Source organism: Poeciliopsis prolifica, unplaced genomic scaffold, assembly GCF_027474105.1.
Source record: "Poeciliopsis prolifica strain line A6 unplaced genomic scaffold, Auburn_PproV2 SCAFFOLD031, whole genome shotgun sequence".
NCBI classification, from domain to species: Eukaryota; Metazoa; Chordata; class Actinopteri; order Cyprinodontiformes; family Poeciliidae; genus Poeciliopsis; species Poeciliopsis prolifica.
Genome location: NW_026562406.1, coordinates 656,499 through 887,760, shown reverse-complemented (window position 1 = coordinate 887,760; position 231,262 = coordinate 656,499). Strand labels below are relative to the sequence as shown.

The 231,262-nt window shown below is 41.1% G+C and overlaps 11 protein-coding genes across 13 annotated transcripts in view; 5 read left to right on the top strand and 6 right to left on the bottom strand.

The window, feature by feature from the left end:
- Nucleotides 1-854: 854 nt before the first annotated feature.
- On the bottom strand, nucleotides 855-23,277 carry specc1la (sperm antigen with calponin homology and coiled-coil domains 1-like a). The gene is made up of 16 exons (XM_055050507.1): nucleotides 22,631-23,277; nucleotides 15,500-15,653; nucleotides 15,286-15,409; nucleotides 12,815-14,463; nucleotides 12,008-12,215; nucleotides 11,700-11,773; nucleotides 10,995-11,170; nucleotides 10,357-10,520; nucleotides 9,482-9,630; nucleotides 8,630-8,720; nucleotides 7,280-7,369; nucleotides 7,053-7,200; nucleotides 6,758-6,860; nucleotides 5,267-5,383; nucleotides 5,128-5,187; nucleotides 855-4,354 (listed from the first exon to the last, which is right to left on the bottom strand). Exons 2-16 carry the CDS (start codon nucleotides 15,614-15,616, stop codon nucleotides 4,265-4,267), a joined length of 3,360 nt encoding a protein of 1,119 aa, XP_054906482.1. The 5' UTR covers nucleotides 15,617-15,653; nucleotides 22,631-23,277; the 3' UTR covers nucleotides 855-4,264.
- An 812-nt stretch (nucleotides 23,278-24,089) lies between these two features.
- Nucleotides 24,090-73,973, bottom strand: si:dkey-91m11.5 (PH_BCR_vertebrate and RhoGAP_Bcr domain-containing protein). Of its 2 annotated transcripts, none has more exons than XM_055050505.1 (23): nucleotides 72,314-73,973; nucleotides 57,924-58,096; nucleotides 55,512-55,616; nucleotides 53,636-53,821; nucleotides 52,642-52,749; nucleotides 52,427-52,487; nucleotides 52,289-52,341; nucleotides 52,059-52,199; nucleotides 43,013-43,134; nucleotides 34,903-35,068; nucleotides 34,623-34,742; nucleotides 33,804-33,879; nucleotides 33,602-33,706; nucleotides 33,436-33,510; nucleotides 31,593-31,690; nucleotides 31,357-31,488; nucleotides 27,969-28,028; nucleotides 27,449-27,558; nucleotides 26,848-26,987; nucleotides 26,597-26,731; nucleotides 26,392-26,497; nucleotides 25,427-25,586; nucleotides 24,090-25,346 (listed from the first exon to the last, which is right to left on the bottom strand). In XM_055050505.1, exons 1-23 carry the CDS (start codon nucleotides 73,665-73,667, stop codon nucleotides 25,257-25,259), a joined length of 3,876 nt encoding a protein of 1,291 aa, XP_054906480.1. In that variant the 5' UTR covers nucleotides 73,668-73,973; the 3' UTR covers nucleotides 24,090-25,256. The 2 variants fall into 2 exon arrangements, with proteins under 2 accessions (XP_054906480.1, XP_054906481.1); XM_055050506.1 differs by lacking the exon at nucleotides 72,314-73,973 and adding an exon at nucleotides 62,007-62,024.
- Nucleotides 73,974-74,875: 902 nt separating this feature from the next.
- ift81 (intraflagellar transport 81 homolog) lies at nucleotides 74,876-102,500 on the top strand. The gene is made up of 18 exons (XM_055050503.1): nucleotides 74,876-75,309; nucleotides 75,386-75,489; nucleotides 75,869-76,049; nucleotides 76,140-76,229; nucleotides 77,062-77,127; nucleotides 77,396-77,506; nucleotides 79,245-79,329; nucleotides 80,099-80,262; nucleotides 80,347-80,442; nucleotides 81,670-81,816; nucleotides 92,704-92,853; nucleotides 94,905-95,033; nucleotides 98,216-98,305; nucleotides 98,970-99,056; nucleotides 99,174-99,245; nucleotides 100,019-100,104; nucleotides 100,383-100,428; nucleotides 101,735-102,500. The coding sequence occupies exons 1-18, from the start codon at nucleotides 75,166-75,168 to the stop codon at nucleotides 101,915-101,917; spliced, it is 2,031 nt and encodes a 676-aa protein (XP_054906478.1). The 5' UTR covers nucleotides 74,876-75,165; the 3' UTR covers nucleotides 101,918-102,500.
- A 2,355-nt stretch (nucleotides 102,501-104,855) lies between these two features.
- On the top strand, nucleotides 104,856-133,275 carry atp2a2a (ATPase sarcoplasmic/endoplasmic reticulum Ca2+ transporting 2a). 2 transcript variants are annotated; one of them, XM_055050635.1, is made up of 21 exons: nucleotides 104,856-105,477; nucleotides 106,347-106,364; nucleotides 106,446-106,528; nucleotides 109,533-109,637; nucleotides 111,222-111,360; nucleotides 119,818-119,898; nucleotides 120,279-120,364; nucleotides 120,845-121,309; nucleotides 122,527-122,615; nucleotides 122,702-122,804; nucleotides 122,914-123,045; nucleotides 123,116-123,235; nucleotides 123,322-123,540; nucleotides 124,143-124,478; nucleotides 125,217-125,437; nucleotides 127,143-127,345; nucleotides 127,442-127,527; nucleotides 128,200-128,333; nucleotides 128,442-128,559; nucleotides 129,334-129,454; nucleotides 132,583-133,275. In XM_055050635.1, exons 1-21 carry the CDS (start codon nucleotides 105,360-105,362, stop codon nucleotides 132,594-132,596), a joined length of 2,991 nt encoding a protein of 996 aa, XP_054906610.1. In that variant the 5' UTR covers nucleotides 104,856-105,359; the 3' UTR covers nucleotides 132,597-133,275. The 2 variants fall into 2 exon arrangements, with proteins under 2 accessions (XP_054906610.1, XP_054906609.1); XM_055050634.1 differs by having other exon boundaries at nucleotides 129,334-133,275.
- A 568-nt stretch (nucleotides 133,276-133,843) lies between these two features.
- anapc7 (anaphase promoting complex subunit 7) lies at nucleotides 133,844-140,019 on the bottom strand. Its single transcript, XM_055050927.1, has 11 exons — nucleotides 139,816-140,019; nucleotides 139,049-139,235; nucleotides 138,313-138,432; nucleotides 137,992-138,103; nucleotides 137,249-137,402; nucleotides 137,030-137,172; nucleotides 136,260-136,377; nucleotides 135,939-136,135; nucleotides 135,631-135,855; nucleotides 135,372-135,522; nucleotides 133,844-134,939 (listed from the first exon to the last, which is right to left on the bottom strand). The coding sequence occupies exons 1-11, from the start codon at nucleotides 139,914-139,916 to the stop codon at nucleotides 134,750-134,752; spliced, it is 1,698 nt and encodes a 565-aa protein (XP_054906902.1). The 5' UTR covers nucleotides 139,917-140,019; the 3' UTR covers nucleotides 133,844-134,749.
- Nucleotides 140,020-140,758: 739 nt separating this feature from the next.
- LOC129373129 (ubiquitin-conjugating enzyme E2 G1-like) lies at nucleotides 140,759-145,800 on the top strand. The gene is made up of 6 exons (XM_055050904.1): nucleotides 140,759-140,924; nucleotides 142,525-142,627; nucleotides 142,719-142,816; nucleotides 143,549-143,727; nucleotides 143,853-143,962; nucleotides 144,047-145,800. Exons 1-5 carry the CDS (start codon nucleotides 140,759-140,761, stop codon nucleotides 143,937-143,939), a joined length of 633 nt encoding a protein of 210 aa, XP_054906879.1. The 3' UTR covers nucleotides 143,940-143,962; nucleotides 144,047-145,800.
- Nucleotides 145,801-150,039: 4,239 nt separating this feature from the next.
- On the top strand, nucleotides 150,040-157,931 carry rad9b (RAD9 checkpoint clamp component B). The gene is given in 12 exon segments (XM_055050583.1): nucleotides 150,040-150,071; nucleotides 150,073-150,163; nucleotides 150,323-150,460; nucleotides 150,824-150,938; nucleotides 151,127-151,226; nucleotides 151,636-151,742; nucleotides 153,132-153,260; nucleotides 154,091-154,154; nucleotides 154,331-154,453; nucleotides 155,737-155,950; nucleotides 157,421-157,548; nucleotides 157,779-157,931. Coding segments are annotated over 12 exon segments (1,362 nt in total). The 3' UTR covers nucleotides 157,900-157,931.
- pptc7a (protein phosphatase targeting COQ7 a) lies at nucleotides 157,931-166,777 on the bottom strand. Its single transcript, XM_055050581.1, has 6 exons — nucleotides 165,990-166,777; nucleotides 164,794-164,973; nucleotides 163,426-163,624; nucleotides 160,930-161,053; nucleotides 160,691-160,820; nucleotides 157,931-159,780 (listed from the first exon to the last, which is right to left on the bottom strand). Exons 1-6 carry the CDS (start codon nucleotides 166,189-166,191, stop codon nucleotides 159,722-159,724), a joined length of 894 nt encoding a protein of 297 aa, XP_054906556.1. The 5' UTR covers nucleotides 166,192-166,777; the 3' UTR covers nucleotides 157,931-159,721.
- A 104-nt stretch (nucleotides 166,778-166,881) lies between these two features.
- Nucleotides 166,882-172,162, bottom strand: ppp1cc (protein phosphatase 1, catalytic subunit, gamma isozyme). Its single transcript, XM_055050580.1, has 7 exons — nucleotides 171,760-172,162; nucleotides 170,972-171,103; nucleotides 170,606-170,836; nucleotides 169,783-169,887; nucleotides 169,323-169,546; nucleotides 168,182-168,316; nucleotides 166,882-167,555 (listed from the first exon to the last, which is right to left on the bottom strand). The coding sequence occupies exons 1-7, from the start codon at nucleotides 171,812-171,814 to the stop codon at nucleotides 167,466-167,468; spliced, it is 972 nt and encodes a 323-aa protein (XP_054906555.1). The 5' UTR covers nucleotides 171,815-172,162; the 3' UTR covers nucleotides 166,882-167,465.
- A 3,271-nt stretch (nucleotides 172,163-175,433) lies between these two features.
- myl2b (myosin, light chain 2b, regulatory, cardiac, slow) lies at nucleotides 175,434-179,269 on the bottom strand. The gene is made up of 7 exons (XM_055050582.1): nucleotides 179,149-179,269; nucleotides 177,120-177,209; nucleotides 176,953-177,028; nucleotides 176,040-176,144; nucleotides 175,862-175,940; nucleotides 175,736-175,784; nucleotides 175,434-175,625 (listed from the first exon to the last, which is right to left on the bottom strand). The coding sequence occupies exons 1-7, from the start codon at nucleotides 179,149-179,151 to the stop codon at nucleotides 175,521-175,523; spliced, it is 507 nt and encodes a 168-aa protein (XP_054906557.1). The 5' UTR covers nucleotides 179,152-179,269; the 3' UTR covers nucleotides 175,434-175,520.
- Nucleotides 179,270-189,703: 10,434 nt separating this feature from the next.
- Nucleotides 189,704-231,262, top strand: part of cux2b (cut-like homeobox 2b) — a 127,576-nt gene continuing 86,017 nt past the window's right edge. The window contains exon 1 of the mRNA XM_055050799.1: nucleotides 189,704-189,790. Within this exon, the coding sequence (XP_054906774.1) occupies nucleotides 189,728-189,790 (63 nt within the window). The 5' untranslated portion in view covers nucleotides 189,704-189,727. The remainder of the gene's footprint in view (nucleotides 189,791-231,262) is intronic.

Sequence of the window (231,262 nt, the reverse complement as noted above, 5' to 3'; positions counted from 1 at the left end):
AGCCGCTGCTCCTCCACATCGAGAGGAGCCAGCTGAGGTGGATGGGGCATCTGGTCAGGATGCCTCCTGGACGCCTCACCGGGAGGAGGCCCAGGACACGCTGGAGGGACCATGTTTCTCAGCTGGTCTGGGAACGCCTTCGGGTTCCCCCACAGGAGGGGGAACAAGTGGCTGCGGAGGGAAGTCTGAGCCTCAGTTCTCAGGCTGCTGACCCCCGACCCCGGGAAAGCAGAAGATGGATGGCATTTAGATTGTTTCATGTCAACACTCTCTAACCACCATATATTTTTTTACTTATTGTCGATCAGGAATGATTTTAGAAGGATCAAAAAATAAAAAATAATTTAAAAAACCCAAACAGGATTTAAATAAAAGCAGTAGTTAATAGGCAGGTCTAAAACGTCCCAAGTCGGATGGTTTGGAGTTTTCAAATATCATCCTAAAATAATGACCCAAGGTTCTTTTTTTTTTTTGGGCCAAGTTATTTTGAAAAAAAAAAAAAAAAAAAGACACCACTTTTTATTGTCAGAAGATGATTTGGGAAAAAATAAAAAGAACGGTGAAGAAAAAAAAAAGCAACTTTGGCAGAAAAAAAAAAAAAAATTACATATGCTGTCATTATAAGGTGACGATATCAGAGTATTGTATCCATAAATAAAAATGTAATGATATTAAAACAACACACCTCTTTGGGAAGTGTGTTACCATGTTCTACGACTTTTATATACATTACATAGTACAACATGCTAAATATTTGGGGCCCGGGGCCAAAGCCCTCTCTAAGTCCAGCCCAGATGTTGACACTCTGACCCAAGTTGGCAACAACTAAACCAAAATAAAGACGACAAAGGAAGAACTTTTCAACGTTCTTTTATAGCTACAGGAGAAAAAGCAACAAAAAACAACAACAGAACATTTTCTTACAAACTCATGGTAGTGTGACCTTAATACTGTAGCTTAGTGGCTTTTACACTCGCACAAACTCTCAGTTCTGATGCTTTCAGCTTCGACTTTCACAACTGACGTTCAGCAATACATGTGTGGCTGGAAAGGACAAAAAAAAGAACAAACAGAAGGCAACGTGGGAGACAAAAGGAGACAAACTGGAGCCGGTTTGGTCGAGTTCTCGAAAGGATTCAAGTAAACGAACATAAACGTAGCGCGGCGAACCCGTCAGGATCCAGCTCCCTGTTCAGAACAATGCGCCGTGAAGTGGATCACTTAACGTTCCCCAAGCCGCGCGACACGCCCACCGCGCGACACGCCCACCGCGGACGGCGGCAGCAGCTGGAATGCGCTTCCGAGCTTTCGCCAGCTGTCCGCTCCCTCCTCAGCAGGCCGGAGCCTCAGAGCTCATCAATCACTCCACGTCGGCACATGCTGGACCTCGTAAAAAAAAAAAAAAGGAGTCCCAGCACCAATAAAGCGTGATCAGACACACATTCTGCTGCGAGGAGGCTTCAAATCTCACAGATTCCTGTCAGGAGCAGTAAAACACCGGCGGTGGAATTAAAACACGCCACAATAAACTTTAGAGTTTAGACTGATAATCAGCACCACGCTGTCTCTCTCTCACACACACACACACACACACACACACACACACACACACACACACACACACACACACACACACACACACACACACACACACACACACGAAAAGAAGCCAATTCCTTCCAAGGCCAGTAAATAACTCGCTCCATCTTGTACGCGCGTGGAGCAGAAGCAGCCATTGTTGGAGGCTCTTGTGCTATCTTTAAATCGCTGAATGTCTAAAGCAGATGTACGCTCGGCGGCGATGAGACCTGGCAAGCGCCGCAGCCTCCACATCCGAGAGGCAAAAATAGTGCTTTTCCTTGTTGCTATCGATACCGCTGGAGAGTTGGACTGAAAACCGTGTAGTCTCCCTTTTTCTTTTCTTTTCCTTTTTTTTTATATCAGGGAGACAAGAGGAGTGTTTTATTTTCATGATGGGATATTGCAGGCAGAAAAAAGGGAAGAGATCATTTCTACCAAAAAGACCCTCAAAGTTTGAGATCGATCTCAGAAAATGTCTAGAAAGGAACCGTGGAAATTTCTGAGTTTGTAGAAACTTTTCAAGCAAGCTTGAGTTTTCAAACTATGAAATTTCAAAGATTTTCTAGAAAATGAATCCTAAAAATTCTTGTTTCTTCAAGCAAACGTTCAATTCTTCAAACAGACATTTTCTTGCTCTTTCGTGGAAGTTTTCCGAGATCAATCTCAAAACCTCAGATTTTTTCCTCGCAAAGTTTTGACCTGTGGAGCTCAGCCATGTCCCAGCTTCATTTTTTTTCCTAGAAAATTTCAGAACTTTTATGGTGGAAATTTACACACCTTTTATTTTTCCCCATTTACAATGGCCTTAATGCACAGCCACAGATTTCAACCCCAACACAATAATTGTCAGTTTCTCAATAAGGCAAAAGACGAAGCCGAGCATGTTTCAGGACGTCCTTTCAAATCCGGTGTCCAACTGTCAGTAGCGCAGGACTTGGTCAGACTCTTAAGGCAAGAACATTAACGTGGCACACAAAGAACGAAAAACCGAAAAAAAAAAGCTTATCTCAGTGCAACTACTTACTGTGTGTGCAATAACTTCATAGATAGGTAAGACACTCAAGTAATGACTTCATAAAAACTATGCAAATAAATAAAATAATAACTTTGTATGTGAGGCACAGGCAGCACACAGCAGTCAGACGGCCTGACAAAACGGCGGCAGGCTGGATTTTGAGGGAATAAACGGCATTTACACGGCACCACGAGTGTGCATTAGTTATGCTAAGGAAAAACACAAACATCAAAAAGAGAAGAAAAAAAAAAGACATCAGATAGGGGCAGCACAAGAAACATCTTGTTCAGAGGATAATTTGACATTTGGGCCGCTTAATCACCATCCGGGATTAGATCAGTCTGCAGTGTGAGGTTACGGCCAGTTGATAACTTGTACAACCTCTGCAGCTACAACACGATTCTGCCAAAGAGAAACGCACAACGATCTGCAAAACCGCACCTCCCTCGCTGACTTTACGAAGCCGGAGCCTCGCAAACTCTTCTTCTAGAACAAGCTGGGATTGCTCAGACTAGAAAACAAAACATGTTATTAATCATTAGAGGCTCTGGTATGCAGATTTTTTTTTATTCTTATTTCCTTTGGCCCGAGTCAGGCGTTTACGCTGAGCCCGGCGCCGAACCCCGCGTTAAGAACACACACAAACAAAGTGCAGTTAATCCTTTCCAGTTATTAGGAAAGAAAAACGCGCATCGATCCAAACGACTCAAAGACTTTTCCCTCAAACTCCAGGCCTGATTTTTCCACAGAACACGTTCTGCTGAGGCCGGCACTCTGCTCACGCTTTGGTTCTGAAGGAGTGACGCCGTGTGCCGAGTGAGAACCGTGGAGACGTGTCACACAGCCGTTAGGGAAAGCGTTAGGATATTTATGCAACTTTAACTGAATATGAATCAACTTTCACAGATCTATAAAGAGTGAGTTAGTGTGGCTTATACAGGGTGATGGAGCTGGAGATCCTAACATCACTTTATCCTGGTTATAGCAGGAGAAAACAAAACAAAAAAAACAACTAGAAGTCTATGATACTTTTTTGGCAACTTCACAAAGCGACACAGAGCTCATTTCCTGGTTTTCCCGCATTAAACTCACAGGCACTTTATCTATTGAAAGAGAGGCATCTGCATCCTACTGCCATGTCTGGAAGACTTGGTGCAAAACAAGTCCAAAGTGTTTCCAAAAGGAGTATTTCAAAAAACGTAGGCAACCAACCAGCCACGATGCGGGCTGGCATAAAAAAACCAAAACAAACACATGAAATGTAAACTCCGCTTGATGTTCCACGCAAACGAAAGAAATGTAGAGAATTTCCGAGTGAATTTAGGTTGGAACAGCTTCCTCATAAACATCCTGGAAACAAAAACAACAAAAGCCACAACAAGAAGGCACTGCCGTTTTCCTTTTGCGGCTCCTGAACCACGGATCTCCTGGACTTTCTCCAGGGGATGGAGCGGATCCTGCACAGACCCGGCTTCCACCGGTGACTTCTCATGGCTTACTAGTGTAACGGTAAAGGTGTGATCGAGCCCCAGCTCAGCTAACAGCTAATAGCGTGTGGCGGGGTTGGTTGGGGCGGTGAGGTGTAACAGTTGCCGTCGGAGCGGCTGCCGGGCGCGTGGCCGCGACTGTGATTGTGCTGCTGCGGGTGCGAGGCGCTGCGGGCGGGAGTCAGGTCTCGAAGTATTTGTAGATGGCGGTGACGTAGGTCATGACGCTCTGCCAGTCGGGCCGCTCCGTGTGGACCATGTCATTGATGTCCTGCAACAGACGAGGAGGCAGTGAGAAAAAGACGGAGGACGACAGACAGCGTGGCCTTTACAGATGTCAGATCAAGACCAGAGATCAGTTTGGGGTTCGGTTTTGTTGCACTTAGTGGTTAAAACCATATCCGCCCTGCAAGCCAGGTTACCAGGCAACCAAGCCTTCTGCTGCACCTGTTTCCGTGCAACAGCAGCGTCTGAACGAGGATTTCTTTATCTCTAGGCAAAGCTTTCTCTCCACCTGTGAGAGAAGGATCCGCTGAGTGAAAACTGTGGGCTCAACCATTTCTCTAGATGGATTCTTGCGCGATGTTAGGCGGAAACTACTTTGGTCAGCTTACAACGGGGTTTACGGTTGAGAAATGGTTTCAATCTGAGTTTGATTTCGATGCTCAACTTGAACATCATAAAGACGGAGAGTCTTCAGGTGGAGAAATGAGGTCAATCGTTTTAAAAGCAGAAGAGGATCAGGGCCAGTGAAGTAAATCTCAAGAGTTCTGATTTTGTTTTTCTTCGAATTCTGATTATAATCCCAGAATAAATTTGTTTAATAAAAGAAACGTTTCAAGTCAATTCAGCAGCTTTTTTCTGTGTCGGATCGACATCGGAAACATAAAAAGCAGATCGTCATCAGGGAGAAGCTGGGAACTAAATCTGGCGTGAGGCATCTCTTCTTTTTGTAAAGATTACACGCTGTCCCTGGGAAAACCCTTCCCCCAAAAAACTCAACAAAAAACGGTATGAGTGGATTAGCTCGTCTGCAGAGCTTACCAATGTGCATTTGATGCCGACGCTCTCTGCAGCCTGGAACGCCAATGTGAAGTTTCTCCTCTGTAGAGAGAAAGAGAGACGTGTTTAGGTCACAAGTACAAATGTAGAAATGGAGCCAGGGGGGGGGAGCGCTGCTTGCCTTGTCCTGACTGCTGAGCTCCTGGTATGGGATGTGTGCGGGCAGGTAGGTGTGCAGCAAGGCGCAGAAGGCCAGGCCGTCGTTCCAACTGCTGCTGAAGTTGGTGATGTCGATGTTCTGGGAAAAAGGAGCGGCGATTAAACGACGTTATTTCGGAAACATTATTCTCATAACAACTGGAGACGTTCGGGATTTATTGACAGGAAACGGCAACTCGATCCGAACGGCACAGGCGGAACTCATCCGCCATCGGTCATCGTCTTAACCTTAAAAAAAAAAAAAAAAAAGAAAACAACGGAAAAATAAAAGCCTCCAGCAAACATTCGCTGACGTTCGGCGTAATCGCACGCTTCAATCTCCTCCACATCACAACCCATCACCCTCTGGCTCATCGGTGTTTTGTCCGTCTGTTACTTGCAGGATGTGCTTAATGTTGCACACTTCCTGGAGAGACGTGGGGAGCCATGGTAACCGTGACCTGTGTCCCTTCAATGTGGAAGAAAACGACTCTGGTGGCAACTTCCCAGGCTTTTTCTGAGTCACATAATCAAACCCGTTTACTGCTGAGGCAAACCTGCTGCCAGTTCTCCATCCACACCAACAAACCAAAATACCTTGGAAACACAATAGTCAAATTTTTTCTTTTTCAATCAAATTACAACCAAGAAATATCAATCTATTTTAGGTGGGGGTGCAAACAATGAATCAACTTACAATTAATTGTCGATTAATGGTTTGTTTCAGCTGATGCACAAACAAAGATGGCGGGGCCATGCCAGAACGGGAAGGAGAAACTGTTTATTCAGCCAGTATTGAATACAGCTGTAACAAAATAATGTTAATTTCAAATTTAGCAAAAATTTTTTTAAATTCAGTATATTATGAAAATCTTACGTAATGCAAAGACTATGGGTCCTCTTGATACAAGAGAAAGGTTGACTCATCAATTGATAACTTGCATCTCTAATTTTACTGGGATTTTTTTTTTTTTGGAGTGGACGAGGAAGAGCTTAAAAAGTGCAACATGCATTTAGATTCAGAATCATCTAAATGTTTTTGTTCACATTTTACAAAATGTGAACAAAGATGGAGAAGCATCACATTTCAGGGGTTTTAGGATTCCTCTGTTGCCGTTGGTTGAAGGCTATGAGCCAGTTCTCCATGCAGAGCAAGACCTGCACGTTTGTTTTGATTGGATTTACCCAAAATTCCCTGCACTGTAGTCCACGTCCTGCTTTTGGAGCGGTCTGCGCCCGGTTCGCTTGGCGTTCACATATACATTCGTCCTGCGCCAAAGTTCACTTCAACCGAATTGAGACCAAGGTTTTTAGGCAGAGTTAATTTTTTTGATCTGCAGCCGAGCTCCACTACACTTTCACACCTCCCCAAATGAACTAGACTTTAAAGGTCGACAAACTGGAGTTTGATTAAAGCGGAACAAATGGGAACGGTGTGAATGCACCTCCGATTAGATCAAGTCGGTTCTCATACCTGATAACCTTCGGTCTTTTTTTGGCACCACTTGAGCAAAGCGTTTCTCTTGGAGCCTCCATACTCCCTGGCCAGCGCTGACAGAGGGTCCTTTCTCTCCTCTCTGTTAGAGAAACAGACAAAAGACTCATAAGCAGGGAAATGATTTCAAGGTCAAAAAGGTTAAACGTCTTCAGCTTTCCTTCGTTTTTTTGTGATTTCGGTGCAATGCTTCTGTACTCATCAGGTGATTTCACGCAGATGAGAAACGGAAACTTCACACAACCTTTTCATTTAGCACAAGTTGTGACGGTACCTCAGGCGGCTGCGGGTGGTGGGCGTGACGGAGGCGGTGGGGGAGGAGGAGGACAGGGAGAGGGGGGAGGAAGCCATGAGGGAGGTGGAGGAGGCTCCGTCCGACGCCAACATGTCCCTCTTCATCTCCTCACTGCTCCTCCGCGACACTACGGGACACAGATTACAACTTGGATTCAAACGGATCTGCTCTGAAATATCACATTAACTCTGACTGACGTCTCCGACCTGAAATGGCCTTGGTGGAGTCGATGTTGGAGACCCTCTGCAGGACAGGAGGGGGTCGGCTGGTCGGGGCTCCCCTGAGGAGGTGCTCAGCTGTGGGTAAATGACAACATCGACACCACTGAGCGACTGCATGACGAACTTCCTCCCAAAGAGTGGATGTAACCGGGGACATGAGGAGGACGGGGGGCAGGGGGTCAGCTTAGAGCCACATTCCAGTTCCTGTGAGTTCAGGGAATACCGAGGCACGAGGCCGCCTGCCTCACCAAGAAAACAATAAATCACTGAAAAAGTAAACAGACGTTGGAAACTACGGCCAAGATTGCACGTTCGCAGAAATCACTTGAGCTCGCTGCAGTTAAGAGTGGACAGAGTGGACAGAGTGGACGGAGAGGATGGAGGGGACAGAGTGGAGAGAGTCGTCCTTCATGTTGCCTCCCATCGTCTGCTCTGCATTGAATCCTTATAAATCCCAACTGGAGTCTTGGGAGAAAAGCGATCCCATTTGTATCATACAAGAGAGAACATGCTATTCAGACTTGTTCCCATGTCAACATACGAGGTGACGCGATCTGACTCCACAGTATTCGTGCTTTTTCACATTTGCACCTGCAGCACCGTGCAAAAGTATTCACTCTTCCCATTTTTTCACACCATCAGCTTAATAGCTAAACACTAATTCAGGTCTTGTTCATTCTCCTCGTTCACATCGTGCCCTTATCTCAGACTTTGATTAGGCCATTCAAGCATATAAACACAATTAGATTATAACTATTCTAGTTGCTGCATTTTATTTTGTCACTTTCTGAAACTAACGACCTAAGTCATTTTTTGCTAAAAGTGACTTTTTTTTAATGCCTAAATTATCTTTTGGCAAAAAAAAAATCCACAGGTCATTATTTCAGGAAGGTAATTTAATGCATGCTGACCTCTTAAGCTTTTTATTGGTTAAATGTTTTGAAAATGATGCATTGTTTTTGCTCCACTTCAAAAATGCAAAAAACTTGAGAAACTTTCCTTTTCTTTTCTTTGTTTTATTGAAAAACTGAACAAATTTCTTGCTGTATCCTAAAAGAAAAAAAAAAGTTTTTCTTGCTGCAACAAACAAATTGTGAAAAAGTTTAAGATTTTTTGCCGCTCATTTTGAAAGTTAAAGTCTCATTTCAGGAATTCATTTCATGTCCTTACCATAATTATGGGTCACAGATGGTTAAAAACCCAATTCAAAAACATTTGCATATCACATAAAATATTCTACAGAAAATCAATTAACTACTACAGAATCTCTGGAGCTGTTGGGGTGAAGAAGAAGTTGACATAAAAATGACTCTACAGGATGGAGAGCGTGTTTACCTGGCATGGTCATGTCTGAGTAGCTGGGTCTCTTGTCACTCAGCGATGAGAGGGGTTTGGTCGCCGCCATAGGCCCAGCAATGGAGTGTCTCTGAAACAGCAAAACATGCACTTTAGGAGATTTACAAGAACAGAAGTGGACCAATTACAAAGATCAGCTATCCATCTAGAATGAAGTGAAAATCACTGCAGGCCACAAAAAAAAAAAAAAAAAAAAAAAACTGCTGCTCCAGTGGATCTTGCTCAGGGACATTTATCTACTTATCTTTATGTATATTTGAATTTGTACGTAAAAAAAATTTCACTCATGCGAATATGAAAAATCATCATTTCAAACTTTGGGAATTTTCCTTTTGTTTTTTAAATTACTGAAGTTGTGTCATCCTTCCATTAATATTCATTATTAATAGGAATCTGACCAGCCCACTCCCACAGACAGTTCGAACAGGAGGAAGTGAAATAAAACCCCGAAATAAAAACGATAATTAATAATGAAGTTTTTTATAAATACAAATAAGTCATAAAATGCCATAAATAAGTTGATTGCTATTGGTAAAATAAACTGTTCCCAAATAGGAAATATGCATTTATTTATTTGGTGGAGTATTTATTCATTTTTATTATCAACCATATTTATTTATTTAATTTTGAATTAAATATTTATCATTTCTATAATTATTATTTAATATCATTTTTTATTGTATAACCAGACACCAAACATGATTTACAAATTGTTTACAGAGATAGAGTTCATATATTCAATAACTAATAACTGTATCATTGAAATGAGGGACAACTCGGTGTATTTGTGTCATGTCAACACCATAGTAATCCCGTTTTTGTTTTCTGCACCTGCATGGGTGAAACAGCGGCTGCTGGGGGCGTCTTCATGGGGCTGGGGCTCAGTGGGGTCCGAGGTAAGGGTGGAGCGGAGGCAGTCGGAGCGACGGCAGTCGGAGCGACGGCAGTCGGAGCGACGGCGGCGCCATTAGTGGGCGGGCCTGCAAAAACACACAGGACGGCAAAAAAAGAAAAAAAGAAAAGGTTTTAGAATCCATCCTCACATCTATGAAAGAAGATGAAAAAGACACAAAATAACTTGTACACCTCTTACAGCATGAAGTTGTGTGCGTAAGATTCCACCCCCACCTCTCTTTCAAGTTGTCTAGTCGTCAATATAACCCGCTAAATCTTAAATGTGCGTCTGATTCATAAGAGAAAAAGGGACGCAGTGCTTTGCCACCGGTTGCCAACACTAAAACAACAAGATAACAAGGTCAGGAAAAAGTTTGAAACAAGAAAAAAAAAATTGTGAGGGAGAGGAAAGAGGTTTGACTTTCACATGTAGCATGTAGAGGTGACAAGGAACTCTGTGCGTTTTGGTTCAGTTCATGAATAATAAAAAAAAAGGCAAACTGAACACCAACACTGACAGATCATCAGTGGAGCAGATTTAATCAGTGGTTGATTAAATCAGCTACTCAACCACTGCAGTGTCTGATTAGCTAACAGCTGCTACTGCGGCGATCAATTATTAACAATCGCAAAATAAACAACAAGTCCATGACATAAAACTGTAACCGACTGAATACTCTGTTCTTTGTGTGGAAATGTTTGAGTTTTTTCTTTTCTTTTTTGTTGCGAGTTGCTATGGCAAAGTGTGTGCGTAGCGTGAGATGTGCGAACGCTAGACGATGGCGTCGGAGCAGGTTCAGGCGCAGCGGTACCTTGCGAGGCGCTGTCGAAGCTCTTGATGAGCGTCTTCACGGTGGGCGACGGCTCTGAGGAGGTGGACGATCTCCGACTGAGACCCATCCCCTGCCTGAGGGCCGCCAGGTCCCGCTCCACCGCATTCATGTAGTTGTACACTCGGCCTCTCTCCTCCTCTTGCCTGGAAAACCAACAGGGCTCAGGTCAGTGCTCACACACACACACACACTTTGAACAACAGAAGTGAATGTGACAAAGCAGTGAGATGGATGTGATTATATTGGCCACCCCTCCATGAGGCCAGGCTGGGCCATCTACGGGGTCAAAGTTCAAATAAATAACCAAAGATTCTTAGGCATATGACATTTATGTGGTTAGCAAATGCAAATAATCACATGTGTATGTTGAAGAATTTGAATTAACATGAGTTGTAAGAATATTTCATTTATTAATTTGAATTTTTCTGTTGTAGGATTTGTAAACTTGCACTTTATCCTCACTTGAAAGCCTGCCTCAGATTTATTTGGTAGATTTGAGTTTTAGAGGGCCTGCGAGTGGCAAACATTTTTCAAGAAGGGGCTCTGGTACCTTTTGGGGGCGCCACCCCTTAGTTGAGGAGTTTTCGCTCCTGAGCTGGTCAGCCCGTTGGACTTACTTGCGGCTCTTGACCTCGTCCAGCTCCTTGCTCAGCTTCTCGTTCTTCTCCTGCGCCTCCTGCAGGCGGCGCCGCAGGTCTCCTATCTCCTCCTGCGCCTCGGACTTGATGTCGTTGGCGATGACCACGGCTGTCTGCAGATCGGCCTGGAACTGGCGCCACTCCATCGACTCCTCCTGCACGCCAGCACACACGACAAGACAAGGGAGTCGAGCGTCAGAGTAAATATTTACACGATTCGTCGAGCTCGGATGAATTCGCTTCATGTCTTTCTGTGTCGACAGCGAACAAAGCAACAGAGATTGCAGTTTACAGCTCCACAGTGTTAACTCTGGATCTAAACTGACTTTTTGTGGTGTTTTATGAGCACTGGCACCAAGTTTCATTTACTTAATTAAGTTAATATTTCCACTAAAGTCAGCTGATATTATTAATGTATCTGAATAAAAACAGTCTGATAACATCCCAATGAATATGTTCTCCAGGTGGAAAGGATTTTATTTACTTCTAATTTGAGAGATTCGACTCCGTTTGTCCACCACTGCTGAAGGTTTACTGCCAGCATTTCAGGCTGGTAAATCAATACAATGTAAAACTGATGTGTGAAACTTTCGCATCTCAAAGAAGCATAAAAACCGTGGAAATGTTTTTCCAAAAGGCCTTCGGGGAATAATTTGCTGTTTACTGATCAAACTTTGTGTTTACCCTGAGTCTGCGATGAAGAGTCTTGATCTCTCTCTCCATGTCATGCTTCTGATCTTGCAGCTTTTTCACAGAGTCTGAAATAAAAACAAAAACATACTTTTTACTAAAGCCTGCAAGGTTATCAGAAATGCTATGAAGTCCACAGTTTTCAGAGAATATGTACAGTAAAAAGTTTTATTTATTCGTAGATAAAATCAAACTCTTGTGCATTGATTTTATATATGAAAATTATTGCACACCAGATATTCCATCAGACCAGAATATCTGGTATTCTCTGGATAACTGCAGTCTGACGCGAGTCCACTTACTCTCCAGGTCCGAGATGATGAGGTTGTCATGGAGCTTCAGGGCTCGGTGCTGCTCCACTTCGTCCTCCAGCTCAAAGATGGTCTCCTTCATGTCGCCGATCTCCGTCTCTTTCTCCTGCAGCTCCACGCGCCGCTTCTCCAGAGCGCCCTCCAGCTCGGCGATCCGCCGCTGCGCCTGCTCCTGGAAAGCCCGGTATTCACTGTCCAGCTGCAGGAGGAGCAGAAACCTTCGTCAAAAATAATCAACAAAACCGTTCCACAGGATCATTATGATATTCATAGCTCTTGATTTTTAATTTTTTTTTTCCACATTTCAATCATAATCCTGAAAGTATTTTATTTGAATTTCATGGGATGAACTAATAGAAAGTAGTGTAGAGGAGTAAATTATAATGTTGGTATGCATGTATAGTAATCCCCCTAAGTAAGATAATTTATCATTGTGACGAACAATAACATTGTTGTTTTGAGAGCATTTTCAAGGGATGCCATAAAAATGCAGGTTTTCACTCAAAGACCAATAAAAAAGAACCCTTAACTCTGGAACTGGAAGATATTTTAAATCTACAAAAAAACAAAACATAACCAAAAGCAATAAATGAAACATAAAAACACACAAAAAAAAAATCTATAGATAACAGATTATAAAGGCTCTGAAAACAGAATTGCAATTCAAACAATTATTAATAATCATCAAGGAAATTATAATTTTAACTCATCATGTGATTAATTGATTATTTGTTTTCTGGCCCCTCCACAGTGGCACCCCATATGCGTTCCCTGACCTTTGACCTCACACTCTCTAACCTTGCTGAAGGCCTCCTGCAGCCGGCCGAGCTCGCCGTGCGCCCGCTCCAGCTCCTCCTGCGTCTTGGCCGCCTTGGCCTCCGCCTCCTCCTTCCCCAGCCGCACGCCCTCCAGCAGCTGGCAGATGTCGTTCTTGTCGCCGGCCGTGTGCAGCGAGTACAGCTCTGCCACCCGCTGTCTCTCCTGCTCCAGCTGCGCCCGGCAGCGGCCCAGCTCAGCCTGGTCGCTGCTCACTGCCGCCTTGTACTCGTCGAGCGCCGCCTCCAGCGCTGCCCGGTCCTGCCGCTCCGACTCCACGATGCGCTCCATCTGGTGGTTGCGCTCCTTCAGCGCACCGATCATCTCCTGTGCCTCGGCGTTGTCCTGCTCGGCCATCTTGAGCGTGTTGGACAGGTGCTGCTGCACGCCCAGCAGCTGCTCCCTCTCGAAGCGGGCGTTGTCTGCCAGGTCACCGTAGCGCTGCTCCAGCTCCAGGTAGCGGCCGCTCTTGATGTCCTCCTCCAGCGTGTAGGCGACGTGGTGCTCGTCCAGCAGCGAGCGGAGGTACTCGATCTGCCTGCCGTACAGCTCCAGCTTGTCGCTCTGCTGGCACAGCGAGTCCATGAGGATGACCTTCTCCTCGCCGAGCCGCTCGTTCTCCCCGTTCAGCTCCTGGGTGATCTGCTGCAGGTCGGCCAGCTCCTGCAGCGTGGCCTGCAGCTCCTCCGCCGTGCTGTGCTGGTTCTCCTCCATCTGGTGGATGCGCTCCGTCAGGCAGGCCACCGACACCTCGCTGGTGTCGCCGCTGCTGCCCCTGCGCGAGCGCGCCGCCACTGCACCCGGGGCGCACTCCGACTCGGACGAGGAGGACGCGCCGGAGGGGGCGTCCAGGGCGTCGTCGCTGGACGTGACGGCCTGGTAGACCTCGCTGGACTCGCTGTCCAGGTTGTCCGCCGAGCCGCCGTGCTGGTGACCCGTCAGCAGGTCCTCCATGGAGCCGGGGGCCGAGCCCTCCACCGAGGATGTCAGCGCGCCGGCGCTGGCCGTGTCACCGTGCGCGGCGCTGGCCGACAGGTCCGGGCTCAGGGAGGACGGATAGCTGAAGAGCTTGTCGGTTCCGTCCAGCCGTTGCTCCAGGGAGAAGCCCAGCGCGTTGAGCCGGTCCTTCAGCATGCGGTTCTCGCTCTTCAGCAGGTTCAGCTCCTCTCGGATGGCTCGGTTTTGTTCTTGTAAGAGGATCAGAGTGGACTCCACATCAGCAGCTGTGATGGCTGACACCTGGGGCTTCTCTTCCTCCCTGGACTCCTCTTCCTCCTGCTCCTGAGACGTCGCCTCCTGTTCCCCCAAACCCAACTGTGCCCTCATGTCCCTCAGCTCACTGCGGAGGTGGAGGATCTCCACGTCTTTGCTGTTAGCCAGACCCACCAGGTCTTTCACCTTGGCTTCCAGAGCGACCTTATCGCTGATCTGGCCGTCTGATTTGGACTTGCTCATGCGGCCGTCTGATTCGGCCACCGTCTGGTTCCGGGAGCGTTTCCCCGAGGACACATCCCCCAATGCGCTGCCCAATGCCGACTGCTTCTTAGCAGCTGAACCTCTTGATGTCCGAAGGCGATCTCGTGAAGAATTTGGTTCCTTGGAAGTCGTTGATGTACGCTTGGACAGAGACCCTTGAAAACAGAAAGAGATGGAACTTGTAATACAGACAATTAGAGGCAGGATTATGTATTTTTGTGACGTTTTGCTGACGATGACTACCCAGGATTTCCCCAGTGATAGGGCAGCTAGGGGAGTCATCCAGTGGCCCATTGTGTTTTTGGGTTAAAAAAATCTTTCAAATTGACAGGAAATGTGAAAACCTGACAAGGTAATAATAAACTATTGGATGACATCGTTGAAGGGGCAGTATTATGCGTTTTCCAGGCACATTGTGACGTTTTATAGCTCAATCAAGCAACTACATTTATTTTAATTGTTATAAAAATGCTATATACATATCAAACATAATTTGAAAGAAAATTTACTTCCTAATTTAATGACTTGAAATTGGGTAGCTGTCTCTTTAAGAAGCTCCTGCTCTTTCTGAAACTCCGCCTTGAGGAAGTCATCACAACCTGGCTCCTCTATCAACACTTTAACAACATTTTTACCAGTGTTAATCTCAGAAGTATTAATGCTCAGCTCCGCCAGATGTTTGCTAATTGCTGCTGGCTAGTCTGAAGGAGCTGAGTGTGGGAATCGCTGGGGAAGGAGTTGCTCTGTAAGGGGGGACTCTGAGGAGAAGCTGCGTGGAAGGCAACGCCCCGTGAGACCAACTGTTTCTGCACCCTGAACTGTTGCCACGAGAGATTACAGGATTTCTCAAACATGCACTAAAGAATCAGGGCAACACTACAGGTATGGTTTTGGCGAGAGAATACCATTACAACTTATGTAAAGCTCTAAAAACTGGATCTCCCATTATACTGTCCCTTGCTTTGACTGTGGGATACCTGATGTAGTTTTTGGCTTGTTTTCTTGGTTGGTAGAACTACTTCCAATGGAGCCAGTCTTCTTGGTCTTAGTGGCAGGATTCCCTCCGGCCATGGCCGCTAAAAGATCATCATTGCTTTTCACCTGAAAGAACAAAACCAGCACTATCACATAAAAAAAAACAACAACAAAAAAACAATGATGCCAAGTCCTTCATCACACAACGAGTTTCACCTTATTCAGAGGTGCAGCGCTGACACTTTTGGCGGAGGACTTTCCGGCGCCGGCAGCCTCTGATTTCCCTCGTTCCCCGCTGACCTTACTCGCCGCTGGCCGGGCCGACTTCTTCATACTGAGTCCTCTGTTGCTGACACATTTACAGCTCAAGCTGAAACAAAAGGAAGGCGGAAGGAGAAAGCTGGAGTCAAAGACTGCCTGGAGAGTGGCAGCTCCAGTTTTCCAGCAGAAAGGAATTCTGGAAGCTGACGAAATCCCCCACAGTAACTCCCACTATAGGGTCACGTTGAAGTAGTTATACCTGCTGAAAAATGAGTAGAAATTGAGATGTGGAAAGTGTAATTTGTATTCAGCTCCTTTTACTCTGACACTTCCAGGATTGAAACAGTTAAGTGGATTAATTATGATGAACAAATTACTGAAATAATCGTCAATGAATTTAGCATCTAATTAATCAATAACTGGAGTATACGAAGGAAAAAAGGCCATTTGCTGAAAGAACAAAACACTCAGCAGTAAATAATCCAGAACTAAAAAAAAAAGACAAATATAAAAAAAAATTATACATACATATTATTATTGCATTTTAGGCAATAAAATGTTTATTTTTTATTTAAAAGAGAATTTGTATTAGCTTAATTGGATATTTTAATGCATTGAAAAACATGCTCACATGAAAAATTAGCAGAATATGCCATCTGGCTCATTGTCAGAATAATCGACAGATCAATGAGAAAAATAATTGTTAGTTGCAGCCGTAGATCCTTCCAATTAAGAGACACGAGGAGGAAGACTCTTCCTCGGTGGTGGCACCATCATGCTGTGGGGAGCTATTTTTCAGTAGCTTTCAGATTTTTTGCTCTTTCAAAAGTTTTACAGTCGCCATTTTCCTTGCATCTTGAAATGATTCTTTACTTTGTTTTTGACCCATTTGGTAAAATTCTGATTAAACCGCGTTGAACTCTGTGGCTGTGACAGGCCTGCTGCAAATAATCAATTCAGTTGTTTCAACTTATCAATTAAAACGAACTCAAAAATCAAATGATTTCTAATTTTTCACTTTCGTCTCATTCTACCGAAAATTGGATGAGAAAAGTCTTGAGTCTGGCGCTTCGGTCTCAACTAACCCCCCTTTTTCTGGAGGACAATTTTGTTTGCAGAGATTTTATATTTAATTTGATTTATTGTTTCTGTTTTTTCTTTATATATGTTGGATATTTAATATTCAAGTGTTAATTGTTCATTGGAATTGAACGTTTTTTCTGATCTCAAAATTCACTGTTGCGTCATCACCTGTGTAGTATAATTAGTCTGCCATTATTCAAGGATCATTTGTCTGTAGATTCCCCAGGCCTCCACCAGATGGCTTTCATGTATTTGTCAAGTGGATTCGGTTCAGACTCGCACGTTCCTGTCAGCTTCATAACCAATCACACCGAGTAAAGGAACCTCAAAGTAGTTACTGTTCAAGGTGTCAGAAGAGGTCAGATTGATGACCTGGTCGTTTCAGTGAAAGGAAAATGAGGGAGAAAAGCATTTCTCTGGTGTTTCTTCAAAAAGATCAGCAGAACCAAATAAGGAAATCCTGAATCCTCCGCAGATCAACTGGAACGCTGAAAGCAGTGAGGCTGGCAGTGAGTGTAAGAAGATAAAAAAGAAAAAAAAAAAAAAAAAAAAAAAGAACCCCGACTGATTTTCATCCGACAGCCAAGGAGTGAGGAATTTATCGACGCCATTATTTTAAGACCTTTGGAAGCTGAAATGCTCCTAATGACAATTTGAACTGGGCAAATCGAGCAATTAGGCTTCATTAGAAATGTGCTTCAGTTTAGCACCACATGATTCAAATCAAACGCCTGGACGGAGGGCTTTTCATTTCCCCAATGAACCCAGTTTATCTGGCGGTGAGCAAGGTGTTGGTTTTGGCTGGGGCCGTTTAACACGTGCAACAAAAAAACCCACAAAAAAAGAAACAAAAACCCAGAAACACTGCAGGTTATCCTTGGTTGCTGATGCCACAAAAGGAAGAAAAGTAAACCAGGACACAACAGAAGACAAAGAAGATCAACATAAAATGTTTCAGATTCCCCTCGAGATGAAAAGCTGAGCTGAGATGATTTATTGGGGAAACTCAGCTACAATGTACATCTGAGTCAGTGCTGTTGTTTCCCCTTCAATAAGAATTGTTTGTGTGGACAGAAATATAAATGAGACAAGCCCTAAATCAGAAAGACAGGAAGCTGGCCCACTTATCCCGGCGAGGCCACCAATGTTGTGGCGATTCTGCGAATCAATCTTTTTGCTGAGCGCAGGAATAAATCTGCCATTTTCTTGCCAACGTTGTCTCCCAATAGATTCAAAAATAACTTTAGCACATAAAAGATCTTTTCTTAAAAAACCACAAGCAGTGATGGATTTCAGATGTGTCTCTGAAGTCCAGGTGCTTCCTGCGTTCGATGGTCTGCTTTTAATACTCAAAACTCTTCGGTTGGAAGATTTGTTTTTTCTATCAGTGATCAGAACGGGGATGGAGCTGCAAGGCGTTTAACTGCAGCATGAAACAAACCCGCTGGTCCCACTGTGCTATATATGCTTTATAAGACCAAAATACATTTCCACATTTTTTTTTCTTTCTTTCTCACTACAACCACAAACATTAAAGTATTTCGGTGGAATTTTATGTTGGACCAAAAGAAACAGGTGAATAAAGAATAAATAGTTCTTGTTATCGCTTTAAATTGTTATCACAATAATACCACAAAATATATGAGATAAAAAGTTTCAGTCCAGCTCGCCTACCAAAAGTCTGTTCATGCGGTTACCATTATACAGAGCATAGAAAAAACCAAAAACCAAAAACAAACTAAGCATCACTGAGGTCCAAGTACAAAGTAAGTGAATTGGGCTGTGAAACAATCAGCAAACTTCCACAATGTTTTACCAAAATCTGAATCTGAATTTATCTCCTGGAGTTTGTGTCTCATGGAAACACATGAAGCTCAACTTGGCAATAAAGCACCAATAACGTATATTAAAAAGGAATTACGCGTTTGTGGAAAGCTCTTTCAGACACACATCTAGAGCTCTCACTACTCACTTGAACGATTTAACAAACACGACCAGCCATCTGCTGGAAAGAACATTGTGCTTCAGAGAACCTTGTGTTGGAAGCCTGGTCATCCCTTGACTTTGTCCCCGATTGCGATACTTGGGCTGTCGTGGACTAATGACTGCTGGCTCCATTTCTGTTTGCAGAAATGAAGTGAAGGATTTGTTGGGTGAGATCAGAAGGAGATATTCAGGAAAAGCAATTAGAACGCCGGCGAATTCCAGGCTCAAGAATTTAGAAAGATCAACAGCTGAAACACTGCAGCTGTGGCTTTCAGTGAGGATTTGACTCAAGTTTGCTGTTTTGTTTTTTTACAATCTTGAGATTCAAGCAAAAAAAATAAATAAAATAAAATAATATATATATATATATATATATATATATATATATATATATATATATATATATATATATATATATATATATAATTTCTTTTTTTTCCAAAGGGTTAAAACAACAACAGAAAGCATATAAAATAGATCTACAAAGTCTTAGGAACAAAGGAAATCATAATGTCCATTTATTTTACTCTAAATCAATAAAGAAAATAAGGAAGGAAAAAGTAAGCCGGACATCCCTAACATAAAATGCAGCTGCTGCAGTAGCTTTTTCTCATATCCTCTTGGTACACAACCAGTCATCATCATTATCATGTTTGTTTCTTTTTCGACCTCCTCTGTCTTTGTGCATCTAATTGCTCCACTTGCGTTTACAGTAATGCTTCTACGCTTGCAATTATCTGCAAGTTTGGCAGAAAAGAGAGGCACTGACATGTGCACTGAGCAAAGAGCCAGTTCTCTGAATAGCTGAATGTGTGTCAAGGCAGATGTCTGAAATGGAGAGCTGTTAGCTGGAGCGCGGTCCTTTTGATACAGCCTGAAAAGACGTGGGAGCGATCGCTGGGGACCGACAGAGCAGATAAATGAGGCGCAGTGAGCAGGCTTTTCCCTTCCCACACTGCGAAACACTCTCTCTCTCTTTACCCGGCAGGGCTCGGCTATCAACACAAAGCTTCACATGGAAACATATTTATTCATGAAAGTATGTGTAAATGCACAGCTGCATGTATGTGATGAGGAATCTACTGTTCTGATATTGGTGATTATTTAAACGTCCAAATGTCCACAACTATCAGTTAAGGATGCACCGATCCACTTTTTTCACTTCCGATACAAATACCAATGAATACCGATATCTGAGGTTTTAAAGACATTGCTGAACTGTCTTAAATGAGTCTTTTTTTTTAAATCACCAAATTTATTTGAAAACTGCACCATATAGGAGACTTACATACACCAATAGATTCACAAGCTTGGTCAAACATGTAAAAACGACACAACTTTAATTTATTCCACCAGTGCAATTAGTAGTAAAGCAACCATGTATGTAAACATGATATATTTATCTAGCAGCCAAACAGAGAAGACATCGGGGTCTTATTCAGGTGAAGCTGCTGCTATTTTACAGAAAAAGTTATGGATTCAACATGTTGGATTGACACACAACTTTTTATGAACTGTACGAGCTGCACATTGTCTAGGAAAAGCTAGACAATGTTTTTCCATCATCAACCATCATCCTCCTACCACTTCCTGTCAACTTCTTTGTCGTTTTCTACAGTAGTGGCTTCTGGCTGCCGATCATGTGACTCGTGATGAGAATAAAAAAAGTGTTGCAGTTTTGTGAAATGCAGCTATTTAGATATGACTAAAAACAAAATCATTGTACGGCAAAAACTTTTTAATTGAAAAGCATGCTTTTTTTTTCTTCAAAATTGCAGCGATTCCATTAAGCAAATTAATTTTCATACTTTCAATTTGTGCAGTTTTATGGCTAATGTAAAATAAGTAATAAAAGAAAATCGGGTCGACTACGTTGGTCAAACATAAAAAATAAAGCGCAACAAACTGTCTTTCAAAAGGTTCAGAAAGTGCAATTAGAAATTCTAAAAATATAATGTAAAGATAAGTGATAAAGTGTACTCAGAGCACAAAGCATATAATTAGACTGAACAGATCTGGCCTTATGAATCGGACACACAGCCACCAAAACCAGATCTAGAATTTCTGACGATGTTGGTACCGATACAGATATTAATATTGGAATGGTCCGTCTCTACTGTCAACTAGCATGATTTGGCAGAAGTGTTCCCAGCAGGATTATTTACATGCGCTAAAGGTGTGTAACCAGTAAGCTATCTGAAGACCAGTGTTTTTGAACAACACCCCCCCTCCCCCACACACACACACACACACACACACACTTGACCTAATTTAGATCAATAGTACCTGATCCAAGTATTAATGAATGCGATGGACCCGGTTCAAGACTTCCAATGCAACAAGAGAGAGCACTGTTCTCTTACAGACAGCTGAACAAAAGCATGGGACTGGGGGGAAAGAGGGAATAGAACAGGCTGGGAGGAGGAGGTGGGAAGGAGTACTGTTCATGCTTTAACTGCGGGAGGCATGCCCTGGCCATAACATCAGCTTCCTGTGGTGGCGTCTCCCTGCTCCCCCAACCCCAAAAAACAAAATAAAATAATTCACGCTTCAACACTACAAGGGCGACTGTGCAAGGACAAGAAGGCACCAGTCTGCCTGAGACTGAGCAGAACGTTGTCTGAGACTGAATTTACATGGCGTTATTAATAGGAGGGGCTGGAATGTCATGTTTCTACTCGCAGCGTAGCCTGGAGTCACAAGACGGCCGCTGGTGTTTCACTGCCTTACGGCTGCAACGCAAGGACGTCTGGGGAAGGTGAAAAGTATTCGCATTTCAGAACTTTCCCGTTTCAAAATGATGCACGGTCACCAAAATGCTTTGCAAATAAAATCTGAAAAGTGCGGTGTGTGTTTGCATTCAGTCCCTCTGAAAACTCTGACACTTTTAATGAAATCATAGTACAAGGATTGCATCTTTGAGAGAAGCCAAGAGGTCCATGCTAGCTCGAGGAGATGCAGAAATCTACAGCACATCTTTTAGTGGATCCCCCCCCCCCAAAAAAAACTTACAAATTTGTCAAAGAATGGCTTAAAATGAATATTGGAGGGTTTAAATGTTACCTTCTGGAAGTGTAGTCTACGTGTGCATTGTGGAGTGTAAATAATTTAAAGTATAAATTATTTATGCTTTAAGTACTGCAAAGGAACTGGGTAGTAGGAGAGAGGGTTTCTGTAATAATAAGCTCCATCAGACACTGGTGAGTTTTTCTGAGGTACCAGTGAAACCTTGGCAACACAAACATGTGAAGAACCACAGTAAACAGTTAGCCGCCAAGCTAACAGCATCTCACCTGTTCTTCACCAACGCATACGTGACGTGTAAAGGCAATAGGGTCACTCTGGATAGGAAAAACGTCAGGAAGCTGTTTGAAGATGAAGGGTAGAACCTCACTAGCTAGTTAGCTCTGCTGTTGAGGCAGGAGCTAAACTTCCTGTTTGGTTTTATACTTTCTAAATAAAAGCACGAAACAAGACACGTAGGCAAAAAAGACCCTTTTAAACTTATTCTGAACAGGTGATAATTACAACCAATTTAAGTATTGAACTAAAATGGAAGTCAAACCATAAAGACGCACGGTTTGGCTTTAGGCAAAGCCAGCAACAAACTTGGAATAAAGTTGAAGCTTTCACAGCAGAGGTCAACAGAGTTCAACCTGCCAGTCCAAACTAAAGTCCTGCGAGCAGAAACTGTCCGCATGGAGAAGCGGCATACTCTTATTTTGAAGTTCTTCAGCGTTAGCTTCAACATAAATTTGCTATCTTGACAGCTGAATTCAGAGCCACTCCAATAGATAAAATGACTTTCTTTTTCAACAAAAAAGATACGAACATGAAAACGGAGTGTTTTCGTGACGTTTGTTGCATTTTACAGAAGAGACGTGGTTGTTTTGTTTGAGCGAGTCACGGAGAACTTTAGGTTGTTGATGCTAACATTGTGCTAACAGCGTTAGCATAGCCCGGGTGAAAAAAAAGACAGCCTTCTTGTTAGCTAACTGACCAAAACAAAGACCCTACCTTTGGTTCTCCTATTTCCTCCAACTTGACGATTTGATTGAAGCCCGACGAAGACCCATCTGCAGCCGCTGGCAGTCCAGGGATCCCAGCGCTTGTGAAGGCAGCATCGGTGCTGCGGCTCGTCTCTTTCTTTCAGGAGGATCCTCTCTCCGCCTGCCTCCTTCCCTCCGGGTCCCTGGTTCATCCGCTCAGCATCACGCTGCTGCACAGGACGGATCATCATCATGAAATCTGACAATAGTCAAAACAAGTGAGCCACAAACCAAGAAATGTTCAACCCACCAACTAAATTACAAATAATAATACTTTGGACAACTACAATAAAATATATTCTACAGTGTTTTCAAAAAAATACCCATAACTGAGAAAAGAAACCACCAAAAAAACATGTCATCATTAAGGGCTAAAAATTAAAGATCTAATTCCAGGAATACAGATGTGTGATTCTGCAAACAGAGGAAGTCCCACATCTCTACTGTTGGTGACCGAACTCGACCCACCAGACTGCCACTGCTGCAGCCTGCAGAGTGGGGTTCATCAGAAACTGACTCCAGTATTTGGGAGTGGATAGGATGGCTTGTCTGCAGTCCAGACCTCAGCACCTCTGAACACTGGAGGGAGCAGCTTGGGAGTGCTGTTCATGCCAGACTGACCAACATAACCACAACTGTCTTACTTGCAAACAAATGCTGAGTGAAGGATGAGAATTTCTAGAGTTGCACACGTCATGGTGGCAGCATGTTGGAGTAGCTCTGTTAGTTCTTAATTTCATGATTAGCTTTTCTTTGATGAATTGCACATTTCTCCAATTGCTCTCTCTAGTTTTGGATGCTGTGAAGCTGGAAGGATTTTTGACCTGTTTTTTTTTAACTTTCATAGATTTATGATGCATAACTTTGGCAACACTGTATTGTTTTTGCTACTGAAGGCAGTTGATTAGGATGTCAAAACTCCAAATAATATGAACTATAACCCCCAAATCCCACTGGAGGTGGAAAGGAAACCTTATGTATTCAGAATAGGACCAAAGAGCAGAGAGAAGAAAGGTCAAACCATCTCTTCATAATGGGCAAAGATCATTATTAAAGAGGAGCAGCAAAACCAAATGAGGTGGATCAGCAGTGCTGATGGTATGATCTAATAAGTGACTGTGGAATATTCTACTTTAATAGGTCAGCAGCGTTTTGCTTGGTTGTGGAGGCAAGACTTGGAGACATCCATTCATTAAAGTTAGCTAAATGCATCAAAAGATTTTTTATTATTAGGAATAGGCTTCAAAAATTTTCTAGGCCAATAAAATAGAAAACATTCCCCCGAAAAAAATTTCCTTGAAAAGAAAAATGCTTAAGTTTTGTACTGGGATTGTAAGAAAAGCTGACAAAGGCTGTTACGAGTTCACCCAGACATTGTACACATGATGTGATGCATTTATTCATTTAGACACCTGCAAAATAAAAAATAATTTTGAAGTTTTTATTTACATAAATCAAACATATGGTACAAGGAAATCCTAAGCATCACTAAGAATTATTGCTTGTTTAACATGAATCAAAAGCTTTTAAGATTACAGTTTGTGTCTGACTAGTTGTAGAGATTTGCATTTTTTTTTTCACCAAAGACTTCTGTGAGAACTGCGAGGGAGGCTGGGTGCTTTGATTGTCCTACAGATAAATAGTTAGTGTTTCCAGAAAATGCCGTTACTTCTACAACTGTGGCTGAAGGAGTGCAACATAAGAAGTTCAGCTCGCAAAAACAAAAAAAAAAAAAATAAAATAAAAAAAAAATAAAAACGAAAGGGGAACAGTCCTGGAATGCAGACAAAAAGATGGCTTTGTAGTTAACATTACACACAGCAATGGCATACATTCTACGTTAGGCAGAGTAAAGTGTTAGGGTCGATTTCCTGGAATGATTTTTCTTCAAAAAAAAAAAAGAACAACAAAAAAAGAAAACAAAAACACTCATATCCATCCTGTAGCTCATCTGGGGAAAAAAAACAAGACACAGAAATTCACAGAAAACAACAAAACATTGACCGGTTGACTCAACATGCCTGCATGTTGTGTGCTGCCTACAGCTTTAGTCTCTGTACAAAATTTAGACGGTGTAAACATGAGGAGGACAGAAAAACTCTATTGGTCATCAGATGGGAAGGTTGGCACAGGTGAATTTAAACTGGGTGGGCGGGTGAGGGTATATATGCACACACAAACACAAGAAAAATATGTCTCTTCATAAACCAACCACAGCCAGAAATAAATCTTATAAAAATCCAGAAACAGCAAAAAGAAAAAAAACTCCAGTGTGAATATGGTGATAATGTGCACACAGACAGAACAAAGCACAGGAAATATTGCTTCTTCAGATTTAAATTAAATTTCAAAAATAAAGGAATGATATATTTCACCTATAGATCTTAAAGGGAAGTCTTTTTTCTGACACAGCAGGTTTACGTAAACAGACCACAAGTTCAGCTCCCAAAGAAATGGCTTTGATTGCGGTGGTTGTTTTCAGTTTTAACAGAGGGTGATGGCGCCTCCTGGTGGCTAACATAAGTAGAGGCAACGGGAGCTGGACATTCTTCCTCGGATAGGGGTCATTACGGTCCAGGTTCGTCGTGTTCCTGTCATACTTCCGTAGAGAAGAGGAGGCTTTGCCGCTTGCTGTCGGGGGCTGGAATGCTCTCCAGCTGAAGGAAATAGAGAAGGACCTGAACCTTCAAAAAGAAACACAAGGAGACGGTCACGCAAATATTCCAAACCGTACAGCGACGTGATTTGACGGAATGGGCTTTACCTGAGCCATGACCTCAAGAGACCAGCTGTCGTTCATGGAGATGGGCTGGGAGGTGGACGGGAGTTTGCTGTCTTTTTCCGAAGGTCGAAGCAAAGTGGGGCCGAAAACAGTAGCCAGATTGTGCAAAGACATTTTGTTGATGCTCTCATTTTCAGCCACCCTGTACAAACAAAGCCATCGTGGGGTTTTAGAGACTCAAACACATCCCAGTTTGTAATTCCATTGGTTTTCGCAGTAGATTAGTAATTTTGAAATCCAATTTTGTTTACATTAAAAAAAGACAAAAAGAGAGTAAAAACGAAAGAAATTTTTAAATAAAACCCACTTTTCTCTCAACAAATTGCCTGTTGAGTCACTAAAATAAGACATTACCACTACATCCCAATGATGACATTTCAACTGTTAAGGTACATCTGTCACTTTCTATGACTGTAAAATAATATGGATTGTTTTCTTGACATTTATTTAAATTGAGAATATGTTGATGCAATCAATCAATCAGTTCATGTAGCCGCTGTGCAAAATATCTATTAATGTATGCAAAATGACAGCTCATGTCAGCAGAGTGCAGTTAAATCCTCATTGATAAATCATAAACTGATTATGTGGAAAAAGGTGAGACATGCATGTCTCGCTAATGGAAAGTGGGATATTTATGATGACACAGTTGTTGGCGGCATATGTCTGCACTTCAGAGTAACAATTCAAATACATTAACATTCAAAAATACTTTACTGATCCTAAAGCCAAATGCAGGTCAAAACTGCAGCAGAAATTTTATGTTTATTTATTTATTAGGTTTATTTGGTGTTTCTTTGGTAATACAACAAAGCCTCTCCTCTGCCTAGTTAAAAAAATGGCTCCTTCACTTGTAGTTGTAAATAAAAGTGATTATATCATATTTTCCATATTTATTTTAAGAATCTCATAGTGGCATGTCTTCATTTTAGCGGCCATTTATTTACCTCTTCAGGTGATCTAGCAGAAAGATGAACGTCACCAGATTTGGCTCTGGCAGAGACAGCAGCAGGTTGAGCATGCAGCTCTCCTTCGCCACATTGTCTGAGAGAGCTGGAAGACAGAGGCAAAGGTGGATTCGCAGCCGTCAGAACACAAACTTGTCTAAGAGCGACCAACGAGTGGCGAAGACATAACAGGGTGACGACTGACCGATCCCTCCGGCGAAGTTGGGATACAACTCGTCAGTGAAGAGAGGCTCCGGCAGCTCGCGGAAATACAGCTTCAGCGTTCCAGCGATGGCGTTTACGTCCATCTCCCTCATCATCACACACACGTCCTTATTGTCTGCGGAACGCACGAGAAAAGCCGCAACTTGGCCAACTTACAATTTGTGGTAGTTTAAAAGAATGGTTCTTCTTATCCTGCCATAATGTCTGTATTGTAACTTAAGCCAAACTAACTTGAGTCAAAAGCAGCTTTCAAGGCCTGGATGTCGGTAGCAACACCGGACACTCTGTATATCCCCACTTCGTCCATCCCACGTCTCTCGATCTCCTCCACACACTGGCGAACGATGAGCGGGACTTTGGAGCGTTCGCGCCTAATCACAACAGAGACGCACAAAAAACCCAAAGCTTTACGAGGCAGATTATAAAAATATAGCAAATCTCTTTTTATCGGTGTATGTCGCGTCTCTGACACATGGAAGATCAACTGATGGATTGGATGAATTTATCTTTAAAGAGAAGATTTTCACAGTTTGTTCATCATTTTCCTCATCAAAATTTTGTGTTTTGTTTCTGTTTTTATGTGATGTCTTTTTGCAATGTTTGTGAAAACTCAAAATTGTTGAGGAGGTTCATTTGAATTTTGTCTTTTGATTTTGCTTGTGTCTTAAAGTATTTCTTCTGTCTTCTTTTTGTAAGGTTTGTAAACGTATGATTTATTGCAACATTTGAAGTGTGGCCCCAGGAAGAACAGTCTCTACTGCAGTAGAGTCTAATGGGGATCCTCTCAAACAAACAAACTGAAAATCATTTCAACATCATATCAGACACCTACTTTGTGACTACGTGGATTTTCACTCCGAAGACTCCAGACTGTTTCCGTGACGGCATTCGCTTCAAGCTGAACTCCCTGCTGGTGAACCTCATCGACAGCTTCACCTCGATCTACATCGGGTCAGAGAAAGCAGCTGATGACCATTTGGTAACATGAGATTAACCGCCTGACAGCAGACCTGAGTATCTTCCGCTGAAGCCCATCCACCCAGGCCACAGGAAATCAGCAAGACCATCGATTTTTATATAAGGAGTCGTTTCTTAAAATAAAACCCAATTTAAATTACAGTAGCTTCTGATAGCTAACTGTAGCAACGCCCTGGTGACTGGTCAAACATTTCTTCTGTAATGTGTAGATATTTCCCGCTTAGTTACTTCAAGGTTATTCTAAGGAATCATGGTGATTTAAAAAAAAAAGAAAAACTAAACATGATTTTATAATTATTGCAATTTTACAAATAATGCCCACATTTTATAGTCAACTCCAGCTTTGCATAATCCTCATTTGGAATACAACTTACCCCGTTCACAGCAATCACTGTCCTCTGCCAGTCTTTATTCTGCAGAGTTTGAGGATCCAACTACGAAAAGAGAAACAAAACAGACTTATTCTATGAGATTAGATTGATTAGATCATGTTCCACTTTTAAAAAAAAGCTATTCTTGTATTAATAATGTGGTACAATGGAATCAGTCACTCAATCTGACACAACGACCCAGGCAAGGGGTGTAATTTAGCCATGGGAATGTTAAATGATGAATAATTAGGAGAATCGCTAATGAGAGACCATCATGTCTCTGCTGCTAAGCTCTGTGCCTGCGCAATGTGGCAGATGTTCTTTCACCCAAGAAACCTTCAAATCTCATTCCAATAATCCGCTGCCCACAGAAAGAAAATCTATTTACTTACATAACATAAAAAAACAACCAGTGGCGATAGAGAGCTCTCAGCTCAACCTCAAAGATAATCAAACCCAGGAAATAAAGAAACAGAACCGTAATGGAGGTCAAACAGGAAACAACTAGTCACTGTTCACCGTATTGATATACCCCACCTCCAACTCTTTACCTTTGGTTTGAGCAGACTGTTGCGGACCCTGTCCCACAGGCGCGACCCTGAACCCGAAGCTTTCCTCACCGCCGGGTCTCCCTCGCCTTCAAACCCGCCGATGGCCCAGTCCAAGCTTTCCTCTTCATTCAGATTACTGTCTTGCATCTTTTCTGGCATTACCGTTTTACGTTTAGTCTCCAACTGACCAACAAGAAAGCGGTACTTTCCTATGAAACCCAACTAGTCTGTAAACCGGGGCACTAACAGGAGCAGAAAGGCCTCAATCCCTGAAAAACGAGCCATCGATTTGGTCTTGACGAATCTCGATTGTCTTCCTGAACTCTTGACACGACTTTCAGTGGCATCCTCTTGTCCAGCTGGCCTTGGACTCTCACCGCTTTCAGCAAAGCAACACACCGCCGCGCAGCCTGGCCAACAACGCTCACCTCCGTGTTGTTCTACTTCCCAGATGGATTTGTAGGATTAACGAGGAGAATCCCCTCCTACCCTTTCTTACCAACGTGCTCTCGCCTGCTGCTGTGAAGACTTCTGGCTGGAGGAATCTCAGGTAGATGCACAGGATCCTCTTAGACCAAGCACATATTAGTGCGAGTGACCTTTGACCCTTGAGCACTTGCCCCATCTCTGAGAGATCTAAAGAACTGCATTAAGTCCAACTTTTAAACATTAAATTAGCATTTTTGTAAGGGGAAAAAGATGTCCTGCAAACCTACCAGCTCTACTAGAGATGCAACTAATAATTATTTTGGTAATCGATTATTCTAGCAATTAATCTGATGGTTAATAGAAGATTTAAAAAAAGAATGGCACATTATGCTGATTTTTAATTTAACCATTTAAGACTTTTCAATGCAATATTAGAAATATATTAAAAGATGAAAATACAAGGGATAATTCAGTTCCTTTTTAAAATTGTAAACTTTGCATTTTGTAAAATGTAATGACAACCTATTCCTTTAGTGACAACTTGAACTTTGTTTTGCAAAGGATTCATCAATAGCTAAAAAATACTTCATCACCATGTGAAAAGCTTAATATAACATCAATACACACTGATTTATTATTATTTTCACCAGCTAATAATTGGATAGCAAAGATTTTTTTTTTTTTACAGACTTTGAACAGAGTGAAGCTACAACTATACCACCAGATGAGTTCTGGGTAGAAAACATTTACAAGAAGGTTTTGTTGTTTTAATTTAGAATAAAAAATATATACATTTTTTAGCAGTTTTGACTTAATTACTGCTCCGAGTGTGTTCTTTCAGCAAATAGCATCGCCTTGTTTTGAGTCTATACTCTAGTTATTGATTAATTGATGACTAAATTAGTTGAAATTCATTTGAATAATCGATTTATCATGATTAATCGTTTCAGACCTAATTTAAACCTTACAACTGGTTGTGTCTCCCAGAGACTGAGAATGTCCTAAAGAAGCGTGATACAAACGGGAATGTTGTTTTAAGAGCAGCTTTTGTGTTTGCAGGGCTAAGATTGCAGTGAAAAAGAAGCAATAAGTAGTTTTTATTATTGCTTTTACCGCTATCCAAACAGAACCACAAAATATGAGAATGAAAGTTCCTTTTCGCCCTTGAGGCTCCTCTCTTTGGAGGCTCTCCTGTGGTTTGACCCACCTGTCCCCAGCAGGAAAATCCCTTTGTCGGCTGATCAACAAGCAACCACTATCTCGCCCTTCAGCAGAGCGATGCCAGGAGCCACATTTGGTCGACCCGAAGTCTAATCCAGCCTCTGTCACAACACTCAATCAGGAGGTCGAGCGCCGCTGACCCTGCAGCAGCCTCATGACTCACTTCTTGTAAAGCAGCAAAAGGCCCTTGAAGGGGGGATTAGCCGACAAAGACGCCAACGTAGAACAACTGCCATCTCGAGACTGGAGCAGGGGCATCCAAATTGCGGCCCAGGGGCCATTTGCACAGTTTAAATATAACTCGTAACCATGGGAAGTTGGTACAGTTGGACAATTTTGTTTAAAATTTGTTTTAGTTTGACAAATTTAACAGAAATAAAAACAATCTTTGGTACAACAAGTGCTATCTTATTTATTGACCAGATGACAAAAGTTTTTGTGTGATAAAAAGCTGTATAGAAATAATCTTTATTCCTCTGGAGTTAATACTGCCAAAGAGGTGAAGCTTAATTTGTTTTGTTTGTCTTTTACTTATATAATTCCTATATAATGATATTTATGAAAAAATTCAGGTCTTTATGTTAATATGACTGTTCATATATGAGCAGTGATGGCATAGTTACTTTGAAAAAGTAACTTTAGTCGGATTACTGATTACTCCTTGAAAAAATGACTTAGATTGCTGACTACTTGATTTGGAAAGTAACTAAGTTACAAGTAACTTTTGAGTTAGTTTCAGCAGCTGCTAATAACAACGCTCCACCACCTGTAAAAATTACATTGATCTTGGTCAATACTTAATTGAAAGTTATTTTATAATAGTAACATCAACAATATATCTCCACTTATAAGGTTGAACTGAAGGGGAGATTGTTTAATGGTTACAACAGTACAAAAAAACCCTTTTGCAATTTGTGTGTTCCAGTATCGTCTGGAAAACTGTAAGAAGGATTTTATAACCCCCACCCTGAAAAAAGTGGTCCCACATCAGTAATTCATATGCATTTTACACTGCATGAGACAATCAAAGCTAATTTTCAATAAAATGCATTTCAATAATATTTAGAAGCCATTTTGGGGAGCTGTGATTCCATAAGTCCCAAAAAATCTAGTGGAAGTAAATCAGTGCAGTCTGAATCCCCAGCAAATCACTGAAACCACTTCTTGTAACTTGCTTTACTCTCTTCTACCTTTATTTGTCCTTTGGCCACAATCTTGTCCGTCATCTCTCCCTCCTCTTTGCTCTGCTTGGTTTTGGCGCAGCACTTCTCATAGCACAGCAGCCTCAGGGTCTGAGAGCCCTCCAACTCAATCTCAAACTCCTTGCAGTGGAAACAGTGCAAATCAAATTATGTAAGCCTTATCCCCTTTCATGAGGCTTACTTAAATGACTGATTTGCTATGCATTTCTGGAAAGCAGCCTCACCTCGTTCCAGTTGGGCTCTGTGGAGTCTCTGTGCACACGGGTCTTGGCTTTGTTGACGAAGTAGCCATAGGAATCCACCTCCAGGGAGCAGTAGAGATCTAAAAGCGGAACAGCGTCAAAGTGAAACTAAAGCACTAAGGATCTGTGTTAATCATCTGGCTGAGACACACACTACACCACGTGTAGTGGCACAAGGGCCAAATCTGCCCCCTATAATGCTTTATGTGGGTCTCTATGTCCATAGGGACACATAAGTTAAAGATCAAAATATCTCAGTGTTTAGTGATTCAATTCAGAAATGATTTTTTTTCTATTAAAACAGTCTAGAGATTCTTTTTAAATGATGTGATCGACAAGAGGAAAAGACAGTGTAAACAAACAAAGGAGGAAGTATTACGTGTTTTCCAGGCAGATCGTGCCATTTTACAACATAATCCAGTAACTTTTTATTCAGTAGTTATAAAAAGGTTGCATATGCCAAATATGACTTAAAATAAAATTTACTTCCCAATTTAACAATTAGGAATTGGGACTCTGCCTCTTTAAGAAACTCCTGCTCTTTCTGAGACTCCACCTTCAGGAAGTTGCCACAACATGGCTCCTCTATTGGCCCTTTAACAACGTTTTTACCAACGTTTCACTGAAAAGTAGCTCCTATTATGAACTCATAAGGCGTGCCATCACAGCAGGAGTTTGCCAATTGCTTGACAACCTGGTTGAAAAACGTATCACGATATGTGCATTTTATATCACACCATAATGATATGGTCGAATTAATTATTGATTAGTGATTAATCAATAATTAATTCGTTTTTGTTTTAAATATCTGAAATACTGCCAAACTTCTGTCACCTTTCTTGTCCTTCCCACAGTTTTCGCTCCACATCATTGTTTTTCATTTTTAAGCAGTTATAATAACATGAAACTGCTGCCGCACAAGTCACTTAACGGGTTGTTGCTAGGCAACCAAAGAGTGATTGACTTCGGTGATGAAACCAACTTTGTTTCGCAAGTGAAGAGAAGTTGAGCAGATGAAACCTTCTTCCTACATCCCCCAGAATGCAGTGCAGCTCTGCATCACTGGTCAGTGAATATTCTATAAATTGAGTATTGAATATTATATCCAGTGTATTATCTATTCATACTGATCCTGTGTCTATAGTGATATGCACTGTTATCGATTCACAGCCCTACCAGCCTTACTTCAAGTTCTTGTCTTGAACTCAAGACTAGAATTATAATTTATAATAATGATATATGCTACATTTGTGAGCACAAATATAGCTAAATAGTACAACAAAATCTGATTGCAAAAAAAAAAAGAAAAAAGAAAAAGAAAAAAAAAATCACTAAAACAACTGCAAAATCCTGCAGGGACTGACCAATGTCAAAGTATGTTCACTACATTTGATTTTAAAAAGAAGCTATCAAATGCAGACCACAACAATTTTTCAATATTTTAGCAGTTTATTAATAGGTTTTATCAATACAGCCTGGCCCTTTGAGAACCCTTATGATCTTGATATGAACCAAAATAAAATGAGTTTGCTGCCTCTGTGCTACACTGTTGAAGTGTCTCTGAGGCAGCGTGATGCCTCTGGACAAACAGCAATCTCTGTTCCTGTCTTGTTTTTACTCGTCTACTCTCAGTCTCAGTCTGTCAGACAGCATCTCTGACACAAATAGCTTTTTGTGATATGGAGAAAGGCAGCTTGTACACAGCGTTCCTGACTGACCCCACCTGTTCCCCTCCCAGCTGGCAGTTCCACAGAGAGCAACACCAAAAGCGAAATCATCAGGGATCATGATCTCTGATCAAATACAAAAGATAAGGACTGCTTACTCAAGCTTTGCTTGAGTCCAGAGGCAGAGTGGACGATGACGTTCAGGAAGCCGTACAAGCCAGAAGATTCGTCATCTGTGTAGAAGGAATTTAGGTTAATGACAGAAATACAAAGCATTGTTTATTCAAATGAACTGGATGAAAAGCGGCAAAGTGGGTGCCTCACCTTCCTTATTCATGGTCATTGGGATAGAGTGAACAGTTTGGAGCTTCACGCATGAGTTTGTGAGCATCTGCAGCTCCAGAGAGGTCAAGGAGAAGCTCTTAAAGCCTGAAAGATGCCATTTTGGGGCAAGAGAGAGAAGTGAGATCACAGCTGCTAAAGGCCAACAAAAAAAAAAAGGTTTAAAAAACAGAATGAAACTTACACTTCTTCTGCTGCTCGCGAATTATCTCCCTCCACTCTGCCCGCTCGTAATCAGAGGAGATGAGAAATGTGAATCCCTGAAAGACAAAAAGCAGGAAAAACAGTCGTCATGGAGGCAGAAGCTAAACTTAAAACATTGTCACCTGAAATCTTCAACAGATAAACACAGAGGTGTTTTAAACCCCTGTCAGTAGCTGATTTCCTTACAAAACTTTGTCTATATTCTACTACTGTTGAAAAAAAACCTAAATTTCAAAATTGCAGTGTTTCCATTAAATAAGAAATTAAAATAAAATCTCATGTAAATAACCTTGTTCACGCAACAACTCATTAAAAATCGTGATGGCGGCAGAAACAAACAGTTAGATTATATATGTTCTTAATTTATCCACGGCCCTCAGCCAATCAGAGGAGACATTGACATGTTATTCAGGTTTTGGAGACACAAGCCCTGCCTACTTGGAAGTGGCTATTTATGCAGCGTTTTGGGGAAATTGTAGTCAGAAATTTTAAAGAAGAGCTGAAGATTCATCATGTTGGAATGACACACGACTTTTATAAACTGTGTGATGCAGTGACAGCTCTGGTTGATACAGCTGCCCCTTGTCCAAAAATCTCCAGAAACAAACCACCATCGTCCCTCCATTTCCCATCGTCTTCTTCAACATTTCTCCCAGTAGAGAATGTAAAAAAAAATGTGTTCCTGTTGCAGCTTTGTGAAATTCAACTTTGCGTAAAAACTTTTGAATCAAATAAAGTTTTTTTTTTTTTTAATTGGTGCAACGTCATGGTTAATGGGTTAGTAGCGAGTGTGACCCACTTTGCCGTTTCTGTTGGCCACTCTGAATGCCATGTTGGGGGACATGAGCAGCAGCAGCGACTCTTGCTCAGACAACTTCTTCTTCAGCCGCTCTATGACTTTAGCTCCTTTCGTCGTCCGCTACAGATGAAAAAAAAAAAAGGAAGAGAGTTATCACTCTGCAGACTTGATGCTTTGCTCCAGTCACACTCTACTGTTTAAGTTCCTCATGCTGTTTTTGAATCCTTTGTTCCACAAAACCTGCTTGTGTTTTGGTGTTTGTGGGTTGAATTATCCTCACCCTCTCTCTCTGGATTTCATTCTTGATCTGCGAAATCTTGATCTTCATCGCATCAATCTCCTCGTCCTGGACCAGAGGGATGGGACTGGACTCACAGTCATCAATGGTTTGGAAGGTCACGTCGGCCAGCGGGATGTACCATTTGCAGTCATACTGTTGCCCTTTTCTTTAAGACGACACACATATTAAAACTTCTCAAGGCTCCCCATCATGATAATGTGTTTCTGTGCCTCATTAAATGTGTTTTGAACTGATGCTTGAGTTATAGGCCCGAGCAGCTAAGCGCTGCGAAGGCCTATTGTTTCTGTACTGTTTCTTATTAGGCCCGAGCAGCTAAGCGCTGCGAAGGCCTATTGTTTTCCTATTGTTTATTATTATTATTATTATTATTCTTCCACCCAAATGAATTGGCTTTCTGGGGGCTTTATCATATTCAAAAACTCACCAAACTTGGCGGAGGCCTTAAGCCTGTTTAAAATTTACGTATTTTAAAGTCGTCGCAAAAATTGCAACAGAAATGTCTCTACGGCGCCACCTAGAATTGGAAAAACACCCTTTTTTACCCTCTGCTATTCACTTACTTTATCGTAGAGACATGAAATTTGGTACACTTGTAGAGCTCCCCAAGACGCTCAAAATTTATAATTAATGTCATAGTGCAAGTATCACAGGAAGTCAACCATTTTTGATTGAAGTTCCCATTTTGACCCCATTTTTGCCGATTTTTGCCTTTACAGCCTTTGTATTTGATCTATCTCCTCCTATGGATTTTGATTGATCGACGTCAAACTTGGTCAGTCTGTTCATAAGGCATGTCCCATCTAAAGTTATCTAAACGGTGAGTTTTTGAGTATGCTGAAGGGGGTTAGCAGGGTCAAGTTCACCTACTCGCCATAAATAAATAAACTGCTATATCTCCTACACAGAAACTCACAGAAGCATCAAAGTTTCTGTGATTGATCATCATCGGGTGTCCTACAATACCCTATGGTCGAATGATGACATCACTTAGGCCACGCCCCCTGAGAACAGGAAGTGTAATGTTTTACTGTGAACTGTCGCTATCTGACCCCTTTGACCTCATCAACATGAAACTGTGCCCAGACACAGAAAACATGTTGGTGTATTGAGGATTCCAACCCCGACCAGCTTCGATAGAGCAGGTGGGCATGGTGGCGTGGCGAAGTGACCTGTAACGCCATCGCCATACGTTTGGCTCTCAATTCCACATTTTCGGGCCCAGCTGCTGCAAACTCATAAGGATGGACCCTCATCCACTCCTCGACAGGAATCCATCACAATATTTGGTGGGCGTAGCCTAATTTCTCTATAGCGCCCCCTAGAAAACTTTAAATGATCAGTCCCAAGCCATGCTTTAACCTACAAATACGAAACTTTGTACACATGTGTACCTTGTCAACGTACAAAAAAGTCTCTTGGAGCCATGGTCTAAACCCCACAGGAAGTCGGCCATTTTGGATTCAAGTCGGTTTTTGACCCCATTTTTGCCGTTTACAGCCTTCATATTTGATGTATCTCCTCCTAGGGATTTTGATTGATCGGCTTCAAACTCGGTCAGTCTGTTCATAAGGCATGTCTCATCTAAAGTTATCTAAACGGTGAGTTTTTGAGTATGCTGAAGGGGGTTAGCAGGGGTCAAAGTTCACCTACTCGCCGTAAAAAAATAACTGTTATATCTCCTACACAAACTCACACAGGTACCAAAATTACTGTTGTTGATCATCATCGGGTCTACTACAATACCCTATGGTCAAATGATGACATCACTTAGGCCACGCCCCTGAGAACAGGAAGTGTCATGTTTTACTGTCAATGGTCGCTATCTGACCCCTTTGACCTCATCAACATGAACTGTGCCCAGTCACAGAAGACATTGGTGTATTGAGGATTCCAACCCGACCAGCTTCTATGGAGCAGGTGGGCGTGGCGGCGTGGCGAAGTGACCTGTAACGCCATTGCCATACGTTTGGCTCTCAATTTTATTTTTAAGTTTTATTTTTTTTAATAATTTTGTTTTGTGGGTTAGAGTACAAACATTCATTAATTTTGGCTAGAAATAATACAAACATCGTCATTCAGCAAAACCTTTATTGTGTTACTCAGCTCCGCTGAGTAACACATTCTGGTCAGTGTTGATGGAGTACGACTGGCCCCTGGTGGCGCAATACTGGTACTGCTGGCGCAATACCATTATTGCGCCAGCAGGAGTCACTGGTACTCCATCAATGAGAAAACAAATCAAGTTCGGTTTTTTTCGGACGGCCGTGAAAACGTTTCCAGCGCGTCTGCCGTGAGATTTCCAAAAGGACAGCGATTACATTTAACCTGAAATGTTATATGTAAGCCCTAAGATAATTTTTGTTGGCTTAAAACACGGAGTAAATGTAGCGTTTGTTAATGACTGTTATTTCCTACCGCAAGTAAATGCATCATTTCCCTAGTCTCTGCCTTAATGGCCAGTCAAGGGCAAAACAAATTTAAGCAATTTGATTGGTTGAGAAGGACTGCACGTACTGTAGCTGTGCTAATACTTACTGTACGTACTGGCAGTCGGCAGGAGACCGTACATGGTTGAGGTTCGGCGCATTACGCTGTGGACTGTACATTTTTTTTGCTAAACTGTTGGAGCAGCTAAGTTTTCCTGAACATTATGCCTGGTTTATGGAGCCACAGAACCGGACCACTAACGTTTGCTTCGGTTTTGGAGCTGCAGACCCGAATGACGCTCATGAGCCGGAACGGTCTGTTGGAGACGAGTTTTATTGCCGTTCGTCTTAAAAGTGGTAACTGGAGATGCGGTGAGTGAAGCTCAGTTCACACTACACGATTTTAGAAAAGTCGGCCAATTCTGAAAACATGAGAGAACACACACTAGCCTATTTAAAATCGTAGGTGTAACGGGTTCGTTTCTAAGAGTGTGAGGTTTCACTCGAACACATTCTAATACCAGCTACGAAATACCTTCAAATTAAAATTCTGCACTACCACAGCTGAATTTGGAGTAAACAAACATGGACAACGACGTTGAAGGTAACTTTAGTTTGCGGACTTATTTTAACCCAAAAGACGTAACCAAAAATCAAAGCCTTGGATTAAGAACTGGAGATATCGTAAGCAAGGATTATATTTGTTGCATCGCAACATGGAGGTGAGTTTTTTTTTTTTCATAAAAAATACTGTTTTCAATGTTTTTAGAAATCAAATGGGAGTTATCCTTTCTCCCCAACTGACCGCGAAAGCTTAACGTAGCCTATTCCAGCTCCTTTCATTGAAACTTATTATATTGTTTAAATTGTATTATGACTGCAGAATAAAATCAAATGCGCCATTTCAACCAAGATTGGAATGTGCTTCTCAACCAGATGTACTCTGTGCAATAATTTTATAATTATCTTTCATTAAAAGATAAAAAAAGTCGGAGGAACACGACAGATTGGATGAATGAGCAAAGATGATTAAAGACAGTCAATATCCCCGATTTTAGATCAAAGCGGTCCCGATGTTCCACCGACTGGACCCGATCGGTCGTAACACACCACACACTACAGATGATCGGTTACGATTGTTGAGAGCGACAATCTTACAACGTTCTGAGTTCTTAAGACTGATACATTGGGGTTGTAATATTTACTTGGACCACTTGCTGTGATTAATACCTAATTATTGAGAGAGATTAAACCTGTGCTTTTGTTCTAATGTACTGAAAGTTAACTGTGCTCTCTGAATGTGCATTGCCCTTGGTTTGTTACTGACCAGAAGGGTTTATTAAAATGATACATCTTAACCTTTACCATTTTCCTGACTCATTTTAGGAAATGTTAAAGTTGCACTGCATTTAGATCTCAGTTGCAGTTAACATCAAAGCATGTGGGTGTGGCTTAGTGTTAAACTTTCACTATTTGCATGAAACATAACATAAAAAAACTTCCAAATGCAAGATCACAGCTGCATCACACTTCCTGTGTTTCTCTATAGAACAGTCCTGAACACATTTCCATGATCACTTGATGAAATCACCCTAGCCCCGCCCACTTTTCAAAGGCAATCACCAGTTTTTTCTCCTGTGAGTTTTACTGTTATTCTATCATATATATGGGTTTCATCATGTGAATACTGACTTAAAACGACAAGATGATCTCTGTGAATGCTGGCTGCTGACCAAACCGCATTGGGGTGTAGAAATGGCGAACTGCAGTTCTTCACCATGTGCATATGATAGGCTCTAAATGATACGTTGATCATCCGACTGGCGCCAAATTGGATATGTATGACCTTTGTTGACCTCTAAACACCCAAACAACATTGAAATGTATTTTGACTCCACTGCGCCAACTACATTAATACGCCAGCTATATCTCCTCGCTATATCAACGAATCTGCACCACATTTTTTGTGCGTCGTCAGGAAGTGCCGCCGAACGCATCGATGCGTACCGCCTGGTGGACGGGCGCGGAAACCGCGCAACGACTTCTGTGTTAGAACGTGGGGAGCGTTGATGGAAACGGAGCAACAGTTTCCGCGGTGCGGGCGGAGGTGCTGAAAACTGCTGAGAGTATCTGTGGTGGCTGGCGTCGGGCGGCGGTTGCTAGTACCTGCGGTGGCAATAGGCCGGAGCGGCGCTTGGCTGCGAGGGCCGCTCGAGGCTGCTTGCAGCTTTAATTATTATTATTCTGCCCCCCTAAAGAGGGCCTTTTTGGGGGCTTTATCATTTTCAAAAACTCACCAAACTTGGCGGACGCGTAAAGGGAGTTTCAAAATTTTGTATTTTAAGGTCATTGCAAAAATCCCATAAAAAATGGCTCAATAGCGCCACCTACAAATTTTCAAAGGACCCTTTGCTATTCACTTACTTTATCCTAGAGACATGAAATTTGGTACACTTGTAGAGCTCCCCAAGATGCTCAAAATTTACAATTAATGTCATAGTGCAAGTATCACAGGAAGTCAGACATTTGGATTGAAGGTCCAATTTTGGGGCCATTTTTGCCGTTTACAGCCTTCGTATTTGATCGAACTCCTCCTAGGGATTTCGATTGATCGGCTTCAAACTCGGTCAGTCTGTTCATAAGGCATGTCCCATCTAAAGTTATCAAAACGGTGAGTTTTTGAGTATGCTGAAGGGGGGTTAGCAGGGGTCAAAGTTCACCTACTCGCCATAAAAAAATAAACTGCTATATCTCCTACACAGAAACTCACAGAGGCACCAAGGTTTCTGTGATTGACCATTATCGGGTCTCCTACAATACCCTATGGTCGAATGATGACATCACTTAGGCCACGCCCCATGAGAACAGGAAGTGTCATGTTTTACTGTGGACGGTCGCTATCTGACCCCTTTGACCTCATCAACATGAAACTGTGCCCAGACACAGAAGACATGTTGGTGAGTTGAGGATTCCAACCAACCACCGATTCGATGGAGCAGGTGGGCGTGGCGGCGTGGCAAAGTGACCTCTAACGCCATCGCCATACTTATTTTTTCGCACAACCGCACAGCTCCAAACTCACAAGAGGATCGCCATCAACTCCCCGACAGGAATCCATCACAATATTTGTGGGGCGTGGCCTAATTTCTCTATAGCGCCCCCTAGAAAAACTTTAAATGATCAGCCCCAAGCCATGCTTTAACCTACAATTACGAAACGTTGTACACATGTGTACCTTGTCAGGACTTACAAAAAAGTCTCTTGGAGCCATGGTCTAAACCCCACAGGAAGTCGGCCATTTTAGATTGAAGTTCAGATTTTGACCCCATTTTTGCCGTTTACAGCCTCCGTATTTGATCGAACTCCTCCTAGGGATTTTGATTGATCGTCTTCAAACTCGGTCAGTCCGTTAATAAGGCATGTCCCATCTAAAGTTATCAAACCGGTGAGTTTTTGAGAATGCTGAAAGGGGGTTAGCAGGGGTCAAAGTTCACCTACACGCCATAAAAACATAAACTGCTATATTTCCTACACAGAAACTCACAGAGGCACCAAAGTTACTGTGATTGATCATCATCGGGTGTCCTACAATACCCTATGGTCGAATGATGACATCACTTAGGCCACGCCCCCTGAGAAAAGGAAGTGTCATGTTTTACTCTGAACGGTCGCTATCTGACCCCTTTGACCTCATCAACATGAAACTGTGCCCAGACACAGAAGACATGTTGGTGTGTTGAGGATTCCAACCCCGACCAGCTTCGATGGAGCAGCTGGGCGTGGCGGCGTGACGAAGTGACCTGTAACGCCATCGCCATACGTTTGGCTCTCAATTCCGCATTTTTTGGCGCAGCTGCTCCAAACTCACAAGGATGGATCTTCATCCACTCCCCGACAGGAATCCATCACAATATTTGTAGGGTGTGGCCTAATTTCTCTATAGCGCCCCTAGAAAATTTTAAATGATCAGCCCCAAGCCATGCTTTAGTCTACAATTACGAAACTTTGTACACGTGTGTACCATGTCAGGACTTACAAAAAAGTCTCTTGGAGCGATGGTCTAAACCCCAGAGGAAGTCGGCCATTTTAGATTGAAGTTCAGATTTTGATCCTATTTTTGGTGTTTATAAACCATTTCAGTAATTCGCCACTTGGGGGCAGTATTGCTCCACAAATGAAACAGCAGATAAACAGGATGAAGAACAATATCAGTATTTCGCCAGTAGGTGTCAGTGTTCCTCCACCGATGATAAACAGATCCACGGGCGGATGGGCGCGAAAACTTTGTGAGAGCGTTGCCATGAAATTTCTAAAAGGATAGAAATGTCTCAGATAATTTTTGTTGAATTAAATCATGCAGTAAATGTAGCGTTTTCTTACTTCTTACAAACCATTTCAGTAATTCGCCACTCTGAGTAAGAATTACTCCAACAATGAAATAGAGTGCTTTAGAAACACAGCTGAAAATGATGAAAAATGACGAACTGTAGTACTTCGCCATGTGCATATGATCGGCTGTAAATTACACGTGGATCTTCCGACTGACGCCAAATTGGATACGTATGACCTTTGTTGACCTCTAAAGAGAACAACAGCATTGAAATATATTTTGGCTCCACTGCGCGTCCTACATTAATCCGCAGCTATATTTCCTCGCTAAACCAATGAATCTGCACCACATTTTTTGCATCGTCAAGGAGCGCCTCAAAACATCAGTGCGTACCGCCTGGTGGACGGGCGCGGAAACTGCGCAACAACTTCTGTGTTAGCATGTGGCCAGCGTTGATGGAAACTGAGCAACAGCTTCCGCGGTGCGGGCGGAGGAGCTGAAAACTGCGTGAGAGCTTCTGTGGTGGCTGACGTGAGGCGGCGGTTGCTAGTACCCCGCGGTGGCAAAAGGCCGGAGCGGCGCTTGGCTGCGAGGGCCGTTCGAGGCTGCTTGCAGCTTTAATTCACTTTCCAATGCAAAAAATAGTAATAATAATCACATGCAGAGCTTATGTTAGAATTTTGGAAGGAAAAATTGCAGATTAGGACAGAATAATTTTTAACAACTCAAGTTTTTTAAAATTAGAGATACATTAAAAGATGGACTTAAACAACTCAATTTCTTCTTTAAAAAAAAGAAAATAGTCATTTTATTTCCAAAAATGCAATAGCACACCAATTTTTTGGTGAACACTCAATTATTTGTAGCAAAGAAATAATTTGAAGCAAAAAAAAAAAACAAACAAAAAAAAAGAAATATCTAACAACACGTGGATCATTCCTTTCTGCTAGATTTAACATCAGTAATACAGTGCAAAGTTGATCTGGTGATTATTTTTTTGGGATTAACTGATTAATAATTAGTGCTTTATACGGTTGTTGTTTTTTTTTGTTTTTGTTTTTGTTTAACCGGATTGACCCAAAACTTCAAGAGTTCTGGGTCAATGTTCTTTTTGAACTTAAATGTAATGTGCGTATACTTTTGTACAGTTGTGGCTTAGATACTATGGCTGTTCTTTCAGCAAAGTGCTTTTTCCTTTATCGAGTCTGTATACTCCAGTTAACAACTCATCAATAACAAAATCAGTAGACGATTATTTCTAGACTTGATTCTTAGCGTTTAACCAGATGAATCGCAATAGGCCTGATCATAAGCGTCTCTGAGCAGGACTCACCCTGCAGCCTGTTTCTTCAGCTTGGTGCAGAGCAGCAGGTCTGTGAAGAGGAAGACGTGACGGAGTTTCCTGGACCCTTCCACCAGCTCCACCATGAAGCGATCCCTCAGCAGCTGCCGGTTCTGCCACAGAGAAACACCAAATCAATCGTGGACAACAAACATCCACGTATTTCAACAGGATTTTGAGTGAGAAGTGAGCACAAAATTGTTCATAACTGTGGAATAAAATGCAGGACAGAGGAACAGGTTTATATTTTTTGCTAGAAAAATGGGGTGAAGGTTAGGATTGGAATAGCAACAAAAAAAAAAAAAAATTGCTCCATCTTCAAGCCTGGCCACAGATTCCAGAGTGGACTTAGAGCTGAACTTTGACTGGAATAATCTGGAGGATTAGTGCAGAAGTAGAAAAATATGTTTTCTGACTGTTCCAAGATCAGAACAGCATAATGCTGCCATGTTTTTTTTTTTTTTTAGCATAGTGTGTTGAGAGGAGTACCCAAAAAGTGTACTGAAGTAAACGTAGTGCTACTTCAACATATTTTTACTCAGGTAGAAGTAAAAACAAGCACCCAAAAAGAGTAAAAACATAGTCTGTAAAAAGGTTACCAAGTAATTGAAGCAAAAAATTCTGATTTGATATTTCAAAATGTTATCAGATGGACTAAAAATATAAAATCATGCACTAACGCTGGCAATGGAGGAGAGCTTGTGGCAAAAATAAACATATTCCAATGATACATTTGTACTTCCCCAACTAGTGCAAAAAACACTAGTTAGTTAGCAAGCAAGAGTAAAGTAGTAGCGAGTTACCAAAAACAATGAAGATGTCTGTGCGAGACTCAGTCTTTTGCCTGATGAAAAAAAGTCTCAAAAGAAAAAAAAAACTACATACAACATTAAGTAGTCCTGCCATGACAAAATACAAAACCTGTCATTGGCGTATACAAGGCCAACTTACATTTTTTAAAAAGATCAATTTCAGACATTTTAAGGCCTTAATTTAAGATACATGAATCAACGAATCAAGGCAATACTCCTGGTATGTTTTGATGAGTGAATAACATTACAAACATGATGGAAAGTGCAAAAAAGTTCATTTCACATTATACAGCCCCTTAAGGAGGGTCTGAATTCAGTTACAGACTTAAGTATTTGACATTGTATTCAAAGTCAAACCAAACAGTCTGAGGTTCAAGGCGGATATGATGGAACTTAGCTTTTATCCTGCAAGAGCGTGCCCCGAAATTCTTCCACTGCCCTCTGACCCCTGCGCTGAGGCACTGCTCATGTGAGAGCGCCTCCCCATACCGACCATAGCTGCAGAAAAACAGGCAAAGCTTTCCCTCCGCCGCGCTCCACACGCTCCAGCTCAGCTTGGCCTCGTTCCAAACTCTCTGGTGAGAGAGTCGAGCGCATCCAGCGGCAGAGTCCTGCTTTTAAAGCGCCGCGCCAGGGTTACTTCCGCTTATTGTTTTTGGGGACGCAAACGTGACCGCAAGTCAATAATAATTTCAAAGGGTAAAAAAAATTAGGAGGCATCACTACACAAGATGTCAAATTTTAAACACCACGTGACTGTTTTGTTTCTTTTTTTTTTCTGCACAAGTAATGAGACACTAAGCGCTGGGCTATGCACAAGAGGAAAAGTTAAATAAACTCTTATGGTTTTAATGGTAGGGTAATTACAGGGACTTACGGCACAAAAACATTAGCAGAGATACAAACTTAGCCAGCAGCTCGTCATTTGCAACAACCACCTCGTAATTTTAAAGCAAATTTTCAAGGGTTGGCTTGTTATCAGTACATCTCTTTGTGGTATTTCAGGCTTCCTTAGACAACACGCAAAATACTTTTCGTAGGAACTTTAAATCCCATTATTCTGGGCAAGACAAGTTCCCAGGAAAGAACAGAGGAAGTTCCCAATCAGACCATCTGAGTCCAGGCAATAAGGTGTGTGCTCCACAAAAGGGAGTAGAAAAGGCAGTCAGGAAACACAGACAAGTCAGCATGCCCACCCAGTGCAAAAGGTTGCTCCGTCAGAAGGCCTAGTCGATAAGGCAACATGCTGGCGATTTCTGGGAAGTGCATTTGACACCACAGCAGGGAAGGATGGGAGTGAGCACGGTGCGAAGAACGGCTGATTTTTCTGGTTGTGTGACACGGAGACCTCTTCGCCTCCTGTGTTTGTGCTGCTTCCTGAACGGCATGCTTGTTTTCGCAACAGGCATTCAGGCCAGTGAGTCAGCAGCAGCCTGACTCACGCTGCTGTCTTACTGTGGCTTCCAGACGCCTTGTCCTCTCAGCTTTTTTACCGTCAACTGTCGGGGCAAGGAGGAAATTATATCCTGAAATCCACAAGGAGGATTTATTAAAAAATATAAGTAAATAAAACCTGGAAGTCACATGGGAAATTATTATACACCCTCACACCCCCATCAAATGGCTCTGGCTTTTTCTGGATAAGCTATCCTGACACATGATGCATTTACAGTAGAACCCAGACAGTTTACTGTTTAGCTCAGTGAGGATTAAGTAAAGTTGACTTTCATCATTTGGGAAGCCCCAAAGACTTCGACTCATTCACCTTTGATACAACTATCTGTAGTTTTACTGTTCTTCTAAAACCGGACCGGACTTTTAAAATCAGTCCTGGTTTTAGAGGATCAGACTGGTCCTCTAAAACAAGCATCCTGCTTTTCTCAACACAAATTACTTTTTTTTTTGTTTGTTTGTTTCTCCAATCTGAACTATTCGCAAATTCAACTTTTCCAGAAATTATCACTACTTTTCTTGAGGACAATTTACAATCAAACACCATAATTTACATGGTTTTGGAAATTTGGGGGGGAACCGGAGCACCTGAAGAAAACCTCCACTAACACTGGGAGAACATACAAACTCCCACAGAAAGAGCTGCTTGGATAAGAACTAAGATCTCATTTCTGTGAAGATGCCGCCCATATTTATTTGGTCTAAAATATGAGATGTGTTTTGAGGTCTTGGAAACAGTTCAGAACTTACCTGGACACTTTTTGATAGTTGCTTGTTTTAGAGGTTTTCTTGTTTCTCTTCAGTTTTTGTTGCTTCTTGAGACTCAAAGTGTGTCGCATCGTTTTCCACACTGAAGATGTTTCTTCATAGACTGCCTCCACTGGTTCAGGATCTTGGATTTCCCTTTTCTCTGACACAGTTTCCACTCACAGGTCTGTCACTTCCATGGCTTCAGGATCAAGGATGCTTGAATCTCTCAGCATCTGGTTTACGAAGTCATTTAGCTCCTTGGAGATGCATCAGTAAATTCAAGATTCTCTAATAGATGTTCCAGATCCATGGATTCAGGCTCATAAATGGTTTTTACAGGGATAGTGTAGTTTTCCCAGTTTGGTTCTTGATGCCTGGCCACTTTTCTTCTTGGAGGTCCTGGTTCATCTCAGTCTTGAAGCTCCGTTTTCACATTTTCCAGCTCTGGTTCATAATTAACCTCACAGCTACAGTACCGATGTTGGAGGACAGTGACTTGCTTTTGGAGACTGTCCTTCTCAGGTCCAAGTTCTCTGATAATCTTTTAGTCCCTCATCATTTTCTGTGAGTCAGCTTTCATCTCTTTATCTGCCTCCTGATTAAATATTTCTGCTTGCTGTCTTAAAGCAGAAACATTTCCTTCACATGTCATTTTAAGTTCCTGGTTAGAAACTTTATCCAGTTCACTTTGGAGATGTTTCATGGTCTCTGTGGATTGCTGCTGCAGGAAAGAGAACTCTAGTGCAAATTTCTGATGCAGATTGTTCTTTTCAGCTCTAAGTCCATTGATAAGATGATGGTCATTCTTGGCTCTTTCCAAATTAGCTTCTTTCTCACAACTCACCTCATACTGATAAATGCCTGCTTCATAACTCCTGTTTAATTCTTGGTATCAAATCTTATCCAGCACCAGTTCACTCTGAAGACGCTTCTCTGTTTCCTGCAGGCCGTCAATCTCCTTAGACATTTTTTCTTGGAGATCGTCCTTCTCAGCTCTCAGGTTTTCAAGGAGCTTTTGCTCATTGATTTTTCTTCATAAAACATTTGCATGTCGACCTGCAGGTTCTCCTCACCTGCAGCTTCATATTTTGATTGAAGCTCCTCGTAGTGAGTCTTGATTTGGTCCAGCTCTTGTTGGATGACGTCACTTTTCTCTTTCTCTGCCTGGATTTGTGTCCTGAATGCTTCCTCACCAACAATATGAGCTCAGATTCCTCCTGCAGCAGCCTTTTTGTCTTGTGTTTTATGTCTCTGTGCTTCCTGGAAGTGATTATAGCTCGTCTGAGAGACTGAATCAGAAAACTCTTCTCCTGTCAGTAGTTCTCTCTTCATCTCCTTGAGTCTTTTCTGTCCTTGTAACTCAGCTTTTGTTTTCTTCAGTCCTCTTTGCACGTTGAGCAGCTTTTGGTTCTCCTCAAACCATCTTGCTCTGTCCTTTTCCAAAAGAGAGCCAAGTCTCTGGATGTCTCTCTGTAACTCAATGGGAGGCGTTCTGTTCTCAATCCAGCCTTGCAGATTTTGTCCAGCTCTCCAGGCTCCATGCTGGGGTCTCATCTCACCGTTGGACGAATGTGTCCTTTGGTTCAACATGTTTGGACAAAACAATGTTTGTTAAAATCAGTTTTGATCCACAAACAATCTCCATGTTCAACTTTGAATGCGTTTTCTGAAGGTCTGAACTTGTCAGTAGTGCAGCAAGCAATGACCAGAATGTAGAAGTTTGTTACATACATACAGTGATGATGACATCACAAGCATGGCTCTAGTTGTGACATCACAGTTTTCCTTCATCTCTGGAATGATGATGTGAGTGTTTGAGGAATCTACCACACTGACCAACCAACCTCCCCCATCATCCTCCGGATGGAGCAGAGAGACTGCAGAAAATCTGCAAGGCTGGATTGAACAGAACGCCTCCCATTGAGTTACAGAGAGACATCCAGAGACTTGGCTCTCTTTTGGAAAAGGACAGAGCAAGATGGTTTGAGGAGAACCAAAAGCTGCTCAACGTGCAAAGAGGACTGGAGAAAACAAAAGCTGAGTTACAAGGACAGAAAAGACTCAAGGAGATGAAGAGAGAACTACTGACAGGAGAAGAGTTTTCTGATTCAGAGTCTCTCAGACGAGCTATAATCACTTCCAGGAAGCACAAAGACATAAAACACAAGACGAAAAGGCTGCTGCAGAAGAAATTTGAGCTCATATTGTTGGTGAGGAAGCATTCAGGACACAAATCCAGGCAGAGAAAGAAAAAGTGACGTCCTCCAACAAGAGCTGGACCAAATCAAGACTCACTACAAGGAGCTTCAATCAAAATATGAAGCTGCAGGTGAGGAGAACCTGCAGGTCGACATGCAGATGTTTTATGAAGAAAAATCAATGAGCAAAAGCTCCTTGAAAACCTGAGAGCTGAGAAGGACGATCTCCAAGAAAAAATGTCCAAGGAGATTGACTGCCTGCAGGATCATAGTTGGACTATGATCTTATGACAAAACACACGCCAACGACTGCCACCAGTTTTTCTGAGCTCTCTTTCTTTCAGTCCAAGAGAGTTGATATGGAGGAGGATTTTCATCATCTTTTCAAAATGTTTAAAAGGGACTTTTTTCTTTTCGAATTAGTTGTTGACTTATATTACAAGTTCCTGCAAAGGAAAAGATCCGCTCCAACTTCCACTGTCGCCTCCGTCCCTCCGACCCAGGCCACATTGTCTCCAGATCCAGCTCCTCTCACCAGCCTCTCTGCTGCAGCCTCTGGAGAGGATCTGGATCTGGAGACGACGTGGCCTGGGTCGGAGGGACGGAGGCGACAGTGGAAGTTGGAGCGGATCTTTTCCTTTGCAGGAACTTGTCATATAAGTCAAAAACTAATTCGAAAAGAAAAAAGTCCCTTTTAAACATTTTGAAAAGATGATGAAAATCCTCCTCCATATCAACTCTCTTGGACTGAAAGAAAGAGAGCTCAGAAAAACTGGTGGCAGTCGTTGGCGTGTGTTTTGTCATAAGATCATAGTCCAACTATGCTCTTCAGTCTTCAGGCCGTCAATGTCCTTGGACATTTTTTCTTGGAGATCGTCACTCTCAGCTCTCAGGTTTTCGAGAAGATTTTGCTCATTGATTTTTCTTCATAAAACATTTGCATGTCGACCTGCAGGTTCTCCTCACCTGCAGCTTCATATTTTGATTGAAGCTCCTCGTAGTGAGTCTTGATTTGGTCCAGCTCTTGTTGGATGGCTTCACTTTTCTCTTTCTGCCTGGATTTGTGTCCTGAATGTTTCCTCACCAACAATATGAGCTCAGATTTCTTCTGCAGCAGCCTTTTCGTCTTGTGTTTTATGTCTCTGTGCTTCCTGGAAGTGATTATAGCTCGTCTGAGAGACTCTGAATCAGAAAACTCTTCTCCTGTCAGTAGTTCTCTCTTCATCTCCTTGAGTCTTTTCTGTCCTTGTAACTCAGCTTTTGTTTTCTCCAGTCCTCTTTGCACGTTGAGCAGCTTTTGGTTCTCCTCAAACCATCTTGCTCTGTTCTTTTCCAAAAGAGAGCCAAGTCTCTGGATGTCTCTCTGTAACTCAATGGGAGGCGTTCTGTTCTCAATCCAGCCTTGCAGATTTTGTCCAGCTCTCCAGGCTCCATGCTGGGGTCTCATCTCACCGTTGGACGAATGTGTCCTTTGGTTCAACATGTTTGGACAAAACAATGTTTGTTAAAAACAGTTTTGACTCACAAACAATCTCCATGTTCAACTTTGAAAGCGTTTTGTGAAGGTCTGAACTTGTCAGTAGTGCAGCAAGCAATGACCAGAATGTAGAAGTTTGTTACATACATACAGTGATGATGACATCACAAGCATGGCTCTAGTTGTGACATCACAGTTTTCCTTCATCTTTGGAATGATGATGTGAGTGTTTGAGGAATCTACCACACTGACCAACCAACCTCCCCCATCATCCTTCTCCTCACCTTCCTGCCCCCCATATTGGAGTTGGGATGGTTATATAGTGTCATGGAGGCTCTGATTTATTCAATTCAAGGCAATACTATTTAAAACTATATAAATAGGAGTGCTGCCACACCTCAAAAGAACAAGCTTTATTCTTGACTAACGTCAGCTTCAGACACTCACAAAAGCAGTTGGCCATAAATTTAACTATTGAAGAAATACAGAGTATCAATAGTGGTAAAGTTTCTGGGTTTCCGCATTGAATTCTACCAAACATTCACAGAAAAACTTATAGTCCCACTATAAGTTCTCCCACCCACTCTGAGACAAGCAATGATCACATTGATCTTAAAACCTACCCCTCCTGAAGAGCGCTCTTCATTCATTTATTCTATTTTTAATAGATTTATTTGGTATAATGAAAAACCTAGATTAAGACTTTGCCTGTTGTACCTGCCACATGAGAGAGGGAGGTTACGACTCCCTAATTTTAAATTGTATTATTGGTCTGCACAGCTGCGTTTAGCCATGTTCTACTTTTCAACAGAAACGCCCCAAGCATGGATAAAAATGTAACAATTTGTAACAAACCTTAGATTAAATTTATATTTTTATTCTGCAAGCCTAAAACCAAAAAGAAAATGACAAAAAAAAAAAACTTTTTAAAAAACACAATTGATGTTTGGTATAGGACCCATCAATATGTTGGAGATATTCCTCCCATTTTCTCTTTTTCATCTATTTGGGGGAATAGACATTTTAAGGCAGGAAGAGCTGTTTGTACAAACCTGGCAGATCTTTATAAGGATGACAGGCTTCTGACATGTGAGCAGTTATGCAAAAACATTCAGCATTTCAAAGACACACTTTTACAAGTATTTACCAATTAAACATTTCCTTATGTCAAAATGCAAACAGATTGAATCCAAACCACCACTGTCATACCCAGAGAATATTGCACTAGAAAATCTAGAGGTCACATTTCTTTATTTTATGCAGCCTTACTAATGCATGATGAGGAACCCACCGCAGATAGATTGGACATCCGATATGAGATACAAGAGGCCAACTACGAAACTGCATGCGTAAAAGCCCAAAAGCAGTTAATTAGTACAAGGATGAATACAAGTGGTTGTTACACCTTATACATTTACTGTAAAAAAATGTCTGTTTCCATCTCAACAACAAAGTTTTGATTTGATTGAAACAGAAGACACCTGGCCGGTATCTGCTGTTCTTGTAACGAAACAACTTAGTTCTACTTTCATAATGACTATCACTTCAACACCTCATTTCCTTTTAATACACAACCCATAGTTAAATAGCAGGATCAACACAGGGTGTCCGCATGATGGTGACAATCGGAGCCAACTCCAAGGGCCAATTTAAAGTGATATATTTTAAAATTTGGTTGATTTTCCAGCTTGACATAGTGGATTAAAACTCCTGCTTTTTCTGAAACTCCACCTTCAGGGAGTCATCACAAGATGGCTCCTCTATTAACCCTTTAACAGCGTGTTTACCAGTGTTGCTCTGAGAAGTAGCTCCTATATTGAGCTCACATCATGTGCACTTCCACCAGATGTTTGCTAATTACGGCTGGCTAGTCGAAGGAGCTGAGTGAGGGAGTCGCTGGGGAAGACTTGTTCTGTGAGATGGAAACTCAGTTTGGAGACTGCAGCTCTGAGGAGGAGCTGAGTGGAGAGTTATTTTGGGAGGGCAGCTCTATGAGGCTGAACTCAGATGGTTGAAAACTGTAACTCTGAGAAGCAGTTGTGTCTTGAAGGTGTCTTACACAGCTTAATAGTTACCAAGGGAGATTAAAGGATTTCTCCATCATTCATGAAAGCAACACTTCAGGTGTATTTTTGCTGAGGAAATAGCACTATAATAGAGGTAAAGTTGAAAAAAGCTGATTTTACATAATTTGGCCACTTTAAATTTAATTTGATATTGTGAAATGTATATAATTTTGTAATAAGTGGGAAGCTAAGTATAATCTGCATATTCAAAATAAAATAAGAATAATAATAACCAAACCTTGAGGTAGTAAAATCTTGAGGTAGTTTTCCAAACAAACTCACCTCTCCCTTTTTAACAGTCATGGATTGTCTGCGTGGGGTGATCTCTTCATTGATACTGGACAAAAAGTTCTGAGAGATGCGGAGGGCGTCCTGTAACAGCGGGTAGTCTGGATGACCGGAGGGCGTGTGCTTCAACAGGTCCTAAAGGTGAAAACAGAAAAATCGAAGGAATTCAATTATGAGAAGGGTTCCCCCGTGCAAAACTGTGGCTTCTTCAATTACGGACTTACATGGAGAACAAGAGTGCTGCGTGTCACCCTGTCCACAGGTTTGTAGAGGAGAGCTGTGGACGAGGAGTCGTCACAGTGAACAAAAACAATGTTTTCCAGTACTGGGGAAGTGGATATTTCATCTGACTCAATACTCACTTTCCAGAGAATATTTAGCAGACTGGTCTTTGCAATCCTTTGTGCTTTTAACCTTGAGATCCTAAGATAAGAGGGAGAACAAAAAAAACAAACACCCTGATTAATCCACACCGAGCTTGACTGACTGCGGCTGCTGTAAGGACTTGAGAAAACTGCCCCGTCATCACTTGTCTCAGGCAGCAAAGCCCCGAACGCTGCAGCCCCGCTGCACATACCTCAGATATCTGTGCAAACTGCGCGTTGGCCTGGCAGCACTTGTCTGCCATCTCCACGGCAACTTTATAGTTGTCCACAAAGGCCCGGTACACCCCGAGCTGGCTGGCCTGCGGTGAAACAGAGAGAGAGACTTACACATTACTAAAGGGATTTGGTGAGCGCAGCACGCCATGCGTCGCTTAGCCGACACAGGTGATTCTGATTCAGCGTTCGCTGCTATTCGTAAACCCCTTTACGTATGTGCCTTTAATCTTTCGCCTTCGCCGAGGTAGCTCAACCTCCTACGGAGCCCTGAGCACTCTTTTACTGCTCGTAATGTGGCAAAGCGGCTCTTTAATCTGGCCAGGGGACGCCTCCATGCAGTCTACTCGGATCAGACGCGAGTTCCAACAAGAGCCACACAAAAATGTTACAATTAGACCATCGCCTTTCCACTCGGCAAGTTTTCTGCTCTTTAAGCAATCATTAGCGATCAAAGTTATGACATTTAAGCAGAGCTGTAATTAGTTTGTTGAAAGTTGCTCACGTGCTAAACGGTGGTCTCTTTGATGGAAAACCCACACACTATACCGGGCTTCTCCTTACGTGACGCAGAGCATTCTTACTCACAAGGTTTAGATCACAAGGGCTTTTTGGGGGGGGTTGTTGGAGTTGTAAGTAAATGTTGATCAAATGTAACAAAAAAAAAGAAGATGATCATTGCAAGTATTTACTCATACCAGCTATTTTCCCACGGGCTTCCTTTATTTCTGTTTTTGTTTTTTTCATTAGCATTAGCCTCAACTTCCTTCAAGTTGGATCACAGTGAGTGGAAAAACAAGTTTTCCATGTCGAAGCATTGTTAAGACACGTTCACTTATCTCCTGGATGTCATCACCCATGCCTAAACATAAATAAATAGAGAAATACAAGGTGCTACTTCCTCTGATTTTTACAAGGAATCAAGAGAGGCACACAACTGATTCCGGAGTAGTGAAATCAAAACCAGTGTACCAGCTTCTGGAAGAGGTCGCCCACACACTGCTGGTGGCTCCAGTCTTGGACTCTGGGCAGCAGAGCGTCGTAGAAGTCCTTGTGGATCTCATGGAGCTCAGGCACATTGAAGAAGATGGTCTCTATCTGCTGGATGGTCAGCATTGGCTGGGAGGTGGTGGCTGCCGCCTTCAGAGGCTTCATGGGCTACGAGAGACAACCACAGATTATCAGCCCTTAACAATTTAAATTTTAATAGACAAAACTCTAAAATACAGCACTTCAAATCACTCATTTATTAACTTTCTGAAGCTTTGATGGATTAGTGTTTCAGTTTATATGCAGAAAATGTTACATCATACATTTCTTATTGCTCATGTGAACAGATTTGTCAGTATTTTTTGAAGTATAAATCATATTCTAAATGATTTCTGTCAATATTATTTTATTAATCTAATAAATAAACCAAAAGTGTTCTGGATTTTGCTAATAGGCTAATTTTCTAGAAAAATCTTCATTAGAAATTTTAGTTTACATAATTTTTTCTGCTGGATTTTTATCTTCAGTTAAATAATTTCTCTTGTGATTGGTAATTATGATTTTGTTTCCAAAGTTAAAACACATTTCTGGAGAAAATTGATTAATTTCAAATGTCAAATCCGTGCTGTTGATAAGCAGCAGGGTGAAAAATAACTTTTAGACGAACAAATATTGGTATTTTTAGAGCCAGTAGAACGTAACTGAACATTTGTTCTCTTCCATAATTAGACTTTCAGTCTTGTTCAGACAGAGATACCATGTCTGAATCTGCCCAGTCGTGGATCTTCTCAAACCAGAGTTGCAGCCCAAATGAGATTCAGCTTGCACAATTCCTTCTAGGTACTTAAACGGTTTAAGTCAGTGAATAATCAAACAGAGAATACATGCTTAATATGGTTCTTAAAAAAGTTAAAACAAAAACCTAAAAAGGTACTATGCTCTTAAAACGAAATTGACAACTCAAGGATTTCTTCTGTTTTTACTTAGATGTGCTAAATCCTGAAAGAAATTGTTTTATACAGACACAATGTGAGTAAATATATGATTACAGCAGATGATTTACTGATAAATAATAATGAAAACATACAAATTATTGTGGCCCTATGTGAAAAAATGATCATACCCTCCTCCACTTGCTAAGCCATAAATTAACTGTGATTAACCACATTTTAATCTTCATTTTCCCAAGCCACACATTGGACCGTTTTACTTCTGAACCTGTTTGAACAAGAAATACGTCATATAGAAACTTGTCTGACAACATGGAGAGAGCTAAAAGATCTGAAAAGGAAACATCACGTCCCGATCCAAAGAAATTCGAATGGTTGAGGAAAAAACAGAGTCAATGACTATCAATTGCCAAATGGTTACAAAGCCATTTCTTTGTAGCTTTGGGAGCAATAGGGAGGCCTTCTTTGGAAAGGCTGGTTGCCACGGTTACTCCAATGAGGCATTGATGTCTCATCCAGGAAGTCACAAAAATCCCACAACAGGTTAGAGTTCACGATTCAATCAGTTACAAAAGCACATTAGACCAGTTGTTGTCCACTAAGGACAGCAAAACCAGATTTTTGTTATATGCTGAGCCAGACATTAAAAAGGGCTTAAAGGGGCGGTAGCCCAGGGCACCAAGGTACAGGGAGGCACAGCAATCAACAATCAAAGTTTAAAAATTTGGACAATTAATTATTAATTTAAGCTTAAAAATATATTATTCTCTCAGTAGTTTCAACATCTAGTGACGTGATCAATCAATCTGAGAATTTGACCGGACAATATTTGGCTGCATCTCTAGTGGATGTTACAGTGGTTTCAGAATGTGATCAATGACATCTCAGCATACAGAGTTGTTACGTACTATCAGCAGGGCTTCCAGGTGGCTGAGGTACGTTTCCTCACTGACCAGGATCCCAGACAGAACCCACTTCCTCATCTCCTGCCCCTTTTCCTGATCCAGCTCCACCTGATACAAACATGAAATGTTTGAGAAGAAGAAGAAGGAGGGAAAAAAAAGATGATTAATGACAACTTGAACAAGCAGAAAACCTTAAGTAGCTGTTGGGCAATGTGGGGACTGGAGTCGTGATCGCACTCTGTAGGAGTTTCACATTCCAGGAGGCCTGCAGCGGACACTCCTCACCTCTTAAAAAAGACAAATGTTTGTTTTCTTTCTCTCCACAAGGAGTTGTTTGAAGCGGGTCAAAGATATCGCTCATTTCAGTTGGAATAACTCTGTCACTAATAACTGTGTGTGTGCTGGAATGAAAAAGAAGTCCAACCTCCTCCTTCCCCACCCGCCACCATCATTTAGGCTTTGAAAATCACATCAGAAGAGAAGAATACCGCAGGAATCAGAGGAACAGAGCAAAAGAAATTGAGGGATGTTAGTTGTTTTTTTTCCCCAACATCTGTTTGGCTACAGTGTGTTTGCTGACTATGTGCGGCCTTTTCACCGACGCCCCACTTCACAATGAAAAGCCCCATCTGGCAGCTACATGCTGCTCTGCGTTTAATTGGTGGCATGTGGGTGCATCGGCTGGCATTTTTTTTTATTTCTGTTTTTATACAGCAGCTCAGCTATTAAAGAGAGAATACAGCAATGTAAACATATATGAAGTACTTTTATTTCCATTTTAATTTGTCATCAATTAACTCTGATGTAAGCAGATTTATTTGGACCATGTCAGAAATAATCTAATAGACGTGATTGAACTGAGCTTGCTGCAGCAACTGTGACAAACTAAATGAATCGATTTATGATCGGACAGATTGGTTCATATGTTGTTGCTTCATTAAATCATTTGATTTCACCAAAAATGAAACTGAAATAACACAAAGAATCAGCTTTTACATATATCTATATTTACCAGAATTTAAGCAAATCCCATAAAAAAAATCAGGCAGTGGCTTAAATTGCAGACATCTTAGAGGTGTAGTGTGGGTTTAACGAGGTGCAGTTTTGACACCCTTGAACCTTTTTACATTTTCTACAACCAGAAATGCTGCAGGTTTTAACGAATTCATTCTGAAAAATCCAACACAAAGCATCATTTTGTGTGAATTGTGATTTCTTATCTGAAAATTTTGATTTATCGTGGTAAATTTCAGTTATTGGTGGTAAAAAAAAAAAACAAGACTGGTGGTATGATAGGAAATGTTATTTTTGCTATTTTCTCCACTGTTTCATGAGAACATCAACAAATATAAGCAAATGTGAACCAAAAAAAAAGGAAAACGACTAAATGATGTTACTGTAAGTGTTTTTTAAAAGTAAGTCAGGTTTTAAAGAATCCTGTTTTAAATTTGAATATTTTTCAAAAGCAATATTTGTGTTTGTTATTACAACTGAAATGAGCGATATCTTTGACCCGCTATAAAAGCTGTCACAGTCACAACCAGGGGGCTACTTTAAAGTAATAAATAGGGTTTTAAATCATAGTCTTTACTGCTATCACAGTACAGTCAGAGTTTAATTTAAAGCATATTTTTGAGTTAACCAAGTGATGCACGACATATCGACATTAAGATTGGTGTCGGCCGATATTAGTCATTTATTGACATATCGTATCAGTTCAAAAAGTAAAACTGGGCCGATACAACTGATGTTTATTTTCATGTTGCTGATGTTCGTGGATGAGTTTCAGGACTTAGAGGGGGGATGATTGTGTGATAAATGCATGCCACACTTTTCAGATTTTTATTTTCGGACCACAGGTAAAAACGTGTTCTTTTTTTCCCACTCACCATTCAAGTACTACTTTGTGTGTCAAACAAAAATCCATGTCAAACATTTTATTTGTGATATTACTGTGACAGCAATTGCAGTAACGTTTATTCTACATGTTAATTTCTTAAAAACCGTCAAACCCTAAATAAAATAAGAACAATGGTATAAAAAAAACAAAAACAAGAATGTTTATGGAGGTCCTATTTCATCTTTTTCTCTTCGAATATTTAGTCTGAGAACTTGCTGGGTGATTGGTGTAAAAGTTGTGGGAAATGGTCAGGCAGACAAGACACATCATAAACCGTGTGAAAGACAGCCTAATTTTAAGCAAAAAAAAAAGGGAAGAAACGGTTAACATAGACAGCAGAAAAAGCAAAGCAACAAGTTTTGCGCTCAGAAGGAAGAAGCACAGATAACAAGCATTGTGGACTGGAGCGTGGTCAGAGGACACCAGAGGACAATGCAGTGGCAGAGAGGGGGGAAAGCGGTGGCAGCAGGAGCTGACGGGCAACGTGTCAGAGCTGTCGGTCACAGTGACTTTACCGACTGCGTGGATTCCAGAGAACCGGACGACTGCGTGTCCCGGCTGTTACGGCTCTTGGATCGGAGCCGCGGCGAGGAGGACGGCGAGCCGCTGAAGGACAGAGGCTCGTGGCGAGACGGGTGCTCCTCGGAAAGCTCCAGGTCGTAGCCGTAAGACGGAGGATTTTCCATGTCTAGGAGAAAATGGGCAGACAAAGCACAATAGTCACATGATGAGCTGGAGATGCTGTTAAGTCATGGAGTTAACACAGACACACATTATTACGGCCAAAGCATCAAGCCGGAGCGCCACTTCCAGCTGGTATGAGAATCATAAAGTCATTGCAGGATGACATCTGAGCTGAACCTGAAATATTTGTCCATTCTTCTTTGGACAACGGCTCAGTCAAATGAGACACAGAGTGTTGGAGGAACAATTTCTCTGTGTTTCTACAATTTTTTGGCTCATTCTATAGCAGCTCTGACTAAATGTTTAAGGTTGTGGTCTTGAAGGTGAAGCTCTATCCAAGCCTAAAGTCTTTATTAACCTCTAACAGCTCTTCATCCGGGTTTGTCCTCCATTTAGCTCCTTTCATATTCCCTTCACCTCTGACCAGCTGAACACAAAGCACAGCATGATGCTGCCACCTCCATGTCTGCCTGGGGCTGCAATTTTCTTGTAACACAAAAAAGATCAATTAATTTTGGTCTCATTTGAGAGGCTAACCTATTTGTGACATGAAAGAAAAAGTAGAATGAATTTCCAAGTCATAATTTCAAAATTCAATGTCAGCATTTTGAGACAAAGTCAATTTATGAGATTCAAAGTCATAATTTTGAGATTCAAATGAATAGTTTATGAGATTCAAATTATAATTTTCAGAAGCAAAGTTACAACTTTGAGATAAAAAGTCACAATTTTGACTTCTAAAATTATAATTTTGAGATTCAGGGTCAGAATTATGAGATACTGGAACAAGCCTGCTCAGATAAACAGCGTGATTTTCTATCTCAAAATTATGACTTTGAAAATTAAAATCTCATAATTATAACTTTCAATCCATGATTCAAACGTCCCATAATTTAATAAAAAATTATCAATTTGAATCTTGAAATAACAACTTCTAAACCCGTAATTTTAAACTTGAAACTAGAAATGATGACTTTAAAGCTCGTACTTTTGACTTGGGCTTCCATGCGTTTGACCGGAGCTCGTTGTTCCACATGTTTGCTGTGTTACCATGTGACTTTTGGCCGATCTGGGCGGGTCCAGTTAGCTTTGTGTGACTTTACAAAACCATGCAATGGTCCTGTCATTGTTGTAATTTGACATGAAGACAAGTGCATTAAATTCAAATTTGTGTATGACAAGCATAAGCATGTACAACATTGAAACTCCCTAATTATTGATGACATCAATAATTGTCTTTATTGTTCACATTTCACCCTAGACAATGAGGTAAACTGAGTTGAGTGCAGAAAAAAAACGAGTGAAAAAAAAAAAAAGTGACAAAAATTCCTCACATGGACTACAGTGGTCATTATGATGTTAACAGCTGACAATAAAATCAGCATTATGCTCTTCTGTTTTTATATTAAATCCTTTGTTAGCCTCAATAAACCTGTGACCTACTTAAATCCAGCCTGTCCCGGCGAGCGAGGTGAAGTCAATGGGTGGATAAACAAGTGAAAAGGCAAGGCAAACACACGTGCCCTGCTGGATGTACAGAGTCCCCCTTCATCCACATGTTGTTGTGAAGAAACAAGATCTTGTAGCTTGGTATGGTATTTACTCATAATTCACCCATTTAGAGAAATCTCAAAACTTGCACAACAACAGATTTCTTTCAGAATCATGTTTTTGAAAAAAAAAAAAAAAACGGCCAAAATGCAGAGCTAAGTGTCATGGGTCGTGTTGCAACACAAACGCTCTCAGCCAGCCTGGGCTGGAAAAACATGTTAGGAATATATGTGACATTTGTCAGCGGGTCTTTTTAAGACGAGCAGCTTTCTGCGTACTGTAATTACCATCAGCCACTCCGACTCACCAAAATGTATAATCATCATCGCCTTGCTGTCAAGGACTTGGCAGCTCGCTGATAGAATAGGAAAGCATCTAAAACGGTAGTCCAAAGAAAGAGGCTGTCTAAGATCTGCTGTACTGTTAGACAGAGTATTTTAAGGAGGCCATGAATTTGGTTTGCCGCAGCACGAAAACAGGAAAATAAAGGATTCCGGAAACAGGAGGAAGACGGAGCCATGTCACCCTGGAGAACTCTGCAAAGACGCAGGATCTTACCCAGTATCTTTAGTCTAGTTTCTAGTACAAATATCTTTTGTACACTTGAAATGAGACAAACATATGAAACTAACTTATAAGTAACTTTTCAGCAGGAAATATGAGTTTGTTTCAAGTCAATAATTTCTTAATATTTATGGAAAATTACTAGGTCCATTGGCAGATGGCAAAAAATGTCTTGTCCCATAAGAGAAATGATCTGCCACTGGAGCCAGAACGTTTTTATCAATATTAAGTAATTATTGAGTTAATCAAACTCATATTTCTTGTTGAACAGTTGCTTCTAAGTTAGTTTTGTCTTATTTTGAGTGTATTAAGATATAGAAAATAGACTAAAAATACTCTGAGATTTTGTGTTTTTGCTGTGAATCTGAAAAGATGAAGCTCAACAAGCACCCAACCTCAGGAGGCAAGGGTGGAAAAGAAAAAGACACCAATGTAGTTCAAGCAGCTTCCTAGTCAATACCAGCAGTACATCCTCCTCTAGGTAACTGTCAGAACCTATTTAGTACCAGAAGTACATCCGGAGGAGGATTTAAAAATGTGTTGTTACACCCCAGACTCCAGTCGTTTCTGTCTCCCATGCAAAAGGGGTTTCAAACGCGGCGCTCACTTGGCTGCGGCCAGTGTGAGAAAGCCGACATCACAATAGACCCTCAGCGAGAGCGGTTGTTGTAGCGATCACAAGGACGCCGACTGAGGAAATGTCCAGGCAGGTCTGCCCGGAAAATTCAGTAATTCATTTTGCTCCGGAAAGGAAACAGGCTTTCTACACAAGGTCATCTCTGCACAAACATCTACTCCTAACACATCCCCTCCTAAAGTCACGGCCATTATGTGTTTGCAGAGCACCCCCCTCCACACACACACACACTTACACTCACTTTGAAGGGCATGCGTAGTTTAACTACTGTAATAAATGGCTTTTGAAGCAGTTTAACACGCTGTTTTAACAACAGCGTTCCCCTCCTTATGCCTCAGACAGCAGTAGCTGGTGGTGGTTTCAGAGCAATCTCTCACAAAACTATTCTCAGTCATCTTTACTGCCAACTCAAAGGGTGATCCACAAGGTTACGTATTTGGAACAATTTTATGAGTGCTTACAAACATAGTCTCTTCTTGACAAGAGGTTGTTGTTTCTGCACAGATTTTACTCATGAATTTGTTTTGGATCTATGTTGCCAACATTCAATCTCAAACCCAAAACTTGACATCAGTTCCAAACGGTGGCGAGAGAAATTTGATGTTTTCAGATCTAAGAAATCTTGACGGTGTTATTAATATTACATTAAGAGCATCCCAACAACAGGCTTGTTGGCATACTAAAGTCAAATGAGATGCTAATCACATTTAATTTAAAATTTGCCTAATTTTGTTTAGCAATATACATGAACTCAAAAAGAAATGGATTGAACAGATTTTTTTTCTCTCTCATGTCTGCGTCCCATCTCCTACAGTGACGTAGTAAACTACTTAGTGAACACGAAGAGTGCGTACACCATGGAGGAGCTTTGCAGTCTGTAATCCATAGTCAATCAGTGTTTCAACAGATTTGCAAAGGATGTCTGAACTCTGCAGGTGAATGATGAGGTTCTGGTGACTGGCAGAGAAAGTAAATGCAGTAACACACACGTATGCTACATGATCGCCTTAGCTTGCAGATAAAAGCTGCACTAGTTAAGCTAATTTTGCTAGTTCAGTAGTAAGTACTACAGTAAATATCACTGATATTCATGTTAGTATTACAAAGAGGAGGGTAGAGTACTCTAAATTTGTAGTTGAGTAGCAAGTTGTAATGTACTTACAGGAACGAGCTCGTTCTAAGCTTGTGTCATAGTGACTCCATAGTAACTGTAATGACCGTTAGTTACAGATATCTACCAAGATGGCTGTCAGCTACAAAGCTCCTGGAAGTGTAGCCACATGAGAACCATGTGTAGAATATACACACCTGCTCATCTCATTTTAGTCCTTGCATTCTAACAAAGATTAAAGAGAATACATCGTTGCTTCCTGGTGTTTCAGATTTGCATTACCTCGACCAGAAATGCTTTCTTTCTATTTTAGATAACAGGCTCATCTGCCTTCAATGGATCTGCTGTAAATCAGACAAAACATACATACAGGATAAAGCCAATATAATGTTCACAGATATAATCCCCCTTAGAGGCTTAATGAATTGAACCACTCCTTAACACCATGGTGGACCCGCTGTAACTAGACAGCCCTCCGTTTGCGTGACCTCAAAGCATTGGGCAAAAAGCTGGAGGGTGGTAAAGATGGCTGTGATAACCGTGACATGTCTGGCCAAATACCCCACAGTGTGCAGCTTAAAATCCTTTCAAGCTCTGCAATCGAAACGTAATAAATACAGTCTAATGACGTTACATAAGACTTAACAGCTGTGTGTTTGAGCCGTACAGAGCGGGGATAACGGAGGAGCGGGTTTTGCTTTGGACCGTCACTGAACTCCGTTATTTGGTTTTTCAAGAATTTAATTTAAACCTATTCCAATGAGTCAAGTGTAGATTGCAACCTCTGATACAAAAATACATATATGTGAGCATAATTCAGCAGTAAGCAAATTTTAAAAAGATATTTTTTTTTCTTTTGTTTACCTTACTGACACCCAGACTTAAAAATAGATGCAGAGGAATATACAAACCCCACTGGAAACAAAGTGGGTCCGAACTCTCAAGCCTTGCTTCTGAGAACAATTAGTCACCATGAAGTACTTTTCCTTCCTGCAGCATGTGAACAAGAGACCCATTCAGAACAGTAACAAGAGTTCTTTAGGGCCCTCATGACAAAGCAAAGCAAATATTTAACTACTAATTGCTCAAAACTAGCAGACAACCTCTTAAAAACTCAAACTAAATAAATTAGACAAAAGTCGCACCAAAATAAAACTAAACTTTAATGAAAAACCCAAAACTATCATAACCCTGATCTACGCTTCTGCTGACTCATGCTGGAGGACAACAGAGTCTAGAGCTGCAGTGTAATATCTGCTCACTGATTTAACACAGACCACAGGGGGAAAATATCAATTTTGTTCGACTAATGGCATCAATTTCAGACACCAGTTCCCAAGAGTAACAACCCAATGGAGCAAAAAGGTCGATGGATCGAGCCCAGCTGGAACCAGAATAGCAGCATCTATGTTCTCCCCACCCGGCCCAGTTCACCAATAGAAAAACCAGAACGCTGCCCAAACTCGTGAAAGCACAGAGACGAGTGCGGCGCAAACTCCTCGCTCCCCGCTGTGGACATATTGACCGTCCCATGCAGAGGACAGCCGGCTGATGGACGGAAATTTGATCACAAGTCCCTATGAATAAACAAGGTCTGATTTATGCAGCTCAGAAAAGGCCTGAAAATGAAATTTAAGCCTTCAGAACTCACAGGAGAGAAGAAATGTCCAGTGAAGGACATTGTCTCTGTCTGAAAAGTATAACACTTTCATGTAATGACCTGCAGTAGGCTCGGTAAGAGCAGCGGCTTTATGGGTCCGGAAAATGGATTCTCATCTGGATTGTAGCAGCGGGCAAAATCATGTCGGAGACACAGAAAACACGAAGCAATGTGCTCAAAATATTACATTTCAGCCTAAATGCAAAACACTTTGGAGGAAATAACAACACAGCACATCATTCTGAAACCACTTCAGTGGTGGTAACATCATATGTAGGGATGCTTTTCTTCAGAAAAGCTGATGAAAGTTTATATATGGAAATATGGATGTCTTCAAACTATAACTTTGGCTTTTAAGAAACATATGATTATAAAAAAAATGTTTATCAAAATTTTAATCTGTATTCATTTGTCTTATGCCGTGAAAAAGAAAAAAAAAACATCTCAGGAATAATCCACAGATACAAAGTTGTTCTGATCAGGATATTCTGCATATAGTATGTTGGAGTGTTTTCACACCCGGTGGACTTGGTTTGAATGAGGATAAAATTTGCAACATTTGTTACATTTTCAGTTAATGCAGCTCTCTTTCACACTCTATTGTGTTCAATGAAACAAACCCTTTAAAAAAAAAAAGCTGTTCCACTCCTCTCCTCTGGTGGCGCTGCTCCAAGAATCGTTGAAGGAAACGACACAAAAACCTCTCAAGAAGGCATGAGCGCAACTTCCTTCTCCACAAAATGTAAACAAAAATGGAGTAGCGTCAGATTTTAGCAGTTATAGGATTTCTCTTCTGCCTTTGACAAAAAAACCACAAGTAATTTCTCCTGGTAGCATTAGACTCTCTCGTTTGCTTTGGTTGTGTTTACCCAGAATGCCTTGCATGGTAGTCCACTTCCTGCTTTTAGAGCAGTCTCTGGTGAACTTGGCGTTCACATTTGCACCAGAGTTCACTTCAACTGAACAAAAGTTTGCTTGTTTGGATGAAAAAAAGCAAACTTCCCAAAACAAACTGAAGTTGGATTAAAACGGTTGGTGTGAATGCACCCTTGGCTTTTACACGTAAACGCTGTAAAAGCTAATTTTGCTTCGTCCTGTACCCAGGCCATCTAACATGCCAAATCCAGACACAAGTTGTGTGTCTTCAGGCAAAGTGTAACAGTGTTGCACCCTGTGGCTTACGTAAACCATCGGCTGAACTTCAAGGCCCTCTGCTCCAGAGTCCTGTCGAGGTCCACATGGCTCAGATTCACTGTGAGAAAACCTAAAATTATCACCAGCCGTTGAGCGGTAAGGTCAGAACTGAGCAGCAGCCCAGCTCTGCGCAGCTACTAATCAGGGGACATTGAAATCATAAATAGGAATCAACCTTACTGAACTCACTTTCTGAATTTATCATTTGCACTCAATGCGGTGCATTGCGTCAACCATTTTGTTTAAATTAAAATCGACAGACGACATCGCTGTTTTGACGAGAGCCAAGACGTGGAAAAAAATTGGCGACCTCTTGGTTCACTGAAATATTCATGTGAATGTCTAAGAGGGATTAAATATTAGTGAATGAAGCTCTCCTGATGTGCTTCAATGTGATTGACTTTGTCATAATCTGCCTGGAAACAAGAGAATATAACGCTGTGTTTCATTTACCAGAGCAACAGGCCAGGACTGGATTAATAAAAATATTTCAGATTCACTTTGCTTAACAGAATATAAGACTCCACAAAATCTGTGCAAAAGTTTCTGGATGTTACATGAGTTAAGTCAAGAGTTCACTTGTTGATAGAGATCCGATGTTGACATTGGAAATCGGTCCAATATCAGCCAAAAAAAAATTAGTATCTGATTATATTAGCCAGCAGCTAAAATCTCAGACCCATTGGTTATTAATATATGCGTCAGTTATTCTCCAACCTGTTGTTGTTGACTATTGTCCTCTGAGTAACATCACCTAATCAAACCCTTTCTAATATTTCACACTACAGAGCATCTTCAGAGGCTTCTTCAGGTTCAGTACAGTACAGACCGCTGCAGACCTTTCCTGCCAACAGCCATCGCCATCTTCAATAAGTCTGTAGAGAATCTAAATAATGAGTTACAACAACATTTAATCTCCCTTTGGGATTAATTCAAGTATTTTTGAATTTGAATCTGTAATAAGAGTATTTATGTTTTGTGCTGATATCATATCGGCTCAATATGGGTTATCGGCCAATACTCAAAGCTGTAATCAGTTTATTTGTTTCCATTAAGCAAATGGAGATGCAGATACTGGCCACATTGCTATTTACTGGAGCTAAATACAAGCAAATGTTAGAGACTGTGGGAGGCTTGCAACCGGGGTAGAGGTTCAGATAAAATGTGAGCTAAATAGACATACACACCACACTTTTCAGATTTTTGTTTATAAACAAAGTGGGAGAATCAGTCACATAAAATCACAACAGAAGACATTTAACTTTGTGCTCATGATAAAATGTCAAAAGGTTTATAAAATAAAAATAATAATAATAATAAGTGAGCATATCTGGCAGAATAAGTGTCTGTATTCATCACCAACCAAAAATAAAAAACTCTTAGCATCACACAAACAAACTCAACAGGTCAGGCTCCCTATAATGGAGGTGAACACATAAAGCACTTAACATTTCATTAACCACCCCGCAAGCAGCTGAGACATTCCATAAACACTTGGCCTGCAGCACAGAGGGCCCTTTGAGCAAGGAGGCCGAGGGAGGGGAGCCCAGCCTGCAGGTCCAGAGGGCCGAGGCTGAGCACGAGGGATGGGAGCCCCGCAGCCCTCCAAAAACATGCCGCACATTTGTTTTCCCCTCCAGATCATCTACGGAGAGTCGTATGTTTACGCTGCGTGTGTGAACGGTGTGACATGAACAGCAGCGTTCAGAATTAACAGTTCCGACGAGCGTTTCTGTTGTGCTTTCTGATCGACAAGGGGAACACAAAGACTATTCATGCCTTCCACTGCCAGAGCAGCTGGGGAGGCCTGGTCTGGTGAACTGATGAGCTGCCAGCTTCTGAGCGCTGAAAAGGAGAACAGGTGCTTTACTTTCACACAAACAGAGTTGCCCTGTAGGACTTCCTCTTGTACGCCCACGTTTACTTTAGGAAAGGGAGAGGCTGAATTCTTTGGCTGCCCAACCTGACCCCCCGCCCCGACCACTAGAGCTCAGACGTTCACATCCAGGTAACAACGACAGGTCTGTCTGGGCTTCCACGAGGGACATCAAATATCCACGAGTCTGCAGTTAACTGGGTTTGATGGCGCGATTCCTGCTGAGGCAGCAGATTGAGCGAGCCTCCGGTCTGAAGCAGACAGACAGCATCCCAGACAGATGCATTTACAGGCCAAACCTGACCGAGGTGCTGCCTGATAAATGCATCTGAAAAGACAAATTTGTGTTTTTATTTGATTTTTTTTTTTGAGGGGTGATTATCAGTAATCTAATGGGAAGTTTATTATCCCATTTTGTCTGACTGTGTTTTACGCAATATATTAAAGCTGCAGTAAGTAACTTTTATGAAAAGTTTATATATTTTTAAATATTTGTTGAAACCGTCACCATGTTGCAGAAGTATGGTACGAAAGAGATGATCTGTAAAAAAAAAAAAAAAAAAAAAAAAAAAAACAAGCTCCTCTGCCTTCTCCCAGTGACAGCTAGAAACAACCAATCAGTCAGGGGGCGGGTCTTAGGGCTGTCAATCATCCTTCATTAGCTAGCAGAGCCTTTTGTGAATGCTCAGGCTAGTTGGCACAGCCACTGATGACATCGGATAAACTATTTCCTGTCACAGTAAGTCTTTTCTACATCATTGACATATTGACCAGCAAGGACATTAGTTTAATTGACAGCATTAAGACCTGCCTCTTGGCTCTGATTGGTTGCTTTTGATCAGGAGCAGTGCATTTCTTGAGACGGGAACAGGAGCTCAGAGAGGGTCTGGAGGAGTTTGATCTTTTCACATCTCGTCTGTCTTATGTTATTGTGTAACAACATGGTGATAGTTTTAACAAATATGTAAAAAAAATAAACAAAATAAAAAAATAACACACATTTTCTATTAAAATTATATACATACAGCTTTCACCCTGTGAAAGCCAAGACCTTTCCTCAAACGCAGCAGAACGCCTTAAGAGCCACAGGCATGGCTGTGTCATGATGATAATTAATTATGGCAAAAATAACCCATCAGAGGGTTGGCCTCTTTAAAAGTCCACAGCTAATCGGCAGCTACGTTCACAGCTGGAGTTGGCAATTGGCCTAGATAACCAGAAACCAGGAGACGACGCTCATTTCTACCGCTCTCAGGGTGAAAGTCTGCTGAAATGTGTCGGTTCTACAAGCGAGCCATTTTGGGAAGACAACAGGAAAATAAAGTCAAGAGACACCAGGACAAGCATTGCCTTGTCTGCGGCAACAAGGAGACAGCAAACAGTAAAAAAAAAATTAAAAAAAAACAATCACACATTTTTGCTGAAGACAGAAACAGCCCCCATACCAGATGCGCAGTGAATCATCTGCACTTCAGGAAGCCATGTCACTTCTGTCTTGTGCAGTGAGGATTATCAAGAGCAAAAACCCTCATCTAGTCATCTATGTTTACTATTATCATCAATTTAAGGGGGCAGTATTATGCATTTTCTGGGCACATAGTGCCAATTTATAGCACTATCAAGTAACTATGATAACTTCAAATTAGAGCTCTGTCTCTTTAAAAACATCTGTTCTTTTCTGAAACCACATCTTCAGGAAGTCATCGCCACATGGCTCCTCTGTTAAAGGATTTCTCAAACATGCATGAACAAATCAAAGCAACACTCCAGGTGTGTTTTTGATGAGGGAATAACTTTATAGCAACATGATGTTAATCTCAAAAAAGTTTATTTCAAATCATTCTCTTCCTTCAGACTGAATGAAGGTGAGAGTATTCCACAAGTGCACCTCACATTTTCTATTTTTGTTTCATTACAACAAAACATGAACGCATTTTGCTGTAATTTTAATGACAGACCAACATTAACCAGGATATTTTTTGGAAAGTGGAAGAAAAACAATACATGGTTTTTAATGTTTGTTTCTCCAACATAAAATAAAATAGAATAAAATGTAAAAAAAAATCGGAAAATTGTTTGGATTCAGTCATTCTGAGTCAATACTTCGACCTCGATTAGACTGAATGGAGACTGCAAACTTGATCTTTTCCCATGCTGGAGGTGTGGACTTTTACTAGGCCGTTTTAACACACGACTATGCTCTGGCTCCATGTGAAGGTTTGCTTTCTTCCAGGAAGATGAACGCCTGCTCCAACCTCAATTCTTTTGCAGTTTAGCAGCATGTTTTCTTCCAGCACCGCACTATTTATCTCCATCTTCCCATCAACTCTGACCAGCTGTCATGTGCATCCACACGCCCATATTTTGCTTTATGGAGGGACTGTCCAGTGCTGGTTTTCCACCACACATCCAGTTTTAGATGAGGAGCAGAAACATAAATATTGTCTCATGTGCTTTCGAGTTCTCTAAAGTCTAGATTTGTAGAGAGTTTGACTAGACGGATGTGATTTCAGCAGAACCTCCTACCTGAGTCCAGCCAGCTGCTTTTGTTTTTTTTCTTTCATATTTGTGTGTTTTGGAACATTTCAAGCAAAATCCGTCACAATAAACAATACGTGAACTAATCGTATGATGAATTAAAATAAGCACAGTAATTTCCATTTGGACAGCAATCGTCAAAGAGATTGCTGAAGAGCCGCCATTTTGAGAAACGCTGCAAACATTTGACACCCAGTACGAAATAGTTAGCCTGCACTTCCTGCCACTTTTGCTTGTTTTCCCTGTCGCAGCTGAATGACTATTATGTTTTGAAATAGAATTTTTAATTGTTGTTCCACTCGCTTGGTTTTATTTTGAATACTTAAAATGTCTTCCGGTTTCAGTGTTGCATGTTCTTTAGAAATTACATTTTGTTTGATCTCGCAGTGGGTGTACATTATTATGCCATTTTTATTATTATATTAGTTGAGAATGACAATATTGTCATTTATCGCAACAATTCCTCCGACATTTGATCGTCCAGCAAAATGTGTTATTGTGACTGGATATTCGCAGCTCATTTCACTGTTTGCAACAGTCCAATATATAAAAAAGCATGCTTTCAGCACTGAGAGCTTTTATTTTGCATCGTTCAACAATGAAATCAACTCATTCAAATGCTGCTTACAAAGCCAAAAACAAAGAGCAATTTCTCAAAAAAAAAAAAAAAAAAAAAAAAAAGACCTAACCTCCAGCCTGAATCCTAATCCAGTAGTGTGTCGTTACAAAATCACAAAGTAAATCCCGACTTCTGGTAATCCACAGAGCAAGGTCCACATGCGACAGCTGTGCCATTATGTCACAAACCCGGAACAAAAGCTGCAACCCCGGGCTCCGAGACAGGGCGACTCAGTGTGTGTGAGTTGGAAGAGAACGACATCGCAGAAAGTGTGGAAGGAGAGATTTTTTTATTTCTTTTATTTGCACAGGGAAGGTCGACTGACTGGTGACAGGATGAGCCACTGCCTGCTGGAACAGCTGTGAGCGTTCAGTCCCACTGCTGACCATAGAAACGGTAGACAAAAGAAAATTATCACAGCCACTCAATGCCAGATGTATTTCACACTCCTCATCGCTATGACAACTGAGACAAGTTTGCTTTGTAGACCAATCAAGTTAATTTTATGCAAACTTTCCTCCTCCTTCTACAGTACATGAAATGAAATATCAGCTCAACGATCTCAACACAGTCATGCAAGCATCACGCCAGTTTACACATCATGCTGATTATGTCACTGAATATCTACCCTGTCGGTCACATGTTCTGAGTCAAGAAGCTTTAGGCTGACCAAAAAAACAGCAACAACAAAAAAACACTGTCCTGCTCATCTGTTTAACCCAATCCTCAGTGGATCTCTTTCACAGTCAAACAGTCACTTACCCATTTCCATCATCTAACAATAAGCGTGACGGTGCCTGGATTACACCCACAGTGGGCAGTGGGTGACTTCAGCCAGTGACAACACATCTTTGTGAAATCCTCACCTTAAAGATGCTAACCAGAGGTGTTTTCTTTCTAATAGTAAAAAAAATAAATAAAAAAGTCCTGAGCATTTGGAGCTTTTGGCTTGATGGATTCGTACATAGAGAGCGAAGCAACCAGAAAACCTGACTAAGTGTGATGGACTTAGGCTAAATGTCTGGCTTAAACAAACTTTCACAAAGGAGGGAAACCTTCCAACAGGACTAAAAAGCCACTTTCCTTATCACAATTAATACGGTTATATTGTTACCGTGCCAATACCAGCGCTTGATGACTGATTCCTCTATTGTGTTCACACATCTCACCAGGAAACGCGGATGGCTGCCGTTTTGATTAGAGGCCACGTGACACACTTCGAGCTCAGCCATCCTCTTTTTTTAAAGCACCGACATGCCTGGGCTCTTTTCCACCCATCCCCTTTAACAAAAGGCCTCCCTAAATTTATCACGCTACACAAACCCCTTTAAGTTAATTACTCTGTGGCGAGGACAACAACGCCGATGTGAGCTGACACGAAAACTCTCCGGGTGGACAGTCTGGGCGACTACGAAGGCCCGGGGCGCCCAGCGCCTCACTGCGTCCCCTTGAATGTGAGGCGGCACTCAAGAGGGCAAAAGGGCAGGTGAGGGGGTGAAAAAGTGAGGGCGATTCAGTTTCGACTGTGAGATTTCAACTGATGCCAAAGCACGTTTCTCATCTCGCGAACATCTTTTTTTATAGGCGATGATAAGACCTCCCAGGAAAGAGTTAATGCAGTCACAAGGAGTAAAAATAAAACTCTCATTAAAAAAAAAAAAAAAAAAGTAAAATGAATTTTAAGCAGACTCGTCCTCCTTCTTTCTTTTCTTTCTTTTTTCTTTTTTTTTTTTAGTAGGCCACATACGATGCAGTAAAACACTTCCCCCTCCCCTTTGGTGGACCCAATCTGAAAACCTCAAGTTTTTTCAGAAACTGTGTCAATGCATATTAATCCCAACTCCAGAGGAAAACACTTTAGGACGGATTTTAACACGTCGGGGCCCAAAAAACGAGGGCAATATTAAAGAGATTGCAGGTGCATTTTACGCAACAGTGACTCACTCTCTGTCAGACGCTGCTGTGTTTAATTTTAATGATTAAAGAGTCTCTTTAATAACGATGTTACCTCGGCGATGGAGGAAGTCGCTCCGACTCCAAAAGACAAGAAAAGAACCACAAGATTATCTTTCGTCTATGTTTCAAAAGAATAACCTTCTCTGATGCCCTATGCTAACGCAAAAGCATAGGGCATCAGAGAAGCTCTATTGGTTGGTGTAGTTCTAAACAAAACATGGCGGAAGTTCTTGTTTTTGATACAGCTCATGACCAGGGAAGAGAAACTTGGAGTTTTTAGTATTTGACCAATCAAATCTCTGATTAAATGAAGAGTCACAAGTGGCTTCACATAGAAGTATCGGCTGATCACTGATCTATCGGTGTACCCCTATTTAATAATTCAATCAAAATCATCATCAGCAGGCCAGACTATGAGGAATACCAGAATCGATATAGGGCAGGTGAGGCCTCATTGATGCTTTTCTGAGAACTAAAAGAGTCAGAGAATGTGTGTGTGTTCTGCAGCGACCTACCCAGATCTCCTTGAACACTGTTGTCATGGGAGGTCCTGCTGGATGTGGTGGAGTCCCCATCACTGGGCCACATGTGGCCCCTCTTCCGGACACCGCCGATGGAGGGGACGCCCTGCTGCTTCAGACATTTCTGGGACAGAGGGGTGGGCGGGCTGCCACTGTCGATGGACAGCTGGGAGTGTTGGGAGGGAGAGCGACTCTTCTCCCTGAACATAGGGTAGGTGGTCGGGCTGGGAGACACTTGGCTGGACTGGCCGGAGGAGAAGTCCTCCTCGCTGGAGGTCAGGTTCTCGTTGGAGCTGCAGTCGGGTGTGTAGCCGCCCCCGACATCGTCGAAGCTCCCGGGAGAGTAGGAGCGTCTTGGCCAGGTGAGGTGAGGATCCTCGTCCATGCTGCGGTCCCTGATGTGGATCATCCGAGTGTCCCCTTCACCCATTATTCCTCCGACGTACACGCTGGTGTACGGCTGGCACTCCACCGGCTGTCTGTCCGACCTCCCCTCGCCGGACCTGATCGCCCCGCCTTTCAGGAAGTGTGGGCTGACCTCCGGGTCATCGGGCGACCCATTGAAGCTGTAGCTCCCTTCAGTGGACCTGCCTCTCTGAACAGGCTTGGCAATGTCCCCCGCAGCAGCAGACAGGTTCCCTGGCAGGGAATGTAGGGACCTCTTCCGCTCCATCTGCATGGCCTGACTGCCCAGGGTGCTGATCTTATCCGAGACCTCCTTGTCATTCACCCTGACCAGGCCTCGATCGTGATGGAACTCCATGTTCACATAGAAGGGCTTCTCCTGGCTCCCCATCACAGACAACCCTCTGCTGTCTCCGGCTGTGTGAGAGTTGGCTCTCCTGATGCGCTCAAAGTTGGACCTCAAGGCCGCCACAGACCCCGTGCCAACTAGAAAGTCAGAGGGCTCGGAGTCATGACGAATAGGTGACATCCTTTCTTTCGGTTTCGCCAGACACAAACCATCCACCACCTCCTCTGGATGTCCTGTGTTCTTCTGAGTCTTGCAGGAGCCTGTCTGCTTCTGCTTATCTGTCGGTGCCTCTTCAGTGTAGGAACTCCTGTTTTCTGACCCACCGCTGGGCAGATCTCTGTCATTCATTGGTGACATCTTTTTAAAACCCCATCTCTGTCCATCATAGGATTTTCTCTCTTTAGCCAGAAGAGTCTGAAGGTAGATCATCCGAAAACGCTCCTTGTTGACTTCTTTCTCCAAGTGACGGATGGAGGACTTGCATTTGTCCAGCTCCTGTTCAATATGCCCCAGCGAGCCAAGGTCCATTTTAGGCGGATCAGACTCGGGGAACTGGGCTCTCCATGCCTCCACAAACCCCAAAGGTTCCACCATTGTGAAGACTCGTCTATAACCGCTTCAATCTACCAATAACAGAGAGATACACCGATCGACAGCTTCTACTGGGCCAGAGTGTTTACAACTCACAGCTTCCATAGTTTAGCAGCACGTTGAGACAAAGATAAAAGTCATGCAGAAATCACGAGTGCGATCTTACTACCGCCAAGTCCAGCACATGTGAGTTTCTTCCAGTTTTCCAGTTGGATCCCGAGAGGAGGCAGTGCGGTCTCCGGAGATCTAGTGTCTGCCTCTGGGTCTGTTGTCAGACTGACTCGCAGCTCTCTGCTGTTTGGTAGCAGCTCAAAGAGGAGGGGCCACTGGACGCAGTTCAGATTTATGCCTCAAATACATAAATGACGAGCTTTAATCGCTATGGGCTGTTTTCTAACTGTGACCAGTTAGAGCCAAGAAGGGGAAAACACCTTCGGAACATGTCAAGTCAAAATAGTCAATATGACTCGGCTTGCGTTAAACAGGAGAAACACTTGAGGTGAAAAGTGGCTTCGAATGGCCACAGTCCAGGTCAGGTGGGTAGAAAAAGAGAAAAGCCAACCTTTCACGTTCCTCAAACTAAATATGTCTCTGGGTCGTTCTAATATTTTCCTCTTTTCCGGAAGCTCCATACATGAGAGTTTAGTCGCAGCAGCTGTGCACTTTCAGTGCTCTGAAAACTGCGCTTAATCCCCGCTACAGTTTACATCTGCGGCTGTCTTGTGAACACACCGCCACCTTGCGGTTCAGTCGGAGTAGGCTGCTGCGTTCAAATGCAACCCCAGCATCTCAGTTTTCACGCTCGAAATGGTTTGCACACACGTTTATGTAGCTATACACGACGCTTAAAATGATGTACGTTTAGGCATCCAGTTTGGCACTCGAATAAAGGGATATTTCGTTGCTCGGTGAATCTGAAAAACCTTTCATTTGGTCTCGTGAGGTGAGCTCCAGAAAGTTATCAATGGAGTGGACAAATGGGGTATTCTTCTTTGGGGAAGCACAACATATTGATGTTTAGTGTAAAATTTCAACACTAAAATACATTCGAAATGTTCTATTTCCTTGCCTTGCTAAATATTTTGTAAACAAATAAATAATAATTACAAGAAATGTTTTTAAATACAATTTTCTTATGGTATTAAGTCAAAGACAATACAAAACCCGATTTTATTGAACTCAGCAATATGGCACTTCCGGTTAGCAACAAAGTCATGACGCCTGTACGGTATCCATGGAGCGCATGACAACAGCTTCTGCTCTCTTTTTTATTGACTTAGCATTTCGGAAGCGCGTGAAAAGGACTGAACAAAATCTATTTTGCTAGTCGGTGCCGACGGTACCAGAAACCCTTTAAATAATCTTTAGTGTCGGTCAGGCCAGCCAGGCTAACTTTGTTATCGACAGGGGGGCTTTTCCACATTAGCGTTAGCTGGTTAGCTCGCTAATCCACAACACGAAGAGCTCGTCTAACTAGGAATCACAAACCGAAACTTCAACTATGAGCGAACAACTGAAATTCATCGTTCAACAACTGAACATGGAGCCATTCAGGAAAAACTTCAACCTCATCACGTTTGATTCTCTGGAGCCGATGCAGCTACTGCAGATTTTAAACGATGTTCTGGCTGAAATAGACCCAAAGGTAAATGAACAGTGTAGTGTTTGTGAATTAATCGTTTGTATTTAACACGTTTGAATGGTCTTTATTATTCATATAGCAATCCATGGATATCCGAGAAGAAGCGCCTGAACAAACGGTGAAGAGGATGTCGTCACTGCTGGGGATGCTGAAATACAAACCTCCTGGGAATCTCTCTGACGTGTGAGTGTTGTTACATATATTCATCAAATACATCCACGTTAATCATTATTTGCACCTTGCAAAATCATTCATACCTCTAGAACTTTTTTTTAAATTAAGTTGCAACTTGTAGTTTGTGAAGGGTAAATAAAAGAATATGCGTCTCTTAGATAAGATTTATTTGGTTATTTACAAAAAAACATATGGAAATTGTGGCATATATTAGTACAAGCTTTACTCTGATATAGCTGTAAGTGAATTAAATCAAATTGTTAAAGTCTACACTCACTCACTCTTTGTATTTGTGTCTCTGCAATAGATAGAATTCGGACCATAGTTTTTATTATTTCATGTTTTATCTTTGATTTAATGCAGAAGGGCTTTTCCATTCCTTATACAGAAGCAGCTTCAGACAGGGTCTGGTGACTGGCAGCAAACCCGTGGTTCATCCAATCCTCCACTGGTTACTGCAGAAAGTCCCTGAGCTAAAGAAGAGGGCTTACCTGGCCCGTTTTCTAGTGAAGCTGGAGGTACCCGCTGAGTTTTTGCAGGATGATATTGTCAACGACACCTATCATCAGGTGTGTAGTGAAGCTCCGTAGCAGTCACCAGGCCATTTTTTTATGTTTGGAGGCGCAGAAGGTTCTAAAGGAAACAGTCTGTGTTCACAGTATGAAGAGCTGGTGGAAGGATTTAAGACGTACCATAAGGAGTGTGAGCATCTGAGGAGTTCAGGCTTCTCCACTGCGGAAATCAGAAGGGTAAAAAAAAAAAGAAAAAGATCATGTTGACAGTTTGTTGATTGCGCTTGATGTTAAGCTGTGCTGTGTAAAAAAAAAAAGTTTTTATTTAACCTACTAAATGTAAAGCATTAACACCGGCTGAACTTTGACACACGGCAATCCCAATCGTCAATGTATTTTGTTGGCATCTCATGTGATTTCCCCGCTAAAAAGTAGTGCATATAAATGTGAGGTTGCGTCTAACAATTATTTTAGCAATCGATTACTCCATTGACTATTCTGACGATTCATCAATTAAGCGGAGAATAATGGCACGTTATGCAGATTTTTTTAAAGGACCGTAAGCCTTTTTTTTAATGCATTAGAAATGTATTAAAAGATGAATTTCTGATGAATTAATGAAATTCTTTTTTACAAGAAACATAACGTTTTACAGACTAGAATGTAACAACGTAGCATTCCTTTAGTGAACACTTGATCATTTGTCGTGGTAATTAAGTGTAACAATTAACATATTACTAAATTGGTTGAGATTGTTTCAATCATCAGTTCATCACGATTAATCTGATTAATACTTTTAGCCCTACATGATTATGGAATAGAAGGAAAAAGGTGGGCTGTTTTTTAAATGTTTTGGAGATAAAAATCTAAAAAGTGTGGCCTGAATTTGCGTTTAGTACCACTAAATCAGTATTTCGTAAAGCAACATTTTACCGCATAGAAGTTTGCTGTTGCAACACAAAATGCAAAAAAGTTCAACTTGTGTCCATACTTTTAAACAGTGACATTAATTCGCCTCGTGCTTGCTTCAGTAGATTCACTGACATGTTTTTTCTTTCTTCTACTACAGGATATTAATGCCATGGAGGAAGAAAAAGATCAACTCCTTAAACGTGTGGAGAGGCTGAAGAGGAGGGTAAGGCAGACGGTTTGCTGTAGTTAAGTCTGCAAGGCTTTAGATTAATCGCTGAATGAAAACATCACCTCAGACATAGCATATCGGCTTCCATATTGGACTCAAGAGGCTTCTGACAAGATGCCCAGCTGCTTCAACAAGACTGACAAGTAACGAGGTGTTGAGTTAACGGGTCTCACTTATGGACTCTGCCAGAAACTGAAACCTGACTCTGACAGAGACCTGTGTCATGAACGTCGTCGCCTCCTTAACTTGCTGCCCCCACTAGGTGGAGTCGGTGTCCAACCATCAGCGAATGTTGGAGCAGGCCAGGCAGCTGCGAGTGGAGAAGGAGAGAGAGGAGTCACTCACTCATCAGAAGCAAGAGCAGAAGAATCAGGTGAAACCCTTTAGATCCCTTTAGCTTTATCTACACTTTAAATATATCTGCTCAGGGCAACACAGATGTGCAGCATAGTGTTTGTTTCAGTAGTTGTACTCTAAAAGAACGTAACACATGCCACGTATTCGCTTAATTTAAGATTAAATCATCGGAAATTATGTCCATTCCAGAGGTTTACAAGTTTTACAAACCGAGCAACTTATATTAATTACTTTCAGTTAAGAGAAAGAGAAAATTTATCAGCGGTAAATTTGCTGATCTTTAATTTAACTTCCCTTTTTGCCAAATATTTACTTCTAATCCGCTTCTTAAGTCTACATGTATCTTTAATGCGTTTTTAGGTATGTATATTCATTTAGGACATTTTTAGCTTACGTGTGACAACTATAAAGGAACTGTTCCCTTTTTTAGTGAACACCTGATAAAGGTTAGAGGTGCATTGTTTATCATTTATTTTGAAAAAAGTTGTGTCATGACAAGAATTTTGATCAACTTCAGTTTTTGGTAGTAAATAAAAACAAAACAAAGTTGATTCTTGTTTTATCACAAGTGTTATTTTTTTGCCGTGTTCTCCCCTGTTTCTTCCACAAGACCCTCAGTTGATATCAATAAAGTGTTTGCAGTTTAGTGATATAAATCTCACTTTTCTTTTTAAGCAAGTGGTGTCCCGTAAATGTAACTAAAAAAAGATGACGGAACGCGGTACCCCGGAGATTTAACAAACTGTCACTCTGCTTGGGGGTTTAAAAGCACTCTGTGGTCAGCAGCTGTGAAAATGACTCCAATTCAGCAATATTTAATGCCGCCAACTTTCAGGTTAGATGTTGCAGTTTCTGCTCGGGTTCTGACCATTTTCTGACAGCATCAGAATCCTGTGTAACCATGCAACTCTCACTTTTCACCACACATTCGGTTTATGTTTTACTGATTAGGGATTTAAATGTTATTTTGAGGACACTTCCTGTCACACCACTGAAACTTTGTAACCTCGTCTGTACTTAGTTTTCTCACTCTATGTCATTTGACTCTTAACAAAAAGGAAGAGAAAAAACAACCTCAAGTTATGGCTGCACAAGTTAAAATACTTTTACAGCACCTGCAGGCAAATTTGACACAAAGAACAAACAACAAAATCAAATTCGTACCAGATAAAATGTCCTCATGAATATCAACCACAGTTTCTTTGTGATTTAAACAGTAAAAATATTAAGCAAGAAAAAAATCTGTCACTTCCACTGGGCCTCTAATAAGCGGCCGCACATTAATTCAATCTATACTTCGATTACATTTCCAGATAAAGCAATAACATTGTTATCTGTATCTATATGCTTCCTGTTTGTGTGGGTGGGGATCAAAAGCCTTTATTTTTCTGCTTCATAAAAATTTGTTTAAAATTTACATATATGCTTCAAAAACCAGCGGAAAAGCCAGCTAAGATTTATTTATGTTTCATTCTCTCAAGATTTTTAGGTTTTCTGGCTCCAAAACATGACATTCCCCTTAAAGTAAAATAAACTATAATAGTTCTATAATACACACAGAGGTCCAAAGGTGTTCTCTTCTCATATGCAGTAGATTTATACGCAAGTCATAATATCTAAAATGTTACTTACCTGAGAGCCTGTTGTGTTTTGGCTTCGCAGTGATTTATTTGGAATTTGAAAGGGGAAAATGCCTTCAGTTCATTCAGCAGCGTCCTACCTATCGATATCGCTCATTGTTTTTGTGTGTCCAGCTGTTTCAATCCGAGCAGAGACTCCTGAGGTTGCAGCAACAGCTGAAGGATTTGCGTCAAGCAGCGGCGGACGCCCACCCAGAGAGTGAGTAGCCCTGTGATCCCTCCGTCCCTGGGAGCTGGGCGGGGTGTATGAGACAGACGGGTGTCTCTCAACTCCATCCATCCATCCGTTCATCCATCCATCCATCCATTTGGTATCACCCTCGTTCTAAGTGGGGTCATGAGGGTTGCTGGTGCCTTTCTCCGGCAAACATTTCGGGCGAGTGGCAGGGTTCACAGGGTTCACAAGTCACCAGTCTGTCGCAGTATCTGTCAACTAACATGTGCATTCATCCTCTGATAATATTGAAATTTGATGTGCTATAACAGATCCTATTTGGCTGTTATGTTGACTTTTTCTGACCTTTTTAAGCTGCGGGAGAGATTTACAATTTCACAGTTTCTAAACTGACCTGCACTCTGCAGACGGAGATCAGGCCACTTTGTTAAAAGAACTTAGCAGGAGTCTTGCATGTGCTTCTTTGCAAACTGCTGTCATTTATTCACATGTGAATAAACATGTTTCACATGTTTTAATGCTGAGTTGAATTTGATTGCATTTGAACATATTGGTACAAAAAGTTAAGCAAAGTATTGCATTGTAAAGTATTGTATTGTCTTTATAATACTGTATGAAAATTACAAATCAAATAAATATCCGAAAAATAATGTAGAGCTGAACAATTATTTTATTGATTGATTTACCTTTTGATTATTCTAATGATTATTTTGTTGCAGTCCTTTTATTTTTCAAATAACCAAATGCCATGAAGGCTCTAAAGTGCTAAAAATCAAACCTCTGTGTCTTTCAGGCTTGATGAAGCGACTTGAAGAAGAAATAAAGATCAACTCCTACATGGTCACCGAAAAACTCCCCAAAGAGCTGGAGGGCCTGAGGCGCACAGTGCAGTACATGCAGAAAGTGTCGTCAGAGCCTGCAGTGGGCCAGGCTGATCTCCAGGAGATGGAGGGCAAGGTCTGCACCTGCGTGTGATTTCTAGAGGCTTTAAGGGTGCTGACATAGTCCATACTCAACTTTCTTTAACGTTCACTGTCACAGATTAAAGAAGTCGACTCTCAGATAAATCAGCTGATTGAGAAGAAGATGATGAGAAATGATCCCATGGACGACAAACTGACCCTCTATAGGCAACAGGTGCATTTTGTAGATGTCTTTTATTTGTGGCCCTTTTTGTTCCAGTGGATTGTTACTTTACAGTTAAAAGTTGTTCAGATGCTTTTAAAATCTGATAAGTTATACTCCTGGTTACAAAAAAATATTTTTTGGAAGTTGTCTATGTTGTTTTCAACTGAATTAGGACTATTTTGCACCACTGAATCTAAAAATGACATCCATTTTTCTCCCTCAGGTCAGGTTTTTAATCTAATTTGATTTAGAGAAATTTAATCTTCTCACTAAACTGATGACATTTTTGTGACATTATCAGCTCATTTCTGTTCATATTTCTCACCCAAAAAAGGATTTAGGATAAAAAGACAAATACACTTCTAACAGGGTGTATTAATTAAATGTTACATTAAATGTGACAAACTTGGATTTCTGTCAATTGAATAATAAACACTGATCAGGGTAAGTACATGTGAAGTGAACATTATGTCTCAGTCTCTGATGGAGTCTCTCCTCCTGCTCGTCACTCATTGATCAGATTCTCAGAAAATCGATCCAGATGTGAGAACAAGTCAGTTGCTTCGTTTCTCATGTTGCTCGATAGCTCAGAAAGTTGAACCGATGGAGCAAAACAAATGCGATTTTTGGATTCAGCTGATCAAAATGACCCTAAAACAGTCAAAAAATAGCAGACAAATTTTTGGCTGTTGATCAGTGTTATTAGTAAAAGTTTCTAATAATGTTTATTTCTTTGTTTCTTCTTGTTTTCAGTGTTGTGACAACTATCAGATCATTTCAAAATACAATATATTCTTTTCAGTTACAGCATAACAAAATAATTTCCTATAGCGTGCCTTTAGCGTTTTCCCGAGTAGCTCATGTTTTGCTTCATAAAACAAGCTAGCCATATCTGTTTTTTTTGTGCCAATCACAAGCTATCATGCAACCTATTTAACTGCCTAAAGGTGGTTTTGACAACAGCAGCAGAGAGTGACAGGCTTGAATCCAGTGTCACCATCAGAAGGCCCTTTCTATTTCTGAACAGTCTATTTTAGAATTACTTATCTGCCATGGAAACTGAAAATGAACTCTTATTTATTTTTGTCATTATTTTTGGGGGGCCGGTTTATGTGCAAGGATTGTTTGGGGACAAATTGACCCAGAGTTTGAAAAGTCTCTAAACAAAAACCTCTGTTTGACTCCATGTAAACTCCGTGTAATGTTTGTTTATCTGATGCAACATGTCTCTTGTAGGCCTCTATCATCATTCGAAAGAAGGAGTCAAAGGCAGAGGAGCTCCAGGAAGCGAGGGAGGAGCTGGCCGCCGCGGAGAGGGAGCTGAAGCAGAGGAGCAGCCAGGGACAAGGCTCAAACGGGGAAGAAGTCATCCGCGGTGACGAGGTAAACGGTTTAGTCGGTTGCAGCTGTCACCGGGTGATGCAGTCAGTCAAAGATGGGGCATCTCCCAAGTTCCAGCGAAGCTGCGTCGATGCTTCCAGGCTGGACGTCTGGGGATGTTTCTGTCGGAAACCGAAAGGCGAAAAGGACATTTCACTTTTTGCTTTATCAAAGTACGTTGAAGAAAATTAGTAAAGCACTGAAAACTCGAGAGGCTATTTCTGTCCTTATCCAAACACAGACAGGCTCGCTGTCAAACGTTACTTATCCCTTTCTTTTTTCCCACTCTTCCCCCACATTCCCATGTAAGCTATAAATAGAACACAAAAGGGAGAATATCCAGAACAAGGAACTCTCAGGACAAACTTCCTGAGAGTTGGCCTTTTTCCTTTATCTCAAACAAATCTTCTGTCCAAGTCATCTCTGACTAGTGAAGCGGAGCTGGGTCACAGAAACATCAGTCTTTGTTTACATTTGATGTTGAGGCTGTGCCCGCTAACCCTTCCTGTTGCATAGCCTGTTAGCATGGTCTCTTTTAAACTTTCATGGCAAGTATGTCTGAAAGTCTTCAACGAGTTAAAGAGCTGACTGTACATGGTTCTGTGTTAGTGGAGAAATGCTGATGGTTTTCAGTGGGGCAGCGTTTGACACGTACGTGGCTGCGGGGTGAGAACTGTGATTTCTGCAGAGGTGAGTTTCAAAACTTGGCTTTACAAGGAAAGCAACAGTGAAACGTTTACTGTTGCATATCAGTTATAGAAACAGTGAAATATCAGTGGAAAAATGACTGTGAGCATGTTTATTCTGCTCAGGAAGAGGAGGGGAAAGTTGTCCATGCGGCAAAAAATCCTTTTGTGACAGAAAAAATGAGATTAGATGGTCTAGAAAATGTAGGGGTTTTTCTTAAAGCTGCGGTATGTAACTTTTATTTAAAAATATGTTTTATACATATTTGTTCAAACTATCACCATATTGTGACAGTTATGAGTCAGATAATCTGTGAAAAAATTGATGTCCTCCCTCTCTTCACTTAGCTACTGTTGATTTTTCTAAGGAAAGCTAAGCTCCCAACCAAAATCAACCAATCAGAGGCAGGAGGGGGTACTTAGCACAGTCAGTTATGCTTGTGCATGCTGGTAAATGTGCTAATGGCACAAAAACAACTTATTGTTGCAGAAAAACTGTTTATCTGCCGTCATTGGTGGCCGTGCTACAATAGCATTCACAACATTCACTGCTAGCTGCAGCGCTGCGGTTAGCAAAGGAAGGAGGACGAATGGGAATGAACAGCGCCACTTGCAAGGGGGGCCCCTTTAAAAAACATGTCTCTCCATAAACCAACAGACTCAGTGTAACCAACGGTAACTAGTAGTTTGTGATGAGGTTGCTATAAACAAGCCCACTTTGACTCACTATACTGAATATTATACTGAATATTATAGTGAATATTATACTGAATATACTGAATGTACGAAAACAAAGCAGAAAATTCTCACCAGCTTTTATCACACACTTTGACAGTAGCTGGATGTTTGAGAGGCGACTTATTAAGCATCATTGTTCAGCCTGTCTGTCTTATAGAGCTCCCTCCACACCTGTTCCCTGACTCTCTGGTAAATAGCTGATAAATGACCGAATAAGGAGACTTGAGAGCATAAATGTACCACTTTTTTAAACTTCTCCCATATTCCTCAGCATCCTTCATTACATGTTTTAATATCCACCATCGATCTCAAAGAGTTAATGGATGTTGTTGCTGTGGCATGAAGGATCATCTCCAGTATCAATCATTCTTCTAAAGACAGTGTTGCTGTCATGACACTCTAACACTTAAATATCTCTATTGCAGACACAATATCCCACAATCACCACCATAAGTTGTAATGAACTGGTAAATCAATCTCTGGAGATGAGACCCCAGCATGGAGCCTGGAGAGCTGGACAAAATCTGCAAGGCTGGATTGAGAACAGAACGCCTCCCATTGAGTTACAGAGAGACATCCAGAGACTTGGCTCTCTTTTGGAAAAGGACAGAGCAAGATGGTTTGAGGAGAACCAAAAGCTGCTCAACGTGCAAAGAGGACTGGAGAAAACAAAAGCTGAGTTACAAGGACAGAAAAGACTCAAGGAGATGAAGAGAGAACTACTGACAGGAGAAGAGTTTTCTGATTCAGAGTCTCTCAGACGAGCTATAATCACTTCCAGGAAGCACAAAGACATAAAACACAAGACGAAAAGGCTGCTGCAGGATGAATGGATGTTGTTGCTGTGGCATGAAGGATCATCTCCAGTATCAATCATTCTTCTAAAAACAGTGTACAAAGCACAAAGACATAAAACACAAGACGAAAAGGCTGCTGCAGGATGAATGGATGTTGTTGCTGTGGCATGAAGGATCATCTCCAGTATCAATCATTCTTCTAAAGACAGTGTTGCTGTCATGACACTCTAACACTTAAATATCTCTATTGCAGACACAATATCCCACAATCACCACCATAAGTTGTAATGAACTGGTAAATCAATCTCATCAGCCTCTACTGCTGCTCCCTTGTAAATATCTCTGGCTTTGTGGTTTAAAGCTGCACTGAAATGTGTTGGGATTTGATTCTTACTCATTACAAACTATGTCAGAGATTTTCTCTGCTCTGCATGAACAAAGCCTTCTTCTCAAGTCTCATGACATTTGTGATTGTAGTAAAGGCAGCAGTGTTAGTTCACTATTTGAGTGTTTAAGATAATGATTAGCATCTCCAGGTCGTAAAAATAAACCTAAACAAGTGTTGCCATGGATACGCATCATACCAACTGCCCAAAACTAAAAGAGAAAATACCAACATCCAAAACCAGAGGGGACAACTGTCCTAAGATGCAATGCAAAGATAACAAAAATAATCATGAACAAAAGAAAGAATCAATCAGAGCCTCCATGACAATATATAACCATCCCAACTCCAATATGGAGGACAGGAAGGTGAGGAGAAGGATGATGGGGGAGGTTGGTTGGTCAGTGTGGTAGATTCCTCAAACACTCACATCATCATTCCAGAGATGAAGGAAAACTGTGATGTCACAACTAGAGCCATGCTTGTGATGTCATCATCAATGTATGTATGTAACAAACTTCTACATTCTGGTCATTGCTTGCTGCACTACTGACAAGTTCAGACGTTTGGAAAACGCTTTCAAAGTTGAACATGGAGATTGTTTGTGGATCAAAAGTGATTTTAACAAACATTGTTTTGTCCAAACATGTTGAACCAAAGGACACATTCGTCCAACGGTGAGATGAGACCCCAGCATGGAGCCTGGAGAGCTGGACAAAATCTGCAAGGCTGGATTGAGAACAGAACGCCTCCCATTGAGTTACAGAGAGACATCCAGAGACTTGGCTCTCTTTTGGAAAAGGACAGAGCAAGATGGTTTGAGGAGAACCAAAAGCTGCTCAACGTGCAAAGAGGACTGGAGAAAACAAAAGCTGAGTTACAAGGACAGAAAAGACTCAAGGAGATGAAGAGAGAACTACTGACAGGAGAAGAGTTTTCTGATTCAGAGTCTCTCAGACGAGCTATAATCACTTCCAGGAAGCACAGAGACATAAAACACAAGACGAAAAGGCTGCTGCAGGATGAATTTGAGCTCATATTGTTGGTGAGGAAGCATTCAGGACACAAATCCAGGCAGAGAAAGAGAAAAGTGACGCCATCCAACAAGAACTGGACCAAATCAAGACTCACTACGAGGAGCTTCAATCAAAATATGAAGCTGCAGGTGAGGAGAACCTGCAGGTCGACATGCAAATGTTTTATGAAGAAAAATCAATGAGCAAAAGCTCCTTGAAAAACCTGAGAGCTGAGAAGGACGATCTCCAAGAAAAAATGTCCAAGGAAATTGACGGCCTGCAGGATCATAGTTGGACTGATCTTATGACAAAACACACGCCAACGTCTGCCACCAGTTTTTCCGAGCTCTCTTTCTTTCAGTCCAAGAGAGTTGATTTGGAGGAGGATTTTTATGATCTTTTCAGTATGTTTAAAAGGGACGTTTCTTTTGGAATCAGCTTTTGACTTACATGACAAGTTCCTGCGAAGGAAAAGATCCGCTCCAGCTTCCACTGTCGCCTCCGTCCCTCTGGCCCAGGCCATCGTCTCCAGATCCAGATCCTCTCACCAGCCTCTCTGCTGCAGCCTCTTTGCTGCAGCCTCTCTGCTCTATCCGAAGCCTCTCTGCTGCAGCCTCTCTGCTTCATCCGGAGCCTCTCTGCTGCAGCCTCTCTGCTGCAGCCTCTCTGCTCTATCCGGAGCCTCTCTGCTGCAGCCTCTCTGCTGCAGTCTCTCTGCTGCAGCCTCTCTGCTCCATCCAGAGCCTCTCTGCTGCAGCCTCTCTGCTGCAGCCTCTCTGCTGCAGCCTCTCTGCTCCATCCGGAGCCTCTCTGCTGCAGCCTCTCTGCTGCAGCCTCTCTGCTCTATCCGGAGCCTCTCTGCTGCAGTCTCTCTGCTGCAGCCTCTCTGCCGCAGCCTCTCTGCTCTATCCGGAGCCTCTCTGCTGCAGCCTCTCTGCAGCCTCTCTGCCGCAGCCTCTCTGCTCTATCCGGAGCCTATCTGCTGCAGCCTCTCTGCTCAATCCGGAGCCTCTCTGCTGCAGCCTCTCTGCTCCATCCGGAGCCTCTCTGCTGCAGCCTCTCTGCTGCAGCCTCTCTGCTCTATCCGGAGCCTCTCTGCTGCAGCCTCTCTGCTCCATCCGGAGCCTCTCTGCTGCAGCCTCTGTTCTCTATCCGGAGCCTCTCTGCTGCAGCCTCTCTGCTCTATCAGGAGCCTCTCCGCTGCAGCCTCTCTGCTCCATCCGGAGCCTCTCTGCTGCAGCCTCTATGCTCCATCCGGAGCCTCTCTGCTGCAGCCTCTCTGCTCCATCCAGAGCCTCTCTGCTGCAGCCTCTCTGCTCTATCCGGAGCCTCTCTGCTGCAGCCTCTCTGCTCCATCCGGAGCCTCTCTGCTGCAGTTTCTCTGCTCCAGTCGAAAGATGATGGGGGAGGTTGGTTGGTCAGTGTGGTAGATTCCTCAAACACTCACATCATCATTCCAGAGATGAAGGAAAACTGTGATGTCACAACTAGAGCCATGCTTGTGATGTCATCATCACTGTATGTATGTAACAAACTTCAACATTCTGGTCATTGCTTGCTGCACTACTGACAAGTTCAGACCTTCACAAAATGCATTCAAAGTTGAACATGGAGATTGTTTGTGGATCAAAACTGATTTTAACAAACATTGTTTTGTCCAAACATGTTGAACCAAAGGACACATTTGTCCAACGGTGAGATGAGACCCCAGCATGGAGCCTGGAGAGCTGGACAAAATCTGCAAGGCTGGATTGAGAACAGACGCCTCCCATTGAGTTACAGAGAGACATCCAGAGACTTGGCTCTCTTTTGGAAAAGGACAGAGCAAGATGGTTTGAGGAGAAAAAAAGCTGCTCAACATGCAAAGAGGACTGGAGAAAACAAAAGCTGAGTTACAGCTCTTTTACAGAAAAGACTCAAGGAGATGAAGAGAGAACTACTGACAGGAGAAGAGTTTTCTGATTCAGAGTCTCTCAGACGAGCTATAATCACTTCCAGGAAGCACAAAGACATAAAACACAAGACGAAAAGGCTGCTGCAGGATGAATTTGAGCTCATATTGTTGGTGAGGAAGCATTCAGGACACAAATCCAGGCAGAGAAAGAGAAAAGTGATGCCATCCAACAAGAGCTGGACCAAATCAAGACTCACTACGAGGAGCTTCAATCAAAATATGAAGCTGCAGGTGAGGAGAACCTGCAGGTCGACATGCAAATGTTTTATGAAGAAAAATCAATGAGCAAAAGCTCCTTGAAAACCTGAGAGCTGAGAAGGACGATCTCCAAGAAAAAATGTCCAAGGAAATTGACGGCCTGCAGAGTCATCGTTGGACTATGATCTTATGACAAAACACACGCCAACGTCTGCCACCAGTTTTTCCGAGCTCTCTTTCTTTCAGTCCAAGAGAGTTGATTTGGAGGAGGATTTTCATGATCTTTTCAGTATGTTTAAAAGGGACTTTTTCTTTTGGAATCAGCTTTTGACTTATATGACAAGTTCCTGCGAAGGAAAAGATCCGCTCCAGCTTCCACTGTCGCCTCCGTCCCTCCGGCCCAGGCCACGTCGTCTCCAGATCCAGATCCTCTCACCAGCCTCTCTGCTGCAGCCTCTCTGCTGCAGCCTCTCTGCTCCATCCGGAGCCTCTCTGCTGCAGCCTCTCTGCTCTATCCGGAGCCTCTCTGCTGCAGCCTCTCTGCTCCATCCAGAGCCTCTCTGCTGCAGCCTCTCTGCCGCAGCCTCTCTGCTCTATCCGGAGCCTCTCTGCTGCAGCCTCTCTGCTGCAGCCTCTCTGCTGCAGTTTCTCTGCTCTATCCGGAGCCTCTCTGCTGCAGCCTCTGCCGCAGAGAGTCTGCAGCTCTATCCGGAGCCTCTCTGCTGCAGCCTCTCTGCTCTATCCGGAGCCTCTCTGCTGCAGCCTCTCTGCTCCATCTGGAGCCTCTCTGCTGCAGCCTCTCTGCTCCATCCGGAGCCTCTCTGCTGCAGCCTCTCTGCTCCATCCGGAGCCTCTGTGCTGCAGTTTCTCTGCTCCAGTCGAAAGATGATGGGGGAGGTTGGTTGGTCAGTGTGGTAGATTCCTCAAACACTCACATCATCATTCCAGAGATGAAAGAAAACTGTGGTGTCACAACTAGAGCCATGCTTGTGATGTCATCATCACTGTATGTATGTAACAAACTTCTACATTCTGGTTATTGCTTGCTGCACTACTGACAAGGTCAGACCTTCACAAAACACTTTCAAAGTTGAACATGGAGATTGTTTGTGGATCAAAACTGTTGTTAACAAACATGGTTTTGTCCAAACATGTTGAACCAAAGGACACATTCGTCCAACGGTGAGATGAGACCCCAGCATGGAGCCTGGAGAGCTGGACAAAATCTGCAAGGCTGGATTGAGAACAGAACGCCTCCCATTGAGTTACAGAGAGACATCCAGAGACTTGGCTCTCTTTTGGAAAAGGACAGAGCAAGATGGTTTGAGGAGAACCAAAAGCTGCTCAACGTGCAAAGAGGACTGAAGAAAACAAAAGCTGAGTTACAAGGACAGAAAAGACTCAAGGAGATGAAGAGAGAACTACTGACAGGAGAAGAGTTTTCTGATTCAGAGTCTCTCAGATCAGCTATAATCACTTCCAGGAAGCACAGAGACATAAAACACAAGATGAAAAAGCTGCTGCAGGATGAATTTGAGCTCATATTGTTGGTGAGGACACAAATCCAGGCAGAAAAAGAGAAAAGTGACGTCCTCCAACAAGAGCTGGACCAAATCAAGACTCACTACGAGGAGATTCAATCAAAATATGAACCTGCAGGTTGACATGCAAATGTTTTATGAAGAAAATCAATGAGCAAAAGCTCCTTGAAAACCTGAGAGCTGAGAAGGACGATCTCCAAGAAAAAATGTCCAAGGAGATTGACTGCTTGCAGGAAACAGAGAACCGTCTGCAGAGTGAGCTGGTGCTGTATAAGATTTGATACCAAGAATTAAACAGGAGTTATGAAGCAGGCATTTATCAGTAAGAGGTGAGTTGTGAGAAAGAAGCTAATTTAGAAAGAGCCAAGAATGACCATCATCTTATCAATGCACTTAGAGCTGAAAAGAACAATTTGCATCAGAAAATGGCACTAGAGTTCTCTTTCCTGCAGCAGCAATCCACAGAGACCATGAAACATCTCCAAAGTGAACTGGATAAAGTTTCTAACCAGGAACTTAAAATGACATGTGAAGGAGATGTTTCTACTTTAAGACAGCAAGCAGAAATATTTAATCAGGAGGTAGATAAAGAGATGAAAGCTGACATTCAGAAAATGTTGAGGGACCAAAAGATTATCTCAGAGAACTTGGAGCAGAGAAGGACCGTCTCCAAAAGCAAGACACTGTCCTCCAACATCGGTACTGTAGCTGTGAGGTTAATTATGAACCAGAGCTGGAAAATGTGAAAACGGAGCTTCAAGACTGAGATGAACCAGGACCTCCAAGAAGAAAAGTGGCCAGGCATCAAGAACCAAACTGGGAAAAACTACACTATCCCTGTAAAAACCATTTATGAGCCTGAATCCATGGATCTGGAACATCTATTAGAGAATCTTGAATTTCCTGATGCATCTCCAAGGAGCTAAATGATATTTTATGGGGCCCTCTGTCAGTCAGGGGCCCTTGGAATTGTCCTAACCGTTTCCCCTACTACTGCATCCCTGGCGACAGATTGTGTTTGGTAGTGTTAAAACCCGCCTCCTGGAGAAAGCAGAGGGGTGTGATTATCTGTCTTATACCATACTGTTAAGACATAGATACAATGTCAACTAATTTGCGGGAAAAAAAAAAATTATAAAAGTTACTTTCTGCAGCTTTAAAAAGTCAGCTATCTTTTGCAAGGACACCTGTTTATATTTTGTAGTCAGTAGACTGATATGGGCAGACTAAAACTAATTTGAACTACAAGTGGAAGCTGTTTGTAGAGACAAAGAGATCCTTGGAAGCGTCGCATTAATGAAGTTAGTGGAAAATGTTTGGTCAGACTCTCCTTATCAGAGTACTGTGTCATTTTGGGCCATCAGCCGTGGTGGAGATGATCACTTTATCAGAGGTATTTTCCATTCTGACGACTGAGTGCCATCGCATTCCTCCAGCCAATGCATGGACCCTCTGAGGGCCAAGTCTGCATCTGTTTGACAATGTTTGACCGGTAACAGGAAGCTGGTCTCAAATGAGATGCAACGTCCGCTGTTTGAATCTGTGTCACAATGTTTTTTCTAGTAAAGTGGAGAACCTGAAAGGTATGCAATCTGATCAAAAATATACTTTTCTGTATTAGTGGAGAGGTTTGCTAAAGTCTTTTTCACACTCTTTTGCCTTTACGAACACACACTTAAACTTTTCTTAAGAAAGAGGCAGTATTATGTATTTTTTTCTGGGGGGGTTTACATCATGTTACAAAGTTATTCCCTCATCAAAAATACACCTGCGATCTTGCCTTGATTTCTTCAGACTGGACAGCAGCAATTAGCAAACACCTGTCAACCTGCTCACGCTGAGATCATCATATGATCTTCTTCAAAGTGCAGCGCTGGTAAAAAAGAAAACAAACATTGTTTAAAGTTTACAGAGGAGCCACGTTGTGATGAGTTTTTGAAAGCAGAGTTTTTTTTAAAGAGAGAGTTTCAAGGAGATTATGAATTTGAATTTCTTTTTAGTCATATTTGCTATATTATCCATTTTTGTAACAACTGAAGTTTACACAGTTATGCCATCCCCATGGATTAGCTCCCTGTGAGAAGTTGCGGCTAAACCATTTCCTCTGCCTACGTCCCCCAGAATGCCGTGCGGTTGGGGTTTGGAGTTCAGTATAATTATTAAACATTTTTTCGGACTTATTATGTATTGATATTGATCGTGTGTCTACCAAGACATATATTGTTATTGATTTTTTGGCCCAACCCAAGCTCAAAGGCTCAGTCAAAGTCCTGACCTAATGGCGACAGAGAATCTGTGGCAGGACATTCACAGCTGTTCAGCAGAAGTGGCTGACCTTGAGCTATTTTACAAACAATAGCCCTCAAAAAGAAAACAGCGAGTCTTTACACGTGCGAAGCTGCAGGAGACACTCGTGCATGCATAGACGTTCCTGTAAAAGTTTTCACGGGACAGCGTGGGTGTGAACGAGCCGCATGTCCGAGTTACGACCGCCGGCTGAGCTGCAGTCCGGTTTCACAGCAGTTGTTGTGTTTGGGGACACGGTGTCGTGCGGACACCATGCAGGATTAGTCCGCCGCGCTAACTCCTCTCACCACCGGCGTCTGCCCTTGACATCCCAAAATACGCAAAAGAATAAATGTGCATGCACAACTGCACGAAGCCGGCCATTCCTCCCACACACACACACACACAATTCTGGCCTCATGGATGCCCACGGGACTCAAAGCACATTCTGTGATTTCTGGGGCTGTTCTCCTGTGTCTGTGGTCATTTATAGCTGCTCTTCATTGTGGAGGAGTTTCAAAGCGTCCCGGCAGACTGGGGCGTGGAGATTGACCGAATATCCACTCCAAACAAGTTGTTTTGTTCCATGGAGATTTTCTGCTGTCCTCAGCTGATCGTAAACTTCCAGATCATGACACAGATCCCCTCCGCTCCTGTGGTTCTCTAATCCCTTCGCTCCCCGCATCAGTTCCTCCTGAGGCCTTTCACTATCTCAGCTGTTGTCAACTTCACCCTGTAGTTTCCATGCAAGCAGTGGGTGTTTTTGGTATTGTTGCCATACTCATTTTTTTATATGGTTACAGTTGGGCTTGTCACAAAAGTCAATAAATCAATTAGCCGCACAATAAATTAAAATGAGCTCGATAATTTCCAGTTGGACAACAATCATCCCCTAATATATTTTGAAATGCAATTTTAGTTACAGAGACTTCATCATTCATTTGAATTATTGTTGTTTTGGTTGTTTTTCCAGTTCAGGTTTTAACTATTCTTTAGAAATAAAATGTTTATGCATTTATCTATGAATAGGTATTATTGCATTGGTATGCTATTATTATTATTATTATTATTACTGTTATTATTACTCGTTGAAAATTATCACTTATTCCAATAATTTCTGAGACAATTTAACCTTCTGCAATATTTATGATTGTGACGCTCCCACTTAAAGTTTGTTTTTCTCCTACAGCTTTGAAATGTTTGAAACGTTGTTAATGTACTGCATTGCATTGAGACAATTAAGATTTTTTTCTTAATTGTTTTTTTTTTTTTCATTTTTGTTCTTTTAGCTGAAACGCTTAGTGGCAAAATTGCGCAGCAAAGGAACAACCTACAAGAAGAAGAGGCAGGAAATTGCTGAGCTGAGAGCAGAATATGGAGTTCTCCAACGGACAGAGGAGATTCTCAGGCAGAGACACGACACCGTCCAGCAGAAACTGGTAACTCTGGCTACAGCTGACGACAACTGTGGTCGTCCATTACTCTATTGATTGATCTGAGGAGTAATCGATTTATCGGATTCTACAGATTTTACATTAAACTACCCAAGGCTTTTTGTACATAAGAAAGCCATCAAAATATGCAAATAAACAAATAACTAAATTACTTTATTTTATGTAAGAAAATAAACATTTGTTGCCTACAATACAATAGCACACATTCTTTCAGTGAATGCTTGATCATTTGTAGAAAAAAATGCATCTAAAAAATATACTAACATCAACATGTGAAAAGCTCAGGCCTTCCTGCCTAACTTAGAATCTATAATGTAGGGATAATTTGTTGATTATTTTTTAGGTTAATCATTTAATAACAGCTTTTTTATTATTATTATTATTATTTTATTTTTTTACACATTTTGAATCTTGTCACTCGAGGACTTCTAGGTAGAGCATATTTCCAGATTAAGAGTTGTGTACTTTTTGTGCAGTTTTAGTTTCTGATTTTGTTGTTCTTTTTGCAGATTACTTTTTTTCACTTTATATACCCCAGTTAAAAATCAAAGGATTACTAAATTAGCTGCTGATAAATTCAATATTTGATTCATCACAATTAATCCGATTGATCATTTCATCATCACTGGTGGCCAAACTTATTCTAGATCGCCCTTCATAAAAATGTGTATGTAAAAAGGAGAATAAGTATTTATATTTTGTCTTTTAGAAATGGCCCACATTTTGAAAAAATGTCTAATTCGTTAGAAACTGTTGGATTCTTTCTTATAAGTTTCTCTTGATGTGTTCATTTTTTTTGTCTCCATACTGAGAGCTAACCTTGAACTGCTGCTTTGTTTGACCAGCTGAATTAGCCAAAATGCTAAAGAGCCAGATGGCGTCCTCCCTACTGCTTCCCCTGTTCTCCTTCAGATCAGAAAAGCCTTCTCAACCAATCCCTCTGCCTTGCAATATTCAGACTACGTGCTTCTCCAAATGCGCTGTTTTCTCTCCATTCGCAGCTTGTTTTTACAGTGAAGTGACAGAAGCTTCGTGGAAATGGCTTCACACCTTCGCGTGGTCAGATTACCTGACTTGTTGACGGCCTGTCTGACGCAGGCCGAGCTGCTATTTCTGACAGCTGCATCTGCTGCTCCCCCTCTGTCTGCATCCCACATTAGGATTTGTTAAAGCAAGTTTTCCCTTCTGATCACATGGCAGGCTGACAGCATGTCCTCTTCTTGACAGTGGCTTGCTTTTCTTTTCTTTTCTATTTTCTCAGCTGGATTCTTGTTGCATTCCACAGCCTTTTTTTAATTAGACACCACATTAAGTAGCAGATGACATTTGATTGCCCTTGATTATGGCGGACTTCCTTTTTTTAAATAGTTTTTAACTTTTGTATTTAAGTTGCACAGGGCTGAAACGATTAATCAGATTAGTCATGATTAATTGATTATTGAAATAACTGTCATGTAATTTAGTAACCAACTGATCGTTAACTGGAGCATACAGACTCAACAAAAGGTCACTCGCTAAAAGAACAACAGAGTCAAATCGGTAATTAAGCAAAACTGTACAAAATATGAACACATTTTACATTTAAAAAAAGCTTTTCTTGTCTGTAGATATGTTCTACCCAGAACTCCTCTAGTGTCAAGGTTTCAGCTTCACTCTGTTCAAATTCTGTTAAATGATGTTAAAATCATTTTTTAGCCACAAAGCATCTTTAGCTACAAATCATCTACGCTATTCCTCTTTAGATTACAAAGTGTTTATTTTCTTATTTATAAAAGGAATTAAATTATTTGTTTATTTGAATTTTTTAACGTACTTCTAACATTGTATAAAAAGACTTAAGTGATTGATTCTTTAAAATCCGGTTAATCGTCCGAATCGATAGAATAATCTATTATTCCATCTGTTATTGTTTGTTGCAACCCTAAAGTCGCAACACTTTTTCTGACTGTTTCTTCTGCGCTTGAGTACAATGCAGGATATTAGTTATTTTATTAGGACCTTTACAAAAACATCCCACCCTACTCTGTGTGTCGCAGCAAACCGTGGAGGCCCAGAAGGGCATCTCTGGATACAGCGACACTCAGGAGGAGCTTGAGAGGGTCTCCGCCATCAAGAGCGACCTAGACGAGAAGAAGGGCCGCACTCTGGATGACATGTCTGAAATGGTGAGTATGCTAAGTGCTCACCAGTGGGAACCCGTTGGCTCACAATAGCACAAAACAAGAGAGGACACTGAGGGAGACTGCCAGTTTCTAAGACTTCTCTATTTATTTGGAGAATGATGGAGCTTTTTTGGTTTAGTTTCTTTTTACGGTACAGATTCCACTCTTTGGTGAAGAAAAAGTTATTAATGTTGTCAAAGGACTCTTGAATCTGAATCTGAATCTGAATCTGAGTCTGAGTGACCCTCAGCTATCTTATTAAAATGGAGACATTTCCACATAAACTCCCAGAAGATCCTCCCTAAACCAAAAAACATTAAATCACACTACACACAAAAGCTATCATTTTGGCCTTATTAATATCAAAAGTCATTCACAACTAATACTTTATCATAATTTAAGGACAGCATATACATTTTAAAGTGTGATACAGTTACTATTGATAACCAGAGGTGCAACATAGTCATTAGTGTATAGGTTTGTCACTTTGGAAGTCAACTAAAGAATAAACATGTTATATGTTTGAGCTTTGAGTTCTGGCTGCCATTTTATCAGACTAAAACAGACACTCAAAGAGGACTGTTTATTTCAGCCCTCTTTTATTCTCCTTCTCACCATTACAAAGGTATTCATACCCTTTGAGCTTGTTCACATTTTCTCAACTTCTCTATGTTTTATTAAGATTTCATGTGATACAAAGTTGTGCAGTATTAAAAACGTGAAAGGAACATTTTCAAAAGGTACTAGTGCTGCTTGAGGGCTTTGCTTAAAATAAGCAGTCTCACTTGATTAAGACGGTTGTGACCTGTTAGACTGGAACCAACATCATCATCGTCACTCTTTTACATTTTTTTCTTCTTTTTTTTGTACCGCGCAGATAGAATTGATACCATGTGAGTAGCACATGTAGAACTAACAAAATAAACAACTGGATATTCGGGTGCTTCAGTTTCAGAGTTGTGGTGTAGAGGTGCATGCTGGCTCACTGTGTGAATGTAAAAATCATCCTTAGCTTTGTAGCATACACGCAGCTTTTGCGTAAGTGTGTCATGACTCATGGCGCATGTTTCGACTTGTCACAACAAGCTTGACGGCAACTTTTATGTGGACCACTGAAGTTTTTCTCACATTGGATACAGACAATAAAAATCGTCTCATTTAGAATCATATTTTAATTTAAATGTGACTTATCTTCAGCAGCGGTTACTTTCTTTTATTGTTATGAAGAAGCGTTTGGTTCTTAAAGTGAGTCTGAAATAATTCAGAACCCCAACTGATTCAGACTTAAAGTAATCTCTTGTTTCTTTTTTAATTTTTTTTTTTACATAAGTCGACTGAAAATGTCTTTGAGCATTTCACTAATTATTTCTGGAGGAGTTTGATTCAGGGGCCTCGCTTCCTTCAGCACCACTAACAGCATTTCAACGTAGATTTAGAGAAATTTGAGAGATTTCTGAGCGTTTTGTTATCCAACCTCAACAGCAATCATTTATGTATCATTATAGTTTACTGAGGTGTATTTGTGTACAAACAGAGCTCAAACTCAAGGATGGAACTTATAGCATGGATTGTAGCAATGCTAACAAAGCAATCTAACTATGAAAATTGTTCTTTGAACTGTTACAAATGAACCAATCCAGCTCCTTAAAATCCTAGATTTAAATGTTCAAACCATTTAAAATCTTTTAATTTATCTATCCATGCCATTAAATTAAATCTGACAGCCTTTACATTCTCAATAAAAAATTGTTAAATTTATATATCTGTTGACTGTGTTAAAATATTAGAATTTATGGGACCCCATAGGACCTGGGAGTCTTTAAGGAGTGGCTGACTTAAATGATATTTAACAGAAGTATAAATAATTGATATTTATTTTAATTGTATTCTTTATATATATTTGTTGTTTTTGAGACTCTATAGATGATTATTTAAATAGCATTTCACTGACGATGTCTTTCCCGTGACATATGTAATTACCCAACAATATTTTTACATTTCCTGTCAATTTAACAAATTTTAATACAAAACCACGGCGGGCCATCTCACCAACTAGACCACCAGGCTTCGCAGGTTTTCTGTCGTGAGTTTAAAGAATGCTAATTACCCCCATTCAGTCAGGAACAGCAGTTTTCATCCATTCAAAAGGTGAGAAACAGCAGATGGAGGTGAAAACTCCTCTGAGTAAGGTGCAGAAAATCCCGTTTGACCTTTTTAAAAACCTCATTTTGGCAGAGGCTTCTTGTCTTCTGTGTGGTGGTTAGATGAAATTAAAACTTAATCACTTAGCCACAACAAGGTTGGCACAATTTGGCGTAAATAAAGAAAAGTCATTCAACTCCAAGAACATCATCCAGACTGTAGAGCATAATGTTTTGTAGTTGTCTTTTAGCCAAAAGGTCCTATGGAAGGATTAAAGACCTCATGATAAAAGATGTTTCAGAATAACAATGGCCCCAAACACACAGCTCGTGTGGTGAAGGAATAGCCTGACAACAAACATATTAACATATTATTCTCCTCTTACATAGGGCATCTGCAGATCTATGTAATCTGCAGATTACATAGGTCTGCAGATTTGTTTACCTAAAACGAATCTTAAATTTGTTTACCTAAAATTGAGGCTTTGAAATGTCTTAAATTCATGTGAAAAATGTAACTTAACCGTAAATACGTCAATCACAGGTCTTACATTTTTGTCATGGCAGAACTATTTAATTTAGAATATTTTATGTAGGCAAGCATTTGAGCTGCACACTGCGTTCTATGACTTGAGGCAGTAAAAGCTACCACCAACCAGCTGCTAATATACCCTTACTAGCTAGTTGTTTGTTGTTGTTTTTTTTTTTTGCATGGATGGTTAAGTGTAAATTTATTGATAGTTGGCCACTGGCTCACTTCAACTGCCAATCCATACGATGCTATGCTCATTCTGTGCAAAATACCTTCGACTACACCTACATAGGTTGTGCAATTTTCTTTTGCACGTTTCTGTCAACTTACAGGTCTTAAATTTCATTCATAATGGTCTTTAGAAGGTCTTAAAAGGCCTTCAATTTGAGTTATACTCTTTTTTTTCCCTCCGCCCTTTTCTCTTAGCCTATGTTTTAAGATGTCTTACTTTAAGATTTGTCACGTTTTCCCTGCTGTGATGCAGTCTATGTTGTTGCCACGTGGTTTTTCAGGTGAAGAAGTTGAACTCGATGATTGTGGAGAAGAAATCCGCTCTTGCACCAATTATTAAAGAGCTGAGGTCACTGAGACAGCTGCGAGTGGTGAGTATCAGAAAAACCTTGAGGTTCTGCTTCCGTAACTATTCAGTCACTGGTTTTATATGCAACGGATTCCGACAAAAAGCTCCAACTAAAATAGACCGTCGCTGACAACTCCCCTGGGTGACTAACAGGATATGAATGGGACGTAATAATTTCATCCCACCAAGACATGTGACTGTCCAGAACCACAACGCATCAGGATTTTTCACTTAACGGTGTTAGTGTGCACCGGAATGTCTTGGAACAAAATCTGTCATTAACATAAAAACAAATTCAGGGATTTTAAAGTCGTCCCACGCAAACAAATTGGGGTTTAACTCATAATGTGTTATCCTGAATAAAGCCCATTAGGGACCATTTACATTGTCCTTGAATAACATACACAAAGGGAAAGCCCCCCGCCCCCACCACATTGCTGAGCAGGAGCAGAGGATTAGATTTTCCTACATGTGTTCCCAGAATTGCGCTTTCATCTTACTGGCTAATGTCTGCTAATACAGGAAGACAGAAATAGATTTAGTTAGACATGAAACTGCTAAAATACCAGCCGAGACATTATCCTGCACTTCTTGGTTTTCCTGCTATCTACTTGTTGGTAATGTTTTGTTTTGGTTTTTATTCCTTCTTTTCTTTTGCCCAATCCATGGGAATGCATTCATATCAGGAGCTGAATCAAGAGTATGATGAGAAGAAGGCCCAGTATGAAAGCTGTGCTGCTGGTTTGGAGAGCAACAGATCTAAACTGGAACAGGTAAACTTCATTTTAGTTCTTTTTTGTTTTTCACGCTTCTTATGGTTAATGCGAGAATTAAATGTTTTTTGTCCTTTTTGCTAATGATGAAAATCGTTCTCATTTATCAAATCACAGGAGGTGAAAGCACTGAGGGAGGAGATGGCCCAAAACGAAAACCGATACCATTACATCAACTCTATGTCGAAGGCCAGTGATTTTGTTAAATAATGGTTTACTGCTGAAGAAAAGCACTTGTTTGCCACACTGGATTTGTCATTCCTTAAACAAATATAGAAAGATTTAAAGTGACGGTATCATGTAAAATACTTCTTTTTTTTTAGCTTTATATCATGGTATAATGTTATTCGTTCATCATAAACATACCTGGAGTGTTGATTTGATTCTGTCATGCATGTTTGAGCAATTCTTTAATCTGCATGGCAACTATTAGTTGTGCAAAACACTTGGGTGAACCTAGCTCCACCTTCAAGAACAAAGCTCCCCCGCTGAGCAGCAGTTTCAGAGGAGCTCTCCCCCATCACTCTCCCACTCAGCAGCAGCAGTTAGCAAACACCAGCTGAACTCATTATAGGATCTGCTTCTCAGTGAAACGCTTGTAAAATGCTGTTAAAGGGTTAATACAAGAGTCATGTTGCGATGACTTCCTGAAGGCGGAGTTTCAGAAAGAGCAGGAGTTTTCTCAAGAAACAGAGGCCCAATTTTAAGGTGTTAAATTACAAAGTCAAAATTCTTTTAAGTCGCATTTGGTATATACAGCATTTTTATAACAACTGAAGTTAATAGCTGCTTGATTGTACTGTAGAATGGCCTGGAAAATACATAACACTGCCCAATTAAAATGTTATTGTTCAATCTACAACAGGAACATTTTCCAAGAGACTTGTGGCAGTGGGTGTTTGGTTATAAAACACCCACTGCCACAATTAAAACGGTGATCTTTGCATCTCTGTCATCTGCAGATCATTGAGATGCAAATTCAGCGCACTGTTGAAGAGATGAAGGCCTATGTGTCATCTGATCCACAGGAGAAGAAGAAGACCATCAGGTGAGCCTGTCAGGCTTTTCTTGCCACCTGCTCGCCGCAACCACATCCGTTTTTCTTTACCTATGACTCTTATTACATAAGCATTAATCTGATGACACTTTCTACTGACTGTACAGAAGAGAGTCAGATTAACACACCCTTCAGAATAAAGATAAGCTGACGTGCCACACCTTTTCTAAACAAAAAAGCACCAGGTGAAAAGTGACGTTTCTCACCCCATCCGTTTTTGTTTTTTTCTCTTTTTTTTTTCTTCTTTTTCTTTTTTTTCTTTGTTGCAGGGAAGTGTACTTGAAGAACATTGCAGAACAGGAATTACTTGGCAAGGTGAGAGGAGACGATCTAAGCGCTGACTAAGATGAAGCAGGGGATCTGTACTTGGAAATGTTCCCTTATTCTGCCAAAAACAGTCTGAAGGCTGACAGATTGGAAACGAAGGTTTATGGGAAGCTCACACAGCTGGAGCCTTACAGATTCAGGCTGCAGACATTTTCATGTTTATAATTTTACCTTTTGTTTAGGGCTGGAGGACTGATCAATTAGCTGAATATTTGAAGGTTTAGCTTTTGTAAAATCTGGATTTTTTTGTCTTTCTTCCATTAATAAACTCCTTGGGTTTCCATAGTTCAGAGTGACATCAGCCCGTCCAGGGCGGCCATCTTGTTTAACATGCGTATTTTTCAGCCTCTATAAATTCAAGTCAATACTATGATGGAATATTAGCAACGATGCTACGATTTCTTTTTAAATTATGAGAATAAAGTTATAATATGACAAGAATAAAGTAGTAATTTTATGATAACTGCAACACAACAAATAACAAAAATTTTTAATGAGGACTGCTGAGCATCTTGTAAAATTAGACTTTGAGATCCATCTTACAGACAAGCAAATCCTTCATCTTCTAATACATCTGTATCAGATTGTAGGACTCTGAAGCCATTTATTTACGACTTCACTTTGAAGAAATGGTTTGGTCACATCATATCCTGATTACTCCACAAGCTTTTTTTTTCTCATCAAAATAATTTTCACTTTTAATTTTAGGACATTTTTCTGATAAAACTGTCTGTATTCTGATAACATAATGAACATATTTGTGTAATTAAGCAAAAATGATTGTAGCTTGTCACTAATACTCCGTCATACAACTCACACAAAAAGGGATCGGAACAAAAGCCACTTTTTGAAAATATTTTCTGTCAGTTGTAATTTTTTTATAACTTTTTTTTTAAAAAGAGAGTGAAAAAAACAGTCTAATAAAATCAGATCTGGTATGAAATAAAAATCTGAGATTCTATTTTTTTAAGCCATATCACCCAACCCTATTTTAGCTGGTGTTCTGTAAATCAAAGCGCAGGAACAAAACCTACAATTGAGAAAATCTATTTGTGGATTTTTCTTTTTTAACAAACATTTACACCTTTGAAGAAAAAGAAGACAAATGATACATTGTAACCATATTCTCATTAAAACATCAATAAGAAAAACAAAGTTATAGAACACTATTAAAGTTTAATCAGGTGTGTGGAGATATATTAGATATGATATACTTTTGAAAAAAATCTACTTGCTGGTTTTAAAACCTTAAATTTGCATCACTTTATGCCTTTTATTTATCTTTGTATTTCAGAAGTTGCGTGAGGAGCAGAAGGTCGTGAGGGAGAACCACAGCGCCAACATGGAGCAGATGAAGATGTGGCGGGACCTGGAGCAGCTGATGGAGTGCAAGAGGCAGTGCTTCATCAAGGCTCAGAACCAGGTTTCTATTGGTCAGGTCATTCAGGAAGGAGGCGAGGACAGGCTGGTTCTCTGAAGACATGATGCTCCCACGCTGTCTATGTACTGCGCTAGATAAAACTTTACTTTCTGCATCCTCCTGCAACACAGCCAAAACATTGTGAAGATTTGATTGTTTCCAGAAACGGTCACGTTAATTCTCCCTCTCTGAAGCATCTTGCACCAGAGACGTTAAGCTTCCCGTGACAGTTTATATTTCCTCTGAGCTCTGGCGATGACCACATCTCAAAGGACACACGTCTCTGGTCAAGGGGTTAACCTCTTTTGTCAATCCCTTTTTACACGCCTTTAAGGATACTCTTCCAGTCAAACATGTCCAAACATATCGGCGTACAAAGTGGTGCACTTGGGGTGTGACAGCGGTCAGCTATTTTTGGCAGCACCAAGCATGACCATGTGCAGGGATTGTGGGGTCCAGTTTTGGATTTTACTGGGACCACCAGGACCGCTAGGGGATAAGAGATTCCTGCGCTTGTTAAATTCTTTGTCCATTTCTATTTGTTGATAACGTTGACCGACATTCAAATGATCGACCCTTAGTTCCTAACTGTGTTTTATATGTGTTTGATTGCATTAAAGTTTGCAGTTCTGAAAAAGTCTGCCCACTTTCCACGGTTTTTACTCGCGTGGTGAAATTGAGTATCTGATGTTTTGTTGTCCAAATTCTATAATGACGAATGTTGGAGAAATCCTGTAACGTTTGGAGTGTTTGAGTGCCTCACCGTGTTCACAGCACTCCAACTATCTGCATGGATGCTTCAGGGTGGCACTCTGCCTGCCACAGAAACTTAATCTGCTGCTGACAGCATTAGAGGCTCTCCGATCCAACGGACGAGGTGTGCATTCGTCTCCGACCGGGCATTGCCACGCTGTTGTTTCTCCGCCACGTCGAAACGTCTTGCCGCCTTATTAAGACATGTTAACAGCTGATGTACGCCAGACCTGTAAAACATCCAACAGCTAAATGAAGAACCGAGGCGAAGCTGAGATATTGACCTAATACTCTGTTACCTGTTCAACAAATTGACAAGCTTGAACAGTTTTTGTTTTGATACCTTGGATTTATGGATCCTGCAAAAATAATACTCTGTTAAGATCATGCTACGTAATCCTGAGCTAATGATCTCTCTGTGGTCTGAGCTGCTGTTCTGCTATTCAGTGGCTGTCTGTGACATGACTTCAATGTTCAGTCCAATGTTCATGTTCTGCACAGCGACCATGAGCTCATTCCGGTTTTAAAGTGTTATGTATTTTCCAAGCACCTAGAGCCATTCAACACAATCGAGTGATTATGTTGACTTCAGTTGTTATGAAAATGCTTAAAATATAAAATATGACTTAGGAAATTTTACCTCATGATGAGACAGAAGTTGGGCCTCTGTGTCTTTAAAACCTCCTGCTCTTTCATTGTGATGACTTGTGAAACTTCAGGAAGTCATCACAACATGGCTCCCCTGTTGATCCTTTAATAACGTTTTTACCGACGTTTCACTCATAAGTAGCTCCTATAATAAGCTCAGAAGATGCACAGTTCCATCAAGTGTTTGCTAATTGCTGCTGGCTAGTTTGAAGGAACTGAGTTGGAAAGTTATGTTTCTCTGTGAGGCGGAAGCTTGGAAACTGCAGCTCTGAGGAGGAGCTGCGCTGTGAAGGCGGGGCTAGGTCCCCACAGGTATTTTGAACAGCTGAATGGTTGCCACGGAGATTCAAGGATTTCTCAATCAGGCATGAAAGAACTGAGGCAACACTCCAGGTATGTTTTGATTAGGGAATAACACAATAATATGCTGTAAGGCTTAAAAAATATATATTTTTTTTAAAAAGTTGATTTTAAATATCTTGTTTATTAACCAAAAGTAAATACTCCCCCTTTTTACTTGCACTTTATCTTGTGAGGCAAAGTGTGGAAGTAAAAGACGTGTAGGCTACTCTAAATTTGTGTTTCTCTAAAATGATTTAAAGCAGTCAGATTTTTACATAAAACCTGCAAAACCGATACAACTATTTACTAAATATTACTTATTTAATCATTTAACATTTTACGAGAACATTAGTGAACAAACATCATTATAAAAACTGAGGAAAACAAAATGATTACAGGTAATTTAACAATATACAAAATGCTTTTCAATCTATGAGTATGGCTTGGACTGAGAATTTATACCTTAAATATATAACTTAATATGTAGAGAAATAAATCGAATAAAAAGCTGGCATGTAAAATTTGCTTGTTTAGTGGTGCAATTTAGAAACCACAATGTATCATTTATTTTAGATTTTAAAGTTAAAAGACAATTTAAACTTTTAAAATAAAGACACTGGAAATAAGTTATTTACAGCCAAAAGACAAAAAAACAAAAACCCCAAAGCAGCACAAGATAAAAAAAGATGCTTGTACCATCAACACTTCTATTTGACTTTTCTGTATTTTTTTTTTATTTTTCAAATAGTAAATGAAGATCTATCTTATGTTCATTTTATATATCAGAGCCTTTCTCAGTTTCATAATAGGCTACTGCTAAAAATGTTAGAAGTAGAAGTATTATTATGATTGGCCAAAAATAATGGGAGTGCAGGTTTAGACTATTGGCCTAGTCAAAGTAGAGACCTAAATCCAGCCGAGAATTCAGGGTAAGATTATCAAATTAACGTGTACAGAAAAAAGGCAGCAATGTATCATTTTGCTGTCGATTCACACTTTTGTGATGCCGTATTGGCTTGTTAGATGAAATCAAAAGTGACAAAAAAAAAACACTTACAGAAGATTTGTTTGGCTTAAGTATTTGCATACAGTTGTTCAGCTGGGTTTTGTTTATCACGATTTGTTTATTTGCTTTTTATTGCTTCCATGCAAAGCTACGCGGTTAAAACCCCCTCGAGCCTTCGCGTGTGATCAGATTGACACAAAATTCCAGCCTCGCGCTTCCCAGCGACTTCCTGGGTTCTTTCATCTGCCCCCGGTTTGAACGCAGCTGGCAGCGCTCCTCCAATGATAGGAGTCCACATGCAGCACAGGGAAGAGAGGCAGCACCGAGGCGCTTCGCTTTCATAAAAGCAGACTGAAAGGACCGAGTGGGAGCACAGAGAGCTGCGCCACGGTGAGGCAGGAAACGGCACCGGGAGGAACTGGACCGAATGCGGTCCCGAACACAGAGCACTGCCGCAGACACGTCCCCACCGACGGAGGAGACCCGCGGAGCCTCGCGCTAACCTTCACCCGGACAAGAAGGAGAAGTTCGGCTCGGCTTTGCCAGAAAAGAAAAAAGAAAGGGGAAACGAAAGAAAGCGTCATTCGCGTGCAGATAATCTCAACAGGGGGAACACGTTGCACTGCCGACGGCGGCGAACCGAGAGTGAATGTTCGGCTCTCAGTTGGCACAAGCACTGACAGCTTCCAAGAGCCGCTGGGTCTCCTCAGACTAATTCAGGTGAAGGTCAGTGGGAAGGAGCCGTCCGCCATGGAGAACGCTCACACGAAGACTGTCGAAGAAGTTTACAGTTATTTCTGCGTCAATGAGAGCACAGGACTTTCTCTGGACGAGGTGAAGCGACAGAAGGAGAAATGGGGCCTAAACGGTAGGAACAGCTTCAGTTCCCGTAGCCTGCCTTTCCGCTGCGGCTGGTCGGTGCCGCGAATGAGATTCGTTTTATGCATGCGACTGTAACGTGAAGGCGGCGAGCTCCGTGTCCCGTACAGGGGTGAAAGTCAGCGACATCATCGGTGATACCCGGTGCTCTGTAAAGGGATTTTGGCTGACGTCACCAGTGCTGACCTCCAGGGTTTCCCATCATTTCCATAGTAACAAATTAGTCATTACTGAGAGTGGGGCTTATATAAGGTATCATCATTTTTTTGTGTGTGTGTGTGTAAACAGGTTGCGCCTGTTAACCAGGGCCAAATTATGGTGTTGGTGGCATGGTTAAAGTCAGTTTAATTTATTTACACAGCGCCAATTCAGAACAAATGTCAACTTGGGGCATTTTACAAAAAAACATAATTTCAATTGAATCCGACATACGTCATATGAGAGTACAATTAATTATTCAAAGTAGTTTAAGAAAGTTTCTATCTAAGGACAACACATCCTCTCTTGTGCCCGGAGATCTGGCATGCAAATGGGCCCCAGGTCACTGAAGTAACCCTCATGTGTCAGAGTTAATCTTTGTTGTTCCAGACTTTAACAGCTGCTTTATAATAATGTCACCTGGGGGTCACATAGAGCATTCTCCCCTTCTCCTAAATCCCTCCTGACCTTTATGCAAATGGAAAATCTGAATGCCTTTTACATTAAGTGATTTAAAATCAGATATTACTAGAAAGTTAGAAATGACTGCAGTAAAACTGGCTGTAAAGGTAACGTTTGACCCCAAAAATGAATGAAACAACTTCTCTCTCCTTTTTCTTTTTCCCCTGCTTGGATCAACCCGCACGCCTCTGCACACAGAGTTACCCGCAGAAGAAGGTACTCGCTCTTGTCTCTGACGTTTGTTCCTGATAAATTCCAACGATGTTGTTTCTTTTAGCTGTACTCTCCTGTCTGCAGGGAAATCTTTATGGGAGCTCGTCCTGGAACAGTTTGAAGACCTGCTCGTTCGAATCCTCCTCTTAGCTGCCTGCATATCTTTTGTAAGTCTACACGTTGGTTTCATCACAGATTTTAAATCAGACGTAATACTTCCTTCATACTGTCTCCTCTGATTTTAAAAAAACTGATTCACTAACTTCAACCAAATGTTTACATTAAGCTCCAGCTGCTGGTGGGGGTTTGAATAAATCCAGGGTGATGAATGCAAGTGTGGCGCATGGCGCTGAAGTGTGAATGTCTTCGGTTTGCATAGCTGTGCCGCGGGATTACACTAACTTAGGAAGGAGCTAAATAGCTGAGATGGCTCGCAGCTCATCTGAGGAATAGCGACAACAGCGGTAGCAGCACTGAGTCACTGTCACCCCGCTCCTCTGATCCGTAAGACTGATGAGACGCCGAGCAGAACTGCTTTGGAATGACTGAAGCTGATCTCGTCTGGGCTGCTGCTGACTTTCAGTGTTTAATAGCGAGTGGACAGTAGTTATGTAATGACATCTTCACAAAAAGTGAAAACCGGTTCAATCCTCTTTTTTTTTTCCTTTTTGTACTTTCTAAGGCACATAGATTGCTTAAGGGAATGTTTTCCCAAGCAAAAATAAACTGTTTAAGGGGCAGAATTATGTATATTCAAGGCACATTTTGCCACTTTATAGCATAAGCAAGTAACTATGTTAACTTCAGTTATTACAAAAATGCTATATAGAAATATGACTTGAAAGACATTTTACTTAAAAATTTACAAAGTAAATTAAAACTGGGCCTCTGTCTCTTTAAAAACTCTTACTCTTTCTGAAACTCTGTCTTCACGAAGTCATCACAGCATGGCTCCTGTATTAACCCTTTCACAACGTTTTTACCAGCCTTTCGCTGAGAAGCAGCTCCTATAATGAACTCAGCTGATGTGCAGTCCCTCCAGGTGGTTGCTAATTACTGCTGGCTAGTCTGAAGGAGTTGAGTGGTGGAATCAGAGGGGAGGGCTGATCTGAAACGGCAGCTCAGACAATTGGATGGTTGCTATGGGAGATTTAAAAGATTTCTCAAACTTGCATGAAAGAATCAGAGCAACAGTCCAGGTATATTTTTCATGAGGGAATAACATAACAAAGCTGAAAAATGTCGATTTTACATAATACTGTCCCTTTAATACTGCAGCGATTATTTGTCCAGATGAACAATTAGCAGAGCTGCGTAGCGATAGGCGGACCTCCCTCTGCGTCTGCCTGTGGGCTGATATGCAGCTCGCCGAGTCTGTCAGGTGATACAGAGGTGTCAGTGGCCGCTGTCTGACAGGGGAACAGAGCAGCACTTCAGACCAAATTTGGGCTCTCACTACTCAGGGAGGGCTCTCCATTCAGCTAATGCACACCCCCATGTGCACTTCATCTCAGACCAGTTTAGACACTTTCACCGTCGTCGGCCCACTTCTGTAGCACCCTGAATCGTCCCTCGAATCGTTTTCAGTCGTTTTACGATGACTTTGTTTTGCTGTGAAAATGAAGGATAGCTGGAAGCGATTAGATATTTTATGAATATTTTGCATGTTCGCGGATTAATTGGATAGTTACTTTGTGGATTTATTGATCAGGAGATGGTTGCTGATTGTTTTGGAAGGCTGACTACAACAGTCTCCTCAACTGTTTCTGTTTTATATTTATAAAGTAGATAAAGTCACATATCCACTCAGCTACAACAAACATATTTGTTTCAGGCATTTTTCAGAAATATAACACAAACTGCTGAACAGAGATTAAGAACAATCGGAAACAAAAAATTCTCAGTTTGATCAAAATAAGTGAAAAAAAATGTGACTTTATACTTGGTAAAATGATAGAATACAGAGAGCTGAGGAAATGCAGAGGAAACTTCAGAACCAGATTAAACCATATCAGAAATCCAGCTTTCCAGAATAAGACATAAACTGTAAACACAGAAATGTATAAAATTTAAATTAATAGCAAAAAATATATGTAAATAAAATACATAAGAATATGAAATTTTATAGAATTATTAAATAAATAAAACAGAAAATGCAATATGGCAACACCTTAGGAAACGACAAGCCTAAGCCAGATTAATAAAAAAGTTTATGGTTTGCTTTAAAATATTGGCTAAACCTTGGGTTAAATACTAACATAACACTGTTCCTGCTTGCCTGGATGATGAATTACAACCACACACTCACCAGTGCATCATCTTAAGTTTCACCACAAAATTAAATTACAAAGGGCAGACTGGATGCTACATTTGGTTTGATATTGTATTTCAATATTCTGATTATCTAGTTATCGACTATACAGCTACAAAGCTGGATAAGTTGCTTTTAATGCCCAGACGGGATAGTTACACCCTCATGTAGCGTGTTGGGGAGATTACATAATGGTACAGAGCCTTCACTCAGCCAGCTGACAAGCAGTGCACAGCACCACCTGGGGGAGAAGCCTTGAACAGCCAAACCAGTTGGGGAAAAAAAAACATGACTCATTCCAGCAGTTCTTCTATTATCTCTGTGACAACCAACTGGTTGTCACAGAGATAAAAATGATTACAGGTATGCAAAACGTTTCACTGCCTTCTTCCAAAACGGACTCATGTCTAGTTTCACTGCCGGCTGTTCTCTGTTGGGCGTGGTGAAGACAAGGACATCTTTTGTAAACTTTTAGGCTCTAAATTCTCATTTCCTGAGCAGTAAGATACATAGCACTTTGTAAAATTGATTGTTTCATTACATTATGGAAAATGAGCTAATAGCTTGTGACGCACGGGATACTTTTAGAACTATTTCTTTTACAGGGGCAGCTAATCAAGTCATTTCAACCTAATGACACACAACACTCTGCTGCAGGTTTTAATGGGCTTTATGAGTTTGCAGGTCAACACACTTGGGCATTTTTTTTTTCTTCTTTTTTGTTCTTTTCAGGCAGTTCATGCCTGTACCGTGTATAAAGCCTGTAGTATTATGGTCAGAATTTGTGTATTTCTTAAATGTACTTTGGTGAAAGTCTCCAAATCCTTTTTAGCTAATTTCAGATCATTGTGTTTTTTAAGGTCCTGGCTTGGTTCGAAGAGGGAGAAGAAACAATCACAGCGTTTGTGGAGCCTTTCGTGATTTTACTTATTCTCATCGCCAACGCCATCGTGGGAGTGTGGCAGGTGAGACGGCGTGTCAGACACTGGGAAGCTCTCGTACTTCAAATAGCTCAGTGCCCATTAACCACATGATGGCATTATTTTTGAAAATAAGTTTGCTTAATGGAAGCAAGCCAGTTTGAAAAAAAGTATTTGTCGATAAAACATTTTAAGAGTCGAATGTGGTGGTGTTTTTGAAACTGGCTAACTTCGCAAAACTGCAAAAAAAAATAAACACCTTTTTTCACATCACACGAGTCAAATAATCAACAACTGGATGCTCCCATTGCTGCAAAACACAAAGAAAAAGTAGTTGGAGGATGACATCAGTGGCATGATTCTTAATGACATATGCGTTTGTCATGTAATGGAAATACACAATTGCAAAATTATGTATTTTCGACGTTAGCAGGATATTGATAAAGTGTTCATAATGGAAACATAGCTTAAGTCTTATCTGTGTGGTTTCAGAATTGACAACACTTGAGAGAGTTTACTGTCTAACTTCAAACATATTGAAAAGTCAGGTGTATCTGTGTGAAATGGAGTTATCATAATCAGCCAAATTCTAATCTTCTGAAAGTAATTAAAGGTTTATATGATCAAGGGTGCAAATATAATTATGTTGCAGAACATTTCAACGCAAGAAATGATAGTCTGCATCCTTTAGTTAGATTTTACCAGCACTGTAGATGAACACTGTGTACTGGAAGTTATTTTCGTCTCAAAAAAAGGCTTCACATTGAAGAATAATAAAAAAAACACTGTGTGGGTTGGCCATTCTGAGTGATGTTTGCCTGGCTATATAATGATGAACATTCTGGTGAAGGGAAACTGGGAAAAGACTAAAGGAAAAGGTTTATAGAAAACTTGAATGTGACCAACTAAAATGCATACTGAACACAAACATGCTGTAGCTCGTAAATGTATTCATATTCCAAAAACGCCTCCAGATTTTTTCCACGTTACAATCGGATTTTATGTGGGAGACCGACACAGAGTAGTGAATATTTTTTAAGTGAGATTAATAATATGGATGGTTATTCAAATTTTATCTAAACAAAAAAAAAAGAGAAAAATAAAACAGAGTAAAAACCTATTCTCAGTTTAGCACATTTACATTTACTCTAGAGTGAAGGGGAAGCTTCTGTGAACAAGGTTTGCTAAAGTTTCTGATGGGCAAATCTGCTTTGATCTAAACCATTGCAGCTCTGGCTCTATGTTTAGTTGAACCTCCTACTCAGCATCTGGATTTTTGCAAGTTTTCTTCAAGAAATGTCCCTCTATTTAGCTTCATCCATCAACTCTGACCAGATTTTGTGGTCTGTTTGTTCACCAATATTCTCTAACAAACCTCTAGGGCCTTCCTAAAATATCTGGATTAATACTAAAATTGACTTACATACAGGGTGGACTCTGTTTACTTATCTAGCAAAAGCTAGATAAGATTATACTGACCCAGTTTTCAGATGTCTCAGTGGTAAAAATGTTTAAAAACCTCACAATTTTGAACTACCATGTTGCTTTATTACACTAAATCTCAGTGAAATACACTGAAGTTTGTGAAGAAGTCCTACAGTCGGACCAAACTCTGGTCTTCTTCACCAGGAACGCAATGCCGAGGATGCCATTGAGGCTCTGAAAGAGTACGAACCAGAGATGGGGAAGGTTTACCGGCAGGACAGGAAGACCGTACAGAGGATCAAGGCCAGAGACATTGTACCAGGCGACATTGTGGAAGTGGCTGGTAGGTTTCCTTGCATTCCACTTTCTACTTTTAACTCATTTTACTTCCTGTCTTGCAACAGCCCTTATATTGATATATTATGGTAAAGATTTAAAGGATTCCCTCATCAAAAACACACCTGCAGTGTTGCCTTGATTCTTTTATGCATGTTTGAGAAATCCTTGAATCTCTTGGAAACATAGTTACTTGATTGTGCTACAAAATGATACTATGTGGCTGGAAAACACATAATACTGCCCCTTTAAAACTACTTGAGACCAAAACTACTTTTATTATAAGCTTCTTTTTTTTTGGGATATTTAGACAGAAACCTTTTGGTTTCTTGGGAAAATTTCTGAATGTATTTGTCTCTGCTGCAGATAAATCCTATAATTGTTCAAAGGTCACAATTTACATTTAGCAACAAGCTCACGTCTGTCCAATGCTAAGAGCCACTGCAAAGGTGACTCACCCTCCAAAAGTGATGTGCCGGTACTTTGAGATGTTCCTATTAACCCATGGTCTCTAAGGGATGGATAAAACATTAAAAAAAAAAAAACACTCACTTGTCCTTTTTGTTTGTACTTCTCCACACACACACCCACACACACCTCTTTTAAATGTATCTCCTGCATCCTCCCGATGGATCCGTTATGACATTTTTTCCAATGTGCTGTCAATGAATTGAGCGCCGGAGTAATTCTTCCTGGCAAGGTCCAGTCAGCGTATTTCAGCAGCTAGAAAATCCTCAGTATGTACAGCTCTGGTTTTGAAAGTGCCCACTCACTTATATAATTCTGCAGAGGGATGAGCGGAAACCGGCTTACCAAGGAATGTCCTCAGAAACAGCGGCTCCATCTTGTACTCAGTATCACCCTAAGTCAATGAAGCGATGGTCAGAGTTTGTGTGGATAACGAAAGGGTTTATTTTTAGCCTTCATTGGCTGTTTAGATTATGGAATGCTGTATTTATAGAGGCACTGACATTCATGAAAATGACAGGTGCCTGGTCCCACCCGGAGCCTCTCCTGATCATGGAACATAGCTACAGAAGACTTCATGCTAACCTTGACACAGACAAATGGACTTAGTCCTGGTCTTAATGTTTGGGATTTTCTCTGTTAAAAAGAAACTGACCACTTAATGTTTGGTTCAAACTTAAAGAGAGGCATAGAGGGGTGGGCACTCCTGGTCCTCGAGGGCCGGTGTCCTGCAACTCTTAGATGTCTCCCTGGTTCAACACACCTGAATCCAATAGCTGAATCACCTCCTAAATGGAGTCATTTGACAAATACATGATTTGACTCAGGTGTGTTGAAGTAGAGATACATCTAAAAGTTGCAGGAGACCGGCCCTCAAGGACCAGGAGTGCCTACCCCTGGAGTAGGCAATGGTGACAACGATGGTAGGTGACTAAATCTGTGAAGGGTGTTGGGCCATCTACCACCAATCCACTACTGCATCCATCTGGACCATCCAGGGTTGCACAGCAGTCATCAGTGAACAAGTCTGTTTGAAAATTAATCTTAATATACAGCTGGGCCCACTGTGACCGTTTCTGCTTGTGAATTCTGGTTAGGGGCCCAATAGTAGAACCAATAGTAGCTTCATCCACCACAAACCTCTGGAGGATACTCCACCTTGAGGTTCCAGAGGCATCAGCAGCTTCTATTAACTGTTTGCTGCTTTGTAAGGGCATTTTAACAGCTGCTCTCTTAATCTGATGAATTTGCCTAACAGAAACCTTCCTCATTATGCCTTTCTCTGTACAACCCATCTTTGTTCTGAATCAGCCACAAATCTCTTCACAGTATGATGATAATACTTCAGTTTTGGTTACGTATCTAATGTTTTCATACCTTGTCATATGGCTCTACACTATCTGATGATTTTCGTCAGCAGGGATCCTTTCTCTTTCCCATATTGCTTGAAACTTGTGGCCTGCTTAATAATGTGGAACATCCTTAAGTAGATTTTCTTTAATTGAGCTCACCAGACAAACTAATCAACCAGCTCTCTGAAATTAATTATAGTGATTCAAAGAGCCATATATAAATTGAATAGCACAACAAAAATTTTAATCTTTATGACACTTAAATCCAATTTGCAGAATAATTTGGAACTCGGTGTACAAGTACAGGTTATTTAGCGTTTCCATCTACGGGTTTGAAGCGAATCAACCACCAACAACGGTAAGAGTTTGCCCAGCAATCGGTGGATAAATGGTTCGACCCTCGTCGTTTCTATCCCTGGAGAAGACAGTTCACCCACCATGACTATTTGTGTTTGTCAGAAAGGCTTCTGGGGCAAAATGGCAGTCTGTCTTCTGTCTGTCTGCCCCAGGGCAGCTGTAGCCATAATCCTGTAGTTTTCCATCATCAGCGTGTGAATGTTCCCTTTGAGAGTTCAGCTTGAGATATGAAGGGGATTATAAATAAAATCGATTGTCATTATAAAAATCAATGCAGAAATTTCTCTTGAGTTTCCTCCCTCTCTTAACATACAAACCCACTATTGTGAACATTTGTTTTTTGGCAAATGTGTTCCCATCTCCCTGTTTGCACATAAATTTTTTATTTTTTTTGGAAAATCCATAAACGACCTAAACCAAATGTAAATTCTTTTCTAATTTTGCTGTTCCTGTCAATCTTTTCTAATGCGATGCTTGAAAACATTGATGGAAAGAGAGCTAGTAGCTGTTGATCATAAAATTGCACAAATTAGAATTATGACAATAAACATATTTGCATAACACACCAATTTCAGAAAAGAATCAAACTTTTTTTATTGTGGTAAAATTAGGTGGTTTTTCAGCAGTATCGAAATGGATGTACTTCGCAAAACTTTAGTGGAAACACTATTTTTTGCATTTCTTATTAAATGGAAACACTGCAGGTGGAAAAGTTTGGTCGTTTTTTTTTTTTTTTTTAAACATTATCTTAATATTTACAATGTTTTGCAGACATTTGCAGCTAGTAGTTGAGATGTGCACTGCCCTCCTGCAGAAAGGTCTTGATGAAAGCAGCGGGATGCCGCTCTTTTAGCAGTACAAGGCTTTCTTAAAAAGAGCTTCCCAGCAGGGAGTGAAGAGCGGACGTTTTATCCCGTGGTCGGGACAAACTTGTCAGCTGTACATGCATTCTAAATCCTCCTCACATCTCTTACAATGGCTCCCGTCCTACTATTCCCCCCTGCACTCCCCAACCCGAGCTTCAAAGTGACCCATGCCATGAGGTGGCGGGGTGTGATGATGATGATGATGATGATGATGATGATGATGATGATGATGATGATGATGATGATGATGATGATGACGATGATGCAGAAGCTGGCCGGGTGGCTGAGATGGAGGATGCAGAGATGCCTGAACACAGCCTCACTGTTACAGTTTTAATTCAGACCTTCATCAACGTCAGCCCATTTCATTCTCTACATTTATTATATATATATATATATCAGTAGGAGTGATTATTTAAAGATTTGCCATAAATAATAGTTTATGGTTTTATGACATGGCTAATAAAGTTAGTTTACAAGTTCTGTTTGGATTTAAGTCCTTGTCATAACAGTGAACTCTGTCAGCTGCCAGTTTGCTGTTTGGTTTTGAGGGCTTGCTAGTTTGGATGTTCTTGTTGTGGAGTCTGCTTGTCCGTATGTGTGTGAGAGAGGAGCGCTCCTATTCTACTGGACAGAGAGTTGGAGAGAGAGCGATGACCTTATAGGGAAGCACTTCTGCAGATAACCGTCCCAGCCCGCTGGGCTCTGTTCTCTGCAGCTACTGTACCCATCAGCACCCGCCGCTGAGATTCCAGACACCATGGAGAGTATGTGGCATTTACTGGGGTCTGGCAAGTGTCCGTTGTCACTGAGGGACGGTCTTTTGGCCAAAGGTTCTCACTTGTCAGCAAGATAGAAGCGCTCTCATTTAGCCCGACCAGGGAGATGGACAGAAACACAACCTCAGGGGGTTAGAGGTGCAAACAGAGGAGAGGCGGAGCTTCTCATCTGGCTCTGACCGATCTGCAGAACTGCAGTGTGGTTCAGTACGACTGTATATAGTCTGAATAGAAATGTTCATCCTGTGTTAAACATTTCCTCTAAATGCAAAGTGTTACAGGACTGTTTATGTCGTTAACAGCAGTAATATTCTGACGTTTAGATGTATACAGATTCTTTACCAGAACTGGTCGCATGAGCCTCGTTAGCTCTTCTTACTGTGGTGACTGCTGGGAATCCGTGCTATGGACTCCAGTGACAGGCGAGACGCTGAGATGTCAGTCTGAAGAGAGGAGGCACACACTTGGAACATGAAAGGAATGCACTCCTCCAGCCTGCTGTTGGTGCGTCTGTAGTTTAACCGATCGAAACGTCTTCACACTGGCATTTTAATGCAGCTACAGCTGATTCAACTTCCACACACCAGTTATTAGTTGGGATTTTATGCAAATTTGAGTATTTTTGCAAACAAAAATACTCAAATTTTCAAATCTAAAGTGTGGATTGTTTGCTATAAGACTTCAGAATCTTATTATCCAGATTCTGAAGTAATCTGGATAATAACATCCAGATTACTTCAGAAATCACCTACAGAAATACTCTACCCAAGTGTAATGTATTGCATCGTAATTGTGTAGGACATAACCAATTAAACGGACCAATCATGACGAATTGATTATTGAAGTAATCATCAAATAATTTAGTAATAAATTAAGTGTTAATTGGAGTGTACTGACGAAAAAAAAAAAGAATTTGATGAAACAACACTCACAACAAAATGTGCAAAAAATATCTACATTTTAGATTGAAGATAAAACAATAAAAACCTGTTTATGTTCTACAAAAACTCATCAATGACATAGTTACACCCTCACCTGGTTCAAATTCTGTAAAAAAAAAAAAAATCATAACTCACATTTTGCTTTTTTTTTCAGTTAATGTAAAAATTAGTGAATGGATCAGCCCTGTAGCGTATTGATGCCCAGTCAAGCAGAAAGCACTGAGCTTTTCACATGTTGATGTTCAAAGCATTTCTTTAGCTGTAGATGCATCTTTTGCTACAAATGATTAAATGTTCACTAAAGGAATGCTATATTGTTACATTTCGGGCAATAAGATGGTTTTTTTATACAAAAAGAAAACAATTGTATTGTTTATTTCAGACAAGCAGCACCCATGAGGGCGCCATAAAATCATTCTCATAAAAAATTAGTACAATAAATTAAAACGTATTTAAATAAAAATGTGTGAATAATTTTAGCTACAGGCTAATAATAAAGTAACTAATCTGCTCTCGAAAAAGATGAGTCTCCCCTTGTGTCCCTTGTGGTTGCCCCTGGTAACGGAAACAGCATTATATTGCATCATGTGGCGACTATCTGCTGCTGTTTTATGACAGAAAACTCAGAAATGCAGAGAAAACAATGTAGAGACGTTGCTTTTTTAAGAGAACTAACCCCTTGTTAAAGCTGACGCCTTTACATTAGAAATAGGGAGCCAAGAAACCAGCGACCTGTTAAATATTGATTTATCTTTCCCATCAGCAAACTGTTAACTAAACATCACGGTTCTGGTAGCGCTGTTGCCAGGAGAAACGAACATTGGTGTCCGGAATCGAAGCTGAACAGTCACAGTGAAACGAACTTGCAAAACAACACGTTTGCAGACACGTTTAGGTTTCTTCGCTGTATTGACTTGTCATTTGCATTTCTCAAACACTGTTGATTTCTGAATCTGAATCGCGCCTTTTGCACGCACACACATAAATGGAACTGATGACTTAGTCAGTGGGAGATGTGTTGGGAAGCCTGTTGATGTGAAACGGCCCACTCAACGTGACAGCCTTTGTTCAGCCGCCATCGGCACATGGAGCCTCCAGGCTGTCTCTGAGGAAGCCTGGACTGCTGTCGCCCTAACATACAGCAGGTGCAGTTGCCACTCAAAGCTGGACGTGTTCAGTCCCAGCCTCACCTGATATTTAAGGGTCAGTTTAAAAAGCACCTTGGGGAGTCTCAACGGGCTTCACCAGGTGTGAACTCAGTTCAGCGTATCTGTGATTGCTGGAGTCAGAGAAGCGTTGGCAAGCGGATATAAACCAGCACAAGATGTTTGGACAGCAACCAAAGAGGATGTTGACATAGAAGGACAGAGGACATACACATGCGTCATGAATGCAGGTCTGCAGTGGGACGTTCTGGACACTTCTGGCTTTTAATAGAGTTGCAGATTTTTAACAAGGTGCATGCAATCAAAAACTACCAAAAAAAAAGAAGAAGGATGTGTCACTTCCTACTTCTTTGGTCATCTGTGTGAGATGTATTTGTACATTTTGTTCCTGTGATATAAAACATTAAAAATGAAAGAATAGCCACAGATAAAGCCTGATTCACTATATGACTCTTTTCCTTTCCACTCATTCTGTTCACTCTCTCCATCAAAACAGTACATCATTCCTTTTGTGTCCCTCAAGTTAACTTTGTTATGATGTAAAAATATACCTGGAGTGTTGCCTTGATTCTTTCATGTGTGTTTGAGAAATCTTTTAATCTCTCATGGCAACCATTCAGCTGGTGTCACAGGAGATGCCTTCTCTCAACTCCTTCAGACTAGTCAGCAGTAATTAGCAAACACCTGGTGGAACTGTGCATCTGCTGAGCTCATTAGTGGTATAAACATTAAAGGGTAAATAGAATAAACATGGTGATGACTTCCTGATGGCGACTTTTCAGAAAGAGCAGGAGGTTCTTAAAAAGACAGGCCCAATTTCAAGGCATTAAATTACGAAGTAAAATTTCTTTTAAGTTGTATTTGATATATTTTGCATTTTTACAACGACTAAAGGTAAAGTAGTTACTTAATCATGCTATAAAACGACCCCATGTGACTGGAAAACATATAATACTGCCACTTTAAATAGAACCTGGTTGTTGAAGATGGCAACCACAGCAAACAAATGTAAGGCTAGAAAACGAGTGACTTGCAGTTTGATTTTAAATATTACCCTCTCTGCCTCCTGGCAATGAATAGTGTATGTTGATTGGTTTGAAGGCACTAAAGAAAGGAATTCTGATCTGACTAAACAACTGTTCCAGTCTGTGCTTTGTAACAGTGTTCATACTCAGTGTTGCTTTTCCACCAGCTTGTTGTTCTCATGCTGTTTTCTGTCTGCTCAGTCTGTTGTAACATTTGAGGACTAATATAGAGCAAACACTACATATTGTCATTTAAAAACGTTGCCTCCCGTAAATATTCATTTTATGTGGAGAAAACCTGATTTGAAAAAGTGTTCTGCCTGAAAGTGGGTTGTATTTTTAGTATTTTTTAAAAATTATTTTAGTCTATACGATGAAAAAAATTGCACACATTTTGTCCTTTTGATGTCAGCATTTTAAAGTATTGAATCAGATTTTATGATTAGAACTTGAGTAATCTTTTTTCACAAAGTACTTTTTTACTCTTGAGTAATTTCATGGAAAGATTTTATTTTTACTTGAGTAAAAGTAATGTAGTAATGCTTTACTTTGGCTCTTCTTTTAACTCTTAACAATATTTTTTAGCAGCCTTCCACTTCGAGGTAGCTTGTATAATGAACTCATTTCTACCAGGTGTTTACTAATTGCTTCTGGCTAGTCTGAAGGAGCTGAGTGGTGAAACCCACCACCGCTCTCTGAGGTGAAATCTTGGAAACTGCAACTCTGAGAAGAAGCTGCATCTAAAAAGTGATGTTAGGTGCAACCAGGTGTTACATACTACTGCCCCTTTAAAAAAAAGTCAATTTGAGGGAAACACAAGGAATGATGTGCTGTCATGATGAAAAATGAGTTAGAGGCGAGAGTTTCAACTCACTTTGTTTTGATAATTTTAGAAATTTGGTAAGCTGTTGTTTCCATGAGTCTTACTCTACTATTGTAGGATGTTTTGTGATACTCTGACACAGTTTCTAGGCCTATATGTGGATTTTGCCTGTGGAAATGTGCCATACCATGAACCATTTCCCCAGTTTCCATGCCTTTTATGTACCATTACGATGTTGAATTGGGTCACAGCAATCAAGATAGACCTTTTCCTTTGAGACTGGCCGTTTATGGCTCGCAAGTTCTTCATTTCCTCCTTTTTTCTCTCTCTTTGGTTCTCCCTTTCTTCTCCTGACAGTGATTGCTGCACTGTTTTCCTGTTGGGTGGCACAGCAAACATTTTGTAATGAGGGGCACTTTATCATTCCAGTTTACAGCAAAGCTAAGTAACTGCCATCACAGCACAGGCGTCTCATTTGTTCAGCCTTCATTTGGCCAAGGCAAAGACAACCCTTAGCAGAAACATGATGACGAGCTACTCAACTGGTGATAAAATATATCGCTGATATGCAAATGCTGCAGCCGCAGTCCTCTATGAATCAGTTTAATGCCATTGTTCTGATTATGTTTCTGTTTCCTGTCTTATTTGTTTGTGCACTCTCTCTAACTGGGCCATGTTTGGTTGTAGTTGGAGACAAAGTGCCTGCCGACATCCGCATCTGTTCAATCAAGTCAACAACTCTGAGGGTAGACCAGTCCATCCTGACAGGTGAGGCTCACAGCGTGGCAGACGCCAAACACTGTCCTGGAGGGTTTTTTTTTTCAGTTCTACCTGAGAGCACTCTTACTTTTATTACTTCTGTTTTGTTTGACCTTTTGCATCACTATGAAGTGATTGAAGAGTAGTTCACTGTCTGCTTGGCGACAGAACAGTTCCCTGACAACTAGACAGGGATCAGTATAAGATTCTCCTGGTCTGGCAACCTCTAGGAAAAACACCACATTCTTGTGATATTAGCATAAAAATTTAAAACAAATATAGAAAATCTAGTGACAATCACATTTTTTTTGTTGAGTTAATCATATTTGATCAAAAACCATGTACCAACAAAGTAAGCAACATTTTTTCATTCTGTATTTTCCTCGTAGGTGAATCTGTGTCTGTCATCAAGCACACTGACCCCGTCCCAGACCCTCGAGCCGTCAATCAAGACAAAAAGAACATGCTGTTCTCTGTAAGAGAAAATCTACACTACTTTCTTTTTTGGGGGCTAGTCAATGCAGCTGAAAACATGTTAAAAGCGTTGATATTAGTCAGTGTTGATAATTATTGGTTTGTTTTTAGTTTGAAATATCTGGAATTCAGTGGTGGCGTGGCCTTTTCTGTTTTAGCCACAATTTTCTTTTGTTATGAGGCTCAATGTCAAACATGAATTTGCTGCTGCGCATGCTACTCAACAGGTTGTTGCTAGGTAACCAAAGAGCAAGCTAGTTAGTTTAGTTTGTCGTGAGCGCTTGAGTGGCTGTAGCCTTTCCTCTGCATAAATCCCCCAGAAAGCAGTGTGGTTCAGATGTATTATCTACCGATAATACGTCTACCGCATACGTTGCTGTTGCTTTTTTGTCAAGTCTTACTTTCAAACATTCGTAAAAACGTTGTAGTACATATATAGATTATTTTGTTGTTTCAAGGTGTGTGTGACCCGCCGTTTTAGGGCACCAACATCGCCGCCGGAAAGGCCGTGGGCGTTGTCGTGGCCACGGGCGTCAACACAGAGATCGGGAAGATCCGCGACGAGATGGCGGCCACAGAGCAGGAGAAGACGCCGCTGCAGCAGAAGCTGGACGAGTTTGGCCAGCAGCTATCCAAGGTCATCTCCCTCATCTGCATCGCCGTGTGGATCATCAACATCGGCCACTTCAACGACCCCGTCCACGGCGGCTCCTGGATTCGCGGAGCGGTCTACTACTTCAAAATTGCCGTGGCGCTGGCCGTCGCCGCCATCCCTGAGGGCCTGCCCGCAGTGATCACCACCTGCCTCGCCCTGGGCACCCGCCGCATGGCCAAGAAGAACGCCATCGTCCGCAGCCTGCCCTCTGTGGAGACCCTGGGCTGCACCTCCGTCATCTGTTCGGACAAAACCGGCACTTTGACCACCAACCAGATGTCTGTCTGCAGGGTGAGGCTCACAGAAACACACACACACTCACACACTCCCTCTCTTGCTGCATTACTAAGCAGCTCTGTGATCGGTGTCTTTTCATCTTTTTACTTCCTGCCTGCAGCCTGAGGACGCTGTCAGAATTAAGACTGTTTTCCTTATGATCAGGTATCCAAGGTTTTAACAAGCGGATAATGTGTTGCTGCTCCTCTTATCTACACGCAGCTGACGGCTTGCAGAGCTGCTGTTGCATAACTGACCTTGCGTCACAAAGCAGCAAGCCGGCCAGACTGTGGTTGTTGTTTATCTCTCTGTATTAATCAGCAACAAAATGCAGCTACTTGACCATGCATTATGGAAAAGGACATTTTGGCTGTCAGTAATGTTGACACATGTTATAATTATCCAAAATGAAGCACAATCAAAACCATAGAAAAATGGATTATGAAGTCTTTGTAAGTCTCTGCCATTCAAAACATATTAATCATCAGAACAGAAATTATTGTGCTCATTTTAATTTATCATGCAATTTGTAATTGCTTATTTTGACAAGATTAGCTGGGAAGTACATGATCAATTTAGAACCACGCTGGATCTGAAGTTTCAGATTATATTTTGATAAAATTTGTTTTTTCTCTTTTCCTAAGAACTAAAAACACATAAAAAAGAACAGATGTAGAGAAACCAAAACTGACTAAAATAACAGGTTGACTTGGTCAAGCAAGTAAAATAACAACTGCAGCAAATCTTCTTTCAAAGGGTTCAGAAAGTGCAATCATGAACTATAAATATAATTGTCACCCATCTAGAAGGTGTTTTCCATTATAGGGACCAATAGAGTTATTGGTATGTTTATCTAGCGTCTCTACTTATCATTAATACGCTTCACCAAGTCTAACCAAGGGACTTGATTAGGATAGATTTTGCATTTTGTGTTTAGTTGATGCAATAAGAAGGAATATCTGATCTGTTTGAGTTACAAACCACCAGGTCTGCCTGGCACTGTGACTTCTTCCTTTTGGACACAGCTTTCCTCTTTACTTACGCCTCCTGGCAGTCTCTTTTGTTTACTTCTGCAAGGAAACACTTATTTCTGCCTCCCAGCCCGGAGCTACCAATAACACACTCAGTAGCACTGCAGGCAGCTCGCTGTTTGAACAGTGCTGCCCCCTGCTGTCCCAGTGAAGACACAGATTCTGATCAGTCTTCACGATTTCAACTTCTTTGATTCTCAGATGTTCGTACTCAACAAAGCAGAAGGAGAAAGTTGCTCTCTGTCAGAATTCACCATCACAGGTTCAACTTACGCACCTGAAGGAGAAGTGTGAGTATAATGAACAAATACAGGAGACAAATCAACTTTTTACAGTGCAACAAAAGCAGATTTTAGACTAATACACCTCTTCACAGTTACCAAGATGGCAAACCAGTGAATTGCTCCCAGTATGAGGCTCTGGTGGAACTGGCCACCATCTGTGCGTTGTGTAATGACTCCTCTCTGGACTTCAATGAGGTCGGAACAGCTTGCTTTTTGAGCCGATTAAAAAATAATGATTAACGCATTTCATTTTCAGGATGACAAAGAGGGAAATGAGTAACCTGGATTGTGTTTGATCGGTCAGGTGAAAGGTGTGTACGAGAAGGTGGGCGAGGCCACAGAGACAGCGCTGACCTGTCTGGTGGAGAAGATGAACGTCTTCGACACAGAAGTCCACAACCTGTCCAAGATCGACAGAGCCAACGCTTGCAACTCGGTGAGTGGCAGCCGCCCACTGCTCCCACTCAGCAGGTTTTTCTCACTGACCGTGCCTTTCATCGCCTCAGGTGATCAAACAGCTGATGAAGAAAGAGTGCACCCTCGAGTTCTCCCGGGACAGAAAGTCCATGTCCGTCTACTGCACCCCCAACAAGTCCCGCTCCGCTGTCGGCAAGATGTTCGTGAAGGTAGAGAGGAAGGAAAAAAGTGCTGAGAGTCGGTCTGCGGGGTTGGGTTCAGTGGGAATAATTAACATCCCCGTTCTGCTTCCCAGGGGGCCCCGGAGGGCGTCATCGACAGATGCACTCACGTCCGAGTGGGCAACTCTAAAGTCCCCCTCACTCAAGGCGTCAAGGAAAAGATCATGTCCGTTATTCGCGAGTATGGGACAGGTCGGGACACGCTGAGGTGTCTGGCTCTGGCCACACGAGACAGCCCCCCTAAAACAGAGGACATGGTCCTGTCCGACACCACTAAATTCTCAGAGTATGAGGTGAATATTTGTCATTTTCAGTAGCTTTTTGAATGGGGCAACTGAAAATAATTGTGGAACACCCCAAGGTTTGATGTTGGGACCTTTTGCTTTTTAGCTTATTCAATGATGATTTTCCAGAATGTTGCCCATCAACCTGCCAGATAAACGCAGAAGGTGTTGTCTTGGAGGTCAATTAGTTAATAATGAATGGGTTAGCTGTCTTCATACATATGTGTACTAAAATAATCATTAGTTGTTTCCCTACTGTGATTTTAAGTAAAGATGTATGGATTTTAAAATTGGTTTTTATATTTCTTTTCCATAGTGTTATTTTGTAGATGTATTTTACTTTAACCTGCCAATAGGACTAGAGACAGAAATGAGCCACCCTGCCATAAGCGACAGTCAGAGAAAATGGCTGCTGTAACATTACAGAAAACATTTTTAACTCCAGTATCTGAGTTTAGATGAAGAGAAAACAATAAGAGCTCAGATGGTTCAACTCAGAACGTTTGAACATCAGTGTTCATTGATGCGCATTGCTCCATTTTAAAAAGCAAACTTGAACAGTGAGGTGAAACTAAACCCTCTGACACTCGTGTCCCTTTCCGTCTCCCCAGTCCGACCTCACCTTCGTCGGCTGTGTGGGCATGTTGGACCCGCCCAGGCAGGAGGTGGCCGCCTCCATCAAGCTGTGCCGCCAGGCCGGCATCCGGGTCATCATGATCACGGGTGACAACAAGGGCACAGCCGTGGCCATTTGCCGGCGCATCGGCATCCTGATGGAAGACGACGACATCGAGCACATGGCCTTCACTGGGCGGGAGTTTGACGAACTGTCCCCCTTCGCCCAGCGGGAGGCCGTGACCAAGGCTCGGTGCTTCGCCCGCGTCGAGCCCTCCCACAAGTCCAAGATAGTCGAGTTCCTGCAAGGATTCGATGAAATAACTGCCATGGTAAGCAGCCATAGGAAGGAAGTCACCAGTTTTGTTGATATTCCCCTGATGTCGAAAAAACACAATTTTGGAATTGCGGTGTTTTGATTATATAAAAGACACAATTAAAATCAAAAGTACACAATTAAACAATTGTTTAATTGTTTGTCACAATAACAAAGTTTGCTAAACGATAAATTGTTCCAAACGTCATTGCAATAATATTGTCGTTTGAGAGTATTTTCAAGAAACGTAATGATAATGATATCATAGTGCAATTACACATTATCAAAGATTAATAAACTTTAAATTCTAATCAACATCTAACACTGGAAGACATTTTAAATGTCTAAAATAGATAAATAAAATGACAGAAACCATAAATAAAAACTTGTGAAGTCTCTGCAAAATTGTCTTTCAACAAAAGGGCTAGTTGAGACCAAAACAAAAGACTTTTGGTAGGTAGAGAGAAAAGAGATAAATAATGCAAATGGAAATTATTTAGCTTATTTTAACTTGTTGTGTGATGCAAAAAAAGTGTTTCCATTGAAGTTTTGTGAAATAAACCAATTTTGAAACGGCCGAAAAACACCTCATCTGAACTTCAAAAGTTTTTATTGAAAAACCAGAGTTTTTGAAATTACCACGTTTCCATTAAGTAATTTATTTTTGAAATGTCAAATTGCGGAATTACATAATGCATGTAAACGCAGCCCCTGCTGGCACTGCAGTTCCTCACTGTGACGTGTTTACCTCCAGACGGGGGATGGAGTGAACGACGCTCCCGCTCTGAAGAAGGCAGAGATCGGCATCGCCATGGGGTCCGGCACGGCCGTGGCCAAGTCGGCCTCAGAGATGGTCCTGGCAGACGACAACTTCTCCTCCATAGTGGCTGCTGTGGAAGAGGGCCGAGCCATCTACAATAACATGAAGCAGTTTATCAGATATCTTATCTCCTCCAACGTGGGTGAGGTTGTCTGGTGAGTTTCCTCTGCTGCCCTGCAGCTACTGATGTTCTCTCATTTTTCAAACTATGTGTTGCTTTGAAAACAGATTCATCCCTCTTGTAAAGCCTCATATTTTGTTATGCTACAACCATACACTTTAGTGGACTTTATGTCATAATCCAAAACATTGTAGTGCAAAATTGTGAGCTCCAGGGAATATCGTACATTGACTATATCTAGTATATCGACTGTTTACTTTCATATCCCATTTTTGCCTTTTTCAGACTGAAAGTTTTGCTCATTCCTCTTTCAAAAAGATTCAGCTGGAGCTTCTGTTAAAGCTGTGTGAAAATATGTTTAACAAATGCATATTTTCATGAAAGTTATCATAGCAGCTTTAACTGTATTTTTGCTAATGTTGTAGATTTTCAGTAGGATTTAGTGTTGAACCTTCTCGAAGTCGTTTTAATTGTACTTTGGTTTGAATCATTCCTTGTTAACTCTGAATGTTTAGATCCATTGTTCCACTGGAAGGAGAACCCCCACCCAATTTGAAATCTTTTGTATTTCCTCACAAGTTTTCAATTAGGATTACCCTAAAAATATACCAGCTTTTCTTTTGTATCTTGTTTTCCTTATGACCACTACCTCTAGTATGCACTACTTTGTGTTGGTTATAACAGAAATTTGTAACATAATACATTGAAGTTTGTTTTTTTTTGTAACTCGACCACATGCTGTTGCAAGGTACAGTAAAGTATGTCAATGTCAATGTCAAATTTATTTATATAGCACTTTAAAACAGGTATAAAACTGCACCAAAGTTAATTCCTTTGTGCACAGGAACGACAATAGCACAAATAGATAAAAACAGAATATCAAAAATTGCTTCAGTTAAAAGCCAACATATAAAAATGAGTTTTGAGAAGCGATTTAAAATGATCCAGGCTGCTAGCAGATCTAATCTGAAAAGGCAAATTGTTCCATAGATTAGGAGCAACAACAGAAAAAGCTCGATCTCCTTTCCTTAGTCGGGTCCGAGGGACTGTAAGTAAAAGCTGATTGTTTGATCTGAGGGTTCTGGAGACAGACTGAAATTTTAAAAGGTCCTGAATATAAGGGGGAGCTAACCCATTTAAAACTTTATAAGTTAACAAAAGACACTTAAAATCTATTCTATACATAACAGGCAGCCAGTGTAATTAGAGATGCACCAATCTTAACGTTGAAAAAAATTCTAGAATCAACAAGGGCAGATCTATTAAGTCTAATTCTATGTTTTATGCTCTGAGCGACGTCGTGCTTAATTATGTTTTAACATTATATTTAGAATTTCTAATTGCACTTCCAGAATCATTTGAAAGAAAATTTGTTGAGGTTTATTTTGACATGTTTGACCAAAGTCAGTCAGTTTCAGTTTCTTTATCACTAATTTTATGTCAGCTGTTCTACTCCTAATTGCACTGGCTGCACAAATTAAAGTTATTTTTACGTTGATCCAAGCTTGTGAAACTACTAGCATAAGTATGCTGTTCTGGTAAATAAAATAAAAATACATTTGTATTTGAGTATTCACATTTAAGTCTGTTTAAAAAAAGAAACTTTTTAAGTCAGTTCAGCTCGGTTTCTGGCGAAACTAAACCTCAGATATCAGTGCATCCAGAGACGCAATGGTAGCGATTCATCATTGAGTGCAGAGTAGTTTGTTTGTTTCTGACAGCGTTTGTCCTCCTATCAGTATCTTCCTGACCGCCGCTCTGGGTTTCCCTGAGGCTCTGATCCCAGTTCAGCTGCTGTGGGTCAATCTGGTGACAGACGGCCTCCCTGCCACCGCGCTGGGCTTCAATCCCCCGGATCTGGACATCATGGAGAAGCCGCCTCGTAACGCCAAGGAGCCGCTGATCTCTGGCTGGCTCTTCTTCAGATACCTGGCTATTGGAGGTTAGCTAATGAAACCAGAAAGAAACTGCTGCTGCCTTCTTTTAGCTTTATTAACCTTTATGTTCTGTGTGACGGGAATGTTTTTTCTGTCACCAGGTTACGTGGGCGCTGCCACTGTGGGAGCTGCTGCCTGGTGGTTTACAGTCTCAGAGGACGGCCCACAGCTCACTCTCTACCAGCTGGTAAATGTTCCAACAATAGCTGTTTCCACTCACCATAAAATTGTGCAAATTGAAATTATGAAAATAAATGTGCTGAAAGGAAACATGCCAATTTTGAAAAAAAAAAACTCATATCAGTAAAAGGTTTTTGCATTAGGTTGAGGTGATTTCTCATTTTTACGCATTAAACGAGTCACCTGATCAACAGGATGTTACTACACAGTATCACACAGTTCATAAAGAGCTGTGTATCATTTTGTAAAACCCAAAATGTTACATAAGTTGCTGCTCCCAAGTATATGGGGCTTGTTGCTCCAGGTTTGTTTGGGGAGCAAAATTCCAACATTTGTTACATTTCCAGCTGATGCTGTTCTGTTTCACACTGTACTGTGTCAGACTGTTATAGCCCAATTTTGCCTTTTCAGACTGAAAGTTTTGCTCATTCGTCTTTCAAAAAGATTCAACTGGAGCTTCTGTTAAAGCTCCAGTTGGTACATTTTAGTAAAAAAAAAATATATATCTATATATATATATATATAAATATATATATGTTTTTTCCATATTTGTTAAAATTGTCACCATGCCCTGACAAAATATATATGAGACAGATAATGTGTGAAAAAATGCATACTTTCATAGAAGTTACCATAGCAGCTTTAACAGTATTTTTGCTCGTTTTTCCTCTCTCTACAGAGCCACTTCCTGCAGTGCAGCCCTGACAACCCCGAATTCGAAGGCTTGGACTGCCACGTGTTCGAGTCGCCGTATCCAATGACCATGGCTCTTTCCGTGCTTGTCACCATCGAGATGTGCAACGCTCTGAACAGGTGGCTCCACTTTTTACTTTGTCATTGGAGAAGGAGCATTTGCTGTCAGGAGGAGGAGGACCTGCTGTGTCACTGAAACAAACCATTTGCATTCTGTCCTCGCTGCAGTCTGTCAGAGAACCAGTCCCTGCTGCGGATGCCTCCCTGGGAGAACATTTGGCTGCTGGGGGCCATCTGTCTCTCCATGTCCCTCCACTTCCTCATCCTCTATGTGGAGCCTCTCCCCGTGAGTTTGTTCTGTGATAAACTTCACCTTGTCTCAACATTTTAAGGAAGCAGTTTCTTCCCAAACACAGGTGGAGTCATTGTGGGACCCTCTAGTGGTCATATGCTGTTATTACAGTAAAGTTAATTCAATTTTAAGCCAAAGAAAAATGAACTTTGAACAGAAGAGAATTAGTCACTGAAAAAAAAAATTTCTGACTTTTTTTTTATTTTTATAGGATTAAGTAACATTTTCTGAGGTCAAAAGTCAGAATTTCTTCTTTTGTTTTTTTTGTGGCCATATTCCTCTTTAGTTTAAAGGGATAACCTTGTGATAACCTTTGTAGATAATTACTATAAATCCAGGTTAGTTGGTTTGTTAATTATTACTTTGTATGTAATGTACTTAAAACTGAGTTTGTACCGGGTGTTTTATGTACCTTAAATGTTTAAATACATTTTTGGCTTGGTTATCGCTCTGACTCTTCTTCTTTCAGTAAATGTACTTCTTTCAGTGTGCATAGTTAATTAATCACTAAACTATTGATTAAGTCAGGAGTAGTATTAAGATTATTTCATGAATCAATTCATCACGGTTGGTTCGATTAATCGTTTCAGCCCTACAGCAATGTTGACATGTTTGACCAGTTTGTAAGACCTTCAAATAATAAAATGAGAAGTAGAAGCTCCCTGATGTAGTTGTGTACCACTACGCCCCCTGTTGGCCACCACCCAGCAGTCATCCCACGACGACTACGTGATTTCTTGCCAACCATTGTTTCTGTACTGCACCCAGGTCATCTTCCAGATCACCCCTCTGGACACCACCCAGTGGATGATGGTGCTGAAGATCTCGCTGCCCGTCATCCTGCTGGACGAGCTGCTGAAGTTCGCCGCCCGGAACTACCTGGACCTGGGTAAACAGCTGGAGAAGCCGTCCCGGGGAGGCTGCCCCCTGTCTGCATGCGCTGAGGGCATTTCCTGGCCCTTCGTGGCCGTTGCCCTGCCCCTGGTGCTGTGGATCTACAGCACAGACACTAACGTGTCCGCCATGTTGTGGCCCTGACTGACTCTGGCACACTAGCCCTCCTGCACACCAGTGTGAAGTGGACGTTAACACACACCTAACAGTTACATTAACTCTGAATAACTCATCGTAGACATCTGCACCTGCTCTGACCACTGTCACATATGTTCTATTTACATCTCCACTGATACATTTATTATTATTAACTTTTTTTTTTGCGGGGAGAAGGGTTGGTATTTAGTCATATTTTAATGACTGAAATTACATCTGTTATTTTCCTGCCAGGCTTCTCCCATCTTCTAGCGCCATAGTGAGCAGTTAGAGAAGCCTGTGATGTTGGAGTTTTGTGTTTTAGCTGTACAGAGAATTTACACTATTTTCTATTAATGTTTTGTAATTTTTAGGGAGGAAACAAAGAGTCTCGGTGTGTGAAGAGGATGCGTGATTGTAATACCTGAAAAGTGCAGAGATGAAAGGAGGGGAAAGTCTTGCAATATATGAATCTCAGTTATTATTGAACTCTGTACACCTTTATTATTTTTCTGCACCAGGCAGAGCGCAGCTACCTCAATGCTGTTATTATGACCAGAAGTACCCATTTTGTCTAAACACCATTTCAAAGGTTATCACTAAAAGTGTTGAGGTACGTACCACTTTGTTTTGCGGCGCACATGCTCACACATCTTAATCTTTTTTTATATAAATGTTTAAATTTATTTTTCTGGTCTTTTTTATGGGGAAAAGGACAAAAACGTGTTACAAGTTTATTTCACAGCAACTTTTGATACAGCCTGTTGATAAATAGGCTAGTTGGTTCCCATGGTAAAGATGTTTAAAGGGCCAGTATGATGTGAAATCAACTTTTTTGAGCTTTACATCATGTTACAATATTATTCCAAAACACATCTGGAGTGTCGCTTTAATTCTTTCATGCATGTTTGAGGAATACTTTAATCTCCCGTGGCAACCATTCAGGTTTGCAAAATGCCTAGTCTCATCTTGGCTCCTTCAGACTAGCCAGCAGCAATTGGCAAACACCTGGCAGAGCTGCACGTCTGCTGAGCTCATCATAGGAGCTTCTTCTCAGAGCAGCACTGATTAAAAAAAGGTTCATAAAGGGTTAATAGAGGAACATTGTTGTGATGACCTCCTGAAGGCGGCGTGCCGGGAAGAGCTGGAAAGAGACACAGGCCCAATTTCAAGGTGTTAATTGGCAAAGTCAAATTTTGTGAAATGTCATTCCTATGAAATGATGCTGTATATATGGAAAGTATATAGAAAAGCCTTAAAATGAGTTCATTTCATTTGAGTACATTTATTCAGTGGGATATCATGTTAAATATTTTTTGGCAAAGTTCCATGTACCAATCCCTTCAGAATAAATCTATCTGAGGCATTATTTTAATTTACACTTGATGTTTTTTTAGTTATGTAAATAAATTAATTAGAGGTGCACCAATTAGCAGCTTTTTGGCCAATCAACGATCTTTAAAATGACTGACCTGATTGTGCCGGTTTTGGATGATACCAATTTTATTTATTCCGCAGATGTTGCTAAATATAGCGACACAGTGTTGTATTTCTTTCAGCCAATAGGCTGGAGGAGGATACTTGCTTTGACTGTCCACCGCAAACGGTGAGCAGGATGGTTGAGAGCTGACAAGCTCTTAACTGGTGTGTTGCCCGGCGGGGTCACACTGACCCCACGTACGCTTTTACAAACATTTTCTTTTTGTGTGTCGTTTCGGGAACTGACGGTCTGACCGTGATATCTGCCACACTCCTCCCGAGGGTTGCACTGAGACTGCAGGAGAGTTAAAAAAAAAAAAACTTCCCGCTAAACAAATGTACTCAAATTAAAGGTTACATTTTTCAAAAGTGCCCAACACCTCCCATGTTGCTACAGTCAAAGTTACATTTATCAGTGGTTCCCAAAGTGGGTCCTTAAGGGCCGGCATCCTGCATGTTTTAGCTCCCTCCCTGGTTTGACGCACCTGGATCAAATGATGGCTCATTAAAAGGCCTAAGAAGAACATTTACATGTTTACTACCAGCAGGAAGAGAACTAAAATGTGAAGGATGCCGGCCCCCAAGGACCCACTTTGGGCTCCCCATATTAGATTGTTTTTCCACACCTCCTCACCAAAGTACCAACACATTATTCGCTCTGTGTATACTTGAAGAAAAGTCTTTTGGTTTTTTGTTTTTTTTTTATCATTATCTTCAGCTTTTCTCTAGATTCTGCCTTTATTCCTGCTGTTATGATTTTAATATGTGAGTATCCCGCACATACTGTACTTGAATATGTAAAAGAGAAAAAAAAAAAAAAGCACCAAGAAGCTGTTAGTCTTATGAGCATAGCACAACGTGGACATTTTAAGAAAAAAAGACCCAAAAAAAATCCATAAAGGACTCTTAAGGCTGAAACAGTTGATGTATATCTGTACATAACATACAAAGTAGATTGTATGTATATTTTATTTGTCGATGTCATAAAACAGCAACACTAGAGTCTCCTTCGGTTAGCGCCTCTCTGCATGCCTGCTTCACTCCTGTGCTGGTTGTGGGTTTTTTTGTTCTTTTTTTTTTTTTTTTGATCAACAGTCGGGAGTTTTACCCGCAGAGTGAGAACTCTCTAATCAGCATGCCGACTACCAGCTCATCTTCAGAAAAAAACCCCGTCTGTTCATTACTGCTGTATGTATATTAAGGTTCAACAGAGAGAATGAAAACTGAGACTGTATTGTGAAATGCCTTCAGTGCCACCAGGAGCCAGCGCCACACTGACTGGAAACCTTTTCTGTTTCCAGGCTCAGTGTTGCTGGCTCTGGTTGTTTTTGATTGTAGACTGGCAAAAACAAGTGCCCATATAGAAATACAGGATATAACTTTGATACATTTGTTTTTCTGTGTGTGTGTGTTTTTGTCGTGACCTGCATGGGGTCCCATCCTATCTGACCTTCCCACACATGATTTCTGCCGTCTGATTCTTCCTTTTCTTTTTGTTTGCTTTCACAGGAAAGGCCAAATAAGCCCGCCTCTGCGCTTTCATTATTTTATTTTATTTGTTTATCTTTGCAGAAACTTTGGGTTTGGTTTTTGTGGTGTGCATGTGTGTTTTGGGGCAGCGCGTCTCTGCAAAGAGCTGCCTGCAGCTGCAAAGTCCGAGGCTGTAAACGAACGTCGGTCAGAAAGCAGTCGGTCCCGTCTTCCTGCATGAGGAGCATCAGACGAAACATTTCTCCCTCCATCTTTGGAAGCTGATTGAATTCACTGTACAGGTCATTCAGTGCTCCATGCTGCATGTCAGCTGCTTCATCAGAATCTTCTAATCAACAGCGTAGAGCAGCAGTAAAACAATCGATTCGTCAGATTAGTACAAATGTTATAAAGCTTAAAAGAAATCTGTCCATTTTTTTTTCTAAGGAAATACTTCTATGGGACATTTAACAAAACAAAAACCTTGGTTTATATTTGCTTTCTTCGCTTTGCACTGGGACGTGCAACGTGTTTGGAGGATTCTTTGTTATTTTTTTGCCATATCTGGGAAGGGCGGCTGTGCAGTGATGCACAATGTTTTACTGTAAGTACGTCAGACACTGGCGTTTCGTTGCCAAACTGCTGTACTGTATTTTCAGATAATTGTACGATGTATCCCATGAATTGTTTCAGGTAAATAAAAAAAAATTATCTTCATACATGAGAAATTTACTCACATTTGTCTTGGTTACTTTGAAACTTTGCTTTTGCTCAACGAATTCCAGCCTCACACAGAAAGACTCCAGGCTGGGATCTGAACCCAGCACAGCAGCAACACAACCAGCGGATATCAGAGTCTGAAGTACAGCAGGTAGGGAGAGGAGCCAGAAATCATACTGAAGAACAAATAAAAACGTAGCCATCCAGTAAAAAAAAAGCATTTCTAGATAGACTGCTTAAATACTGAGTAACTGATGATGTCATCAGATGGAAAAACGTCATTTTATGTGCAAGACTAAAAAAGACACACAAATAATTCCAAAATGTCAACTTCGACCAGAATTTTTTTTCTCAATTTATCTTTTGCTACAGTAGATTATATATATATATATATATATATATATATATATATATATATATATATATATATTGTAACATACATTACCCTGTGTTAGAACAGGGTAATGTGCTTCCAGTGACGATAAAGTGTTTACTGTGTTTTCTTCATTCTCTTAGAGCTTTAGGCTCCAGACAGATATTAGTTTTTATGAGATCCAACACAAGGAAGAAGACGGTTAAATGCATGCCAGAATCTTTACAAGGTTTATTATACATTTATTAAAATATGTACAAAAATATAAACATTTCACTTATATGCTTGTTTAGGGAAACTTTACAATGCAATCAGCTGACTATGGGCTTATTTTCCTTTTTTTTTCTTAGTACAGTCAAAACACACAGAGCACATTTATTATGGCAAAACCCATAAAATATTTGAAATTGATATTAGACAAAAAAAGAAATGTATAAAAAGCAGCCAAAATATTAAAAATCGTCACAAACTCCAGGCATATTGACATGTCTTGGTGTGGCACTGTGGACATCAGGTCAGACTCAAAAAAAAAAAAATAATATTTTTAGAACATACGCGTCTATCGTTTAACAACCTGAAAACGCCTCGGAATAGAGCAGACTGCAGTTTAATAGTTAGCTTTAGTTTTGTACAGTACAGAAAAGCTAACATATGATAATTTAGAGACTAAAAAGATGTCATTTCTTTTTTCTTTACATTTCTTGCTACAAACTGAAAGATCTGCTGATTTTCTGTGTGTTTGGATGCCGGGTGCTTTTCTTAAACCGCTGCAGTGACTGGAACGGGTAAATAAAGCTCAAGCAGCCTCTGACTGAAGCTGGTGACGTTGGCAGAACGATGGGGAAACGGTTTTGGCTTTTCAGCTCTGCATTATGCAGAATCTCAGTAGAAGTGAGCAGCAGCTCTATGAAGTAAAGTACAGCAACAGAAACCTCAGGGTTCAAAGGTTGATCAGTGTTTTATTCTCTGCAAACTGCTTCAACCAGGGTCTTCTAAGAAACCAGCAGCTGCACCACCTCCTGGGTGCCACCAGGGGGCGGGGTGGGAGTTTAACTACTGCAGCGACTGAAGGCTTCTGGTGTGCTAACTGAGGGCTCCTCTATGACCCTTGGGTCACTGCATCCCAAACCACTGCTCCTGGTCGGCCCACTGAGCCGCTTCGCTGTCGCTGCCCTCCAGATCGCCGTCCTCCCCGCTGCCCTCCATGTCGTCGCCGTCCAGCTCCACCGTGGCGTCCGTGGGGCTCTCCTCCTTCTCCATTTTCTGCATGCCCTCCAACGACTTCTGGTCATTAGGATCCAAGCTGGAAGAACAACACTAAGAGTTAAAAATACACAACTCTGAGTTTTAATATCTGTAGTACCTTAATGAAGGTAAACATGCTAATGATAGCCCACATGCTACTGGCAGTATGTTAGCTAACCATACATTTTTACCAAATTCTGCACATTTTTTTGTTTTTTTATTATTTAAAGCTCAGAGTTAAGGCCTGTTAGACCAAACTCTTCAATACAGCTTGAGATTCTCACACACACACACACACACACACACACACACACACACACACACACACACACACACACACACACACACACACACACACACACACACACACACACACTTCTTCAGACCCTTTTAAATTTATACTACGTCTGTAATGGTGTCATCAACTGTCTTGTTGATGAAATGTGCTACACAATTAAACATTTTGTGGGGGATGAAAAATATAAATTACCTCAAAGCGATGCTGTATTGGTCCATAGCCTCTTGATAATCATTGACTGCCACCAGGAAATCTCCCAGCATTCTGTGCAGGACGCAGTCGCTTTGATTGGCCAGCGCATTCCGCAGGAGCGCGATCCCTTCTTCGTATTTCTGTTCCCGATCTTCACAAACAGAGAATGATTCCATTAGTGTGGAGACGACCCTGTCGTGTTCTAAACTGATTTAACGTCCTACGTGCAGTCTAAGGTTTGTGTGGCAGCGAGACGCACTGAGCAGCTCGGCCTTCTTCACCACAGCCTTGGTGTAGTCGGGCCTCTGAGCGAGGGCCTTGTCCAGCAGAGCTTTGGCTTTCTCCTGAGTCACCGGGTCTTCCAGGCACACCGTGGCCAGGATGGTCAGAGTCTGTGCGTTGGCCCCCAGAGTCTTATAGATATTGTTCGCCATGCCCATCGCTTCTCGAATCCCATTGGACGCCAGGTAGCAGTCGATCAGACCTGAAGGTGTTGAACGAATCAGAAATACTCTCCTCCCAAAACACCCGGACCGTCTGACGGAAGTTAGACAAGCAAAGCCGCACCTTCATAGCAGTCCAGCCTGCAAGGCGCTAACCGCATGGCCTCTCTGAAGTGGATGATGGCCTCCTGAACTCGGCCCATGTTCCTCAGTGCTGCCCCCTTCAGGAGTAGGGCCTGGACGCTGTTGCTGTTCAGCTGGATGGCTTTGGCCCCCAAGTAGAGGGCTCTGGAGTAGCGCTTGCTGTAAAAGCTGTGGCAGCTGAACAACACACACACATTTAAAAACCTACACCGCAGAAAACACCGTCACCAAATGAGGCTGACGATGCCTTAAATCGACTCCCATGTTGATTTAAGGGACGAAGGTGTGTTCAAAGACTCACCCAGAGATCACCCAGGGTTCAGCGTGTTGGTCAGAAATATTAAACAACCGTCCTCCCAGGACTTCCACGTCTTCCAGGTGTCCCTCCCGGGCCATCAGGTAGCCGTAGACATCCATACCTGCAAGTCCGAAGAAGCAGCTGCTCAAGACCACAACTCACGATTGTTTCAATTAATCGGTTATTCGGACGATTAATCATGTAAAAAAAAAAAAAAAAAGAAAACGGCACATTCTGCAGATATTTCATGAAGCCTTTTTTTAATGGAATAATAGAAAAACATTAATAGAAGTAAATAAACAATTAATTTTAAATAAGAAAATAAACATCTTACTGCCTAAAGTGCAGCAACACATCATTCCAGTAGAGAACCATTGATCATTTATAGCGAAATGACGCAGCTAAAAATCTATATTTCTACTTGCCTGAACATGAATACAGTGCAGGTCTAACTTTTGACTAGGTTTGAATTAACCAATTAATAAATGGAAAGCAAAAGGTGCTTTTTTTCCCTTTTCTTACAGAATTTGAACCAGGTGTTGCTATGATGATGTCATTGAGGAATTTTGGATAGAACATATTTATAGAAAAAGTGTCTTTTTTTTCTACTTTAAATGCAAAATGTAGGTATTTCCAGACATTTTTGGCTTAATTACTGCTCTGTACACTCCGGTTAGTGATAAATCAATTACTAAATTAGTTGACAATTATTTCAATAGCCGATTAATCGTTTGAGCCGATGGTGAATGAAATGGAGATGTAATGTTTCACACCTTTGATGAGGTACGGGTCCAGCATCTGAGCTTGTTCAAATTTAAGAATGGCGTTCTTGGTGTCGCCTGCCCTGAAGTAGACGTCGGCCAGGCTCACCAGGAGGTCCACGTTGTCCCGCAGCAGTGACTTCTTCTCTAGAGAGCTGAAGGAGAACCCTTCATATTAGGGAGGCGGGGGGAAGTTGGCCAGCTGGGAGGAAACGTCAAACCCGTTCTCACCAGATAGTGTTGATGGCTCTCTGGTTGTCCCCGGCGTGGATGAAGGCGTACGCTTTGATCCACACAGAGAGCCAGTCCAGGTTGGGGAGATTCTGGATCACATCCATGGTCATGGAGGCGACCTCCGCTCCTTTCACTGACAGAGAGAGAAGACCTGGAGGAGAGAGAGAGAGAGAGAGACAAAGGAAGAGAGAGACGCTTAAGATTTGATTTTCAACATCAACTCATCAACTAAATCCAAGCAGTTGGATCAGGGTGAAAACTTTGAGCGTAGAGAAGAAAATATGAAACAAAGGTTTGTCTCCTTTACGGATAAACCTTCATACAACACAGTAGCTGTGCTTCCATTACAGATGTGCGGAAAACTTTGTCAATATCCCTTTAATGTTCAAAAAAAAAAAAAGAATTTCCCAATTGTGATGTTTAGATTAAATATGATGCACAATAGAAAATAAAAACACCAATACATTTGTTCACACGACAAGACATAAAATTTTTAAAAAAAAGTTGTCTCAAACTCCATCAAAGAAATTTATTTTCGAAATGTCAAATTGAGGAGTTATATGATGAACTGAAATGCAGATAGTGCTGCAGAGGGAGGGTCAGGTGTTTTTATATGCGTTCACTAAGCATCTGGTATGTTTACAACCAAATGCCAATAAGAAGGATTTTTATGATCCTGACCAAACTGGAAATGTCACCGATATAAAGCCGAAGCTGCGTATGTGAATATCTGTGCGTACCGATGATGGCGTCCAAGGCGAGCGGACACTGTCTGAGCACCTCTTTGTAGCTCGTCACGGCCGAGCGTTCCTGTCCGGCTTTCCTGTACAGGTTAGCCAGCATCATGTTGATCTGAGGACGGGAAAAAAAAAAAGCAAAAAAAAAAAAAAAAAAAAACCAACAGAATCGCAACAATATTAGACAGCGCTCCACAAAAACATTGAAGCAAACAATACACTCAATTTATCATATCAAGAGCTCTGCAGCATTTTCTGTTATGATGCAGCTGCATTTCTGACAACAACACAGTCGATTCTCCAATCAAAAGGGAGCAACTCTACCTTTGGGGTCCTTTGTCTTGATGGGATCCCGTCCAGAACAGCGATAGCGTCTTTATCCAGTTTCAGTATGGTGTAGCATTCAGCTATCTTGTACTTTACCTCGATTTCTGACGGCAAACTCTGAAAGGGAAAAAAAAATTATAAAGCAACTAATAAGTTTCTGCTGAACGTCACAGCACCTGGGACAGCTGTAATAATTTAATTAATTAAACTAATTCATTAAAATGCAGCAGGTTCCATGACAGAGAGGTTCCTTTTAAAGCTCACTGACTCATACGTTATGTCTTTCACCCATAATTCTAACAACACACTGGACATCAGATGTGGTAACAACATGGTTTCCCCCCCAGAAAACCTGCTAAGCCCAGTGGTTGGCTCTTAGGGGGGGTCATTCATCCAGCGCTCCGTCGTGTTTTTCAGCTAAAAAATGTTTAAAGTCGACAGGAAATTTGAAAATATCACTTGATAATTATGTGTCACTGAAAGATTACACCTACTGTAAAATCTTTTAAAAAATGCAAACATTTAAAAAAAAGACTTGGGTAAATAAATAATGGCGAATTTGGTGGGGCACAAGTAAAGAATAGAAGAATAGAATAGCATTTATTGTCATTGAACAGGATTCAACGAAATTTCTATTGCAAGCCTGGTGGCCCGCCAGACTTACAATACACTGTAAGTCTGGGGGGAAACACTGAACAATACACCACAAGGTGCCAACAATACAAAAACTAACCTGTGCCTGGATGTTGGCAGCAGCTCCACCAGTTGAGGTTCGAACCTTGGATGTTTTGTTGAGCACCTTCTTCTGCTGAAGAGCCATGCTGTATTTGCAGGCAGCATTGCGGTATTCCTTGTCATGGAAGATGGCATCAGCATGGTAAACCAACAGCTGGTACTTCTGGGCCGGTGAGAACAGCTCTCTGGAATTACACACACACACAGAGATTATTTCAGCCATGCATCAAAACAATATACTAGAATACATTTTAAGCAATTTATATTGACATGACATGGGAGAAAAGCAACCAATTCGGTCTATGCAAGATGCTGCTAGCATAATAAATACTGTAGCAAAGAGTAAAAGTTATTTTTATTGCTTTACTACTGTCTGTCTTGGTAAATAATTATTCCAGTCAAGTTACCGTTAAGGTAATCACCGTAAAATATAAGGACTAAATGAGGAAATTGGACAAATATCAGCAGAATAAATGTCGAACGACCTCGGATGTTTTAACTGCTAGAAACATCGTTACGTTTCAGAGCCTGCATACGGCTATATCTTGGGACCTACACGCACCTCCGTGATTTAGAATCATTTCCCGACCCAATTTCGTGATGTTATAATCAAAATACGGCTCTGTAAAAGACACAATCATTACTGTTAGTTGGCGTTAGACTGCCCCCACCGGGGAGAGAAAACACAGCGATATTAGTGTGGAAGCACACTTGTCAGGAACTAGACGGGCCCCACACTGATATTACTGACTTGATATTACTCACGGGTTATTATTACTCATCGTCAGCAACAAACTGCTCAATATGCGGACATTGGAGTAAAGGCCAGCTGCAGCCATATCCCGAACATGATCCACTACATTCATTTTGGAGAAAAGTGAGGGCTTGCTGAACCTTTCCGTGTCCAGTTTAAAGTTTCTGTCAGCTAACAGCTAAGGGTGGCTAGCATCGGATGTATTAAATATGGCGCCGCTCAGCCTTCCTTCCGTCTACTGCTGCCTTCTGGTACACCTGACCAGCTCGTATTTTTCTACAGCCGCAAAAAATATATATATACTGTCTTAAGTATTTTGTTAACTGTAGTTCGCACACTATTTTTTATTTACTTTACTGCAATTTTTTTAAAGTTGACAAGTTTTGTGTTCTTATTAATGCTTTTTTAACGGAGTAGAGGTTGTGAGTGTTCTTTCCGATAGATCTGAATGCATCTTATAAAAGCTAAAAATGTCAAACGCTCCGAAAGAAATTGAATATATATATATTTGTTGTTGTTGTTGTTGTTTTTTTATCTTATTTTTATTATGTCTTATATCCATGTTTATTTTGTAACATGTCTATTTATTTATTTGTGAGTACAAAATAAGTACATTTTAACTCCTCGCGAAAAAAATAATTATATATTCTACTAACTATGTAAATTTTATCTTGTGCTAAGTTGAAATTCGCTTATTTTTTGTACCCAGCAGTAAATGCAAACAGCCAAAAATATGAACATGGTGAACAATGCAAATGCCTTTGCCAAAACCTGCACCATGTGTCATACTAATCAGGAGTCGGGAAGGTTTAAGAGAGCTGGTCCAGGATAGAAAACACTGCTTCTGGTACACCTCAGCGGACAAGAACTTGTAAAAAAAATTTTCTTAGAAATCAATGTATTTTTTTGGGCATATAAAGTCGCGCATGCGCACACTTCCCATCCATCAGATGCATGTTGTGTCTAAACAGCCAGCAGTTGGCAGCGCAGCGCCTCGTTCCTGTCCCAGTTTTAGCTCTGCTTTTCCGAAGGTGTTTGTCTACAGACAGTGTTTTCCTTCGGTTCCGTTCGCGTACCATGACCGAACAATCAGCATTACTTCTTCGAAAACAATTAGCAGGTAATATAAGTATTAGTCTTGACTGTGAAGCAAAGGTTATGTGTGTAACCGCTGCGCTAACGTTAGCTTTTCTGTAAGCTACCAGGAACGCTGTTTTTACGCCATAGGACTGAGCTCGGGGAGCTAACACAGCAGCATGAAGGCTGGCTGCCTTTATCAATACACCTCAGCGTGTTGCTAAGCTGCTTTGGTTAGCTAATCACTTTTACGATTCAACCCATAAATTTAGAACTAAAAATGACAAAATAACCACCTTCACTAGTACATACTCGTACCGAGGACCTTGCTAGCTGCTAGCTAGTTTGGTATTAGTTGTCAGATAGAACAAAGGAATAATCAATCCAAGAACATCTCATGCCTTGATCACTCATAAGGCTAATTATAGTTGCAAGTAGTCCGATCCTTCTATCGGAGCACACGTCACTACTTCTGTAAACAATTCATAGAAATCAATACAGACTCTTATTTTGCATATTTAAGGTCATATTCCTTACTAATCTGGGGCTATGATGCTGTTAAATGTATTAGTTTGACCCTTGATGTTCTTGTAACCAGTTTATTTGGAAGGGCATGTGATTTTTCATGATGATGCCGAACATTTGGATCTCTGCTGGAATGGAGCTGGGTGACATGTATAGAAAAAAAACCATCTATATTTCTCATCAGTTAGCAGGCTGGTTAAACTCTGTTTCAAATATAGAATACTCAGGGCAAGGTTTATAGATCAACAGCATACTGATTTAATTTCTGTTTTGGCGATGATGGGCTATTTTTGCAGGAATTAAAGAAATGGGTTTTAATTCAAGCTACAATAATCGGTTTTAGGGATTGATGTATTTTTTTCCCCCTCATTGCCCAAAATGTCAAGACATACTTTTATTATAATTTTACTAGGGGTGCACCGATTTTCTTAATGTTGGGAGATCGGCCAATTTTTACATGTGAAGCCGATCTTATCCACCTCTGTCATCAGCCTCGGCAAAGGCCTAAAAATCAACCACTGTTTTTTTCTTTTTTCCCGTAAGAGGTTTGACTGACAAAGTGGCCGACCAGGTCATGTCTTCACATTTACAATCAACAATAGTCACACCATTGTTGCCAATTAAGCAACTTTCTTGATATATTGACAACATTTCAAACAAAAAGCTGGTACCAACCAAAATCGGAATTGGTGAGAAAAGTGCAATCAGTGCACCCCTAAATTTTACTGTATTAATCAATGAGTTGACATAGATCTCTTCACTATTGTGAACATCTGTATATCACCTCAACACTAATTAACTTTTTTAAATATTTGGCTGATGCCAAATATTAAAAGGTTGCCTGTGAGACCTGACTTACCAAATTTAATTTTAAGTAGTTTTGATGCATTTAATGAGGCAAAGAAAAATCTGTTTTGTCTTTATCTGACCTATTGATAATCTAGCAGAGTCATTTAAAGTCTTTAGCCAAATAATCGCAGCATCCATGTTGAGCATTCACAAACTGAGTATCATTTTGAAAGAGTTTGGTGTGGTATGAAGTTAATTGGGAGCTGCGATAAAATCCATACAAGTTTACCGTTATCTTTTCATATCTAAACTTTTCCGTGTCCTGCCAGAGCTCAACAAGAACCCAGTAGAGGGCTTTTCAGCTGGCCTGATAGACGATGACGACATATACAAATGGGAAGTTGTGATAATTGGTCCACAAGATACTCTTTTGTAAGTGAGAACATATTGAAATGGGGGGTAAGAGAGGGGGATCTGACAGAATTATTTATTTTACATTTTCTTTTTTTCTTTCGTTTTGCAGTGAAGGAGGATTTTTCAAGGCATACCTAACCTTTCCCTATGATTATCCGCTACGGCCGCCAAAGATGAAATTCATCACAGAAATTTGGCATCCAAATGGTAAAGACACCTCTCAAGATATCATTGTGTGGTTTGTGGCTAAATATCCAAACTATTTTCCTCATTTAAAGCTGCAGTGCGTAACGCTTACTTTTTTTTTGTTGTCATATTTGTTGAATCCGTCATGTTGTATGGTATTAGACATACTCAGTCTTCTTCTACCAGGCAGTGGTGGAGAAAGTACTCGAACAATGTACTTAAGTAAAAGTACAAATAAACAGCAAACATTGAAAAAAGTTGAAAGTATCCAAGATAAAATCTACTGACTAAAGTACAGATAGATGAAAATTGTACTTCCCACCACTGCTATCAGGTCTAGATAGACGCAACCAATCAGAGCCAAGAGGGGGGTCTCAGTGTTGCTCACCCCCTCTGTCCCGTCCCCTTTGCTCTCTGCTGCTCTACAGTTAGCAGAACTTGTTGTGAATCCTTAAGTTAGGTAGCACGACTACCAATGACGGCGGTTTTCATGTAACTGTAGGTTGTTTCTGTACCATTAGCAAATTTAGCAGCGAGTACACAAGGTTCGTCTCCTGGCTCCGATTGGTTGGTTTCGGTCGGGAGCAGGGCATTTCTTTAGATGGCAGTAATAACTCAGGGAGGAGGTGGAGGAGATTGACGTTTTCACATGGTGACAGTTTTAACAAATGCATTAAAAAAAAAGATACTTTTTGTTTTTATAAAAGTTACATGCTACAGCCTTAACAGTTCTCACCTCCTGCTCCCTCACAGTTGCAAAGAACGGGGATGTTTGCATCTCAATTCTGCACGAGCCAGGAGAAGACAAGTTTGGTTACGAGAAGCCAGAGGAGCGCTGGCTTCCGATCCACACTGTAGAGACAATCATGATCAGCGTCATCTCCATGCTCGCAGACCCAAACAGCGATTCACCAGCTAACGTGGATGCTGCGGTGAGTCGCGCTTCATTTCCTTCCCTCTACCCCCGTATCGGTATTTGTCTTCAAAATCTCACGATCTCCGTCGTTAAGGAGAACTGAAGCATTGGAGTTTCAATAATGCAATGTTGCTCCCACAGAAAGAATGGAGGGAGGATCCAAATGGAGAATTCAAGAAGAAGGTGGCTCGCTGCGTAAGGAAAAGTCAAGAGATGGCATTCGATTAGGGGGGTCTGCTGTAAATTCCAGGGTGAGCGAAGTGTTTAACAAGAGTCTTGCATAAACCATGACATCGGAAATTAATAATGATCTCTTAACAATTGCTTCTATGCAGTTAAAGGACATGCCTTCAGCGGGAAAACTTCAGCAAAAAGGCTTTTGCACCCTTTGTTTTGCCAGTCAAAGGATTCGGTTGGACCCCAACCACGTTTCTGTGAACGGTCTGCCAGATGAGCCAATTTGAGAACACTACCAGCGAAATTATCCTGTTTCCTTCCTGGAATTGTATATTTAATTTAATTTATTTTGGGGAAAAAAAAAAAGAATGATGTAAGATATGTCACTACTGTAAATGAACTTGCTTTTTTATCTGCTGCTGAACAGTTTCTACTTTATACCAGGTTTCTTATGCAATTTAGATTGTGTAGACCGAAAAGAAAAGCCTGTCCTCATTAGGCCGCCCGTTTGTCCTCCTTTCACCAACCCCGGCCCGATTGTCGTCGACCCGACATGTTCTGTTAGTGGGTGTGGTTTATTTTTCCCAACCTGTCGTCGAATCACCGTTGCCTTTTTGTTGGCGTCACTTTTTCTCTGTTGGCTCTTTGTTTAAAGAAACAGGAGAAGTTTTAGTGCGACCCTGGGGGTTTGTACCCATTTCCTGAGAAACTGCCTCCCGATGGTGTTTTTCTTCTAATGTTAGAGATGTTCAAAGCCATGCCCCTCCAATGTGCATAGTCCATTTAGATAGCTCTGTTGTTGTTCATTCTTTGTTGGGATTTTTATTTATTTTTTTTGGACAACTCACATTAATTTGAGTTCTTCTTTTTAATGATATGTTAACTTGGTGAGGCGCAGCAGACGGTACAGATGGAAGGTTTGTGCCAACTTCTCAGGATCAGGCTTCTTAAAGGTGTCGAATGGCAGTCAGTAAGGTGGATCCCTAGAGTCACCTGTGAGTCATCGTAGATTTGGAATAAATCATGGCCAGATTTTTAAAACAGAAGCAGCTTACATTGTGAATATTCTACTTGTGGTGAACTGGTTATTACCTCATTTTGACACAACTAATTTGAGCGGCTTTATGGTCGAGTTGTTGATCTGTAGAGGAAAGGCTCGTGATTTTAGAGGCTCCATTGTTCCGTTGGATTAGTGGTTGTGTTTTTCCACGACACATTTTTTATTTTTTTATTTTATTAGTGCTTGGATTAAATCGCATTCACATCTGGATTTAGATTCTTGAATAAATCTCTTTTCCTTTCTTCTGTCCAAAGTTTCTATTATCATCATGGAACATTGTTGGGTTCCACGATTGGAGACATTAAAATCCAGTGAAGTTCACACGCATTCTCCATATTTCACTGAGCACAGCCTAGAAAAAAACAAACTTCAAAATGCGTATTCTGGTTGATAACAGACTGATAGCCATGATTAACATCCGTTGTGAGGTCAGACAGCTGACCAGACGTCAAGGAGTTAAGGTTACGTTTAAGACAGGAAACCTCTGTCGGTGCGCTCTGGCTGCTCGTGACATGTATAGTTCATACATTTATGCAGACATAATGGTCGCATCACTGCTGTCGACATTAGCATTTTCACTTGAGACCCTTTCAGACCCACCATGACCTCCTCTGACCGGTGTTCACTGTATTGGCACAGATGCGGAGCGTTTTGAAACGTCATTTAGCAATACCCTCTGAAAATGGTAATGTGTCCAGGTAATCCACCAAGGGCGCCGCTATTTGTTTCTTGTAGGTTGCTGTTCGTTTTTTTTTTCCTTTCTTTTTTTTTCTTTCTTTTTTAGTGTTTTGTTCCATTTTGTGTCAATGCAATGTATATTGGACATGTTGCTCAATAAAGTGTGTAAACCGAGTGGCCCTCGTGGTACTTTTTGCTTCATATTAGGAATGCCAACACATCGTGGGGCTGAAAGCATGTCAGACTTCTGCTCGGTAATTGGAAGCTAGTCAAAAAAAGTCACGTTTCAGGAGCAGACATCGACGACCTCCGACGGGATTGTTGGGATCGTTTCTTATGATGAGGAGTTGTGAAGGACCTGGAAAAAGAAACGTCTGTGAAAAAACAAGTCTGGCGGCGTTTTGATAAGGTGACCCAGCAGCAGCATCCTCCCCGAGTTAATGCAAGTCCTCTAGTATTTGAAACCGATTTCTGATTAGGTTCATTTGCATGTCTGTTGCTGAATCTAACAGATGTGCAGAGGGTGAGTCAAATATGTATTTGTAGACTGACTTGAAATGCAACGCTTAAGTCACAAAGAACTAGTCTGCTGTATCCCCACATGTTGACCACTGTTTAGATAAAAATGGATGAGTTTAACAGGTCTACTGAGAGAGTTAGATTTTTATTAAAGTTCAAATCACTTAAATTACTTTTATCTGATTTTATTTAAATTGTATATTGAAATGATTCATTATTCATATATTTGTATATAAGAATAATACAAATATAGAATATGCTATATACTATATTTGTATAGTATATTCATACTATTATATGTATGAATATATCTCCATAATGCAATTTATGGAAATGTATTCATAAATTATATTTGTGAATATATTTCATTCCAGTATTTTAGAGGTTTACATGTACATGGACTACTTTTCAGGGTTTTACTCAGAAGCTTTGAAAAGCATCTTTTTCTTTCACTTCAAAATTGTAGAATGCAAAATCACAATAAAATACAGTAAAGTGTGTTGTGACGTGAGAAAGTTCTAGAAGCACGGAAACAGATCTTCCTAGATCTATGACCTCTAGGAAGGGATATCATGACAATCCTGCCATTTTGAGAAATGGAGCTACATTTCCGGAACTTCCTTTGCTTTATCATCTGTATTGTTGATTCAGAGCTGTCTCCATTTTTCTGTTCCAAAAATCGTGAACTAGAATTTAACACACGCACAGCAGTGGGTGTTGCTATTGATTTGTTATTAAAACCCACACATTTATGCCACAGATTTCCCTGCTCTCTTTCCATGTTATTCGATTTAAATTTAAACTGGGTGTAGCGTTCATGATGACCTAAATATGAGCGACTCCTGCAATCACTGTCATTGTTTGGTTTGTGTCTACATTAAGTGCATTTTTAGGTTGTTTTCCATTTTTAGGTAGTCTGTCTCCGGAGTGGCGCACGTGCCTCGGGAGCTCTGTACGTCTTCACGCTTCTAGAACCGGTTAGCCTGTTAGCTTATCTGTCGGTAAATATGAACTGCGTCATTGAGCGGAACTCCGTGAAAGGTCGTAAGAACGCCCAAAAATATATGTGAAATTGTTTCTTCTTATTTTTTATTTATTTATTTTTTTAAATAACTTACTTGAACAGAAATTTGCATACATTTTATTTGAGTGTTAGCCTGGCGAAGTTGAGCTTAACTTTGCTAAAGTTGTATCTTAATCACGTCTTTGAAACGTAATTAACAAAAAAATGAGCCAAATTCAAGTCAAAACAAAAGACTAACTGACAAAACAGTGTCAGTTTCACTCAAAATAGACAGAATTTTGTCTCCCTCTGAGCTGCTCTTTAGAATACAGTGATGGCAGAACTACAAACATGGTGGAATAACTGCTATAAACTAACTCATTGCATCTCTGAATAGTGCTGTTTGTTATATCTTACATGCATATCATATAGTGGTGGCAAAAGCAACAAAAAATCTAGTGTGCTCTGGACTTAAGATGGAGTACATGCACACATATTCATGACATACTTTGATTAAATTCATAAATTTCAGTACCAAAAAATTTGCTTACCAGGCGAGTCTGAGAATGTGAACCAGTACTCGGCTGATTCTGTGCCTTCAAATAATTTTAACAATGCTCCTGTAGAAGATTCAGAACTTGAAACTTATAAGTCTTATAACAGGAAGAGGTTTGTAAAAACAGTCTGTGTGCTACATTCAAGAGAGATTCATTTGATGCATCAAATGAAAACGCGTCACAGCAGATGCTGCGCCAATCCGCCTGTTGATCTCCTGCTCCCTTCTCTCCTCATTTGTGAACAAGATCCCGAGACACTTGAACTCCTCCACTTGGGGCAGGGAACGCCCCTGGACCTGGAGAAGGCACTCTTCCCTTTTCCGGCTCACGACTAAGGCCTCAGACTTGAAGGCACTGATCCTCACCCCGGCCGCTTCACACTTGGCTGCGAACCGCTGCAGGGAGAGCTGCAGATCACGTCCGTCAGGACTGATTGATTTCAGAAATCAATCAGTTTCTCAAGTTGTTTGAGTTCTACTTTAACATCGAGACTCAGCAACATTGGAACAGTTAAAGACAGACTTACAGTAAATCAGCACCCACCAGTTTTAACACCTTTTCAACAAATCTGTCCCCAACAGTTGAACTACTGAGTTATCAGGTAGTTGAACCAATGCTGTAACAGTTTAGTTTGAGAACTCAAACTGTGGCTAATATGACCCCACATTCTGTCTTGGGTCCAAAGGGGAGCAAACAATTCCAAAACCCAAACAGAGAAGCAGTCAATGTAGTTTATTACAAGGGAGTCACTTTAAAACCGTCCTCTTGTCTCCATAAAATTCGGGGTTCAATAATTGCCCTTCAATAAAAGTCATCAGTTCGAAGCCACAGGTTGGATTTCCTTACAACGCCGTTTCTGGTTGACAGTCCAGTGCTTTTCAGCTGTTAAAGGGGGAAAAAAGAGAAAAAACAACAAACCCAAAACAATCTAAACATGCAAATCACGACAAGAAGTAGAAGTAACAGAAAAACACAGTCATATTTTCCCCTGTACATGTTGGCTCTGAGACATCCATCCTTTGTTTTCAACTGATTGTCCAGTTCTGAGTGCGCTTTCCTCTGTCATGTCGGAGCAGTTAAAGACGAACTTGCAGTTAATCAGCAGCCATCAGTTTTAGTGCCTCTTCAGCAAATCTGTTCCCAACCGCTGAACCACTGAGTTATGAGTTGGTTTGAACTAATGCCGTAACAGTTCAGCTCTCAAACCAAACTGCTACATTATGATCAAGGTTGTAACAACCATGGCAAGAAACGACGTGACATGTCCCGCAACTTCTGCCGTACACAGCTTTTTGCGCAGACTGTTCTCAAAGCCTTTAAAGGCCTTCTTCATTTGTTCCTGCAGCAGCTCGATCATCTTGGCGATGACGTGTTCGTCCTTCGTTTTCAAGAGGTTCTTTAGCTGTGAGCTGCTGTGCGTCTTCTTCAGCTCGACAAGAACTTTGCTGCACATGCTTCTCCGCTTCTTGGACGTTTTCGCAAATTTCTTGGGTATCGTGAGACCTTCTGCCATCCTGTCGACCATCTTGTGGATGAGGGCAGTTTCCTCTTCGCCGAGCTGCTCCAAAGCCTTCAAAGCCCCACAGTCGATCAGCAGCCTAAGCTCCAGGTTTGCTGCGAACAGCTTCAGCTTTTCCCCTTCCAGTACCTTCTCTATCGGGTCAGGGACATCGGAACAATTAAAAAATATTCGTTTTACGTTCATCTTCTCGCTGCAAGTCTGCACGACACAAGTCCGGAGTAAGAACTCTTCGAACTTCTGTTTGCTTGTGAGGAGTCACTGAAGGAGACAGTGACTCAAAACTTATCAAAGCCTTTGTCATTCAGTGATGTCATGTCAATGACGTCATAGGGCATAAAACGCCTTTTCAAGTCTCCCGTTTTTGGCCGGGAGATTATTAGTAGTAGTGATTCTTTTGAACACGAGTTATGTGTTTGTTTGCTGCTTTTGACCAATAAGATACACAGAATTTCTAGTTGTGAGATGATAAAAAGTATCATTATCTCAGGTTTGATCTTAAATAAGGTATTATCTATGTCTCTTACTTGTTAGCCATGTCTAGTATATTGAATGGAGTAAGTCAATTACACACAGCAAGCTAGTGGTGATCCACATGGTGCTGACAGTATTCACGTTAAAATTAACATATTTGTAAAATTAGCATAAAACTACTAACATGGTTCAAGTCTATGTTACTCATATTTTTTTTTGTCGCTAAGCTTAGCATTGCTGCTAATTTTTAGAACGCTGGGTCCAAACCGACGGTCACACATTGGCAGGACCCAGTTAAATTTCTTCAGGAATTTTCTAGTTATTTTTTTTTTATTTTAAGAATGTGTGGCAGTACAGTGCTAACTATAAACTGTTTGTTTCACAGTCCTCGGTAAGGCCATTCATGCGCTGTCACGGATTGGAAATGAGCTTTGGCTGGACCCCATGGTCATAGGGTTGAGAAATGCTAATACTAGTCTCAAACTGTTCAGGCTTTACTTGATGTATTCCTAAAACGCGTGGTATTGGACATTAGACCATTTCTGACCAGTTTTCCTGTCAGGTTATTTTAGATGAGTTTCGCATGTTGTCCTCATCATCTTGTCCTTGTCTCTGTCTCCACAGCTGGCCCTGAGGTCAGTCAATTCTGCTCATTCGGCCTATGGCTGCTTCCTGTTCTCACCCATGTTCTTCCAGCAGTACAGCTTGGAATCAGCATCAAAGCAGGGCAGTGAAGCAATCAAATGCAAACTGGTCATGAAGGTAAATCCAGCCTGCTTAATAGTAGTTTGTGATTTGTGAAAGAGCTATTTTAATGTTTCATTGCCATTTCCACGACTTTAAAAGCAGCTGTTGTTCTTAGACAAGTCAAACAAAGACTGTATTATTTGACACCTATTCCTTTGTAATTTAAAAAAAAAATGTATCTAACTTTTAACCCATAAAAGTGTGTGAATCCAAAATGTCATTGTTTCTTTAGCATCCCTCGCACTTTAAATGGGGTCTTTGTGGCATTTATTTTTACGGGATGAATGCCAGACAAGTTTATTCTGCATGTGTCATAACAATTTTGTAGTTCTATAATCAAGAAGATGAAAATGTGAGCTCCTCTTGTTTGTTTGTAAGTCGGTGCTGCCACTGTTTCGGTGTCTGACCTCCATTGAACGCAGTGTGGAACGATGCCACATTTCAGTCAGCACTGCCACCGACCGAGTGATAATCCAGTTTTTCTGCAGACATGGTAGGAAACACTGCGCTTGGGACGATAATTCTGCACAAATAAAAGAAAACCTATCTGCATTTGTTTAATAACTATTAACAGAATTCAAAAGGTGTGCTGAACCTCTTCCTTTTGCTGCACATGACGTGTTGCATGTTGTGGACACCTGGTGGCAGTGTGCTCCTTTCACCTCGTGTCTGCTGTTCTAGGTATTGTCAAAACCCACAACATACATTTCCAGGAAAGTGAGGCTCTGCAGGCTGTGTTTGACTCACATCTCTGTCCCAATGTCCTGAAGGCTCCCGCCAGGTTAGCATTGGATAATTTATCAGTTTATCCCTTTGGATCCTTTCATCAGTGCATGGCTGCAGGCCAAGTTTATACCTAGCTCTCTATTACACAGTTTATGCAACGTTTTAATTTGAAATCAGCACAGAAGATTTGACATTAACACATCTGTGACTAAACTAATTCAAAAACACTAAAATTAGTTTTAATCCTCTCATTTTCATGAAGTTTCTATTTTTTTTTTCATTAGACCCTTTTATTGATCAGTCTAATAGAACAAATTTTTTCTATTACCACCTTTTGGTAATCTGAATATGTCCTAAAATACACTTGAAACTGCTTAAAGTACACACAATTTGGAAATCGGCACAGAGTCAATTGAACAGAAGCTGTGTGATTTTTGCATCTGCTTTGTTCTTTGCTCCTGCAGGCTTCTTGCAGACATGGTGGTGCACTTTCCCCTGTTTCAGGAAGAAATCACTCTGTCCATCACTCCGATGAAAGTCACTCTCAGAAATGACCAGCATGGCGGAAAAGGTGTGCTGACTTTGTCATGTCGTCTACTTTAAATTTCAAAAATGACAGAATGTGATGAAAGTTGCGACAGTTTTGGCATGATGATTTCATATATATATATTCAGACATGAACAATTGCTCCCCGCCGTAATAAATTCATCTTGCAATTTTTAAATTATTATTATTTGATTGATTTTTAAGTTATTCAAAGTTTTTCTGAACGTCTACTTACTAATTTATAATTTACCATTTCCTTGTCGAAGAAATATGTCTCGAAAAAAAAGCAGCTAATTTCTATTAGCCTAATTGAAGATCCATGTCTTTCTGGCCACCAGCCAGAGTGAGCAGGACAGTAAAGGATGTGAAATTACCTGAGTTCACATAAGTTCACTGTTACGAGAACAAGAGCAAGCCTGGCATCTTGAGTTACCACGTCTCCATGACGACCATCAGACTCTATTTACATGCCAACTGGTTGTTTTGGGAGGCTGGCCAGGAAGAGGGCTTTTCAGTCCTACCATGACAAACATAAACATTTGGCATTCTCGTTGCAGGAATCATGCGCTTTGGTCAAAAGAAAATATGACTGAGTGTTTCTGTATCAAACACTCCAAGTGGGTTTGATGTGAAACGAAGGATGAAGTTGTGGGTTAAATGAAGTAACAATTGGCAGCAAGTGGTAACAATAGTTGTCAGGGATTATTTTGATCAAAAATGTTCAGTATAGGATTATGCTACTGAAATGAAAGAGTAGTTTAAAGAGGCAGTACAATGTGTTTGCTAGCTACATGGTGTAATTTTTATAGTACAATCAAGTAGTTATCTTCAGTTGTTATGAAAATGCTACATGTCAAATATGACTTAAAAGAAATTTGACTTTGTAATTTAACATCTTCAAATTGGGTCTCTGTCTCTGGCTTTAGGATGGCTCTTCTATTAGCTATTTAACAACGTTTTTACCAACGTTTCCCTCAGAAGTAGCTCTTATGATGAGCTCAGCAAACGAGCAGTTCCACCAGGTGTTTGCTAATGAACGCTGGCTAGTCCGAAGGAGCTGAGTGGGGGAGGGCTGCTCTGTGAGGCAGACGCCTGGAAAGCTTGGAAACTGCAGTTTGAAGGCGGAGCTGGATTGTTTTGCACAACTGAATGGTTGCTGTGGGAGATTATAGGATTTCTCTAACATGCATGAAAAACTCACTCCAGGAATGTCTATGATGAGGAAATAACTTTACAATGTGACTAAAAAAATGCTGTTCCTTTTAGTTTTACTCTTTGAAGTTTTAAATAGTTTTTTTATAAGCGTCCAGAGACATCGAGAGACAAAGTTACATGGGCAAGCTGTCCTGAGGGCGCGCCCCCTTCAGTTTCTTTAATATGTAACTGAAGGACTTGGATGTATTTGTGTGACAGGTCCAATGAAGACGACGTACACAGAGATGTCCTTACACCCAAACGAGTTTGACTTCTTCCAGATCGGGCTGGACTCTGACATAACCTTCTGTCTGAAGGAGCTGAGGGTAACTGAGCTATTTCAGTACGGTTTTATTTTGTCACCTGAGTGCATCGTGTGTAGCTTGGATCGGTGTGTTTATGTGCTGCATGTGTGTGTCTGGCTCATCAGGGGATTTTCTGTGTCAGAGGTGATATTTCTTGTGTCCTTTGCGCTAAGGCATAACTGTTAATTTATTGTAAATTTTTCTCAAAAATGATCAAAAACAGTCGGCTTAAGAGATACCAACTAGCACCTGCAGGTGGCAGCATTTCTTGCTTCAGGACATGGATGGTGATCAAGTCGCAAAATGTTCCATTACTGTAGTTTTAGCTTAAAAAGAGATGCCATAGTGACACACCACCTCACTGAAATATGACAAAAGCACAATTCAGTTCTTCAGTCCAAACCGACTAAACTCAACCTGTTGTCTCAGTAATTTGAGTCAACTATAAAACACAGAATCTAGGAGATGCCTGTCGTCATTTCCTGAACTGGAAAATCTAGAATCATGGATTAGTTGTTGTTTTTTTTTATTTATTTTTTTTTATGAATGAGTAACTGTTCATGTTTCATTTGAGAATTTGAAGGGACATTCTTTGTTCTGGTCCAGTTAGCGAGGCCTGACCTGCATTACCCTTCACCACTCTTGTCCCCTAATGTCTTGGAATGTTTGTTGAACCCCTCGCTGGGAGTCTCTCCTCGTGATCCAGCCTCGACATCTTCTGGAATTTGGAAAACTAGGCTTTGAGTCTGAGTTAATCGCAATTTCAAGAATTGATGCGTCTTCTTTGTCCCAGTCACTGTATGTCGTGCTATCTCTACAGTCATGGCATGCACACAGAGGAGCGTGTCTGAGTCGATTGTTCTGATTTTCAAGGCATATTGTCCTTTGCAGAGTCTCGCAGTCTTCCAGTGTCGGTTTACCTCGATGCAGCAGGACAGTAAGTCTCATCATGCTGTTTAGATTCATTTGCAACCATATCTGAAGATACACCACCTGCTAGGAGGCATTACTAGGTCATTTCAAAAACCTCTTTATCTCTGACTGCTGGGTCTGGGCGTTTCAGCGGTTTTCTCACTATTTGATTGGCTGTTGTAAAGTTGTCCCTGTCTGCAGGCCTGTGTGCTTCTCTGTGGAGGACATGGTCCTTGAGGCCACTGTGCTGCTGGCAACTGTGACTGACTCTGACAGCAGGGACCATTCTCAACCAACCGAACCCCTGACCCCGAAAATACCCAGGTACCAAGCTCCAGGTTTTAATAGTGTCCGTAAAACCACTGACTGGACAACCCAGTGTCCGTCAAATTTGTGTTTTTGACATTATTCTGACCAGATTCTGTCCTCATCACATCTACGCCGCTTGGTGGTTTTCAAACCTAACCACACTCCTTGAACTTTATTTTTCAGGGTATAAGAGCAAAAGGGGACTGAATGCAAATGGATGCCACACGTCCCAGAATATTTTAAAAACTTTTTTTTCTGTCTACTTCATCATTACTACAACCCTGTATTGATGTAACAATAAAATCATGTTCAAGTTTGTGATTGCAAAGTGATAAAATGTGACTTTGAAGGGGTTTGAACACTTTTGCCAGATTCTGTAAATCAGTCTTCACTCTTTGACTTTATCTGACCTTCACTCTTGGCGTTCCACCAAGTCTCGTTGCCCTCATTGGCTGCTTTTAGCCCCCTAATAGGGTGTGGCGTTACTGCAGCCGGTCTAGTGTCTGTGAGTGAGAAACTAGGGCAAGCGTAGGTCAGAAGCCTGCCAGTGAGATGCTCTGTAATCCGCTCAGCTCCTCTACGCTGGCCCGCTCTGCCGGGAGCCGACTCAGTCTTTTCTAACTCCAGCTGGTTGTGTTACACATCTAATTCAGGTCTTCTACGATTGCGAATTAGGGCTATTGAAGATGGGGAAAAAAAAAAAGTAAGAGTAAATTTCTGCCAAAAAACTTTTGAAGTTTTGAGGTCAATTAAAAAATATATATACTTCTGAGTTTCATCAGGAGAAAATTTGCTATCACTTTCTTTGACTTTGATATTTCCAGATGGTCATTTTTTTTCTAGAATATTTCTAAGATTAATCTCAAAATTTATTGGTTTTTTTTAAGCAATTTTTCAATTTTCTAAACTATGAATCTCAAAATGTCTTCAGTATTTCTAGAAAATTCGGGTAAATGTGGCTAAATCAGTATTGTTGTCAGATCATTCAGTTACAAGTTTCCCTATGTGAAGGGTTGTTTTATTTCTTACACTATTTAAACTGCTGTACTTCCACACAGTCAGAGGTCAGTGGTTTCTTGTCGGCTCCACTCCGTCATTAACTTCCTTGACATCTTCCTTGTTTTCCACATACCTTGTCACACTTTTCCAGTTTAACAAGCGCCTGTACTCACCAGGCTCAGTGATGATCCACATGCTCATGAGTTGGACTTCACCTTTGTAAAAGCAGTTATTTAGCAGTGACGCGGCGTGGACAGACTGTTTAGTAAGAGTTAAATGTGTCCTGTTGGTGTTTTCAGGTGTGTGAGCTCCCCAGCTCAACCTGTGGCTGTGTCTCAGGGACCAGGTAGCAGGAGTTACTCTGTTCCTGATGACCTGATTCCATCCAGCAAGGGCAGCCCTGTAATCAGCTGTCCCGGTGCAAAGAGCCTCCCTGAGATCAGGGAGCCGACCTGCCTCAGTGCAGACAGCCAGGAATGTAACAGCTCCGCCTCAAGCCCTGCGTCCACGAAGGTGACGAGCTCTTCCTGTTTGATTTCAGTGTGATATTTTTCTTTTTACTTGGACCACAATGGAGACCTTTGACCTATGGCTGTAATTCCTCACCTCTGTTCAATTTTCTCTCCTACATTTCCTCTGATACCTTGCTCTACTCCTCTGTCATGGAGAAGTCAAATTTTTTATTTTTTTTTGTCATGGGTCACATCAAGATCAAGAAAGTCTCTAAAGGGGCGGTTCTATGTGTTGTTCAGCCACATTGTGCCATTTTATAGCATCGTCAAGTAATTATGTTGCCTTTAGTTCTAAAAACTGAAGGTTTTTGTCAAATATGACTTAAAAGAGGCGTTCCTGATTTAACACCTTGAAATTGGGCCTCTGTCTCTTTAAGAAACTCCTGCTCTGTGTTTCACTGAGCAGTAGCTCCTGTAATCATCTCAGCAGAGGCTCAGTCCCACCAGGTTTTTGCTAATCGCTGCGGCTTTGAGTCTCCTTAGCTCCACCAAGGCGTTTTCAACAGCTGAACAGTTACTTTGGAGATGAAAGGATTTCTTAAATATGCATGAAAGAATCAAAGCAACACTCCAAGTATTGTTTTGATGAGGGAATAACTGTAATACATGATGTAAAGCTCAAAAAAGACTTTTACATGAAACTGTCTCTTTAAAGGGCCGGGCTGTGGCATAATGTGATGATTAAAAAAACTATTGATTAAACTGTTAAAATATAAGTACATATATGTCCCTGCATTCAAAGACAACTTATTTGGAATTGAATAACATTTTCATCTTCATGTAATTTGGCCGTATACAGATAAAACTGTCGTGATTCGTTTCTGTCATAAGGTTCTATTTGTGGAGTGACACATAAAAGCTATTTTTGTTTAACATGCTCTGTCACAATTTCTGTATTAATCCACACACCTATTTTAAAATGTTTTTTTTTCTTTCAGAATTCTATAATTGTTACCACTTAAGTAAACTTAGTCATTAAACAATGGCTGATCAACAACTTTGAATGTGCAGAGCTCAACCTGAAGGTTAAGAAAAGCTACATTTGCAGCTAATTTGTTTGAAAGATCAGAGAAGGAAGTCAGAGAGGCTTCTTCATGTTTCCAAACTAACTCATCAGAGCTCTGACAGATGCAAATCAGTTTCATTCAGAGGCATGCGAGGCCCAAACCACCGACTTCCCCCTCTTGCTCTTATGTAAAGTTGTGGTCAGGAGCCATTTTTACATGCCTCGTCTTCTGAACTTGTTCTCTGCAGCTCCTATATGTAAACCATGGCTGTCAATACATTTAAACATCTACGATAAAATCAAACTGCTACACTGATTGGCAAAATGTGGTAAAATGTGGTGGATCTTTTTTTTTTTTTCCAATTTTTTTAGTGTTTTTGTAATGCAAGTGGCAGAATTAGTTTTGGAAGCATTTTGAGGACATTCTCCAACATGTCACCAACTAACTGTTTCATTTCTCATCAGGTCTGTTCCCTGCTGTTCGACGCTTTGTCCTCTCGGCAAGACGAAGATGGTAGTGCTGCCCAGCTGCCTGTCCTGGCATGTTACAGCGATGAGGAAAACACTGACAACCACCCGAGAAGCCCTTCACTGTGAGATTACACCAGTCATTCTTCTGAACTTGTGATTTCTGTTGGAAACCAGGCAATGTTTTCACAGAACTCTAAACTGAGTATTAATCTGCGGCTTAAGATATTTAACATTGTATTAACAGTTTCTACTGGGCTTCTTTTCTGGTGCCTGATGATGTTACCTGGCAGCTGCTCTTAGTTTTGTCTGTGAAAACATGTTAACGTAACGCTGCCACGCCCGCCTGTGTTAGGAAACCAGACACCTGTGGAATGTTGGAGGATGCGTGTCGTACAAAATGTTTCCTGGATTTGATGTTATCCCGTCGATCCACAGCATCAGCCAGCAGGTTTACTAAAAAAAAATACCAGTAAACAACTTTTGTAAACAGAATGCAGCCAAAACGTTGTAAATAAATATCATCTTTATTTAAATATTTTACAGATTTCAAATTTTCCCCACAGAATTCAGATCTGCATTTAGCTGTACACCGTATTCACGCTCCGGTCGACCAAATGTGTTTGAAAGATGAGACTAAGCGGAAAAGTGTTGGTGCAGCTGTGAGTCACGAGTCAGATGACTGGGAGAACTGGACAGCTCGAGCCGATGCTGCTGAGATTGTCCGACGTTTATACTTTCACAACTGGATCCGCCTCTGTCATCTTAATACACCCCATTCTGCAGCCCTTATCGTCAGCCCCAGTGTACGGGGAGGGGAAATAAAAAATAAAAAATTTGTTTTATTAGTGCAGATTGTAAACAATGACAATGAAACTCACAAGGATGGATTTCTGAAGCAGGGATCACCACTAGTCCCAACATCCTGACCTAAACACAGTGGTAGATTTGAAGAAAACAACAACAAAAAAAAAACTATCTTTAGACAGCAGAGCTGTTTCATCTCTATGGCTACTTTACAGTTTTAGGGCTCTGTGCTCAGTTGGGTGACTAATAGAGGACATGTCTGCCAGTATCAACATCTCCTGATACAAGGCACGTCATAACATCTCAACCTTACAGTGACATCTTACTAAGTGTAGGTAGAAAGTCGCAGAAACACACCTAGTGCAAATCTTTGTGGTGCAATGGAAACACGACGACCACCACTATTAAACCCTACAGCAGAAGGGAGGAGGGGGAAACTGAACGACAGCGTAAGCTACCCTGAAGCAGCGAACAATCACACCGAACAAAGTTAGAAAAATACGTTTTGGTCACCCGACCAACTTTAGCTTTTTTTTTCTTTTCTTCTTTAGCTGTGTGCGTTTAAGGCTGCCAGACCCATTTAAGTCCAGTGGAGGTGGAGTTAGTCCGGCGCCTTGACATCCAACTCAACAACACCAGTCATCCGTCACACTCGCATCCATACACACTTCACACAAAATCACTGTCAAGACTTCACCAGCAGCTGTAAGATTAAAGGGAGGACATCGGTTTGACAAATAACGTGCGTCCCATACGTCTGAAGAGGCTTTCTGACTATAAATACTCCGTCCCAAAACATGCGCTGGACTCCAATCGCACCAGTAAGAAAAAGGCAGCTGCCGCTTGTCGTTGTGAAATCTTTAAAGATAAGCCTGCCGACAGGTGCGTCATAGTCAAATTAGCTGGGTCTTTTTTTTCCTTCTTTAGACTTTGAACACACTGTCTTGTTTAACTTTTGCTCCATGCTCCTAGAAAACACTCCAAAACTTTCCATGAAGGTCTTGAAACATCTACAAACTGCAGCTTGGTTATAGAGCCCTGAAGCTGCCATTCCCTTCTGTACGCCTAAGAACTTTTTATTCCCTGATGGAGACTCGGCTGGCAGTTGGCTACATCCAAGCCTCGACTTTCTCCTGCGCAGCCTCCATCAGGAAAGAGAGGGACTTGACCTCAAACTGGATGCTTCATCTCCAACCAATGACTACTGATCCTTGGCAATGGCATTAGCAAGTGAGCAATGGAAAACTGCAAAGATGCCAAAAGTCCAACTGAGACAGAAGTGTGGTTTAGGCCTCTCGTTTGCATAATTTGACCTCTCTCTGGCGGTACTTTTTATGGGAGAACAAAAAGGGCGTTGGGGCGGTTCTTCAGCAGAGTGGATCCTGTAGATGAGGAGGAAGCATCAGATGTCAAACCTACATCCTGACCAGCAGGAATTGAAGCAGTTCATCACTTCCAGAGGCAGATTAGCGACGTCCCGGCAAGCAGGTTCTAGTCCGTGTATTCTGCCACGATGGACAACAGTACTGTGATGTCGTCTGGCTTTCCTCCTTCACAAATAAACAAACAAAAAAAAACAGTTAGGATGGTGGTAGAAAAAAGTGTCTACGCCATCACAATTGTGTGTCATTTCTCTGGAAAAGACACGACTTTTCCAGTCGCAGAAATCGGCAGAGCACCGAAATCGGACAATTTCAGTCTGTCTGGCCCTGACAGGTGAAAGTAAAAGTACTATACTAAGCAGCATCAACGACACTCTTCAGTGTGCATGCGAAACATTTTATTTTTAGCTTTGGCGAGATGTAAGTAACTGTTTTCTATGACGTAGTGAAACAACTGTAGTTCATTTAGACTGGGGGAGTTTAGCAGATAACAGGGAGGCTGTAGGATGCGAGCTTTTAAAGAAAAGCTCAAAAGGTGCTTTTGAGCTTTTGCTATGAAGCTTTTTGGAAACGCCAACAGTGATTGGACATCTCAGTTATGTAGTAATCTAGATCAGGGGGCTTCAAACTCCAGGCCTGAGGGGCCTGTATTATTTAACTTTTAGATGCATTTCTGGAAGAGAGATTCTTGTCCAATCCCACTCCTACAGAAAAGAAAGAAGAAAAAAAAACTTGTTCCATTTAAATCTCGGGCTAAAGTAAAAACGAAAATTCCTGTCCCATCCTACTCCTGGTGAAATAACTGACTCCTGTACCGCTACCATTTTTCTTCTTCATCTAGTCTGTAGGCAATACACCAAGTTCTTCTCATTCTTTTTTATTCCTTACAGAAAAATGAGGTTATACTGAAGCAATCTGATTGGTTGACATGAGTTTTATTTCCTGACTCATGAAATACAATAACCCAACCAATACAGTCTCCAAGCAGTCTTACTGTAACATTACACCCGCTGGAATTGTGTAGTTGGTTGCAATGCTGCATGAACTGAAGCTTCAAACTAGGTACAAAGAAACCTACCTCTGACATTCAGTCCATTGTCGCATGCAAACTGTGCAAAAGGTGACATGTAGTTGGGGTCATATGCCAGTACATGGGCTTGCTCTGCGATGCTGCGGGCGGTCTGCTGAATGCTCTCATAGTTTGAGTTCTGAGAAAGCAAAAAAACAAACAAAAAGAAAGAAAGGGGAAAAAAAGAAGTGAGCATCAAGTTTCTTCTGGATTCAGACTCAGCAGCAGCAGTAATGTTCGTCACTTACCTTCAGTTTTTTTAGCTCTTGGAGGATCATATAATCGGGCATGTTGTCGAACAGCCCATCGGTGGCGGTGAGGATTATGTCACCCAGCTGCACGTCAAAGGAGGAGCTGTCAGCAGATTCTGGGCTGTAAACACACAGATTCAGAAACTGAGTTTCATAAAGAGCTCTTCAAACTAGTTTTAGTTTATTTACACCTGCAACATAACTTGTCTTCTATCCCGGAAAAAAAAAATCCAGTTGCATCATATTCAATTATACAGATTCACCTCAGTTATGAAAACAATCTCTTTAAAAGTAAAGTGTGTTCAAGGATCTCAGAAAGAACAGCGTGGTCTAGTACAACATTAAGTGCTTTGAGTGGTAGAGAGACTCCAAGTCTCATGTTTGCTTCTTGGAAGATGCCCCCACTCTGCTGCAAACTCGGCCCACAGTTATGAATATGATTTAATATAAAAGGTGTGTGGACTGCATCAGGACACAGTGAAACGTAGCTCCCAGGAACAACCTGCCTTGTGCTGTATTATCTATGAAGTGGGCGGAAGAAAAAAAAGGCTCAGAAGGGGATGGTGGGATATTCAGTGTTGGCAGCAATGGATGGATATAAAAAAAAAAAAAAACCCTCATTATTCTCATTTTACAAATACTCTCTAAGGCCAAGTCAGTTTTCATGAAGCCAGAAAGAACAAACCACATTAACGCGATCCTCATGTTCAACTGCATGCAGATAAAATCATCAGGAAGCAGAAACTGTAACTGCAAACCTGTGACTTTCAGAGAGCAGTGCACAGTTTCCTCATGGAAGAAAAAATGGTTGATATAAACGTCACGGTTTAATATGCCAAGTCTGACTTTAATTCAGCAGATCTCCATGTTGACGTATTTCAGCTTTGACGTTTGTCTTCTTTGACCTGCTGCTGTTACTCAACTAGAGGTTAAATCTACTGTTGTTGTATTCTGTAAGCTGCTGATTAAATCTTCAGTAAGAAAACTGAAATACCCAGACAGACCCCTGCCCTCCTCTCCCCAAGTGATGTTGGTTAAAAAAAATAAATAAAAATGATATTTTCAATAAAGGACTTGGACCATTATATTAGGAAGGTGATGCCATATATAGAATATTCGCTGAACTGCAGAGCATTCTGGGGGATGTAGGCAGACTTGAACCACTGAACGTCTCAGTGACATCAACGTACTCACTCTCTAGTTACCTAGCAACAACCTGTTAAGTAACATGCACAGCAGCAGCCCAACAGTTTCAAGAATGCTTAAAAACAATAATAATTTTTAAAAATCTTTTAAAAACGGCATATAGTGAAAACTGGAAAGGTCATGCCACTAGTTTGGGAATATTTATAACAGACTAATCAACAATTATCGATGGATTGACATGAAACGTTTTTCAGCCGTATCATCCAGCGCTAGCAGAACAAAAAGCAGACTGGCAGAAACTAAATTCAGCTCCAGTAGAGTCACTGAAAGCCAGACGGCCCACCTCTATCAGCGCTTCACGTTTTGCCAGTTTTCTAAGAATCGCCTTTTAAGAGTCTTAAAAATAATCTGCTGGATCAAAGATGAACAAGTGAAACGGGAGCTGAATCCGCTGGCAGCAGGACCGACTCTGGACTCTTCGTTTTGCCCATCATCAGCCCACACAGACTTTGACCTGGGTAAGAGGGAAAGCTTGGCAAACATCCTGATCTCCGCTGACGTCTGCAGCGCTGCTGCTTGGCACGCCACAGCAACGAGACCTGGCAGCACGTGGCCCCTGACCCGCCGCTACAGCGCTACATGTGGGACACGCAGGCCAGACTGAAAAGCTCTGCAGAGCGGTTCAGTTCAGATAATCTCTTTTGTCGCATTTGCAACGCAGACCGCCTATTAGTTAGCAGGGTGTCGAAGGCCGCGCTGCAGCAGCTGTGCAGAAAAGTCCCAACAAGTCTTGAAAACGTGCCAACGCCTCACAGTTCTCTCACTTTTTACAAATCCAGGTTGAAACGCAGCATAAAAACAACATGGTGCTGCAACCAAGAAGAAAGGAGAAAACTAGGAGTTAAAAACTAAAGGAAAACACAACATTTTGCGGCATTATTCACTCAGCAGAGCCATTTTCTTGTTAGCAAAACTGCTTAGCTTAAGTTTTGGTCCTCCAAGTAAACCAAAATCCAGAGTAACAAGTGAAAACCTAGGATTTCTCATCAGTCCCCAGAATACAGATCAGAGACATAGATAAAGTCTCAGTTGTCAATGCTAATATTAATATTAGCGCAGAGAAAATCTGTGCTGACTGTGTTTAACCGTTTTTATGCAAGTGAAACTGTGGCTAAATTATGATTGACGAAAAACAAACATCACAATGCAATATCCAATAATCCTTTATCCATTTTTTTTTTTTGCTAATTAAGTTCTAGAGTTCTTTATCAGTCAGTCTGACTGTAGGTCTTTTTGAGCAGCACATAACAGACACAGGTGAGGTGCAGGTGCTGCTGGGCGGCTCACCTGTCGCTGAGCACGGCTCCCTCCGCCCCGGGGGGAGCGATGGACAGCTGGAAGGGTGTGTTAAAGTAGTGCTGCTGTTCGTCAGAGCGGTGGACCACCTCCCCGCCCCGGACCACCAGGAAACCCGAGTCTCCCAGGTTGGCTGTGTGCAGCTGGTGACTCTGCCTGTCCAGCACCACAATGCAGGCGGTGCTGCTACCTACAAACACAATCACACACAAATTCACTTCTTGAGAATTTACAAACCAAAGCCGCTCCTGAAAAGAGATGAACGTCAACTCTATTGGCTGTAGGTCAGGTCTGTCACAATAAACTTATTTTTGCATTGTAAATGGAATGAATTTTGCATCCTGCACGTCGTTTAAATTTGCCAGTTTTGGTGCCAGGGGCAAAACGTTTGACCATCACTACAGAATAGGACGGCGCCGTCTTGAGGCATTGAAGACCAAAAGTTATCAAAAGCTTTTTTCCTCATCAAAGGTGAATACAAACTATTTTTTTCCAGCAAAATTTTTCTGACAATTGAACTGTATCACAAAAACTTACTCAATGTATAAATTTAGAAGACAAATTAACTCACCCTAAAATTCACAATTTTTTCCATATTTTATATATGTATATATTTACACATTTTGGTAAACTCTCCTCTACGGGAGAGATGAAAAGGAGGAAACTGGAGTTGTTGGAGCAGGCTGACAACGTGAGACCACACCCTGCTGGTGATTCATCCGGAGCACCAAAATATTCTCTCTGGGATCAATCTTCAAACTCCCCAGCCCGTTCAAGCTCTGACTCAGTCCTCTGCCTCTCACTTTTCTCTGCAGCTAAACAATTACACAGGCCGCCTGCCTCAGCGGCATTCCTCCGGCCGTGTCAAGGATGGTACAATCCAAACTTTTGTTTTCCCCGGGTTCTTAGTGGAAAACTACCGACATTGGCCGAGACAAAGATCTGTTCCCTTGTCACGCTCCTTTGCCGATGTTAGATCGCGTGCGCGGGTTTGTTTTGAGGCAACACCACGCAGGAGGAAAGGGATACTGGCTGGGACATTCCTAGGACTTCATAATGGGATCTGGCTGTTGTGAGTCATAATGCAAAAATCCCAGCCCAGCCAGCAATAAACCCAACAGATGAAAACCGCCTAGGTCCGGATAATGTAGCTCAGATCTAAACCACATGGAAATGTTCCGTTTTCACTGTAAGGCGGAGCATGTCTGCACACAGCGGTGGCTACAATCTGAACCCCTGTCAACTGATGCAAAAGGTTTCTATGTGGTGGGTTTGTCCTTATTCTGTAGAATAATAGAAGCGGCAATACTAGAGAACGTAACTTGCAAGATACCAAAATAAATGTTTTGATCTGCTTACCCAGTAGAGGCACTTTGTTCTGTAGTAGCTCGTAGTAGCTGGTGGTAAGGACCCCCACCGGGCTGCTGGGGACAAAGCGTCCTTCCTTCACCAGCCTCTCGCACGTCTTCATCAGCGTACTGGAAAACTGCGACGGGTCCACACCGTAGTCTCTCCAGCCACCAACTCCATCTGCTACACCTTAAAAAATAAAAGCAAATAGGTTGAGATGGTTATGTAAGCACTAAAATGCAAGAAAATAAAAATAGATGTTTGGATGGAGCCAGATTTGTGAAGCAGTTAATATTTATAACATTTTAAAATGATTTTTGCTCAGGCTCAGTTAAAGTCCACAGCTGTGGCTAGATTATACAGTGTCTACTGAGAATACAGCAAGTGTTTTTGTTGCGGATCTAAAGACATTGGCCCATTCTAACCCAATCTTCAACAGTTTCATATCAAGCACTCACAGCATAATTCTGCCACCACCAAGTTTCATCATGTGTGGTCACTGCGATGTATACCGTGTTATAAAAATCGAAACCATCATTTTACTTCTACACATAAAAACTTCTCGGCTTGCAGTAGCAAGGTGAAAAAAGTTCAATGGGCATGAACGCTTGAGCAGATACGCAATTCAATTCCTCAAATTGTAGTTTCTTTATCAAGACCTGAAGATGTTGTGTTTATTGGGTCTTATAGTTTTGCCTTATAAGAACTTCATGGTGGAAATCCAAGATTTGCCTAGAAAGGAAACTTTCTGGGCTCCAGATGCCAGAATTTGTTGTGCTGACCATACAAGGACAGACCTTGCATCTTCCCACCCAGATTCAGACAATACAGAGGCAACCCAAAAAACAAGAAGATCTGAAGCAAGCCGGTCCAAAAACAACACGATTTTGTGTTGAAGGTGTTCCAATTTGCGAGTTAAATCCGGCAACCTGATCTACTCTGCGGGTGTCAGCACACAATCAGCTTAGGTGGTAGGAGACCCACAGGACCTAAACGACAGGTTGTCCACACAGATCAAGGTTTCTGTGTCCCAGTGCTGATTCCAGACAGCAGGTTTGGGTTTTCATGCTGTCCAGCTTTTACATAAATTCACCCAGTCTATCAATAAGGAAAGTGACCCTGCACATTTCAATCTGTGAAGTGAATAATGACGCTGCGTGCGCAGCAATGTCATTTCTAGAGCCAACAAAAGGCGAGACACTCACCCAAAACGTCGGCGGACCTGTGCCGGGCGATGAAGCACGCGTCGTCCCCATAACACATCCCTTTCTTCAGGATGCCTCTGCGGAAGTCTTTGCCGAAGCCGCAGCTCGCCGTCACCAGGCTGTAGTCGCGGCTGTCTGTCTGAGAAAGCCCGCCGATGACAGCTCTGGCAACAAGTCTACCGTAAGACAGCACGGACAACATCACCTACGCACCAGCTCCGTAGCAAACAAACCGGCCAAGCTAGCAGCGGAGCTAGCTTAGCGTCGATGTCAGCACGCAGTTTGACAGGCGAAGCAGGCTGGAGAACTGCTGCTGAAAACAGCCTCCGCGCTTAAAGACGCCGACGGTAGAAGTAGTCTCCCGAAGCTGCCCTTTTCCCCCCCTTCTTCTTCTTTTTGACGTTGTAAGCCGAAAGAAATTCAAAGAAATTGGTTCGTTCCTCTGTTGCAGTCCCTGGAGGGCTGGTTGTGAGCGGCCATGCTGCCACTTCGCCTCAGACACAAGAGACGCTGCGTGAAAGAGACACCGTGGAGCAGCTGCTGCTGCGGCGGCCTCACACAGAACGGGTCTTGTGACTGCTCTGACGTCAGAGGTCATTACCAAATCAACGTTTCCTAATATGGAAACACAACGTTCTGTCCCATGCGGAAGATGTGCACCAAATGTAACACTGCAAAGCGATCACTTTAAAACAAAAAAAAGTAATGCAAGCACAAAAGATTCAATGAAAAACAAACTTGATCTTTTTTTCTAAAATAACTTGGCGGAATATTTTTCTCCGCAAAGCGTATTCTGAAGGTCACAGTATCTTACAATGTACAACTTCCCTCTGCATTTTCTGTTTATTAGGTTTAAGAGGAATAAAAGTAAGAAACAAACAACATTCAGGTATCAATGTCCATCCTAAAACACACCAGAGTTTATTAGAAAGATTTAGACATTACAATAGTGCTTGTTTATTGTTTTTAATTTAGCACAAGACTTATTTAAAAATGTGATGCAGTGAAGTCAATGCTCTATGAAATTATGAGTAAATTAACTGTAAATAAAGATAAACTTGTGTCTGTGGCTTTCCTCAAACATTTTATAAGCCATTAACATTTACAGGTGAATGAAATGACAAAGGAAAGACAAAATAAACTTAAAAAAAAAAAAAAAAGTGTGCACAGCTTCAAACAAGGCATTCCTGTGCATAAGTAGCCATATTATTACATTTTTCCTGATTGAACAGTCATATGTGGCAAAGACTAGCTGCAAAATGGAGTGCAAAACACCTGAGGTTTTTCCATGGTGACATATCAATTTACCCCTGTGGACAGGAAAACAATAAAATATCTTTGCTTTCATCAGATAGGAGTGGATATCTTTGCGATATTGGCAGCGTGAAAAATAACCAATCCTTTGAATGCAGAAGATGAAAGCAGACCAGGAAGAATGAATCTCTGGCCATTTGGTCCCCAGTGCAGTGTGGCCCCTCATTTCTTGGCTTGCTTGGTGACCATGTTGCGGGGGGGAGTCACAGGACGGCTGCCGTTGGGCTTTTTCTTCTCAGCTGGTTTTAAAATCTGTCGGAGAAACACAACGCGGAAACCTTTTCAGAAAATAACTCTGCAAATCACCATTTAAATACTACTCCCAGAGTTCCCTACTTTCAGCACACACACAGGCTTGATTAACAGCGCTAAGATCCTCCTTTTGATTCTGATTGGTTGTTTCTCGCTGGAACTGCGAGAAGGCAGTAGAGCTTGATTTTTTTCATAGATTATTTGTCACTGTGTAAAAAACATTTTTTTAAAATTACATACGGCACCTTTAATGAGGCGACAACAAATGATAGGATTATATTGTTTTTCAGTTTATGCAAACATGAATGAAATACTTTAAATATGCGTGACTAATGAGACAAAAACCATTAAATTTCACATTGACATTATGACACTACAGTTCATTGTTTGTCAGCCATATTGGATTTTGATTGGTATCCTGACTTCAAAATGCCATGCTGTGTATTTTTCCCCCCCCAATAAGGAAATCTGATTGAAGTAGAGTGGAGCACAACTTAATATCAGTAAAAATGAATCCAGTTTTCTTTGTTGTTAATATGGACATGCTTTAACTGCTGAAGTCCAAAAAGAGAGAGAGAAAAAGAAATTTGCCTTTGATGGTTTATGCAGAAAAAAAAGTTGGATACCTGAAAGGAGCACATGAGAGTTTCATCGACGCTCATCATGGCACCAGCGTTGTCGAACTCCCCGCAATAATTCGGTGCCGAGAACAATGTGACGAGTTGCCTCTTTGCGAAAAATTCGTAGCCATCCTCAACAACCTGTAAAAAAAATTTTAATAAATAAAATCACAGATAGAACAGACAAGATTAAAAGTTATGCCCTATAAGAACAAACTGGATTATTTTATTTGTGGATGGTGATAAATTTAGTGCTCAAGCTGCTAACATTAACAGAAATGGCTACACTGAGTTGGTCACATGACAACAAATTGGTCCATTTTTCATATCAATCCAATTTCAGGGACATTTTTCAGCAATGTTCATAATAGATTAGAGCTTTATGTTAAAGAGATGCCTGATACATTAGTAATAAGATTAGGAAGTTAAATAAGTTTTAAAATCAAACCATGTTGTTGAAATGGTAACAGTAAATATTTCTTTCCCGTAAGAATAATCATTATATGACGTCTAAGGTGGCAACAATTGCAAAGTAAAACATTAACATAAGCTGTGTCTCCATTACAAACGTGCACAAAACTTTGTCCATACTCCGCTAATTGTGTTATGATGCTAATGCCAAAAGAACACAATTTCACAATTTTGTTGTTTCCATTAAATAAGAAACACAATTAAAATCACATGTGAATAAGTTTATTCACTTGACAAGTTATTAAAAATCCTGTCACGCCACCATCCTCCAACTACTTTTTTTATTAATTATTAATTATTGCATGTTTTGCTAATATCATGCAGCCCTAGTAATCTTATGAATAGTTATTTACTGACTTCTATCTTTATTTGGTTCCAACAAAAGCCCTGTTTTCTTTGTTTTGTTTTTTGAAGTTTTCCTGAAACCTACACATTTCAGTATTTCTAATTAATTTTATTTTAAAACCAAGAAAGAAAAAAAAAATTTGCTGTACTGGGCAAAAGCATTAACATACAAAAAAAAATAGGCCAAAGGTATACGAAAACAAAACGACTGGGAACACAAGTTCAGTCTGTGCAGTACGCCTGCCAACTCCCTGGATGCGATGTCCTTGTACAAATGTGTTCTCACACAATCTCGTTTCTGTTTGCTAAAGACAGGGGGCGCTGGAGTTACCTGGTGGGCGCGGCAGATCAGATCCAGGTCGTGCTTGTGCAGGAACTTGGCTACCACTTCGGAGCCGAAGGTAAAGGAGACGCCCCTGTCGTTCTCCCCCCAGCCCAAAACGTCCTTGTCCGGGTCGGACCACAGCAAGTCGCACAGCAGGCCCTGGTCAGGCACGTCAGTGGGACGCATGATGCGTCTGATCTGCTCCATGGACTGAAGGTCGGGTGACAGACCTTGATGCAAAAGCAAGGCAGCGATACCAATAAATAAACAAACACAGGAGTCACGACCTGTGACATGTGGGTCAGTCCTAACGGAAAGACAAACTGCAGAGGGAGCATTTCACAAAGACAAATAAGAGCAGCTTACGTCAAAGACGCATCAAGTTGTCTAATAGGCGACAGTTGTGAAAATAATGCACACAAAAAACAGAAGAGTGCACAGAGAACTAGTGAAAACAAGAACCTACCTCCATGGCAGCAAAAGATCTTCTCGTCCACAATTGCAGCAATAGGGAGGCAGTTAAAACAATCTGTGAAGGTCTTCCAGAGCTTGATGTTGTACCTTCGTTTACCTAAATTATGAAGACAACAAAGGATGTTTTAATCCATCATTGTGTAATAAACATACACTAGAGAAACAGCCAGAGGTGGAAACCTATCAGATGTTTCCTTGGGTTCGGATTAAACTATGATGACAGGATAAACACAGAAAAATCTGATTTTCTTTTGCCACGCTTATTAAATGCATCAAAACTAATTTCTCCCTCTAGTTTCAACCAATGGCCATTTTTTTTATTTCAGTTAGAAAAAAAAAAGTAAATCAAAATAAAAAAGCCAGGTACAGACAATGAAACACCTTCATTGTCTGCTGGTTCTTGTGGCACATTTTCTCTTTAATGGGTTATAATGGTTCTGCGATGGACTGGTGCTTTGTCTAAAAAATAATAACCAACACTCCAAAGTTATGCAAAGGTTTTAATAAGACAAAAAAAGGGACATGTTTTGGCTTCATGTCATTGCAAGCTTTTGTCTTTATTTTTGTTATTAAACCTCATTAAAACCTTTGCATGACCTTGGCGTTTATGTAGTTCTTCAGAACCCAGCACCCATTTACTTTTTTCTCCCCTCTATTTAACATTTCTTGCTTTTGCAATCTTACACGAGTCGGTGTCCTTCAAACAGCTTATGCCCCGCCAGAGAAATCGTGTCAACGCCTGAATGCTGTTTAGCTGCTTTGAACACGAAACACTAAAACACATCTCAAATTCGGTTCAATGAAACAATACTCACACTCATCGTAGAAACCATATATTCTGTTGATTGAAGCACATTCGTGGTTTCCCCTCAGCAGGAAGAAGTTCTCCGGGTATTTGATTTTGTAGGCCAGAAGAAGACAGATTGTTTCAAGAGACTGCTTCCCCCTGTCCACATAGTCACCCAGGAACAGGTAGTTGCTCTCTGGAGGGAAGCCCCCATACTCAAAAAGCCTCAGGAGGTCATAGTATTGCCCATGGATGTCACCTGCCAGACAGGGTTGGGGAGAGGAGGGGAGGATTGTTGAATATAATTAATGTTTTGGCCTCTGAAATGTATTCTGCCATGTAATTTTGTTGCTGTTTAAGATTCAGATTTAGCGACACAGAATTTTCCGCTTACCACAAATTTTGAGGGGGGCCTCCAGCTCCAGCAGAATGGGCTGACTGAGAAAGATCTCCCTGGACTTCAGGCACAGGCCACGGATCTCGTTCTCCTGCAGTTGCACATTCTTGCCAGGCTTTGCTCCTCGGACTGTGTGCGCCCAGACAACAAAAAACAATCAGCGAAGATAACAGCTTAGCACCGTCACTGCCAAGTCAGCAACACCTAACGCAGAATCTGGACGGGCAGGTTGGGTGGAACAGGGGAGCAGCAATCTGTGTACCCAAACGTAAGGCAGGCTTCATAGTAGTATTTATAAGAGTTGCTCATTTTAAGAATTAACGTAAAAAAAAGCAGGTGTTCCGGTGATTGACAGATTGTTATTTTAGCGACACTGAAACTAAGTGGGGGTGAAGTTCTCAAACTGAGCAATAATCACTTTATGGCGCCTCATAAAAATGGATGCTGTTCATTCTTCGTTGTGAACAGTAACTCAATACAGACAGTACGCTTAGCGGCCGCTGAAAACCTAATCAGGTCACACATCTAAGGGTCACAGAAAGTGACGTTACACCGGTATGCGCAATGTCTGCATGAGAACAGTGTGGTTCTCTTTACCTGTGGGGATATTGACATCCCTAGTCATTAAACACGTTTAGTGATAATTTGTGGTTATTCCCTATGAGGAATAAATGCGAGGAAATGATAACGAAAGACGAGAAAATTAAGCTACCTTCCCATTTACATTTGTTATTGTCGTAACAGCATCGAAATTGCCACTGTTTTTTATTTGAGATCGTACTTACCTTCTAAAAGACGTTGAATAATACTGTCTATGTTGAGCTTGTCAACATCCGCCATTTTCTGTTTCTATAAAAAAAAATCGATTCGATAAGATCTCGGCGTTAGTACACTTGCGAAAGCTAACTCGCTAGCTACCCCAGCATTAGCTACAGCCTATTAGCTTAGCTTAGCTCCGTGAATTTTCCTACAGAGCGTAAAAAAAATGTTTCTGAGAGCCAGTTCGGCTTGTAGGCTCGTTGACAATTTTTGGGGGGAAATTTAAAAGCTACTTTACATCCCGTTTTCATAAAAAAAAAACAGCGAAAGACAGTCACGGCTTTTGTCTTTAAAAAAAAAACCGGGCATAAAAAATAAACGCCAACCGAACTAGCTCCTAGCTAGCGATGGTGTCTCTGTTTTCGCTCTGCCGCACCTTGAAGAGAGAACCAGCAGGCTCCTGGGAGGACGGGGCCCGCAGCTGCGCCGCTGCTGCCCTCTGCCGGTCCGGGTGAAGAAAGAGCATCCAGAGGCCCGAACTGGACAACTTTGAGACACATTGATTTCACATTTTTGAGTTTACGTTGACTAAAACTGACGCCTCCATTCTTAATTTCCCCTTTTGAAGATGAGAAAATGTCTAGCTTGAAAAGTGCAGCTATACCTAGACTGAGTCTTTTTGGATTTTCAGACATTTAGAGCCTTGTGCAATCATTTTATACTCCTTGATTTTGTTTTTCTCTCTCATTTTGTTTCGTTTCAATCAACACTAAAATAAATAAATAAAAACCTTTTGCACCACGTTATGTTAGTCTATCATATAAAATCCCTACAAAACAACATTAAATTTGGGTCAGGACTGTTCTTGATGCTTTCTAGTTTATTCATGTGTCCTTTGGAAGAAATGGAGTTTGAAAAAAAAACCTTATACATTTTCAACTGGGATGATGATATGATAATGACCTATTGATATTTTCAACAACAGAATAGAATAGAATAGAATAGAATAGAATAGAATAGAATAGAATAGAATAGAAATAGTATTATTATCCCACAAAGGAAATACAGACAATAAATCAGATTCACATATAAAGTTCCAAAGGTTACATTTCTTTTCCGTGATTCATATGTCAACTATTTTTTTAGTAGTTCTCATGAGCAACTGAAATACCCCCCAAACATGTCAATTATTCTAGATTCCTCTATTGGAGAAACCACAATCAAAAGCAGCATTAAAAGAATCCAAAACATATAAACAGAGCCGAGTTCTTCCAAATAGTAAATGCCATAAATAAATTATGATCCCTAGTCCAGACTGTTCCAGATTGTCTGGTTTGTGACGTCCTGTCGGCTGCAGACGGGCCTGCACGTCTCTTACTGTTGGGAGTCTGAATGCTCAGAGAAGAAGCTCCTGCACAGACATTGAAGCTTCGTTTCAATGAGCCAAAGCTTCTCATTCTCATTCATTCTAATTAACCTTCTCACGGAAACCTTTTAAGGACACACAGCTTAGCCCTCAAAGTCCTCCGTTATATTTAGGCACTCAACAGAAGCTTGCAGTGACATTAGGGGCTCGGGATGCTGCCGGGGGCCCCACCGCCTCTTTTGACTGTCAGCACGGGATTAAAAGTTGAATGACTGCACGCTGCTAGAATTAGATATCATCGCTGACAATGTGTTCCAGCTGCAACAATAGGAGGCCGAACCGCATGCACGTCTCTAAAACAGGAAACGGGGAGACGTGGGGCTGGCGCGCGCGTCATGGCGCAGTTATATTTGGTGTTAGTTGGACCCTTGTTATGCTTTTTGTTCTGCTGTTGTGTTGATGCATGTCGAACCCTCCCTCTTTATTCATCCACTTAAAAGATGTATGTTTTTTTTTCTTACATGGATTTTGTTCTACAGTCACAGTTTATGAGTGGGAGTGAAAAAATATACAAAGGAGCAATATCTATAGGAATATCTATAGTATTCTATAGCAATACCTATAGGAATATCTATAGTATTCTATAGTGATACATATAGGAATATCTATAGTATTCTATAGCAATACCTATAGGAATACCTATAGTATTCTATAGTGATACATATAGGAATATCTATAGTATTCTATAGCAATACCTATAGGAATATCTATAGTATTCTATAATAATACCTATAAGAATATCTATAGTATTCTATAGTGATACATATAGGAATATCTATAGTATTCTATAGCAATACCTATAGGAATATCTATAGTATTCTATAGGAATATCTATAGTATTCTATAGCAATACCTATAGGAATATCTATAGTATTCTATAGTGATACATATAGGAATATCTATAGTATTCTATAGCAATACCTATAGGAATATCTATAGTATTCTATGGTGATACATATAGGAATATCTATAGTATTCTATAGCAATACCTATAGGAATATCTATAGTATTCTATAATAATACCTATAAGAATATCTATAGTATTCTATAGTGATACATATAGGAATATCTATAGTATTCTATAGCAATACCTATAGGAATATCTATAGTATTCTATAGCAATACCTATAGGAATATCTATAGTATTCTATAGCAATACCTATAGGAATATCTATAGTATTCTATAGTGATACATATAGGAATATCTATAGTATTCTATAGCAATACCTATAGGAATATCTATAGTATTCTATAATAATACCTATAAGAATATCTATAGTATTCAATAGAAATACCTATAGGAATATCTATAGTATTCTATAATAATACCTATAGGAATATCTATAGTATTTTAAAGCAATACCTATAGGAATATCTATAGTATTCTATAGCAATAGCTATAGGAATATCTATAGTATTCTATAATAATACCTATAGGAATATCTATAGTATTTTAAAGCAATACCTATAGGAATATCTATAGTAATACCTATAGGAATATCTATAGTATTCCTATTTTAAAATACCTATTGGAATACTTATAACAAGACAAACACAGACCACAGTGGATGAGAAATGACGCACATCAAAAATGTTTCAATTTAAAAGTGCGAAGAGTATGATGTACAGTACAATGCAACCCCTTGTACTCCCATGCCTACAAATAAAATCCAGTGTAAGCAGTTTCTTTCTAAAGTAACCTCACGAATTTACAGATATGTGGGCCCCGGGGCCAGCATCAGTGTTGGTGCCCTTTCAGCCACAGAACAATTATTTTACTGGTGAAAATTACAACACATTAGTAGACAGGCAGGCACCATGGCAGGGGTGAGAGACTTAGTTTGATCAAAAATTATTTTTTTTTTTGTGATAATGATAAAAGTGACAATAAGAACTATTTATTGCAACTTTATTTCTTTCTTAGGTAACTGAATGAATCACAGCCCCACCAAAAAACTCAAAACTTGAAAAACTCACCCTTTTGCAATATGTCTCTTTGGGACATTTGTATGTATCGCATTAACTGCATGTTATCATCTTTTCTAATTTATTGCTATTTATTGGTGGTTTCATTGAGCAAACATAACAATGTAGCCAATGTGGACATTTATTTTATTTTTTTAACATTAATTAGAATTTATAGTGAAAACGATAAATCAAAATTCTTATCACGACAATAAATGCATCGCAATACATGATAAACGATGCGGTAAACGCCCACCCTTAGTACACATCTGAACTTTACTTAGGACAGGTAGTGAAACCGAGACCAAGTTTCTTTTTCAACATTTTTTTTATTCAGACGTCAGTTCGTGTGCCGACGCAACCGGACACCAGCTGGATCCGTGCGGCTGACTCCATCTACTCCTGGTCCTTCTCTTCGCCGTGTGTTATGATGTGGACCAGGTTCTTGTAGTCTAGGTTCCCTGCTACATCGGGAGGAAATGCCACAAACATCTGTTCCATCTGTGGAACAGAAAATGAGATTGTTGTTGTTTTCTTTCTTTGAAGTTCAGTCGAGTTCAAACTGCTCAAAAAGCCACCGGACGATCGTCCAGCCGAGGCAGAGCACCGACCTCTTCAGCCGAGAATCTGTCCGCCTGGGTCGTCAGCATCTCCGTCACGCTGCGAAAGCAAGCAGGGAAGGTGAGAGAATCCGCCGGCCGCTTCGTCTAAAACGCTGGCCTCATATTAATACTCACTAATCTTTCTTTAGTGTTCCTGTTCCCTCAGGGTCAAAGACTTTGAAAGCATTCAGGATGGTCTCCTCTGGGTCAGCGCCTGATGAAAATGTAAATGTTTTGTTTTTTTTGTACTATTTAAAAGAAGAACAAAAAACCCACAACTTTAGTTGCATGAATGATGATGATCCTGGATTACCTTTTAGTTTCTCCCCAAACATGGTGAGAAAGACTGTAAAGTTGATCGGACCTGGAGCCTCCTTGAGCATATCGTCAATCTCTTCCTGTTTGACGTTTAACCGGCCTGAGGGAAGAAGGAGGTCAGAGGTCAGGGTGGAGTGAAAGCGTGGGGTTCTGGTTGTGACGATTAATGTTTTTTTTACTCGTGTTCAAACACGTTCACATAAAAAAAAAACAACAACAAAAAGTTCAATATTCAATGGATGAGCTGAAAAGTTAGTTCACTGAGAAAGAATCACGTAAATGAAGATACAGTTTGTGAAGTTATGCAGTGACAAATTAACAGCAATATTTTGGTTTGTTTAGTGTGTCACAAAGAAAAAATGATGGGTGTTCATTTTTCAAAATGATATATTCATCACTTTGTGTGAGTTACAAATGTTAGTCAGACATTTGTAGATGTCAGCGTTCCAAATGGAATCATTTATTAGCTAAGTTTTTAGTTTACAAACTATATTTAGTTTACAAATACATTGTTAAACCTGCACTAAATATTTAGTTTTCAAACTATGCGTGGTTCCAAATGAAATATTTTTTTTTTTGCTAACTAAATATTTGGTTTCACACTAAGTATTTATTTTCCAGACTTAGTCAGTTCCAAACTAACAATGTATTTCCAAAACAAAATATTTATTTCTGAGCTGAACTTTTTAATTTTCAAATTAAGAATTTATTTTTCAAAGTAAATATTAAGCTTGTGAATTTAATTCTGACATCCATGAATAACATTGTGAAAACATAACTTCAAAAAATGGACTGCGACACTATTTCTCTCTGACAGGTTAAATAAACCTAAATGTTACTGTTATTTTTCTTTTCTTTTCACTCTGTAACTTTACAAACTTCGCCCCATGCACCCCGTTCTCTCTCACCTAAAGCTGCAAAAGTGTCCCTCAGGTCGTTCTTGTCTATGAATCCGTCTCTGTTTTGATCCATGATGGTGAACGCCTGCAGGGGATTCAAAAACACCCGATGTGACTCGAGCGGGCTCAGCCAGCGGACCCTGCGGGGTGCAGAGCTCGGGTTCGGGTCTGCTCACCTCTTTGAACTCCTGGATCTGGGCCTGCTCAAACATGGAGAACACGTTGGAGCTCGCGCCCTCCGCTCTCTTCTTGGCTTTCTTTGGAGACTGCAGGATTTGACCACAACACCAAGGTAAAAACCCCAAACCACCTCCTGCTACCAGCAGCAGCAGGACAGTGATAAATCTTTTACGACCAGCAACTAAGATGCAGCTAACAGGTTTAAATGTATTAAATGGTGAAGTTGGTGCCACTTTTTGAAAGGATTAATTATTGCTGACAATTCTACCAAAAGGAGCGTTAATACACATCCTTCCTCCCAGGATGGACTTTCTAAGCATCCCTGCTCCCGACAAACTCATGTTTACATCTATGCATTGGGGAAATTTCTTATAATTTGAATATGCTGCTTTTAGCAGCTTTTTTCCCTTACTGTAAAGCCTCTTGTTACTTTCTTCTTCTTTTTTTCTTGCCTTAGTTTAATTATGTATTTAATCCATTTGCTTTGAACTTGCTGCTGGTAAACCTCAATTTCCCCCCAGTGCGATGGAAAAGGATATTTCTATCCATCACTTAACCTTTCACCACTGCACTATATATGTCAATTCTGGGCTACATGAGCAAATTTGCTCATTGCTTTTGGTTTCTGTATTCCATCCCAGGATTACCAGCAGGCCCCCATCAAGACCTCCGTTTTAAAAACTTTCTAGATTTGCCCCTGCACCAGGTTACCTTCTTTAACTTGACTCACTGTTGTTGCTGTTGTTGTTTTTTTTTTACTGTCAACTGTGCCTTTAAGACAAGCCAAAGATGAGTGAGAGGCCACTTCCAGGGGCACTTCCAGTGGGGCAGACGTTTACTTAAGAAGGATTACAGACTGTCAGTTGGTCGTGGAAATATTATTTACTGTTCTGTGAGGAAGGGGGGCGCGGGGGTCTAGTCCGCTGCCTGCACTTCCATAGTTGCAGGATCAGACGGGGGATTACTCCACAGGGCCTTGACGATGACAGGATGCTAGTCTGAGTCCTGTTTGATCAGAAAACCCTCACAGGGCTGGATTACGTTGAGCTATTTACATGACTGCTGAGGAACTGTTAAAAAAAGACAAAAAAAAGAAAGTGTTGTGAAGGAACGCAGCTCCATGACATAATTTTGGATTCGCATGCCTTTCGACAGCTGAAGTCTAATGCTTGCTGTGGATTAGCTCTGGGGCTCTCAGATATCCCTTAGACAGGACCGCTGGCGCCCCAAAATTGTTGCCTTGTCCCTTTTTCTTAAGATGGTAGAATATGAAATGATAGAGTTTGCTGCTGAGCACCAATTTTGTTGGTCAAAATTGGCGCATGCCTATTTATCTCTTCTCCTATGTGTCCTCTCTAGAACACTGTAATTGAATTTTGAAGGACATTAAATTCTTGCTGTTAAGTTAAAGTTTTGACCAAACATACGAGTTTTATAATGTATTGCTTTAAAATGCTTTTTTTTTTAAATACTGCTGTGGCAAATCATTTGATTACAATTGTCATAATAAGAATTCAAATTCATCTGCAGTTTTCAGTGGTTTGGTGGCAGAATTTGGTTTTTAGCCAATTAGCCGCTTTTGTTGTCAGTAGAAAAAACTTTATATATGACTTTTTCTTAAATCTTTGGATAAAATGTTTTCAGGAATGCTTTACTCCCTAATCACAACTTATTTTTTGTTTCTCTTAAACATAAATGACAAATTAAAAGAGTAAAATAGCCATAATACTTCTGGCTACACAAAAAGCATGGCAACTGTAATACCAACAAATAGTTTGGTTAAATTCTTTTTTTTTCTTTTTTTTTTAATAAATGTCTTCTTTCAACACCAGTGTTCTCTCTTTTCAATGTGTTTTTTCATCTTGACATTTCTCATCTTTTGTCTGTTTCTTCTGCTTTTTTTTTTTTTTTTTTTGCTCTTCTTTTCCTGTCTCCAAATTTCTCCTGTTTTTTGTTTGAGGGAGCACCGATCTAGCAGATCTGGCCACATTCCCCAGAAAGCCAGCGAAACGTGCAGCCACTCACCATGTTTCCTTGCGTCCAGCCGACGACCGAGCCGTGTCCTTGCTGCTCTGTGACGGAGCAGCACGCGAAACAATGGATAGATATGCTGACCGCTTTCCCATCTGATATATAACGGTGCGTGCTTATGGACTATAAATACTCCATGCCTTGTTTAGGCAGCGGCGCAGGTAAAGAGGACTATTCTCTCCCCGCCATCAGCCACCATTGTCTGAGTTCATGAGATGTAGGGATAATAGCCAAACGCACATACCCCCATTACTGAGGCCCCAGAATAACAACAGGACATAGCTCCGGCCCGGGAAGGACAGTTGTGTTTTGTGACTGACAGCTGCACTTGATGGGGTCCATCATCCAGCTGTCTGTCCTGTTAGTGGTCCGCAACAGGCCCGGGAGGGGCTCTGCTTCTGAGGAGCCCACTAAACGGGGCTGCTGGTTAAAGCTCGCTGAGCCCCAATAACACCAGGTCATAAACAGCATGCTGCACTGTGGGAAACGTTAGCTGGGAAGATTATTCACTTTGTTATTCCCCTCGTTATGTGTCATTTCTGCTTCGTTGTAGGCCGAGGGTGTCAGTCTCATTTTCATTTTGTGCCACATCAAGATCACAAATATCCTCAAAGGGCCGGAAAGTATTGGTGAAGCAGCCTGTTAAATGGACAAATAGCTGCCTCTTCATCCGATGAGAACTTCTTAGAGTTGCATAATGATGTAAAACAGATTTTAAAAAAAGCTTTATTTAATTGATGAAACAATATTTAAAACCGTATCTGATAACTTGAAGGCTCTATGAGTCTTTTTGAGTTTGACACACATGTTTAAGACCATTAAAAATAAAAAGGAAGAATAAAAATCACTTGACTCTGACCAGGTGTAAATCTTCCATGTTTGTAACAGTGAATCATTGAGTTTAAGCTCCAATCAACACAGACTAGTAGTTGGAAAAACTGAAATTCTTCTGACATTTTTACCCTGAAACAGACACAAAGGTTGGAAAGACCTATCGAGGTTTTGTGGGATAGATCAACACAAAATAGTGTTATGACGTAACAAAAATAATGACTGATTTATCTAAAAACCATGGCCTGCATTTGTTTTCACCTCCCTCACTCAGTCAGTGTTTTGCAGATCCATATTATGCTGAAGTTTCGGTCTTTTAGGGCAAGTATGGACCACAGTTGTATGTCTTGATAAAGAATTATTTTTCTGATTATTTAGTATTGAAAAATAGCTCAATCACAGTCACATCAGACGGAGAACATTTGAAATATTCATTTCTCAGTCTTGCCACACAGCTTTGGGTTGTATCGTAAGGCATTTTCAGCTCCTTTCAGGTGTTTATTTTTATTTATACATCTTTCCCAAACAAGACCAATCATGATTGATTCATCACATTTCAAGATTTTTATGCTGAGCTAATATGATCTGTGTAATATAATACGCTCCAAGGAGGCTGATTGGTCAGTGTGGTAGATTCCTCAAACACTCACATCATCATTCCAGAGATGAAGGAAAACTGTGATGTCACAACTAGAGCCATGCTTGTGATGTCATCATCACTGTATGTATGTAACAAACTTCAACATTCTGGTCATTGCTTGCTGCACTAGTGACAAGTTCAGACCTTCACAAAACACTTTCAAAGTTGATGGAGATTGTTTGTGGATCAAAAGTGATTTTAACAAACATTGTTTTGTCCAAACATGTTGAACCAAAGGACACATTCGTCCAACGGTGAGATGAGACCCCAGCATGGAGCCTGGAGAACTGGACAAAATCTGCAAGGCTGGATTGAGAACAGAACGCCTCCCATTGAGTTACAGAGAGACATCCAGAGACTTGGCTCTCTTTTGGAAAAGGACAGAGCAAGATGGTTTGAGGAGAACCAAAAGCTGCTCAACATGCAAAGAGGACTGGAGAAAACAAAAGCTGAGTTACAAGGACAGAAAAGACTCAAGGAGATGAAGAGAGAACTACTGACAGGAGAAGAGTTTTCTGATTCAGAGTCTCTCAGACGAGCTATAATCACTTCCAGGAAGCACAGAGACATAAAACACAAGACGAAAAGGCTGCTGCAGAAGGAATTTGAGCTCATATTGTTGGTGAGGAAGCATTCAGGACACAAATCCAGGCAGAAAAAGAGAAAAGTGAAGTCATCCAACAAGAGCTGGACTAAATAAAGACTCACTACGAGGAGCTTCAATCAAAATATGAAGCTGCAAGTGAGGAGAACATGCAGGTCGACATGTAAATGTTTTATGAAGAAAATCAATGAGCAAAAGCTCCTTGAAAACCTGAGAGCTGAGAAGGACGATCTCCAAGAAAAAATGTCCAAGGACATTGACTGCCTGCAGGATCATAGTTGGACTATGATCTTATGACAAAACACACGCCAACGTCGGCCACCAGTTTTTCCAAGCTCTCTTTCTTTCAGTCCAAGAAAGTTGATTTGGAGGAGGATTTTCATGATCTTTTCAAAATGTTTAAAAGGGACTCTTTCTTTTGGAATCAGTTTTTGACTTACATGACAAGTTCTTGCAAAGGAAAAGATCCGCTCCAACTTCCACTGTCGCCTCCGTTCCTCCGGCCCAGGCCACATCGTCTCCAGATCCAGATCCTCTCACGAGCGTCGCCACAGTGGACCCAGCCTCTCTGCTGCAGCCTCTCTGCTGCAGCCTCTCTGCTGCAGCCGGAGCCTCTCTGCTGCAGCCGGAGCCTCTCTGCTGCAGCCTCTCTGCTGCAGCCGGAGCCTCTCTGCTGCCGTCGGAGCCTCTCTACTGCAGCTTCTCTGCTCCATCCGGAGAGTGGCTCTGGCTGCAGCAGAGAGGCTCCGGATGGAGCAGAGAAACTGCGGCTGGAGCAGAGAGGCTGCAGCAGAGAGGCTGCAGCAGAGAGGCTCCGGATGTAGCAGAGAGGCTGCAGCAGAGAGGCTGCAGCAGAGATGCTGCAGCAGAGATGCAGTTTTAGTTGCTTCATTCGAAACAAAACTTAAAGGTTCAGTGTTATGTAAAATTGACTTTTGTTTTAGCTTTCCATCATGTTATTTTGTTATTACTTCATCATAATCATACCTATAGATTGTTGATTCTTTCATGCAGGTTTGAGAAATCTTTGAATCTCCATGGAAACCATTCAACTGTGCGAAACGGCTGATGGGACCTGGGCCACTGGTCACCAAGCACTGTCTCACAGAGCACTGCTCTCCTATAACTTCCAGTCACGGCTCCTTCAGACTAGCCAGCAGCCATTAACCAACCCCTGGCGGAACTGCACATGTGCTTAACTCATTATAGGAGCTACTTCTCAGTGGAACACTGATAGAAACATTGTCAGAGGGTTAGTAAAGGAGTTGTGTTGTGATGACTTCCTGAAGGCAGAGTTTTAGACACAGGCCCAATTTCAAGGTGTTAATTTGCGATGTCAAATTTCTTTTAAATCATATTTGATATCTATCTATCTATCTATCTATCTATCTATCTATCTATCTATCTATCTATCTATCTATCTATCTATCTATCTATCTATCTATCTATCTATCTATCTATATATCTATCTATCTATCTATCTATCTATCTATCTATCTATCTATCTATCTATCTATCTATCTATCTATCTATCTATCTATCTATCTATCTATCTATCTATCTATCTATCTATCTATCTATCTATCTATCTATCTATCTATCTATCTATCTATCTATCTATCTATCTATCTATCTATCTATCTATCTATCTATCTATCTATCTATCTATCTATCTATCTATCTATCTATCTATCTATCTATCTATCTATCTATCTATCTATCTATCTATCTATCTATCTATCTATCTATCTATCTATCTATCTATCTATCTATCTATCTATCTATCTATCTATCTATCTATCTATCTATCTATCTATCTATCTATATATATATATATATATATATATATATATATATATATATATATATATATAATTTTTATAACAACTGCAGGTAACATAGTTATTTTATTGTGCTACAAGATTTCTTTATGAGCCTTATACATAATCCTGCCCCTTCAAATACAGGCTGTGTTGATTAATTTAGCTGGTCAAACATTGACGTATAAGGAAAAACTACGTGGGATTTATTGCCCTTTTAACACATGCGGCCCATATTTAGTCAAATCAAAAATATTGCACGCCTCATATTTATTGGCGAGGTGTTGTTTGAAGTTCATCCATCAAAGAGCTCGCACGCGGTTGATCGAGAGTTTAGAGCTGACATTTAGACTGAGGTGGAGCGGTCTGTCGATACAAGGAGCGCAGAGGTGACCATGCAAGGGAAGGAGATAAACAAAGGACCAAACAGAGAGAGGTTCTATGGGCTGATGAAATGAAAATCAATCTCTATAAAAATGACCCAAAGAGAAAAAGTATGGAGGGTCCCCTACGTTTTCCACCTTCCCCGTAGCCCTTGACACACACTTACTTACACACACAGACCCCAGAGACAAAACACAGCTTCATCTGTAAAAGAGGGAGGTGTGTTTGTCAGAGCCAGGACCGGGACACACCGCCAGGTCCTGGTCTCACAACTGACGGAGGGAGGCAACAGGAGGAATACAGAGTACTATAAAGGAACATTCTGCCTCACATTCAGTACAACGGGTTTGTTTTTTTCCTGCTATAGCCACGCTGGCAAATAGTAACAGCTCAGTCCAACCATGCGTTCCTGAATTCATGAGCTATGATGCTCCTGACAGATGAGAAAAAACCTCATCTGTCAATACATGATGAATTTGTGTTGTACCTAACATTTTTCATTTTAAGAAGACCTTAATTTGTCTGTGGAAAATCTTATATTGGATATGTAGAAAACAAAAAAGTAATTGTACCATTTTGTACTTTTGATAGATGGATGGATGAATAGATATTATCCTTGGAATGAAACTCTTACCACAATTAAATACACCCCAAACAATAAAAGCTTGTTAAAAACCAACATGAGAATAAAATGTAAGGACACGTATTGCTCAATAAAAACACATATTGCACAGTCCCACATGCGTTCCAACAAATCAGACCAGAGCATCAGCAGAATTGCAAAACGCTATATGCCTACCTTATTTATCATTCTGACTGATGTAGGAACAAATTGATTTTTGAATCTGTTAAGTCCACAAGCATCGTAGTAAAACGTTTGCGGGATGGTAACAGTTCATGACATGAGTTGAAGATGTGACCGAAATGCTACTGAAATCACACAATACTGGAATAAGTTTGTTCACCTGTCAAGTCATTAAAGAAAACAAAACATGGATGGTATTTAGCTATGGATCCTAATTTGTCATTTGATGCCGTCCATTGCAGTCTTCAAGGTGAGCTTGTGCTAAAAAGGCAGAGAACGACTGTAAGGTGTGAGTTATCCTCCAGAATGTATGAGTGACGAATCCACTTTGTGAGATAGTGGTGGAGTTCTGGTGGCTGGACTGGTTTTCTTTCCTTTGTATATGCTTCTTGTTTGGTAAACTTGCCAGACAGCATGGGATGCATCCCTGTTGCTGTGCTATGCTGATGATACTCAACTATATTTATCCAAAAAGCAAAATAAATGAATGGGTTAAATGGACTGAAGTATTTAATTAGCACAAAAGCCTGGATAACCCTTGATTTAACAATCATAAATTCACACAAAATAGCTGTTATCTTTGTAGTTGAACAACACTGTGTGTCATACTTTGTGACAAAGGTTGCTGGGTTATTGAAGAGACCAGAAGGAGCCTCATTGTTCTTCGCTGGGAGCCATTTTGAACTCGGCAACCACTTCACTGAACTTTATCATGATAAAATGATAAGTTGTGTCTCAAACTTGCGTTCCAACTGGCAATCTATCTACAGGATAAATTGTTGTGAAAAGCCTCATCATCCATTGCTACAAGCAAGACTGTTGTATTAAAAAGGCATTATTGCTGATCTAATCACTCACTGTGGCAAATTACTGATGAATATTGTTAATATGTTCTGTGGGACAGAATAAGAAATGGTGAGATGGTAAAATAATGCTCTATAGTGGTGACTTCAGTTTACTCTATAGCACAAATGTGGTCACTTAAGTTGTTTACATTCTTAGTAGCAGACGCTAATGTGAGCTATGATTAACATTTGCACTTAAACGTCTCAGTAGATATCATAGCATTGTTGTCTCATCATTTTTCCTACAGTTAGGTTGTAACAGTATAATACCCACCCAGCAGTAAATTATAGACGTTTTTTCATATTTAAGTTCTGCATGAGTCGTTACAAGAAACGTTTGTTCATCCTTAAGTACGAACTGTAAGATACATACTGTCTGCAGGATGCAACTGATAGTTAACTCCACAGAAAGAGAGGAAAAAACTGAAGATAAATGCAAGAAATACGCAGGAGAAACAATAAAGGAGAAAAGAATACAATCGTTAAGGATTATTTAGCCCCTCCTGACGTCAGTTTACGAGGTCCGTTTAGTTTATGCTCATTTTCTGTGACAAATCGTGAAGTGTTTGATATAAAGTAGAAGAATTTGTTCTGATATGGTATTGTTGTTGTCATCTTCTGTCGTCAGCAGTTTTCACAGGTTGCCAGAATAAACTCTGTTTTATGATTCAACATCTTGCCAAAATCCTTGAGGGTGCTCCATCAGTTCTAAAAATAATAACCCCAAAAATTCCAAACCCTCTCAATCACAGCACACCTGGCTCCAATGATTAGCAGAGCTCTGTAGAGCCTGACTGGTCAGTCGTTAAATTAAAGTGAGACGGAAAAGGGTCACAGACGTTGCAGGACTCTCTGGGGTCAAGTTGTATTCCTGGTTCTCGGGGAATGCAGTTGACCCCACTCATGTTCACAGAGACTTTCTGTTTTTAATCCACACTAAAATGATTGCAGATAAAGTAAGGTCTTCTTACATTAGAAAACGTGAGCAGCAACGCCGATTATTAGTCTTAAAACAACAAGGCTTTTTGTATCCTCCTGTAAGCACCGCATTTATACAGTGACACTTACACAATGCTGCACCCTAATCTGGTTTTAATTACTTTGTTAAATACAGAAAGAGTTTTCAAAGAAATATGTTTCCCCACCATGAAACACTTATTTTAACTTTACTATTATTTACTTAATGAACGAGGTGACATTAGGGACTCTATCAGGTGGCATATCAGGCCAAACAAAATCAACTCATTTTTGGACTGAATAGCATTCGATCATTTTGAGCATCCTTTCTTCAAATCATAGAAGAAAAATCCTCTCCACGAAGCAACAGAGGCAGAATAACGTCCTTTAAAAAGAAACACACTCAGTATTCAATTTGCACAACTGATTCTGTAGAGTTGCTGCTTCACTAGTCTTTTCATGAGGAGTCATTTACTCAGCTTGTCCAGTAGATGGCGCTAGCAGCCCACCACATTCAGCATCCAAACTGCTTCACAGGCCTGAGTCTTGACTTTCAGTGAGTTTTTTCTTGTTTCATTGTGAACCTCAGTGGCTCAGTCAGAACGCGTTGTCACTACGTTTGAGCTTTCAATACCTTTCACTCCTAACTCGCGACCGAGGCGCAGATAAACATTAGCGTTGTGGGTGAATGTGAAAAATGTGCTTTGATTATCCAGACATTTAATTGGGAAAAGTTGTTGTTTATTGAAATTACGTCAGTGCGGATGTGATCAAATTCTTACGGTTTTGCATGTGTTGATTTATTTGCCAGCGAGGACAAGCAAGACTTTTCATTGAGTGTAAAACTGTCAGTACTTTCAAATAAAAATAACTATCAAAATCTGTCCTTTAAAAATCTGTGACCTCATCAAAACAATTTCTTTAAAGCTCTTGGATAGTGATTTTAAATAACCAAGCACTGCGTTTTAGATTAAGCGTTTCCCCCCACCTTCTCCGTAAGTATGTTTTAATTTGAATGGGGTGAGAAGGTTACTGGAGGAGGCCCGTAGCGCTTTGTTGGTGACGGCGGTGAACACGAGGCTACGATTACATTCAGAAGCAGAGAGATGATTGAGGCAATTAAATTCAGCAATCCCCCCCATCCCTAAAGGCTGAGTGAGGATCCAGAGAAGCGAGACAGACAACCCGTCACCTTCCAGAGGTGGAGATTGGGAGCTCACGTCCCGCCTTGGCTCCCACTGACCCGGGGCGCTGCGCTGTTCCTGTTGAGTCAGAGACACAGAGTTCCTATCTGTCATCTGGAAAAGTCTTAAGACTACAAATACTCCGTTTGATCTGTGGGCAGCCACTGTGCCAAATGTTCTGCTTTTTGGGCACAGAGACAAGACTAAAGATTTAGTTCAAGGAAACACTTGCCCACGTCCGGTGGGTCTGTGAACTTGCTGAAGTATCCAGATTCTGACGTACAGTCGTTTCAGCAGACCTCTGTAATTGTGCTGCATACACAATAGTGATATATTGTAGTAGTTACATCCATTCAAAATGAAAATCCCCTTCAAGTACTGAGAATAAACTTGTACCTTTTGTTCAGTGGATGTTTGAAAGTGCAACTGAATCATGTGTGAATGCATCCGTTGTTGCACATGTGTCAAACTCAAGGTTCGCGGGACAAATCTGGCTCGCCAGAACAATTTCAATTTTGAAGATGGAGCTAAACACAGGAGTCGAGGTACAAAAGGCTTTAAAGGCCACGCAAGAAACGTATGCTTTCGGATTTTTATTTGAAAAACGAAAGACAAAGTACCACACAACATTTTCTCCTCAAATGATGTCAGGTCAATGTTATTTGAACAAGGGAGTTCAAAGGGCTTTTCAGTCACCAGTCATGTAGCAACAAACATTATATTTCAAATGTCATCATAAAAATCACCAACCAAATATAAATCAAACGTTCCAGTTGCTGCTAATCAAACAAAATCTGGGGGACAGGGGGAGTTAGGCTTCATTTAAAGAAACTCAGTGTTTCGGCTGTTTTGCAGTTTTCTGGAAGTTTATAATGTGCTGCTGTTTTCACATAAACACCAAATGAAGCCTATTAAAGTTAGTAGTTACGGACGACATGTGGAAACCTTCAGTGGGCACAAATACTTAAACAGGACGACGTGGCCACTGTCCAAATGCAAGAATTTAGCTGCTGCCTCAAAGCCAGGAGACAATTTTCAATATCTGATCTCTGAATATGTGGCAAGAAACATATTTAAAAAAAAATTTTTTTAATGTATTTTTACTTGAATCTTGAATGCACAAATTTCTATCTGGGACTGATTTCACGTGGTGAAAGAAGCGAGGGCCCTTCTGTGGAACTCCGGGCTGCTGGAACCTTTTGAGTGTGACGAATACCTTCACTGTGTCAGAAACACATATGTAGGATGTGTATGAAAGGAAATCAGACTGTGCCCTGCTGCAGCTGCTGCACCTCCTGACTGCGAGGTGTCAGCAGGGGGAGCAACACAACTGAGCCGGATGCTCCTTGACCAAAGGAATTACTCACTCTGAGCAGGAAAAGAGCACCCTCATGCTTTATTAAGTTAGATCTATCTATCTATCTATCTATCTATCTATCTATCTATCTATCTATCTATCTATCTATCTATCTATCTATCTATCTATCTATCTATCTATCTATCTATCTATCTATCTATCTATCTATCTTTCTATCTATCTATCTATCTATCTATCTATCTATCTATCTATCTATCTATCTATCTATCTATCTATCTATCTATCTATCTATCTATCTATCTATCTATCTATCTATCTATCTATCTATCTATCTATCTATCTGCCATAGTATCAGTTTTCAAATGTCAAATATTCACAGATTAGTCACAATTTAAACCAAAAAACCTGCAGTTGTATAGCAACATATGTTTAAAATGTGTGTACATTTTCTCCTGATGTCAACAGTTAAACAGAAAAAAAAAACATAAAAATAAATGTCCAGTGACATGCAAATAACACATGTACAAACAACAAAGCGCATGCACATGTACTGACAGTGCAGCCTTTCTCAATTTTTGCCCCTGTCTCTAATTGTGTTGTTCCGGGTACTCCTGCAATAAACACGCAGCAAGGAAAAAAAAAAAAAGAAGAAAAAAAAAGTAAGAAAAAAAAGAAAAGAAGAAAAAAGGAGGCTTGGCTATTTTCCCAGAACTCAACTTATCTACACATCATCTCCTTCTCTTTTCCAGACCGTATTGATCAAGCCCGGGCTTTACGTCAGTATTGATAACTTTGCCAAAGCAAAAAAAAAAAAAATAAAATAAAATAAATAATAATGAAAAAACAAATAAAATAAAAAGCGATTGTCCTTTTAATTACTGCAGGACGAAGAGGATACACTTTGCTTTTTTATGTATTTTTTAATTTTTTTTAAGACGCGAAAAAATACAGTTTACTGGCCCCCCCTCCTCCTTTTTTTGGTCTTTTTTTTGGTCCTAAAAAACAAAAAAGAAAAATGCCGGCAGCCTGGTCCGGCTCATCACTGGACTCTTACATTAAGTACTTTTCTTAAGAACAAGAGAGAAAAAGTGGGACCAGTGACCGAACACGCTGTTTAACGAGGGGGAATCCAGCCCACATATTTATTGCAGCCGCCGAAAAAAAATCTCCTCAATATCCCCCAAGATGGCCGCCGATGTAGGATCGATGTTTCAATATTGGAAGAAATTTGATCTACGGCGGCTCCAGGTTAGTGCTATTCTCACCTTTCTCCGCGCGTTTCTTCGGCGACATGCCGCCTGACGGGCGTCCCGACGCCTGCTCGCTCGATTCGGGCGAGCAGAAGCGGGGAGCCGGCGCCGTTCGCATTGATAGTTATTAGAAATTGATCCCTGTTCTGCCTTTGTTCGGTTCAATCATTGATCAGCGGTGGAGCGACCGGCGGAGCAGCGCAGCCTCAGTGTTAGCCACGCCGATCTGGGATCAGCACCGCGGACAGCACTGCTGTTGAACACGCGTTATCCTTTCTCCCGGTTGTATGATTTTGTACTCTTTATCCCCCCAGACCAGCTCGGCCGCACTTAGGCGTCGGGAAACTTTTAATGCGCCTCTGAATCGCTGTTCCTGGACGTAGCTGCAACTTTTCTCAGGCAGCTCCGTGTGTGATGCGGCTCGCCTCGACGGCCGCAGCGCTGCTGCTCGCTTCTCCCCGCGAGCTGCGGGGAATTAAGTTCTAATTAGCGGCTTTTTGGACCGCGGAGGGAGAAAGTTTCCTTTCTCATTTGGAAAGTTAATTGTTTTTTTTTTTTGTTGTTGTTGTTGTTTTTTTTAGCTGCTCGTCGCAACACTCGGACGGTTTTTTTTTTGTTTGTTTTTTATCTGCCTAGAATAATTGAATCGAAACAGCGTTACGGTCGTCTTAAATCGCGTCTTTCCGGTGTTTGAAGGCACGCGCGGCGGACTGCGTGGCAGCAGAATGTCTCTGAATAATGGCGTGGAGACTGTGGCAGGTGAGCAGTTTGTTTGTATCACCGCCGTCATTTAGCCTCCTCTGTGAAACAGCTTCATATGCGCCCCGTGTAGCCTGCTGTAGCCTCAGACACACAGTCACCCAGCTCAAAGTTGGCTTTATAAACCACGGCGCTGACAGGCTGGGTGGTTGTATCCGCTGGTGTCGGGGTCCAGCTCGCTCCTCTCCTCTAGCCGCATAAGGGCTGCTCTGGCCGGCCAGGGCAGGGTGGTGGTGGTGGTGGTGGTTGGCGGTGGGGGCTGTGTAATTGTATTCCCCGCTAATGTTTGTAAATCAGCCTCAGCCGGCGCAAGGGCACCGTCTCTGCCGGCTGATTGATGTTCTGTAACATGAGAAATGACAACAGCGAGGCAGTCCCGCCCGGCTCCCGCGGAAAAAAACCAGACCGAGGAGCAGACATGAGACCCGGCGGCTCTCCGTCCCTCGATGGGTCGGGTTGTGCTCGCGCCGCTGGCTGGACCTTCTTCTCCTCCGGCCTGAGATAGAGGCACAGGGCCGGGGGCGGGGATGGAGGAGCTGCTATTGTTGCGGTGCACACTGATAAAACAAGCTGCTTGGGTTTAGCCCATAAAGACTCTGTGACAATTCCAGTACCAGTATGCTTTGACAGTATTTCATCTCAGAATGTGTGCAACTTTAAGAGCTCAGACTCTTAAAATAAGAGCTGCATACATTTGATCAAATTGGAGCCATTTTGGTAATTTGGTCTGTTATCCCATGATAAAAAGAAACAAAATCAAATTTGACCAAGGTTAAGTTAAGAAACCTTACTAGACTGATTAAATCTAGTCTACCAGGTGACATGCAAATTTCTTCACTGAAGTGTAATCATTAACAATAGCGCTATTGCTAAGCTAAAGATAAACAATGGATGCAAATGTTTACTCTTGCTCCAGCATAGGAACATGTTCAACCTTAAGTATTACGCCAATTCTCAGCTTCTACCACAGGCTGATGTTCATTCGTAATGTAGCAGGTATAAACAGATGCACCTCGCTGCCTCCTCACCAGGCACGGCCAACAAAAGTATTAGACAGACTGAGCAAACCTGTTCAGCTAAATTATTATATTTAGGTGGGATCTCATCAAAAATAATCTTAGCTTTTAACCAGTTACAAACCAACAAGTGTGAATAAAGTGTCAATATTGTGACTAATATTGAATGCCCTCCAAAATTCCTTTTTGTAGTGCGTTTTCATGTCTTCCAGTTCTAACTCCTGCTTCGCCTGGTTTCATAGGAAAAGTTTCTAGACATTAGTAAGATGAGATCTGCCTCTGAAGCCCTGGAGCTAAATCTAAGCTACCGTTCCAGGGAGTCTGAATCAGCGTCATGGAAATGGAAATGGAAGACCTGTCGTTTGTGTTCAAAGTGCTTACCCTAAATTCTGATGTAAAAATGATTTTGAAATTACTTGGAGTGGTAAAAATCTAGTCTGAAGGCATGAATGCTATCGTATGGATGAATCTTTTCCTGATTGATGATTAGGTAAAAGGCAGATAGCCTTTTCTGATCGACATTGATTTCCAGTTTTCTTTTAGGTCTGACTGGCCAGTGTCCATTTTTTGAAATGCATAGAAAAGAAAAATAAATGCAGCAGATTGTTCGGTAAGGGTCATAGTTTTGAATTTAGATCTTTCCCCAATCTATGCAACAAAACGTGTCTTAAATCATTATCTCAAAAGTGCAAAGTACATGCTGATAGCTGATGTGTTTATAACCTGAAAATGACGGGAGTTTTTAGTTTTGATGCATTTAATGGCTACAGGATATTTGAAATGATTATCTGATGACATGATTAGAGGTGGTCAGGGAAGAATTGGGCAGATTTTCACCTCTGATTAATAAGTACAGCTCTGGTTTTTTGATCATAACTATGAAGCTCTGAGCTGAATCTCAAGCTAGTCAACTGGATATATTTGAAAACGTATGACTTGAAAGTAAAAACAACAACAACAAAAAAACAACCCTGGAACCTTGTGGCTAAAGCAGAAAATATGTTTTGTTTGCAGTAAATTGTAGTGAAATCTTCAGATAGTTTGGGACAACAAACTTACTGTGTTTGTTGATATTTTTATTTTAGATTTCTTGGTTTTGCTCTTTTCATCGTTGACTGTGGAGATCTGCTATGTTTGAATGCATCATCACCTTTCTCATGTTGCACAGTGAAAGTCATCAAGATTTCTTTCTATCTCTGCTTCACAGTACCACTTCGACACTAAGTTCACTGCCTTGATACGTTTTCCATGTTTTATATACATATCAATTCAATACTTTTCACAGAATAAGATTTAGAAATGGCAAATCTGCAGAGAGTTTGAAACCCAGAACTGAGCTGGGACAGAAAGCAGTTGTGTTTTTGTCTCACTCGATGTCAATCGTCCAGCTAACCCTCATCTGTACAACTTAGTGATACGTTTAAAGTAGCGCCGAGTGCAGGTCTCTGGTCGATCGCAGGTCTCTGGTGGATCGCAGGTCTTTAAAATGACTGACTTTATTATTCTGGTTTTGGTTGGTAACGTATCTTTTCTTAGTCAGAAAAGTTGCTGAATGTAGTCACAAAGTTTCTTAGGTTGCAACAGCGGAGATGACGATCGTTAACCGCGCACATGCAGACGGGATGTGGTGGTGGGTGGGATTATCACTTTACCCTCTCAAATGACCTTTACCGATTGGATTGAAATACAAATCTCTGCCTGTCCCCCAAAATGAAGGAAATTCCTAATTTAAAGCCGTGGTAAAAGCTCTGGAATCTAGACTCACTGTGTCTAAATGTTTCTTGGTATGTTTTGGGATGTAATGCTCTAATCTTCATTGCAGGATGTTGCCCTGCAACTTTTAGACAGTTGTTGGGCAACTGTCTCAAACACGGAGGAGTACTACAGAGTTCTGCTAATGACCTAATTGTGTGACTCTGTTGTCTCGATTCATGTCTTTTCCTTCCTGGTAGTCCAGAAGACTTGGTTCTGTTGGGGACCAAAGTTGCAACCTTTGTTTCATTTGCAGCTGCTGCTGTTCACTTTCATGGTACTTTGTGTCAAATGATCCAGACTAATTGAAAAACCTGCTCCTCTCCTCGCCCGGAGAAGACACGAGCGCAACGTCCTCCTTCACAAAATGCAAGCAAAAACAGAGCCGTGTTTGGTTTTAGTGGTCGTAGGAGTTCTCGTCTGTCTTTGGCAAAAGACCACGAGACATTTTCCCCCGCCAGCGCTAGGCTTGTGCGCTTGTTTTGGTTGTATTTACCCAGCATGCCCTACGCTTTACTCCACATACTGCTTTTGGAGCGGGGTCCTCCTGGTGTTCAGATATGCATTCAAACCGCGCCAGAGATCACTTCAACTGAACCCAGACTTGAGTTTTTTAGACTGACCAGAGTTCACTGTTTTCGGTCCACATCAGAGTTCAGTCACACAGTAAAGCGGGATGGCGTGAATTCTTGAAGTGCTGAAACGATTCGCTTTCCTTCCAACAACAGACATGCTTGTTCAAACTCAACTCGCTGCAGCTCTTTTAAAAGTCAACTCGCAGGCTTCTGGTTGTAAACACGCCTGTATCTCAAATGTGACACCTTCTGCTACACGTGTCAGAAATCAATTAAAGCACTGATTTCTCTTTCAGTCATGGTCGGAGCCAGTTGTCGCCACAGCTGTCTCACCTTCCCCCTGTCCCCGTACAGAGCTTCGTTCTCACTACATCCGCGTCCACCTGCGAGCTATTCGCCCTCGCGGCTCGCACCGGAGCGTTTATTTTCTCATTACAAGTTATTATATCAGCCAACTGAGTGTGCACTTTTTTTCCTTTTTTTTTTTAGTGTTTGTGCAGTGGATTTTTGCCCCCGAGTTGCACAGGATGAATAATTCACCTGCAGGGCTGATGAAAAGAAGGGCAGGGAAAGTGCGAAGCGCTGAGGTGGAGTGACCTTGGTTCCCGCTGGCTGCAGGTCGCCCGGCCGTTGCTGTGGTAATCATTCACACCAGCCAGATGGCATTTCCGTGGGCGAGCGTGAAAAGGACGGGTCAGGGTCTGCGCTGCCAGGTCCTGCCTGGCCCGGAGACAACTCGCCGACCGGCGATGTACCTGGAGAGAGAGAGGTTAGAACTGCAGGAGGAGTTCTGGCCTGCGAGGTCACAAGGAGGACTGGCCGAGTAAAACTCAAAATACGGTTTGATCTGTGAGGCTTTACAGGAACGTAACCCCCTTTTTATGAAGTCAAACATCAAGGATTTTCAAGGATTTCGTCAAAGGAGACGAAATTCCCTCTTGTTCCCTCTTAAAAACTTTGGCCTGGCTGGCTACCCTTACTGAAAAATCTGTCCTCTTTTTTTGTTTTTTTTCGTCCGCATCGCAACGCCGCACTCGTATGGTGAAATAACGCTCCGCTTCCCGTCTTCCGCGGCCCGGCCTCCAGCCTCTCTTTCATGAATCTCCGAGGCAGCGCGAAGGTTTTTCAGATCAGGAACAAAAAGCTTGTGATTGTACTACATTTAGCATGACTCAGTTGCTCTGGTGTCAGCTCTAATCCACACACAGAGACAACAGTATTGCCAAACAGTGAAATTGCTTTGCAGCCTGTGAGCCTCGCTGCCTCCGCTGCCAGCCTGCTCTGTGTGCTGTTTGCCAGAAATCTCTCCTACTCACACACACACACACGCACCTACACACACGCACGCAAGCACACATTGCAATCTTAAATTGGCTGTGAAAATCGCTCTGTTTCCCTTTCATTCATGCTTTCATATATTTGTTTGCTGATATTGTTAATGTCACATGCATCAGTCTAATCTCATTCTGCTGGAGAGCAAAGGAGTCCGCTGTCTCTCAGATCTCGTTTTATTTATCATAATAACTGTCATTATATTTCTATGCTGTGAGCGATTATGGAGAAGCTTTAAAGATGACCCTTACACGTGTTGGCTCATTATCTATTTTTGTCTACTTCTGTTGTCAGGTGATTTAAATAAGGCAGATAAGGGGATTTGATTAAGTGCAGAAGCTGCAGCACGCCTTGCCAAAGTATGAAAACTTTTCCGCAACTTGACGACCACACACTTCAGAGTACATGTAAGGTATTGTATATATTTGAATGAGAGGAAATCTGAAAAGTGTGGCATGCATTTCTCTCTACCAGCTTGTGCGCCCACAGACTGAAAACTGGGTTTTATCAGGGTTGAAGGCACATCACTATGCTGCCACCACCGCAACAGACAGATTCAAAAGTACTTTACTTTTGAATGTCGGTGTAACTCTTATTAACTCAAAATTCTTCAGAGTTATTGTAGATGGCAGGATAAACAGTAAACAGGCAACACTTTTATAGCTGCAGATGCGTCCTGTGCTACAAATGATCAAGTGTACTCTAAAGGAATGCTGTGTTGCTACATTTCAGGCAATAGAATTATTTGCTTACTTTGATCTTTTACTGCATTTCTGATATTGTGTTAAAAAAAAGGCTTACGTGATCAAATGAAAAATGTGCAGAATGTGCCAATTAAAAAAAAAATACAGCCAATTGACCAATCTTCAGAATAATTGATGACTCAAATAATCGTTAGCCGCAGCTCCAATTTGTACCCGTATTGTGACAAAACGTGAAAAAGTTCAAGGTGTGAGCACTTGTGCAAGGCCCTAATCGAAACATCACGTCACGGGGTGCAGCGTGTTTGACGTTGTCCATCTTTTCCTGACAACTGAGCAGCAAACGAGGGAGAAGCGCTGCTCCTGCAGGATGATCCGGGGCAAATTGAGACGTGGAATCCAGCAGCCGCAGCCGTGGATGCATGAAACGGCTGGAGCATTAGAGAGTGAGAGGAGTGAGACGGAGTCGAGCATTAAGCTGTTTAACCTCTCCGCGTAGCATTAGTGGTAGAGACTTCAAAGCAGATGCTTTGGCGTTGGAAGCAGAATGACAAATGGGTTTAGAGACAGCCGCGGCGAGCATTCTCACAGGAAGACTAGGCCTGTCATTAATGTCAGCTTAATCACTTTGACCTTCCTTCAACTAGATTTCCATACCTATCCTATCATTTTGCTGTGCTTGTGCTCCTGCTTTGTGGCTGCAGGATGCTCAGGAGCTGCTGTTCATTGGTCCAATATGTGCTTTTAAACTGCTATGTTAAAGTTTGCTTCTGTTGTAAAAGTTTCTTTACTTTCTTTTATTTTTAAACCTACTGTTTAGATTATTCCACCGTCACAAAATCAAATGATTAGATTATTTTTTTTCATTTATTGATGTTATTTTGCTCATGAAAGCAAACAAAACAGGAAGCATATTTTAAAGTGAACTAACCCCCCCAAAAAAGTAATAACAGGAATAAAAAGAAGAAAGTAATAACAACAAATCCGAAAGGGAGTAGAAAGAAGCAAATGCTCATTTAATTTTACTCAGTCTATATATTACGTATAATATATGAGTTCACATAAAAAAACGTTTGCTTTCCAAGGTTTAGAGTTGCAAAAAATGTCCAGAGTTACAAATATTACGCCTTTCAACCAGGATGTCTAATTTTAGGATCGTTTAACTTTTGAAAACATAAAACAAAAATACATTCCAGTTACTGAACAGATGAGACTTGTTTCAAACAAATGACTAATTCTGGAGCAGAATCTGTAGAGCCCAAAACAAGAGGTAGCTTTCTTTAGCTGTACTTACTAAAGGCTTGTATCCAGATATAGATTCACTGAGTTCATCACTAATCAAGCAAAAAAAAAAAAAAAAAAAAGCCTTGAGCCATTTCTTTCTAAATTAAAACAAAGTTTAAATTTGGCACATTTTGACCAAAGGTACTCGTAACCTGAAAGCCTGGGGGCTTTTTCCTTCAAAGAACTGTAGAAATTATTATTATTTTTTCATCCCACCGAGGCTAAAAGCACAGAGTACAGCCACATTCAACAAAGTTTGAATATTATAGAAAGGTTCCTTTGTCAGTAACTGAATTCACCAAGGTACACACTTTCTATGAAGTAATAGTAATCAGTTAATTATGAGGACTTTCTGCATACATCTAATGAAAACACTAAATTAGAAGATTGGGATATTACATCAGACCAATAAAACCTTTAATACAGAAATATGGGCTTTATGGGAAGCATGTTTAGTACCTGATTGAAGGTTTCTATTTTCAAAAGGTACTTTTAATCTGACAAACTATCTTTATCAAAACAAGTATTCTAATTTATGGAGATTATCTGTATTATACTACAATAGTTTTTGCACAATTTAAAAAAAAACATGTTAATTTCACAGTTATTTAGTTGCTGGTTCCATCTTGGAAAATAGAGAGGGTTCAGGACGGGAGCCAGTCAACGATCTCAGTTTCTGGAAGATTGTAAGCTAAACCAGTGACTGTAATGCATTAACATTGTCAGTTGGACTCCTCTTTGGCTTTCGTACTTATTTTTTCTGTAGTCCTCCGATTTGCTCGACTTTCCACTTAACTATGTGCTTTACGTACAGTCATCTGTAGCAGTTTGACATGTCCATTTGAAATTCAGATTTTTGAGATCGAGTTAACAGTGAGCTAACAGATGGCGCCAATACTCCCATTTAAAAACGCACAGCAGCAAAAGAAAAATGCAGGTTAGATCTGAAGCAGAAAGGAAAAGAACAAGACAGCTGTGGGAAGAGCAGACATTTTCTAAATTTGAAGAGTTTTCCTCCCCAAAGTTCCTGAAAACTACAGATGGTGCCTTTTATAAAAATGTTTTTTTTTTTGTTATTTTGTTTTTACATATTTGTTAAAATTATTACAATATCCTGACAGTATAATATAAAAGAGATCATCTCTGAAAAAGGACAGCTGCAGCTCTTCACTGCTGAGGCTGCTGTGAATGACAGGCTTGTTAGCAAAGCCACCAATGATGATGGATAAACAGTTCTTCTGAACATCAAGTAGTTCCTTTACCACTACCTAACTTAGCAGCACATACACTATTGTTGTTGACAGCGGTAACACCCTCTTGACTCTGATTGGTTGTTTCTGACCTATTGGACCGGGAACTGTGCATTTCTGTAGATGGCAGTAGGATCAAGAAAGGAGGTAGAGCTCTTTCTTTTTCACAGTTCATCTCAAATACTGTCACAACTTGAATGTTTTCAGAAATAAGCTAAAAATAAAACCCTTTTTTTAAATATATATATAAAAGTTTCATATTGCAGCTTTAAAGCTGCTTACCTAGTAAGAAACTACTGTCGTCCTTTCTTGAGCTTTCCTTGGGCTTAGATGCATAACAAACCGGCACTTTATCGTCCCCTTGTAGGCTGTAAAGAAAACTACATCTGTGTGTGGGAAGCTGTGCTTCCATGTTGGCCAGGTCAGCAGCAGCAGTACGTGAAGACAATCAGGCATATTTTATTCATATTCACTACCAAAAAAAAAAAAAAGCCGTTTCTTTATCGTATAGTATCAGCATTATAGATCTGGGTCATTAGAAAAGCCCAGAATAATTTCATTGGAAAACAAATGGTGGTCCTTTGCAACCAGAGGTGAGTAAGTATCCATTTATATAATGCAGAAGAGCTGGAAATATAGCCAAGATTTGGACCTATGCCTTGTTAGTATTGATCCCAAACTGCTGTGGCCAAGGGTTGCCAAAAACTACTGTCAGTAAACCTCCCTTATGTTTCACATTAATCCTTCTGTTGGGCTGAATTTTTCTGTTTTAGAAGCTCACTTCTCTATTCCTTTCCTAATGTAGCTCACTAGAGGTGGGGGGAAAAAAAAACCCTGCTATGCTTTCCGCGGTTAACAGGCCACCCCCCGAAAGTTGACAGTGCTTCATAGCAAAAGACGACAGATTTTTCATAACGGCGTGTTCTTCATGCTGCCGCCCCAAGGCGGCAGCCATTGCTTTGCAGGAGTAAATAACCAGCTTTAACAAAACTTCAGGGACACATTAGTGTGCTGGAGGATGGCTCCGTGGCGGCAGGGCGGCCTCTTCTTCCCCGTGCTGAGGCAGGCGGAAGCATCAGGAGGGGGGAGGTAATAGCTCATCGGCATGGGTGTAAAGCTGTGTCCTCTCTCCCCGCTGACAGCCCGGTCCCCCTGCCCAGTAAGTCCATATCGAGCTGCGTTTGCCACCGCGGCCTTGGCTTTATTTGTTTTCACCGTCTGACGCCACAGCAGACGTATTGAGTTTTTTTTCCGTCTTGTTCAGTTTACTAGAGTTGCTATGAATCCTACAGCCCTGTGTCTCCCGGTCTCTCCACCTGATACGCCTCGCTTAGATTTGGCAGAGGTTCATTCATTGTATTTTACTCAAATGTATTTTGGTCAATAATAAAAATAGCTGCATGCCTTTTAGGAGCATAGCAATTTAGCCGATTAAAAGTGACATGAGATTGTTTCAGTGTTTTTGAGGAAGCTGGGAATATATTTTTCTTAAAGAAAAATCTTTGTCATTTTGTAGGGATTGTATGATGGAATTTCAAATACACATACTTTATGGTGCATTGAGGTAACATAAAAACCATATACCAAACACAGTGTAGAAACTTTTTCTAAAATAAGTGTTGCTTGCGGCCTTAGTCAGAATGATTACAGACTATTAAGTTTTTGATTTGTTCATCAATAATTATTGATTTGTAAATCAATAATTCTGATGATTAGTTAGTAAAAATAATTAAAAATTTGCACCTTCTGCAGATTTTGCATTTAGCAGATTAAAGTCGCAGTTTATAACATTTACAAAAATGTATTTTGTTTTACATTTTTGTTAAAATTGTCACCGCGTTGTGACGCATAACATGTGAAACAATCTCTGCCCAGTGCTGTTGGTGCTAGCTGCAGAGTTAAACCACTTGATCAAAAACAACCAATCAGAGCATGAGGAGGATCTTAGCGCGGTCAGTGACGTTTGTGTCAAATTATGCATGTTTGAGAAACCCTTCAATCTCCATGGCAACCATTCAGCTGTGCAGAACACCTGGATGGACCAGCTATGCCTTCGAGGACGAAACTCTTTCTCAGAGCTGCAGTTTCCAAGCTTCCAAACCTTTGCTTCACAGAGCATCTCTCTCCTGTGACTCACCCACTCAGCTCCTTCAGAGTAGCCAGCAGCAATTAGCAAAAACCTGGTGGAAGTGAACATCAGCTGAGCTCATAATTTGAGCTACTTTTCAGTGAAATGCTGGTAAAAACGTTAAAGGGTTAATAGAGGAGCCATGCTGTTCCTGAAAGTGGAGTTTCAGAAAAAGGAGTTTTTAAAGAGACAGAGGCCCAATTTACAAGTTCTAAATTACAAAGTACAGTTACTTTTGTCATTTTTGACACATGTATTGCCTTTTTTAAAACAACTGAAGTAAACATGGTTACTTGACTGTGCAATAAAATGGCACTATGTGCATGAAAAACACGTAATCCTGCCCCTTTAAATACAGCTTCAAAGGATTCTGTTGGCAAATCAAAAACTGCTTCCTTCCGTAGTTCAAAATAAGAGCTTCAGAACAGGATCATGTAAAACCATAAAAATAAGATCATATCTTTTTCATCAAAGTCACATGCTGGCAGTGAATGGACAATGCTCTACACACACAGTCTGGAGTTTACCTATGCAGATCTCATCCCTCTCTAGTGTTGTCCTTCCTGTTGTGTAGGCGCCGGTCATCATGTGGGGTTAGCACCACAGAGTGCAGGGTGCTCACTAGATCATTGTCTCACTAACCTCCTCCATGTTGTCTTCGGGAATCTCCGCTGCTCTCATTAAGTGCTTCTGCACAGTGTTTACCGGATGAGAAGGAATATAGCAATCTTGCGCATCTCGCTGGTTTGTACGACCCATTTGTCCTCATTTAAGTCAGATGAGGGAAGACCCCAGAAACGTGTGGGGGAGGGTGGTCTTTTGAGTATTAAACCAGCATTTGTTATTACTAAGCAGATATACTCTTATTTATCAAAATAATATGAAAGGTGCATTATAGCAAAGGTAGATGGATCAGGGTTGTTGTCTTTGTGCAGCTGCTATCCCCCCTGCGCCCCCCACACACAGTTAATTACTCTCTTATTCATCTCCAACAATGGGAGGGGGTTGGAATCTTGCTTCTTCTCCGGGAAAGATGCAGACTGGGACCCCAGAAGCAAGCAGAGTTGCTTCAAGAGGTACAGTTTATCATTTTTAATGGAGAGGTACAGGAAGTGGAGACATGAAGCTGCGCCCTGTGATTTATACACTGCCTCAGTCGGGGGGAGATAAGAGCAAGTCTGTCTTCCTGTCCTCACCTCCGGTTTGCAGTCGCTCCCGCTCAAATCACCCCCCTCCACCTCCACCACCTCCACATTTTTTGGTGTTCTCGGCTCATCTTGAGAGCCGCGAGAACGCACTTTGTCTGAGCCTCTCCGGGGAAATAAGGTGAAGAATTTACCTAACCATCTTATTTTATTTAACAAAGGTCTGTTTATTTATTCAGTCTCCAAAATTAATGTGAGCAATTATACAGTGCTGTGAAAAAAAAAGTATTTTCCCCTTTAAAGATTTCTTTTGTTGTCAAAGATGTTTGAAATCATTACATCAGGGTTTCCCTCAGTGTAATTTCAGTCTGGCGGCCCACCAGGTTTTACTTGCCTTCCCACCAGGGAAGTTGTTTGTTTATTTTAAATAGAGTTTTTTTTTTTTTTTACGCTAGTAACAGTGACAGTGAAGATGGATTAAGCCACCAGGATTACAGCGTATGCATTGAGCTGGCTGTGACTGCGCCTGCCTGTTAGCCTTGCACGCTATTTAGTTACAGATTTGGATGCCTGCTTGTGTGCCTCCAAATTTTTGTACCCTTTAACATTTTTTAACACAAAAACATGAACCGATGGTAGACTGCCCTAGCATTCCTAGCAGTTTTCTGAAGACTATTTTAATATCAGACAAAGACAACCTGGAGGTTTATATGAATGTTTTTATTAACCTTGCGGGGAAAAAAAGCAAAGCAACCTGGGTTCAATTGAAAAAGTATTTACTCCCTATACATAAGTGCTTGTGCCAGCCTATGGTCACAAGTTTTTCTGTCTTTCACATCACCATGTTGGATTTTTGCCCCGTTCTGGTTTGTAGAAAAGAGAAAAGCTCACTAACATGAACACATCTACTGGACAGCTTTTAAAACTCCATCCCCAAATGCTGTTTCGAATATGCCACACCCATAGAGGGCAGTGTAGCCTATGTTAGCCAATTGGACTGCTTTAATACGACTATGAGTCCCTGTTAAGAATGAAACATGATGTCTGGATAGGATGCAGCTGCTCCAACATGGAAACCCATTCTGCGAAGCTCTCTGCACACTGTTTTCTTGAGGTCCACAGTGATCCACTCTGCAGAAAGTTGCCGACCTCGTCGCACTGAGTGCTTCAGCATCCGCTCACCCAGTTTACATAGGCTACCACTTCGTGACAGAGTCGCTGTCGTTCCCAAACACTTTTGGTTTTTTATAATGATTGGAATATTTAGGAGCGTGGAAATTTCACGACTGGATTTGTGCCACAGGTGGCGTCCTGTCAGATCCACGCTGGAATCCGCCGAGCTCCTGAGAGCGAGCCAATTTTCACAAATGTTTGTAAAAACATTTGTGAAACGATGCTTAATTTTATACACCTGTGACCACGGGAAATAATTGGAACACCAGACTCCCATAATTTCAATTGGTGAGCAAATACTTTTGACAGTATAATTATATTTATAATCACACTTGTATTTTTTCAGAACATTTTCTGTGTACTCTGGTAGCCATGCAACAATTCATTGCAAAATTCACTTTTTGTGTCTGTGCAAAGACAAAAACTCTTTACTTTTTCATATCTGGAAAGGTTGTCTTGAGTGTTCTAATAAATAAACTGAAACCTACTTTATATTTTTGCATTTAATTGGGTAATCTTCATATAATAATAAAAAATGTTTAATGCTAACATTTAACAACAAAAACGGAACAAATCTATTTCACAACCTTATTCTAGTGTACAGAAGCCCAGGTAAATCAGATGTACCTGGACTCCATTATCCGCTGTGGTCCAGTTCATTGTGCGCTGTTGCACCCTGAAAAAGCCCAGTGATGTCACACCGCCATTGTCACCTGTTCATTTACTTCGGTAAGGGAGGGAATTGGGGTATTGATCAGGGTTTGCAACTGTGTTAACAGCTCTGCTGGTGTGTAATATCGGCCTTGAGGCTATAACGTCTGCGCTCGGCCTCCTGAGTGCTTTCCGGACCTTGTAGTCGTAATTAAATATGCAACTTTTGATGGCGTCAGGGTCACCGTTTTTGAATTGGAACGTGGTCGCGCTCGCCCCGTCTCCTCAGCCGAGAGGCATTTTGAACGTCAATGGGAAGGGGGGAGAAAAAACGGTGAAGAACAAAAGAAGCGAATTGAGATCCTTTCCTTTTTCAATTTTCCTTGTTAGGCTCCTGCTGCATTCCTCCCTATAGTTTCTTTTTTTCTTTTTTCCAGATGAGTTTTATAATATTTTCCTCCCTCCCCCTTTCCTCGCTCCTCTCAGCATCTCTGCCTCTTTTCTCACTCTCTCTCACTTCTCGGCAGTTTTCCCCAGACAGGTTCCACAGTGTTTTAGAGGGGATGGATTTAATTGCTCTGTGGGGATTGGTTGGCTGTGCCGGGCTCGGCTGTTTAATTAGTGTACCCTGCCGGGATTGGTTTAATGCTTCATGATCTTGAAATTGTCTGATTGTTCAGCCCTCTGGGGAATCTCCCTGCCTACGTAGGACAGCAGGTTTAGCTAAACATTGCTCCAGGCTTTTGCTGTATGCAGCAGGAAGGAGATAATGCCTAAAGAAGCGTAATGTGGCTTACCTGGAGGGGGGTCAGCTAATGTGACAAAATGGGGAACGTCCATGTTATTGTTCTTGCATACTTGACTGGAGAAAGTCTCCACAGACTTTTGGTGGGATGCGTGTGTTTAAAATGCTTCATCTGGAAAAACGCTGACTGGAAATGATCAAACTGACTAATAATGCAGTGCCAATATTTGTAATAAACCAGCACATGGGTTTTAGCTGCAGCAAGGCAGAGCAATTTGCTTTTCCTGGTGCTTTTTGTATAATTTTCACATTTATTTCTGGAATGGTTGGCATGATTTTTGGTATTTTTTTAATTTATTGATTTTTTTTTTTTTTACATAACTCTCACCTTGGGCTGGACATTTATTGTATCATTATCATGATAAATTAGTTATTATAACAACATTTTGATTGTCACAATAAATTCTAATTAATTCTTAAAAAACACTAAAACTGTCTGAATTGCCAGGATTGTTAGTGTTACTATTCTTCTATTGTTATGTGACTGGTGTCCTGCAGAATCATATTACAAACAGGAATGTTTTTCAAGCGACGCATTTGTGTTTGTGGGGCTCCGATTGCTGTGCATGTGTTCACAGCCATAAAGTTACTTAAAAAAATGCCTGCAACGATTAATCGATTATTGAAATAGACGTCAACTAATTTAGTAATCGATAAATTAAGTGAATTGTACACACTCAAAAAAAGGCCATTTGCTGAATAAAGCAACATATTCAAAGCAGAAATTGATCCAAAACTGTACAAAATAGATCTACATTTTTTCTTAAAATGAAATATATTTTAACCAAAAGCCCTAACACGGCTTAGTTCAGCTTCACCCAATTTAGATTTACTAAAGGAAAATTTTACAAGGTTTCTCCTAGAAAACTTGTTGAAGTTCATCCAACAGTCGGTCCATTGTGTTTTTGGGGTAAAAAAAAATGTTTGAAGTTGACAGGAAATTTGGAAATATCACTCGATTATTATGTGTTATGGAAAGATTGGGAGATTAATACCTGAACACCAACTATAAAAAAATTAATAAAATGCAAACATTTTAAGAAGATAATCAATGCTTAGCCTGGTGGGGGCACAAATAAAGCCTGGTGACCCGCCAGGCTTAAAATACACTGGGGGAACCCCTGCTTTGTTGTTGCATTCTAGGCAATAAAATTATTTTTCTATTTAACAAAGGAATTGGCTTATATTTTATTTGCATCTTTAAATGTACTTCTAATATTGTTTAAAAAAGGAAAAAGTGGTTAAATAAAAACTGTGAATGTAAAATTGTTTATCCGAAGAATCGTCAGAATAACAGGTTAATATATTACTAAAATAATCGTTAGCTATTGCCCTGAAAAAAAGTAATAAATGCTTCTTAAAGTCGCTTGTATCGTCATCCCAATACTATCACAACATGTCGTGATGGAACTGCACTTCCGTATCGCCCAGCCCTTCTCTCGCCGTCGTGTTTTAAATTTCTGCTGCAGCGAGACATCCCGCTCTCATCCTGACATGAAGTGCCTGATCACCTTGACTGAGCGGAGGGGAGGAAATTGCATTTGCAAACGGGCGCCGGTTCGGGTCTGCGTCCCCGCTGCGGCCTTCTCCCGGGTGCCCTTGATTTGGCGCAATGAAACTCGGCGCCGCGTCCTGGAAAAGGGAATCACTTCTGTTGTGGCGGCGCCGCCTGGTGCTCGCAGCGTTCTCCACCGAAGGCTAAACTCATTCCGCTTCATCAGCCCGATCAAGCCCACTCACTCAAAGAACTCAACCTTGAAGTGCATAAATCTCTAGTGGAGGATAATAAGAATACCTTTCCCTGCCTTTCTGCCTGGACTTGTTTGTCCTCACACAGAATGAGGACTGAGTGCTCCAGCGCAGAAATGATTACTTTTTGTCTGAGAGCTTTCTCCATTAGGAATCCTCCTGGTAGATGGAACACAGATTTTGCTCTCTGGTGTTGTTGATCAGATGGTCTTTGTGGCAGCCATGACTATGGGGGTGCAGGGAGGGATCAAGGGGCGGTGCTTTGTTTGGGACTTTGTTTACACCCTCTGAATCACCTAGTGGGTGCATGTGATCGCTAAGGTGACACACTCCGTAGCGTGTGTTACTCCCATATGAGAGTTGCACCCATCCCTGATCTCTCTGGGGGGAGATGCCCTGATTACTGAGTGACTTTGTGCTGAGGCTGAGGGCCCTCTCCAGTTCTGAGGATTGTTTTTGTGGTGATGACTGGTTGAGAGTAATGAGACCAAGGCGGGGCAGACACATTTTTTAGAGTTGCACCAATCAGAAATTTCGTTTTCAACCAACTCTGGTTCTTGAAAAGCTTTAACCTTCCAATGCCAATTCCAGCTGATTTCAGCTTCGTTTCAAAGACTGTAATGTAGGTAAGCATTCAGAATATAGTTTTAGTCACTCCTACAAATGGACTAGAAGACTAGTTGCATATGAGCAGAGATGATGTCACACTGATGTGCAAAAGCGTCGTTTATTACTAAAGCAGCATGTTAACAATTGGCACAGCCATATAGTGTCACTAAAACTACAAAATGTACAAACCCTAAAGAAAGTAGGTCCTCACCTTTGAAGTGGGGTTGCTATGTGAAATAGACTTTTTTTTGTTTTTTTGGCTTTACATTATGTTACAATATTATTTCCTCAAAAACATAACTGGAGTGTTGCTTCATTTCTTCATACATTTTGGAGAAATCCTTGACTCTGCCATGGCAACCGTTTAGGTGTCTAAACACTTGCTTATACAATGCAGCATTTATTTACCCAAGGCTCCACCTCTGACCTGCAGTCTCCAGCTGAGTTTTTGCCTCACAGAGCAGCCCTTCCCCATAACTCCCCCACTCAGCTCCTCCAGACTAGTGGCAGCAGCAGTTAGCAAACACCTGGAGAGGACTGCATGTCTGCTGAAATCATCATACGACCTACTTCTCAGTGCAACGCTCCTAGGAACAGTTGTAAACAGCATCACTTTGTTGTGATGACTTCCTAAAGGCGGAATACGAGAAAGGATTGAAGCTTCTGAAAGAGTCAGAGGCCCAATGTCGAGGCATCAAAGTTATTTTTGACATTGCATATTCATAGCAAATAAGGTAACATGAGTTACTTGATTGTGCTATAAGATGGCACTATATGGGCAGAAAAGACATAATATTGTCCTTTTAGCTGCAGAATATCAAAAAGGCTGACAATATTTCAAAGTTCTCAATGTTTGAAAGCTCAACAGGATAAATAAAATAGTTATCAGCTCTATTACCCACTTGTTCTTCTTCCTTTGGAGCCTGAATGAAGATCAAACATGTCTCAGCATGTTACAGTAATTGCAGTTTTCTTTTAAATAGCATTAACTTGGTTTTAAACACTTGAATGATGCTGGAAGTAGTTAACTTTGAGTCTTTTTTTCCTCAATAACTTCCATACAAAAGAATGTGGTTGTTGCGCAATCTAGTAACGCTTATTTGCGCTGTGTTCATTGATTGGGATAAAAGTTAAAAATAAGTTGAATTCGAGGTGCATCTCCACATTTCTCTGATTCTCAAAGATCAATTGATCAATAAGTTTTCAATTCATTTAACATTGGAACTGGAAGACATTTTAAATATCCCAAATAAACAAACAAAACGAGAAATAAAATGAATTATGAAGTTTTTGTCAACAAAATTGTTCTTCCAATGAAAAGAAAGGGCCAGTCGAGACCAAAACACCAGACTGAAAACTTTTGTCGTCCAGTTTTTGGTAGGGAGAACGAGAGAAAAACAATAAATAATGCAAATGATGGCATTTGGTGCAAATAAACCAGTGATTAGTTATAATTCGTGCGCTTCATTTCTTTGCTCAAGTAGTCTGGTTCTTTCGTGGCTCTGGAGAGGCTCATTGTTGTGTTCCCCAGGCCAACGGTGGATCACAGTCAAAGCCAACAACGCTGCTCTTTCATAAATAAGCCCCAAGACTTAATATTGCCAGCTTGGCTCGCCTTCAAAGATAAAAAATATTATTACTTCCCAAGCCCACCTCCCCCCGCCCCTCCGCCTTTTGGGCAGGGCGTGAGTTCAGCGTCCGTCTAGACGTGCAGCATCATTAACCCGCCGTGACCTCGGTCCCTGATGAATTTCCTCTCGCATCCCCTGCAGCCCGGCGTTAGCAGCCATTCCCCTGTCCGCCGGGAGTCGGGCGCTGGGTTGTGGGGTGCTCTTCTGGACCGGCCATTAGAGCCACTAGCCTCTGCTGGCAGGCATTAATAGGCCAAGTGGCCGGAGCCTCTTTCAGACTGCTGAATAATTCAGAGCGTCTGGGCTGCGTCTAGTCCCGAGGTGCAGGGAGACGCAGGGTGCGGGGGGGTTTAGGGGTTGGGAGCGGGCTTCTCGGAGGTTCAGGGGTTAATAACAGGTCTGCCTCTGTATCAGCAGCTGCTGTCACCCCCTCCCTCTCTTTTCCCAAACGCCTAACAAACACCCCCGACCCCACCTCACGTATGAAAGAATCCTATTCAGCTGATTAGATTTTTCAAAATGGATCAATTTTTAATCAGCGGAGCATCTGACTTCGGTCAATAGCTCTGTGGCTGGGAAGACAGTTGCCGGACAGCCATCTTTATTTACAGAAATGTTTTTTTTTTGTCTTACTGTATGCAGATGGGTAGGCTGCAAACAACTAACTCAGATCATTCCACTTCCAAATAATCTCGCCTCGTGACGTAAATCTGCCAGATCCGACCCGGAGCAGGTCCAGTTGGATGAAAGAGCTGAGAACCTTCATTCACAGCCAACCAGAACCACATCACGAGCTGCATTCCCGCTTAACAGAAAGTTGCGCGAATTTAAATAGCGAAAATAAATTCACTTAATGAAAACACAGTGATTTCGAGAGGTGGTCTTTCGGACGTGTTGAAGTAGATTTATTTTTTGTAAAACTGCAATTGAAGCACTTTTTTTTTTCAGATCACTTGATCAACAGCTGGATGTTAAACCGTCACAATAAGGATTGAATCAATTACTTACACAATAAATTAAAATGAGCTTTGTACAGCAATCGTTAAAGAGATCCTCCCTTTTTAATATCATCAAAGCTGCCACTTCTATTTGTTTTCCCTGTTCAAGCTGAATGGTTAACATTTTTTGAAATGCCTTTTAGTCAGAAATTTCTTAATCCATTTAATTTATTTATTGTTTACTATTTTAATTTGTATATTGAAAATGTTTTCCAATTGCAGTGTTAAATATTCTTTTGATTAATTTAATTAATAATTTTTTTTCTAAAAATCTTTAATTGGCTGTACTGGATTATTATGCCATTGTTATTACTATTATTGTATAAGTTGTAAATGGTCTTAAAATGACAATATTATCGTTTATGACAGTCATTTTTGGGACGTTTCATCGCCCAGCAAAATTGATGTTGCTACTTTTCTCTTGGAGAAAACCTGACCTAACCCTGCCAACGTCTCTGATTGGCTGATAAATGATGACACCATGGCTGGATTATAAATATATCTCATATATTTGTTTACATCCGTCACTGCCCTGATTTTTAATGACTTATCACGTGAACAAGTCTGTTCATGTGTGATTTTTAATTTCATTTCTTATTTCATGGAAATACTGCAATTGCAAAATTTGTGGGTTGTTTTCCAACGTGAGCTGAATACAGACAAACGATTTGTGCACATTTTTAACAGAAACACAGCCACTGAGGGCCTGTCGAAAGAGATTACCTGCCTGGATCAGGATGAGAAGGAGTGAGGAGTCGACTCACTGGATGTAATACAGCCATCAAAATTTCATTGGCCTTTGGGGAGACCCTAACATGTTAAATAATGAGGAGCCCGTAAACTTAATGTCGAGAAGCTCTCTGGAACTGCTGACGGTGCCTAGTTAGGATGTGGTACGCAGGCTGAGTTATTCTCCTTTGGACTCTGATCCTTGTCGAAGCCCGACTGCTTTCTGAACGTCCAGCTCTCTCAGATATTATTTATGTGATCACTTCAAGGACCTCTTGATAAGATCAGAGTAAAACATACATAAAAAATACAAATAAAATGTTTACAGTAGATGGTACGGTCAGGGATATACAGTTAAAAGTTGACATTTAGGAAAATCTTGTTTTCTGGAACAATATTGAAAGCCTGTCTAAAGATTAAGAGGGTTAGACTTCACATTATTCAAATCAAATTCTTTTTTTTTCTTAAAGTATTTTCTGTTTCATGACATTAAAGCTACAATCTTTGCTGTGTTTTCATTGGGATTTAATGAGAGAAACCAACACAAAGTAGTGCATACTTGTGAAGCAGAAGGAAAGTACAATGATGCTCTAGAAAAGATGTCTCCCAGCTTTACACATTTTTAGACTCTGTCATCAGAAACAACCAACCAGAGCCAGGCGGAGGGTCTTAGCTCTGTCAATCATGCTTGTGTACAGTGTGTCAGAGTAAAGGTCATTAATGCAAATTCAAGCAACCCTTTTCCTGTTTCCTTTTGTAAGTTTTTATCACCTAATTTGCTACCCTAAATGATATTGAAGTTGTTTTGTATTTCAGTCAGAATTCTGTTCATGCAAGTTATTACAGATGCTGAAATGAAATCCTGCATATAGGAAGCTGGCTTCATCATATATACAGAAAATAGAATAGCTCACACCGTGTACCCCTTCTATCAGCAAAATGTTTTAGTAAACAAGGTCAAATGGTGCAATGTAGTCTAAAATCAATAAGTCTCTCTCCTGGTGCAGCCAAATCAATTTATCAGAGATAGAAAAAACAAGATTAATCAATGTTATGACAATACAAACACTTTTAAAAAATATCTGTTTGTAATGTGTTTTGCTCTTTTCTATTTCAACGTTTCAACAGCCTCCACAGCCCAAAAACATCAACTAAAGTGGAGTGAAGCAAAGCTTTTTAAAGACTAGAATACAAAATGTCATTTTCTGTCTGAGTTTGTTTTCTAAAGAAGATCATACAATGCCTAATAGAGCATATCATTTGACATCCTATTGATGCCAAATAAGTTATGGCACTATTGTGGTATTTCATGTTTTTAATATCGCCTTTTGACATTCCTCAATAGTGAAATACTAAAAGGGATAATGGAGAAGAACTGTCAGGCAGCGTTGGAAAGGCAAAAATATGATTAGAAATTTCCACCTGCAGGAATCCTAAAGCAAATCTGTCACCAGGAACAAGAAAAAAAATAATTCTCTTCACAGTTCATATGAGCAAGTGGTAGTCGATGAACAACAGCAGCATGACTCTTGGCTACCTAACCTATCTCTATTTCATTTCTAACGGTTCGTTGAAAATCACCTAATATATTAGTCTATGGCTTTGTAGAACAGTTGCAAACTGTGGGAAGAGCAACCTGCTGCCAATTCCCAATATTCTGTGTACAGTATACAAAATATTCTTATTAGATATTGACAGGGTGACATACCCTGACGTCACGCCTCAGTTCTCTATTGATTTGACACCATATTGACAGAATCACATATGGATGTGGTGCTCTGATGAGTCCTTGATGTGCCATGATGTGAGCCATCAGTTTGCAATAAGTTCGCTGCATGAACTCATTTATATAATATTTTGGTCACCTGATGACACCGATTGACATTTTGGACAAAGAGCAAGCCGTTTTATAGGTGTATATATTAAATCACACGATGAAGTGGGACAACTTGGATTTTTATTTCAGTAGTAAGATCAGAGTTGAGCCATTAAGATAGTCAAAAAAAAGTCAGATATGGGTCAGATTTGCCGGGTGTGTGAACGGCAAATCTGTACAAGACTGTACTGTACCTTTACAGTATAATCTGTAACTTTATTCCACAAGAATCTGTCCTCCATACTTTGTCGCAGGCCATCTTTACCTTCATCTATAACTAACTTAAAAAAACTTGGATGCATTTTTTTCTGGATCAGAAAAGCCTGCTTCAAAAATGCACACAACTCTAGAATATGTACCTTTAATCTCATACCTTAAAAAAATATTTACATTCCGTGGAGGCAAATATGTCAAGTCGCGTGCAAAGAAATTTTGACACGATCTAACAAATGTAACATAACCTTTTTGCTATATATGCTAACATTAAGTGTGGTATACGATGCAATGCATGAAAACAGACAAGTTGATTTATAACACCCTGCAAATGACACAGATCACATGGTGTCATGTTTGCTCATTAACATGATGGAGTCAGCCTGCTTCATAATGAATAGCTTGGTGCTGGAGCACACAGGATGAATGACAGGCTCATGCATAGACTTAACTCTGCGTGGCTTTCTGCTGCTTGGAGCCAATGTCATCGTGCTTCCTTGTGTCATCTGTTGCAGCACACCGTATTTCACTTTTCGAGAAGACATTCAGTCATCAGTACAGATTTATTTATTTCTTTATATATACATTTATATGTAGTTTGTAATGTCGTCAGTGGTGTACACCATAATTCAGGACAGATAAAAGTACATCTTTTTGTGAGTATAGATTAGATGCTCCAGTTTCTGACTAAAGCTAAGCATTAGAGAAGTATGACTGGGATGGTGTAATTTAGAAGTAAGGCTTTTGGAAAGCTCTGACTTGACTTAAAAGACCCTGTGCTCTGTGTATCTTCCCTTTTAACATCAAACTTATGCAAAAAGCAGCAATGCTTTCACTAAGGAGTGCTGTTTTTTTTTTTTCTGCTCGGTAATGAAAATGTTTTGAATCTCTGCTGTTGTGCCAATGGCGTATTTTTTCTCCTCCTTTTTGCTCTTTGATAATAGAGCCGGATAAACTGGCTGATTGTGTGCCTGCAGTTGTGCACTTTCTCTGCTTTCCTCTCAATACCTGGTACTTCTGATGGGCCCAACTTTCTGTTTATGTAGAATTACGGCCTGATTTATATCATGCAGAATGGCGGCTGATGTGTGTTGAGAACAGCTTTGAGGATCACCGGTCAGCAGGTACGGTGCAGTTTATTGCCGAAACGGTTAATCGGAATGATCGTGATGAATCAATTTTATTTTATTTTTAAAATAATCATCAAATAATTTAGTTATAGATTAATCCTTTTAGAGTGTACAAACTCAAAAAAGACCATTTGCTGAAAGGACAATGCTCTTGAATAAGGGCTTAAAAGACTTGCAAAAGGAAGCAAATTAAATTCAAGTTTACTCACTTTTTGTCTCAAAATCAAAGTTGTTTTAAATCTCAGGCATTATGACTACAGTCACCCATAAATAATAGAGCTTTATTAGCAGTGGGTGTTACTGATGCCTTTAAAAATGAAAACCGGAGCAATTACATGATGTGGTACATCTTTAAGACTTTTGGTCTAATCCTATGACTCTTGAGGTTATCGTACAGCAATAATTTCATACCAGCCTATGCCCAATCATCCGTAACATTACCCTGATTATTATGCTCCTGGTGAACCAGCTGATTCTCATCTGTACATACGGTGTTTATTAAAGCCCTCCGCTTCCCAGACCAACAGCGCCACTGGTGTTCAGCTGATCTCTCGTCCTCCAGCACAGTGTCGCCGTTGTCCGTTTGGCCTGTTTAATATGCGTAGGCGGTCATTGAGGGAGTCATTTTGGACCCGTGTAAACGAGTTGGCTACAATGATTAGCTCGAGTTCCAGAGGAAGTGTCCATCATTTATGTTGGTGCGTTTGGAGACCATTGTCCCTCCCACACATCGTATCACTTCAGGAAGACGCTCCCTGGAAAAAAAAAAAACAAAACAAAAAAAAAAACACCAGCACCAGCGTAAATATACTGTAAGTGGAGTAACTTAATGGGAGATTTTGCATGGCTAATTGCGAGTATGGATTGAAGGTCCATTAAGAGACATCAGAGTCCACCATACAGTTTGAATAAACTCGAGATGGATTGATCCATTGACTTCCTGGCTTTTCTATCCCGAGGACTAATTAGAAACAAGGAGCGAATAGCGGTTTTGAGCGTGATGAAAATAAAGTCATCAACATCCCTTAACTTTTTCTGATGTCGGAAAATTTTTTATTTATTTTTTTGTTGTTTGTGCGCCGTATGTGAGCACTGCTTGAGGGTGGCACCGCCGAGGTCCGGTGGGAAATATCAGGGTTATTTATTGGAGCCTTTTTAGCCCCAGCTCAATAGCGGCGGTCTGATGGCCGGGGAGCAGAGGGACTATCTGGAAGAAGAGGGCGGAGGAGGAGCTGGAGCACTGGCGTCAGCCCCACTGACAAGCTCTTATTTACCGTCCAGATCTATGACTCATTTTATGTACCTAATCGTAAAGCACTGAGATTTATCAGAGGTAACGGGATGGTGGGGAATACCCCAGGAGACTGGCAGGTCCAGCCGAGCCCGGCCCAGTTCTCCCCTCCTCCCTCATACTCCTCTGACGGGGCATCAGGTTCGCTCTACCTGGCCTAGCAAGGCCACGGTCTTCTGGGAAAACGGGGAGTGTTGCAGTCCAAATGAGGAAGTCCATAACTCAGATACATATAGACAGCTGATGGGCTCATCTAATAAAGAACAGGGTCGTAAAAACCCCAAGGCCTAATGGATCAAGAACAGCTTATTGGTCACGTAGAGGGACCTCGGTGCAACGAGGAAGTTTGGGGCATTAAAGAGGAAGACGATACGTAATTCATGTTCTAGTTTACCAAATCATGGTTTGTGAATTTCAGTCTCTTTTCCCCGGATTATTAATAATGCATGTATTTCAAACGGGATGAAGGGGGAAATCTAAAGGTTGACATCCTCAGTTAGCATCTTCTTCCTCCCCTCCTTTCCTCATGTCTGGTACTCTGGTGCTGGCAAAGGGGAAGTGAGTGGAAGAAGTTATTCCAAAGCTGTCTGTGTTCTGACGGGCGGCTGTTTTTATATTCCTGCCGAAATGAAAATTAAACTTTCATTGTTGTGCATGCTGTTTAATCCAATAACGATCTGATGTAACAAACTGCCGCAATATCTCCCGGCATACTTAATCGGAGCGGACTTAGCCCTGTCGCTTTATATTAACCTCCGCCGCAACAAGAGAAGGGCCTCGCTAATCTGCCATTGTGGGCTTTGGCAGCGTATAGCTGGTGCAAAACAGATTTGGCAGCGAGCGCGAAAGTAAAGGCTTTATAATGACAGCAGGGCCTCTCTGCTATTTCAGCTAATAATGTCAGAATCTAATAACGCAGTGGCCCTCGGAATTAGATGGGAGGTAAATGGCTGGGAGTGGTGTTGATGTGGAGAAGGTTTTTGGGGAGGGGGGTGGCTTCAGTCATATCCACCTCATCTCATTATGTCATTCACTTTTTAAAATGCAAATTGGCAAATAATTTAATCCCTAATAGCCTTTAAATTTCCCCACCCAAGCTCTGAGAACGGGCCCCCACAAGATGAGCTTTGTGTCTCTTCTGTGAAAAAACTTGTAGACATGGTGCGTCTCTTCCATCTTTTGGTTTGCTGTTATCTTAGCGAGAGGCGCAACAGAGAAATTAGTTGGTAAATAGATTTGGACGATTTTCAGTTTGACTGAGTTCTGCCTAGCAGCTCCGAAACTCAAAAATCCAATCTTCCTTCAGCCCATTAACCCAGATACGTGACAGAAACAACCTTTGGCGTGGAAGTTGTTATTGAGGGAGGAGGGTTTAAGGTGCTCACCAGCCCTGTTTAATCCACTTTAATCCCACTCCAGTCCGTTTGCCTGGGAAGTCTGGATCGTTTGGAGAGGTGTGAATGTGTAATCGAACCCTGATACGCCAACAAACCTTTGTCTCAGTTCGGTTGAAGGGAACTCTCATATAAATATGAATGCCAAGTGGACCGGCGACCACTCCAAAGGCATTCTGGGTAAAAACAACCAAAACAAACGTGAGTCCAGGAAGACGTCTTTCACATAGAGTTTTACCTCTCACTAAAATCTGATGACACTCCATTTTTGTTTACATTTTGTGAATAGAGTCGTCTTTTCATGATGTTTCCTGCAGTATTCATTGGTGCAGCGCCAACACAGGTATGGAGGTGAACTGGTTTTTCTGAGTTTGGATCATTTGATCAGTGCAGTGGGAAAGCGAATCACACCAACTGAAAGTGTATCTGGTCCCAATTAACAAAGTCTACCGGACTATCAGGTGTGAAAACACCTTTACGGTTGGTTCTTTTCAGCATCACTAAGGTGTTTAACAGCAAAGTTAAACAGTACGGAGCTGTTAAAAATGATCATGTATTTTGTAAAGAGGAATGTCAGATGTTCATTTTATTTTGGTGGCTACAGGTCACTGAACTCTGTCTGGTTTGAGTAATTTCACTCTTTCACCATTTTGGACTTGTTCAGTTTTGGTCGTTTCAGACTTGATTGCTTTATTTTGTTCAGGAATTCTGCAACAGGATGTCAATTCATACATTTTTGGGACATTTTGATGATTTGGCAAAGAGGCAAGTTCACCTTGAAGCAGATGAGACGAAGGCTGAACGTATCACAGAAAAGCTGCTTTGTTTTACTCCTTTGTGTTCTGTCTTTTGTGGAACATGTTGCATTTGCAAATGTTGCCAAAATGGTGCCTTTTAAACTTAAGGTGAGTGTCTACTTCTCTTGAAAAAAGACTGCTTGTGTGGCTAAAGACTCTCAAATGTCACCTCAGCCCTGGATTTGTCTTTGTTTTAAAACTGTAAAGCTATAATTTGCAGAAATTGCTCTCTCACACACAAGCTGCAACACTGCCTCAATCTCAATATAATTGACTACTCATGCCAACAAGACTAAAAAGATTACATTTTCAACATTTTGCAATTATAGTTCTTCAGGATGAATCCGAATTGGCTAAAATCTCTTCCGGCAGGTCAAAGCTTTATCAAAGCTGCTGTTTAGTAATCAGTAAGACTTTGCAACACTGGTAAAGGTCGCAACTGAGATTTTGTAAATTATTGCAATGCCAATATAAACTGTGTTCATCCCTCATTCCCCTCAGATTCTTGTAACAGTCCTGTATCTGAGTCCATCCAGCCGACTAACGTAATATTCGCATGCACAGTGTGATTGCATGCGTAAATATTTTGTCACAATTTCATAAAAACAGTCACATGCTACTATAATATATGATGGCTGCCAGTCATATATGATAAGCTCATGTCATTTGGCAATATGCCGGTTTCAAAAATAAAGCAAGTGTCAAATGACCATTTTATTAACATTAAGTTAAAAGAACCTCATCAAACCGAGCCTAGATGACCAAATGGATATAATATGGGATATCCATGAAATGGCAAATAAACCCTTTCTCAATCCAGCGGCGCCATATGGGGGGAAAGTTATGACAATTCCAAGGGCCTCTGACCAACAGGGGCACCTCCACAATTTTTATTTTTTTGTTTGTTTGCTTTGGGGTTTTTTTGTCTGTAGAATTTAAAAAAAAAAATGGGGCCCTGTCAATTACAAAATTAACTATATTGTGTTTTCTAAAATTGTTTTTAGCAGTAAAAATTAAATGTTACCTCTCCCAGTCCCAGACCAAAGAGCACATATTTGCCGTGGATCTGCATGAAATGGTTCGTTCCTGCTTGGAGCTTGACAGTGACGGTGTTTTCAGCAACAGTTAGAGGAAGGCAAGAACAACTGTGGCTGTTGCTGTGCTGTTAAGAAAAATATTAAAGTCAGGTTTTCAAAAAATAGAGACAGAGAGAGAAAAAGGTAAAAGTGTCAATTTGTAACCCAGTTTTTCTCCAAGAGAGAAAATAAACCATTTAGCATAATTAGCTTAGCTACAGACTGTTTGACTAGCATTTAAAGAATTAAGGAAAGAAATTACCAACATATTCATACATTTAATTTGCACCTGTACTTTTTGCCATTGACAACAGATGAGTCAGTCAGCAGCAGCTCTAACCCACGTCCCTCCTGATCTCCCCTCTCCGAAGTGAAATTAAAGCTGCATTATGTCACTTTTATAAAAAAAAATATATATATTTTTTACATATTTGTGAAAATTGTCATTGTGTTGTGACAATATGGCATGAGAGATAGTCTGTTAAAAATCTGTTTCCTCTGCCTTCTTCCAGATCTATCTAGAAACAACCAATCAGAGTCAGGAGAGTTTTAGCGCTGTCCGTCACAATTCACAATGTCATGTGGTGCTGCTCATCCCTATGCTGCAGCTAACGCAGCCTGTTGTAAATGCTCAGTCTAGTTAGCATAGCAACCAATGATGGCAGATAAATGGTTTCCTGTGATATGTTGTTTCTCCACAATTAGCACATTTAGCAGTGAGTGAATGAGGTTGATTGACAGCACTGAGACCCTCCTCCTGGTTCTGATTGGTTGTTTTGGTCGGAACGTTGCATTACTTTAGCCAGTAATAGCAGTTCAGGGAGCAGGTGGAGGAGATTGATTGTTTTCACAGATTATTTGACACAAATATGGAGAAAACATATTTTTTTTAATTAAAGTTCTATACTGCAGCTTGAATAAAATGCAAACTACATAGCATTTTTTTGAGTAGTCTGGATTGCTTTATGTTTATTTGGCATGTTGCCTATGACTGTTGCTTGTGGGGAGAGACATTTTAGTAATCTAAAACTAATAGAAAACATTTAAACAACCTCCTTGCGCACTATATGCAGTTTCATTTTTGTAATAGGGTCCAAGATTCCTGGCAGCGCCCCTGACTCAATCACAACGCTGAACAATTTAGTTTAAGGTGGTAAAGTTGAGTAGACTATGTGAAACTCAGAATATCTGATTTTATTTCTAGTGACCAAGCCTGATAAAACCAGCCTGACAATCTACTCTTTATAGTAGACAAACTTTATCATCATTTAATGCATTTTTATCCATGTATTTGCTTTTCTTTCTTTGACATTATTCAGCTTTTTATCCCGATTGTTAGTCTTTCTCTGGGAGTTGTGACGGTCGTTTGATGTATCATGACGCATGGTTCTTCTTTTAAATGTCAAGATTATGATAATGTGACTAAATGTTTTGTAAAATTTATGTCCTTGGGAATTAATAGAGATTAAATATTAGAGAAAAGAAATTAATAGTGATGCATTACTACTTTGAACAGTATATGTAGTTTTTTTGGCAAAGGAAGACCAGCGGCTCAGTGACCTCCCACTCCTCAGAAGGGCTTCATCTGCAGCATCATCACTTGCCTCCTGCTTTGTCCCTTTAAGCAGCCTTGCAACTTAAAACAAAAATCTGATTGGCTGCCCCCCCACCTCATCCTCCCTTTTCCCCCCTCAGCTGTGAATGAGACCCCAGTTAAAATAGCAGTTATTTCTCATGCGCTATGCCGTTTTGTCAGTTTGACTGTTCCACTTATTCAGTGTTTTTTTTTTGACTAGCTGAGCTTGAGGGGATGAGGGTGCCATTTCGCAGCCAGATCTGACTTGTGTTGATTGAATTAGACAAAGTCAGAAGATAATTAAGAACCGCAAGGCGCTGCAAAACTGTCTGCTTCTAAACTGGCGAAAATGAGACGCTGCCACATCAATGAGCTTGCTGGCTCTGCTTGATGTCAACGCTGGGTTATATCAGTTGACACCCTTACCTCCTGGTGCTGGAGCCGGTTTGCTCCTTTCCCTTTAATGTTTCTCCAAATATGATTAATCACGGGCCATAAAAGCGTCACGTCTGACAGCGCACCGCGTATGCGCGACTTTGTTTCGTTCCTGGCGGTAAAGGGATCCTCGCCTGCTGAGTGGCGTTTATATGCTAACGCCACCCCAACGAGGTGTGTCTGGAGTTCAGCTGGCCTGGAGTTCAGCTAATCAACCTGTGATGTTGCATGTTTGAAACTTATTTTTATTGGTCATCACATCTGATGGCGTAGCAAAAGTATTTGTATCACTAGAATCTTGTCACATTGAGGTGTATATCCTCCTTTGGAACTTTATCTATTAGACTACTGTACTTGGATAATATTAAAAGGGCATTATTAAGTTTTTCCAGGTACATAGTGCCATTTCACTGCACGATAAAGTAACTATGCTACTCTTTGTAGTTATAAAAATTATATATTTTTATATGTTAACTATAACTTGGTTAAAGAATATTACTTAATAATTCAATGTCTTGAACTTGGGCCTCTGTCTCTTTAAGAAGCTGCTGCTCTTTCCAGAACTCTGCCTACAAAAAGTCATCACAACATGGTTCCTCTATTAACCCTTTAATGATGTTTTTACCACTGTTTCACTCAGATGTTGCTCCTATAATGAGCTCAGCTGATGCACATTTCCACCAGCTGTTTGCTAATTGCTGCTGGCTAGTCTGAAGGAGCAGATTGGGGGAGTCACAGGAAAGGGCTGCTCTATGAGGTGGCTCAGTCAAAGTCCAGACCTAACTGATTCAGAATCTGTGGACCTGAAAATTGCTGTTCAGAAACATTCTGCTGAGCCTGAGCTGTTTTACGCAGAAAACTTTGAAGACTTTTAATTGTAATATTATTTTGGAAACCATGCAAATCCCAGTAAAACACACAGCAGGTTATAGATGTACACTGAGAAAATGTGCCAAAAGTTCAAAAGGGGAGAATAGTTCAGCAAACCATTGTATATTCATTTCCCTAATCGGTTTTCATGTTGCAAGTGTTAACTTTGAATTTCAAATGCAGCTTCCCACAATATCTCGAGATCCACTCAGAGTTTTCTTGAAGTTTTTTCTTTTATTCAAAACCTGACTTGTGCAGAACACGTTTCCTGAAGCGGAGGCTCCACAGTTCAGGAAGCCGCCCCCCTCGCTGTGCAGTCAGGCTCCTCACTTCTTCACTTTTCACCCGTTTTTTATTTTTACCAGGTTTTATGGCCGCTCGCCAGGTTCCCTTCCATTTCCATCCTTGGACTTTTGAAGTAGCTGTGAGGTTAATGTTGAGAATCGTATAGCTCGAGCATAATAAAACTGACACTGCGAGACCCAGGGAAGAGTTTATAGCTCTCTCTTTTTTTCTTTTCTTTTCTTTTTTTCCTTTTTGGCATACACCAGATTTCAGGAAACGCCCCAGACTTTCGGTCTAGGAGGGCGGGAGCGCCGCCCAAACCGGGGTGTCAAAGGCTAATTTTCAAAGCCACTCACGGGGCGCTCATCTCTCACTGTGAAGTGGCAAGCGTGGCAAGTGGCTTGCTGGTTGTCATGGATACTAAAGCATGGGACCCCAGAGATGTGGAGCTTGGGATGAATTGCTGCCCTGTCTATAGGATTCCTGTCAGCTCCGGCCTGATAGATGGCATTGACGGATCATTTGTCATACTGTAATTGTTCTCCGCAAACACCGAAAACCCCACCAGTATAAACAGTAGCGTGCCGCAGGGCTAATAAAGCGGGGTTGGGGGGTGGGAGGGAGTGGAGCGGGATATCCACTGATCCGCTGCCTCTTTCACTTTAAGAGACAATGGCTCTGTTGTCCGGGCAAGGCGGTCTGATTACAGCGCTGAAGGCTGAGGAAAAAGCTCCCGGCCGCGAGAATAAAACAAGGCAATCATAAAGCAAACGGCAGTCACTTCTCTGTATCGATGTGGCTAGGCGGGGGTGAAGTCTGCGAGAAGTGTTGACAGCTGAGGGAACAACAGGAGTAGGTCTGGGAGTGATTCGTTTTCTCCCCACTCCCCCACCTCTCTCTATTTGGCCGGAGAAACAGTGAGGAAGGAGAGAATGCTTGTCCAAGATAACAAATACGGCACAAGTTTCAGACGCATGGTTTGGACTCAGAGCTCTATCTCCGCTTCTAAGATAGCCATGTGCCTGAGCTGGGTACAAATGGCTCTGAGTGCAAAGGTACCATTTGTTCAGCCTTGTGTTTTTTATTTTATTTTATTTTGGTGCAAGCTGTTTGCTGTGAGTGTTTGGGATTAAGTCGCTGCCATCTTTCTCTGGTGGTTTGGTCAGAGGAGCTCAGACCTATGTGATCCCCACAGCATTTTGTTGATTGAAAGTTTTTGATAAACACGTGATTAATTACCAAAGTTGAAATTAACTTGACAAACAGTTTTGGTTACACTTTATTTGAAGGGGCGTACATAAGACTGACATGACATAACATTTGTTATGAACATGAAAGTGACTTTATGAGACCGTTATGACTGTTGTCAGAAAGTTTCATTTGGTAAATGATGACATTTTTAACGCAAAGTTGTTCTAAAAGTTGCATTAAAAGTCCATTAAAATTGCTAACTGCATTATTCTATAAATAATAACACTTTTAAAGCAAAGTTGTAAAAAAAGTGTCATTATTTGCTTTCACAACCATTCATGAAAACTCCTTCATATTCACAACAGGTGTTATGTCATCCTTATAACAGCATTATGTCAGTCTTATGCACACACCTTCAAATAAAATGTTACCAAATTTTTTATCGACTCGCACTTTTAGAAATATCTAAAGGCAGTTCATAACCCCTTTGTTCTTGTTCATATCACCAAAATTTTGCTTCACAGTGAAATCTCTCTGACATGCCATGGGGAATCTCCGCCGCTCCTAATATTGATAACAAATGACACTCCTGGCAGCTGAGGCGGGAGAAAAGACTGAATGTAGTCGTTGTCGGTTCTGAAAGCAGGTCGAGGATTTACAAAATATCAGAGTTTGGAAATCGGCCCCAAATTTGCCCTCCCACCTCCTTCCTCTTTAAATAACAGTTGTGGCAGAGAGCCAGGGTACCAGCTGAATGCAGCAGTCAGGATCCTCCTCGGAGTGCAGAGTTTGACATCAGCCGTCCTATCCTGCGTTATTAGGATTTTGCCAAATTAGATCAAACTTGTCAGGTGCCCACACTGTTTTTCTCTCATCTGCTAACTCCACGCGTGGCCTGCTGTGCGGCCTCGCTGTAAGCGTTTTTCTGCAGGAGGAGGTCAGGAGGTGGATGACGCGTTGACTAATGCATGCTGTTGAGGGGGCGGGCGGGGAGGGGAGGCCCGTGTCTCGGTGAAGCGAGCGGTCCTGGCACTCCTCACGGAGCACCTCGCCCCTCGCTGACTGTACCTGACACGTTGTGATGTCGGGAGCACTTCAGGCTGACCCGGCTGCTCACCTCCCGCCTGATGGACAGATTAAAGGGCCATTAAATGTAATTACTGTTTCAGTTGGAGAGGCCGACTCATCCCGTCTGAAACGGCTACAAGTTGTTGCACCTCTGCCCTCTGTTAAATTCAGAATGTCTCTTTGAATGTCCATTTTCTCCTTATCAAACAAGCTTCGAAAATGGAAAAGTGTTCGGTCAGGAGCATTATAAAGACTAAGCTGTCAGAAATGCAAATGTTGTGGGGATTTTTTTTTTTTTTAAACTAAATTTGGCACTGGAAGATTTTATTTCAATCAGCGGATTAAGTATGAGCCAACACAAGAATCTGAATCTGGAGATACAGCTCAAAACACCTAACCGTTATATTTGCATTTCTTCCAAACAAAAAGAAAATCCTTCCTGTTGCTAAAATAAAATATTGATTAGTACAGTTATGTCAAAGTTATCAAGTAAAGTTATTCAGATTTTCCCAGAATTACATTAATTTAGTTATTTTTAAATGCTTGTTGCACAGAATGCTGACTTGTCATTTTTTTTGGCACTTTTAGCACTTTTCACGTCTATAATTATTTCTAAACAGCAAAATTTCTCTTCCTTCTTAGCAACATTTAGTATTTCCTTTGCTATGAAGCTAGGAAACGCTAAAAGCTATCTTCTTTTAGCTAGCTAGCCGCTCACACGCAGCAGCTGTAATTGAATCAATGCTCAGTCACCCAAACACAGCCGGATAAACTTCTGATCATTTCTGCCCTTTTCTGGTATTTCATTGAAAGCACTTCAAACCATATGATTGAAAGTGTTTTGTTTTTTTTCGGATGTGAAACCTCCTTACGCCTTGCCTCCGGTGGCTATGAGCCAATCAAATCGAATCTGCGGAGAGGAGCGTGATGCGATCTGGAGTGGAGCAGAGTCGGTGTGTGGTCCGCTGCACTGCCTGTGTGATTATGTAAAAACGTGGTGAGGTGGTTGAGCTCCGGCTCTGTTTCAGGAGGCTGCCAGCCTCAGAGCCGGTTTCTGAATGTGCTCCCGCCCCCCCCAGCCCTCCACCCGGCCGTACCCGTAGGTAAACCCATGCTGCAGCCTCAGGGAAATGGGTCGATACCATCATCACAGCTGGAGGCCATGGCCGCAGAGTTCCCCCCCCCCTTTTTTTTTTCTTCTTTTTTTTTCTCTTTTCTTTACATCAACACCACCATTTGTTATGAAGTCTACTCTCACTCCCAACCTGGCCCGCTTTTGCCCCTTCTCTCCCTCATTTGGCCGTTTATTACACCCGTGGCGAGAACAAACAGTTTCCCTGCTTAATAATTCACATCACTTTCATCTGATACTCGGTTACCATGGGCAATTTAGTAGTTGAATAATTTTGTGAAAAATTCATTTATTATCGCTGCGCGTTATGAATCTGGAGAGATGGAGAGTGGAGTAGTGGAGGATTTTAAATTGCGCCCGTGGAGCGAGGGATCCGAGGCTAGGTAATGTGTTCTAATGTTCTCAGCCATATGCATTGTTTTCAGGGCTCATCGGTTTTACATTGATTCCCACTGAAGTGTTTAATTGCATCATGAATATGATCTAATTCTGTCCTTTCCACTGAAACTGGAGCACTCTCTGCAAATGATGTATGGTCTTGACAGCACCACATCAGGATGTATTTTATATGGAATGTAAATTATAGTGTTAAATTAGCCCGGAAAGATAACTAGCTGGCACGGGGGAATGGACTTAACAGTTTAATTTAGTGTCAAAAGGCCGTGAAGGAATAAATCACCCCTCTCTCCCCTCTCTACTATTCCATATTAGGCCTTAATCTTTCTCCTTTTACTTGTAATATCATTTGTTTCTCACTTCTAGGAGCTCTTGAGGACATTATTGTGTTTCGCACATCGTCAGCAGCCTGGTTATAAATGTTTTGGTTTCAGCATTTATAAAACGCCGGTTTGCTGCTGGCACTTCTACCAGTTTTCTTAAAATGAGAAAGTGTTTACCCCAATACAGTTTTTTGCTTTCTTTGTTGCTTGTCTTTTATCATCAAACAAGCCACCCCAGATAAACGGCGTGAAAATAGTTGTCTCCAAAAAAATCCTCTAAAACCCTAGTCAACTGTTTTGTTTGCAAATAAGCGGCATAAATTGGGCATTAAGGGTGTGATCTTTTGCTACTGCACAAATTGTGACATGTAAGCTTGTTCAATTCTATAATATTTGGTCTAAAACCATCTCAGTGCCTCCCTCTTTGGATTGAAGGCCGGTACTGCAGCTGAATTTTCCTATTGGTTGCAACACTGAAGCCATTCATTGATGAGCCATACATTGGTAACTAATCTAAATAAACTTCAAGACATGACTGACTTTTAAGTGCGGAAAAATGTGTGGAGCAAATGTTACGGCTTTGGGACTCTACATTGAGCCACAGGGAGAGACGTTGCCCACAAACGTAGAAGAGTGGGACAGCTTCCTGGGAGAGGCAAGTCTACCAAAAATACTCCAAGAGCACATCGACAACTCATCTGGTGGGCCCCAAAAGAACTCACAGAACTTTTTTCTCTGCCAGTGACTGCTGCCATCTTTGTTGCTTCTCTAAGGAATGACCAAACATTTATCAGGCCTTTCTATATGAAGCAAGGCTGGTTTGGATAATCCCCCCCTACCCTCCCCAAAACAAAATTAAATAATTGAAAAAGCATGGCGTATTTACTCAAGTTATCATTGACTATTGTTAAAAAATATTTGATCTGAAACATTCAAGTGTGACTAGAAAGCAAAAACAGAGGAAATCTATAAGAGCACAAACACGTTTTAAGGCACTGTAACCTTAATGTAGCGTTCAACGTTCAAAGAGAGTGAAAATCACCTTGTGTTTTTTTTGTCCTGCAGCAGCATATTTCATAATGGCAGCTTTGTCAAAGGACATAACTCTTCAGTACACCTCATCATTGCAGAGACTGCTTGGTGGAACATTCATAAAAACCGATGAAAGACCTTAGGTAAAGTCTGGTTTAGAAGAAGGACCTCTCAGTGTTTCCTGTCCTCCAGGCTGAAGTGTTTGTCTGAGTGGATAAGGCATTATCCAGGGTGACCCAAGTGGGCCGCTCTGCCTGGGAGAAACACTCTGGCAGCCTTGCCTCTGAAGGATGATTGTGTACGAGGAGAAACCACCTGGCCGAAACCTGTTTGTCTTCATGTGAGAACGTACATAGGTTTGTGTTCCCAGAGTCCTCGCACTGAATTGCCATTCAGTCTGATTCACTTCTCGTCCTCCTGGCCTCCTGGAGAGGGCCTGAAGAGCCCAGATACCAGTGGGTGACGCAACTCAGCCACCTTTTGCCCTTTTTAACAGTGTCGTATGCGGACACAGAGCAGCCTGCATGCACCCTGGTAAAGGTGTGTAAAAGATTTTAAAATACAAAATCATCTTGTATTGCAGTGGCATTATTGGACACTGACCTTTCATTCAATGACATTTATTCAGCTGAGAAAAAATATCCACTTAAGAAATAATGTGCATTCAGTGCAATGCAGCACATGTTCTCCTGTTTCTTTTTGTGAGATCAAGGGATGTATGATATATCATCACAGAGACCTGCACAGGGATGCAGGTCTGTGTGCGTCTTTTGTAAGTCTTTCGGACTTTTTTCACATCGTGACAGGAACAGGCCCACACCATCACTGATCCTCCACCATACATACAGTGGCTGTGAAGGTCTCCTCAAACGCTTGTTGTAGAAAAATCTTGCTCTTTATGATTGAATGTTGGAATGTTTTTGAAGTTTTTTTGGCCTCGTTAACGACTTAACCAGTCACCAGCCTCACTATTGGTTAGCATGCAGATGTAACCTAATGGTTGCTATGGAGACATGATGACCCCCTGAGATGTAAATGTTCAGACATACAGCAGTAGATCTTTTGGGGGGGAAGAACCAACATTTTGGAAAAGGGTGAGAAGGAATCTAAGGCATGTTTGATGACATGCTAAAATCACAGCACCACCTTGTGGTCTGGTGTGACGATTACCGCTGACTCTTGGTGTCTTGACAGTGCAGTCTAAATGTGGATTTCCCCAATCAACATCCGAAAATACCAGCAGTTCCCTGGCAGCGGGGCTGTGTCAACGGAGAAATCGGGTATTTCTTAATTTTAATAGACATACCAGGGGCCTCAACAAATTTGTCCACATCTACATGTACCTTTGAAATCCAACTGCTTTGGTTCTGCGATGGAAGAAAATAAAACACCCCTTGAATCAAGTGGGACTCCTGTTGTTTTCCCTGTTTTCATCTCCTATTATAAGCGGTGTGGATGCAGGGGGGCAGTGTGGGCTTTATGGGGAGGAATTGGTATGTTAAATGAGCTATGGGAGGTCTGCTTTTTTTTTCTTTTTTTTCAAGGGGGGGAGTTCAGTCAGACGAGAATTGCTGCGTTGGGTGTTTGAGGCAGCTGTGTGAAGTCATTTTCCGGGAGTGCAAGCAGGAGAGAGGTGCGGATTAGGCAGCGCCTCTGAGCCGGAACAAGTCTGTCTGGGAAGGGATGAAGGGCTACAAACCATAGATCTAATTCCTGCTCACACTGCTCGACAGCAGCAGACAATCGCACATAGCCGGTGTGAATTAGGCCCATTTGCTCCCCTCAGTCTGAAGCGAGCGAAAACAGGAGCCGACAAGGAGAAGTTGACAGACTTCCTCTCATCCTGCCCTCTTTCCCAGCTCCCCTGTGAGGTTTCCAGCCCACCTCTAAAAAGCTGTCTTCGGCTCTAGCAATTTAAAAAAAAAATTTTTTTTTCATATTGTTTCTTCTGCTGCAAGTCTTCATTATTGCTGACATTAACATGAAAACACAGAGAAACAAGTCCATTGGTACTCCTGCAAAAAAGGGGCATTCCATTGGAAGAGCGTAAAAACATTTGCACCTGTGGCCCCATTGATTGGGCTTGAAGCTCCGATGCGCAAAGGTTCATTTCTTTTTAATGTGTATAATGCTTTGCCTCGGGTCATGGGATTGCCTTGAGGTTAAGGAAGGTTCATGGGGCTGAGTACGGTGAGGGGATTAGCCGACTCGTCGGTCTTCTTTTCCTTTAAAAGGCCAGTTTCCGTTGGCTGCCTCAAACGGTACCCAACCGTTCATCAGCACACAACCTGATCCAAGAACCACCCTTACGTACAATTACACAGCCAGTTCAACCCCTTAAAGCTACAGTATACAACTTTTACAAAAATATATATATTTTACCATGTTGTGACAGTTTGGTATGATACATATAATCTGTCAAAAGATTGAGCTGCTTTTGTTGCGTGTAGAAATAGAACCAATCAGCGTTGAGTGTTTGAGGAAGGTGTTGGCGCTGCCAATTTCTTTTGTGTATGCGATGCTAAATGTGCTAATGGCAGATAAGAAAACTGTTTATGTGGTGTTATCATTAGCCACGCTAACCAACCTTAGCAGTCATGGCAGACTCTGCTGACGGGGATAAGCTGCACATAGCACAGGGCAATAGAGGCAGTCTGAGCGGCGGGTACATGAGGGTGATTGACGGTGCTAAGACACGCCTTTTGGTCACAAGTATTGAATGCAGCCCCTCTAACGCAAGACAATAAACTACTTGTTTCTGACTGATTCTGATTTTCATGGTAAGAATTCATAATAAGCATCCATTACATTACAAATAAACATAATGGAAATGCACATTCACATAGAAGAAAAGATAAAAAAAAAAACCTCAAACAAAGCTAACGAAACCAAAAGACCAAAAAAGGCACAAAAAAAATCCAAACACTGGAAACTGGAAAACTTTCCAGTGTAACTGGAAAAGTCAAAAACGTTTTCCATCCCACTCTTCCACCCCTACGTCCCCATTTGTCTCTCACTTTTTGTGCTTTTATATTCCACATATTTCTCGTCTTAGCTGTCATGACACAGGCATCCTCATGAACCCGTTGACTTGCATATCAGTGTTTTTCAGGATAAAGTCTGTGCTATTAGGAGACGCCGGACGGTCAGTTGCAAGCTAAGCTCTGAGTTCCGGTCGTCACGCTGAACATGTCCAAGTTTTTGTTGCCTCTGGAGTAGTTTTACTCAAACAGCCCATTTTTTTGGTTTATCTCTCTTTTCCTCCACCATTATAAGTCTTACTTTTCACAACCTGCAAAGAAAAAAAAAATCAATGGGGTAGCTTTAGTTATTGAAGTTGGTTTTAGAGCACAGTTACTTGTGAAAAAAGATGGAGACGTTGGCGTAAGGGGTCTCCCCCTCGTTCTCTCGCCGTTGTACTTGTCTCTTCCCCATCGCAGCCCTTTACACCCTGTGTGCCCAGTAATGAGCTGTATTACATGCTCTGTGGTGGGCATGTCTTGCGTTAGAGGGGCTGCATTCAATCTTTGTACAGTGAGTGCAGGAGAAGGCTCTTTGTGTTTCTTTTAGATGCACTCGGTTGAAACGGTGTGCAGCGAGTGAAGCTGATGAGAAGAGAGCGAGTCCTGAGAGGAACATGTGGATGCCTGGCAGGCAGTGAAACCCTCTCCTATGCTTGTGTGCACTTGTATACAGACTATGTCTAACCATGCAATATGAAAAGGAATTTTGGAGGGTATTATTTATTAGCTATTGAACTTATTTTTAGGCGGATTAGTTTGCAATAGTCATAGACCAGTTGAATTAGTGTAGCAATAGTTTAAATAGTTGCAATTTCAAAACATCTAAAATCTTCAGTGTTATTTTCTTTCTTAATGAGAAGCCAAAAGGAGTCCGCCATTACTCTGAAGATATCCGAAAACAGCAGCAAACAGGAAGGCCCATTGTAACTTCTTTCAATCGTTTCAATCAGACAGTTGGGATTTCCGCACCCATAAGTCAAAATCTCCTTGCTGCTGATTACTGAACCCTAAGTTGATTTATAATAATGTGAATATGTACATGAATGGGTGACTTTGGATTTTTATCTAGTTTTAGCTAGCTTAGCAACAGCCCCAAATACTAATGTCAAACTTGCTAACAAGCTGAGTTTCTTAAACCCTGAAGCAACGAACAGCACATGTTGACTTCGACTGGCGGAATGGTTCACATTCAATCAATCAGTCAATCTTTATTTACACAGCACATTTCAGCAACAAGGCCGTTCAAAGTGCCGAACTGAACATTATTTGTTATTCAAGTATTCTAACATATCTTAACCTTGTTATGTTCTGTGTAAAGGCAAAACTACAACGTGAAAAACTGTACAGTTATCAAAACGGCATCGTCCTATCCAAAGGAATGTGGAACTGAGTGGGATCATTTTCAAAAATTGCTCAGAAATTTCTGTGCATTATAAAACAGACTATTTACAATATATAAACAATAAAACTGCAAACAGATGTCCAAATCAATGAATTATTTTATGTGTAACTGTTTTTTCTTTTTAGAATTTAGTAACATTGTATTCCTCTGTAATCGTTTCTTATTCGTGTTTCTTTTTGATCGAAAAATATTCCCACATTAAAGCTGCAAGCAGCCTCGAACGGCCCTCGCAGCCAAGCGCCGCTCCGGCCTATTGTCCACCGCGGGGTACGAGCAACTGCCGCCTCACGGCAGCCACCACAGAAGCTCTCACGCAGTTTTCAGCTCCTCCGCCCGCACCGCAGAAGCTGTTGCTCAGTTTCCATAAACGCTGGCCACGTGCTAAGACAGAAGTTGTTGCGCAGTTTCCGCGCCCGTCCACCAGGCGGTACGCACTGATGCGTTCGGAGTCGCTCCTTGACGATGCAAAAAATGTGGTGCAGATTCATTGGTTTAGCGAGGAAATATAGCTGGCGGATTAATGTAGGACGCGCAGTGGAGTCAAAATATATTTCAATGCTGTTGTTCTTTTTAGAGGTCAACAAAGGTCATACGTATCCAATTTGGCGTCAGTCGGATGATCCACGTGTCATTACGACGTATGCACATGGCGAAGTACTACAGTTCGTCATTT

Bases quoted from the DNA above. Each gene is read 5' to 3' on its own strand.
- specc1la (XM_055050507.1), bottom strand. From the start codon at position 15,616: ATGAAGAAGTCGGCCCGGCCAGCGGCGAGTAAGGTCAGCGGGGAACGA. The intron at 11,774-12,007 runs GTAAGTGGACTC...TTTTTATTTCAG, and splicing joins CATCATCTCGGACCTGGAGA to ACTCTGTGAAAAAGCTGCAA. The intron at 5,188-5,266 runs GCAAGCAGCGCT...TTCTCTCTACAG, and splicing joins AGCTCAGCAGTCAGGACAAG to AGGAGAAACTTCACATTGGC.
- si:dkey-91m11.5 (XM_055050505.1), bottom strand. From the start codon at position 73,667: ATGGTGGAACCTTTGGGGTTTGTGGAGGCATGGAGAGCCCAGTTCCCC. The intron at 33,880-34,622 runs GTGGGTCACACT...TTTGTCTTTCAG, and splicing joins TGGCCAACAGAAACGGCAAA to GGATTCACATTTCTCATCTC. The intron at 33,707-33,803 runs GTAAGTTTCATT...GGCATCTTTCAG, and splicing joins TCGCGAGCAGCAGAAGAAGT to GCTTTAAGAGCTTCTCCTTG.
- ift81 (XM_055050503.1), top strand. From the start codon at position 75,166: ATGAGCGAACAACTGAAATTCATCGTTCAACAACTGAACATGGAGCCA. The intron at 98,306-98,969 runs GTGAGTATCAGA...CATTCATATCAG, and splicing joins CACTGAGACAGCTGCGAGTG to GAGCTGAATCAAGAGTATGA. The intron at 100,105-100,382 runs GTGAGCCTGTCA...TCTTTGTTGCAG, and splicing joins GAGAAGAAGAAGACCATCAG to GGAAGTGTACTTGAAGAACA.
- atp2a2a (XM_055050634.1), top strand. From the start codon at position 105,360: ATGGAGAACGCTCACACGAAGACTGTCGAAGAAGTTTACAGTTATTTC. The intron at 111,361-119,817 runs GTAGGTTTCCTT...GTTTGGTTGTAG, and splicing joins CGACATTGTGGAAGTGGCTG to TTGGAGACAAAGTGCCTGCC. The intron at 122,805-122,913 runs GTCGGAACAGCT...TTGATCGGTCAG, and splicing joins CCTCTCTGGACTTCAATGAG to GTGAAAGGTGTGTACGAGAA.
- anapc7 (XM_055050927.1), bottom strand. From the start codon at position 139,916: ATGAATGTAGTGGATCATGTTCGGGATATGGCTGCAGCTGGCCTTTAC. The intron at 137,403-137,991 runs GTACGCACAGAT...TCTCTCCTCCAG, and splicing joins CGCCTTGGACGCCATCATCG to GTCTTCTCTCTCTGTCAGTG. The intron at 135,856-135,938 runs GTGCGGCTTTGC...CAACACCTTCAG, and splicing joins CAGGCTGGACTGCTATGAAG to GTCTGATCGACTGCTACCTG.
- LOC129373129 (XM_055050904.1), top strand. From the start codon at position 140,759: ATGTTGTGTCTAAACAGCCAGCAGTTGGCAGCGCAGCGCCTCGTTCCT. The intron at 140,925-142,524 runs GTAATATAAGTA...GTGTCCTGCCAG, and splicing joins TCTTCGAAAACAATTAGCAG to AGCTCAACAAGAACCCAGTA. The intron at 142,628-142,718 runs GTAAGTGAGAAC...TTCGTTTTGCAG, and splicing joins GGTCCACAAGATACTCTTTT to TGAAGGAGGATTTTTCAAGG.
- pptc7a (XM_055050581.1), bottom strand. From the start codon at position 166,191: ATGTTGTCCGTGCTGTCTTACGGTAGACTTGTTGCCAGAGCTGTCATC. The intron at 164,974-165,989 runs GTGAGTGTCTCG...TTATTTTTTAAG, and splicing joins CAGGTCCGCCGACGTTTTGG to GTGTAGCAGATGGAGTTGGT. The intron at 160,821-160,929 runs GTAAGTGACGAA...TTGCTTTCTCAG, and splicing joins AAGAGCTAAAAAAACTGAAG to AACTCAAACTATGAGAGCAT.
- ppp1cc (XM_055050580.1), bottom strand. From the start codon at position 171,814: ATGGCGGATGTTGACAAGCTCAACATAGACAGTATTATTCAACGTCTT. The intron at 171,104-171,759 runs GTAAGTACGATC...GGGCGCACACAG, and splicing joins TATTCAACGTCTTTTAGAAG to TCCGAGGAGCAAAGCCTGGC. The intron at 167,556-168,181 runs GTATCCAACTTT...TTTCTCCGACAG, and splicing joins CTCTCATGTGCTCCTTTCAG to ATTTTAAAACCAGCTGAGAA.
- myl2b (XM_055050582.1), bottom strand. The intron at 175,941-176,039 runs GTAATCCAGGAT...CATTTTCATCAG, and splicing joins GTTTGGGGAGAAACTAAAAG to GCGCTGACCCAGAGGAGACC. The intron at 175,626-175,735 runs GTCGGTGCTCTG...TCTGTTCCACAG, and splicing joins ACAGATTCTCGGCTGAAGAG to ATGGAACAGATGTTTGTGGC.